Source organism: Anopheles coustani, chromosome 2 (assembly GCF_943734705.1).
Source record: "Anopheles coustani chromosome 2, idAnoCousDA_361_x.2, whole genome shotgun sequence".
Classification (NCBI taxonomy): domain Eukaryota; kingdom Metazoa; phylum Arthropoda; class Insecta; order Diptera; family Culicidae; genus Anopheles; species Anopheles coustani.
Genome location: NC_071289.1, coordinates 2647156 through 2935513, shown reverse-complemented (window position 1 = coordinate 2935513; position 288358 = coordinate 2647156). Strand labels below are relative to the sequence as shown.

Below are 288358 nucleotides of genomic sequence, written 5' to 3'. Positions count from 1 at the left end.
GAAACCGGCCGCGGAATGCTCCGTGAAGTCCATGGGAAATGGATATTGATCGTGTGCGGAACGAATCGAGCGTAAGCTACACTACGAGATCCCTTAAAATCGGGCCCATCGGGCCATAATTGAAGGGAAAAGCGAACGAAAGTGAATGCTGCACACACGAGGGAGTCAATCCCCGGAGTCGTCGCCTGATCGTCACCTGAAGCAACGGGTTGAGAGGGAGAGAGATATTCGTTTATTAGAAAGGATTACCGTGGAATGCCGAGCCGCAAAAGGTGTAGGCGAATCGGATAGATCGTGATCCGGGCCCGCCAGATTGTATGTCATTAGGAAGGATTTTTCAAAGCGCCCGTCAACCGGACACACACACACACGTAGATAACCTTAATCCCGGGGCCTCGTGTGTTGTTAAATTCAATTTTCAAATATTTCAAGCAAACAACTGAAGCAAAAAGCGACCCAGGAAAATGGCGTACTTGGTCGAAGAGGGTCAGTGAAAGGCCTTCGAGAGCGCTTGTGTGTGTGTGTGTGTCAACGGGCTGTCCAGAAGATTTCTGCTTCAATTTAAACGCCACTCAACCACTCGGTGGCGGGAACCACAAACCCGGCCGGGGACGCCGGCTTTCAACGGACCGATTAACACAATTAAGCGGCGCAACACTTTCGTCCGGTGCATTTTATGTTTCATCAATTTAATTATGCGGTTTGTTTTCCCGTCAATCTTCAAACGCGCACGGGTTGGTTTTTGTTTTGCGGGAAAAAGCGCGCCCGGTTGGATGCACAACGCACAAACCCGAACTAAAACTTTGGTGATAACCACGACGAGTGTTGTGTTGTGTTGCAGACCGAAACATCTTAATCAGGGAAAACGGCACCCCTAGCCGAATGTTATGCGCTTGTGTCATGTTCCAATTTGTCCACGCTGGGCAACGAGGGGGAAAGATTAAAACGCAGCTCAGGGGTGGGGGAAAGTTGAAAATTAAAAGCGAGAACTGCATTTCTCCGGACTCGGACTCTATATTCCACGGAGGAGGACCGCGGTCTCGTTTTATTTAAAACGTTAACGACCGGCGGTTTCGATCCCGGGTTGCCCCGGAAATGTTGCTGTTTGTTGTTAAGTTGTGGAAATTTCTCCCAACCCCGCGAACCGGGAAACGGAAACAAAGCGGACGCCGCGAGAGAGAGGGTCCTAATTTCAGGGCCGGCTTATCTGAAATCTACCGGTTTTTTCGATGGAACCTCGATGGCGTACCGACGGCGTTTGGTCTCGGGTTTGCTGTCGGGACCCATTAATTGCCGATACCTTTATCTCTGACATATGGCGATGGCGGAACGGCGAATCCGGGGCGTGTTGTGCGCGCAGGCAGCTGATTTTTTCCACGGACCCCTTCTCGGGCACGGGACCACCTTGACTCAAGTGGCCCTCATAAACAACCACGTTGCGGTAATAAATATGCACCCGAAAAGTTCGATCGATGTAGGGGAGAGAGAAAAAGGTTCGACGCGAGGGCTTGTCGAGAGTAGGTTGTCTTACAACGTCGATCCGATGATACGCCGATCGGATGCGCATCGATTCGAAAAGGGCTGACGGGTGTTTTCTTTTTTTGTCCGAACAAATGTTCCGACCTGTTAATGGATGAACATTTTTCAAGCACTCAAAAAAAAAAAGACAGATCCAATTTTTCAACAAATAAAAATGTAACAAATCAAGCATGAAAAAAAAACCGTTCGGGAAACCCGCTTTAATTGAATTTCCGCACAAGGAATCATTTATTAAAATATGCGTTGTCAAAATTAAATATCTCCCCATTGTTTTCCCATAAGGCAGTCGACGTAAATAAGACAGCTTTAGAGACAAAAACCCCGCCCCGCTTTCCCAGCTGACTCCCCCGCGGAACACAAATACTAGACCACAGAAGTCCGTCCCCGTCCGCATCCATTATCTTCATAAGCTGGCAGGTCCAATGGAATGGCGTTCATAAATTCGTTTCCGACACCTTTCGGCTTATGGCGTGTAAGCCGTCCCCCCCAGTCCCCGCTTCCCACCTTGACCACACGAAGACAAAAGGCAGGCAAAAAAAAAATTAGCTGCCAAAAGACACCTTCAAATATCCGCCTCGGTGTTGGCTGTGGCCTGCCACTCATAAATATTGCATACATCTTCATTAGATGGCCGTCACTTCACGTCACGATTTTTGCCACCGAAAAATCGTGCCCGGGTCCGGTTCCGCCCTACTTACACGTGTCCCGTCGGCCATTGTATGTTAAGCGTGCGCGAGCTCGCGAGGAGAAATGGGTCCAACCTACCCGCTCCCCTTACCCCCCTCGCGGGTGGTGGCGGGGGGGGGGGGGGGGAGTCCAAAACATACGCACATAAACTAGATAAAAACCCATCCCGGGGACGGCTTCGGCCCAACATCTGCCGCCCCGAGGGCAGTTGTGGAAACGACGGAGCATAAAGGTCGGCGATAAAAACGGAGAGAGAGAGAGAGACAGAGAAAGGAGAGCATAAAAACATTAACTTCTTCGCTGGGCAAGCCCTGGCCCGAGGTTGGGCGGAAACTCGGCGGGTTCCGAAATTTCGGTTCAAATTGAATTAATTGACTAATATTCATAAATAAGAATTAATCATCACGTTTTATCACGTTTCGCCTCGCGGGCCCTAATTCGCTGCTTCCGCCGGTTTGCCTGCCTGTTTGGGTCGGCGTTGATCTAGTTCTGACCGCGTTCGGGTGTTCTAGTCTAGGAAAACGTCGTAGTCAACTCTTGGCGTCACGAGTTCTTCTTCTTCGCGCGCGTCTTCGAGTGGCCGGGACGTACTAATGATGGATGTATGAACTTGAAAATGGACCATCATCGTTAGGGTGGCGAAAAATCCACTTACATGAAGGAGGAAAATTCGTCCCTTTTTTACGTTGGCCCAAGGACGGAAAACCCACTTGAGCTGGACCCTCGTCGTCTCGAGCGTCGAGTGATGGAGAGGCTGGGGTTTCGATTTGTCGAGTGGCTTTTCCACTGGCCATCCTCGAGTAGCGAACACACACACACATACACACCACATCTGACCACATCACCAGCTGAGTGTGGCGTGTTCCGACCACTTGTGTGCATCTGTCGGGTGTTCGTGTGTGTTTTTTTTATGATTGAGTGAAAGCCCTTTTCCTAAAAACCAAACGACAGATGAACGCTAGATGCGTGTGGTTTGCTCTGCACCCTCGCCGGGGGGCAATGCGGGGGAGGTTAGGAAAAAGGAAAAACAGTTCTCAAACACCCGCTGTAAAATGCCCCGCCTGCTGAGGCGAACGAACGGACGGACGGACGAGTTGTCGTAACGCCAAGTAATGCACGGTTTCTTTAGGATGAAAAATCGATCTTCACGCAGATCCGGATGATGGTGGTGCGCCACGGGGGGTAAAAGGCAGCCCATCCCCGGGAAAGGGGTGCCTTTTTTACAAACCGGCAAACAGGGTGATTATTATTAGTGGGATCATTTTTCATCACAATTTGTTCGATGAGTACATGAGGACGAGTTGGTCGGAAAAACCCGGTCCTTGAAAGGATTCCACGAAATTGAACTCAAACGTAGCAACCGTTGAGGGGTGAAAAGTCGGCCTGTGAGATAAAAAAGGATTTCCGTTTTCGATGAACAAAAAATGTAATTAAATGAAACCATTTCCATTAGTTTAATGGGGCTTCACGTAATATCGAAGAAACGCCTTTTCTTGAAATAACAAGTTTGCTTCATAAATTAAAAAGCACTGAACATTCCTCCGTTCCACTTTAACTGGCAACCTACATAATCCGCCAAGGTTCTGGCACATCATCATGCTTGTCTACGATGGTGGAAATTCCTTCCCGAATGTCCCCAAAGCCGTTCCAGTAAGCACTACTTACTGGATCTCTTATCAACCATTTTCAATCCGTTCTGCGTCTGTCAAACACCAGGCGAGGAAAGAAAAAAACATCGGGAAAAGCGGACCTTCGCTCAAGACCGAGACTTTTCTTCGGACAAGGACTCCTTCCCATGGGCGATGGGGAGGGGGGGGAAGGGACAAGTTTGAGCCATAGCCCTCGAACACATCCATCAAATCGTCAGCACCATCATTTCTCTTCACTCTTGACAAAAGCAAAACCACCCCCGCGTCCGTTTTTCCCACACACACACACACACACACACACACACTGTGTGTGTCCACAGCTGGTCGTCGTCCTGTGGAAAAGTTTACATTCCGCAACACCTCCGGGAAGCGAGTTATCCATCGAGTTTTTCCTTCCATTTTGTCTTTTTTTTTTTAAACTGTCCTGCTCGTGTTCATCATCATCATCATCATCGTCATTCGGTGCTTCCTTGCTTGCGTTCGAGCGGGCCGTGTGTATTTTATTTTTCCACTGCAGTTTTGCCGAGGTACTGAGTAATGAGAATTAAGTGTAAATGGTCCGGAGACAGACCGGAGGCGGAAGTACCGAGAGACTCTCAAGAAACATCCCCCCTAAAGTGCTTTCGCCGGGCGAGCCCGTCTTCCGTCCGGTACTAAAACCGAAGAAAAAACTGTGCTAAAGTGTACTAAAGAGACTCGGTGTGGGAAGAAGCGGGGAGTTTGAAAGTTTTGCTTAAGTTCCTTAGCGAACGTCTTGTGCCAGTGCTTGGCCAGTTTTTCCACCACTCGGCCATATCCTTTTTGGGGTGGGAAAAGCGGCCGTACTTTCTCTCTCTCTTTCTCTTTTCCTTTTACAACTTCACTTACATACACACACACATGTATAGCTACATAATCGATTATTGATGTCGTTTCAGTGGCTATCATCGGTGGACGGACGGACGCCACGATGGCTATTACTGCCCTTTATCCACCCACCCACGTCCTCCCACCGCCCTCCATCGATCGCATACCTCTTGAGCTTCGAATACGACTACACAAGGCACGACACACATGGAGACGGCCATCCACTATCACGAACCGATCGATAGCGTGAAGCGTGGCCAGTTAGGCCTTGGCTTTTCCCGGTCCCGGTTGGAGGGGACGGCCCGGAGCGGAAGTTCCGTGAGGCGAGAGGTGTCACTCACTTACATCAACTTTGCTACTACACTTCTCTGGCCACTTCTTGACTTGAGTGAATGTTGTTCCGGCCTTCCGGAGAGCGTTTTCCGCTTCCCCCACCCTTCGGACACCCTTGTTTGTCTTCCCCCCTCATCTCACCCTCCCTTCCGCCATCCTGCGGGAAGCCGATGGTTTTGCGGTGAACACCCGGCCAGCAATCCAATCCCGAAACCCGGACCGGGGATTGCATCGGTCGTCGGGAAAAACCAGAATGGACGGATGAATGAATGATTAATGGACTGCACGCACACGCATCGTATCCCCAAACGGCCTGCCCCCCCGCCCCCGAAAGCCTGTTCCATTTCCATTCACGCAGCGCTAAGAACTAATAGACCTGGCCACCTCCTCCCCGGGGTGGTTCTTGCATGGAGCTGCTGGAACCTTTTCGCCATTCGGATCGTTACGAATCGTTTGGCGTATTTTGCGGGACCCCGTCCCCGTATGTGAGCGTGTATGTGCGCTAGAGGTTGAAGTGGGTCGTACAGACGGTTACGCATCAACATCATCCAAGGGTGTGTTTCTCGTTTACTTTTCTTTCTCGCCGTGTAAGCTCCACTTCTCGTTTCCAAAGTCAAAGTTCTTGGGAAGCAAAAAACACGGATTGCAAAATGGACGCCTTCCGAGATGGCACCGTCGAGAAATTTCTCCTTCGGCCGAGATAGAAAAAGGAGGAGGAAACAAATTAAATCGCACTGTATGCCATTGCTATTGCATATTCAAATTAGCCTCTCGGTGTGCCTCCCGAGCCGCCCGAGGAGGCGTTTGGGCGAGATTGGAGTCACCGTCAAGTCCTAATCCTCCCTGGGGCTGGGAAAAACTGGAAAGCGTTTTTTTTGCCAGAGGGAGCAGATTGAACGAGACTGTTATGAAGAGCTTACAAAGTTGGCCAATAAGGCATGCTACCGACTTACAAAACTCCCGAGCAAAACTAGTATTTTATAAAATCCAACTCCCGGTCGGGATTAGTCCTTCACCCATCCCGTGATTATGTTGTCAGTCTTTTGAGCAAATTTTCTGCCTCGCCGATCGCAACAGTTTTCCTCCCAACCCTGCTCGACTATCGTACCTCGGTTTTGTCACCGGTGTGTGACACACATCATGTTTGACAATGTTGGCGTTACCGGGCGATAAAAATGACGAGACGGGCTGGCAAAGAAGCAGGAGCGAAATGGGGTGAAAAGAAAAAGAAACGGAAAACCCTCAACCCTTTCCTGTGGCCACCGGTACAAAAAAAAGAAAAGGGAACGGCGGCTCACGCGAACAGCGCAAACGAGCGACCGAAGACGCCGTACGGACACCCTCGGTAGACGGGCGATATAAAACAAATAAAGAACACCTTAAAGAAGCAGTAAAAACTCTCCGGTCGGAGGCGAACAAAAAAAAAACCCCGGAGGAGCCCCAAAGTAAACCGAAACGGCCACGACATAAAACAAACGAAATCTGGCGACGTTAGTTAAGAGGGGGCTCCCAAATAAAACGGGGACACCCGCAGGGGAGACGAAAACGACGACAAGAAAATAAAAAAAAAAAAATCAAACGGGAGAACAAGTAAGGTAGCTTTAAGATTAAGCAAAGGAGCATACTGCCAGCTGTGGCTGTTTTGAAGACGAGGCAAGAGGCACGCGAAAGCGCGGGACCGAAAACGCGAGAAGGTCGAACGAAGAAAAACACAAAAAATGAGATGTAAAACACATCTTGATTTCTTCGCCTTATACACTTGGCGGGCCGCGAAGTGCTCGGTTTCGTGACGTTTGAGACCACCGTTTTTTTTTTAGTTTTCCTCTTTCCACTGTTTGTTGCATTCGACGCGACGCGTACACCCAGCATCCAAGCAACGAGCAAACGAACCTGGCGCGTACCTGGCTTTATGCCCGACTTCAGGCCCCAACCGTCCTCCGACACCTGATTGTCCGCGGTTTCCCGACATCACTTTCCTGAGGAGGGAGATCACGCGACGCTCGCCGACGCCGGGACCACATTGATATAGTACCATTCCTGGTGCTCCTTCTCTCCGGTCTCGCGGGGGCTTTTCTCGCCGCATGCGATGAAATGGCCTAACAATCAGCATCGGTATTTGGTGGTTTGGCTCCTTCGCTTTCCTCCAACGTTGGGCTTCTCCATCCCGAAACCACGCTCACGCTATAGCGCGTCGTTCTGTATCTTTTATCTTTCCGAACTCTGCTGCTTGATGCTTCGGGAACACAAGTTGTGCGGGAAGAAACTTGACCGTGGCTCACCAACCGGTTCCCGCCCCCCCATCCTTCCCCATGCCCAGGGCTTTTGGGCCCGGCACGACCCTCTCTTCTGCAGGTTCTACCGGCGAAAACAGCGAACCGGGAACCGTAACTAACCCAAATCTCCGCCGTGAAAGTTTTCTACCAGGAAGCGATCACGATGATGATTTTTCGGTTAGCTCCGACTGGCTGCTCCGGAGTCCGGAGACTGGGACTCCCTTTCCCCCGCGTGGAGGCTTATCGTGCTTTCGTTCGCTTCGTCGCTTCGGTTTCGGGTTTTGCGGCGTTTCATCGCGATACGGCCGTGCATCCATCCTTGCCTTTGGCCGGGAGTTCGTTTGGTTTGTTGTGGGAGTTGTAGGAGATCCGGTCTCGGATTCGGTACGCCCAGTTCCACACGCGTGGCCAACGAACGGAAGGAACGGTGGGACCTTCTTTCGTTTCTCGCAGTAATGGCTTGTTCTACACTGGTACTCAACTAATTCCGGACGGAGACATGGAGCCCCCGAGGTGCTAGGACTGTTGCCCCAAAAAGGTAGTGTTCTAAGTCGAACACGAATACTGATGTTTCAAAATGTTATTCTTGTGAAAAAGGTTTTATTTTATGAGCAGATACTCGTTCTGATTGTTTGAAAACAAATTGTTACATCATAATCGAAGCACTCTGAAGACTCTCCACAAAAATGGCAAGGATTCTTCGACCTTTACATCGAAGTAAACTACATAACAACCAAATATTCTTGCAATCGCAGTAAGCTGTGGCTGCGGCTTGGAACACTAACTCCTCCGAATCTCCCCAAACTGAGCTGAAACGAACTGACCAAACAAATCATCCGGAAAAAAGGGAGCTGCTGCTCTCCAAAGGGCCCGGTAGGTGTGTGGAGCGGACCGAGAGAAAACTGTCTATACCACCGAGGTGGATAAAAAAACAGAACAAACCCCAAGCGGCAAAAGAGCCACGGATGGATGGAGTTTTCCATTTCTTTTTCCCCGAATAGCGTGAGTGCCGATGAATCTATCTTCTTTCCGCGTCGGAACCAAGACATCCCTCGCAAACGGTATGCTAACGCCAAAAGAGTTCCTCCACAGCGGCTAAACCATCCGGCGAGAAGCAAACGAGAAGAATTAAGCGATAGCCCCGCGGAGTGGACCGGGAATGGGCCGCGGCAGGAGGAACCGGGAGAGGTCCGGAATTTGTATACAACTTAGATGCGATCGAACGCTTTCCGGTTTGTGCGGTCGCGGGCCCAGGGGGGAGGGAGGGGGGAGTTGGACGCCGGGGAGTACCATTCAATTTGGATGTACTGACCGTTTGGCCCGTTTGGCGTTTGGGAAGCGGAGCGCGGGTAGGGAAAAAGGTTCTTTTCCGTTCCTCTCTCTGTGAACCCCCTCCCCGGTTTCCCTGTGGCTCGTCCAGCCACTGGCGGAAGCTGTGTGGGTCACTCGCCGTAGTCGTCGTTGTCGTCCCGAGCCCTTTTCGGTAGAGAGTGAAAGCGAGAAGGAGACGGCAAGTCCCCACGAGTGAGCCCGAGCGCCAAGCCGCGCGTGAGGCGTGAGAATGAGGCGCTATCCGAAACCGCATCCAAATCGGGAAGCAAATCGGAGTGACGTCGGGAGGGAAGTGAGCAATAAATCTTCGCCTCAATGAGGACATCCTCCGTGCCGGGGGGGACCGCGGAGGGATGACCCTTCGAACGGGGGAATGGGGGGGGCATAATACATCCATCAGCCGTTCGGCTCACTTGGACCAAACGGGAATGGTGAGAACGAAGTTCTAACTCTCAGGAAGGAACAGGGTCGGGACAGAATGAGGTGCGTGTGTCCAGTAAGGCTCATAGTTTCGGGTGATGATGTGTGGGACCACTGGAATTTCTTGCTCTTTTTCCTTCACTCCCCAGCGCTGGGGATCACGTAAGCTTTTTCCCTTAAAAGGGTCAGTTCATGCCATCTCGTCTCGTCCCACTCGATCTCACTCAGTTATGGAAGATGAAGAAATATTTCCGTTTGCCTCACCAGGGTTCTCTTCGCAGCAGCTTTTATCTACTTTTACAAAGTTTCCGAGCGTCCGCGGAAGATGAAGATGATGGAAGATGACGCGTTCTTGGCCGGGTTCCCGGAGTTCCAGGGTAGGAACTGGGAAGATTCTATCACATTACATCCATCTCGGTTCGCCCGCAACCACCCAAAGCGCACCTACGGGAAGCCCCGTACCGTACGGCTGAAGATGGCCAAAAACTTTAAGAAGTTTAATGGGATATGAAAATGGATCTTGCAAACGAGATCCCCCCCCCCCGCCTTCCTCCGGGTTTCGGGGGGGGGAGCTTAAAGATGAAAATGGGGTGTCTAAGAAGATGCTCTTTACCAGTCGTTATGCAAACAACCGGTGACTTCGGGCTTCGATTGAAGGTGTTCCTGCCCGATGGTTTGGTACGATTTCTTTTCCATTGAAAATCGATCGGTACGGGAAGGATTATTTTCTCCTTTTGATTTTATTTCAATTCTTCATCAATTACGAAGCGAAGCTCATTTGCGGGGAGCAAACTATGTAATTACCACGAGAGGATAGACCAATTTTCGAAGCCATTTCAATGGAGGATCCGTACTCGAAAACCCACTTAATCCCGCATTTTCCCGTGGCGCCAACGCCGCGTGTGGAAAAGAATCCCGGTGCCGAATTCCGAATGCTTTTCGCCTCTCCAAAAGGAAATCTCCTTGAACTTTTGTCAACCGGGACGTGGCTTTTCCCCGAAATCTATCGGTAAATTTTGTCTCACCTCAGTTTGCAAGCGGTGTACTGTGAAGGGATGAAACGAAACAGGGGGGGGGGGGGGGGGGGGAGGGGGGGATGAAAAACGATTTCTTTCCATTTTCCCACCAGGTGCGCAAACACCGAGCCGAGGAGAAACCAAAACCAAAACTGATCCTAATTTATTGAAAATTAGATTTTGGACTTGCTGCTCGACCGGTTTTCCCCGTTTTCCGATGTTCTTTTCGTGGGTTCCAAGGGGAAGAGGGCGAGTTCCGTAACGTCCGCACCGGAAATGGATTTTCGTACGTTTCGGAATGTTTGCAACGTTGCATCGTGATGATCCTTTCTCCCACCCTCCTCTTTGATAGTAATAGTAATTTGCATCTCGCCAAAAAACGCTTGCTGCTGTGAAGGGAAAACGGCCAAACTCTTGCGATCCTAAACCTTCGCCGTCTGCCCTTCCTCCCCCCCTCTCCCACGCTCATTGCATCCCATGTACCCAACGAGAATGTTTTATGGAATTTCATCCGATTTTATCACGACACCCGGGGTAAAAAGGGAGTTTCTGTTCGTTTCGTGAATGCACTTTTCCTCCGCACGGCAGGTTGGAGGTGAAATTTACCACCCCGATGTAAAATTACGGCGATGTAGTACACCCTGCTTTTCAAACGTTCCCAGCGGATCTCCGTGGTGAAATGGCGAAAACGGGAAGGAAACACTCAAAGGCGGTCCTGAAATGAGGTGGGAATAGATAATCGCGGAAAGGGTGGGGGGGGCTTGATTAAACACAAACAGTTGCAAGAAAAAAAAGGATTCACCAAATTCCACATAAAAGTTAATCTTAAATTTAGCAGTAAAAAGGTTTCGGGTTGGGTTTTTGCATAAAATCGGTTCCCGGTAGAAATAAAAATGTCGAACTCGGTGTCCCTCTCTCGCTCTATCTAAATCCAATTCGTGTAACGGCAAAAATAAATCCTTTCGCTACATAATTTGACGCTAATACACCGGTGGGGAGGGCACATTTGCAAATGAGTATCCCCGGAAAGATACGATCCTTTTTTTTTTGAAAATAAAACGCTTTGGTTCGACCCCCCACATTCCGGGAATTGGACCAAAAATTAACTACATTTCATCAATCCTTCCAAGGCAGGTACGCAAAAAAGGCTTCACCAATCGATCGGCGGTCATTTCGGTTCCCGGAAGAGAGTCTTTGAGGGAGGAATAGGAAAATAGCTAGATTTAAACAGAAAAATAAAATGATAGATTAAGTGGTTGGTGGGTTCGACTTTCCGAAGATCGATTCCCCTGACGTTGAACCATCGAGAGAGATACATAAAATGAAATGTGTTTTTCTTCCATTTTTTTTTCGTGGTCACCGATGCCGACCCCCGGAGGATCCCGGTGCAGTGTGGTCCCGGCCACCCCCAAAGAAAACAGTATCGCTCGTTTAAAATCGCAGGTACTCGCGGCCGCAGCGAAATGAAAATAGTCAAAAGAATTATGGCCCTCCATTTTGGATCCGCTCCGCGCGCTCCGGCGAACGAAATTATTTGCTGCCTTTGAAACCTTCCGAAACATTCCCCGCGCGACCGGTCGAAAATTAGGAAACGGTCCACGGCAATAAGATTTTTGATTTGTGACCACTCGGACATTAGAACGACGCGGCGAGGCTTCGAAAGGGGTTCCGGCCGGGGTTTTTCGAAGGCATAAGTTCCTTTTTTGTTCGATACGTTCGAAGCTCGGGAGACTTCCGTTAAATTGCGCCTCATGCGGGCGAGGGGGCAGGCAGGAAGAACGGATGCGTCGGGAGAACTGGGCTGGCGTTGGGAAATTTCGGTGTCCCTCCGAAAGGCCGCACCGAATGCCGAATGACAGTAATAAACTCGTCCGACGTCCGGACACTTCTTCGCGGGGTTCGGCCAGCAAATTCCGGCTGCTATTTACGATCTCCTGCCGCCACTCCTCGCATTCCCCGCTCGACCACTCGGTTTCATTTTATTTTCCCTCTCTTCACCCCTTCTTCCCCCGTTCGATTCGATAACTTTTTTTCCCATTGGTTTTGGCGCGGCACTCGATTCCCATGTTTTTCTTTCTTAATTTTATTTTCGTTCTGTTATTCGTTGTTTTATCTCCACTTTTGCGCCTTTTGAACATGTCCTCCCGCTCCCCCCTTCTCGACACCCAACATCTCCCTCGGTCGGAAGTTTCCCCCCGGTTGCGTCTTATCTTTATCGTTCACGTCTTTTCCGCGACAGCGCCAATGTTGTGCCATCCTTGCGGTGTGTCGTCGGTATTCATGTTCCACCGAATTTGAACACTATCTCCAGCGAGCAGCGAGAAGAAGAGAGAGAGAGAGTGAGAGATGGAACGGAGTAGAGTTGGAAGAAAAAAAAGGCCAACTTTTGAAGCATCCCTTTCGTTTCTCCTCCTCGACGGAGACTTTTGGAAATCTTTCGGGGACTATTGATAATATTTTTACAGCTCTTCGTTGTCGTCGTCGTCGTCGTCGACGTCGAAGTCCGCGTCGTGGTACGGGTTGGCTGCAGGCAGCAGTAAAATTAAATTACGAGCAAACGAGCGATAGTTTGTGGCCCTCGGCCGTGGATCAAAACGGTGGATTTCGATGAGAAGCTGGCTGGCCCGGGGGAGGGTGGGAGGGAGGGAGAAAAGAAATCTCGAGCTCTCGGGGAGGATGATAATGATAATTTGGTTAGTGTTAGGAGGGATACAGTCGGACGCTTTTTCGTCGTTTCCACATCGTCTTTCCTTGCCCGCTCCTCAAGGAAGGCTCCGCGGAAAGGGAGGTCGGGTGGATAGATTTAGGGACCCAACGGTCGGTCGCCACTGGGGTGGGAACGTGGTGGCGATGAAAACGCGAAATGTGCTCGTCTCCTCTTCCCCCCGTTTTCGGGCCAGATTTGTGTGAGGCGGGTTGTGCAGTTAACGAGCGGAATGTTCGGATGAGCTTTTGTTCTATTTTGACATATGCAAAAAAGAGCGCTTCCCCAAATAAAATAACCCAAGCAACCTCTGGTGGGAAGGGGATTCCAAATTAAAGCGAGAAAAAAGAAATGCCCAAAAATATGAAAACAAACCCAACGAAAACGAACAACAACAATCGCGGCCACAACGGCAACAACGATGGAGATGGATCCCCGTAATGGTCCGACCGGAATGAATGGAACCGTAGCAAAGGAATGGACCCGAAGGGGCCACCGGGGGTGAAGGGTGGAGGATAGAAAAATGAGCCAGCAGAGCGTTAGCTCACGACAGACAGTTTTATTGTTTTGGTTTGGTTCGCGCTCGCGCTTTATGCTTGCTGGCCCGGCTAAGTTTATGCTGCCCGAGTCGAAGCTCGACCATCGTTCGGTGTTGCCACCATGACGGTGACCGTGTGAAGTCACTTCCTTTTCAGCTCGGCATTTCTGTTTGCTCTCCTTCTCGCTCGCGATTCCGCCTCCTTCATGCGCTATGATCTATTGTTTATCTTTCCTCGGGTGAAAGTCGTACTGCGGATGCACAATTCTTTTCATATTTTCACCGCGCGTTTTATGGCGGCACTCAATTGCCAAAAAAGAAAACGCAGCTCGGCTGCTGGAAAACCCACTTCTCGGTTGAGGGGGGTTGAAACAAAACGATGAACTATATCACCTTCCGCCGTGACCGAAATTTTCCAACCATAATGTCTTTATCTGCGCCACCAACACACAAGGGGTGGTGTTTAACGGCGTTCCTAAGGACATAAAGCGCCGTTGACGCCCGGGTAAGCAGATTCTTCCACCCGGTATAATGTGCAAAACGCTCCGAAACTTTCACACCACACAATTTGCGAAGGAAAATGGTGGTGGAAAGTGGATGGAATCGGTGTGTGGGTCTTTAAAATACCGCAAGTTGTTTAAGTGAGTTGCGCAAACCATCTCGAGTTGTTTAGAGACCCGCGCGGGAACAAGGGGAAGAAAGGAGGGGGGCATGTTTTCATACTTCCGTTATTGCCAGAAGAATTTCTCCCAAATTCAAAACTGAGCACGCTCGGTCAAGTGCGGAAACGCTCGGAAAAATACATCTACATATGCAAACATTTCAATCGTAACCAGGAATGTACTCCTCTCGACTCCTCGGCGGGCTGGAAAAGATGAACGAAATACGATAACTCCGCACCGGTAAAATGTTTATCCTGTGTAAAATTTCATGTTGCCGTCATGTTATCCGGTCCCGGGGAAGATTTCAACCGACCGGTACATAAAAAAAAATGACGAAAAAAAAACATCGAGGAAAAATAGCGGAAAGACACTCTTCTCATTCGGAAAAATAGCGCATTCGGAATGTGTGTGCGAGTATAATTTTGTGTTTTCCTTTTTTTCCTCTTCACACACGCGGTTCGTGGCAAGAATGATGGCCGGCCGGAGTCGGCGGATCGGCCCGGGGGCGACTGCATCTTATCGGTGGCCATCATCGGGGGGGCGCATTTTTGTTCTCTTTTTTCTCTCTCCCCCCCCCCCCCCCCCCCCCCACCGCTACCCACTCGACCGAAGTTAGGAGGAGGAGGTTAGGTGTGCATTTTATTAGACAAATAAAGATATGCAAAAAAGGTACAAAGCCCGCACAACATATCGCCCTATCGCGCGTTCCACCTTGCTTGTTGTTGGGTGTGTGTGTGTGTGTTTTTGTCTGTGAGTGCCTACATTAGATAAAACGAATCATCCCGAAGGGAGCCACCACTGGGTGACCATTTCCCTGCATCATCCATCGGGGAGGGAGGGTGATTTTTTTTCCTCCAGTTTGGAATGCTGTTTGTTGCTGTTGTTTTGCGGTTTGCTTTCTGCGACTTCACACCAACTTTCGGAAACGCAACAGAGAGGAGCGCGCGGCGTGAAGATAGATGAAAACCGTGAAGTAAACACAAAAAATAGCATCATCACGGCAAAAAAAAAAAGAAAAGAAAATAAAAACAAACGACACAACATAATAAAACAAAGCGAAGAGTGTGGCAGAAGGGATAAAGTGAGGAAAGATAAAACATTAAACACACCCAGGCCAAGCGTTCGAGCCAACCAGCCAGCCAACAATAGGAAACTTGAAACAACGAAGGGGCGAAAAGAAGGACAAAAGAGCACCCGAAGCGAGAAATTAAATTACTACACTATTTAATTAAAATTATAAATAGACGCGAGAAAGTGCGCTGCCTTGTTGTTGATGTTGTTGTTGCGGGGTTGGTGATGTTTGGGGGCCCAGATTAGATTTGGCTCGACTGGCAAGGCGCGACCTCTCGCGTAGTGCGGCGCGAAAAGATAAATAGACTCGAAGAAGACGAAACCAAAAAAAGAAAAGGAAAACACGGTGAAACAAAACAAGATCGAAAGCGACGTGGTTGAGGCGTGAAAAAACGCGTTTACTTGGCGTCTGGTCGATTACGATCGTCGGGGAAATTGCATCTGCTTGCTTGCATAAAGCGCATCACGAGACACGCGGTTCCCTTTTCCCCCTTTCCCTTCACTCTATACTCAAGGGTGCCCGCATAACCTACCGAATTATTTTTGGTTTTTATTTTTCTGGCCCACATAACTTACGCCCTTTTCTCCTGCGTTCGTTAAGCCCTCCCGTTAATCCGTAATAATAAGTTCGAAATAAAGCGCGGGCTGGAGCATTGCGCAGGAGACATGGCTTTTGTCTATTCGCTTGCGTGTGTGTGTGTGTGTGTGTTCCCGCCCAAGTTAAGGGACACGAGGCGACGTTGAGCCCCCACGGATCGAAAGTTTTGGGTCGCGACTTTTCGTGGGATTCTCGTCTCTTCCTTCGACCGTTGCGCGAAAGGGTATGTAAAGCTTTTTCGGGAGGCTCCGTTTTTATTTCATTTTATTTCGTAAGCTGACACTGAAGCTCCAACCGTCAGCTCCATCGGGAGTCGAAAAAGAAAGATTGCACCAAAATAATAATAACCACGGTAGAGAAAGGTAGAGCAAGAGGGAAAAGCAGAAGAACGATCTGAAAATTCACGCCGGAACGAAAACGAGTTGGTAACGAGATTTGCAGCGACTACGACGCGGCCCGGCCCTGGCGGGGTGCGCTAGTGGTGGCCCTTTTTCCCCTCAAAAAAGTTTTGCACGTGTGGCCAAGTTTAAAAGACTGGGAGAAAAGAAAAGAAAACAACCCCGAACGCGACCCCGAAAAAATATGCCAACGGGACGGATTCATAGAAATGGAAGCTGTCGGATGTCTTTCTCCCCGGGCGACGCACGGAGGATGGCCAAAGGATGTTAGAGAGTTTGATGTGGGAGACGCCACGCAACATTGAATGGAAAAAAGAAATTCCCCCCCCTACCCTCCCCGCCCGATTGGTGAATAGAACTAAGCTCCAGCGTATATAAAAAAAAGCCCCCGAAAAAAGATCCCTCACCGAAAAAGCCTCTTCGGGTGCGCGCGGAGAGTAACGTGCGTTTGAATTGCGATTTTTTTTTCTTTGGCTATTTTTCGCTTTTCAGCGTTGTTTGCCATCCTCTTGCGTGTTTTGCGGCGAAGCGAACTAATGGGAAGCTGCCGGAGAAGGAGCCTTGTTCGTGAAAAGTCAACCACGGGATCGCACGGGGGAGCGTTCCGTTCTTGGAGATGAAGGAAAACCCTCGTGGGGAGGGGGGGGGGGGACGTCGGGCATTAGCGGGAGGAGGAGGTGGCAAGCGGGCATGTGGGTAATGGAATATTCGCCCCAAAGTGGCGAGATTGTATGGCACAACAATAGAGAATCGTTAATCATTTTATAACCCTCCGCGAAAGCTCCCAAAAGGCCGTCTCCCTTTTTCCTGAAGGTAGGGTGGTGTCGGGGGGGGGGGTGGCTTTGAGTCACCGGGGGGGTAGATAAAAAGTAAAGCAAGCAGTTGCGTCGCGTGTGTGTGTGTGTATGCCTCCGGGGTCCGCGGTCGAATGGCATGACCTCCCCCGTCGGACTCGCCCAAAACTCCCAACGCAAATCCCTCCGTGCGAAAAAAGAAAACCCACACAATCGGGTGTGGGAGCAATCGCAATGGCATACGGGAAACATAACAAAAAAAAAACCCACCCTGTCCGGCTGCAAATGGTCAGTAACGCAATGTACCGGCGTGGCGTAAGGGAAGGCTTCCATCGGGGCCAGAAGGGAGGACCAGCAAACAAATTCGCCGTATGTGAGAAAGATTAGAAACAAATGAACTAGACACACACACAAATTTTCGCCAAATGCTAACGATGGGGTCGGGCGAGTGCCGGGCGAGTGTTTGTGATTTGAATGGATGATAGGGGGCCGCGTGGCTACTAAAAAAGCAGTCGTAAGTGGGCCCTGGAACACATAAACCTCCACACGAGCGCCAAAACCTTCGCGAGCCGAACTCCGAGCCCCCCAAGAGCGGAGAAGGTATGCTTTTCTTTGCGTATAAATTGCAAGAAAGTGCGATGGGAAATGTTGTGCAAAAGAAGCGGCATTATTGGTTGTAAAAAATCAAAATATGTCAAACCCAGATTGATCATAACTCATCCAGGAAGGCTCGGGAAAATGATCGAAAGCAAACACATAATCATGGTTGGATAAATTTACACAGAAAAATTTCATTAGCGAACTTTGACACGCCTTGTAAATACATCCCCGTCCCACGCACGATTGCGTCACCGGGAGGCGTCATCGTCGTCGTTGGGAGGTTTTTGGGAGCAGCTATAATAATAAGGCCCAATATATCACCCGGACCCGAAGTGGAAATGCAATGCCAAACCGATGGAAGAGACAACCATCAATCATCAGCGTTCGCTAAAGATAAAAAGAGCAAACTCATCTGCATTGGCTCGAGGCCGATTACGCACCGGATCGGTTTACGGTTTACGTAAATCCGGCTCCAATGTTGACTTTTCGAGAAAGGCAACTTTTACGCAATTCTGGTACTACACAACACGGTGTGACTCTTTGGAGCAACCACATTTTTTGTGAGTGTGTTTTCTTCGCTTTTGATAAAGGTTGTTTGCTGCCGGCGGTTATTAAAAACCAGCATTTGACAAATGCATCAACATTGTCATCAATATCAATCAATCAATCAATAATACACAAAAAAAAAGAATGAAAGTAAACGAAATCATCTTTCACGAGGGCCAAGTTTTGTTGACAACATTAGATTGATGCTAACTACGGTCTGGTAAAAGGTATTAATGGTGGTAGCAACAAACAAAAAATAACATCGCAACACAAAGGAAAACATTTTATCATTAAAAAAGGTCTTGCGAGTGACTTGCTTGTACTTTCTTCTCCGATCATTTCCACTGATCCCACAAAAAGTATTTTTGTTTTCACGCCAACGTACGCCATTAATACTTTTCTTCTTCAACTCCTAAGTACAACAGTAAGTAAGGCCTTTCGGTACGGCCGATCGGATCTCCGGCGCTCTAAAGAAGTGTGGAAACTCACACCATCTCCTTGCGCCGGCCCGAAACCCTTTCCCTTAGAAGGGGTTGATTATTGGCTCACCCCATTCTCGGGCGATCGGGGTCGAGTAGTCATTTGTTTGATTTAATTTGGGGATAAAATTCCGCAAAGATTTGTGTACTTCGGTGTTTCGGTTTTTTTTTACTCCCCACGTACGTAGGGGGCACGACCGGGTTCGCGGCCTTACGTGGTGTTCTTGCGTATGGTTGGCGTTGGTTTGGATTCCTAGGGGTTTTGTTTTGGAGTATGTATATTTTTTTCCCTGCCCGGTCGTCCGGTTTTGTTGTTGTGCGCAGAACAAGAGGAAATTGCCTTTGCCTAGTGCCGCCGGAAAGCCCGGGCCGGCACCCACCCGCGGGGGGTGGGGGTTCAACACGGGTGACTTGTTCGTGGATGATAAATTAACCTCCAAAATGGAAATCACCGTCCCCGCGTGTGTGCGTGCGTGTACGATCCGGCACCGTTTGCCACCGCAACGCAGTTCCACCTCTGGTTCTTCGGAGCGCATAGAGTAGTAGTTGGTTTTCGGGGTGTTTTTTTTTACCTTCCCTCTGTTCGGTAAGACAAGAGGCCCCTCTAACCCCGCCCCGCACTTGAGGGGGTCCGCAATCGTACTGCCAGCGGTTTTGCGCCTATTGTTTACGAGGAAGTTCGGAAAATTGATGGTGCTGTTGATGATGACTGCCTGTAATGCTTCACTGGCTACCAAGGCTGGGAGGATTTTCGGGGGGGTTGCTGGGAGGGGGAGAATTTTGCGCACCCAAACGGGGCCCCGGGTCGTTCCACTCAAGCGGGACTCAACGGCAACGCAACAATCAGATGTCAAAACAACGACCGGGAACGACCTACTAGGCTATTGTGTGTGTGTGTGCTCGGCAGCGCAACGGAAGCGCGACCTACCGGGAGGAGGAGGATCCTAGAAGTCCGCCCCAGGCTCGCCCCCCCCCCTTCCCTCGTAAAACCATTCTCTCCCCAGAAGGAGCGAAGAGAAAGATTTGGTGTCTGACAACTCTATGAAAAATGGATTAGCTAGCGCGCCGGAGGAGTCTTACGGACCTTTTGAAATCGCGTCTCTGAAAAAGATCTCCGATCCGTAGATCCGCGCCCGATCGGTCCGTCGAGGCGACAGTGAGTGGTTAGGGGTGGATGGGGTAATACGCACCCCTTAAGGAAAACTATAAAATTTTCTAACAACTTGGCTCTTGATTGTTGATTTCATCACTGAATTGGATTCATTAAGGTTCAAACTAGTTACCAGTTCAGGAATTTTTGCTTTTTTTGCTAAGAAAAACGTAATTTTTTCAGTTTTGAAAAAGTTCAATTTTTGATCGATCTGTATCTGGTTGAGGCAAAACGCACCTTTGCTAGGGGCAATACGCACCACAACAAAGGGGCAATACGCACCACAACAAAGGGGCAATACGCACCACAACAAAGAGGCAACATCCACCGTCAATTAAAGATACAATTCACTCCTCAAAAAACAGTTTTGGATCATTTAAAAAGCTCAAAAATATCCTGTGATTTGACCGGAAGCTAATGAAATTCAACAAGTCAATGCTTTTATAAATCAACATTTTTATTTGGAACGATTAAAAATGTTAACATTTACTTCTAAGTTCGAGATCATAATTCATTCCATATTATAATTATAATGATGATAATGATTAAAGTAATAAAGATAAAAGGAACAATAATAGTAATGAATTTAATATTTTACAGTATAATTCATTGCATGTAATAATAATAATAATAATAATAATGGTAATAATAACTGTAATAATGGTAAAAATATTCATGACCATAACTAATCCAACATATATTACAGTTTACATCACTTCTTAGTTCAGTTATCACTTCTATCTTCGAGATCATAATTCTTTGCTTATAATAATAAAAACAAAAAAGGTAATAATAATAATAAAGAATTCAATATTTCACAGTCCAGATGTAGATCAGCACTCATCACACTTCTCCACGGTCTCAGCACAAATCGCATGATACCACCCTTGACAATAAATGCAATTGGACCACCCATTTCCTTTCGCTGACTGTGAAAACATTTCCCCGCATTTGAAGCAAAGCACATCGTCTATCTTGTCGGATGATTTTGATTTCTGGCTTGTGCGCTTCCGACCTATTTTTTTAATGTTGGAAATGTCCTTTAGTGCAGTGGTTTCTGTTAGTTTTTTTCGGTAGGGTGATGATGTGAGTTCAACAGCACCTTCGCTTTTCTTCCCATCTTTCTTGCAACGACTGATACGAGGCTTTTCCTTCATTTTGCTGATTGTACTCGGAGATATGCTGAAATTCTTTGGCACAGTCTTATTTGCATGCTTTTCCCGGTTGTGGTCCCAGCGAACTTTTTTTACAGGATCATCAGATGCTCTGTTCAGAGCAGTGGCATCGACAAGAGGACTTAATGTTGTCGATGCTTCTGGGCAAACCGAAGAGTCACACAATGCATCTGATAAATCGGTTGGTTCCGTCTGCGTGTGTTGCTCAGTAAAAGAGCATGCGAGACTCACAGGTTCTCCCTCTGTACATGTATTTGTGCTGCTCATCGACATTGGTCCCAGCTCATTTTGCTCAGCGAATGAATGGCCACTGAAGCTGGTTGTAGGATGGTCAACCAATTGGTCCACAATCTCTGAAGATTTGTTCTTGGTTGCCAACAAATAATTTGCACCAGCGAAATCAGCCTCAGGAAAAATTGATCGATTGAAAGGATGAATACCGGTGGCACGAAATCCGTTTTGAGCTGTCTGCATGGTAGCTGCTTTCACAAAAGCTTGTTTGACCAGCGCACAGATGTTGTATGGTGTCACTGCTTTTCCTGCAAATAAATTTTAAATAAATCTTGTACTTCTAAAATTGCCGTCATTTTCATTAATACCTGGATTATGCTTATGAAAGTTTCCAACTGCCGTTGCATAGTATGTTTTTAGTGGACCCATCATTGAGACGTCTAGCGGTTGTACTTTGTGCGATGTGTGCGGTGGAATACAAAGGAGGCGCACATGATTCCGTTTGGCCTTTTCCAGCATTCGCAAATTTTTTGTATGGGTTGAATGTCCATCCATCACTAATAGTACTGGTGATTCAGCAGTTGGTCGTGTACGTTCCACAAAATGATCAAACCATTGATCCATCGTAGTGCACGTGCTCCAGCCAGTAGGATTGCACGCGAAAATGGATCCTTCAGGGGCACCAACTTTCAGACTGTCGTTCATTCGCATTCTGGCGAAGATAAACATAAGGTCTAAGAATTCCCCGGCAGCTGACATGGCCACGACCACCGTTGTGTTTATACCTCGCTCGCCTGACGAAATACCCGACACTTGATGCTGCCCTTTTTTGGCTAAAATTTTTGATGACCTTGTTGGAACCTAAAATGGAATATTTATTATGAAATCCGGAATAGTACAACAACTAGATCACTTACCGTAGAAAAACCAGTTTCATCCATGTTCCATATGCGATGAGCTGGATATTGATGCTCTTCCAAAATGTGCTCCAAAAGATTGAAAAATGTTCCAACACTCGTCTGATTAAATCCGTTTGCTCTTGCCAGGGACGTTCTTTCAGCAGTCCGCAACGAAAGCGCCGGATGCCTTTTCAGAAAGCCCCTAAGCCACTCGTGACCCGCTAACTTTTCAGACTGGTCGAAGGGATGCGGGATTCCGTTCATGTCAGCAAGTTCGAAAGCCAAACTTCTAACATCCCGTGGCGTAAGCCCGTAGAAACATTCGCTCATTTCCAAAATGTGAGCCATCAGTTCATTCTCTTGTTCTACAGTGAAGATCGATTGGAAACTTCCAAACCTGGACACAGAAGGTGGAAGCTCCATCTTGGATAAATATCGCAGTAGCGTTTTTTTTGGAATACCGTATTCCCGAGCAGCACTATTCTTTGGAAATCCATTGCGAACCGCAATTATCGCCCGCCGCAATTGCTCCAGGCTCCACGATTGCCGATTTGACTTCCGGATGTAATTGCGAACCATTTCTGCCAAAGAAAGCTAACGTCATTCTAGTTTGTTTACAAACTGGTGCATTTTACCCCGACATACTGGGTGCATATTGCCCCCATTCATAGTTGAACACATTTTCAACTAAAATATGAGTAAATATGCATACTTACCGAAATTTTCATGACCAGTCTCGAGCACCGATTCACAATCAACTAAACTTCACATTCCTCGTGGGTAAATAACTGTTTTGGCACTTACTATTCCTTAGCGGAATGGTACGTCAAATTATAACAAAAACTGTCAGAGCTGAGAATGATTTTGTTTTGCGTTTATTTCGCGTTTTTGTTGATGTAGAGCTGCCAAACTCACAGGGGGACCATATTTTAGATTGATCTTACAGGGTGACTACTTTTTACGCGTTAAAAACTCGTCTTTCAAGGAAAATTGGAAGGGGTGCGTATTGCCCCAGGGGTGCGTATTACCCCAGCCACCCCTACGTCAGTTGGACAGTTGGACAAAAACATCGCTCATGAGATATTCAAAATAACCGAAAGGAAAGTTTGATTCTGATTTTGAATAAGTTCACGGCAGCTGCACATAAATATTTATAAACTACCGATTGCTTGAAATTCGACAAAAATTGTCCATATCGTACACAGCGAATGCACACCGTGCACAAACGGAACCATCATCCATCGACGGACGAAAACGAAGATTCATCGCCAGATGGACCGGGAGGAAACTTTGTGATGACGAACCGGAGAGCCGGTACCTGGAGGAAGGATACGGGCTGGGAGAGTGGGGGGGAGTCCAGGGCAATAGCAATGAATTAATCATTCTCCGGATGAGGGCGCGTGAACGGTTTTGCTCCGGTACGTACGGTTCATCATCTCCGGGGAATTTTTCTCACCTGAATGTTGGCACCTCGCGCGCCTTGAAGGAACCCGGGGATTGAGAGATCGTAGTGATTAAACTGGCAGCCCGGGGGCGGGGGAGAAGGTGCGTGGCCAGTTCGACAGCCGGTCCGACGAGCCGGAGGTCATTCCCGGGCGATCGATCCTCTGGAGAGGCGCACATTTTTCTTGCCGACTTGCCGGACCATGGCTCCCCGCGGGGAGTGCTGTGCCGGGGTGCGAGAAAACGAACATTAAGCATTGGCTGCTGCGGCCGGCCATAACAAAATCAAAACAAAACACTATCGTAACGGATCGTCGCCCGAGGGGGTGGCGGGAAGGAAGTAAATGGCCCACGTGGCGAGAAAGCAATACGCAACCAAAACATCGGCATCTAAACTAAGGCTAGAGAAACAAGAAACGACAGGGAGCGGGGAGTAGGAGTGGGGATGGAAAATGGTCGATTTCTACGGGAGCATCATTTTTCATGCCGTTTCGCTCCCCGGGATGGACACGGCCGTGGCATCTCCTCCACCGTTTTTTTTCTTTTCCGAATCTACTAACGATCGATCTAATGACAACGCCCTCTGGTGGTGTATCCTGACAACGTGGAAAATAAAAAAAAAGATACGCGAACAAAATTAATGCTTCTCGGAGACGCTTCAAAAAAGCGAACCAACACGAACCGGTCAAACAAATCCCAGAGCTCCGGGTCAATATGAGGCAATAAGTCCCAGTCTTCGTTGTGTCATGGCGTGTCTTTTGGCACTTTTATTTTGCGGGTGGGGAGGAAAATCGGTGCGAAGGTTTTATCTCCCCCGGGGGGGAATGTCCTTCTACCTCCGGCGGCCATTTACTTCGACACGCCGGTGGCCTACCCCGATACAATCATTTAATTGTGTCTTACCGTCTCGGCCGGCAAATTGCGAGCGCCTTGCGAGGTCCCATTTTGAGTTGCATTCGTTCGCCTTTTTTTTTATTCGTTTCGCAACGCGTTGCAGCTCGACACTTTTTTTTCTGAAGCCGCCGCCAACTTGATCACCCTTGGCTTTGACGAGCGCGTTTGTCAGAAATCGCAACCCCGCCAGCTCTGATCTTTTCTGTGGAGTTTTTCGACGGAGAGAGCTTTGGGAACCGGAGTCTAGAGTCCGCGGCGTTCGCGCTCGTCCACGTCGGGATTTGTGATTGATGGACCGGCGTTGGGCGTATCGAAGCATTAGTCTCCACCGTCCCATTCCCCCCGCGTCGCGGAATCCCCAAACAAACCTGCACCGAATGAATGGGAGTCGTTTGGGCTCTGGGGTGACTCCGTGAGAGCACCGATCCGCAGGGCGATCGCTCTTGACTCTCGGTTGACACTATTTTGACGTTGACGGTTCACGTTTCGCTTTCGATTTTATCTTTATCGCCTCGTCTCGGCCTTTCCACTGGGGAGGTTGATTCTTGTTTCAAAAGCCTGCTCTTTGAACCTCCTGAAATCTGAACCTTCTCCTGAACGGAAAAAAGTGAAATAAAAATGGCCGCACCGGTAGTGGAAGCTGGCGGTGGAGTGTTGGCGAAAGGTTCGGAATGCGCATTACATAAATCCGAAACAACACACACACACCGAACCGACTCGCTAAACGATTTCGTAAACGGTTTTGAAGTCGAAACTGCGGTGCGCACAAAAAACGCCGAACCGGTGCGGATGCCATTCCGCGTCCCAAAATAGAAGATAAATGACAATTGAAGTCAGATAATTAAATACCGGCGCGCTCGTGTCCGGCGAGGGGACGGGTCAAACGGTTACAAATAACTGAAGTCGACGTAACAGCGCCGCCATAATCACGGTGTGTTGGAGAAAGAACGTTGCCCAAGACGGGGGGATTTTAACTCCGAGTGAACAAGCGAACCGTTTGATAGGAATTTGTCCAACTTTTAACGTTGCCTTGCGTCACTCTTTAATCCCTCTGAAAAGTCACTCCGACTCCGGATGGTGGTGGGTAGTGTTTATTTTCATGAATGAAACACCATCGAACGATGACGGAAGCAAAGGAAGACGACCGAATTGTGCATCGGAGCGAAACACCGACACCGAGTGTTCGATAAGAGGCGATGAATGCAAATGTGACGTGATTAGAAGTCTGGCCAAAAGGACCATCATTCGATTCCATTAGGGAAGATTAATTATTCACACCCAAAAGCACACACACACATGCACATGAATCGGGCACGTGTCTCGGGATATGGAAGGAAGATCATTTATAATCTATTTCATATCAAATGTGCAACGGCAAAGGGCGAGGCAAATGTTGTCCAACTTTACACATTTTATGAAGCAACTTGGATATGATGGAAGGGAAAAGGGGTCCGCACGCTTCCGACGGAAGGATTTCGAATAGATTGGTTTTCGGTGACTGCAACCCGAAAGGGAGGAGAATTTTACAAACATTTTGCGACAGTTGCAGATAGGTCAAAGGGTGCTGGAAGCGGCGCTGTTTACCGACTTTGCGCCAACCGGGTCACCGGGCCATGTTGGAATGTTCAATTTTACTCCATTCCGGACATCCCAATTTTTTGCTTTATGTGTGCTCTTCTTTATACAAACACACACACACACACACACGGACACCGTCGGACCTTCCGTTCGTTGAAAGGACGAATATCTTTTTCTGGTTCCTCTTCTACCTCGTTTTACCTAAGGAAGGGATAAAAATGAAGGTACGACCTCATTCCTTCGGTGGCGAAAGGAAGCTTCCGGGAATGCAGTTTCGATTTTTAATATACGAAGTCAAACAGCCCCCAGGGGGGGAGAAAAGGACTCCTTCGCGCCGAGAACACGACGTTGGCGCAAGCTGGCCAAATCGATGACGATAATGTCGAAGCGACGCGCTTCCGACGCTCCTCGCCGAGGTCGAGGTTTGCCGGCGGAAGCTAATAATATTTCAAATATCAACACCTTTCCACCGTTCGGAACGGAGGAAAAACCAGCGTCGAATGTAACGTGTGCCATGGCGCCGTGATTCGCTCCTTCGGCGAAGATCTAACGATTGGAACCGGTGCCGGGTCAGATACGTTTTTTTTTCTTCTTCCAATTTCGCTTCCTTTCTTTATTTTGAGACTGTCGTCCTTTGCCGAGAGTGCGGGCGGCATCATCAAAGTGAAACCGGAACCATTTCATTCGAACGTTCCGAACGTTCGCTCTCTCCGTTCGTCCCGGTTCGCTCCGATCGATCGTTCACTCAATCAATCGTACGTATTTGTGTTTTATTAGATTATTTATTCTATAAATATTCATTTCCTTTTGGCTACGAGATTACCTTTACCGTTTGCCAATTCCGCAAACTGTCCGCAGGATTACCTTCCGGTAGGAAAAACCCCCCGGGGAAAGGGACCCGGAGGAGGATGGGGCGGTTTCTTTCCGATTTGCCTGCAACCTTCCGATGCCAAAAGGATACAGCAGGCGACCTTTCGCATGAGCTGACCTGTGGGTCCTCCCCCCCCCCCCCCCCCTCTACTCCTTCCTACCCCAACCCGGCCGCCATTTTGTGTAGCACATTTTATGTCGCACGGGCATACACGATTGACCGCTTACGTTCGTTGATCCTCGCCGCCGAAGCCGTATCTTCCGGATAACGGATTGTGTGATTTTTACGAGTTACCGTGCTGGACCAATTTGTCCCAAAAAAACCCCACTTGCTCCTCCCTGTCCTTCCCCCGAAAAACCAACCAAAGCTTGAACGCTTTATTCGATTCCGTTCCGTTCCGTTTCGATTCGATTGGTTCCGATTCCCGTGGTCGAGGAATGGCACACGGATGTCGTCGACAAATATAAATAGAAAATTCCCAACGTCCCCGGCCCCAAGTTCCCCCCCCCCCCCTCCGGTTTTCCCTCGGTCAAAGGAAGCGCCGGTGGTAAAGTTAAAAGAAGAGAAGGACGAAAATGGCTCGATTTTGGCGAATTGCAAACGGTGCTCCCAGATAGCTCCCGTTCAATTATTCATCCTTGCAGCCTCGGTTCCGATGGCCGCTGGCTCGAACGCTGAGGGGCCTCTTGAGCGCCTGGAAAAAGGGCCTCGCAAGTGCAAACACGAGTCGGGTCAGTCCGGAAACCCCGAACATTCTGACACTTTATCGCTGCCAGTGGTGCCAACTAACAAATAGCGGCCGAGTAATATGAAAAATAAATATTAGTTCAATATTCTAACTCAACGCCGTGCCGTTGGGGCCTAGTTGGGGCCTTTTTCTCTGCGTGTGTGTGTGTGTAACAATCCTGCTATTTATGAAGGTCCTTGAAAACCTGGTGAATGTTCTTGAATATGCTTGAATTCACGCCAAGAAAAAATCAAGAAGGACGACTCAACGCTGCCACGGTTGGAAGGAAAAAAGCTCGTTTCGCCAAAAGGACTGTCCCATTGATCTTAAAGCCCTTCGCCCTCCCCTTGTCCCCCCTGCTTTACGATCCCTCGCCCCATGGCGTCGACTCCCGACAAAAGCACCCGATTGACAAAAGCCATCACTTATCACCCGCTTGAACGTGCGCCTCCTCTTTGCTCTGCCTTGGTGCCTCTTTTTTCATGATTTCCCTCCCTGGTACACACACACACACGCCCTCCACGGCATTCCTTTCCAGGCGATGTCGTACCGTTTTTATTGCGACGATTATCGAGGGCTTTGATGTATGGTTATGTCGTTCTGTGGATTGCGCATTCTTGGCTCAATTTTGACGTTCGAATGACATCGTTTAACGAGGTGAGGAGGTTGGTTCTCCCCCCCACCCCCATACACCCTGGGGAATGTCAGATAAATAAAAGCCATTTCTTGGACATTACCCAACGATGGAGCCGTGTAAATCATTTTACTGCAGTTTCCTTTTTTTTCATTATTATTCGGGCTCCGCCATTGCAAAATGATGGATCTCTTCAAAAGGAGAGTCAATGAAATTTGCAATACAAAAGGAACATCTGTGGTGGGGGGTTTGAATGTTGTAAAAAATATGGGTTTTAAAGATTGTTTACGCCCCGAACCTTTAAAGTAATGTTTTAAACCTAAGAAGTATACCTCCTTTTACAGCGAAACCTATGCATGTGTCAGACAAACACAAAGTCCTGGTGTTCCATCCTCGGGATCCAAGAAGCAGCTTCACTCCAGAGCTAACCAGAGCAAAACCCTCCCCTCAAGACCATAAAACTTTACTAATCTGTAAACCGATCCTAAGCCCCAAAGGAAGGCAAACGACGTACGTCGGATTCGTTCGGCGTAAGAAAGCGGAGAAAAATTATCGAATTACCAGATTTGATGCAATTCTACGAACCAAATCTAATACCAAGTCCCCCCGGTTTCGGGCTCGGGCCGCACCAAACCGCACACACGGGAGCGGTGGTGGCGGCGGCGGACGATATGAGGCGAGTTTTTCCGGTCAAATCCACTCCCTCTCACGGGGAGGGAGAAGTCAGGCGGGCGGGGGATAAAGTGTTTTTGGTAGGAGCGAGTTTTCCCAGAGGATTCGCTCGCCCCGGCCAAGGAAGTTAGGAGTCAAAAGTGGAGCAAGAAGCGTGTGCTATTCCTCATTCCAGGGCAGGGCGTTGGATGGAGATTTTATCCACAAGTCGGACGAACGCTTACGGTTGGAATATCTGGCGCTTTTACTTTTTTGCCTAGGTCGGTCCAAATCGGTCGGTTTGGGGGAAGAAAACCGGGAGGTCTCGGGAGAAAACCATACCGAACGGTGTCGTCCGTGGGCGACCAATACGGAATGCCACTGTTGGCCAGGAGCACATCTCTTCTTAAGGCATTGTCGTAATCTGCGGTCGGCCGAAGGTGAAGGCCTCGAAGGTCTGTTTGCCGGTTGGCGACACAAAGAAGCTTCGGGGATTTGTGCATAAAATCGTAATCCGATCGTCGGTGGAGGTACCGAGTACTCGCGTGCCCGTGTGTGTGTCCGTCGAGTGAACTCACGTGGGGGTGGTTTAAGCTTTCAACACATAGTAGACCTTTCCGACCCCGACCTGGACCTCAGCCAAGGAAGCGACCGAGCCCGCCGGTTTCCGCTGACTTTCGGTTCGCCCACGAGGAAAAGGAAATGACCCAGAACGGAACCGGATCTGCTGCAACATAGACTCCCCCCTACCCCACCCACCCCATGCGCTGCTCGTAAAGTTTAAACAAAGTTTCCCGATAGCGACTCCAGGCTTCCCACGGCCCGGGGAATGTAATTGGATGGAAAAAGTTTGCTCATCCGCAACCGGTCGGGACGGCCAAGGTTTAACCTTCCATGCTGCCGTCCCTAAGGGGGAAGTGAAGGTGCGTTTTTTTTTTTCGCTCTCCACACAGCTTTCAACACCCAAGCAACCATCGGTCATTGACTGCCCTACTGGAGGAAGCTTAAAATCCACCTCCCGCCCGACCGTGCAAAACCCTTTCCAATGCAAACAAGCTGTTCCGACGAAAGCCAGCGCGAAAGAGCGAGAGAGGCTAGTAAAAGAAAAAAAGAGGTGGATGTGTTTAAAAGGAAGAAGGACGTAATCTTAAAGACACTGTGACATACTCTGCTGCGCCATGTAAGAAATGGTACCGTGGTGCATTAAATGCAGCGCGACTTGCGCCCAGGAACCGGCAAGTCGCGGCAACTGACTGACGGATTTAATATTTAATTTTATACTCGCCTCCCGCTGCCTTCCGGTTCCGTGCCGTTTCTGGCCCGCGTCCCGCAACCCAGCGGGTATTGGAGAAGCTTACATCATATTATACAAAATACTTTTTTATGACTCCGAGTCGCGGACGAACGCGAAAGCTTACCCTTGGATGGATTCAGGACTCTACCCCCCAGTTTTGCGAAGATGATTTCACCGAAACTAACCTTTCAGTGTGAAGGGGTTTTAAGGAAATATATTTTGAAGTAAGGACTTTTTAGGCAAATGAGAAAACCACCTACAAGAGAAAAATAGTTCAGCAACAAGACATGCAAGAGTTCATCTTTCAAAAGTTTTCATTTGAACAATTTGATGCCACTTTGCACCACAAGGATAAGAATGGAACCATAGTTCTGGATTCTTGGGGCAGAAACGCATCACACCGGTAAGTCGCAGATAGTTCACATGCACTTGGCGCACAAAGAAAGGACACTTTTCGCTGGGCGAGGCAACCAGCGGGACGGCTGGAGCTAAATAGCGCGCTTCGTTCACGTACAATTAGCATTAAAAATAAACCACAATCTTCGCCTCCCGAGGCAGAACGGAACCCGACCATCGGTTTGCTGGCTCGGGAGCCTGGTTGCAATTTAAATATAGCCCCGTAAGTCGGTGAAATCCGCGAGGGTATTTTAAAAGGATGGACCGTACCCGATGATACCTTCTTCTGCCTGCTTTTCGTCCTCTTTCCTGCTGACCGCAACCGGTTCGAAAATGATGCCGATTTGGAGAAAGCATAAGACATTACGGTCGATGACAGGCTCTGGGGCTCGCGTTCTCGTGCCAGAGTCCTGTAAGCGGCAACACCACCGGAGTCCTCCGCCTTCCGCGGATCAATATTAAATTGGCAGGTGACCGAAACGTAAGCAGTTTAAGTTTTAAATATTTGACGAGCGGGCAGGCTCGCTTTCCGGGAACCGGGTAAATCCGTATTTAAAGAGGATAACAATGCTACAGCGGGTCAACGTTTAAGTATCGCAAGGAAGAAGAAAAAGGGAAAACCTACCGATTCCGTGAGTGTGACGGAAAATGAAGTATCAAAAAAAAGCAAGGGTACATCAAATGTGATTGAAATTTGCATCATCCTTCTGTGGTCGGTTCCTTTTTGGCCAAAAACCCTTTCTTCACACCCTTCTTAAGCTCTCTCTTCCTCTCTCTCTTTCTCTTTCATTCTCTCTCGTATGGTAGAGGTCATAGCCGCAACCTCGACCACGAAATTCGGTATCATTATAATCGGATTAATAATGCATGAATTTTCGCTCGCCCGAAAAATGCTCCTGCACTACCGGGAACAAATCCTACCGGGACTCGCGGTTCTTGCTCCACCCCACCACGAGCCACCCCAGCGACTCCTCAAAGGGACAATGTGCAGGCAATGCACCGGGGAAGCATCATCAGTTTGAAAACTGCTTCTGCCTGTTTTCAAATGTTGGGAAACAAATAGGATCACATGGGAGGGGAGAAAGAGCGGGCGGGCTTGAAGGGTCAACCACCGACCGCAAGTGGGGCGGAAGTGACAGTTTTCGAACCGCCGGGAACGAGCCATCCTTCCCTCCTCCCCCCCAACGGGATTGAGGTCAAAGTTGGATGACTTTTGCCGGACTTTAAACCGAACGCGTACCGATTCCAAACAGGAACAACTTTCATCGTCAACGTCCTTTCTGGTGGTGGTAGGGGGACCGGGGAAGGTGCCCGCAAGAGAGCGGGCGGATGAGAAAAGTTGCATCATCATATTGAATCCGTCCGGGGGTCCGGGGTCGGGTTGGGTTTTTGATCGAACGGTCATTTCAACTGCAAACGCGACGGTTATCGAGTGGAATGAAAAATTATTCCAGTATCGATAGTGGATGCGTGAGAATGATGGGTTGTGATGAGGCGGCAGACATGCATTCACCCCCCACCCACCCCAACTCCAAGCTGTTCTTCTTCCCTCCAGCGAGCTCGGGAGTTCGAAAGGTTCGAAAAGTTTCGAGAGCGACCGCTTTCACAGCAATGGAACCATTTAATGATACAAAGTTGAGGGGTAATCGATGATGATCCTTTCCGAGCTCAACGCGGATTTAATCTAGCGTGGCATTAAAACTTTGCCGCTCGACGGAACGCTCTGCTCAATGGTTCGAAGGAAGGATAACGCCGAGAACGTCGGGAAAAGTGTTTTAAAGCATTTGTTCTGTCTCTGGGGCGTTTTTGTTCGAACCACGAGAATTGACCTGAATTTTCCCCCGACTGATTATCGGAACGAAAAGAGTGTGTCGAACAAAAGGCAGCGGGCATTTTCGGAGAAATTTTCCAAACCGAAAACCCCGCGCTTTGCACAATAAACAAACGTGTAATGAAATTATTTTGATTACTTGCCCCAAATCCGGTTGAGTCAATATTTACCGACCGATAAAATGAGAGGGAACTTTTAAACACCGAAACACGATGGGCGCATGTTTTGGAAAAACTTAAATACGACACCTTCCCGGCGCTCGAAAAGCAACACTTTCTGATCTTCCCCGAATCGGGAAAGTTTTTCTTTTCCCTTTCTGGAAGTGATAAATGAAACACGGCCAAAGGGAGGGAAAAACGCAGTCAGCGCCACTAGCGCGGGGCACAAGTTGTGTAATCCGAAGGCGGCACCGGACCCGGGTGTTTAGATTACACTAATGCACATACACAAAACACGGGCTTAGGTTAATAATGCCGCCGAACCTGGGCACAGATGATTTAAGACGATCGACGATTATTTTATGAAGCGAGCCCACTCTCCCTTTGATGGGAAGGGAGGGGGAAATTAGGGGACGAATAAACATGGCGTCGTCCAGGCGTCCTCTCCGGGATGGACTCCCGGTCAACCCGGTTGTAGTCTTTTATCGGAACGATTTTTCCCGGACGCCGAAAGTCCGGGTTTCGGATGTGGAGTTCTTTTTCCTTTCCGCTTTTTCCCCCAATCAAGAGACGGTGGCCCGGGTTTATAAACAAAAAAAAAACATGTATATATGCTTCCCTAAAAGGCCCAACGAGTGAAACACACGGACAGTCGGTTCGAAAGATGAGCTAGCTGAAAGCGATTTCCAAATAAATAATTACACGGAAAAATAATTGGACCGGGGAACGTAAGGCACCGAGGACGAGCGAGGGGTGGGGAACCGGTTTGGGGGGGGGTGTTTTATGAAATCCATCTTCCTCGAAACGATCACCGGAATGTACTCGCCCTTAGGGACTTGGGGTGGAGTGTACCGTGGGGAAGGAAAGGAGTTAAAATGTTTACCGAAATGTAAAAACACATTCAAGCAACAAGGTATAATTAATCAAGAATTTACAAAACACACACATCTGCATCTGGCCCCCGCAGGCATGGACTCCCGAAAAAAAAGCCTCCATCAGCAGCAGCATACTCCGGGTCCGTTTCCTGCCTCGTGGCGGAAGGGCCTGAGGAACGGCTGGATGCCGCTCATTACCGGGCGGAACATAACAAATCGGCTCCGGGAGAGTAGCATAAACTTAACGCCATAAAAACGCGCTTCCCCATTCCGAAACAACAACGCGGCCCAAAACTACGGTAAGCGCTAAATTGGGATCACTTTCCTAATGTTCTCTCGGCCCCCTACCCTTTCAGTCCTCCCCTTCCTTCCCCTCCATTCGCCTCCATGCTCGGAGAACACGGCGCACCGAGCATCGTATGTGAGCTCATAAAATCATAAACATCATCATGACCATCAGATCTTGTAGTTGGAAGGCTTAGGGTTCTGCCTTCGCTCTACGCCGTACGAGTGAGGCGACCATCACCTATGGGGCTTTTTTAGGTGGCGCAAAGGGAGCTTCACTTGCTGCGCGTGCCGTCGAAAAAAGGAGATCTGGAAAAGAGTTCGTACAACTTATGCTACCCCCCAACATAATACACTCCCCGATGATGATCGACTTCTTTGCATGAGTTGGGAAGATAATAGAAACCTCCTTTGTTCTTTTTGGCCCCGGGGAAGGGTATTTATTGCATAGGAAAATCGGGGAAAAAGGCGAAACCCGAAGAATGATACCAAGAACTGTTTGAAACAAGGACAGAAGGAATAGGATTTGATCCACACACACATTCGCGGCGCCGTTAAGAACGTGTCAAAATCGTAAACTGGTTGAAGTTATGATTTGGCTAATGGTTTGATAGGATACTTTTCCAATCTCCCTCCCTCCCCCCGGGAGGGAACTAGAGCCGCTAACTAAATGAATTTCCCGACTCGGGCGTAGACAATTTGCGGTTTATGGCACGCAAGTCCATGGCAAGTGGACAGAAGGCCCGGGGCCGACAAGTCTGTCGTGGTGTATAACCTGATTTTAATCGTCTCCACTCCCGGGGCCAGGGTTCCTCCACGACACCTGATCCGGTGTTCCGGTGGAGGGTTGGGATTTAGGGGCTTTTTTTTCACCTCCAACTCCTAGAACGTCACCTCTCTAGCCGGTTCTAGAGCGGAGTCGACTTAGGGCTCGTAAAATCATAAATTCTAATACCTTCTGCCCGCTTTACGATCAATAAAAGGTGAAGCCTCCCTTCACCCCCCGCCCCACGAAGTCTTCACGCGATCCCGTGAGTTGGCGTGCCATTACTATGCACATGCTACGAGCTGCACTCCTCAGCTCACGCCAGTCCGGCCAAAAATCTCGGCGGAGTCGTAAAGGTGTGAGTGTATATTTTAATTGTGAAATAATTCTACCCCAATAAGGTGGTAAAAACCGGGTGGTGGTGTGCGGTGCGTACCACTAAGCTTAATTTATAAACACCTTTTCCTTCGAGCTCGCGAACGTCAATCTTCGGCGGAGCCGTTTGATGCCAATTGGACCGGGTCCGGAGCCGTTTTGGGGAGGACATAAACCTCAACTCGCTCAACACGAACGTCGGTCCTTAATTTGACAGGTGCTATTCGGAGTTGGCGGGGAAGCCCGCATTTAGCCCCAACCGTTATGGGAGGAAATTATTACCACTTTGGAAACTTTTCGGAAGTGTCAAAAATATTGCCGGATTCCTCAAAAAACTGCCACATTTAATTCCAATCAAAATGGGAGGTGGAAGGAACTGAAGCATTGAAAATAGGGTGAAAGATCTAGCTCAAAGGCAGAGTTAATAGAGGCCCTGGGAGGGTACTGACATATTTTTACGGAATGTTTCGACGCAAAACCGACCGGTTGGAAATTGAATCCAAACGATGAAAATAATATTCGCTAAAAATTGCGTCCCATCATTGCCGCTCGGGCGGGCAGATTACATCCTTCGATGCGTTAGCATTTATTATCGGTTGGTTTCGTCCTGACGACGTGCTGGTCTTCCGGTTTTTTTTCTTTTATATTTCAGCCCACTCTTCTCAGCTTTCCGGAGTGGATGTAAAAATGCCATTTTACAATTCGTAAAGAATGAAGGGGGGAAAAAAAACTCTACTCCCACCACCCAAAAGCCCGTCACGGAGCTGAATGTTTTTCCGCTTACGCCCTTTGGTCGTGGCTTTCTTTTCGGACCCTTTCCGAGTAGCGATTTCTTCTGGTCAGTGAAAATTGTAGGTCTGATGTTTTTATTTTGCCCCGTCGCGATCTCTCTAACCGGGCAGCCCCCGGGGCCAGGATCCGGCACATCACCGTGAATGCGGGCACTCGAAAAAATTGGCCTCCATCCGGGCCGGTTGGGTGCGCCATCGGGCGTGCGAATTCTGGTCCCCCCACCCAAGCCCAAGTTCTTTGTCTCGGAACGCGAACCACGTGCAGGAGGAGCAATTTCTATGCACGTTCCGAAATCTGGCGAAAGGCGAACACTCGGAGGGCCTTGGTAGGGGGCCGCGGGTAAAATAAACTATAAGGGAAAACGCCAGAGCATTCGGTGGCGGCAATTTCGGCTCGCCGGGTATCGCACGTCGTAAATCGCGAAAGCGCTTCAGCGAAGCGCGAACGTGAGGTTATGGCTTATGGCGAGAGGACGCCCGAAAATCCATTCGGACCCTCCGCATCCACCCACGGTTGTCCTCCTCCTCCGCCGCATGGTGCTAATAATGCATCATGTCCAGCGCTTGAAAAACCCTTTTGCCGACGAACAATGGTGGCTGCGTAATGTATGCATCCGAGCGGCGTCATTTATGCTTAATGCTTTGATGGTTTATGAAATTTTTAGTTTTACTGCAACCACCCTCTTTTCATCCGCACCGGAAAGGGCCCAGGCCAGGCGACGACCTTATCGGCGATGGAAGACTTGAGAGGCATACAAAGTTTTCCCAATTTAGAAAAGGAAAGAAAGAAAGAAAGGCAAACTACCAGAAGCACAATGACAGTGAACTGACAACGAATGAGACGTTGGACGACCTCGTACCTCGTGGTGTTACTTATTGTGCGATGGAAATGGAAGAAAACATTCAAACATGGGAAGGGCGCAGCACACTTCGATGGAAAGAATTATAATCCGCTAGGATAACACGAGAAAGCTGGCGGGAAGTTTTGACGGCAAGTGCTTTCTTTTTCGTCCCTTCCGAATGGAGTGGAGGAGGAGGGGAGGGAGAGGAAGAGCAAGAAAACAATACGCGGCGGTTGGTCATATTTCCCAGTCCAGTCCGTTGGAGAGTTCTGTTCTATTTTCATTTCCTGCACACTTTCCCAACAAGTAACAAGAACAAAGTGGATCGCCCTGGGACGGGGCTTGGGGCGTTGGGAAAGGAAAGAAAAACATCCTGCTTCCAACCGGCTTGGGACGCGCTGGGAAGAAGGGAAGGGAGTGAGTAGACAGACAGACAGACATACACACACACACACACACACACACACACATCCCGTCAAGAAGCAAACTGCACTTCACAAACTCCGAAACGCAAACAATCGAACGCACTTCGGACGAGAATATCAAAATACACTTCGCTCGAGCTTAAGCGAACGAAAATTGCTGAGTAAATAGTTTAAAAACCTTTTTTCCTCCCTTTCCCTCTTCCATCTTCACCCTGCTCCTGGTCCCTCTCGGGAAGGTTTGAAGCGCCGCACACACCTGGGCCACTTAATGCTGCTTCTACTGCGAGCAGGAATGGCCTCGTCTTCCCAAGACCGCCTTCCGCCGAGGTGTATGTCAAGCGATTGTCTTCCCGGACCCCGTTCGCCTCGCTGTTATTGTTGCTTCCCATCTTCCAAACCCGGATCGTTCGCTCGTCCATTAGCTAAACGTGGAAATTTTAGCCAACGGATGAGAAAAAAAAATGAATAACTGACCTCACCACCATCCATATTCGGGGATAAGCCACGGCCGCGTCGTCGTCGTCGTCGTTGTAAAGGTTGTACAAATAAGTAGGTATATAAATGGCAATTACCGGGGAAAAACCGACAGGGATGCCGCACAGGATGCTTGGATGGAGAAAAAAAAAAGCGCGCGTCCGAGAAAAGTGGATTTTGATTCGAAACCATTAAATGTCTATTAGAAGTGTATCAAACCCTGCTAAAAAGTATGGACAAAACAAAAAAAAAGCTGGCCAGCATAAACTAGGAGCCGAGCGTCTGAGGTCGAACGGGGGGGGGAACGGGTAATTGGCAAACGGAACGAATGCCAGATGGAGGGAACAGAAAAACAAAACAAAAACAATCAACAAACCACCGGCCACTTTTTTCCGCTTCGAGCCGGGAAAGGAGGGGGAATGTGGCAAGTGTTTACTTTTCCGCAACGGGTTGGTCCCGGGGATCTCTGGTATTCGTCGTCGACGACGTCTCGGCTGCCATTGCGACGTCGGGCCAGATCTCTCATGGAAAATCCATTTGCGCCAATTCACAGGTTTAATGTACGTCCGTCCGTCCGATTCCAATCCGTCCCACCGTCGGGCAGATGCTGCCGGGCGCGCGGTCTGGATCACGAACCGCTGCTCTGGATGTGGAAAAAGAAGCGGACCAAGCGGTCTGCCAAGTCAAGGCACAAAGCCCGAGCGTTACTTGCAAAACCCGCAAGAAGTCCGGCATGAAAAGTGCGGAGAACAAAGCGAGAAGAATGGACTGTGCGGGCTGTTGGTGGGTGGGAGGGAATGTTAATGGGCGCATAGTTTTTGGACTTCATCTACATCGAATGCCTATTGGAATGTCACCGAGAGACTTGGCTTGAGAGAAGACAGCTGCCCTTCCGCCAGCGCAACCAAAACGGCAGACAAACAACATCTGCCAAACGGCGTGGAAAGAAGGCCGTCTTACGCCACCGAAAAACAATCACAACCACCCCCCTGAAGACCCCGTGATGTGACACCCTGCGGGTGGCGCCTTACACTTGAGCCTTGATGCGTATCAAATCATGCGAAAGATGGACCTTTTCCCATTCCTTCCCCGTTCCTTTTGGGTTTCTGCCGGGAAGCAGTAAAAGATCTTGTGTTTGCAACCGCAGAAGTCACCGAAGGTCGTCCTCCCGCTGGGAGAATGCACAATGCACCGCCTATGCACGTTGTTGTTGCTGCAGCTGCAGATCTTCGGTGCGTCATGGGTTTCAGTTAATGGGCTTGTAAATATGAGTCACTTTGGGTGTTTGTTTTGCGTCTCCGAAGGTCTCCTTTGACGTTGACTCTCTCTCTCTCTCTCCCTCTCGCTCTCACTCTCGGTGGGTTGGATGACAAACAGAGTCAGGTAAACACGGCCACTCGGGGGTCCGATTTCGACGAATTTCGACATCGGTATAATGAGCTGCAGGATGAGGATTAGCCTCATGGTAATGTGTGCGTTGAAGGCCGTCATTCCAAGGATTACCGGACGGTGTTAATGAGGAAACGGTGAGGCTAACGGTAGGGATTAGGTTTGGATGGAAAAATAATCAACAATCGCAATCTTGTTGGACTGAGCTCCGTTCTCGAATCGGTCCATTCGGAGTCGATCCATGGTCCACAAACCCAATTACAAGTATTACACTAACATTTGTGCTATAAATAATCCACTCAAAAACCCACCTCCACCACCACCAGATATGGTTTCCATACGGCATGAGGTCGGTTTTGGAAAAAGCATTTCCCAACCAACCCGATCTGCATAATAAAAGCGCTGATCCACCAGCTTTTATTAATTTGTTTGACCAACGGTATCAATTAAGCAAACACAGTGGGAGGGAAGGAAAAACAGTCCGGTTCGGGCCGAAATTGCACGCCCATTCATCTTCCCTCGGCGCAATCAGCACGGGATTGGGAAAACAGTATGTTGACAGAAATAATAAAAGGCTGGAAACATGGAAACGGTGCTTTTTTTTTTGTGGCGTTCATCCCGCGTTTCATTCGGTTGCATTCATTCGGTGCAAAATTTGAATTTCGGGCGGGAGGGAGATTGGAAAATGTAACTAATAATCCACCAGACGCTAATGTATTTGTCGCTCGGGCTGGTGTGTAAGCAAAACGCACGGAGCTGCGTATGGAAAAATACGGAATACCATATTTTTGGCTTGGTCGGGGAAAAGCTACGTACTGAAACGCGACATGGAACATTTTCACCATCAACCTTCCATCCGGGAATCCATCAACCTCCCACTTTGGGGGTGGTGAAATCCGGGGGCCCCAATACCGTTGCACCCGAGCATCCGGTGACAATATCCGGCGCATGCAACAACGAGGAAAAATTGGAAAAAAAAGTCCTGTCCCATCGGAATGGCATTTTAGCGCATCGGATTCATCGGCAAAAGGACACCTCGGGGAGGGGGACCGGAATGCTTCGCGTTTGAGGTATTTCTACGATCGAGTTGATTTTCATCTGGTTCGGTTTTTCACATTTTATTTCAATTTCAGGAAGGGGTAGTTTTTCCCATCCGAAAAACTAGTAGAGAACCCTCCCCCCCCAAGCGTTCGATGGCGGAAGTGGTGGAGGATGGGTTCGAAAATTATTCGAAATATTTTTTCGCCTCCCATTATTCATTATGCCATATTTTATGACTCACCTCCCCAACCCCCACCCCAGACAGCCACCTCCCGGGCCAATCCTTTAATACTTTATTGCGAGCCGCAGTTCTGCAGGAAGGATCCTCCCTGTTGTAGTGGAAACACAAACCATCCCGACGCCCGGAACAACGTACGGACGGAATGGGAAACCGGGCCGTCCGCCGAAACTGATTTGCTAGCTTCCTGTGTCCCTCTCTCTCTCACCGGTTTTTTTCTCCAACGCGCTGTAAAAAGTGCGGTTTTTTGTGGAGCTGTTACAATTTTCGGCGAAAGTTTCCGAGCAAGTAGAATGTTTCCGAGCAACGTGTGCCGAACGAATTCCATGGAGGGTACTGTGTTCCTCCAAATATGATTACCGAAACGTACGTCGTTCATATGCACAGCCCGCCCGGTAGGACACACCCGATATATGGCTGAGGCATCGAGGCTGAGGCCGCAAAGCGGCAGACTCCTGTAGCGATGTTGCGAAATGGCGACATGGCGTTGGGGGAAAAAAAATCCCGGATCGAGTCGGGGGCGGACCGGTGAAGATCGTTAGGACGACTCCGGAGGGAGGAGAATATGTCGTTTTTACCGGCGGGCGGAACCCTTCTACCGACGACTCCCCCGAACTCCTGAGTGACGCCTACTCCGTTCGAGTCTGGTCGCTTTTTTCCCCATGGTTACCATGGAAACCTGGCTGGGCCTTCGTGGATGCAGAAAAGTTTAGCATTTCAACCCGCATCGAACCGACCGACACCGCTCCCCCACCCACTTCGGTCCGGACCGGAACCTCGTACCGGAAGTAAGTGTTCTACTTCACCCGGCCGGGTTTTCCGAGGGAAGAAAAGTACGGCCAAGCGAAAAAACCACCATCATCAGGGCTCCCGGGGCAAAATACTCCAACCTCGGGACGGTCGGAAAAGTTGGAAAATGGCCGAAAGGAGAGAAGTTTCCGAGACCGACTGCACTTTGGCAACAACGACTACTACCGCGCACTACTACTACTTCTTCCTCCTCCGACCGGATTGAGGTACGCGCGCTTCAGGCAATCATGGTGGGATTCCCTGCCTCATCCCAAGTGGAGGGAGGGGGGATCCCGGTGGGGGGAGGGCCTGAGTCTGACGGGGGTGTGTATCGTTTCGCAGGGGCGTTATTTGAATTTATCTTGCGAAACAATGGGAGGGAAACTCCGCACCGGCGAGGAACCCGAACGGAACCCAAAAATGTGCTCCTCAACACTACTCCTCCATCGCCTACTTTGTCCTGCTTCGGTGCATCGGATGTAAACGCAGCAGCAGCGAAAAAAAAGTGCGAGGAAAGCGTGTAGAGCGATATGAAATTAATTTCCCGCTCCACGGTGGGTCGGCGCGTCGTCACCGAAACCGGGTTTTCTTCGCAATTTCAACCCTTGGAGTCTGGTCCTTTGGTCGGTGTTTGAGGACGTAAAGGCAGGAATCTGGTAAAAAATATTACACCCAGGAAAAACTGCCCAAGTGGAGGGAAAGTAAGTGAACGAGTGTCATTTTAAGCGTTACTATCTTCATGAACAATCTGATCTTGCAGTATTAATTTAATAGTCATCAACGTTTATTACAGTAGAATGTTGCTAAGAGCGACTGTTTATCACTTTTAAATTGATCGTGATGTTGTGTAAAGTATTAAGTTTTCCTATTACTCAAACTCTCACTTTTACACTTTTGTTACCTAGAATTTCCGATACATTTTATTGTAAATTAATTTGTAACAATAAACAATTCGTATGTCATCATTGTTGACAACACGCTTCAATAATTTTCCCTTATTATTCATTTTCATAATGGAAGAAAAATCGTTCAGTCTCGTTACAGGACGCTTTTTTCGCACGTTGAGCAAATCGTCTTTTTATACTCGAACTCCACCAATCAACGGCAACAAATTGCAGCAAGCGTACATTTCCCTTTTCCGATCGAACAATTTCCGAGAACCGGGCAACACAAAGATCTTTCATCCTCGCCACACAGTTTCCTTCGCCAGCCCCCCTAACCGTATTGGTTCGTTTAATTGGTGCGCAGTGCTTTTTCCGGGGGTGAGAAGGACGATCTATCTATCTCTCCATCCGGCGCAAACGATCCCGGTCTCTCCCCACACTTTGTAACGGAAGGTGGAAAGCATCGATCGAAGCATCTGGCACTTCACTTCGTTTGCGGAAAGGCGGAAGGAGATAACAAAAAAAAAGGAAGATCACAGAACAACACAAACTCCGGCAACCGGGAATAAAAAGACAGATACACAAAAAACTTTCACCACAACGAACGACGACGACGACGATGATGATGGAACCGAATCGAATCATCATCGGATGGAAAATGGGAAGCCTCCTTCCACCTTCCCGCTGCAAAGAAATACAGCAGGGAAACTTTACACAACATAATTAAAAGTTGCAATTCTCAAAGCGACGACCACGAGCACGATGCAAAACACCAGATTGCAGCATGGTTTTTCCGGCAAAGGCAAACCGGAAAAGTCCCCCCCCCCCCTCAGACAAACAGCAACGATACCGTTTTACCGCCATTCAGTCGATCTATTTTGAAATATGATGTTAACGATTTATAAATAGGAAAAGTTTTATGCATTCTTGCCAAAAACCCGCCCCGCATCTCGAAAATAGGGGATGAGGATGCTTCCCGGGGTTCGGTGTCACGATTCACGGAAAATGCATCCTCCAGCAAACACCTTCATCTCAAGCCACAACACAATGGAGGGGGAAACGAATATTTATTGGTTCGTAGGAAAAACAATTGCGTTGCGTTTTCGATTCACGTTTTTCTTCTCTATTTTTTTTTTTAGATTGGCATTTTATTTCCTTGCCTTGGAAAATACAAGCGCGCGTCGAGATATTTTATTGAACGGGGAATTTTGCAACAAACTTTTCCTCCTTCATTATCCCTGCCTGTATTTTGGGTGTTCATTTTCCCGTCCCGTGGAAACCCGGTGAGCTGGAAATGTTGCTCCAATTTCTCGCCGATCAGGCTTTCAGTTCCCTTCCCTCCCTCCCTTTCTCCCGTGTTACTGCGCGGGGGAAAGGTTCTAAATGACTCGAAATTAACCTGTTCGTGTGGAATGAGGACGAATTTTATTATAACCACCAAGAAGAGCACACCAGAAAACAAAAAGAGAAAATCACTTCCAAAGTGTCTAAGGAAGCACCGGAATGAAAGGTTTCCGTTTCCGGTTTGTTTCGTCTTTTGCCTGTGTGCCGGGAAAGACGTCTCCGAGATAGGACCTTTTTTTATTCTTTTCGTTTCCGCTAGCCAATTTCTCGTTCTCTCGCGATATTTTTTGGCTTCCGCTTCGGGAATAGTTTGACTCATTGCCATTGCGAACCGCACCGGGACAGGTAAGTTATGCAATTTATGGCCCACTGAGCCAAGACCGAGATGAACATCGGCCACCGATCGGGATGGAGTCATTATTTCGAAAACTATTTTATAACTTCCGCAGCGAACCAACCAATACCGAAACCGATATCTTTTTCGGAACTTTGGACATTTGAGTTCGGTCCGGTTCGGGTTGGGAAAAACTTTCTTGGCCGACGGATTGACATAAATAAGTAATTAATCATCATGCGGGAAAAACAAAACTGATCCACCATATCTCAGGGAAAAGCCCTTTCGCTTAGCATAAATTAAGATCGGAGAGTATTTTTTGATGACCTTACAAAAGGCCTTCCACACAAGTTGGGATCAATGTAAATCCTCCTTCCCTTCCTTCAATCGGCAATCAAATCGGGCGGCCACTGATTGAAAGGAAAATAATTCTATCAGTAAAAGAGCAAAGCCCTCATTAGAATGCTCTTACTGCCGCCTGCCGCAGGAAACAATATTGTTCGAGTAAGAGGCCTTCTTTCGATGATGATTACGGCCGGTACATGACCGGTCTCTCCCATTTCCCCCGAAAACAACAGCCCCTTATTCCCACCATTATCGCTAAAGGACAATCACGAAATGGCCCCCCTTCCCTCGACTTCTCCACTCCACTTTGCTAGCGATCCTTGAAGAGAGAGTCGGCTGGAAAAGGCAAAAATAAAAGGGAAACGGACCGGTTTCGGGACAACATATCTAATCATCACTCCTACGGCTCGGAGATTGCATACTAATGGTCACAATTATGTGACCCCTCGCACACTCTTGCTTTGGCCCCCCCCTCCCCTCCCCCTTTTACCAAGCCTTCTGGTTCTTGTGGTGGTGCCGGTATTATCATCATCCAACGAATGGCGGTACGTGCGTGCGTGCGTGAGCTGCTTGATTGAATTTCATTTTCGGTTTCCCGACTTTCGATTCGACATCCATGAATACGATTTTCCCATCGGCCCCTTTTCGCCGGGAACCGAGTGAGTGGACGTGGGCACGGATTGTATGGAAATTGCCACCCACAACAAAAAAAAGAGCGGTAGAAAAAGCACCCCCGAATCGGTTGGACCTCAGGAGGGCGGCTTTTCTTTATGATCCTACCGGGCAAAATCCGAGCTACCGGGCGGAAGGCGAACGGTGACGAGAACGTGTTGTTTTCGTACGCTGTTAACGAAGCACGGATTCTTCGACTCGCCTTTTTCGTTTTGTCGTCAGACTCTCTTTTCGGTGGCGCGACAACATCAACACCAACGCCGCCGACAAACTCTCAAGGATGGATGAAATGGAAAACGAAACTCGGCCTCGGAATGATCGTGGCGCAATGAAACAAATCCCGGAAGTTCCATTACACTCTCTCGTCCCGCGACCCGTGGAACCCGTGAGCCGTTGCCTCATTTGAATGCAGGCCGGTTCTGTTCTACTCGGTCTGGCCTCGCTTCGGAGTCGAGTCCGTCCGCCACTTGGTGACTTCTCCCGCTTGAACTGTCCTCCATCGACTTCTGCGTTCGGTTTAGTTTTGCAACGGGGAGCAAGAGGCCTTCCATTTCTTGCAGCACTTGGGACTTGGGTTGTTTTTTAGAAGAACGCCCAACTTGGACCAAGGCGCCAATGCACTCTCCCCCGCGAGGTCGGAAGGTTCGTGCCGGGTGACGGACACTGGAGGAACACTCCGCGTTACGATGACTTACATTCCAATCACGATCACGATGCCACGATGATTTTTTTCAGTCCTTCCTCCTTTCCTCTCTATCACCCACACATACCAACACTTTTTTTTTCGGGAATGACGATCAACCAGATGAGGTTTCGGTGGCGGTTTCGGTGGCGGAGAGAGAAAGGAGCGGGTGCTCGTTACCACAAATCATAAACACACGCTCATAATGCTGCGCTTGGCTAGGCCGAAGGGCGGGCGGGGTGTCTTGAGGTGCCTCCCTGCACAATGGTTGCTGCCCCTCGGAGCGCGGTTTGGCCGTGTGTTCGATAGAAACATATTTCTACCTTATTATTGCTTCAATTGCTACCAAACATGCGAAGAACGTTCCGAGCCGGGCGGCTCGGTTCGTTTGTTCGTTCTCGTACTCTCAAGCTTATGCTCCCGAGCGGCTCCAATCATCGGTCCCCGCCCCTCACACCCTCCCCGGGCTCCACAGCACCTTTAAACCGACGTTCTCCCGAGAAGGCAGGCAGGCAGGCATAGGGACGGTTGGGAATTCGCTGTACAGTGGCCTTTGCTTTTCACCACGACCATGCCCTAAAGGGGATAACATTTCATGCAAGGTGCATGTTAAGTGACCTACCAATTCCAATGGTATAGGTACTTCATTCGCTACCAAATTATTTGTGCTTAGGCTCAAAGAAAATGTTCAACTTTATAAAATGTATAAGGGTCAGAATTATTAGTGATGAAAATAACAACTCTTTTTAAAAATATGAATCAGAGTGAACAATCATCACGATGATTCGAATCTTGAAGTCACTCTTTTGTGATTTAAAACGTGTAAAATGATTTATCAATCTTCGAGAAGATTTGAATCCGTAACGGGGATTCGTCACTCAATCCCAAAAGAGTGAATGAGTGAGTAAAAGAGTTGCTAGTCGACATAGAGATTCGAATCTCAAATAAGGATTCGAATCCTAAGAGTGATTAAAAGAGTTATTGGTCGGCATAGAGAGTCGAGTCCCAATTTGGGATTCGAATCTCAAACAGGGATTTGAATTCAAAATTGTATATGTATTCATATATAGTACGTATATTAAGTACCCAATTTCATGGGATTCAAATCACTACTTGGGATTTGAATCTCTATGACGACTAGCAACTCTTTTACCCACTCGTTCACTCTTTTGGGATTCGAATCCCAGTTAAGGATTGAAATCAAAAAGGAGTAACAAAAACTATCCGTTATGATTTAAATCAATCATTCAAAAGTAAGATTCAACTCAATCATTTAGAGTTGTGTAAATCTGGTTCAGATTCATAAATCTGAATGAAACTGTGCCTTCGAAGGGATTCATGAATCTTTCGTCGAGAGATTCATGAATCCCAAAGACAGACCAACTGATGAAAAGTCACCAGTCAAAAATAGGTTGAGAGACCCTTTTTTTTGCATAATCCACGCCTATGAAAGAATCGGGGAGATTCGTGACAGATCCATGAAAAAGTCATGAAGATTCATTAAGGTTTCGAAAGATTCATGAATCCGCAAAGATTCATGAATCCATCTAAATGAATCTTAGTTGAAAGATTCATATGAATGAATCTCGCCAAAAGATTCATTAAGCACAACACTACAATCATTCATTCTTACTCATTTCGTAAATCACTAAGAATTATATCATGTTTCTAGGATCTTCGCTAGATCATGTCCCAATCAGAACAGAAGCTGATGATCATAGTTGAAAACACTTAAACAAACCAATGAGCATTACTAGAACATTTCATGTCTAATCGATTCACATATAAATTCAACTCAGAGCGTTGTTATTGAAAGTAAAACGGTTCCTAAGATTTAAAGTTGAAGCATGAAAGTAACAGACAGATTATGGTATTTTCGAGAGGATAAGGCACACGGTTTGAACATAAAGAACACAATCTTACCTTGATTTCTAGATTAACGTGAACTCGTTAAAATTAATGTAACAGAACAGTAAATTACAATTACAAGGTGAAACTGTATTGCTTGCAAAATCTGGACCACACTGTAACAGCAATTGCTGACTTAAACGAGGCATGGCGAACGAAAATAAAACCGAGTGCTGCTAACCTTTTGTAATGCCCCCACACATCCTTTGGGGCATGTTTTCGGTATTTGTGAGTGATACTATTATTGTGCCTCTATTCGTACTCGTGTTGCCCCCAAACAATAGGCAAACCGATGATTGTTTTGTTATTGCTTGTTGGCCAGTCAAGAAGGCATTTGTGCCCGGGAGTAAACGGGCTTCCGAAAACTACCGATAGCCGAACCCTTCAGCTTGGCGTCAACCCATCGGAAGAAAGCGAAGTATTCGGAAGGGAATGGGGTTTTTTTTCTGGAGGCCACGGTTATGGCGCGAGTGTGGGTGAAATGTGGGAAAATGCGGGAAAAATTGAAATCACGCCGGGCGTCGGAAATTCCTTACCGGCCAATTCCTTCCACCAGCGGCTTTCCTTCGGCTGGAACGGGGTTACCTTCCAGGCGGCGGGAGTCACCAACTACACCACCCTTCCGAACGCCGTGGAATGTTTTGTTCGAACTAATATTAATAAATTTCTTCGAACGTACGCCGGGTTCCGGGGACGGGAGGAAGGAAGGCGGCCGGGAAAATATGGAAAACGGTCCGATAATCTAGCACCGGAGAGGGAGAAGAAGAGGAAAAAATGGCAAGCTACCTTAGGCTCCTTGCGTTCCTGTGTAGGGTATTTGGATTTTTCCCTTCTCCCGGTCGGCTTCGGCATGCCATTCCACCATTGGCCATTGTGTGTTTGTGTGTGAGTGTGTGTGTCGCTTACGTCGTAGATCCTTTGCCCAGTTAAGGTGTCCGCTCGCAGCCAAACACCGACGGCAAATCGACGAGATGGTGCTGATATCGATTGGCCATTTACTGTGGCCTGCGAAAGGCAGGAAATAGTTACTAGAACACTGGGACAAATTGGAACAGTATCGAGGACATAATTCTTCAACAAGTATTTTTTATGTGATTAGTTAATCTTTTGACTCTAGCAAAGATTTATTTAGAAGCACAACAAAGGAAGGAATTCTACTCAAGGTTAAACGTAAATTAAATGTTTTTTTTTCTTACTGAACCATCGACTACAATCAACAATCAGCCTCAGTTGGTTACAGACAGAATGTCGCCACCGCGATACGGTGAACAAATAGCGTCTTTTTTACCGACCGCTTGCTCAAATTCTGATTACGCTAGGCGAGATCTCTCCGGAGCCTTATCATTTCCAACCGGAGCATCCGAGGAAAACATCATAAACACCCGTAAGAAGCAGCACCGGCGAATGCAAATGACGCTAAACGGCAGCGCGTGGCCTCGAAAAAAACATCCAACCATAAGAAAACGGTAGTCCACATTATGATTACGTGCAACAACGACAAGCAGCCACCGAAGAACTCGGTTAGGTCGTGGACATGACAAAAATAATAAAGATGCAGTTCAAAAATAAGATTCCTCTGGCAACAAATTATGTTATCTCGTCCGGGCTCGGGACGGGCTTGTTAACGTCAGACTTTGCCTTGGGAAATGGTGCATCAACTCATCATAAAACGAAGTGCAAGAAGTGAGGTATGTTGACAGTGTTTTACCGATACCCGTTTATGGAAGATTATCGGCCATTTCCGGAGTGAATTTGAAAGATAACAAAAGAACTTCCTTGTAGAACCAGTTCGACTTCAAGACTACGGAATGACAATGCTGTACAACTAATTTTCCACATCATAACGATCCACATCGAGCATGCGACACGAGCTGATCCCATTTAGGAGAGCATCAAATTAAGCACACCAGCTATTATCCTCCACCTTGCACCCGTTTCTCCTTACCTCCCCATAAATAAACCCCTTATTAGTACCTGGGAAAAACCGGAGGGCACAAGAACCCATAAACCATATCCATCACCGAAAAAGTGGAGCTCACGGAGCTGCGAAATGAAATAAAAACTAAATAAATCACTCTCAATCCTTTAACGATCTCGCTCTCGGGGGTTTTTTTTTCGTTTCGGCAGCAGCCTGACAAATGGAGCCAGTTTCTTCTGGCGAACACTGGGGGGCAAAAACGACGCAACAGAACAATCAAAACCGTTCTACTTCGGGATTCGGGAAATTCTTCTGCCAGGACTAAAAAACCAACAACCCCGCGTGCGGAAGGTGAAGTGTCGTAAATTAACCCGACCCAAGGGTAGGAGGGAAAGGAAGGGGGAGTGGGCAAGACAAGCGGGATGTGTCAATGATGAGGCAGTGAAGTCTTCGTCGGTATCATCATCCTTCAGACGTTCCGACGAAACGCTCGCAAAAAAGCTCCCCCTTGGGAAAGTTCTTCTTCGTGTGGTAAGAGCGTAATAATCTTTAAACGTCCTTTTTTTTCGCCCGGTGCGTCAAGCCACGGATTTGGTCTGCCGCTTACCCCCGCAGGACGAAGGGAAGATAATTTCCAGGTGATGTACACTCCCACCGGTTTGCGGGGACTTGGAGCGGTGTCGTGTCGTGTGACTGAGGGCAGGAAGATAAATCGTTAAGCCACCGAAATGAGCTTCGGCTTTGGACTTTTGGACGAGTTGGGCCCAGGGCCACGCCACGTTTACCAACACCCGCTGGCAAACACCCTTCCCTCTCCCCACTTCCACCGGAAATGCCGGAATGCGAAAAGGAATTTGCGGATTTTCGTGTTTTCCCTCGGCGACTGATTTCGAGGGCTCGCTTTTTTCGGGCTCGCACTCGTTGTACATTTATTTGTGACGCAATCCGAGACGGCCGAGCGCCCTTAGTGTGTGCGCACGCGACAATTCGGGGGACATTTTTCGCAAAAGGAAGAGAAGAGGAGCCTTCGCCGAGTAGTTGTCGCTCGTTCGCTCGCTCGTATAAGGTGCTTACTGAGGAATAAAATAATATTAACATACCGTAAAAAGTGCAATAAAAAGCAGACCACTCAGGCAACGCCGTGAGGGGGGCGACATGGGGTGGCCGAAATCAGGACAACAAACGACTCCGTCCTGACCGGAGTCTGTTTTTCGGATGGATCGTCAAACGAAGGGGGAATGGAGATATTGGCCAACGAAACGAAAAGGCGCAAAGGGAAAAACAAAACGTTCGAAGAAAAGTTCAAGATCCGAAACAGGATGGATCCAAGTGATCCGGGTGAGGAATTCGGATTGGTTGTTTTATTTTCCGGAGGTTTTTTTTGTTGTGTGTCTCCTAAAACCCAAGCAAGAAGGTCGTAGCTTTTCGAATTCTTCTGTCAACCGAACGATCAGTCTTCGCCCCGGAGAAAATCTTCCCCATTTCGGGGGGAGGGGGATGTCCCCAGACTGGACTCACGCAGTGATCGAATGAGGCAAAAAAAAACCCCCGACCACCGGACGGAGGGACGAAAAGAAGTCCTGGAGAGGTTGGACTCCGGAACGGGTCCCGAAGAACAAGAGAACGCCATTTCTCGGACGCTGGAAGAGGTGTGGGAAGGAATCCCCGGGAGTCGATGTTTTATGTATTCCTCCGGAAGCTGTTTTCTTTCGGTTGCATTCACAAACACAAACGCCCCTCGTCCTCCACCACCTCCACGCACCTTGATCCAAACCGAAAAATTACCGTTTTGGATGTCTTCAGTCGATATCCGACTTTCTTTGCTTGGTTCCTTTTCACTTTTTTGCTTCGGACTTGAATCTCCAACTTGCCGCTCTACTATCGGCTGGACACTTTATCGCACGATAAGGAGCCAACGGGGGGAAGGGAGTTGGATAAAGAACCGGGACAACAGGAAGCGCCATTCCGACCAATTCTTACCCCCAGAGCTTACTTTAAATGTAAAGAAAGCTATCAATATTGGCCCGCACCAAGGAAGGAAAAGTGGGCCACCCTGTTTTGGGAAACTGTTCCAAATACCTCCGGAACGACCCTTAAAGCACACACACACACACACAAGCATGCAAGACACATAGGACCACTCCAATACATTGTCATGTGCAAGTTCTCTTGCCGGAAAAATCGAAACACGGCATCAAAGACGAAAGAGCGACGGATCCCAAAACGTTGGCTTGGGAGGGAAATTGAATTTCGATTTCGTAAGGACAGCTTCCCGGGCACTTCCTCTTCCTTCGGACCGTGCTCCACTTCACGTCCACTCACACACACACACACACACACACGCTCTTCTAGTCGTGGTCCTTTGTTGTGTCCGCCGATGTCGATTCGATCCGAGTCCGAGGAAATGCTGAACAAACCGGCTTTCCGGCGTATGATTGACGGGTTTCTCCCCTGGAGCGCGTTTTCCGGACGCCACCACCGGATGAGCGGAGCAGGGAAAAAAACACAAGGGAAGAAAGGGAAAACCGGAACGGAAACTGACAACTGAAACGCCCTCCAACCCTCCCTCCGCCCACGCCATCGATTTGTCCTGGGTTCGATGTTGGCTTTCCTTTCCGTTGGGGTTGGGTTGACAGTTACTAGAATTGGTCAAACACACACATACATACCACAAAACACCATGCCAAGGGAAATTGACAGGTGTGTCTGCTCGGTGGGTTGGCCGTCAGCTGCCCCATTTTTTTTTATTATTTTATATATGGACGCCTTTAAACCTCGAGCTGGAGGCTAGAGGTTTCGCTCGCGCCATCATCCATTTCCGACTCCACCTGGGAAGGCTGTCAGTTGGGACGCCCCGAAAAGGCAATATTATGCAAAGGTGTGTCTACTTTACGCTAGCATTAGTGCCTCTTTTTTCTAGCCCCGGTCGGACCATTTAGCCACCGGTCCACAATTATAGGGTTGTGTCTCGGTGGATCCCTTACTTACGGGGATTCTTCCTTCTTTCTCGCTGATATCCTTTCGGGGACGTCGATCAACGGATGAAATGGACCCGGGACTCCCAAGACTCCGGCTCGACCGATGCAACCGGCCGAGATAGCTAATAAGGAAGGTCCAGCTATCCTTTACGGTTGGGTTTTCTTGAGTCAGGTCAGCGCTACACCCCCACACACACAAACATCAGGGATTACAGGATCGGTCGGGAATACGAGAAAACGGCGGCCCCGGAGGAAGGGGGAGAGCCGTAACGTTGTAACGGTAAGATTATTAGAAAATTATATATAATTATCGTCCATAAAAAAAAGAGCAGCTGCGAGGCAAGGAACCCGACCTCGGTGGATAAGGATGGAAAATTCCGCCCCGAGTTTCCTGTCCCGGGCGTGTTGTTTGGTTTGGTTTTACTCGCTTCCGGTTCACGTACACGCCGGGACCTGGATGCCGCTCCGGGACCAGCCTGATGAGCAACTATTAAACGAGACACACGTACAAGCACACAATCATACACACACACACACGGCCACCGGAACGTATGGCCAGTACGCACACCGTGTTCCTCTTTGGCGGGCGTTCCGTTTAATGTGATTTTGCTCACGCGTTCCGGAAAAGCCCGGGCCCGGGCATGGTTGGGCTTTCCTGCCCTCCACCTCTCCCTTCCAGTTTTCGGTAAAGCCTACCGTGGAGCGGGAAGGTTCTAGCGTGGCGGCGAAGGGGTAGTTGAAATTCTAACCTCACTTTTAACCACTAAGCTCACGCTTTCGCTTCGGCGAATGGGTTTTGCTGCGCTGGCCTGGAAACGGAAAATTAATTTAATTAAATCAAGCTTCGCCTTGCGCATGGTGTGTGGTGCCTTAGAAAGCCCTCTCACCGTGTGTCTGTGTGCGTGTGTGTTTGTAGTAGCACCCTAGTGTGTATTATTTTTGCTAGGGCTCCCTGGAGTTTTGCCTGACGAAAAGGCGTCAAAACCGCGCACGCTGGCCCTTTTCCCTCCTCGGTCGAGGTGAAGTCAAAGACGGTGGAAGGTGTCCATGTCCATACCTAACACCACGTGAGTGTTTATTTCACTCCCCACACACACAAACAGGTACAGGAATAAGTAGCGTGTATGCAAAACAGATCTGCGACCACAGAAAGTCGAACTCTGCTCGGAACCGTTCGATGTTCGGGCAGTGTGTGTGTGTGTGTGTTGTTGTGTTGTTGTGCTCCAGAGCAACGCGTACCTTCTAATTCCCTATTTTAACCTAATTAATACCACTTTTCCGAGCACTGAACTGCGAACCGGCGCCATGTGGCGATCGTTCCGCAGGCCGCTTTTCCCGAGGCTTTTCCTCAATTTCGGCGTCGCGTGGAGTGGAATGTTTTTGGCCGATTAGCGAAAGCGCGAAATCCTTCCTCCTCCCACACCCGCCCTTCCCGGTGGGGGGGTGGATTTTCCGAAATTTTCCGTATCCCCGTATCGGGCGTCGCTCGATTTAGCCACACAAACACCTGGGAAGTGGGCGAGTTTCCCGCGGTTTCTTCCACGTGTGTCTCGCGTGTGCTCTCATCGGGGAAAACATGCACGAAATGTGTCTAATTTTAATCACCACCTTAAGCTCCATATCCGGATTGAGGGAAAACACCCACCCACCCACACACAAATTCCTCCACCTGGTGTGGTAACAAAACAGCGAAGACAAAATAAAATCCGGATCGGAACGGATTCACCTTGGGAAGAGGTTTTCCTTCCCGGATGGCGGTTGAGCGCTTCCCGGAAAATCGGTAATCGCATACGCGATGAAGCAATGATAATTCCCTTAAGTTGCCCTCAAACGACCGGAGCGAGAGTGTCTGTGTGTGTGCATGTCGTTTGACACACTAAGTCATGCAAGACCGTGGCCTCGAACGGAATGAAATGGTGGACTTCTAATGAGCGATCAGTGTGGTTCCTTTCCCGAGAGGGCTCTTAAAAAGTACGAGCTTTCGTGCATTCCCGTCTCAGGCTGAACCGATCGAATCCCACACAAACCCAAGGAAAGCCCGGGGACCTTGTGGGGGACACATTTTGGGGAAAGTTTGTCCAAACACCACCGCTTTTCCACAGCAGCTTCTGTTTGCGTTCCGTTTGCGAAACTTTCCCATTTTGGCCAACACGGGTGGAACTGTTGTTTTTCTTGCGCATGTGTTCGACAGGAAGAACTTCAAACGGTACGACCGGAAGGAAGGGGGGAGGTAGGGAACCACCCAAAGCCGCCGTTACGTGTCACTAATTCGTGTAACTTTTCCGCTCCAAGCGCCGCACATACACACACTCCCGCACGAACGGTCGCGGTTGAGGTTAAGCAAATAAATTCCTGCTTACTTACCTGGGCGACTTTTCATCCGCAACGTTGGGGGGATCAGCCTTTTCCCGGAAGAAGAAGTTTGTATTTGTACACCGGATCCAATTACACACTGTTCGTCGTCCAAAAATGCAACGTGATTTTCAGATGAGTTTTCCATCCGGCGAGAGACTGCACCTAGGCGACGGGATGGAAGAAGAAATAAACAAATTCAAATTAGGCTCAAGTTCGGGGAAAAACGATTTCTTAGTCCTGCCCGCATTTTCTTCCGATTGGCCCCTTTTAACCCCCTTGATCTCATGCATCCGTGTTTATTTGTATGTGGGTTACAAGACATATTCTTCGAACTGGACCATTTTTTTTCCTCTCTAGGATACATTAATAGGAAAACTATTCCCCCGCCATTTAATTCACTCCGGAATCGACGACGATGCGGTCATCCAAATGACTATCAATCACGTGCCGTGCCACGCAATCGATCGGGTGAAACGTGCGCGCCCGCTTTCGATGACTCACGTCAACGCGGCGTCAACATCATCAAACGGGGCATTTAACAGAAATCGAAAATCGGTTCCAACCCAAAAACTGTCGACTCATGCCACTTGAAAATAAATGAATCACATCGCGTCGATGATGCATCGAAAGTTGCTCGAGGTATTTCGTCAAGATTTTGTGTCGATTTCCAAAAACGCACGTCCCTCCCTGGCCCCTTTGAAATCCACGTGGTGTTCGTGGTGCTGGTGAGCGATGAGTGATTGTGATTGATGCAAACATGCATTTCCTGTTGGCCTACGGGTCCGAAGTGTGGGAAACCATGTGGGAACCGGGTTCCCGGACTTTGAAACAATTGAATCATTTCACATTCCGAACATGCGTTTGCGTGCCCGAAGATCATCATCGCGAAGGAATGTTAAACGATTCGTTGGAACTCAAACAAAAGGATACGTTATCACCCCTTTCGCTCAAGTGCATATCGCTGCTACAGATATTCAATATCCCTCTCGTGTGGAAATGCCTTTTACACCACCACGAAAAAAGTCCCATTGACAAAGTTTCTAAATGATCTCATCATCATTATATTCCGGAACGGTTGCGCAAAAAAAAAAAAAATGGCGAAAAGTTTGTTATCCTAAATTCGACCATTATCGATTTGCGTCGGCCTGTGTTTTGGTGGAAAACAGAATTACCATCAGGTGAAATTCTATCCCAAACCTCCCCGGTTTTCCTTCCTTGCTTAGTGGCATCGAGACTCGGTGTTCGGTTAAATAAATAATGAGCGTAACCGAGCCCATAACCGCCCAATCAACAAAAACCACAAAATCAGCCCTAGTCTGAGAAGTCTGATAGACTTCTCGGATTGTGGAGTTAGGAAGTTATTATCAGAACTTTTCCGAATGCTTTTCGCGTGCTCGCGAGCCTCTCGTGAGAACACCTCGGTTCGCTGCAGCGAGGACAAGAACTAAAAAAGCGTGGACACATTGAAAAAGCAAAGACACTCTTGTACCGATTCGCAAAACATTAAAAAAAACTCTGTTCTAAACTCCTCTGCCTAATTTGTCCTTGCTATTTGTAGTTCCCTCTATCGTCATGTTTATTCCCTCTATTGGGTCTTGCTGTTTTTATTTCACTCTGTCGATATTTCTTTCAACTATTATTTTTCTGGATGTTGGTCATGTGGTGTCAATCTGTCTTAGTCGTGTGTGTGTGGGTGGTGTGCGTGTGTATTAATGTGCACTGTTGGAGAATCAGTGTTGGATGCGCAGTTGAAGGAAACACACATCAATTGGAGCGCCTGTGAAAAGTTGGGAAATGGTAAGTTTTGTATATATGTGATAGTGTACATACCTTCTTTGGAGTTGATCAGTGGTTTTCTGCGTTCTTCGTCAGGATGCATCGCGTTGAACCACGGCTGGTTATAAAAAGCACCGTGCAACATTGCAATATATACTAACGGGTTTCTCTTTTTAGGATTCTGAAAAAAATGTTCCGTCGGATTCTACTGCACAGCCCGTGATTAAAAAAAGTGTATTGAAGCGTCATTCGAGTCAGAAAACCGTTAAAGTGTCCAAATCAACACCACCACCGTTGATTTGGTTGGTTCCAAATCCTCCACCACCAGCTTTTAAAGAAAATGTCCCGCCAGCATCAAAACCTACAACCTCACAGAAAAAACCAGTTCGTCCGAAACCCCAACCGACTATACAGCAGCTTGATTTTGAAGAGGAATCTTTGCCTCCCGCGATGTGGTTGGAGGAATACGAAATAGTACCGTACCCAACAGCACCCTCACCTCTCACCGAACAAACATCACCACCTCCGTTGAATCCATTTGAAGCAATAGCCACCACCGAGCCTCCGAATCCACCATCACCACCTCTGACAGTGAGATCTGCAACTCCACTATGCTCCCAATGCCTGCATCCAACGTCATCATCTCCTGCAGACTGCTCAACAACCCCTGCTGCTTCCAAACCGCCATCAGTGTCTAACGCGTTTGAGGCCGAAATGCGTACACGGATGGACAGGCTGGAGCGACGTGTCGGCACTGCATTGGCCAAATTAGACCGCTTGCTGGATGCAAGTATTCCGCGAGCATCACTTCGCGTTCGGTCGTCGTTCGAATTTAAGCCCTTGGAAAATGTGAAGGAGCTGGAGCAGTTTAATGCTGCTCTAGGGGACCGCGAGGAGTATGCGCGGCAGATGGAAACCTGGCTGCTCAGTATAAATATTGAAGGTGACTGTCGCGTTCGGCTCAATAATGCCGTAGAATCTTTGTTCGAGAAAAGCTGCCTAGCCCAGCTTAGCTGGACAGGAGCCGGGAAAAATAAGCAAGCGGCCATGGAAAGTTTTAACAATGTCTTAATATTATTAGAAAAAGTAGCTAGTAACAATAGTTTAAGTGTAAATAGGTCATTTATCGCTACTTATTTTAAATCTAAATTTAAAAACGCGCCGGCCAGACTGCACTATAACGACAGTAGAAATCCTGTTGCTCGCCGTTTGAGGGAGTAAGTTAGGTGTAGATATGTATATTTATATAGTTAATAAGTTTTTTTTTCAATGAAATTATTCTGTACATAGTTGTGAAATATTTGAAAGGATTCATGTATATATTTTACTTTATTTCTCTATCATGAAATAAAACAATTCGTTTCAATTAATTATTCAATGTTTTCTTTCAACAACAATAATAACAAAATTTGTTTTTTAACCTCATTTGATTTCTACTCGATTAAAGTGTGTAAGAGAGGTAAAAAATCTAACAGACCCTCGTTACGTTCAATTGCTACCAATTTACATTTAACGTGTGACAGTGGAATTGTATACGTACTACTTGACAAATCTGATAGCCTACCTACATACATATGCATTATCTCCGAGTTGATAACGGGTCCCTGAAACATTATCGCCTTTCTAATAAGCCTCTTGCCAACTATTTTTATTGTAGGTTCCTGATCACTTACTCCCTTGTATTGTAAGATGCTCTTATCCTTAGCCATAAACCATTCGTTACCAATGCCTTCTCTAAGAATAAATCCTTGTCTTACATACAATACTATTTGGTTACCTATCTGCTTTGTCCTTGGAAATTTAGCCTTTAAACGTATCTTGTTAAAATCAAATGCTGCTATCTCTGCTGTCCTATTAACAACTTGTTCTAAGCTCTTGTATCCTGATCGGAGCTTGCGTTTCAACGTTTGCATATAGCTTTCAAACCGATAGGATGAAATAGTTTCAAGGTTGCCAAACTTTAAAACGTCATTGACTACATGCAACAGTTGATGAACATTGCTTGATATATGGCCAGGTCCGTACACGGTATCAAACTCAACCACAAATCGCTCAAGTAATGTTCCCGCAAGCCGCCAATGTTGACTATAAGCGTTTGACGAGAACAAGGTAATAGCACAAAAGTACAACATAAAGTGGTCGTACGCTTTATGATCTAAATTGTCCCTCAATATTCCTACACTTGAATAGTGCATGAAGTTTCGGAATTCTGTACCTTTCCAATACCCTAAACATTCCAAGGACCGTGGCGAATCTCGATTCACTTCGGATGGTAACTTTATCTGATCTAATTTTTTGTTGATCGCTTCTTTCTGCGGTGGAGTCCAGCGATGCTCAGAGCCAAGTCGTCCATTATACCATCCCATCAGAAGTTTTTTCATGATGCCGTGATCCAGCAGATGTAGTCTGTCTGCTATGATTATGTCCTCTATCATATCCAGGTTTTTGATGTCTAGTAGCGGTGTTCTAACCTGATGATGGTTACCATATCCTGCAGCCCTGAATACCTGGTCTGTTCTTGGTGGTGCCGCAATCGGAGGAAAAACAACTTTTCTCGATTCGGTGTGGAATGTACCTACACATGAGCACTTTAGGCAACCATTTTTGGCATTAAAAGAAGCCACTCCTAAAATATACAACGAGTCATGTAGGGTTGAAATAATGTCGTGACATGGCTTGATTTTATGATGTAGAATGTTACCTTTTACGAAGGCACGGGCCGGTGAATCCGCAATTATCGCGCGCAATCGAAGCTGAAACTGTTTCCCTCCTATAAATATTCCACTCTCCTGGATTATATTAATTTCCTCAACCAACGGGCGCAAAAATTCTTCTAAGCTACCAGGTTTCGAATTGCCACAAAATAGTCCAACTGTCATCACGGGGGCTTCAGGCAGCTCAAAAACATCGATCAATATTGGCCAGAACTGGGCGGGACCGCTGTCGTGTAGTGGAAGCCCATCAATGGATACATTTATATGCACCGTGTCCACAGCAGGGGGCTTAACAGTACTGTCAAGGAAAAAGGAATGAAATAAATACAGCGTAAACATTACAAAAAGAATCATTATCATCATCATAGAATACTAACCTCAACTCGTTGAGAAAGCAGGCTTGGATACCTTGGTACCAAAACTTTCCACCAGCTACAACCGAAACTGTTCGGTTTGTTGTTCTTTTGTACGTCTCCAAAAACGTACGAGCATCTTTTGGAAACTTCTCATTAGTGTATTTACGAAGAATTCCTAGCAGACGATTCCCATGAATGAGGGCCAAACCTGATATTAACATAAAATACCGTATTTCTTCAATGAATCCCATCACAAATTCTTCTTCACTATCAAACTCGTCCACCTCGTCAGCTGAAAGGGTGGACGGCAAAATATTCCCCGTCTCCGGAAGCTCTGGTGGCGCTAAAACAACATTAAGCAAAATAAAGTTATTCACTGTTTACTAACATTGATATCTCACAACGTTTAATGTTTACTTGTAGGCCGCACACTTGTACTAGCTTCTGGTTGATCAGCACGGTCTTCACTTTCCATTTGTGCACTATTACATTCTGGCATCTTTGCACGATCTTTGTACAAAGAGCCGGTTTGTTTGATGCGTTGCGAAAACTGCGGTTTTTTTCCTCGGGGCATTTTTAAACTGTTGGGAATGAAAAGCAGATTCGTTGATTGATTATTGCCGATAGTTTTCCAACGTTTAACTATATTCACACGTATTATTTCACTCGCGTTAAACTCTGCTTCTGTTTTGATGAATCGAAACACCGGGTAAACAAAACAAGGCTCCAAGAGCTGACAGCTATAGAAATCGAAGGAGGGAAAATATGGCGCCACCTTGGATTTAAAAATAATTCACCAGTTGCGTACTGTTAATGCATAATAAAATAGTTATAAATTAAATTTATCGCTAAATTGTCTTAATAAATTTAGTTATGTAATAGAAATGCTATATTTTCTCCACCAAAGCATGATATTTTCTCATTTGTGATTGGAAATGTTAAATCGTTTATTCAATCCTGACGAAATTGGCATAGTTCATACTGAAGACCGCCAGATGACGCTACTGTTGGGACAAAATCCAGCAACTCCAACAACAACACCATACAAAACTTCGGGATAGTTCTAAAACCGGTTCAGTTTGCTGTCTGGGCGGGACGGATGAAACGCCAATTTCGGCTGCGACCGAAACGCCGGAAACGCCGGAATGGCGACCACCGGGAGCGAATATTTCGGAGGGAGAAGGAGGAGGAGGTAAGCCGGCACTCCGAGGTTACGAGGTTATGAGGTTAAGAGACACCAACCCAGGCACTTCTGGGAGACCGGTTTCCCGGGCGGACGGGCGGACTTTTTGAAGTGCCATACCGCTGCGAATGTCCATCTCTTGAGAGTGTCGAATGTCAAACGCTATTGACGGTGGAGTTGCCGGTTCTCTCTCGCCGCAAGATGACACCGTTTTGGAACGAGGAAGCGTAAGTGGATAAACGGTGGAATCGCGCCTCGAAATAAACCAAACGTGTATCATCGTGTATGAACTGTGTGTGTGTGTGTTGGATAAAATATCGAACATGAACAAACGGGGGAAACACAACATCAACGGATGGTTCATCAAACAAACCAACTTTACCTATTAACGTTAACTGATTGCCTCGACGATCGCATCATCGACGGGTCGTCGAGGTAGAGAGATACTATTATTTGTGAACACAACACAAAGTTTAGCAACATAAAAGCTAATGAATATGATACCTACCCGAGTGAGCGAAAACCCCCAGAAGCCAGATAGCGAATTTTGTGAAGGCACACTTTCTTCGGATATCATTCCTTTGGGACCGGACCGAACTTCGACTTCAGATTACTTGCTGGTATCGAAAACCGATACCGACGCAAGGAGAGGTCGCCAACAAGAGCGACCCTTCGGGAGAAAGTAGCGAAGAGAAGCAACGGTCGAGGGACGATCGAGCCGGGAAGATAACAACCCCACGGACAAAAACAAAACACAAGACAAGATACGGATTCGAACGGAACGGAAAGCATAAACTCAGAACACACGTTCGGGTCACGAAAACCCAAGAAATAACCGTTGCCTTTTTCCGCGAAATCAATCGTCTCCCATCGTGGCCGTCATATCGCCGTCTTGATCGGCTCGCCGCAAACCGGAAGTGGACAAATTATGTGCGTGGCGTCGTCGGCGGCTTCGGGGAAGGTGTTTTATGTTATGCGGCGCACACCAACCGACCGAGAGGGGGACAACATAAACACTCCCTTCATAAGCATTATCGGATCCCTGATCCGTGGTGGTCGGTGGAAAAACAAAACAAAACAAAACGAAACGAAAAAAGGCCCGGTGATAGCCGGGGAAATGACAACACGAGGGATTTAATTTTTATTTGACTTTTTTTTACGATAAAACTGTTTATTTCTGCAGGTTTGTTCATCTCACAAGGGTTTTTCGTTTGTTCATGCTTTGCTGCTGGGAAATATAATGATGGGGGAACGAGGGTCTGTGTTGTCCACTTTTATTCTTCACTCACTCGCTTTTCTATCGTCAACTGTTTCTTACTTTCTCTTTTTTTCCGCAGTTCTCGAGATCTGTGTCTGTGTGGTTGGCTTATGTTTAGCGGCATTTATCCATTATTCTCCAGTGTTTTCAGATTCTGTTTCTATTGCATTGGGTGTTGGTTTGTTGGTTGGTTGGTTGGTTGGATGCTTGGTATTTGCGGATGTGTGTTTGATAATTATCTGTTTATGCTGCACCGGCTCCCCCACTTTAACCGTGGCGGACCCGGTTCTCTATGGGGTGTTTTAGCATGTGTATGGAATTCGATTGTTTGCTTGTGTTGCACAACTTTTCCTCTTCGATGTTTCCGTTTTGCACTCTCTCTCTCTCGGTTTGTTGTACTTGCAAAAAGAGATTTGATGCTGCTGTTGACATTGGATGGGGTTGGTATTGGTTGCAATCATTGTGTATACTTCCTGTACTATTGTTTTTTTTTACTTGTTTGCTTTGTTTGTTATGTTGTGATTCTATTCGGTTTGCTTGCTATTTGTTCGGTTCGGTTTGTATAGAGCGTTCGCTCCTTTCGCTGTAACTATTGCATTTTTATGGTTTATGTGTGTTTGCTTTGCTTACTGGGCAATGGTAGCTAAATGTTTGTTCACTGCTGCTTGCTACTAGATCTCGTTCCACTCCTCAAACCACCCTTCCCTCCTTTCACTGTTTTATGGTTTTGGTTTGTTTCGTTTTGCACGGGGGGATGTTGCTGTTGCTTGTTGGGGCTCAACTGTCTTTTATGTGGTTTTTTGTTTTCTGTTCCGTTTTATATCGTTCACAGTATTAGTCATTTACTCGATCCTTCGCCTCTTTTTCATACAGTTTTTTCTTTTCTTTTTATTTTAGTGTTTTATTTCATTTTCACCTACTAGTTATCCTGTTTTTTTTTCTTCGATTTTCTTTTTTAATTACTTCGTTCGGTTTCTGTGTTTTATACTTTATACAACATATTTTTAACCTTTCTCGTTGGTTTTTCACACATTCACCCTCTCTCCCCCGTTCACACACACACACACACAACAGTACAATCCATCCACTTTCCACCATCACGATCGGACACTTTTATCACACATGCACGCAGATTTGCATTCCCTTTAATATCGGCTTACGCTCACATGTATTATATGCTTCCGTGTCTAGACGGAAAATCACGACGGACTGGAGATATCTGGTTTGTTCTGTTTCTACTTGCTCCGCAACATCCACTACTTGGCCCTCGCCCTCTCCAAAACCCCCACCACTCTGGTTCTATTCGTTTACGTTTAGTTTGTTTTTCGCTAGTTTTATGTGTAGTGTAAACATGGTTTATCTCCATTTCTACGCGCTGTTTGCATTCCAATGCGCGCAGTAAAGTGCAATTTCTTACCGCCAGCGTCTTGCTTGCATTCTCGCGCGTCGCTTTCGTATTCCTAAGGTGCGTTTTTGCACTCGTGTTTTCGTGTCTTTTATACTACTATAAGTTACTTATCCTTGCCACACGGTTGTTTTTTTTTCTCGTTTATCTTTACAACTTTTCTCGTTCAATTCGTATCAAGAATACGACGGGTGTGGACAGCAAAACTTATTTCCCTACAACACATTGCATCTTACACACCTATGGGTTTGTTTTTACTCTTTATACACGTATGTAAGTATTACTTTAACCGTTTTCGGTACATGAAACTCTCCTACAATCTCCTTTTCCCTCCCCCCCCTCTTTGCCCACACACAAAACGAATTGCACACAACGCACGCTTAACGGAGCTTCGAAGAAACTAATGCTTCAAAGACCATCCCGTGTGAAGGTCCTTCACGTTCTCGGAAGAAGGGAAAACACCCAGCTGAGAGAGAGAGTGTCCTCCGTGCTTTCTTTGCTTGCTTTTCCATGGCCGCTCCCCTCCCCTTCTCCCAAGGGCTAGCCCCAGTTATTATGCTCGTGCATTCGTGCATCGTGTATAAAAAAGACAAAACGAACATTCCACACATCCATCATTAGTTTATGTTTGTTTGTTTGCTCCCAAACCCCGCATTTCACCGGGCGCACACACTCGGGCGCTTTTTTTAATGCTGTTTGTTTTAGTTTTTAGCCTGCTTTATTGCACATTCAACGTGCGTGGCCAATGCTTTGTTTTTACTTTCTTTCGAATTGTGTTAGTTTTACTTTCTGCTACTCACTTTTTCTTTTACAACACTCAACCCGGTTTTACACCCCGTTTCATCTTTCGCCCGTTGTGTGTGGCCACCGTTGTTTGGGTTTTCTTCATTATTTATGTGTCTGTGCATCTGCAACCCATGGTTTTATGCAAGTGCTTACATACCGTCATCGTATGGTGTGTATTTTCCTTTGCCAGTTTTAATAACGCGCCGCTTTAAATATCTATTTGTATATTTATGTGTGGTTGTGTGTACATTCTCGAATGCAATCGCGCGCGCGCGCGCAGGGTAAGCCCCACAACGTCGGGCCGTAGTAAAATTTTCAAGGCAGTTTAGTAAAATTTCTCACCCTCCCCCCATTCGCTTCCTCTCACTAGTTATTTCCCTTTCATTTACAACGCTTGCAACTCGTTTAAAGCCCCTTTCAATATTGTTTTACCAACCACTCATTTGTTATAGACACTTAACTTTCTTGCAATATTTAGATCCATAATCATTGTTGTTCCAATTAGCCGTTAATGCTGTTTTTTTTATTTATTTAATTTTACCAGTCGCCCTTTGACGCACGCGACCGCCCTGCCTTCCTTTCACGACATTCCGTAACATGGGATCACAATAAATACAGTCATTCTCGAGCAACCGAAAACACACACACCCTCTTCTACTCGTCGGTTTTCAGTTGGTTTGTTGGTCGAGAGTTGTGGAACTTTTTTTTTTTTGAACGGAACTTTCCTCAAATCTCGGATGGCTTTCGCGAGTAGCTGGACTCCGAACGTTAGGTAGTTGACAAATGCACAAAACAAATCATCCTTTCCAAAACCTTTCCTTCTTTTCCTCTTTTAGTAACAGTTTGCGACTTCGCGACTCGTGTGTGCTTTTCCCTTTTAAGCGTCAAACGAACAATGTTTTGAGTCTCTTTCTCTCTTGTTAGCCCCCTCCGGTGGCTCCGCGCTTTATGGTAGTTTATTTGACAAATTTTATAAATAGCTCTTTTTTTAACAAACCTTAAGCCACCGTAATCGCTCAAAATGCGCACATCTCATCTCGGGCGAGCGCGAGCTAACCAAACTTGGTATCGGTTTAATTTTTCTGCTGTTCACAGCTCGTTTTAAATCTTTCCCCAACATCCAAAACGGATGCGCCACTGTGCGAGTGCATTCCGCACTACGTTACGTTTTACTTTTTCACCTCATTTTCTCCTGTCGAACGCAATCTCTTTGCTTCATTCATGGCTCAAACCTCAGAAAGTGTCCCGAACGAGGGGTTGGCTTTCATGTTTTCCAGTCGTACAAATCTACATGACCGACTTTCTTTTTTACTTCTTCTTTAATAGTAATATACTTTGCACCACGGATTAATCTACAAGTTCTCTCTACCGACGACGTTCGAGCGCCCTCCCTTTCGAGTGACGCCATCATGAAGAAGGACGAATTCCTTTGCAGGTAAATGAGTTCGAATGAAGCCGTGGGGGTTTGTGATGATGGCGGGGGGAGGGGGGGGGGGGGGCTGGCATTCGTTCACATTTCCACCAAGTTTTCTCGCAAAAGCTCGGTCGGGGCACGTCGCGCCCGTACCCCACGCCCGATGTCGATTTTGGTTAAATTAATTTATTAATAGCTACGGTCTACTATTTACACGTCTCCACGTGGAGAGAACACGTTGAACCGAAGAGGGTAAGGAGGTTGGGAGGAAGGGGGAGTGGATGGATGTTGAAAAGATGAAGAGTCTCATTTCCGTCGACGCTCGAGGATGACCTTAGTGAAGAATAGCGAAACGCAGCGATGCACAAAGAAGGGTCGACGACGACGAAGGGGGGGTATTCAAATTTTCCGCTAATCCCAAGAAACTAGCTGAGAACTCTTCTGCACCAATGGAGCCGGGGTGAATGTCGAAATTGTGACCCATTTCTACCTTTTCCTTCCAAGAAGGATTTCTGGCCCGATCGTTCAACGAGGTGAAGTTTCCAATTTACTGCGAGAATCTTTTTACGCGAGAAAATGTTATACCGGGTCACCGGGCATTCGGGTGTTGTCTATATCGCTATTTTTACTGCTAATTGAAATGATTTTCATCTCACTTGCCACAAGAAAAAAGGTGAATTAAATATGACTGCATTTGTCTGCCCTACCACATCTTATTATCGGAAGGTTTTTGGTGGTCTATGTGCGTCTGTAAAGATTCTAATCCCCGCAATCGGCAACATGATCTTCATGCACAATCGCTCGAACAAAGAGTAAGGTAACGACGTTTGGCAAACGATCGTTTTCTCTACTCGACGATACAATGCTCATTATATCCTCTTCAAGATCTTGATCGACACACACACAACACAAAACACCGAGCGAAGAGAAAAAGGAAATGCAGCTGACAAGACGTGTCAAAGGACAACGCCGCCGCCTCCTCCTAACTCCTCCGGAGCGGAGCGGAGCGATTCATTCAGAATTAGCGATCGCTGCACCAAGGGGCCAAAGGGAGGCCCTTTCATCATCATCAGGACAGGAAAATCATCATATGCCCTCCCGAGGCCGACGAAGTGATATCCCGTGGCGTTCCGTCACCGTTTCGTAGCGACGCAGCGGCGGCCACTTCAAGACGCAGCAGCAGCTGGCTTGTGGCGGTCGGAATTTCTGCGCCACGAAGGACCTTTTCGCACACACACACCGGGAACAATCGAAAGAAAGGCCAGGTAAAAAAGGGAGCATCGAGAGCACCGTATCGCAATATCTAATGCCTTCACCTTCCCGGAAAAGGGAACGCCGAAGAAACAAGACGAGACACGAGAGAGGCGGACAACAAAAGCGGTAAACGAGACGGAACGGGCCAGACAGGACGACGAACGACGACGATTCTCCTCAATCGCCCGCCGATGCGATCCTCAATTCCATTCCAATTCCTCCCTCATTCAAACGCAAATAATAATCACACACAACACACACAAAAAAAAGTCGAAAGCCCGTACTTTCTCACTACCTGAGGCCGTTTTGTGAGTCCCTTTTTTCCATCCACTTTAAACGCCAAAACGAATTCTAACAAATTTTTAGAGGCCCCCATTGTTGTGTGTCCCTGGTTTGCTGGTGGTTTTTGGGTGGTTTGTCCTTGTGTGTGTGTGTGTTGCGAAGGGTGATGGGAATGTTCGAAAAACCTTAAACGACTTCCAATCCAGCACAAGCGCACACAAAAGTGTAAAACAACCCGAAACAACGCTGATGGCCTTCCTCCCTTCTCCTTCCCCGGAGGTTTCTCTCCTCCATCGAGGACATGTTTCAGGTCGACCAAGTAACTGAATTATTGCTCTCCGACGTTTCAGACATCTTTCTCGGGGTTTCCTCCGTTTTTTTTTGTGTTTTGTGTTTCGTTTCTCCTAAGCCACGAGAACACGATCATCTCGATCTACAAACGAATCCCGGGGTCTAGTGCTTGATTAGGCGATGCGGCCCTCAGGAAGTCGACCTTACTGTTGGGTTCTTCAATGTTATACCAAACCCGTATGTGTGTGTGTGTGTGTATGTGCGTACACTCACCTATTGAAACCAGCACTCGAAAAGGTGATCAACTTTCAAGAGGAACCTATTTCCCTTCCTGCACCCTGAAGAGGAGGAAAACGTGTATACCGACCTCCTGAACGAATGGCATCTTTATCTTCTCTGCTAGGGAACTAATTCCCCTTCAGGAACAAACCCGGATTCCGTTGGGAGAGGGATGGAGAGAAAAAAAAAGCTGCGTACGTACTATTATTACCTTCCCTCCCTAAGTTTTAATTTCCCAATACGGAAACACGAACACGTTTTCTATTTCCAAATTCAACAGGCGTCGCGCGCGCGAGAGCCTGGAAAACGTATTCCGGGGGAAAATATGTTGCAAGTTAATTATTATCAGATTCAAGGCTCGAGAGAGCGGGGACACGGAAAGGCTATCTCGATTAGTAGCCCCTTCCGTGAGCTACCGGTGTTCGGAAAACCTAATTTCAAGCCACATCTCGAGGGTCGAGGAGGGTGACCACGAATTTTAAAGTTTTTCCTTTGCCTTTTTTTTTGCAACCCGATTTTACGGTCATCAGGTATATGGTGTTCTCTCTCGGGGAGAAAATCACAGAACCTCCCCTCCTCCCCAGAAGCCTACGAGGGAAAAGGATCATGAATTTTCTCTGCCCTTCTTCGATCCTTTATCGCGATACGCTTCATTTAGGTTAAATGTTTTTAGAACGCTGGCGAGAAACAAAAAAGTCAACCGGGACGGATCTTTCTTCAAACAACTCTGAAGGAAAAGGGAAGGACGAGGAATGGCGCGAAAGGAAGCAGGGAATGCTATTTTATTGGCCATTCGGTTCACATTAAATGCTTTCCCGAGGAGGTTAGTTCCTTCTCGTGTAGTTTTAATTAAATTTTTAATCAAACAAATTGATTCCCACCACTAAAAGCAGTCGAAGCGAAGAAAATGGAATTTTCTTTTGTTGCCAATTTGGCCCCACCAACACATGACGCTCCAGTGCGCGGCCAGAATATATTGATTTTGTCCGCAAGTTCCCGTCTCGTGTACCGCTTCCCTTGCTGTTGTTAATCCATCTTCATTACGAGTCGCTCCCGAGTGATGATGCGGTGCACGCTGCGCAAGCATAAATTAAAATCACTTAACGCATACTAAAACATGTCACCGTAATGAAACGAGAACTCTCCTTTGGGGGAGAGCCGGGGGGAGATGAGAAGGCAAGAGAAACATACACACACACGGATTGATTGATAAATGAAGCAACGTTTCGCATGCATGGCATTCGATTTTCTTTTTGCGCGCCGCTTTTACGCAATCGCCACCGAGACGCCACCGAAGTTACGTAAAGCCACCCAGCCCCAAGGGATTGGCGGGGCGGTGCGGCGGTGGCTGGCTGGAGCCCGATCAATCAACTCACCGATTGCCACTCCGTTCCGTTCCGTTCCGTTTGTCACCCTCTGGGTTCGAACCGCCCGCCAGTATGGTCAAGGGCATATTAATGGCCGTGTTTCTTGGGAGTGACGGGAAATTGGTTTGCGTTTTACAAGCTGCTGCAAATGACCATTTGCTTTGCTACACGATGACGATTGCACTCGGCGCCCGACCGTGCGGAATCACACTCACAATAAAAGTGTAATAAAAACTCGTGCCGAAGTGGAAGACAACGGGCCATTCCAACAATCTCGGCACAATGAAGACAAATTGATGCGACAATGTTTCCCTCGGTCTGTTCCCTCCTACACACGATTTGTCACGAGCCCGTCTCCGGAGAGCGACCCCTAAAGTTTTGGGAGTCTCCGGAGGCACCCAGCGTCGGATAGTAATAGCCATCATTAATTGATACACATTTAAGAAAACAATTGTACATCACCCCCATGGAAGGGAAAAAGGGATGCGGGGGGGAGGGCGGGAGGAGGTTGACCTAGTTCCAGCCTGCAAAAGCCTCACTCACAGGGAGACCACCGCCACCCCGAAGGACACATCATAAAAGGTCAGCAGGGCGGTTTCACTTAGAAGTTGGGAACTCCCTCTGGAGCGCTCTGGAACTCCAAACTGCAATAAACTGCCGACAATTAATTGCACTTTTGCAGAAGTCCTCCGCACGGTGTGTGTGTGTGTGTCCTCTCCTGCAGCCAGCATTTATTCTCACTGCAGGCAGCGACTTCATCAACGGCAGCAAACGCGCCATCGTCCCAGGTCGGCATCTTCATCAACGTGGGTTGCACACAAGACACTCGCTTGTGGAGCCCGGTTGATCCGGATGGCTCACTCTACCGCACCTGGGCCATAAGCCCACCCCTTTCGGGGTGTAAGACGACGTCACCCTGGGTCCGGAAGAAGCTGTAGTGCGGCAGCAACAATTAAATTTATCCCGACATAAACTATCCCGAAGCTGAAAGACGAGGCCAAAGCCATACGAGCGCGAGGGAACGGTAGCGGCCTTCACATTGCATTGTGGCCCGATGTCTTTAGTCACACTCCCGGTCTCCGAAGCGAACGCCGCAGCAGCAGTATAATAGGCCCATCAGCCCACTTAAGCTGTCAGAAGGATGTCCTCCGGAGTACTGGACACGTCCTTTCCCAAGCACTACGGGGGAAATACTTCCTCCTCCTCTTCGTAGTCTAGGTAGCACAACAGGCTGCGGACGCGGATTCCAAAAACCTCGCCCTCGCCACATTGGCCGGAAAGCATGTTTTGAATTGTTTTGTTATATTTTCCAGCTTACAGGCGCACGTTGTAGGAGGGTGAATAAAGGTTCTCCGAAAGGAAGGTCGACGGAGGGAGGGAGGGAGGATGGGATACGCGCAAGAGCGATTCCGAGTACAAATTCCACCGACCGAAGACCTAACCTCATATACCTTCACTCGCTCAGCCTCCCATCCCTAGCCGGCAATTCACATCCCAGTGGTTTCAACAACCACAAGACTACCACCCTCCTCCTGATCATGAATGCAAAAACTACCGACCCCAGCCACACCACCACCACCACCAACCTTTGCGAGGAGGGGTACCAACGCACACGCACGAAATCTCCATTTTGCGATAAACATTTAATTAAAATTAATAATAAATAATCTATTCATCTTTTCATTTTACCCCCTTTATGGCTTATGGCACTATAAGCCGGCAAACTGGAGGTGCGAGGAGGTGTACGAGGGGCTGTTTACGTTTAATATGAATAGCTTCTGGCCATCCCCGGACGGCTGCTGCCGGCCAAAACCGGAAAAGGTGTCTCTCACTCTCCTCCCTGGACGGAAACATGGAAAGAGGCATGGAGTAATGAACGAAGGCGTTAAACCTTGGCGCGCGTAGGCGCACCACCACCTCAGCCACCAAGCAGTGGAGTGGCGAGTGGAAGCGGGAGCGAAATGGCCAACCCCATCGCAGCAGCAATCAGCTCGCCTTTGCCGGTGTTTTGCGAAACGCTCGCGCGGGACATACGAGAAGATAAGACGAAGTAATTGAGCCCATCCAGGAGAGGGCGCTCTAGACCCAGACACTCAGGCACAGGGGGTGGGGAGGGGTAGGATAGATTGCGAATGTAAATTGAATAGATGTGTATGTGTCTGTCAACATTAGCTAAAAGCATTGTGTGTACACGGAAGGGGGGCCCCCTAATGGAAACCGGGCCTGTTCCGAGAGCCGCGACCTGTTCCAGCGATTCCGGTATGGCGAATGCACAGACCCGACACTTACCAACCAGAGGAGTTGGCACTCACCGACGTGTGTCCGACATGGCTACTGCCGCGACAACTCCACTGCGCAAAGGCGCGAGGAGATCAAGATTAACTTCCCGAATGCTTCCTTGCACGGAAAACATGCCCCAAGTGTCACGGAAGCTGGTTTGGATGTCCCTCCCTCACTGTTGTGTACGGCACACGCACGCCTTTCCCCACTCCCTCGCCCCGGGGACTAACCAATCTATCATCTTTCATTTAAATTTTTAACGACTCCTCTCTCCCGATGCGAACTTCGGTGCGCCCAAGCAAAGCCGGTGGAAGGAGGAGGCGTAGTAGGTAGAAAATGTCATTCCAATCAAGGCGCAGAGTACGACACCGAAGAGTCTTTCCGTGTTTCGGTTCGATTCCCGCGGGTATTGCCTTGGCTGTTTTGCGGAACCAAGGATCCACACACACCTGGTATCCCAGCTACATCTCACGCGGGGTACTCCTGAATCCCGCGAGAACTTCAGGTTCTTCCAAAGGCAGCAATTGATGCCCGCGATCGAGGGGAACTGATAACTAATCCGAAGGCTTGGACTCCCCTGCTCCTCGTTAACAACTCGTTGAAATGGCATTCCCCAGCCCCGGAGTTTGATCTCGTTTAGTCGGTCCAGGTCCAAGAAACCCCCCGGTTGGTCATCGAACCAAGGGCCCCGTTACAACAATTGTGCCTCCCGCCTCATTAGAAGCCCGTTGCTTGGCTGTGTCCACGTCTCCATCGACAATTCGGTAGCCATTGTTATGCAAAGCGAGCGAACCGAAGAAACGCACCGAAAATCTGTGCCCAAACGAACCGGGGTCCTCTCGCCCATCATCTCGCCCCACAACGGGAGTTGGAGGGAACGGGGCCTTATCTGGCTGGTCCAATCGGTTCAAACATACACATTTACATTCATTCGACTGCGACTTCTTATGCTTTCCGGTGAAGTAGAAAAAAACACGCGCTGAAGATGCGCCCTGGCAGCTGCGAAGGGAAATATAACGGGAAATTGAAGCAACAAACCAAACACAAAGCGGTACCGAAGCGGGGAAAACCGGGGCGAAAAGATACGTCTGGTAGCTGGTGGAACTCATCTCAAACGTCCACCATCGACGACTATGACGACGGAGGAGGAGGAAATATCGATTGCCATTGTTACGCGTTGCCAATGATTTTCCATCAAAGCAGTCAGCGCTTTTGTGACAGTTGAGCGCGCCATTGGAAGGAGTTTTCCCCACGATACAAAGGTACTGGTATCAAACGGTGATTCCTTCCTCCGTTCTAATTCGTGATTTCCAAATAATGATGTGCTTGCCTCCTTTGGGGGCGCCCGGGAAATTAGCACCTTCACGGAAAGCAGATGCCCGTACCCTTCCCCTCCTTCGCTTTTCCCCCGGTGGATGGGCTCATTACTACAAATCACGATGGCACGAATATTGTCGAAATATCCTGATAAATGAGTGCCCCTCTCTCCATCTCTCCCCGTGCGCCGGTTCTCAGTTCTATTGTCAATATAACCCGTGGAACGGAAGGGCTTTTCCAGCAGCGACGTGAGCTGCCGCTGATGATTGAAAGAACTTCCGGAAAAATGGCACTTCCCATGGCGACGAGCATCATCTCCTCGCTCGCTGATGAACGTTCGCGAATTTTCGACAAAAGGGGGAGAAAAAAAAGAAACAGCGCCAGAAGATAAAAAAACGGTTACAAATTTTCAACCGGAGAGCAGAGGCTTTTCCGGGCTTCCCTTTTGTCGATTCTCTTACAAGGTCTCCTTTTGTTGTCACAAGGGAACAAGTGGAAGACGGTTGTTGTTGTTGCTTGGTGGAACAGAAGAAGAATGGAGAAAAAGGAAAACCTCCCCTCGGTCGATTTCAATTGATTCTTTGAATGTATTTTTTCGTCCCATTATTTCGTCCTTTTCCACACCACCGTGTTCCCTTCCCCCCGTTTTGACAGGTCTGTCAATCTGCGTATCGTTTGCATAGGAGCGTTGTGTAGTGTTCGGCTTCCGTTCCCCAAAGGGGATTGTGATCCACCCTCGGGCACCCTCCAGAGGGCCACCACCAGATAAATCTCGACCAATTACTCGCCCAGTCGAGCCCGTCAAACCCGAACGTTAGGGAAGTCAATACTAAGAGGGCGCGCCGGCTTTTCTATTTCCTAATTTCTGTTTTTCTCTCCCTCCGAAAATCTTACTTTCTCTGTATATTTCTTTCCCCTTGCGGCGGCTTTCCCGAGCTCTTCTTCTAAGTCTGTGTCACTGCTGGAGAAAATTGATACTTTTTCTCAGGATTCGTCCCCGCGATCTCTTTCCCTCTCCCAACCCAATCGATGTTTTTCTTTACCAAAAACTTCACCCCACCCCCCCGGTTCGGATTCGGAAAAGGACAGATCGATGGAAAATTAATTATCAGACGAAACGTTCTTGCTTATTCGTTTTCCCGAATCCTTTCCACCACGTACTTTCTCCACCCCCCAACCTTCGAGGCCTATTGGGTAACGGCCACGCACCGAGTGGGGGGGGGGGGAGGCGATTTGTTTTTTCTTCCTCCTTTTCCGGCTTCCTTTTTCGGAGGGAAAAATCGAAATGAGACGGGCTGGTTCGCACAATAAGTCGACCGATTTGGAGACTATCTGTCTCCCCCGGTTGGATCAGGTTGGTTTTTTCCGGTTCTCCCACCCCCCCCTAAGATAGAAAAGAACTCCTACAGCTAAAAGGACATTTCTAGGTTATGCAAGAAGTGCTTCCTCCTCAGGGGGGAGGTACCTTTTGCCATTTTCCTTCCATTGCAGCAACCGTTGGTAAGGTGAGTTTCCAAATTATTTCGTGTTCGGTCGCTTTTTTCCCCCATCTTCCCCACTCCATCGCATCGTCCTAACTACTTCCTCCTCTTTTTGGCAACAGGCCCGGTCACGTACGAAAGCAATAATAATGACGACATTTAAGCCCGGGTCCATTTCTCATCACCTTTCCCACCCCCTCCGTTGAGCCAACCCTCTTCTTCTTCTGCCGTTGCGAGTTCCAATTTAGTTTCCCAATTTTCTTACACATTTCTTCCCGAAGCGCTCCCTTCGCTCCCGGCTGTGCTTTTCTTCTTGCCAAAACGGAAAAGCGGATTTAGGTCTCTGGTCTCCTGTTGCTCACGGGACCAACATCGAGAGGTCCGGTCCTCCTCCTTTTGCTTTTTGCTGCCACGGGGTTCACGGGGTGAAATTAAAGCACAATACCCCATGGCCCGGCCCGGAAGGACATGAAGTTTCGGGGTGATTATTGATTCTTTGTCGGTGCACGGTTTCCGGGGGTTCGTGTTTCCGGCACGGGATGCCCGCCACTGCAGTGTTCCCTGACGACGAAGACGATGGGGGGTCCCATCTTCTTTCGTTTTTTATTTCCATTTCGGTTTTATTGCAATGCAATCCCAAGCAAGGGCAGCCGGCGGAAATAAACAGGAACACCCAGCAGACTGCATAAACAGTCGAACGCGTTGGTTCAGCGCTTGGATCGCTTCCAACCCGAGGCTTACTACGGGAAAGTACGCGTAGGGAAAATTGCCAAAGTCACCCCGACGGCCACCGAGACCAGTGGGTAGTCGTTTTCCTTTGTTTGTTTGTGTGTGTGTGTGCGAGAGAAGATTGCGACAACGTAGCAGTCGGCAGGAGCCGCTATTTAATTATTTGTTTAATGTTTATTTTATACGATCAGCCACGAGACCCCGGCACCAGATGTGCGCCATCATAATTTAGCCCTTTATCCCCTCGGATCCCCTTTGGGGGGAAAGGAGTGTATGTGGTGTGGATGTTGTAGTGGTTAGCGTAAAACTGGGGAAATTTCTTCTCAATGAATCTTCGCTTCCCGCGTCGCTTGTGCTAATTAAAACTGCCTTTCGTTAACAACAACCATTTTCCGGGGCCGAGCTAGAAAACACGCCGGGCGATCAAAAATACATCCCGAGAGTGGTACATTGATTGCCTTACTACCCGCCTCGGATGCATCACGAGTGTGTGGATTGAACCGAACACGTGTTACATTTATGGCGGGGTCCAAATTGAAAACCAATTCCAAATCGTCCCGAAGTGCCGAAATTGGTGGTTTTTCCACTTCCCAGAACCGCCGACTCCCGGCTGACAGGTGCTTTTTCTCCGGTCGTCGCAAGCTGTCCTAGAGAGTCGTAAAAATGGAACCGAATAGCCCTACAATCGGTTCCACACACACACACACAAGTTCTAGGGTGCGCAAACGGGAAAAGATCGAAGAAAATAAGTTACACTTCGCGACGCGACGCTAGAGATAGAGAGAGAGAGGGCGGGGGGAGGGAAAGGTGGTAGAAGCATAAAATTATCGATCGACTTTTGTGTGTTGCTTAAGTCCCAACAGCACTCCCTCCCCAGCACCATTCCGTTCCATCATCACCATAAAAGCGTGAAGTGAAAACGTCATAAAGTCAGTTACAAATGTGTTTCGGTGTTCGCGGGGCTGGCGCTGGCGGTAAAAGCCTCATGCCCCGTGAGAAGGCGACGACATACCTGCCTTGCCTCGCACACAGGTATGTCGACGACGACACGACACCTCACCGTCCCAAGAAAAAAAAAAGCCAACCATCAAGGAAACATTCAATGTTCCTTCTACCTTCAGCACACACACACACCTACACACTCACACGTCCACTCGATTTCACACATTTTTCGGAAGAAGGCTCCACGGCAACTCCGGTCCAGGGTCGGTCGTAAAATTGAAAAATAATGCCAAATATTCACCCCTAAAAGGTGCTGAAATACCCCTTTTTTCCTCCCAAAACAAAAACAACGGCGAGAGCGGGGGGATGTGTGGGTGTGTGGGTAGGGGATTAGCCTAAATTTGTACTTTGTCCCGAAAAAGGTGTAAACTTTCATGTTACTGCAACTTCGCTCCTCCATCGTCTTCCCGACCTGTCGTGTTCTCTAGCAGACGACTATTTCAGGTTGGAACTTTCAGGTGCAAAATCGCTGCTCGGCGGGCGGAAGGAAAAGAAAAACAACGAGCTTGAGTCATATTTTTCCTCTGTGAGTGCTGGCAACACTGCCACACACACGGTGCGAACGCTAGTTAGCAGCCATCCATCCAACCGTCCTACATGACATCGTCGTTCGGAAAAGGGAACAGAAACTCCGTGCAAGGACCGGAATACAAGGCTAACTAACTCATGTAAACACACGAACGCGAACGCCACCCTCTAAAGACACATACGACGTACACACACACCCAATACCCCCGTCTCAGGACTCACGGGGTTGACCGGACCAACTTTTCCTCGAGACAACGCGAGACCATCGTCAGTGTGAAAAAGATGAAAATGTGACTAAAAACGGCAGCCGAGACGGCTGAAAAGAAGAACCCCCCACACACACACGCGCGCCAGGCCGGGGGAGCTTTATGGCCTCACGACGGCCAGGAAAATGCAATGACGTGTGAAGAACGCATACAAGTGCATAACATCCTCACCTTGGCTTCCGGCACATGTCCTTCCTTCCCTGAGCCGTTTTGTTTCATGTGCTCGTGCTTTTCTGCGTTGGCGTTGGAAGGACAAAAAAGAAAAACAAGACAAGTGGAACGCGAGGAAGGGCTCCTCCGTCGTCCTCCGGCCGTTGGAGCCATTATAAGAATGGAACGTGGAGGAGGACGCATTGAAAGAAGGGTTGCATTCTGGTTGCATGCATGTGTTTGGGCGAACGGAAAACGCAGTCTGCTTGCAGTGAAGTGCATACATCACAGTAATGGACGCACCGAATGTTGCACGACGATGTGTTGGGAAGTGAAGGTTTTTCCAATTCACTCCAAAGTTTTCACGCTTATGCGAAAAAATGATTTAAGTTGTTTGTAAAAAGAGAAAAATCACTAAAACTACTGCATTAGAGGGTTTCGATCAATATAATGGAATGTTTCAATAGATAGAGAGAACATTTTAAAAGCATAGGGGATGTTTTCAACTGGTTGAGAGAATTTTGCAATCATATAGTGGAATGTGTCAGACAGCTAGGGGAATAGTGCAAACCTACCGGGGAGCTTTACAATAGAGTGTGACAACGCGAAACCAGTTCCTTAAAGCTTATTTTCCTACCCCATACAAATAAAATTTCAATGTTTTTTTAAATAATAGCATCATCTTGATAAATAAAAAAAAATCTCCACGGTTTATAAATGTTCAAAAATATGTTCAAAACGAATAGATTTATTGCTCCTTGTTCTCCTACACACGTGACCGCTCCCAATCGTGGCGGTCCCAAGACAACCCTCATTTATCTACACCCACACACACCTAGGACACACGCAATGCCACTTTTGTGGCCGTGGCCAGAAGCCTTTTTCCACCCGCTCATTTGCAGAACACAAAACACGAGATCCGGGGATGTTTTTTTTCGATAGCGTGAAACGAATGAGAGAAACGCACAGATAAACCACCGGGGTACACACACACACGTTCGAGGCGGAAAAGCGCACGATAGGCAAGCAAGGGGGGGCATAAATCAAACGAAATATTCCTAGAAGAAGCGGAAGATCGAGATCGAATGAAGGCGAGCGAAAAGAAAAGAAGGTGTAAATCGCGATTGGTGTGTCGCGGGGTTTGGTGGTGGCCACTCCGAAAATGGAGCGTACCCAACCACCGACGACGACGACGACGACGACGACGACGACGACGACGACGACGGTAGCCGTGGTGTGGGTGGGGGTGGTGTGTGTGTTTCATTTGTCTCTCTATCTTCATCTCGTGCTCGCGAGCTCCAAGAGTCGGTCGAAAGAAGACGGCGATAGAAGGTGACAAGAATACGGTAATTGAAACAAGCAAGTCCCCGTGTGATAGGCCTCGTTTCGCGCACCTTCCCTGGAGCGTATTCCCCCCCCCCCCCCCTTCTCCCCTTCACCCGATGCCCTCATTTCCAAAGGACCGGGACTCTAAGGCGATCTCTTCCGATGGCATCATCTCCATCATCAGCATCGTCTTCGTGTTTCGCCGTCGTCCTCCTTGCTTTCCTAGTTGCTATTCACACTCTCTCCACGCTGGGGCGCGAAGGAAACAGCCAGAAGAAGTAGAAGAAGAAGCGCCCTGATGGGGACAAGCTGGCGTGCGAAGCGCAAGAAACTGCTAATAAGCGCGCGCCGAGGTGTTGTTGGGTGTTTGCTGCACTGCAACACACTTCGCTGGGTGTTTCTTTTTTTTTCTCCCCCCTTCCCAAACGTTGACAACCATACACACGAGAGCGAAACGGGTGGGAGGGTGGGTAAGGGGGATTTTTGCTCGCCTTTCCTTGGGGACTTCCCTGCGCCCGACGCCTTTCGAGGGTCGCCCGCTTTTTGCCGTCCGGAGCGCTCCATACAGACATCAATCAATCTATTGCACGTCTAGGAACACAATCAGATGCGCACACACACACACACACACACAGAGATTAGTTGACACTGTGTGTTTCGGACGGTACGGTGTGCTCTATGTATCCCCCAAACACCAACGGGAGGAAGGAAAAACCGGAAAACACTAACCATCAACATTCACGCGTACATGAAACGCGTCAAATCAACGCAACACACAGGTTGTTACGATGAGGAGGTGGTGGGAGGGGGGTGGCAAACGAGGAAAAGAAAAGCACCAAGCATCAACTTTCCTAAGTAGCGACGTCGCACGCGGCGAAATTTTATGCGATGGCAGATTTGATGGCTTCCTTTTTTTTCGCGCTCTTCTCGTTCGCTTCACACACACACACACACATTGGGGCTGGGGCGCTCGGTCAGGTGTGGAATCGAACACCATTTTCTCAGCTGTCAGCATGGCGTGAACCGGGAAGGTGGCCGAGCAAATGATGGCCGTCTCCCGCCCGCCCGCTCGCCCGCTTTTTGTCGCCATGCGGTTTGACGGACGTGTTTGGCGCTCCTCTGGAAATGGTGTCACAAACCCTTGCCATCAACCGTGTCGGTGACGCTGGGTGTGTGTGTGTGTGTGTGTGTGTGTGGGACATGGTTGATGTTTGAATTGAAAAAGGCCATGCGCCTCCATCGTCGCCGTCCCAAGAAGAAGTCCCATGTGGGTTTTTGGCGTTCGAGGACTCGCAAACATATTCACTGGGAAAACACGCGTCGACGCCGCGCACACTAACGACGACTATTAGCCGCCGAGCTTGGCAACACTTAGACCCCCCACTCCCACCCTCCTCTCCCATAGAGCTCGAGAGAAGAGTGACATTTTATCGGCTCGTTTCGGAACGAAACGCGTGGCAGCGAAAAAGCAATGCCTTTCGGTTTGGCACCAATCAACCGCGCTCAAAGCCGTGTGACAGGCGGTGTGACAGTTTTCCACGATCGTAGATCAGGCCAACAATAGCCCAAACACCTCCGATGTCAGCTCCGCTTTTCCCACCCCCTCCCACGTCGCGTTCTGTCACGTCGAACGCGTTGCGCGTAAAAGGTCATAGAGCCATAATCTCTTGCCTTTTTTTTCCACTACCACCACTACCGACTTCATCATCGACTTTTCCCGAACTTAAAGCTCAGTTTACGTGTTCCCTTTTTTGGGGAGAAACGGTCCCCAACCAAGTAGCAACAGCACGTTTGTCGCTTGGAAGGAAAGAATTCATTATTCGAGCGCATAAATCAAACGCTAACGACGATGATGGCAAAGATTGGCACAAGCGAAAGCTAATTGAAGCTTGAACGGGGTTGGGGGGGGGGGGGGAGGAGGAAAAATTCGTGGAAAACGGGTGACAGTGTTGGGTGAAAAGTTACAGCAAGAATTAACGGGCCAAACACGGCACGAAACACATCATTTCGTAAGCGTTTCTTCATCGATCAAAGCGCGCCGCTCCCCGGCAAAGGACACTTCAGGGAGGGCTCGGATTTTTCCTCGGCCCCGTTCACATTAATGGTTGCGTACCAGAGTTATGTGCCATTCTTTTTCTTTTCACTTCTCTCTCAAAATCCAAAGGATCCCACGCGGAAGACTAATGTCGCCAATCATTTTCCCATTCCTGAGCCATTAAGGAATGGCGGTGGGTGGGGGAGGAATAAGAAAAAAACACCCCTTCATCCCGGGAACTCCCAGGAAAAGAAATGCCTTCAGCAGGAAGGCACCGACCAGGATGGGTGCCGCGTAATAAAATACAATTTCACCACCACAACAACGCCAAACCTGGCGCGTAAGAATCCCATTACCAACAGCCGAGCATCGAGGCGAATTATTGGCCAAAGATAACGGAGTGAGAAGGAGGAAAAAGGGGGGAAAACGGGACCGGAACCCATCCCGACATCTAAATTCTAAACACACACACTCGACCGGGCGAAAGCCGAGGCCAACACAACAAAGCGCAGCGTCGCGCACTCAGCGTCGGGAAAACTTTTCCCCCAACCGGTGTGTGTGTGTGTGTGTATGTGGGTATTTGCGCGAAAAGTTACAAATCGCTTACACGATTGCAGGACGCGTGCCAGGAAACCAAATCCGCACACGGGACGACAAACGACGGCCGACATGGAAAATTCTCCCTCAAAATCGATTCTTTAACGCGGATTTTTCTTCCGGTTTGTTTGCTTTTTTTCTTCACCCAAACCCCCCTCCCCTCTCCCCCCGTCACTGACTAAACTTCCGATATGCTTGTCGGTCGGAAGCGGGAAAGAAAAACTTGGATCGAAACTTGTAAAGCTCGAAGGAAAAAAACGGAAATCATCGTGTAGCTTGTTTTTTCCCCGAGATCTTGACGCACACACACACACACACAAAAGACGCCGACGATGAAAGGCAGAGAGAAGTTTCGGGCGAAATCAAATAAATTCGCGTCCCGGACAAACTTTGCTTCAAAGTGAAACTCCTCGATTTCGGTGATGAATTTGTTTTTCCCATTTCTTTAAAATCGGAAAAAAGAGCATCTGGTGTTTCTTGTGAGCACAATGCTTTTCGTTCGTTGACTGTCAACGACCGTAACCCACGCGGATCGCGCAGATTGAGGGTTCTTGAGCCCACGCCGCCAACGAAATGGGTACACAATATTATACGGATCATCTTTTCTTTGTTGCATTATCCCGGAAAAAATATTGGTACTCCCCCCTCCCAGGGGTTTCCCATTGTGCCGAATACCAGGAACCCGATGTATTGCGTATTGTTTGCATTTCTCAGTCACTTTTAGGCCCACACACACTGAAAAGAAAAAATCCGCTGCTGGTTTTCTTAAAATAGATCTTCGTTAGAAACGCAAAGTGCAGAGGAAAAGCCAACCACTTTCCGGCCCGATCGAAAGCTCCTGGGTCGAAACCAAATCACGCCAAGGAAAACCGGACCCGACCACGTGGCGAGAAGAGAATGGGAAAATCTATTCCCCGAAACCTACCAAGTGTGTGTGTGTCGAAGACGGCGACATCGGTAACATCGTTCTCGGTATGTCAACCAAACTCGACTCGTGCCGTTCCGCAATTTTTCCACATGGAACCGGCTTTTCCGAACGTCTCTCCACCGAAGGAAACATTCCTAATCGGTCTCTTGTTTCCCCGCCCTCACTCCAACAAAGTACGGGCCCTTTTTCCTTCCACCCGTTTGCTGTCGCTTCCGTCCGCATTTGGCACTAAATAATAAACGGAAGACTTTGGGCCGGAAATGGCCCCACTGATAAGGCTGACGCATACGGAGGAGCAGCAAAAGAAAAACAAAAAATAACTAGTTACAAAGAATCTGGCTCCAACTTGTAGTTCCTGGATCGACGAAAAGCGAAAGAGAGGGTCGTTGTAAAGATTTATGGGGAAAATGTATCCTCCCTCCCCGAAAATCCCCCCGGCGAAGAATGAGTGAACTTTTTTATCATTACTCCTCACGCACACACACACTCACACAACGCCACACGCAGGACCGGAACCGGAAGGAGTAAGAACACGCAACACGCATGTGAAAAAGAACATGGAAAATGATTAATCATGCACTGTCTTCGGTCTTCGTTCCGGCCCCCCTCCCCCCGACACCGAGGCTCGACAATATAAATGTGCGTCATCGACTGTGCGGCTCGACACTGAAAAAGGGAAAAACTCGGAACTGGATCTCTGGGGAAAAAAGCACAACTATGCATATTGCCTCCACCAATCAACGTATGACAACATTAAAAATGTTTTCCCCACTTGCTGCTCCCCGTTTATTTTCCTTTTTTCCCCCAATCCAACCCATATCCACCCACTCCCTTTGGTGGGAATATGGGCACTCCGCCACTTTCCCATCCGCGGGCGCTCCATGTTCTTTAACAAATCGCGTCCTTCATCAATGCTTTTCAGTTTGAAACATCGATTAAATGTCAACCCAGGGAGAGTGGCATCAGCAGGAAAATAGAAAAAAGATGGGGGAGATAAAAAGGGAAGGATTTCGAATAACGGCCAAAGTACAAACAGGAGGAAAATTCGTCGTCGAGGACGGCGAGGAAAATCCCCAAAAAATGCCGTGACAACGAAGAAAAGAAAAAACGAAAGAGGGCAAAGGGCCCCGAAAACGGAATCCATTTTCCGGGGTGGGCGGAAAGTGTTTGTGATGAAAGTTTTCAATCGTCCTCGTTTCGGATGACTGATTCGGTATCTCTTTCCCTTGCAGGACATCAAGGTTGAAGGGGACACGCAGGGGACACAATTAGTGTCCGACGAATGCCGAAAAATGGTCTTCTCCATTCTCCACCGCCTTTTCCGGGTTGGCAGTTGGGAGGAAAACTGATACGGGCCTCCCCCGGTTGTGGAGGTTGGGCTAAAAGTGGTGTGACTCCTTTTTTTTCTATCGATCGCCACGCGTCGGGAGGCCAAAAGTGGAACCGAAAATGAGGCCACGGAACCGGAAAGGACCGGAGACCGGTGAAAAGGTGAGATTGTTTATGGAAGTGCCATCAATAATTCATGGCCAATGCCACTGCGACAGAGGGGGAGGGGGCGGAGAGGAAGGAAGGGAGGGGTGGGTGGGAGGAAAATGTACGCAACGTCCTGACGTGCCCTGACAGGTGTCATAGAAGAGCGATTCTTTATCGCACAACCCCGCGCGCGCGACCGGCGGCGCTGACCCTTTTCTACCCTTTTTATTTCCATTTCACGCTTTTCTTTTCGGGTGTACGGGCCTTCCGGATATTTCCGCCCGTTTGCAAGCCTCTCTATTAGGAAAATTGGGTCGCCAAAAGGGCCGACAATATGCTCGCTTTAAGCTGGCGGCTTAAATTTCGTCCCCGTCAAAAGTTGAGTTTTGCGAAATGCAATTTGCGACTCGAATCCCCAAATGCCAAAGATTATTAAATTATATTAAAAGCATATCGACTGTCGGTGGCATTTTCCTCCATTTCACGCACCAATAAACCAACGGGGCGGTGGAGGGAAAACATCTCGCCAGCAAGTGATCCCTCAAGCAAACAAAGTTGTACATCATAAATCACGACATTAGCTTAGGAAATGTCGCTCGCACAAGAAAACGCTAACAAAGTTTTTGTGTTTCAACCCCCCGCGTTAACATATACATTGTATGTCGGGGGAGGGTAAAAAAAACCCTTACAAAGAACAAAACGATGTATGCGTACATTAAAATTGCCATACATCACATGCACACTTCCAGCGCGCGGCGAGTGGCCAGTTCCAGCACATGCCACATGCAGTGGAAAATCCGGGGAAAAACTCACCCGACTGCACACAAATTATGGAAGGAAAAATAACAACTACCCTAACCACTCTTTCCCGCATATGTGTGTGTTGAAGCACACACACGACTAGAACATAGCCTACGCCGAGAGGGTGGATTGCTACCCTACCCGGTATGGTTTGTGCCATTTTTCCCTAACGCGCGGAATTAGTCCTATTCCCGGGGCCGAGTTTGTTTTCTCGCTTTTCTTTACGTTTTTTTTTGTTTTATCCATCTCCATGTCTAAGTACTCGTAGGCCTAACGTTGGCTCAGACCAGACGAGACTCTTCCCCCCCTCGGAAAGGCTGGCGACACTGTAAAGCCACCAGTGGTGGCTGCTCTCTCCCTTCCCAAAGAAGCTTTCAGTTCGTTTTTCGTCCCTGTTTTTTTTTTTGTTTTTGCATTGCCAGTATTGTTTTACACTAAGTCCCGCAAACCCGCGGGTGCACCAACGCCGGCACGACACGTAGACGACGACTTAGAACCAAGGAAGGCCGTTATGCATACGCTTTGTGATACGATGCGATACGGGGGTTTTCCCAACCCCCGGAGTTGGAGGCTTATGCACACACAAATACCACACACGAGAGCCGGGGCACGAGACTTGAGGTACGGCGTGACACAAAGTCAACCCTCCTAACAAGGTGCTTCGTGGGGGAGCAGAAACCACCCTCGAAAGAGCGCGAGCTAGTGTGAAGAAATAAATTCGTCAGACGACGAACGTGAAGACGGTCTCAGCTGTCGCTTGTCTTAAACTTGCAGACGGCAAACGGTGGAACGGAGGAGGAGAAACAGACACGCGGTGTGGGAGATGGATACACCACATTCCGACCTTCCGTTCAAGCAGAGTGATCTTTTGTCAGTTGTTGTTAATTGCAGTGATCAAGTTTTACGGGGGTTCGCTCTTTTAAAACTCCTCTCACTCCTTCACGCGTGCTTCTGACGGAAGCTGAGTTGAGGCGAACACGGGCGAAGGAAAAAGCCGAAAAAAGCCCCCAGGAGCGAAGAAAACGAGCTTCTTCTCGGCAACCGAAACACAACAAGCCCAAAAAAAAAGCACATCGTAACCGTCAGGGCCATATTTTCTCCGCCTACTGGGAGTGAAATTAAAGTGGAAATAAATCATTTAACGTAGCGTGCCGGATTCATTTTGGTGCGTGGTTGTTTTTTTTCCTTTTCTTTTGTTGGGCTTCTCATTTCACCCCCTCGGGAGCACATTCTCATGGAGGAGCTTCCACCATCGACTTTAGGTTAGGTTGTTTTTTTCTTCTTTTTTTATGGAAAGAATATGCGTTAGGCAAACATGTTCACCTTCCTTCCTGCGAGGAAATACCAATTTTTCCAACGATCAAGCCAACACCCATTTCGCAGAGGGAGTTTTTGTTTTTCGGTTTCATCCCCATCGGTGAGGGGTTCATCACGAAGGGCTCGTTTGCAGATAACGCGTGCGTTTACACTCCCAGAGCTGAGAGGCTTACATAAATTTCACCTCGTTCGCCGGATGAAGAGAGCGTCCGAAAAAGGACTGCAGTGGTGAAAGAAAGGACTTCTAAAAGTTCGCATGTTGGGGTGCAGGCATGCACGCATCCCTTGTGTGTGTGTGTGCCCCCCATTCAAAAGGTGCTACCAGACGCACGCAAACACATCCGTCCAAAACCCAATCCGTCCGTCCGTCCATCCATCCATCCATCTATCCGTTCGTTCAACATTAAACATCCCCCCAGCGACCCATCATTCGTGCTCTCTTTCTCTCACACACCCCTAAGGATGCCCCCTCCTGTTCCTTTCGTGCCTCGGATCCATCCATTACCGCAGTCGCGCGCGCTTCACAACATAGCACCACACACACTTAATTTATGTCTGTGTTCTCCCAGGGCGCGCGCGCTCCCGGACCTCTTTGGAGTCGGAATGAGGCCCCTCATTGAAAAGGTGAAGCAGAAAAAAAAACTGACTACACACGAAGACAAACGTCCATCCACCTTTCCCGATGCGATGACCAACATACGGATTGGGAGCTTTTTTTTGTCGGTTCATGCTTTTTCCAACATCCATCCTTCGAGGGGGGCTTGAACACCAGCATGAACCGGTTTTTTTCGTTCAAGAACACACGCATACCAGCGCATAAACCGTGGCGCACGCATCCATCCCGCCGTGTGGAATCGGTCAACCTTTCTTCGCCGACGGACAACGGAGGCGGATTGGTTCCGCAGCGAGATCTTGATCTAGAAAGAAGAAACAACAGCAGAAAAACACAGATCCGAAAGAACCTCGGGAGGAATTTTCCAAAACCCGACACACTCACAAAGACACACGGGAACTGGCGTGAAGATGATGAAGTCTCAACTCTCCAGAAGGCGAACCTTTGCCGCTTCTTCATTTCTTCGACCGGAGCAATGGAGGCCTTTAACGTTCTTTCCCTTTCCTGAAATCGGCGAAGCAAACAGTTGTGCTGCGTGTGTGTGTGTGTATGCGGCGAGAGAAAGAGTTTAAGTGGTTGACCGGACAGAAGACCATACTGTCCACCCTCCCCTAAAGGCCAGGCAAATATAGTCCAAAGCCTCGCGGATACTCGCTTGCTGTTTGCCGAGAAACGAAACGGCGAGGGCCGATATTTACATGGACCAAGGCGACGAATGAATGAACCTACCGATTCTCGGATACGGCCGCGACGTTCTTCAGCACAACACCACTGACCCCCAGACCAAGACAAACCCCCCGACACCGCGGTCAATCCACCAACAACCGCTAAACAGAGCAGGTCACTAGGGGTTTGTCTTCATCTTCAACACAAACACACACACTCCGTTCGTCATCCCCGCGGAGTACTAGATGTCCGTACCGTTTGTCCGGTGACAGTGCACTGTTGAAGAGCTGTGCCTACTTTGTTTCTTCGCCGCTTATTTTACTGTTCATCCAGTTATTTACCCTTCCTCAAATGGATTGCAATGGAAATTAAAGACACACAGCGCTGGAGTGGCAAATAAAAAAGAGAAAAGCAAACCCGAACACAAAAATCCCTAGTAGACGGGCCGAAGACGGGGCAGGAAAACAATGACAGCGATTAAAAACAGTGACATGACATTAATTGGCCCGACTCCGCGGAGAGATGATGATTGGGCGCGATGATGTTGACGGAGGAAAAACAAAAGGGCTAATGAAAATGGAAAACAAACAAATCATGATTAGCATAAAGTGCGCTCCTTCGGACACCTTGTGTCTTGGAACGTTTTTCTTCGGGTTCCGAAGGGTGTTGGTTTGGTGGCCGCGTAATCATACCGTTCTTACGAACCCTTGCGCCTTCCAAAGATTCAACGACTCATTATGCAAATGCCGAAAATATGTTCCCGAAAATAAGACCCGGGATGACGAAAATAATAAGGAAAAGGCAAATTATAATCTGTACCGGAATCTGGTAACCACCGGTCTCAAGTGCTACCTACCTGGAAAAACTGACGTGGCGTGCCCGTATCCCTTGGGAACCTGAAGGTGCTCCTGGTCCCAAAACGAAACCATTTCCGGACAACTCTTTCGGACGGCGCGGATGAATTAACATGTTAAGTATTTTTTCGCCACAAGAAGCCGGAGTAAAAACTCCACCAGTCACGGGAGGGGACGACTCTAAGTTTTCCCTTCGGTAACGCCATCGGGTCTTTCTATGCGCCCTTGGAACATTCTGCATTATCATTCACCAACCGTGCCCTGTCTTCAGCCGGGCTCGGTGGTGGTTTTTTTTTTGTTTTTCATTTAAGAAAATATATCACGTCCAGCAAATCAACCGATAAACAACAGCAACCAGATCGGTTTCCTTCTTCTGAATCATTAATTATTCCACAGCCGACCGCCCCGGGTTCGGAGCTGAAAACGTGATTCGTCATCGTTCCCAGTCCGGGGTTTTCTTGTTTCTATTTTTTTCTTCCGCCTGTTACAGTTCGGGTGAAATACTAACGATGACGGGGTTAGGATAGTTCGAATATGCAAATACTTCCAACCATCCCATCCATCCATCGGGAATGTCTTACTTGGGAGGCGCTTCCATCAAACCGGAAAACCGGCGCCCTGCACCATCATTTTGGGAGGCAAAATTACAATCTTCTCCCCGTCGCCGGCAGGAGGACGACGAGGAAGTCCATCTGCATTCCAACGAGAACAAAGAATCGAAGGGCCGAGCTGCAGGGTTGCATTTTCCACACAAAAGCGGAGCGACAAACAACAATGAACAACCATACCGAAATGACAAAACAATATGTAAATTGCACCGACGCGGGAGGAAGGGGTGAAGGGGTCAAGCATGAGCATGATGATGTCAAGACACCCACAGACAGAAGAGAAGTCATATTGGGTTCAGCCGGATTGTTGCTGCCTGCATGCTTGTTTGCTATTCTTCCGGCCCCAATGCGGAAAGCGACCCGATCTGAAGCTCCGTCCGGAATCCTTAATCCGTAAAGAACATCCTTCACAAAAAAAGCCAAACCCTTTCCTTCATCAAAAAAAGAAAAGGAAAATATCTCCCCTTAAATGGCTAGGAAAAAGAAAATGACATAGAGTGACCCATCGAGCAGGCTGTGGAAAAACATTGGAGCTACTTTGGTGTGTTATCCGATGACAGTTAGTAACCGAGAACCAGACCGGCGATACTGGCCGCTTCTGGTAGTCTTGTGCTCATTCGGAATTCATCACACGTACGTGTTAAATTTCACCGGACCGCTCGCTCTCGGCGGGATTCGGCTTTGGCGGGCAAAAGGATTGGCCCCGTCGTCTCGGCACGATAAATGGTTGTTTAAATAGTGGCCCCGAACAAGGGATGATTTTAACACGTCAATTTCAACTCCACCACTAAGCAAGCAAGACGATCCGGGTGGAGCTGGATTTTCGGTGAGTTATGGTTTCGAAAATAAAAAGCGCAAACAAAAAACCAAACGTTCAAATTGCGGTTGAGAAAATTGATGTGCTCTCTTCACTTTGTGTGTGTTTTTTTTCTTTCTCTTGGAGATGTGCTTTCGTTCGCTTGTCATGTTTTCTTCTAACCTTGGTGGGTTCTGTTTGTGGCTGTGGCTAGAAAATGAAAGCCCCATCTTGCATGAAATCAATTCATCAGCACCAGGGCTGTAATAAAAACATAAAAGAGAACGCTCGTCTCAATTCCATTTCGGGTGGGGCTCGTGGGGCGACGATTTGTGGGAAAACCGTTTTTCCATCCCTCCGTCGTGCACACATCCTCTTTCGACAGTATGGACTCTATATCACTTGCTGGCGTTTTGTTTTTTTATTTGTGGTTCACTGTTCTGCCCTTAAATTGAATTGGAAAGAACCGAAAGGACCCTTGAGAAAACTAACCGGGGGAAAAGCGTGACGATGACGATGATGCACACAAAAAGAGAAATATTTCACTGCAGACATTTGTGTCGCCCTTTTAGGACTATAATGAGCAAAACCCCACCCGGGGTTGGATAATAAACACACCGAGAACACAATCTCTGGTGCCCTCTCGAAAGAGGTCGAACAAAAAAACGCATCACAGAATAATTTCATCCCTTCGAATTATTCCCCCCCACCAAAACGGCTTTTGTTTTTCTTTTGCAACCCAGAGCGTGTTCTCTTCCGGGAAAGTTTTGTCTCACGCAAATGAACCGGTCGCTCCTCACAGGCCCGCAGCAGACGGATCGACGCTGAACTGACGCAAGAAACCCGCATTTTTCGTTTCGTTCGGATGCAATATCGAAAATAACTAATTTGAATATTCATTCCGCTGGAAATAAAAATCCATCTGGTGTGGCGGCACACAACGGAACCCAAACAAAACGAAGAAGTGGAAGAAGAAGTAGAGGAACAGGGAGGAAAAAAATACCAACCACCGAACATTCTCCCATCCCACACGAAGGAAAGCGAGAGAATATCGGAAATGGAATCAGCATCTGCATTGGCAAATTGTTTGTTTCCGTTCCTTTCCGTACCCCCGTGGGGAGGTGTGTTTGTGTGGGTGTGTGTGGGGGTGTGGGTTTGCGATAAGATTTCATTTCATTTTCCTACTGCAGCAGCCACAAACAAATGAAGGAATATTCTTCATTTCAACCCGTTCAAACCGGTGGAAATTTTCCCGATCGAGTTCGGAGGAGAAAGAAAAACCGAAATTCAATCAAGTCCTACCACCATCCGGGGTTGTTCCGGTGGAATTTCTCCACACTCGTGTTCTGGCAAAATCCAAATAGAAGACGCATTTCGATCCCGATGGCAACGAAAGCCATAAATTGTAACGTTAAAATATTCCAAATAAGTATCAAGTCGAAATGTCAACAGAGGTAGGTAACGTTTTCCAAAGCAAAACGGCAAACATTTGCATTCTGCGAAACCGCAGAAGATCGGCCGACGACCGACGACTGAACCGATCATCGGAAATCGAAGCAAACTCCATCCGGGAAAACCCGGTTCCGGAAGTCAGGATGCAGGATAACTTAAAAGACAAACACCCGGCAAGTTTTATCCGCCCCCGGAATGCACTATCGACCAGAAGGAACCACCACCATGAAGGGGATCCAAGGGTGTGGTATTCCATCTCCAATGACCTGAATAGTCGACGATCGTCTTTCCTCCCCCTTCGGGTGGGGGACAACTACCAAGACGCTCGAAAGTCGATTTACTTAACCCAGTAATCCACGAACATGGGACACGGGAGGTCCTCGGCGAGACAACCCGGGAAAAATTCTACCAACACACTTCTCCCCCGGACGCACGGAAGCGTACACGAGAGCGATAAAAAGGAAAAGCGAGTCACGAGAACGCTTTCCAACCGACCGGTGATAAACCACGTTTCTGTCGGGCGAGAAGGAGGACGAGGACCTCCGCAAGGATCTGAGCTAAACCACGGCACACCAGGGCGTCCTCCCGTGTGTGTGTGTGGGAAAATCTCGGTGACGAAAGGCAATAATAAAAGCGGGAAGAAAAATGGAGGATAATTGATTCGATTTCTTAGGCTTATAAAAACCGGGCAGGTTCGCATAAACTCGCAGCATCAAACACTCGGTACAGGGAGAGTGAGTGTATGTCCGCTTGAAGGTGGGAGTGTCCCAGGGAACAATCCTTTTATGGCTCCCGAACATCTTCCCCACCCCACCTTTGCGTTTCCACTTCGCCATTGAGCACGTGTCTGGCTGACGTTTTTAAAGAAGAGGAGGATGGTTTGGGGGGGAGGGTAAGTTCTGCGTGAGTCAAGTCATTTGAATGCTTCAGCTCACAGCGACGGACCGAGCGACAAAAAAGCCAAAACGAAACAGAGACACACAGACGGGGAAAACTCTCGGAGACACACGTTGCTATCTTGCGACTCAAGCATGACTGCTTTTCTGCGACATCCGTTTTCTCATCCGTCGTCTTTCATTTCCCGACAGTGATATGTCCCCCACCCCGCTTCTCCGCCACCCCGTTTGTATCGCGTATCTGTTGCCTGCGCGACCGATTTTCCCTGCCCTGCCACTTTCCCGACTGGGAGAGTATTGTGTGTGTGGTTTACTCCTACTCCCCTTTTCTCCCAAAACTTTGGGTGGCTGATGACATTTCCTTCCAACCGTAACCTCGCCCTGGTGGGGGGGAAGTTGAGGGCTGGCTTGGCCACCATTTTCGCAAGCCATTTTCGCGACCAAACTGCCAACTAGCTGCGTCGGCATCTTCTTGATTTGCATTCAATTTTAGGTTGGGTTCCCGGTTCGGGTTTGTCTTTTTTACCCTCCCCCCCCTCCGCCGCGCTTCGTTGGCGAAACGGGAAAATCGACTCCAGAAAACCAGCGACCGCACCACGACGAACCACGTCGGCAATCATCACAGGGAAGAGACGACACAAACGAAGGAGGAGGAGGAAAAAAAAGCCGTCGCATAACTTTGCCATGTAAATTACCGGGCGGTTGGTGTTCTTGTGCCACGATGAAGATTGCTTCCCTCGACCGTTTGTGTGTGTGTGTGCTTTTTTCTCTTTGCATTGCATTCTGCGGATGCACCAGCCTCGACTGCACAACTGCATCGACTTCAGGAAAACTGTGGGTGAGTGAAAGAGAGAGTCGCACAATGTCCTGGATGTGGCCGGCTCTTTTTCGTGGCTCGTTGCTTCCGAGGCTCGTGCTGTTTGATTTTCCAGTCCAGGAAAATAGTGCCCTTTCTCGTTCACTCCCAAACCCTAACAATCCCTTTGATGCCTCCCGCTCACTCACTCGGAGTAGTTAGCGTTTGCATCGGTTCCTACACATCGAGTTGCCTTTGCAATTTCTCACCTTTTCTCTCGCTCACTCACTCACACACGCCGCGTTCTCTCGCTTTGTTGTCGCCATGGCAAAAACCACACACACGGCGAAGTCGAAGGCGGCTCGGCTGGTGGAAAACTCGCTCATCGTTTTTCCACTTTACTCTCCCACTGCACCCGTATGTGTGCCTCCACACACGGCGTGGAAAAACACCTTTCCCGTTTCATCCATCTCCACCGAGGGGTTCGGTGGAAAATTGCGCGCACTCGCCCATATGCCACCACACCCTCTCCCCCCTTCCCCCTCTTTCCTGTGCGAGCTGGTGAAGGACCGCCGGCGGGCGCGGCACACATACGGCGGCATCGTGAATGCAACGGACACGCGCACGCACGGATGCACCATTTATATTTGTAGGCGCGCGCCTTCCCAGCGTACCCGGGGTTGGGGGTGGGGTGTGAGGACGCTTGCAGTTGCAGCGAAAAGCTATAACTTTACTCGAGCCATGAGGAGGCTTTCCCCCCCTTGCTGGTGGCGAAGGGCACACAAATACAAGCCACCGAGTGCGATTGTGGAAAACGGAACGAAGCGGGGATGACGTTTGGGACGTTGGGAAAACCGTTTGGCTTCCCAGGGAAAAGGTCGGGCTCGGGTTGGTTTGCCAGGGCTCACACACATGCACACCCCCTTGCCTCGTGCGAACACCATTTCCTCCACCGTATGAGCGTTTTCCCGAGTTCGACAGCTTTTGGGAACGGGGATGGGAACGGGTTGAGTTTTCGTTATCACGTAATTTCCGCCGTCGCCGGTCGGCTGAAAAACATGTCCGTACGTGGGCGCGTGTCTGTGTGCGGGTGGAAGTGTATGTGCACGGCCGCTTTTCCTCGATGGACTCTCGAAAGCCTACACGTCGTCGTCGTGACTTTCCCGGTGAAGAGAAAATGGTACTCGCTTTCATCCTGTACCGTGTCTGTCTTCTTGACGATGAGTTTTCTTCCTCGAGACACACACACACACACACATGCGTCCACCTTACCTGCCGGTTCCTCCTCACTTGCGTTCTTTCCCTCCCCCCACCCCATTTACACACATATGAACAAATCCGTGCGCATTTTTCGATCACAAACGCCGCCCTTTTCAGTCGAGTTACTTCTTCAGCAGGGAAAAGAAAAAACCAGGAAAAGCGCCTCAAGAGCAAGCTGCACAGGATGTGGCAGAGGATATTACATGCCGACGGGAGATGACTCCGTTTTTCCTCGCCCCCCCTTTGCAAAACCTTCAAACGACGTGGAAAAAAAAGTCCTAGAGGAAAATTCCACAATTCCTCTAGCTTTTCCGTTTTGCAACCAAACAACCTACTAATACTTTACACGTGCGCACACACACACGCCACCGATGTCACTTTTTTGACATTTTCCCATTTCCTGTGTCTCCGGACGGTCCGCTTTTCCCCTTAGTAGGCGTCATCTAGTACGTTTTTTTTCTCCTTCGAAGCCTAGAAAACCTTCCCGAAATTCCCAACAGGGTTTTCCTAGCCCTGCTACACCTTTTGCTCGGTGCTTTTCCATCCCACCCCCGGTGGCATTTTCATCTTCATCTTTTCGTCGAGGCAGAAAAAAAAAAAAAAAACAAGATGAATTCACTTATGCTGGTTGTTTACCACACCTCGACCCACACACACACACACACAACGGCTTTCCGATTCCAGGTGACGCCGGAGCCGAATAGGTGCCATGTGAACAATTTACTCTGCCCTTACCCTCACCCTTACTCACACCCACCCACCCGAGCGATAAAACGATACAAACCGTCTCGGGGTGTTTTTCCGGGAGGGGAGGCAAAAAAAAAATCGAAACAACCCCGAAAGATCAGGTCGGTCTGCTAAAATATTCATACACCACGCGCCCGTTTCCGGCCTGACACTAATTCTTTTGGCATTTCCTGCCGCATGCTCCACGGCCTGGAGACGCCCGCCCGGGAAAACGACGGACGCGCGGGTAGCAGATAATGTTTGTGGATCTGTTCTTTTTTTTCCCTCGCCCATTTCCCGTTCACCAGCGCCAAGGCCAATAAGGACGAAAGGTACACTACCGAAAGCTTTCATATTGTCATTAGGTACTTTGCCGCACCGCAGCTTCTCTACCCCCCTACCCGGCCGTTTCGTGACCGGGAAAGCGAAATGGCTTTTCCATACCCTTCGGTATCGAAAGGGATTGCTTATCGAAATTCGCGCAATTGTTCCACCAGCACGGTTGGTCGTTGTTTGGTATCCCTTTTTCCTTTTGCCACCCACTCAGAACGAACCGACTCTTTCTCTCTCTCTCTCTCTCTGTTATCAATTCCGAACGCTAATGGAGGAAAACAATTCGGGTGGGCGAAGTTTACGGCCGAAAAAAGCGAACGCTAGGAAATTAATGCAGTACCGAAAGGGAAAATGGAAGGGAAGAAGAAAACACGGGAAACAAGCAACCTGAGAGATGGAAGTGTTTGGAAATTTAAGACAACACATTACGAGAAAAACCCCTCCCTGGAACAGCGACCGACTTACGGACGGTGGAAAACCCTGGGTGAATCAAGACGGAGCGAAAGTGACATTCCATCAATTGCACGTCAATTTTCCATGTCACCTTTCCACGTTTTCGGTGACATTTCCCCCACCGTCGTTTTCAAGAATTTCCTTGCGACATTTGAAACACCCGAACACTTACTTAATTTTCCTCCTTTTAAAGATAAAAGTGGACTGTTTTTCCCCCCAAACCCCCAAAGAATAATGGAGCATCATTTCCGATCCATTTACCTCAGAGTGGAAACATACATTTTTAATGCCCCAGAGAGTAAGTTGCCCTTTTCCCTCCTCGCTTTTCCTGTAATTTTCGCTATCACCCAAAAGTAAAAAAAAGAAGCAAAAAAGAGAAATTTTGAACGGAAAAACAAAATCGAAAGCCCGCGTTCTCAATGTGTTTTCGAAGGTAAATTACCCCCGTGGAAGAAAGGAAAACCGAACTCGGCGTATAGATTTGATGATTTTTACGAAAATAATTCACTGTATTTACACAAAAAATAAAGGGGGTGTGTGTTGCCGTGGATTGCGATCCACTCGTAAACGCTAGGTTGGGACATATTAAATTAGGGTTTTTCTGTTTTCTTAATCGCGACATTAGGTTCCACCCGATAACGTTACCTCGGCTCTGTTTCGTTCTTTTCCTTTTCTTCTTTTATATTTTCTTAACCCTCCCACACTATGCTGGACAATATATGATACAATTTCTTATTCAATTTGTTCTCTTTTTCTATGTTTCTTTCTAACGACCTTGCACATGAAGAAAGTTTTGTGTAAAATGGTGGTAAAGGCTTGCCATCCACGGCCTAGGACCGGTTTTTCTCACCAGACCAAATAGCATGTATGTCGCGATTTTAAAAAATGTGTGTGCATTGGTGAACGAAAGGGGGGACAAAACCGGAGACACACTGCTGAAGGGCCGAGACCTTCCCTGGAATACTGATTGCAACAGAAAGCAGACACAAGAAGCTAACGGAAACGCTATGAGGAGTGTAAAACACAAACGAGTAATGCTGTGAGTGAGCTCTACCTTTAAACTACTATTGTTACTTTCTAGTACACTATTGTTTGATGCGGTCGAATTGGAATCGATTCTCCCCGTTTGTCTGACTGAGTTTGTGAATGGTATGTTAAGGGGGTTTACTAAAAGTTAAAATAACTTATAAACTTCTATCCCCCATGTTTTTTTTCATCTTTCCTGCACAATCTACGCCATTCTAATTAATCGGTTGGGAGAAGAAGTTCGTCTTTAAAAAAACGCAAACATAAGATTGCGGCAAACTTAGAGAGAGAGAGGGACTTAAACGAAGGAGTATTCCCAATTGAAACGATCATCAGTCTTGTCTTCTGCGCGGAAACTCTTGTGGCCTGCTTGGATCAATGAATGTGTATAACAACAACAACATAAAAAAGAATCTATGTCACAATGGGTTAGCCAATTGGTCGTGTGTTTTTTCTTTTCCCTTCTCGTGTCGAGTCATGGTTTGTATCTCTCTTTCTTGTTTTGTTTTTTGATTTTCTTGGGACCGAATGGAAAAGTCTACTTTTGGTAATTTTTTTTTTTTAACATGGTCGATTTTCGAAGCTTTTTCTTTATTCTTTTCCCCTATTTTTTATCCTCTTCTTAAAACACAATGCCTACCAATTTATTACTTGTTTCGTTTAGTTTGTTTTAAATTAATATCACTCGCATCTACTACAGGACTACGTTTGGGGGGAGGGGCGCGTGTGTGGGGGGCAGTGAAGGTTGGGAGGGAAAAAGGCAATCGATCGATCGAGCGATCGTTTCTCCCAGCGTTTTTCACTTTCAGTTTAACCTACTATCAGAATACACCGGGGTCGTCTTCCGGTCACGCTTTTTTTCTATGTATAACGTACATACATACAACATCGAGAGTACGCGTGACGGTTTCGTCTATACTTCTAAAAAATGCATCCCCTTCCTGCTTCCACGATCAATGTGTTGTGTTTGTCTACCGTTAGCAGCAGAAAAAAAATCTCTCCCTAATTTTTGTGTTCTGTTTGTGTGACTAATTCCCACCCTCTCCCCGAAAACCGAACGGGAAGGGGGCGAGCGACGGAGAGTTTTTCAAGGATTTTCCAGCTCCGATGTTGGAAAATTGCAATCATCCCCTCGTGTACGCGAGAAATCGACCACCAATCGCAGCGAATTGACCCCTCGGCTGCCCCGCGATTGGCCTTTGTGTGTGTGTTCGCTCCGCCGAAATCCGTTTCACCCCTTTTTTTTTTTGACTATAAGGACATCCTGGCTCAAGCGCCACACGGAGTGAGACGACGAGGTGGGAGAGGAAAACGTGGGGGGTGGTGGTTTTGGGTATAATTAAATTAAATTAATCGACTCCTTAATTACAAACACCAACGATTCTGGCGGGGACTCGTCGAACTCCTTCTCGGGACATCAGCATCCTTCCGTGGAGTTCATCAAACGGGCGGGAATTCGGGAAGGGGACTCTGGAGACAACACTACAACGACGGCCACAGGGCTCGGGGATGATGATGCTGGCGACTTCCGGCCCCTTCAAAGGACGACGACGACGACCTCCAGGAAGGTGCCGACGGTGACGGCAGCAATGGTGACGAAGGTGTTGGTGGTGGTGTTGGTGCATCGCCTGCGTGCATCGACCGCCTCGTCATCCCTCAGCTCCACCACCGCCGCCAGGGGGAGGAGCTCCCCGCTAGTGCCACCAACACTGCCGCCACCGCCAGCGTCACCGGCAACGCTCCGGGCCTCAGGGTTCCGCCCTGATTGTTGTACGTCAGCTCCTCGTTCTTCACCACCTCGTTCGGGTGCTGCTTGTCGTACTCCTTGGTCTTCTTGGTCGGCTTCTGGTTGCTGCCGCCGCCGCCGCTCTGGCCCGGATGCACGCTGGACGGTGGACTGTTTATGTTGTAGTTATGATTATTAATGTTACCGTTCCCGGTGCCACTGTTGATGGACGTCCTCGGCGGCGAGGCGGTGTAGTGGTGGTTGTGCCGCCCGTTCGCCCCGATCGCCGGCGTGGCCGGGGGTGGACGGACGTGCGGGGGCAGGTGGGGCGGCTGCTGGTGGCCCTGACCATCGTTCCACACCGGCCAGTTGACCGTGTTCTGCACGATGTTGCCCTGGCTGGTGTTGATGGCGGGCGGCAGCAGCCGCGAGTTCGGATCGAACGCGTCGATCGAGATGGTGTTGTTGCTGGTGTTGATGGACACACCCCCCGCGCCGTTGCCACCGTCGCCGCCTCCGATGACGGTGCCGTTGGAGGGCAGGTGGCCGCCGCCGTGGTGCTGGTGCTGGTTCGGGTTCTGGTCGTCGGCGCAGCACACCTTGAAGACGACCTTCATGTTGTCGGTGGTGCAGCGGCCACCTATCCGCCGGTGCAGGTCGTCCTTGGACGAGGTCGAGATGAAGTAGTAGTCGTTGCCCGGTAGGAACTCGAGGCCGCCCGGCTGCGGCGTGAACGGGCGGAACGTGATGGTGAAGAACATCAGCTTGTTCGGCTTGTCGCAGATGGCGATGATGCGCGGGTCGTGGTTGGTGATGCGGCACGTCTCGTACTCCACCTTCGACACGTTGTAGATGATGTACTTCTCCGTCTCGTTGTCGAACGTGCCCGGCTCGTACACCGGGCAGATGATATGCACCTGATCGTACTCGAACTGCGAGTTGCCCTTGTTCACGTCGATGATGTGGTCGGTGTTGTCGATCCGGAAGATGCTGTTCGTCGTGTTCCAGTGCATGTAGAACGTTTTGGCACAGTGCAGCACGGTAGGTTGCAGGGCGAGCAGCTGCAGTGCGATCACGAGCGCGATCGTGAGCGCCGAGCTGCTGCCGACTCCCGGCAGGCAACACTTTAGCCGCGCGTTCAGATTTCTGTACCGGCGCCGCTTCGTCGTCAGTGTGTTGCTGCTGCCGGTGTCATTTTCCAGCTCCCACTCCCGCACGCTGGCTTTTCTCGAGGACGGCTTCTGCCGGCTCGTCGTCGCTGACGTCGTTCGTCGCCACCGACGATTTGCCTCTGTGTTTCTACATCGCACGCTTCGCGCACTGTCGTCACTACACCCGGATGGCGTCGTCGTCGTCACCATCTCGCTACTATGGCAACCACTTTTGCCGCTCCAGCTACTGCTACTGTGATGATGGATGCGGCTCTTCATCTTGCTAGCATTTCCCACCAGCTGGGAAAACACTTGGTTCTTCTGTATATCTCCCTCACAAAACGTTTCTTATATCACCCAGCCTGCTCTTACTATGGCCGACTTACTAATACACCACAGTGGTTTGTTTGTTCACTTAATCCAAGGTTATTCCTCGATCAAAGAAGACGCGATATTTGCATCGACGACTCAGCGGTGTTCTTCTTCACGACGCGCTTTCGGATCGATCAATCGGACACCAGCTGACATGCCCGAGATAAACAACGATCGATCACACTGGGAACACACTTCGGTTCGCGCAACGAAATGTCAAAACATCTGATGACACAACAACACGGCGGTGTATCAGACGCGGAGGATTTCCCCACTCTCGGGATTAACATCGATTTTTCTTCCCTCTTTCCGTCTTACTATTGCGAATCACAGCTGGCGCGGGTTGGTTGTGTTGTGCCACGGTTTTCCTCGAGATTTATGTTTCATTCTTTCCGGTGTTCATTTCTCATTCCACACAAATCCGGTCGAAGTGCGGGCTCCGAATGCAAATCAAAAAAACACACAAGCGCCGGCAAAACGATAAATTAGATCCGCGGGCCGATTTTGCTTCTTCTTCCCTGTTTTCCGCGTGATTTGTTTTCCCTCGGCTCGCAGAAAGGCGGGACGGGGGGGAAGGAAAAAACCAATAGAACCCGCCACACGCACGATGTAAATGCAAAATCACTTGTTTCTTGGGGGATGTATTATCGCCGACGGAAAATACACTCAAATACTTTCGACCATTTTCTTTTTCGGTTTTAAAACCTCCTTCCAGCTTCTTCGGTTTCCGTTTAGCCCTTTTTCTTCGTCGTCACACTTCTCCCGCACGCACTCTCTTTATCCACAAACTCGTTGTGCCGGTTGCGATCAGCAGGAACGGGAGACCCGCGGTGAGACGTTTGAGGATGGATGGTGGAGAAGGAAGCTGGCACACAACTCGCGGCACACACACACCGCCGCTTATTCACGCACACACTCGCAGCGTAGTTAAAAAAAAAAAAAGAACAAACAACACACGGCAACCTCCACGGGCCGCGGGCTTTCCCCCTTGCCGGTACACACTTCCTGGATTATTATTCTTCGGATCGAAGGTAGGCTCTCTTTTTCGCCCGAGCGCCCTTCTCTTTCACTCACACGCTCACGCCGCTCTATCTCGCTCTCGCGCGCTTACGCGGTTTTTCGTTGTTGCGGCTTCCACGACGGTAATTTCGTTTCGTGTTTTCTACCTTTTCCCACCGCTCGCTCTTTCTCCCTCTCTCTCTCTCGCTCTCGTTTCCCCGGCAGAGGTTGGAAAAAGCACCAAAAAGACACAACTCGACTCCTATTGCACACCACCACCGCTTGACCAAGGCCCGAACAACACACAACAGCCGGACGACGGCGTCGAGAACTGGCCCCCGCTCTTCACCTCTTTTCCAACAACACCCGCTTCGACGTTTCTATGCTCTTTCTCACTCTTGCATTCGGGCGACGGGGGATCGGGGAGATCGAATTAAAAAAGAACTTGTACCACCGCTCCGAAAAAGGTAGAACTTTTCCTTCCAAAAAGGAAACGAAAATGCCCTTCTACTGCATCGGCCAAGAAGCAGCAGCAGCATAAATCATTTGCACCTCATATGCACACATGCTCTCACATACACGCACAATTGCACTGCACGCATTCGCCCGCTTTGCCTTCTACACACTTTTTCGCTCCAGAGGCGCTGATGATGTTGCGTCTGATGCTCCGCTGCAGACTTCTTCTATTTTCCTTCCACACCCGCACCCGCACTCCGCACACGGTACACCACTTCTCGACTGGGGGTGTGTGTTGATCGTCTTGCGATCTCGACCCAAACCACACCGACACCAGCGACGAAGATGCCACCAAAAGGCAAACCCCGTTGAAAACCGCCGAAAAATCCGATTTATCACGCGATACGCTTCTCACGCCGCTTGTAAAAACTTTTGCCCGGCGACAGACGACGACCCGCGGTGGAATGGGAAAATTGAACCCGAAAACGAAACCGATGTTTCGAAATCTTCACGCCTTCTAATCTCACCGACTTGCACGGACGCACGCACGGAATCACTACCGCCAGAAAAGGGGGCAACATAAATATGTGGACGAATTCTCCGACGCTCTTTCTCGAGAAGCAGCAGTGACACTTTTGTGTGGTAGGCCAACTACGATGCACCGATGACTACAGCGTATTATCAAGATCAAGTCACCACAGGAGATGCACCACAGGCCGCTGGGACAGATGTGCGTGCGTGTTCCGACTGTTTTATGTCGCGGCTCGATCGCGCACCAATGTTTAATTCCTCTTCACGGCACGGGTCCAAGAGAAGCCAGAAGACGGCGGCGACGGCTGCTGCTTCTGCTGCCTACCGGTTCAAGTTCACAACTTGAAAAACCAGTACTCCCAAAACAAAAACCGTATCGCGAGACAACGATTTGTCTGGGAATGTGACTCGGGAGGTCGTTCGCTTCGCTTTTCTTTCACGCACGTTTCGCCGCGTTGATCCGTTTTTAATTCACAAAAGCGTGTGTGGCTGCGGCGTTGTGAACTGATTTGGTACTCTACTTTTCTTCAACACACGCGACTCCTCTGCCCAACAGCGCAAGAGGAAGGGTACTTTGCGTTGGCTATTATTTTACTTCAAACGAACGCGCGCACGGAGTCTCACATCGAGAGCTCATCTCTTCCGCACAGCAGACAGCACAACACTGCCGTCGAAGGGTCGATCGGGCGACCGACGAACCGTTCGGTTTCGGTAAACATCGTGGTGTTCGTGATGCGCACGCGTCAGCACGGTGGATGTGTGCGTGAACGTCCCTTGAAAACCGCTTTCCGCCTAGCGGTGGGCAATGGAAGGGCTTCAAGCGAACCAACCCGAACTGGGTTTTTTTCTTGGCGAGTCGGAACGGTAGCTCCGGAGTCGATGACTCACGAATCACTGCCTTCAAGCAACACATGAACCCAGCACAGCTGTGCCTCGGAACTGCGTTTATTTGCAAAACAAAAAAACAACCTATCACAAAAAAGACTCTATTCCATCGCTACGCTCGGATTCCATTCGACCCTCTCGCTCTCGCTCGCTCCTTCGCGCACAACAGCCGACGAGCGGATGAATCATTTGTGGTTCGCTTTCGGGCTTGGAACGCGTTTTCTTCGTTCCCGACACCCGTCGGGAGACGTGCGAGAAGATGTAAAAAGGATCATAAAATCAGGTTCTGTCTCGTTGGAAGGTGGTTCGATCAGTCTCCGACAAGATGCTGCACGATCGAGAACGCGCTTGGACGGAATCCGAACGTGGGTTTTGCTGCCTCTAAATCGCCCGATATGAGCAGCCCAGGGCCAGTTGTAAAAGCATATTCTTGTAACAGCTTCTGTCATCGGACCCAATTTTTACAACCCGTTTTTATTGTACTCGCGTCGAAAATATTTTTGGCACATTGTTTCAAACTCCCAGGAAGCGAACAATCATAATTACTCATCGCTGTCGGTAGGTTTATTGTTTTTTGGCGTGAGCGACGCCTCGTAAGCGGCGCAGAAAATTCCTTACCCAACACAACCGAACCCAATCACAGATCCATCAAGATTGCTTCATAAAACAGTACTCGACGCAATCGTCACATTTCGGCCATGATTTGGCACCTTCTTATGGTTGGCTGGTTGGTTGGTTCCGGGCAAAGGCTTATCGAATCCTTCTCGCTTCCGCCCATCCTTTCCTCCGGTTGGTGGATCCCCCCGGTTCGGTCGTCAGTTGTCGTAAAAAAGCCCCAAAGTGTCGTTGATCGTTTTAACGATTTTATCCTTGACAGATTCCATCTGTCCCCACCCCCCGATCCCCTCCTTTGTGTCCCTGCGGGGAGGGGACGTTGATTACTGCTGCCTCGTGATTTCCTTGGCCCGCTCCATAAAAGAAACGTTCCACTTCCGGTCCGGAAGCGCCCACGAAACCCCAAAATTAAGCTCGAACGCTCGGAAGACTAGCGCTCGAAACGACACGGTGAAGGACATGGGGAAGGGCGACGGGACGAGTTGTAAGTAAAGGGTGCGACTTGGAAAAATCCTTCACTATTTGCCGTTATAATTAAAGTCTTTATCGTTCGCAGCGAATCACCTCCGATTTCGAAACACACACACACACAGTTCCGTCCCGAGTACCGTCGGGAAAATTACCGAATGTCGGCAGCGAAATGTCCACGCCGGGAGCGGGGGAGGGAAAGCATATGCCCGGCGGAGCGACGGAATCGATTTTCTGATTAATTTATGCTCCTGCGTCGTCGAAAGGAGGAACTGAAACGGGCAACGGCGCTAGGCTACGTTTTCCACCTGGCAATGTTGCAATTTGGCCGCTCCGAGCCGGGTAAAAGGGTAGAAACACCGGGCGGGCAGCAAGGGGGCACCGGCACCGTCATGTTTGCCGAAGAAATAAAATTAGTCGAACCGATATCGGATCGGCGTAAAAGCCAGTGCATTTACTTTCTTGGCCGTGCGAGCGGAGGTCCGCCAAGGAACGGCGACGGTGACGGCAAATGGCCCATTGGACCGTGGTTTGGATCGTTTCGTTGATTATAGACATTACACATTTCACTAAATCGGTATCCCGGGTGGGGGGTCGGGAGGTACGGGAAGCCGGTGGGGGGGACTCGTTCCGGTGTTCCGGTTTGCAAAGGAGGAAGTATCGGTTTCCCGGTCCCGGGGAATCGGGGACCTCGACGAAGGGGATCGTAGGGGGGTCGGTAGTCAGGCGTGGTCAAGAATCATCAGACTCATGATTACGGGCTTCCTTAAATTGTTTACGAGCCACTCACGGCATTCGAGGCGAGCTCCGGACGTGGAGGTCCTTTTTGGATCCCGAAACCAGAAACGAACCTATCGGCAACTGTGGCACCCGTCCTCCCCATCCCTCCCCCGGTGTCTAATGCTGTTCGCTCATTCACCGAAATCCACCCGCTTTCCACGATGAAACATCAGTTTTTCTTCCCCCCAAATACACACACATACACAAACATAGGGTCGCTCCTTTTTTCTGTTCATTTTCAAACTCATCGTGCATCGATCCGTTTCAGCCCGTGGGCACCGTGAGGGGTGGGTCCAAGGAAGAACGGGAAATAAAAACACACTCCTCCCGTATACGCGTCCACCAGGACAAACCACCCCCCTCGCCATTCCCCATCGTAGTGGGAAAATGGGAAAAAAGACTGGAAGATGCTTTCCAGTCAATTACGTCAATTTATAAATCGCCGACGGAGAGCAAATGCCTGGTCCGGCAAAACCGGGCAAGCCGACCATTAAGAATCGGAAAGCAAAGGCACACCTCCCCCCCCCCCCCCTCCTTTGGGGATATGTTTGCTGGGAGGGAAATTTTTATCCTTCATTTTCGAGGTGTTTTCTTTTTTTTGCTCCAAACAACCACCAAACTTCCGTAAATCATCGATGATTCAGAAGGAAACGCAATCGGCAGGGATAAGTATTCGGTTACCACAAGGTCCCGGGGGGGAAATATGATTTTCTAAGCGGAAAAAATATGTTTGCTGAAAACCGCGTGAAACGCTTGGAAAATCATTTAGATTTCTTACCCGTTTTACAGCGCTTAGGATTTCTTGTACTTTTGTAGTTTCAGACCGTTCCTACATTTATTTCACGGAATCGTGGAACCGGTTGAAGGTCATCAGCGATGACTATCGAAACCGCAGGCGTCATGGAAAGGTTATGTCACTAACGTTACGTAACGGAAAGTTCAACTTTGCTTTATACAAGTGTTTATGACTCAAAACACAAACTAAACGGGAATAATTCTAAAGGAATCTAAAACGATGATTTACAATCAAATAAATATATAAAGCATTTTACTTGTATTGATGGATATTCATGAGTTTTGCCAAACTATTTACATGAATTTTCACTAACTTATGGGAAAACTTTCTTCGACTAACGTTCGTTACCAAAAATCAATACTCGCCAACAGTTTTCCAGCGCCGCCGGGTAAACGCTGGTGGCCATGTCCTGGTTGTTCTATCACCGACTTGACCCCTTGCAAACCCTAGCAGTCCCATCCTCTTGTTTCGAACCTGTTTGTGTGTGTGTGTATATGTGTCCGTTGAACGCCGCGAACTTTGCGTTTTTGTTGAAGAAAGTGATTAAGGATGCAAACTATCATAAATCATGCGATGTTGATGATTAAATTAAATTACACCGCGACCATCGAGGCGTCCAGCGCCCTGCCAGCCGGGTTTTCCCCTGGTTCGGGTCATTGATGATAATTTGAGCCAATTTCCAACCCCTTCCCCTCTGCCCTTCTGCCACGCCGGAACTGTGGAAATCAGTAGTGATGGTCGGAAAATTCGCGCTTGATGGAAAAACTACCCTCGGTTCTTCGTGTTACCCTTACCCGGAATGCCCGTACCCTTTCACCAGCTTAACTCGCTTTTAACATGCTTCTTGAACATGCCTAACACGTCCTTTTTCTTGGTGGTGGCGGCGGGAGGAAGTGTGAAAAAAAATCCTTTCCTTTGAAATCAACACAGAGAGAGCGTAATTTGCATACCGAAAATTATATTTAAAACTCTGCCACCGGAACCAGTTAAATGTAGCCGGCCAGCAGCAATCGACTCGTCGTCCTAAGCACCACCAGGACCCCTTTTTATCCATGTTTCCTGCCCTAGGTGTGTGTATATGTTTTGGCCACACGCACACCGAAACTTATACCAGAACCAAAACTACATCGGAACCGTGTCGCCATGGTGGCATGGAAAAAAAGGGGTCCGCCTGGAAAAGTTTACCTACGGAGGAAAAACCAACCGAAAACCCGGTGTGTTCACGCACCGGAAGGAAGATAATATGGAAAATGGCTTCGTAATGAATGTAACGGAAGTATGAATGAGTGTGTGTAAAAGGAAGAAAAAACCTGTCTCGAATTTCTGGAACCAACTCTCGATGGTATATAATTTTGAATTTAAATTTCTACCAAAACCGTGATAAAAAAAACAAGTTTGTTTTAGTTTACTCCACGGAAAAATTATTCCCTTATAAATTATATCGTAGGAGTATAATATGAGCCTCACAGCCGAGAAAACTGGGCGTCCTGCTGGAGTTGTGCAATAATTTTCGTAATATTTCTTCACGCATGCCTCTTGACTGCGTAAGCTGCGCAAACGGAAACGGCTTCTAGCTTTTCCGACCATTCTCCGAGAACTTTGCCGCGAGGAAATCTCGAATGAAGTGCGTATGAATTTCCCGCGTCGCTTCGGACATGGCGTTCGAAGTCAAAGTTGGTCGAGTGAGGCAGTTATGGCATCGTGTGTTAGTGCTTTGCGAAAGGGGTTTCCTTTTTCCACCTTCGAATGTGTCGTTGCGTTCTGTACAACGAGGTACGTAGAGGGAAAACTGGGGAGAAAATGAGAATGTGGGTGTGTGTGTGCCCGAGAAAAGTCAACTGCTTCGTCCTTTCGGCGGCTCACTCGACATGAAAACACCCGCCACGATCCTCCACCAGTGCGTTGCACCGATGCGATGCGTAATGTAATAGAAGAAGCGAAAAAATGCATCCACAACCTCCCACAACAACAACGGCCCGGAGGGCGTTACTGATGATTTTTCCTTTGCCGCCCGGTAATTATTGCTGGAACGGCTTTCTGAGGAAGCATAGGGTTGGAAAAGCGTTCACATAAAAAAACACCATCCCCTTCCGCCCTGTAGTATTACAACTTCTGAGAAGTTTTGCGAGGGGCAAAAAAGTTTACAAATTGCTAGGAAAAACCACACAACAACCGAAGGCAACCGAGTAGCAGTAGTGTAGTAGAGGCTGAATCATATACGCACACTTTCGACAAACACTAGACGACGTTACGGAGAATGATTTCATTTTTGTTCCCCGTTTCTCCGTTCTCGCCCTTTGGCGATTGAGAGTCATAGGATAAGTTGGTGGAAAGCAAGCAAAAACAAAAGAAAAAAACACCACGCGAAACAACCCATACGAGGCGCTTCATAGGCTGCAACTGCAACTGCAGCCGATGCACTTGGTAGGATGCTCTCTGCTGCGAGCGAAGTTTGTTTGCGTGAAAATCGGCCGACGGGGTTGCGCTGGGGCAATGAACACACAGCACACACACACAGCACACACACGTGTGTGGTATTAATTTTGGGCCGGTACGTCCCGGGTGGGAAACGGGGTGGGAAATCCCACACTCTTTGCAGTGGAAAACAAAACCGAAAAGGTAAAAAATTACGGCAATAGCAGAAAAAAGGGTGTGAAAATGAAAAGTTTAATATACTTCTGCTGTGAGGCTAGTTTGAACCAAACCAAATACGAACAACAACAAAAAAACTTAATTAAAAAAGGTCACCGTTGGAAATGGATTGAATTACAACGAAAATGTCAACACAACATGCGCGTAGATTTGTGCAGTTTCGAAGAAATGCACGACCATAAAAGAAAAAGGATGGCCAAATAAAATTGGGTATTTAAGCACAAAAATCTACCACATTACAACAATTGAAATAATTGTCAATTTTCCTCATGTAAAAAAATAATTCGTTTGCAAGAAACTTGTTTACATTATCTAGTTTTTTTTATTGATTTTTTTTGACACAGTTATCGATTAACTTTTTCTTCGTTTATTCGAATTAATATTTGCTTGATTTTACAGGATTTCTGTGATATTTTTTCCTTCTTCCTTACTTACAATAACTCACATCTTTTTTAGAGCACAATCGTAAGGGATTTCACCTGTGTTTGTACCGTGTCTCTCTACGGTTCGTTGCGTGCCGTGTGCGTAAAGTAACTCCCCATTCTTCCCTTTTGCTGCACAAGCTTCTATTGCTTCGGACGCCATTCTGTACAGTGACACTTCAAGCCGCCCACATTTCCCCGCCACCACCAGACTCGATAGATTGTTCCATTTTCTACGGGCCCCAAAAGCAAACCCCCGTCGGGTTCGTCCGCGTGTCAATGTGAGTGGGGGATTGGAGTGAAAACAAAACAACAAACCATGGAACGATGAAAGGAAAGAGGAACACGCAAAGGATAACCGAGCTAAGGGGGGGGCGAGAAGACCTCGTGGTGGCGGTGACCTAGGGCGGGCGGGACGGAAGAGTTGATGACGAACGCGCGCGGCGGTAGGCGCAAAAATCGTGGCGAAAAAGGTGTGAAAAGGTACTTTTCGCTCGCCTTCGAAAACGAAAACAGACAAAAAAAAACACACACACACACCAGGGAAGTGCGAGGGGGGGGGGGGGGGGGGGGGCAAGGGGAGCGGTAGGTTGCAGCAGCATCTCATGCACCTTACCCTCCCCGTACTGCTTCCGTTACCCGTTGCCTTTGGAGCAGCCAATTCGTCGTTCCTGGCAGCTCGTCCGTAAACGTGACAGTTCCAAAGAGGTTCATGATGGAGGGGGAGGGGGGAGGAAAGGAGCTACGGAGGACACGCGAGGGAAATTAGAGTTGCAAAAACGCACCGGGAAGAAATCCGATACCGAAAAGGCCTCGGCCGAAAAATATAAAAATAAAACAGCCCAAACAACAGCCTACAATTTTCACCATTTCGACCCGTTGTTCTCGCTATCTCCTTCTAGCAGTTTCCCTGGGTAGAGAACCAGAAGGGGTCATCAGGAAGCGAGACCCTTAACCGATCAACCATGACTTGATGGATAGGAATGGAGCAAAACGTAAGGATCCCCGCGAGGAGGGGGGTTGGAGGTGTCGAAGAGCGCTTGATTTTATTTTTCCCTTCTTTCTTTTCCGTCTTTTTTCTTTATTTGCCAAATGCATTCCGACGACGACGACGACACCGGGACGGTACTGCACCGGTGGAAATGTGGAGGGCAAAAAAAAAAGATATGGGGGAAAAACAAGATAATAGGGAGGGCGGATGCAGTGCGTATGTGTGGCCTGTGTGTGGGCGGAGTCGTAGTTAAGGGGAGTGAGAAAGCACGAGTGAGGCCAAAGTGCGGAACAAAAAAGCCAAACACACGAAATGCAAAGTAAAACAAAAGATCCACAAGCAGCATTAGCACAACATCGACGCAGTGTGCAGGGAAAGGAAGAAGACGTGGAAATTGTACGCGGATTGGGAATGTAATTTGATCCTCCCGTATGTGTGTGGATGCACAGTGGGTTCGCTACTCTCTCCTTCTCACCCCCACAAACACACACGCACATTATCCTCCAAAGGCTTACGAGAGAACGAGAATGCATTTCATACGTGCTTTTTTTGCTCGCCTTTCTGCACTCGCTTTAATGCACATGCACATGCATATACCGGATCGGTGGGGTTTTTTAATCTTCGTTCGTCGCTTCCTCACTTTACATTTTGCACTTTGCACAAACCCGGCGTGCAAATAATCCCCCAACTCCCCTCCACCATCGATGAATATATGGTATATGCGTACGTCGGTAGTGCGATTTTCGTCTGATTGAGAAGGTGATGTTGATGATGGGCAGCAGGCATACTAGCATCCCCGATATCAACCGACCCGAAGAGGGGGGGGGGGGAGGGGGGGGGGTAGTAGGGTATTGGGCAACCCGCACCACCACCACTGTCGAGGGCGAGGTGGACGAAGTCGAGAAAATGGACCCACTTTAAAATATTATATTTCATTATAAGCCTGCCACCGACGAGTTCGGTCCGAAACCGACGAGAGCATGATCGAAATAAATGGCAGAGGAAGCAACCAAAAAAAGTGGTTTGTTCAGTTGGTTCTGAGGGTAAACTCTAAAGGAAAAATATCGTTTTAGGTTGTGTCTGCATTATTAATAGTAACTTTCTTGAGCCGGAATCAATTTTGCCTGATTTTGTTGTTGTGGCAAAAGGGCATACATATCGGCGAACCGGGGAAAACAAATGATCGATGCAAACGGAAATATGCACCCTCGCCCAATTTAAATATGAACTGTATTCAAAGCAGACGGCGAGGAATTTTTACGTACGTCCACAATCGAATCCCGCCGAGCTTTTCGGCGACGTTCGAATTTTGGGGAAATTGAAAACGGAGTTCCGCGAGGCGTTCCGAAAATCGAAACCCGAACGCTGCAGCTGGGTTGAGCTCGCCAGGGTCTGATTTGCACACAATATCCTCCCTTACGGCCGCGATTTGGGGAGGGGGTGTAAAACGCCTCACGCAACGGCGGTCGGACGACGTCCAAATGGTGACCACCGACTCGCGAATAACGCCGTCGTCCGTCCTCGCCGAGGACGGATTTTGATGGAGCCACAAACGAATCAAACATTTCCCATCCATCTCGAATTGATTGAACCGCAGGACAATTCGAAAACGATTCGCCCCAAAACCGGTCGCTGCCGCACGAACTCTGAGGTGGGAAAAGGGCCAGCAGGGGTGGGCGGGTTTGGCGCGCCCAGTTGGAAGGATGATAATAAAAATTGCCATCCACAGAGCTGCGGTCTGGGATGTCACCTTTGGCCGAGCGGGAAAGGGAAAATGGGGGAAAAGATGGGGGGAGAAAAACACACACACAACAAACGAGAACGGCCTTCGTGTATCTCGCGAGCGTTTCTCGTTCCATTTTCTTTTTTCATTTCACTTCCCACAACAATCACACGGAAAAGGAGCGGAACGGTTCACCAATTCCATGGGATTCCGTGGCGCGATTCGTTAGGACGAGCCGTAAAAGGACTTCCGTGGTATTGTTCTCGGTCGCGAGGACTTTAGCACGGTTTTCGGGTTTTTTTCGGTTTCGGTTGACAAAACGCGGAACGCTGGCGTGTGGAAATGGGTTTCTTTTTTCTTGCCCGCCACAAGAATGGCAGATCGTATTTGTCAAACATATTTTATGAGAGTTACACGAATAAAGTGTACATATTGCCAATCGTTTGGTAAAGAGTTTCTAAACGATGTATTTTGCACCGTTATTACTTTCTTAAGCACAAGCCGTATCGAAATTTAAGGACACGTGCATGCCACGCAGTTCCTTATTTGGAACTCCTGAAGTAATGTCACCAAGCTTCGTTCTGCTTGAAATTGCATTTCTTCTCCTTCCGGAGGCAAAGTAAAAAAAGGAAATGCATTTCTCAGCGTCACTCGAGGCAGAATTTTCTTCCGACATCTCCCAAAAACCTTTCCCTCACAGTCAAAGCTCTCCCTTTTCCCCCCTTTTCTCCGCCCGCGTACTCACCTCCGTCGTCTCGCGAAGGAGACTGTCAAAACGATTATCGCCTTCCCGGCTTGACACCTCGCGCGATTTGGGTTGACGCGAACGATTCCGAGATGAAGTCGAAAATTAAGTGCAACTCTTTCCATTATCGTCGTTTTTTTCTGTTTGGCGACCGCGAGGAACGATTTAAACCGCAACGGGTAGAGAAGGAGAGACATAAAAAACTGTTGCTGTAACAATTTCGACAACGGACGTGTTTTTTCCAACCAAAAAGGATTGTTGTCCGAAGCTCTCATACCAAGTGGTAAGCATTTTCTGCCGGTGTTCATTATGTTTAGATGGAAAGTATCCCAAGAATGTTGCAGCAGAGCAGTCTAATGGAGGGTGGTATTTCGCTTCAACCTTATTCTGGCCGGAATTTGCGCCAATTACGTCGTGAGCAAAAGGTAAACTTCTAACAAACCACAGTTTTAAAATTATTCACCCCGTAAGCGCAGCAGGACCTAGATCCAAATATTTACAATCGCTCACCGGTCGGCCAAAAATTTCCACCATTCGGACCACCCCACCAAACATGGGGTGGTGGAGAATGGGAAGCTCTGGGATCCTTTGCGCCTCCAAAAACGGGACGGAACACGGCGATGGTCGCGTAAAAATAAGTGCGAACCGTTCACCAGGTAGGCAAGGCGGGCGTTCCCAAATTGGCCTAATTGGCATCTGGCAGCCGGAAAATCCGATCCCCGAAAAGTTCGACCCCATCACGGTGTGTGGTGGCCAACATCCCGCACACGGGATGTTCCGTCCCCGAGAAGTCGGCGGGATAATTAGAGCACGACAACAACGTGCGCTGACTAACGCAATTTTCGGATGGTTCAAACCGCGGCCGCTCAACCCAGTCCAGGTTACCGGTGACAACCGAACTACCGAAAACTGTCCGTCCATCCGTCCGTCCGTCCGTCCGTCCTTGTGTCCCGTGCGCTCTTCTGACGGAGAGTGACAGGAATGTCACTTCTTCGTCGGCCGAAATATCGGAGGCCACACCACCGTCGACGAAAAATCACAGAACCAAATCGGAAGCACCACAAACGCTTCCCCCCCGTCCTCGACCACCTGCTCCTACCTTCCTTCCCACGGCCAGAAACAAAACTGTAACAATTCGAAAAATCCACCACCCGAAATGTCAATCAGCTTTTCAACACACACAACCTTTCGCTTGCGCGCGGAAGTACGCGTTCCAACGAATGTGTCAATCTTGTTCCCATGGAGGCGTGGAAGTGGATGGAGAAAGCCCCCGGGTAGGGAGACAGGGGGGTATTTTAAATACGGACCCCTAATTGCTTACCCAACAGTGTCACACCGGCGCCCCTAGTTACCAACTGACCCCGCCGGTTCCCGGATTCCCGGAGGGATCTATTAAAAACGTCAACAACGATGCCGGGAGAGTCGATAGATTCTTTGGTAAATTTGCAACCCGGAAACGGACGGACGGACTGTCGATTTCAACAAGCATGCAGCAACTGTCGAGATCGAGATGTGGTGTCTACTAATTTATTAAAAATGTTGTCCAGTTCTGGGATGGAAAATGTCGGAAGAACTACTGGAGATGACCTAAAATCCGGGTTTGAAGGAGTATTCGTACATAAAGACACAATCATACGCACGACCAGGAGATGAATGATGTTGGGTAGATGATTCTTTTCCGAAGAATTCCTATCCGGAACCCTGTGGGTAATTAATTTTTCTACATGGAAACCAATCCCTTCTGTTACAACTCTCAAGCACATTTCTAAAAAGGGAACTATGGGTTTCACTTGAAAGACAAATTAATTTTACCTCCTGGAGAAACCTTTCTACAACGACGCACGTCTGGATTATTGATTTATTCGTTATGAAACCGCTCATGAAGTTGCATGTTGGAAGGGTGAAGGCAATTAACAAACAATTCTTCCAAGCAACCGTCCATTCCTGAATACACGAATTAATAGCTGCTGTTGCTGCAAAAGAATCGACGCCTTTGAGTCACAATGTGTTCCTTCCGTTTGCAACCACCGAAACACGGCACGGTTTAAAGGTAGAACCCGGGGAGGGAAAAAGGAAACAGTTGCGGGTTCTTTTTCCATTGGCACCTTTCCGTTGCAGGCGCTGTATGTGATTGACGAACGATAATGTCATCAAAGTTTACGACCATCCCGACGCGTCCGCACAATTTACCGATTGTCGTAAAATTTTACGTCCCCCGTTCGGTTCATCAACGACGGCGAGAGAGAGCTGTGTGGTGGCAGGAAAAGCGAAACATTAAATGAACAAATAAAAAACAGGCGCCCAAGGAACGGAAGGAAGAAATCCTTACCCAAAAAAAAAACAAATGTAAGGAAAGCGAAAGAGAAAGAAAAAACAAACGCAAGCACCCAGCGAAACACAACTTTCCTAATCATCTGTGGTTGGAAGGGAAAACTATTTGCACAGCGCCGTTTGGGAACCGTTTTGGGGGATGGGAAAATTGCACACACAAACACACATACACTTTAAATTAAGAATACCAAACTTCAAATTGATTGCCTTCCACCATGTTGTTGTAATGCGAATGATCACCGTACGGAGCCGCCTTTGGCGTTCCATTTCTTGCGTTACGATTTTAAAATTCCCTCACACCAGAGAGACGCCCATAGAAAATCCCCCGGGGGGGTTGAAGTTGAGGTGGTGGAGTGGTGGAAACGCATACCGACGATGGCAAAAGTTTGCCCTTTTTTGCCCCAAATGCGCTCGGGCGTCGGGCGTAGAGCCCACACTCACAAAAAAATAAAACTACCTTAAAAACTTCATCAACAAAATGAACTCCATCGTCTGACGTTCTTTTGCGCGTTCTGCTGGAGAGCGCGTGGATTTTTCCCCATTTTAGAACAACCAACCAAACAAAAAAAAAACAAGGCTCCTTCCTTCGCTGCAGCCGACCGGCTCATCGGTGCCGCAAACTGCACACACATTAGCAGCGTGTCGATTCGTTTGTATATTTTCGGTGTTCGGGTGGTTTGAATTTGTCAGTTTTGCTAATTGTGAAATATTTCCCTTCGCACGCAATGGCGTAGCGTGGCTTGGCGCACAGGAAGCGAGGGAAGCTCGAGCCCGGGAGGCAAGACCACAGGACCCATTCGAATGAATGATGGGGCATTCGCATTCGCACGCATTAAAGGGCAGCCGAGAGAGGAGGGAGGCGGGAAGAAAATAAATAAATAAACACTCAACGGCAAGGAGCGGGAGCAGGATCTTGAGCGCATTGCGCACACGCAGGCCCAAAATCGAAGGCTCACCGGTGAGGAGGAGGAAGGTGTAGGGATACCAAGTGTTAATGTAGGCTCGGCTGCGGTGAGCAAAAACAAAAAACACACACAGCCAGGGACACAACACAAGGAGCCCGCGTAAATGAGCCTCTCGTCCGACGACGACTCTGGCCACCACCGGTCGGAACACACCAAAGGGAAAAAATGTGAGAAACATTTTTGGGCCATCAATTTTTGACTCCTGCAGCCCCCCGTTAAAAGAGCATTCCTCCCCGCTTCCCCTGCATCGGATGTAAGTAAATGTTTCCCCATGCTGCTGATGATGTTACTTGATTAACTTTCTCCTATTTTACTTAATTCTCAAACAAGGCTCGAAAGCAGCGGCTTCGTTCGTCGTTCTGTTTCGAACCCCGGTGTCGCCGTTTGCGGTTGCGTGTTCACGGGAAACCCACGGCGTCGGCTGGCCCGGCTACCCGGCTTTGAGATTGTGTTGACGATCGTACACTTAATTTTGCCATTATTCACAATAATTAGCACCGAATACACACTCGATCAGTTAAGATCGGTTCGTTTATTTTCGCCCCGATAACCGATCGTTTTCTGGACTGGAAGGAGGGCGCGAACGGAGGAGAGGGGCTGAGAGGTAAACTGGCGAATGTCGGGTGGAAACCTTTTTGCCCAAAAAATGGCGTCCGACAAACGCCGCCTTTGAGAACAAAGCGGGTCGTTACATCCTCGTCGAACTTCAGATGGTTTTGGAACGTAGCTCAGGAGGGGGAGGAGGAGAAGGAAAGGGCCTTCAGAGGGCAGTATTTTTCTTCACCCAATGCCGCCAATTTTCGGGCCCTTTTCGTGTCAACAATGGTTCTCTCCCTTTAATTAAATTACCAACACCGGCAAAAGGCCGGTAGAACGACTTGCGGGCGACGACGGGGAGAGAGAGAGAACGAAACGGCGAACGGCGTGTCTTCGCGCGATCGTTCTGATCGTTTGCAAGGGAGGGTCAAGACGGGGGAACCGAAGCTCGTCCTGGCCACGGCGTCCTGGCGTCGTTTTTGAAGAACAAGCGCGCTTAATTACAAATTGCACTTTTTCGGCATTTCCTTTCGGGGTGTCATTCGAGCCCAAGGTTCTCTGGCCACTCGAGGGGCGGGGGGGACGCGTTGGGGAGCGGCGTGGCTGGCCCCGGGGGCCCCGAGGGTCGGAAGGTGCGAAATGGAACTGTCTTTCGGTAGGCGCGATCGTTCTCGTTCTCGTTTGTCGGACCGAAGACCGGACCGTGCCGAGGCGTTCCGGGGATGCACGATTTTCGCCGACGGGGACGGTTCGCTTTTGGAACAGGACCGTGGGGAGGAGGGGGGAAGGGCGGCAGGTACCTTGTTAACCATCGGGTCCGGACTGCATGCGTATGGTGTGTTGCAAAATTTGCTTGCCGGCCACTACTGAGGAGGCTCGTCAAACCGCCAACAGTGCTGGTCACATTTTATTGCCTCCCGATAAAGAAAAATACACACACAAATTTAGGTAACTTCTTCGTTAAAAACGTTCCCATTCTTATTTCGAAAAGCTTACGAGCTCCATTTAGTTCTTACCTCTAGATGTTCATCCAGCAAGCTAACCCTATAGAAGGATGTAAGTAAAGACACTTTTCATCACGATCATTACTGTAACCAGAGCCGCCCGAATCGATGGCCAATTGGGCTCAGCCTCTCCCCTCCCGGTGCCACCGACCCGGCCCTATCCACCGACCCCGAGATGGGGCGATGATCGATGGCGGAAAGAACCGAAGGTAACATAATCAGCGTTAACCACCTTCGGGAGTTTTGTTTCGCGCAAGAAACGTTGGCTCCGTTTTTTTTTTTTTGCTGGTTCCAAAACTGGCACTCGACTATATGGCAAGATCAGCACGACGAAACGATCGGCCAAACGCCGGACCAACCGCCGGCCGGTTGAGCATCTTTTTTAAGGCCTGCACCGACTAAACGAAGGGCACGAACGCCAACGAGAAAAATACAAAAACGAGGTGGAGGTTTTTGAAGACCTGCAAGGAAAAACATATCCGAAGGCCCCCGGGAGGCTGATTGCAACCACCTTGACGCGACACGCCATTCGGGCACCTGGACGCGCCCGGTGGAAGGTGACGGTGGTGGTAAGAAATAATTTAGGAGAGAAAATCGACATTTGATACCTTCTCGTTTCGCGCTTGGGTCTCGTTATTCAATTACTTGCCGTCAACGCACCGAGCAACGGGGGAAAGCAGGGGAAGGGCAGAGGCGTCCAGTGTCTTCCCGATGTCCTTATGGGACCCTCCCGGGAGTGAAAAGGGAAGCGACCGCAAACGGAAAAACAGGACTCTCCGCGCAGTTACGGACGCAAATGAATGCCGCACGCCATCATCGGTCTCTTCAACTTCAAGTGCGACCCGCGTTGGTTGAATCGTTTTTCCCAATTTCCGTGTCACAAGCGCGGGTGAGGGCGAAGGTATGTGAGAGTGAGGAAAGAATGGCGACTAAACAGTAACGCAACTCTTCCTCGCAAACAACAACACGTCAGCAGGACTTCAATTTGTCCTTACTTTTCTGCCTGGCGCGCTACAAACAACCGCGCGGTCCGCTTTTCACACCGTCGACGCCGCCGCCGCCGGGGCTGGGAAAGGAATTCCCACTCTCCCGGAGAGGTGTGCAAAACGAAATTGACAACCGTACGCCGTGGCCAGGGCACGGTACTTGTTCCGCCGCGTTCAATCCCGGCAATCGTGGACGACGCAGGGAAAAAGTGCAGCATTGCAATTGCATCGCAGCGAGCTGCACTTCTGCGTGCCTTCGAGCGTGCCTGTCACCGCGGTGAAATATGAGTTCCGTCCCGGGACCCCCCGCCGGTTTCCCCCGGGCCGCACATTCTTTGATCCTTACTTCCTTCTCCGGGTTCGCTTTGGGTTTTCATTCAAAAATCCGTTCTTCTTCGTGGGATCTGGGAACTCGAGGGCTTTCCTTATGTCCACCGACGTTGCGCTCTAAAAAAAAAGGACGAGAAACACGAAACACACACGCCGTCACACGCCGGCGTGACCGACCGAACTCGATCGGCTCGGTAGGGTTTTGTGTATGTGTTAAATTCGGTTAAAACTTTTGACGCTTGATTGCATTTCATGCTTCTCTTGCGTTCACCATTATTTTGGCGGAAGGATTTGTCCGAAAAGGAACCGCTCCATGAGCGTGAGGGAATGTGCGTTAGCGTTCAGTATTGCTGCTGATGTTTTGGAACGTGTCGTTGATGGACCGCTTCACCTTTTCTTTTTTTTTCGTTGGCTGGTGGGAAGTCTACATTCGGTCAGGTGAAGGTGATGGCGGTGTTCACCAATCTTGGGTTTTTAATCCGCAGGTACTTGAACACCGACAATGAGTGACCCATGGGCGGCCTTCATTGGAACATCATCATCAATATTAACCATAGTTATCAATAGGAAACAACTTTTCCACGATCATAGATGGCATTGTAGAGACAGAGATCATAAAGCAATTGACAGTTGTCCACCGAAATTGGACAAAGAGTTGACCGCTTACGAACTAATTCTCACATATTTCACGAAAAGTATCGATTCGATAAAGAGGTCAGGTTAAATTGAAACATCTTTTTCCCAAACGAATCACAAAACAGGACGACACAGGACACATACTTCCACCACGTTGGTTAGATGGAAAATGTTTTGAAGTACCTTTTTCTGACCACGATTCTAAAAACCGACGACGATTTTCGGCTTGCTTCGATCCATTTGCCTGGAGGTTGAAGGAGGAGCAACATAAAAAAGAGGAAATTAAAGATACCCATTACGGCAGGGATGGTTCGGATACGGTCATTGTACAAGCTTGCGATACTTACACCACCGTTTTGGGTCCTTCTAGGCAAAACCCGGTTTACCGGTCGATAATGTTGATTGCTGCGGAGAAGCTGCACAGTAAAGAGCCGAGATTGTCGTGGTGTTTCACTTTATTCTCGATTGGTATTCTGATAACATTTTGCAACAAGCAACAAGTCGTCGGCAAAAGAAGCAGCGTTCTATCCTACACAGCTGTACCGTGTACCCCGTGTTGTGCGTATCTAACAACGGAAATACGATTTTCCCGACCCGAACTCGCCGTTCAAAAGGGGACACAATGGAACTGTCCTCGGTATCGGGTTTTGGGGAGGGTGGACTTTTTATGATCCTTTTATCCCCACATTAACACTTTTCTTGTGGGAATGGCAACGATGCTCCGCGATCACAAATCAATGCGCTCCCCCTCGCGGTGGGAGGCTGTGCTCGTGCCAGAGCAGGTAGAGCGTTGTTGTTGGCCTGCCTCCCGGGTGTTCTGCGGGATGCGCCGGCAGGCTGCTGTGGGATGAAGGGATGAAGTTTTCCATTTTCCCGGCACCGTTGGTGGTCGATATGGCACGGGACAGAAATAACAGACCCCGAAGCCACCGGGATGCCACCACCCATCACGAGCAGGCGGCGGGTTTTCCACGCGGGTGCTGTGTGCCCGCCACCCTTCCATCCCATTTCCACGATCAGAAGCGAGAAGCCATTGAAGTGGTTCCGCTCCGCGATGGATGTTCGATTTCAATCTCGTTCACAGCTGGAGCTCGCGCACAGCGAAACGGGAAACGGGCGAACGAAAGGATTCGCGGGATCCGGGGGGCGGGGGGCCTCGGAAAAACCTTCCGCGAAGGACCGGGCGGGTGCGGTGTTTGAGGGAAATTGACTCCAGCGGGGAAGCGGGTTTGGGTTCGGATGAAAAAGGGGTGAGCGATTGTGTCAATAACAGAGTGCACTAACTTCCGGAATACACGGCTTTGATGCTAGGTCTTATCTATCTATCTATCTATCTATCCATTTTACTTGCCATTCGATGCTATCGCTGGAAAGCGCGGGTTCTACGGACTAAAGGACTCTATTCTACACGAACGAGGGGCAACAACTCCGGGTTCCGACAGACATTCCATTCCAGCCAATAATATTTTGTCTCGAACAGCACTAACCACCAGTACACGCCGTCCGACGATGACATAAACGACTTTCCCGAGCAAGTTCGCTCGCGGAGGGCGAAAAGTTACACGAAACCAACTTTTACAAGGTACTGATGACACTGACATTGGGAGATGGAAACTACACTATACGTTTTAGGACGACGCCTACTACTCTTGGCATAGTTTACTCTCGTTTGAGGGAAGAATGATGTAATTAATATCAGTTCGGAAAGTTTGCACTATTCCCTAGGAGGTCGTTAAGCGCGATACGTTTTCTAGGTTAGACGGTTATGTTTCGGTTCGAGAAACCTTTGTGCAAATTTTTTGAGCAACGTTACGCAAGTTTTTGGCGAGCAGAGTTAAATGTGATAACATTGAAAGAGATGTTGTTGGATAGGATTGTATCTGTGCCGAGTTCTGAAATCGCTAGGCGACGCAAGTAATCTAACCTTACCGGACTAAAATAGTTTCTTCAACTCGATAAAATATTAAATAACAAGAATTTGGAGGGAATTGAGTGTCGAATTTTAAAAAAGTGCAAGGAAAGGAACCCCTCGACTGACGACGTTTAGCTCGTAATGGCTACCGACGACGAGGAGGTCGTCTTTGGAGGACATCCAACACCCGCCGCACCAGCCGGTCCTCCCTTCGCCGCCCCGGGACCCGGGTTTGTATTGATCGGAATCGATCGTTTGTAGGTGGTACCATTTCCACCCCCGCCCGTTTGTTGTTGCTGCTGTTGATCGCGTTCCTTCAGATACTGGTACACTGTGGCGTACTTCTGCTGGCGGGCCAACTGGAGCGCGGTGAAACCGTCGAGATTTTTGGCTGCACAATCACATCCGGCCGCCACTAGCTGCTTTACGATCGGCAAGTGTCCGAACATGACCGCGGCATGCAGCGCCGTTTCGCCGTTTTCCAGCAGTCCCAGATTCGGTCGGAACTTGAGCAGCTCGTGCACCACCGAACTGTGACCTTTGTGGGCCGCCTTGAACAGGGCCGTTGCACCATCCTGTATTCGTGCGTGCGTGTTGAGAGACGGAGGGAGAGAAAGAGAGACACAGAAACTGATAAGTGATTACAATCGGGACATAAAACCACCAGTTCGTACTTACACAGCGTACCGCGTCGACGAAGGCGCCATTGTGGAGCAGGATTTTGACGATGTGGTCGTGTCCCATCTGAGCCGCTATCCACAGCGGTGTCGCGCCATCGTTCCGGGGTGCGTCCGGGTGGGCACCGGCGGCTAGCAGCAGCTTCAGCACCAAGCTGTGTCCATTTTGGGCCGCGATGAACAGAGGTGTGGCCCGATCCTGACGAAACGAAAACGATGATAGTCAAAACGAGTTCAGACATTTGAAAGCATGTAAATAACGAAAGCTGCGCACGAATTAAGGACATTACGTGAAGCAACACTGAGTTAGAACGATAATTTAAAACCATTAAATGAATCTGATACGGCAGTATATAGTAGCTAGAACGATGCGTTGAGCATCATACTTTGCGTTTTATGACTCTGCGTGGTTGCGAAAGAAAGTCCCCAACACGCAACGAACTCAACTCCGACATGAAAATGATTTCTTGCAAACGTCGAGGGAACAGTTCACGCGGCTAGAATAAAGGCAGCGGGATGCAAAGCAGGGACTGAAGGGAAACAAAGTGTCTCTAGACCGACGTAAGCATAAGCATAACCATTAGCGCGAGCAAGATCATTAGGCGGCACTGACGGACGACGGATTTTTGTGGTTATTTATGCACCGGCGGAGAAAAAAAGGGCGTCGAAGACCTCAAGTGTGACCTGCAACATTCTTGTGGAAATTGCAGAAAACCTCCCGCTTGCCACGAAGACGCGGACGATCGGGCCCAGTGTTCGGGAAGCGGAAGTCGAGGGAGTTTCGGTTGTAAATCAACCAATTTACAGTTACGAACCTGACCTAAATCCCTTCCCGAGAACTTCTATAAATTACCGCACACAAACAAAACCCGGACAGATGATGATGACGGCGATGGGGAGGATGATGAGGAAAAGCGTTCGCACTCTCACACTCGCGCCCTCGCGTCAAAAGCCAATAGAGTGCTGCGAGAGATTGGAGAGCCGCAAGCAAAACCGCAACCCATCGTCGAGGAACCCGCCGCCGATGGCGTGAACTACTTCCTCGGCGGTTCGCCCTCGCTTCCCTGCCCAAGAATGAAACCGGGGGTCACTTCAGGTGGAGGGGGGTAGGGGTCCAAATTAATCCCGCCGGCAATGGGTTTCCTTCTCAGGGAGGAAAAAAGCACACGGTTTCCATTCTGACCACCGCCATTCAGCGCCATCTTTCGCACGGAGACTCCGTCCGGCGGTGAGTGGCAGTGAAAAATGCCGCACCTCAACCTTTCCATAATTCTTGCCAATGGTTTGCGGGAAGACTCGGAGGACTCTCTCCCTCCTTCCCTCCTCTCGCAGGACAAATCCAACTGAACCGCAACATTTTGCACAACCTAAGATGTTTAAAAGAAAAAAAAACAAGCTCCCAAAAGGTAGTTAAGACCCCCATTTCGAGGGCGATATCTTTTGGGATATCTGAAAGGTCGTCCTCTCGGTTTTTACTTTGTCTCCTCCTGCGACCACCACGGCGGCGGTGGATCCTTCGCGCCCGGGTTGACTTTCTAACCTTCCCCCCCTCGGGTTTTCTCGGAAGGAAACGGCAATCGTGCAAATTATGTTTTTGCCCTCCCGTTGCCGAGCTGAGCCGCGACCTACTTCCTTCAACTGGTGCATCTGCTCCTCCGTTTTTGGGAAAGCAAAAACAAAAATGTACCCTTTTCAGATAGGATCGATCTGTGTCAGTTCCGAAAGGACGGGTTTTTGTTTTTTTTTTGCTGAATCGTTGAGGTTGTTCCGCGCGATGTTATTGCATCTGTGCGTGGCGTAAACACGTGTTTGGGAATGATGCGACGACTGGTGTGGTGGTGGTAAACATCTGTCGGCAATATCATATGCAATAAAAGCAACGAGTGCATCTTGACATCCATTTTATTGAGTGACGTACTTCGAAAAAGAAAATGATGACATTTCCCAAAAAACTGAGTTTAATTTGAAAGAGTTTTAAATGTTTCCCTTCAAGATGAGAAAAGAAAACGTTACTCAAGACTGTATTATATATCGGCAAAAAACATTTCTTCCTTGATTTATATTTTCATTTGACAATCGACACTTCAGAGACGTTATATATTTCTATGAAATAATATCTCATTGGCACCTGCGCCCCCCGTGTTCACGTGCCGCTTTCCCCATCTTCAGGGAGCAATTCGGAGTCCGGCGGGAATTTGCCAGCGCGCCAGGAAGCTCCTGCCTTTCCGCCAGTGCATAGAACTTCTTGCATCGCCGGCCTTTTTTACGTTCTATTAAACAAAAATTCCATTAAAATCTAAATTGTCCACATGCATCATTTATCTTCATTTCATTAGAATTGTATAAGGTGCAGGCTTCTGCCCGGTTTATGGCCCGCCTTTTTGCATCATGGCTCCGAAGTTCTCGGTTGGAGAACGCAGAATCCGATCCGACGGAAGGGAATGGGAACACACTCCCAGGGCAAACTAATTTTCACTCCGAAGCCGGTGGCCACGTCCGGACAGTCGCATCGGCCGCATCGGAAATGAAATCCAATCCGAATTTTCCCTCTCTCCGCCGGCAATGACGACGACGACGGCGACGTTCGTTGCCTAGCACACCGAAAAACACAACCACTCCGACGATGATAGGGAAGGTGGAAGAAGAGACTACTCTACATTCCCCGCCATTCACTGGCCACGTGCTCCCAAACCCCCTTGTTTTTCCGCCAACTTCCCGGGAGGGTTCGTTGCTTACGCTGGCCGTCGTTCAAAAGTCAACGTTGATTACAATGTTCACGGTTTTAACAAGGGTACACGCAACCAAGCAAATGATGCCTCCGGCGGCAGGGACGATGGATAGCCGGACGCCATGTCCCTCAAAGTGGGAAACGGAAAAGCGGAGATTCTGAAGCATGTCAAAATAAAAATATCAAAAGACCCGTGTACAAAAACCCGGAGCGAAGGGTACACAGCACTTTGGAAAATGTCGGTCGGTGCGTCTTAATCATGTAATAAACTCATAAACAGGCGTTGCTAAGAAACCAGCCCAAACCCTGCTGGGACCGGGAAACTATCCGCAACAAACTCTAACGAAGGGAAGCTGCCGGTGTTGGGATGTTGGATTCTTTTCGTCCGTTCGTTCCTTTTCCGGGGAATTTGACGATCTGCCAGCGGAGTCACGGGTACGGTGCGGCCACATAAAGCGGGAAGTATGAAAATTAAACGAAAAAAAAACACACACACACACACAACCTCCGGGGGAAACTATTCCATGGCTAAATCTTTTTGGCCAGTTGGATTATGATGTTGGAAATTTTTATGATTTGTAAGCATACCGTCGCCGCGTTTGGCACACGATGGGGCATGTCGTTAACGGCTTTGGAATGGTTTCCGTTCCCGTGCGTGCCGTGATCGAATCGAGCCGAATCGAAAACTACCATTTTAATGCGTCCGTTGATGCAATAATCGTAATCGGGAACGCGCCGTGTTTCTCGGCTTGTTGCAAACTAATATCGGGGAATTTTATTACGCAAACGAATTGATTCAATCATTCGGGGAGTAAATTTACTGCAACGTCTCAATTGAGGACATCTGGAAGACGAACGACCCTCTGAATGAGTCATTGGATAAACACGAGAAATATAGTGGAATTTCGTATTCAGAGGAATTTATTATTAAACTCACTCAACATTTTTCAACTGCGTAAAGTACTGTTATGTCTTAAAAAGTAGTGCAACTAGTGTTGTGCTTAATGAATCTTTTGGCGAGATTCATTCATACCAATCGTTCACCTAAGATTCATTCCGATGGATTCATGAATCTTTGCGGATTCCAATCTTCAAAGCTTGGTGAATCTTTCGAAACCTTAATGAATCTTCATGAATCTTTCATGGATCTGTCACGAATCCCCCGATTCTTTCATAGGTGTGGACAATGCGACAAAAAAAAGGATCCCTCAACCCATTTTTGGCTGGTGACTTTTCATCTGTTGAGGTGTCTTTAAGATTCATGAACTTCTCTACGAAAGATTCATGAATCCCTAGAACGTAGAGAATCAAATCAGCTTCATGAATCTGAATCAGATTTACACAACTCTAAGTGCAACGTATCTTTAAATTAATACCTCTTTTTAGTACTTCTTACTCATCCTCATCCTTAACCCACCATAATAGTTCGGTTAAGTTTTCCGGGCGCCGGGCCATTTATCAAGCGGATTTTCCTTTCCATCGCAGTGGACCGTTTTTAATCCGACTTGTAACACACTCAGCCAGCACGAAACGGCCAGTCGCGAGGGGCATGACATGTTAATTACTCGTTACCCAAACACGCTGCCACGTTCCCAGAACTTTCTTTAGAACTTCTGCGTGCTGATGAATTTATGGATGAGCGACAGCTTCGCGCACTTTGCCGCCTCCGGAAGCGAGGAGAAAGTGTTTTTCCCGGCCGACCGGGGTCGGGTCGGGTCGGTTCGATTGCGCACCACATGGCCAGCTTCCCATCAGGCGGCTGCTGATGAGTCTCATTGGAACGCGCGCCCACTCCCACTGAAGGAACGAAATGAACCGGAAAACGGTACAAAATATGGTAGCATATTTTACTTTCCCTTCGCTCGGGTTGGATTAAATATCCTCCTTAGATAATCGGTTCATATGATGCCGTCGCCATCGGGGAACGCAAGGCCGAGGGTAATGAGACGCAGCACCCCGGAAGAGTGCGGTGCACGACGTGCAAAAGCAATTTCTGCCCATTAGGAGGACTTTAATGAAGTAGAACGTTAATTTTTAATACACTCCTTGCAGCCATCGTTTATTCGCCCCGCTAAGAAGCGCGTTCGCCAATCTTCCGCGCTATAAAACGGCTCTCTCTCGCTTCGACTTCGACATGAACATGCAGCACTTTGACAGGAACACGATCGATCGTTCCGATCAAAGGACATGGGGCGGCCCCGCGGACACGAAAAAAGGGGGGCGCGCGCAAGGATGGAAAACGAGCGCATCAAAAGCTGATACATAATCTTCGACATCGTTGTCAGAACTTTTCCGACCGGTGAGTGTGTGTGAGTGTGGATGTGTTTATTCCGCTTCTTTTCGTGCGATTCCGCTTGCATTTCTTCGGTGCCACCTCACCCCACGCTCTCCTGCGCCACTTGAAATCCTCTCCAAACCAATACTTAAACCAACGTTCGCCTCCGGCAGCCGAAAGAAGCTCATTCCCCGCCTACCTTCCTACATAAAGTACCGCCGTAGCCGTAAGACGTTGAACATCGGTTTTTTTTTTATGATCCACCCCGACCACTCTCCCCCTCTTCCTGCCTCTCACCCTTTTCCAAAGGATCGTTTATCCCTTCGGCTCGCGGGTGCGCGCCCCGAAAAAGGAGTAAATTAAACACCAATCATGGCCCCGTCGAACGAACGCTGGTGCTGTGTGGTGGTTTTTTGACGAGAAAATCCTTGATTGAATTTGCCGTACACCCCCTCCCAAAACCCTCCTCCCTCCAAGGACCTTCCCGGAACTCGGGCAAACGCGCGGCGGAAAGAAATTTCCAGCGCCATCAAAAACATGAATTTCTCCGGCTTCTTCGAGAAGCGAAGCAAAGTGACGTCGCCGTCGTTCACCATTAACCAACCTCCCTCCCTCCCTCACCCCTTCCTGGGGACGATTTCCCCCACGGTGGAAAGTTATTACCTTACCCTTGCGGCCCCCAAGCGTTACCAGCAGGTTTCTGGAAGTAATCCGAGGTGAAATAATGAAAACTAATTACGGAACCCCGAACTCACCTTCATGCAGGCGTGCACGTTGGCCCCGTGGCTCAGCAGCTCGCTCACCATCGCCTCGTGACCGCCCTGGCAGGCGACGAACAGTGGCGTTCCTCCGTCCTGCGGGAGCGGCCAACACCGGAAACAAGATCCAAAGCGGGGGCCGGGGGGGAAAGAAAAACATCCACAGGACACGGCCACGGTGAAGGATGAATGAAAGCGACGAAAAAAAAATGGGAGAAAGAAATGGGGATTGAGTGAGAAAAACAAAATGTATGGTGAAAAATGACACAAAGAAAACCGGTAGGAAAAAAACAAACCTTCATCAACCGGAAAGTGAGTTGAGGTGGCGAAAGGATTTAATTAAAATAAAAATGTGTCCTCTCACACCTGACCAATCCGGGGGACCAGGAGCTGGAAGGCCCGTTGAAGCGGAAAAGCGTACGCCGCAAGGTCTTTTGTGTGTGTGTGGACATCTTTTACTTTGAATATTAGTTCCTTTTTTTTGTGCTTTGGCGATTTATTCTCCTTTCGCAAAAGGGCAACTCAACAATGAGTGGCAATCTTTTGATATTCGCCATGAAAGGCGAGAGGGATTCAACTTTGCACAATATTGTCCTAAGCGGAAAGCCATTCGGACGTCACGCGATCGACTCATGCACACACACACACACACACACTCAGGCCGAGGGATTGTAATTAATTTTTCCGTTTAGATCCTTTCACATTCACTCATTTTTTCCAATTTAAAAAAATCCTTTCGCCTCCCATCGCCCCCCCGCCGGCTCGGGATTTACTTTTCCGGGATGGATTGTGGGGGGAAAGTGTATATAAAATAAAATTAATAAACTGGCCACACCGCGCACCTCCGGTGGAACGTTCTCCCAGCTCACTTACCACGGACGAGCAGTCGACGGGCGCTCCGGCCTTCAGCAGTATCCTGGCAACGTCAACGTAACCACCCTGTGCTGCGAAGAATAAAGCCGTGGTTCCAGTCTGCAAGTGAAGGGAAGCGAGAGAGAGAGAGAGAAGTGCAAGATAGGTTAGTTTTGTTTCCCATTTCGAAATTTCTTATATTCCTCGAATCATCTTTCCACTCGGTCGGTGGTGAACCTTGCGGGAAAACTCGATCCCGCTGATGCTGTTGTCGTTTGTTGCAACGGACGGGGGCGGGGGGAAAAGAATGCAGATGCAAACAGGACCAATTTGATGCGCGAAACCAAGGGAACCGGACGCGAACCCTAATGTTCCCAAAGGGGACCCGCCGTTGCGCACCAACACTTTTTCTGCGGCGCTTTATGCTTTATGCTAGGATTCCCATCCATCTACGTCGAGCGTGAGAGAGACAGAGGGATGAGTTAGATTAGTGCCGACGAGAAGGAGTCCTCTTTCCGGACGACGCGTGTTCATCATCCCGAAAACAACTCGCCAACTGCGATGACAAAAGGGTCAAAGTAAAAATTTATTTTCATTTCTCCCATGGCGACCGGGAACGAACAAACCGTTCTGCTGTTCTTTTTGCCAGCGCACTAGCACTAAAAACTACTTTCCCGGACGGAAAAGGATGAAAGAGTGGAACAGTGGAGCAATGCCATACACATTAAAGGCGCTTGTCATCGTTCGCCATCGTTCTCGAACGAGGAGTTTTGATGTGTTTACATGCTTTCTGAGTTAACGGGTAACACAATTTATGCTTTTGGGATCCACGATGGGCGAGGGGGAGGAGTTAAATGTGAAAACTTTACGACAAACGATACCTCGGAGTGGTTGTTCGATGGCGCATTGACAAAGCTATGGCTCTTTGGTTTAGGAACAGGGTTTAATATATTTCAGAGGAGTGGAATCACCTCTCATCATTGTTGGCCTTTGTGAAATTGTGTAATAACAAGGTTTTTGATCAATATATTTCACGTATTTCTCTTTGTATGCTACCGGTTCTATGTTAATTTCTCAGTCCGGGTGAACGGATTCCACTCCGGGAAGGGAAGCTCATTAAAATAATACCAAATTCTATGGAAAGATCTCCCCAGCTAGAAATCATCCAATCGACGGCCCGGAAGGAATACCGGGAGCTTTCGGGAGCAAGGAAAAAAAAAATGGAAAGAATAATAATAAAATCGCATAAACCACGGTGAAACTGTAATAATTTTCCGAAATTCCACTTAGTGCGCGCGCTGTGCAAACCACTGTGGAGAGTTTTCCATTACATTTTTCATGCGCAAAAAGGGAATTCTGGGCCAAAAGCAGAAGCGGGGGGGGGGGGGGGGGGGGGGATGGGGGGAGGAAAAATCCTACCGACTTCCACAACCGTTTTCGTTCTGATCGCGGTCGGTTTTCTCTCATTTTCCGTGGAGTGAACACTATCGGTTCTTCTTGGGTGGCACTTGCTTTCCGTTCCTCTTTCTCTCTCACTCGCTTTTTCGCAAAATCCTAACGAATATTATAATTTGTATCACGTTTCCAAACGCCGCCCCATGTCCGGTGTACTTACCACTCGCCGGGCGTTCGGATCGGCACCCTGCTCCAGCAGCTCGATGACGCAAGCGGTATGTCCTCCGGCGGCCGCCAGGATTAACGGTGTCGTGTAGTCCTGTGCAAAAGGGAAGAAAATCACGCCAACGAATCGAGCCGAGCCGCGCGCGTGAAAGCAAACGGAAAAGAGTAGAATTAACGAACCAATGGATACTATTCTGGGTGGTGGAAATGGGGGAAGGAAAAAAAGGAAATTATTACACCCGGCGGTTGGAACACCATTTCTTCCCAGTAGCAAATAATCTTTCGGCCAACGTAGCATAAATGTGGGAAGAGAGAGTGAGGGAAAAAGCTGAGGAATTGGCAGAGGAAAAACAGGACTAAAAAAGCTTCGAGCTTCGAAGGACGCGCAAATTCACTACCAGCAAGTAGCAAACTATTTATTATGGCGTTTTCAATTTCCGTTCACACTTATAAATAAGTCCACCTCCCAACCACCCCCCTTTTCTCTCCTCAGCAGAGGTCATTTATCGAAAGATGAGTGGAGGCTCACGAAAGGAACCGGTGGCGCTTTTGGCGCAAAACTTCACACCAAAAAGGACCTCCACCACCACCACCACCGACCGAATCCGGCCAGCCGAAAGCCATCGGTCGTGCTAAATGAAATTATGTCCACCGGTTGGATGGGTTTTTAGCCGGAAAAGTGTCTTCGGTGAAAGCCAATCTTATTACCACTCGCTTTACCGGTGCGATGATTTCCAATTTTCCACGGATCCCTCCGTCTCGGGAAGTCGGCCGGCACGGAACGCGGCTCTAATGATGACACTTTGGTGGAATGGGTTGGAGAGTAAGGAGTACACTCTTTTACGCTCAGTTTCCACCGACCACCGATTTTCCCTCCCGCACTAAACAGTTAAAACTAGTGTTGTGCTTAATGAATCTTTTGGCGATATTCATTCATATGAATCTTTCACCTAAGATACGTTCCGATGGACTCATGAATCCTTGCGGATTCGAATCTTCAAAGCTTAATGAATCTTTCGAAACTTTAATGAATCTTCATGACTCTTTCATGGATCTGTCACGAATCTTATCGATTCTTTCAAATTCAGTTTGATTCAATGCGACAAAAAAAACAAGAGGTCCCTCAACCCATTTTTGGCTGGTGACTTTTCATCTGTCGAGGTGTCTTTAGGATTCATGAATCTCTCGACGAAAGATTCATGAATCCCTTATAAGGCAGAGATTCATTCAGATTCATGAATCTGAATCAGATTTACACAACTCTAGTTAAAACCCATCACCCACCGGAGCCGCTCTCTAGTAGGGTGTATTTTTAGATAAGCGGAAAAGCGTGCGAAAAATTTCCGCCATGGAAAGCATATTCGCTTAAGCACACACCGGTTTTTTTCTTCTTAATTTTATTTCTCTCCCGTACTCCCCGTTCAGGGGTAACTCTTTAAAAACCAACGATTTTAGGCCCCAGGACTCGCCTAAGTGGACACGAGCGTCGTTCGAAGGCGGTGGCCCAAAAATCGCAATAATATCTCAAGTGTCCTTAGCGACATCAGCGGCATGTCGTCGTCGTCGTCGTCGTCGTCGTCATCGTCGTTCGGTGCGCAACCGGAGTTGTGTTCCAGAAGTGGTCCCCATTCCATCGCCCAAGAAGCATTCTTTTTTTTCATCCAACTTCCCATTTCCCGGGAGGAAAGCCATTTTAGGCTCACGCTTAACAAAATTATGTCACAATCGGGAGCTGCACTCACTCTTTCGCCCGTTGCTTTTCAGCCCTTTTTCGACGGTTTTGTTTGTTAAGATTATACTGTTTGGCCGCGCGGAAAAATAATGGGAAGAGTGGTTCCCCGACATGGAAAATTTTAAAACACTACACACTCTAATGTAATTATTTAGTCAAAGTCATTCCGGTGCAATAACACAATGTGTAACGCTTCACTTTTGAGTGCGCCACATTACTTTTTTGTCCGTCAAGAGCTCACACCAAAAAGCTGATGTTGATGATAATGATAATGGTGATGCGACAGTTGGATTCCCGATTTTCCACCGGTTATACCGAAGGCCATCCGTCAACTTGGGTTTCCACTGGGCAGGAAAACGCACTAAAAACTCGATAAGGGAGGGGGAGGCGGCGGCACATTTGACAGCACTCGAGAAGAGAGGCTCGAAGAAGATGGACAACAAAAGATGGGAAGGAAGAAATTTTGTCGAAGGAAGGAAGAGGCAGGAAAAGCGGTTATCCTAACTGGTTTTTACGATGTTTCCGCCTTCGCGCGTCCAGAAGATCTTCATCCATTCACGAATCCTTGAGCCTCGTCTCGTCTCCACCGCCACACCACCCCCAGGCACCTCTCGGCTCTATCGTTCTGTGTTTCGCTCCGGCTCTAATTTAATTATGTCCCTAAATCTTCCCGAAAGCACTTTTCATTATACATCCTTCCTGTGCCGACGACCGGTGGGGGTGGGCCACATCCTTCCACCGAATGATTCATCATCGTAAGACGGCGGAAGTTCTTCGACTTCGAATTGGAAGAAGCCGCATGCCAAAGATTTACCGCCCACTCGGACCAGGACGACCCGGCCAGGGTTGGTTTTCGCGGCTTCGGTTCGCTTGTTCCGGGGGTTTGTGTTGTGTGTCATTTTGGAATAAATTAAAACCCTGCCCGTGCCCCCACCCGCTCCACCAACATTCCCGGGGAACGGCGAAGAAAATCAAATCCTTCTTCTTCCACTGACCGTGGTTTTTCCGCCCACTGGTGTTTTTTTTCCTCCTGTCTTTATTTGTTTCTTCCAGGTCGATAGGCGATCGAGAAAAATGTATTCACCAGCAACACCCACACCTACCTCAACACTGGCGGCGGTTGTGAAGGTTTACCCCACACCCAGGCGGTCGTGGACGGCGAAGTGAATAAATTTGGCGATTTTTAGATGATTGAAATTTTTCCTCCAATTTTCCACCCGCCGGCACCTCCTCCCTTGAGGGTTATATATATATATTTTCTCGGCGTGTTTTATTATTACTTTCTTTTGCCAGCGTATCAGGGGCAAAATTGGATTGTCTAATCACTCTTGGGCAGAAGTTTTGGACGCCGCGAAGAACTTTAACCTCTCGAGGCCAACGCCAACAAAACACCACCACAAACGGCCCGGGGGGCAACGAAGGAGGCAGGAGGAGGTTTCTTTTCACCTCCTTTTCTCGGAACGGAAGAAAGCAAGGCACCGTTGGTTTTTTGTTCTTCTTGGCCAAAGAGAAAGCACGCCACCGGCGAGCGGCTAAATATGGATTTCATTTCAGGAACTTTCTCCTTGCGGAAAACCTCTTCACCAAACGCGCAAAAGGAAACAAGGATTGGGCAGGGGGGCCATGATCTGATATGCTTCTACGAGCGCGAGAAAAAGGGCCGCATTTTCCGCTATCAGTGATTCTAATTTTCTCACCCTTTTTTGCCACCATTTCCCCTCGCGCGCGCTCCAACTTTTGTGCGTTAATCGCATGCTAAGCAATTAATTTGGACTTTGGGCTGCCGTGAAATAAAGTTCGATTGTTTTTGTTCACACAAAGCGAACGAGGATCGCTCGTTGGATAAATTCCCCTTTGGACGGAGGAGCAAAGTTTTGCTTTCAACGAAGATGAGCTCCTCTCGAAGAGGAGCAGCTTCATATTGTCAAATTTATACCCAGTGTTGTGCGTTATTCAAGCCAGATCGAGATTGTGATCACAAATCGAGGTAAATAATGATACCAGGCGGGTGTTTATCTTCCGTGTAGAATGCTAGCCGCCTAAAAAGGCATCCATTTACGGAACGACCGAAAGAGCACACTCGGTTCATTAAACATCTCCGTTCGGTTCTATTTTAAGCCCCATCAATATTAAACCGTAATGAGTATGTTACAGTCAAAAGCTCTCCGAGCTCTACAACCAAAAGCGCCGGCCATTTTTTGGGGGCCCGGGTTTCGCCCCCGGACCAGCGTGGTGGTAACTGATCCGTGTCCGTGGAAAAACGCCCCAAAATTCTAGTCCAACTCCATACCACGGTTCCCGTTCCGCCTCCCCTCCGCAACGCCGACGCAAACGTATCAATTTAATTATATTTGATTTTCATTTGATTATGTTTGCCTTTGTTTTATCTCCGCACGATCCCGGCTTTGGGAGTCGAGCCATCACTCCATTTGCTCCATGATGTCCAACCACCATGTGTGTTTAAGTTCGCGCCAGTGCACCATATGCGCTGCCATTGTGTTCTTTTTTTCTCGGGAAACTCGCGTAGCACGAGAATGGAGCAATGGTTTAGAACCAGAACCGTCAAGAATAGGTCCTAACATCCGCTCCTGAGTCGAGCAGGGAAGGTTGACCTCTCGCGAAGCGTTGAACTTCACAAACGGTGGAGCTAACCGAGTTATCATAATCATGTACCCAAACCGATCCCTAGATGCAGTTCCATGATTCCACATCCAGTTTGAATCTGGTTCCTCCCAAGAGGGTCCAGAGTTTACACGGATGGATGAGCTTAAAATGATGGGATCGCGAAGGTCCTTGCATTTCGTCAACTTTTAAATCCCAAAGAATCTGTATAAACAAGTTATCAAAAACTACATACAAAAGTTCTCAAACATAGAAGTAAATGAGTTAAACTGATGTGTTATTTATGTGCCCAGTACTGTAGCGTTTAATGGTGAGGTCATTGAAACAGCACTGTTCCATCAATGTTCGCCACGTGCAGGCTCCCATACCTGGGCATCGTCCTCCAAAGCGCACCGGCTTGATCCGACCAGACCATACCACGGACCGTTTATGAGAGCATTGAGGCGGACAATATCTTATTATACAATCATCAAATCTTGATAAGCACACGCAAACATACCTTCGCACACACAGACACTGGTTGTACGTGTGTGTGGGAGAATGGGTGGTCTATGACCTGCCCCGGAGGGATTTCGGAAGTAAGCCACCACTTGGCTCCGCGTATGTCCGGAACGGGAAGCAACGCCACAGAGGACGCCAACACCGGGAGCAGTATTTAGAAGTGATCCATTTTCCCCGTTTCCCAGCTTCACCTGTGCGCTGGTTCCTCTAGCCGGTCTAGAGCCAATGTTTGAGGACGCGAGATTCGCCAAAGTTTCTGGCGAAGGATATAACCAGGAGCACGCGAGGATATGCTTTGCATGATGATATTGATAGCTCGGTGATGTGTCCATCTAACTCTCCTGCTCTCGTGGCCGTTCTGCGCTAGTGTTTGTTGGTGTGTGGGAACTGTTAGTGCCCCAAGATCGTGCTCCGTTTGATAATCGACCCCGTGCCCTCACACCTCACCCCCTCCTATGGCGGGAAGGGTGAGAGAAATGGACTATCACATTATCCATTATTTTCAATTACCATATCAAATAAAGGCAGTTCCTCTCGCATCGTTCGCGGGTTCCGTGGCGCCGCGTTTGTTTGCGTTACCCTTGTCTGTCGCTCTATCATACACACACACACGCGCGAGAGGGCACACATCATCCCGTCACTCATTTCAGTGATTGTTTAGTCTTCTAAATCTCGCTGCAACCTAGGGAACGCCGGTGGAAAATCTCGGAACTGAAAAGAGCGGATAAATTCTCTTCCCGCAACCGAATTCGGATCCCAATCTGATCTGCGTTGCCATTTCCCGGGCACGTTTGCCCGAGAAGGCACGGTGGAAAAATCCTCCACCATCCTCGAAACCAGTGGCTGAAGCAGGTGAAATTTGAATTTCGGTCGAATTTTCTGGTGCCCATTTTGCTATTAGCCACACATCCACGGGAAAAAAAATCCGCCCATCCCGAAACGCTGACGCCATTCGAAAAATGGTCGACCGATTTTAATCTAAATTTTCCATCACAGCACCCGCGGTCCATGTCCCCCCCGAGGGGTTGCGGACGGCTAAAAGATGGCTTGAGTAAGCTTTTTGCTTAATTTAAAAATTAGTCGCAGGCTGCCGTTTCGTGGGACGAGAAGGTAAAAAAACCTAGCTGAAAATGTTCCGCTCTTGCGCCCTACCATGGCTCTTTCTGGCACCCGGTTGTTGGTTTTCCTCCTCCCATCCCCTACTGCCCTTATCATTTGATCTAATCTGTAGTAAATTGCGACACTTTTTTTCCCCCCGCCCGAGTTGGAAAGTAAATTGAAAAAATAAGATACTTCAAGACATCTCGATACCGAACGAGAAGAAAAAAAAAAACACGGTAATATTTGGGAGATTTCCTTAACCTTCTGTCGTTTTCAGGATTGTCATCGTTTCATGAAGGGTGGAAAATTCGTCGGATTTTCGTTTGCCTGCCGCTTTCCACTTTTTCCCGTGCTCCACTAATCGCTAATGACGGTCTGTAGCTGACGCTTGACTAACCATTTTTTGGACACACACACACACGCGAGCGCGCGATAGAGAATTTTCCACGGTATATACGTGCTTGTAGAGGACAGGGTACTGATTAGCTTCACGCTTTACAACTTCATGCGATGGAAGCAAGGTATCCTTTTTTGTGTCACTCCGATCTCACCACGTCCCGCGTCAAATATTGCCCCGTTTTTCCCGCCGAGCATGGCAATTTTCCGACCGTACCCCAGTATCATTGATGGCTTCATTAAACAAAAAAAAAGGCAACCCATTTTCACAAAATCCTAACCCCACGAAAGGTGCACACATGTGTGTGAGGCGGTCGATGGGTGTGAGTGTTTGTGCGTGCTTGGAATGGTTGGAAAAAAACCCTGACAAACATCTGCTCCCGGAAGTGGGCTCCCCACTCCCCCCTCACCGGCGTCGAAAAAAGGGCTCCGTTTGTTTGAGTTTTCCGAAACCGATCCTGAGCAACTAAACTTATCTTTTAATTGATTCTGTCAACGCGAAACCGGATTAAACCGGGATTCGTCGAACGTCGGCGGTTCACGGGGGGGGGGACCGGGAAAAGGATGAAAGCGGTTTTTCCAAGCACCCCAAAACTCTCACCGAACAAGCAAAGGGAGAGTGATGAGATGTTTTCGAGAAGTTTCGAGTATCGACGAGCTCCATTAAAACAGGATTTAGGATTATTGTTCGGTAGAAAAATCAACCTTTTTGTCTGGGCCTTGGGAGGATGAAGCTTTCCCGTCCTGAGTTCGCCAAAAGGGTTATCCAACATTTCAACCACCCGAACCGAACCGGGCGCTGATCCGAAAAGTATACATTTGTCTTTGTGAAGTTGGCACTTGTGATTTGAATATTTTACACACGCCGCTCACATTTGATTTTATTTTTTCGCTAGATCGTACGAGGGAAAGGTTAGTTAAATGTTTGATGTTTGCGAGAAAAATGCATCCTCCTTTAATCTATGGAGAAGATAAGTTAGTGGGTAAAATATCCACATCCACATCAGCCACAATTTTCTATTGATTGAGTGGTCTCATTTCCTTGGGTTCATTTCACTTTCCACGTTGAACTGCCCATAATTACAATTGATGAGAGGCCAGGTTTATCCAATCCTCTCAGCGTACATTTTAATTCAACAACATGCTGAAGTTAATAAATCCTGTTCTAAACCAGCCCGTTCGATAATAGGATGCCAATTTAATACCGAATTGGCGACACAAAAAAAAACACACACACACACACTCTCTCGTCGTTGATGGTTTGGCAATCCCTTGTAAATACAAGATTTTTGGCTGATTTATTCACCCTTTAAGCCGATGCCATTGGGGCGGCCATTCAAATGCCATGGGAATGTGTCACGAAAGATGGTTTGGCGCTTCTGACAGTTTTGTCTACTTAGCAGCTCAGCTTGAGTTGCGGCCTTTCTTTCCACCACGCGACCAACACTCAACAAAACGGCGTGTTGCATTTGATTATGCAAAGTCGGTGGACGTTCCAAACCCCAACCAAGGACGGAAGAAGGTCGGGAAAGAGCGGCAAATAATCGGTCTGACAAATTGTTGCTCATTGACTGCACGAAACGAACGAACGTCGAAGAACGAACGGTGGGTCCGGATAGTTACAATGAGGTAGGAATTTTCGGTTTTCTGATTGAAAAATGAATTTTCATAGCTCTTTCCGATAGGAGCTCCTATTTCTTGGCCCATTGACAAATTGCCAACAATTATGAGCTGCTGATTTCTTGCGCATCGTATCGGCGTGTGTGTGTGTGCGAGTTGTGGCGCAAGCCGTGTCGATGGTGCTAAAGGCCATCGACTGGTCAACCTCCCCGGGGGCTCGGATAGAACGTGGCGTGAATGATGGAACCTAGGAAACGCAAACCATCTCCCAGCAAACAACGAATCGAAAGGAGAAGAATTAAAATTCCGAAACCCTTCCCCGTGGCGGACGAGGGTGGGTGAGAGGGAGGAAAAATCCCACACCACACAAATGTTCAACGTTTTGTATCGGCAATTTGAAACATCAATCAACGAAACTAGAGGCGGACCTTTTTGGAGGAGGAGGAGGATTCAGTTACCCGGAGGCAACCCGAGGCAGCAGCATCGATGTTGTTTGTAAAGCCTTCGGAAAAGGGGGACGACCAGCAGCAGCAGCAGCGGTGGGAGGCTCACAACTGATCCATCCATCCATCTAACCCCCGGCTCCACAATGGAGATGGTTTTTTTCTTGCCTCCTTCCCCCCCCCCCCCGCCTTCCTTCCTTCTCCTTCGCGAGGACGCGACCTCGTGGCGTTGGAGGAGGCGTAGCAGAACGCGCATTTTTCTTTAATTAAAACATCAAACCTCGAACGGCGTGTGACACCCACATGAAACCCCCCCAACCCCCCCTTTCCCCACACTACCCCACACCACATTAAGTTAATGACGTGCGCTGGAGGGATACCGGGTACGTATGATGTGGTTTGGTATGGTTCTGGTTTTGACGGCCACTTCGCCATCTTTCGCCCTCAAACGAGAAAAAATAAAGTAACGAAATTGGAACCACAATTAAGCCATAAGCGTGGCGTGGAAACGATCATAATTTTTTACCCCCCAATGACCCCCCCATGCACCCTCGGAGGCGGGACCTTCTCCTCCCCATCCATGAAACGTCGATGGTGTTTGACGAGCTTTTGGCGGCTTTGAATCGAATCAGAACCGAAAACCGATAAGAGGCAAACACACACACACGCACACACAAGAGGAAAGACAAAACCAGCGGAAGAAAAATCAACTCCCATCACAACAGAAAGGAGAGAGAAAAAAAACATCCCCAAAAGAAACAGCTCTTAATCTATGTCGCGACTTAAGTAAAACAGTAAGGAGAAAAAAAAAATGTAGACTAACATCTAGGAAAGAAAATGACGAGAGAAAGAGAAAAAAAAAACGAAACAACCCGGGAAGGAAATTAAAATGGAAGAAAGAGTTACGGCAGCGCGCGGCCCCCGGAACGGTTGGAGCGCGCATAAAATGAAACAAAACTAAAGCACTGCGGGGTGATAAAATGGATAGAAAACACATGTCAAATCGTCCACTAAATCGGTGTTGAAAGCCTTGCGACATGGGGAAAGAGCAATAGAGAGTGGGGCCATAAAAATGGGTGATGGAAGTGGGTGAAGAAAAGATACCGAAGAAGAAGAAAAAGCTACAGAACGCCTCCCCATGGGCGCAAACTGGCCACTTCGCAGTGGAGAGTGGGCTGTTTTGTTTTTTTTTCCTTCCCGTGGGTTGAGATCTCGTAAAGGTCTTCGGAGGAGAACCGCGACATTCCCGGGGGGGTGCCAAGCCGCTGTGGAATGTGTGTGTGTGCCTCAGGTGACACCACGGTATGCCACGTACGGGGACATGCACTCACTCCGGGGCCACGGTCCGAGAAAATCCCAAACCCCCCGCTGCCGGGGAGAAGCTGTGGACGTCTTATGGCCGAAGCCGCCGCCGGAACCCGCCGTAAATAGATACCGAAATTAATATGTTAAACAAGCTGTTAAATTAGACGCAAATTAATAGAAACACTCGCTGCGGAACTGCCTCTTCGTGAGCATAAAATTATCATTAATAAGCGGGCCAACTCTCTCGCGCGCGTACCGAACGTCGTCGTCGGCTCGCGGATGGGCGAATGAATGGGAAGGAGAAAAATGTTCCGGCTGGAAGGAAGGAGGGCAGGAAGGCGAGTGGCTTTGGTGGCGGCACGAGGCTAAGCGTGAGTTAGCCCGAGGCTTAATTAGGCCACGAAACTTTGGAGGTTGTCTCGCAACGACACGCGGCGGCATTTGGGGCGTGTATTTCTTTCCTTCGTCCGGAGCGGTTAGGAACGATCTCCGGACCGTCCGGGATCGGTTCCGTCGGCGTGGCGTGATTTTGAAGCCGGGACCGGATTTTAAAACACAAAGAAAACTAGTTCAAAGAAGCTCAAGTTAGAGATGTTCTGCTTGGTGCGTGATGTTTGGGACGAAAATTAGCGAGGAATGCACCCAAGAACTGCAAGGAACTGTTCGAGAAAAGGATCGACCTCAAAAACACAGGCAGTTCCAGGAGCTACCAATCCCTCTCGACGCACAAAAAAACGGAACAGGTTGACACGGGAAGGCGCCCTCCAATATCCCTGCGGGAAGAAGAAGAACAGGCGGAAAACGTAACTGTAAAGGAAGAAGCCATGATTTGCCTTTTCCCGTGGGTACCGCCACGTTCGTGGCGAACGTTTGTGGTGCTCTTCGTTTTCTTTAAAGACGTGTCGGAAATTCGATCTCGCTCCGGTCCCCTCCAAGCTTTGGAGCGCTCGTTAATCCGTTTAGTGAAATCTTGTGTTGTCCGTTCAGCACTTCGCCAGAGAGGACGGCACCGGAGAGGGGTATGGAGTGCGGTGGGTCAGAAGCCTCCAACACCGACACCGCCGAGAGATCGAAGGCGATCCAATACGCCGAAACGAAGGGAAAATAACAAAAAACCCGAACCAACCGTGTTTGCCGCAAAGTGCTGGAAAGAGAAAGCTCCGCCGAGTCCGCTCTGTCCATTCCGGAGAATCAGGGCCGGAGGTCGAACTCGTCGCCGATCGATGTGGTTGACGTCGAAATAGCCAGCACCAAATATGGAGTACTATGGCGTGCCGTGGCGTGAAGCCATAGCGAGCCGGCGAGCACATAACCTCACAACGTTTGCGGGCCACAGCAAAGGGAGAGCGAGGGAGAGCGAGGGAGAGAGCGGGTGACCCCAACCCTGGGCCGGATGATCTCCGGCAATCGCGGCAAGATCCAATCGGCTCGGAGCGATCACCATTGGAACGGAATCGGATCGTGATCGGCCAGTTTGGTCCACCCGTAATATTGTTTTCTTTTCCGCCCATCGTCTTTCTTCCCGATCGTGCAGGAATGTGGCCGAAAGAGGACCACGACCGACCACTACTCCCCCGCACACGCACCCTCATTCCATTCAAACCAAACTCCCTCCCCACCCACCTCCATATGCGCGTGCAAAGAAATGTCGATAATTTTGACACATACCTTGACGAGATAATTATCAATTTGCTCCAAGCTCCGGAGTCCCGGTGGTGGGTGCGAGTGCGTGGGCGGGATGGAGTTGGGTCTGGTGAAATGTACACCTCTATCGCCCGCTCACCTTTCCTCTCCTCGGAACGATCCTCGGGCCCGATCCGGGTTTGGCAGTTTCGGGATTATTTCGTTAACCGGCCCTCTCGTCGCGGCACGCCAAAGTCGTGAGGATCGGACAAACAAACGGAAACGGGAATGGAAACCTGAACCGCTTTCCCCGGGGCCGCCACCGCCGCCGCTGGGGTCAGATTAAAAGTGTGTGGGGGTTTAGTTTTTGTTTTGATAATTGCGAATGTCCTCACGGGCAAACAAAACATCCACGGAAATGAGTTGTGCGCGGGGCAAAGTAGGAGAAATAAAGGTAAACACAAACAGTACATCGTATTTGACAAGTGGACTCTCATTTTTAATCCTTTCCGCCGCCGGCCGGGAACTTGGTGTTCATTTGAAGTCCAGTTTCATACCACGCTCTGCCTCTCCTTCGAACCGTACCAAAAAAAAAACCACACATACACGTTTATTCCGTTACCTTATTTCCATTCCGCTCGCTTGGTTCCATTTGATATGATTTTTCCTTTTTTTTATTCTTTCGTCGTCTTTTCCTTTCTTCGATCGCTCGATTCCCGCTCTCTCTTCACAACGCCTTTCGGGCCCCCGGATCGGCCGGAGCGACGAGCGGATCATCATAATAAATTTCATTATTTATGATGGCTCGTTTGGATTAACAACCACCCCTCCACTCCCCAGCCGATTTCCTCCCTCCCCGCCCGATCGTCAACCCATTTACCTTTTTCCGTTGATCACGACAAATTTTCGGTGTATTAGTTGAACCCGAAACCAGTCGCACACGGCGTCTCAAACAACACCTTTTTTTATGCTGATCGGTTTTCTCGACCCCCCCTTGCTTCCCTCGACCATTTCTCTTCATCATCCACGCTTTGTTGATCGCGCGGAGCTCGAAATTCCCCAGCATCCCAAAACGGAATCGCGAACGGTGGATTCGATCCGGGCGGATCATCGGTCAGCGGTGGCGGCGGCAGGGCGGCCCGGTTCGGTTCCATCCATCGATCAATCGACCGATTGACCCGCGATCCGTTCCGTTCCGTTCCCTTTCGGTTTTCGGAGCGCTCGCTCCCTTGTCATCGTCCGGCCGGAATTCTACTGTACGCACCTCAACAACTCTTTGAGCCGAAACACCCTTGTTTTTTTTTTTTGGTTGCTCTTTCGAATGCCGAATGCACTCGCAAGTGCAGCGCGCTCGCTTTTATGATGCCCGACATTGCTCGATGATATTTTCAACGCAAATTCGTTCCGCAGATCGAATTTTCGAAAGCCACTCGATGGGATGTCGTTGGAACTTTGGAAGCTTTTTAAAGGGTCTCTTTAATTCTAAGGATAGCAAAAGAATCTAGCGATCCTTCAAATTCACACAAAAGGTATCCGAGAACAAATACCTCCTCTTATAAATCCATGTTAGACATCCTTTACCTATGCTCTTACAGTGAAACATAAAACTGCTAGTACCATCGCGCGGGACCTTTCCTGGAGCCGGGATTAATGTGTGTTTGATTAGACCAAACGAGTTCCAATCGAGTACCGAGCAAGAGACTCCATTGCGATAACGAAAATAAATAACCATGAATCAGACGCAAATCAAAAGAGGGCAACATGACAAAGTGGCGTTCGATCGTGTCCCTTTTCCTTCCCGATACCGTAACCTCCCAGCATATTTTCCCCCCCCCTACGTCTTTGAAACACTGAATAATGGGATAATGCTATGCTGTGACGACAATCACGAATCACGACGACGGCGATCGCCGATCTCTCTTCAATCACACAATTATTTCCAAAAATGCATAAAAACGATCGCCGCCGCCGCGATGATGATCGTTCGATGGAGGAAACAAACAAAAAACGGGTCGCGATTCGAACGAATGGAAACGAATAAATATTATCTTTAGTGAGGTCCGGGGCTGAGCTGAGATGAGTTGACGCTTTTGGCACCTCGTTCCTTTACCTTTTTTCCATTTCGGCTTCAAACCAGCCAACCCCGAAACGGATCATTTCCAGATCAAGACGCACGAAAGATGGAGATAAAATAATAATAGCCGATCGAAAGAAAAACAAGATATTCCACCATCGGCCGACATTTCACAAAAGGGCACAATCAATATAGAACGGGATGGGTCTGGAGCATTTGTACCACCACCACTTCTTCTATTGAGTGGGGGGGGTGAAAAGATTTCCTCGAAGCATAATCATCCCTCCTCCCCAAAGCTGGAGAAATGGAGAGCTCGTTGATGATCGAGAGTAAATAAATGTAAATGCCACTAGCCTCTAATCATTCGGGGCGATACAGTTTCCCGCAGGTCCTCCCCCCCCCCCACCATTTCCACACCATGTTTACAAATAAAGATAATCAACCAACCAACCCTACTGCCGAGGCTCGGACCACGTCCTAACACCTTTGACTACATCGATTTTGGACATTCACGACCGAACCGATATGCGGCACGCTCTTTTCTTTCCCGTGCGTTCTATTCTTTCGAAATTTTCCTACCCCCTCTCTCACACCGAAAAATCTCTCTGGTCCCAGGTCTGCGTGGAAAATCTATTCCCACCAGATGGGGCCGCCGCACGTTGGGTTCGCATATATGGGTTCGAAAATAAACAGAGACGAGAGGCGCACCAAACGCATCGTGATGTTGTTACGCTTTGATCTATGGAGCATAACGAAAGTGGGTGAAAAAGAATAGGGGAAAAAAGTCCTCCTATAAAACAAAACATACACACACTCACTCACAGAGAGACCCTAGCAGTCCTTTGGAGGTGATCGGAAACCATAACAAAAGGCCGCCCCATGAATCATAGCTCTATTTATGAAGTCTGGCATCTTGGGGCTCGCGTCGTCTTCGAGAGACGCGTCCCGAAAAGTTGAACCACGCGCGTTGTGCGGATTGAGATTGCGTTTGAAAGGTTCGATCGCGGGCCTCTCTGGCTTTGCAAGAAGTTTGGTTTAAGCGACCTTAGAGATTCCTCGCAACGCACCAGAAGAAAGAGGGAGGGAGAAAGAGCGAGAGAGAAACGTTTACTTGTCATGCAGATGAGGAGGGCAGCTTTTTTATTGAAATTTATCGCAATCCTAATATGGCACCGTAGACGAGACGTATGCAGATTAATTTCCCCCCCTCTCTCCAACGGTTCATGTCGAGACGCTCCAAGAAAAAGAAGCATTTGAAGCTTTACATGGTATTAATTTACCAAGCCCCCCATCCCCCCGTTCGGGCTAATTGAAAGGTCAAATTGCAATTTTGAATGCCCATTTCAATCATTATTGAACCATTAAACCAACATTCTCAACTCTTCCGGGGCAAAGCGCGCCTTCGAACGATAAAAAGCCGCAATAAAATGGATTTTCCTCCAACGAGTGCAACTTCTTTCTTTGCGACGCGATAACCGCTTTCCAATCAAAAAGGCCTCCACTCACTCCGCGAAGGTCCGCCACAAGAGAGTTAATCCCATTATCCAAACAGAACTTGCCCCACATTCCGGGTTATCCTATCCCGGCCGGCCGGCAATTTCCCCCGGTGGCCAGTCAATTTCTTTGACCCGCACACCAGGCACCTTTGGGTGTCGGAAGTATTCGAATGGAACGGTCACGATAACAGCCAAGCCCAGCCCTATCACCAACCGCGGACAGGATAATATCGATCAAATATATTTGACCAGACCAATTGAATCCGATTCAGACCGTTTGAGGGGCAAGATATGGGGGGAGGGGAGGTGTCTTGGGGGGCCCTAAATACTGACCAACGTGAAAGTACTTGGCCTTTCTCTGCCTGCTCGCTTTATGATTATCATTCATGCCTTTTCCCTCTTCGCTCCAAGGGTGGCTTTTTCCCCTCACTCCACTCGAGGCCAAATGATAACTAGTGTGGATGTGGATTGGGGAGTTGGGTTGGGAGGCCGTCGTCCGGCCAGTCCGACCAAGTCGACCCTTCGGCCTCCCCTCCGAGCCGAGATCACTATCAGAAATTGAGTTGGTGCGGTGAGGGTGGGGTGCTCATCGATGGGGGGGGACAACACTCACCCTCGCAAGTCGCGCACCGCTGCGGAATGAATGACCACTCCCGAGAAGGGAGATGGATTGCGGCGGCCCGCCGCGGTAGAAGGCCATACATCAAAACATAAAAATAGAAAGAAAATAAAAACCGTCTCGAAGACGACGACGAAACTGGCGACGGACGGCGACCGACCGCGAAGTGAAACCAAATCAGAAAACATGCAGAAACCAATCAATAATTTATTGTGTGCCGGGCTTTATCTTGCCACCCCTCCACGACCCCACTCGTTAGGCCTCTTTCTCTCTCCCTCTCTATCTTGGTTGCAAAAGAAGCCTCCCTCGTTGATCCTTCCGTTGGTCAGCGTCCCAGGAAGGGGGGAGGGGAGGAACGCGGGCCCTTATTCCCCACAACAGCCCGGCACACAATGCAATCGGGGCTCTTGATCGCGAAGTTTTGGGCATCTGATTAAGGGAGAGATGGAGCGCATACGGAATGACGCTTGCGAAAAATAAATGCACGTCCGAACGGGGAGGGGTTGGGTCGCGGTTAGAGGTGGGAAAAAGGTATGCCCGTTTTTTTTTTGCAAATCGCTTTGGCGACCGGTCCATATTTGGACGGTCACTCACACACACACACAGCCATTCGATAAAAGAAGGGAAACAACGCCGGAACGCCCGGATGCAGATCCGCGGGATAAATTCACACCAGCCCTCATCGAAGGGTGATCGGCGGGCTTGGGGGGAAAGGGAGTGGGTGTGCGCCGTGAGCTTTAAGCTGGGAATATCTAACCACCCTCCATCCCCTCTACAATGGCACGCATAACGCAGCAAAAGGTACGGGCAAACGGAACAAAAGCGTCCGAAAAAAGCCACCCTCTCGAAAGGGGGTGGGTGAAGGGGGGGGAGGATCGCGATCGGGACACGGACCGCGGAACGTTGCTCTGGTGGGATTTCAGCACGGACCAAAATAATAATCATCCCTTCGGTGCCGATGATCCTGACACGCGGGCCCGTTCGGGTCGCTTTTCTTCCGACAAACCACGTTCGATAGCCTAAGAAGGGTATAAGGTGAGGCGGCTAAGGAAGGGGAGGGAGTAGGATGCTACGACAGTACAATGTGTGTCGTGATCGAGGGAATTTGAATAGCGAAAAAGAGAGAGAAGGGGAGGGTGACTTTCGGAGAGTGACCACCACAATGCCAAATTTGTTTCATTTTCGTTTTTGCCTTCCGCGAACGGAGCTATCTCAGCTTCAGCTATGTTTCGGAGGGAGGCCTATGCCAATGTTGTAAAACCGATGTCGTGGCTAGTGAAACAAAACAAACTGGCGAATGAAAAAAAAAAATGGAAAATAACTTTCCCACAAACGTCCTATCCGAGAGCCCCCTTGCACACCTTCTTTCCACATCCTAGAGAGAGAGGGTTTTTCTTTTTGAAATTTTGGATGAAGCATTGTTATGCTGCCGCGAAATATCTTCACCCCCCGACGTAAACCGTGACGTGACCCGTGGAAACACGAATTTCGATTGTCTTTGAAGTGATTGTAGAGAGCAATGCAATGGAGGAGGCATAGACATATGAAGGATGAAAAACACGATCCGTAAGTAGAGAGAGTTATTCCATAGAAAGTGTAGTTTAAAATTTACACTAAACAAATCCTCCAAACTTTGGACAACATTTATCAGCAGAGTAGTCACCCTACTAATTGAAATCGTGCCAGTGAACTGTGTTGGCTCCCCTGCTGTGACTTCTCAGCCCTGATCTCAAACGGTTTCTCCTTCGATTCGATTGTCATCAACAACGGCAAGTTGCATCCAGCTTCTGCCTGGTCGTGGCGAGTGTGAGCTGCTTCGGGAACCGATCCGCACGGCGATACGAACATCATCCCAAACATCCCACACCGCGCCAACGGGCCAAAGTGGTTCGGTAGTTTGTTCGACCGAACCGTGAAAAGTTGTTTTTCGAACTTGTTTTCCCTCACAAACGCCCGCCGCCACCCTCGATCGCGGGCCACACAATTCGAACTCGACTCTTTCAACTGCTCCTCTCGGGGTTCTATTCATAAACGGTGGCGATACAATGTTGAAGCACCATTCGTTTAATCGCGCGATACGATACGGGTCTAGGATTATCCCACGGTTTTCGTTTTTTTTGTGTCCGCCCTGTTGTTGTGTTTGTTGGATGTATGCTTTTTTACAACTCCTTATTTTGTTGGCAAACAGAAGCACATACGGAAGATAAATTAACCTCCCTCTTCAAGCACAGCCTTGAAGTATCACTGGCTTGGCATTCAAAACGATACGGATCTTTTTTTTGGAGCATCCATTATATCTTTTTGTACCAAAACCGTTTTCAAGTGCCATCTACAATTTAAACATTTATTCTTTTTTATGTTTCTTACATTAGTGAAAATAGGCAAAAAAGTGGAAATTAAAATTGAATTTAGAACGCACAAAATTATGTACAAAAGAAAACAAGAATGTTCTTAACTCAAGTACATGTTTTTGAGAGTATTGACAAGAACTGTTTCTTCGTCTCTTAACCCTTTCGACGACCAAGGGAAATATTTTTCCCATCCACATAACTCGTTGCTGTTTGTTCAACTATTATCAAAACGATACTTTTGAAACGAAACATCAAAGAAAACATTATGGCAGAGGCGGCAAATGTCTTTCTGAACGAAAAAACAAAAGAGAACTATCAAAATTAATTGCTCCAAAACCAAACAATTCAACCAACAACAACAACTTAGTAATTGGGAAGACTTGATGAATTTATAATTTTTTTACAGAAATGGCTAAGATCTTTTTTTTTGAGAATTTTTAATATGTAATTTGTATTGGAAAGCAACTAAAAGAAATTCCGATATCATAACTATACTCGTCGTTTATTTACAGTTATGGTCCATAGGGACAATATTTCCCAAGAAATTATAAAAAAAACCTACACAGACTGGTGGTATTCTCTTATTTTACAATTTTTTTTTTCGACGATATTCTCTTATATCTGGTGATATTCTCATATTTTACACCCCAAAAAGCCAAAATATTGTGTTGTTTTGCCAATTTTAGATCCTGAAAGGGAAAAAAAACAACTTCCTTGATTAATATCTTAAAATGGATTATTAATCAATTCGGACGAGGTAAAACAACATTCGTGTGGAACGAATCAAACACATTTTCTATTGCTCTTGCGTCCCTATTCTTCCCACACTTTATATGGTTTACTTTAGTGGCTGTCAATAAATACCGAACCAACATAACACAAAACCCCGGCTACCGAAGGAACATATTCAAAAACGTAATAATAGCTTCCGTACCACCGATCGTCGTCGTCGACAAATCGAAGCTGGATCGTTTTGTCCTACGTTCATCCCCGTTCGTCCCCCCACCGAAACATCCGAAACAATTGTCTGCCAAGACAAGATGTCGGTAAATATTCAACACAACACAAGCAATGCAAGCACACAACCACGACCAGGAAAGAAAGATTCCGGTAGCCATACAAAAGCCGCTGACAAGGACACGACACCGCGACACACGTTTCGGTTCGAGGCGATGTTGGCGTGTGTGCTTTTCATCTTCACCGTTTCCCCTTTGCCTCCCCACCAACGGGTTGGGTGGTGGTGGGTTGAGAAAATTTGATTCATTCTGTCGATTTTGATAAATTATCACATATTTCGAACGAACGACGCTCGGTGACGCTCGAACGATCGCTCGAACCGATCCGTAAACGCGTCCTTGTCCTTCCTGTCCTTCGCCCTTCGAACGATGACGCTGAATGAGTGCATGAATGTAGGGAAGATGAATTCCGATCGCCGAATCGGAGGAATAAAAAACTTAAACCAACCACACCTTGGCCAAGGCGAGTTAGTCGCGGGGGGTTTGGTTTGGTTTCTTTCTTCCCGCGGGTAAGTGTGTTGTGTGTTTCCTTCCCCGAGTTGCTGGTTGTCGTTTCTCACGCCCATCCTCCCCCTTTCCCCCCCAAACGTCGTCATGCTACGAAGCGCGTGGCGCATTATCGCGGCGAGTTTCTCGCACTCCGGGGCTACCGGATTCAACAACGGCGCGTTGATGCTGAACCCCCGGACCAGCAGCAAAACTCGCGGAACTCGCGCCGGGGAATTCTATCGATGACTTTTCGTCCCTTCTCTCACTCTCTCTCCTCGCGCAACAACATCGTTTCATTTTGATGGATGACAAAGCAACAGTAGCGACAGGCAACGACAGCACATGGCGCACACGCGGTCGCGGTCACCGGGAAAAGCCCCTGGCGAGGACCACCATCATTCCTCCTCCCCCCCGTGGCGGGGAGGGACACACCACGATGATGGCAGGCGCGGCGGGCAAAACAATAAAAAGAGCGGGAGAAACGAAACGAAACGATCAGCGAAAAAAAAAGGAAAAAATTGAAAAATAAAATAAAACACGAGTAGCACTCTGACTCCCTTTCCGAGCCTCCAGAATTTACCTCAGAGGGTGGTACCCGCTTCCTCCCACCAAGGGGCGGAGGAGGGAGTGGAGGATACCGAGGGTGTATTATTTAAATTTATTTAACGTTGGCTGCATGCTGCGCGATCGCCGGATGCCCACCATCATCATCATCATCCTCGATGGCAATCGAACGTCATCGAGGCATCGTGGAACTTCGCGGGTGCCAAAGAAGAGCACCACACCCCACCCCACACTCCAAAATGAAAAGCTTTTCTTCGATTCGGGGTGAAAAAAATAAAATAAAAGTGCACGCCACTTCCGAAGGGCACGCCTGATTCAATCTCACTTTAACCTTGTCCTATGCGAGGCTTCGGCTTGATATTGCCTTTTTTACTTTCATACTCTCACTTCCCACATTGTGCTCGCCGCGGAAAGCGCTCAATGTGCACAAACGCAAAAGGACGACGACGACGACGACGGCGAGCAAAAGGATTTATTTGTTTCACCAAACTCAACATTGTCACGACGGCGGCAAGCGGCGCAATATTGGAACATTATTATAAAAGCATCAACGCAACGAAACGAAACGAAACCGAAACGGAACGGAACGGAACGTAAATAAACAAATAAAACCGTACAAAAAGCAACACGCCGTGGGGTGAGTGCTTTTACCGTCGATGTCATCATAACGATAAGTGATCGAAAAAAGTGTGATAGAAACCGGGAACTAGGACAAAGGGCAAAAAAAAAAACAAGTCAAATCCCAGCTGGGAATGGGAAACTCTGCTATATTTAGTCCGTGGGCCCCGCGTCGTGGTGTGCTGATCAATTGATGAGTAATTGAAAACATTTTAGATATCACCATGTTCCATCGGGGCGGTTTTTTAACTACTTTTCTGTTCTGATGCTGATACCCTTCTCCCCTCCTTCCTCCAATCCCCCGGCTTCCATCGGTGTTGGACGGGGATGATTTTAACCTTTATTCTATTACTATTCACGAAAACTCAATCGGTGTTGCGCCGATGATGCCGTCGTGCGGCGCGTTCCGAAGCCAAAACTACAACAAAGCAAATAGAATTTTCACAGCCCACGATCGGGGGGGGGTCTGCGAAGGGAAAATAGATGAAAATTTGAATAGAATAGAGAAAGGATGTTTGTTGCCGCGTGACGTGTCGATTTATGCGCCCGATTTTATTTTTTTTTTCTGTTCGTTCGTTTGTTGCCTTTATGCTTTCGTGCCATTTTTCCCACCGTACCGTGAATCCTATTTTTTGTTGAGGTGTGTGTTTGTTTGTGTGACGGAGTGTTGAATCGGGGGATACACGGATGATTAGAGAGAAAAACGCGCGCTGTTTTTTCGGCTGCCCGGAGTTAGAATCCTCTCCCCGCCCGAACACCTTTTTTCGGGTGGTGATCCAACAACAACATCAACAACATCACCGGGGTGGACACAATGTTTATTTAATGTCAAAAGGGGTGGTGGCGGTATATCGCGAGAATCTAATCACGAGTGTCACGAGTTTGATTTCTGGCGAACACGATCCGAATCGGGATATTCATTGTGGTGTTCACTCTTTCTCTGGTTTTTCCCGCGCGAGTTCTTTGCGCTTTACAAAAGATTTGACGCGTCATCACATCGATGCCAGCAAAGGAGGAGGTTGAGAATACATCAAACAATTTCGAAGTCTGAAATTGATCCTCACGATCCGATTCTTCTCGGCAAGCATCTTTTCTTTTACAAGCGCTCTTCCCTTAAATTCCTCAAGAAGGACATGAAAAAGCACCGAAAGCATTTCCAAAACATGAGAATATTTATGAACCTCCGTCGCCGGGAAATGTAGAGCACCGGAACGGTCCCAGGTAATGTCATAATGTCGGGCTTGGCCTGGCAACGCCACTCCGCTGGCAAAGCAGCGGAGCACACACATCGATCAAAATTATTGGCCGAACTTTGAAAATGTCCTCTCCGGCACACATTATGAAGTGGGTCATAATATTGCTGGCAAAATAAAATAATATAAAACCGGCAGGAACCGGGCAACCGGGTGCTGGTTAGTCGCCATTTGAGAACTTTTCGCCGGTGCGGCCGGTGCAAAGTTTATAAGCCAGTTTCGGACAATTTCATTAAAAATTCACTATATATTGTGTAAAAATAGTGACCCAACCGAGGTCGGGGCGGAAACCGAAGAAGGGGGATTTGCGGGAACGAGGTCCGAAGGAAGGGAAATTATGTGTTTATTATGCGACGTGGCACAGTGATGGCCATAAGAATCGGGCTCAAAATGGAATGGCTTTTCGATGAAAATACTTGTTGAAGGACAGCGATATAAAGCGCCATTAAAAGTCGGCCCAATTCAATCAACGAGAAACCAAAGCAGCTACTCCAGGGCGAACAATTTGTCTCAAAGCCAATAGGGCATGGCGATGGTGAAGAGTCCTTTGGATGGTCATCCCCTTCGGGGAAAACAAGGACTCCATTATTCCACCCGACAAAGTCAAAGAAAAGGGGAAGATGTGGAAAAACGAAACCCGGCGTGAAATGAAAATGATGCATCCCCCTGTGGACACACGGACGGGGAGGAATTGTGGGATTGGCCTTGGCATGGAAGGTGAGGGCGGAGGGGAAAATGTAAAAAAAAAGTTTAAGGAAAATGAGCTCCGTCCTTGTGCAACAAAAACGCCACACGTTGTTACAATGGCGAACGGAAGTGGCGACAAACCAGCGATGGTCACGTGGCCAATAAGGATATGACTTTTCTCCTGCCATACACGGCGTCGTTTACAGTATCATGGTTCGCTTCGTGCCGAGATTTGTTACCGTGCGGCACGTTCTCGTTGTGTGTGTGTGTGTGTGTGTGAATAAACCATACCGTATTACGATGTTACTGGGTTCCATTCTCTTTCACTCTTTAGGCGGGTTGCCATTGGAAGACGGACGCCACACCGACCTGGCAACATCAAAGGGAAAACTTCTGTAACCACATCGCACGGAAAACCATACATACACACACACACACACAGACACACATAGCAACGGGAGGAAAACGATGCTTTGTGTTGTGTGCACTTCCGTAAAGTCAAACGTCAACCTCTAGCCAATGACGATGGTCATTCGAATGGTTTTGCTGGACGTCCGAAGGTTCGAAGGTAACCGGGGCTCTCTCCCTTCGATCCGGGAAAAGTAAGAACTTCCACAACACGGATCGAGCGAAAGCTTTGTTCCCGGTGAAGCCGGGCGGTTCTGGACGATTGGACGTAATGAAACAACGCCCGGGACCAACGAAAATGCAATTAGTTATTAGGTTAGTCGTATCAACTTCCGGAGTTTTCCAGCTCGACGATACGACGCACTGCACTGGGTGTCGCGGACTCGGTAGTAAAACCTTGGAGTTCGCTTGTGCTATTATCGCACGGTTTTCCAACTCTCCAACTTCCACAACAATACACGCGGGCCAAACACATTACCAGCAGCGAAGGTCGTGATACTGGAAGGGAACATGACCTCCGTTCTGCCGACTCCGAGGGAACACACAATAGAGAGCCGAGTCTCGTCAACCATTCCTAGTAGTCGCCACGGTCCGTGGTTGACGTGGACTTAACTTCACGGTTCATTAGCGTAGCTCCCCCACGACGTTCCTTTCCCGCAGTATGGTCTGTGATGAGTTGAGTTTCACATGGATGCCGTGAGTTTGTGGGCACGGACTTCCGAGTTCCAGTCTACACTATATGTTTGACCACCTCGTGTATGTGTCCCTCGTACCTGGATTGCACACTCTCCATTAAACGCGGTGTGCGAGCCTTTAGCTGGGCACACTTTCAACACATCTGGACGATGAAGGTTTCCTCCAGATATACTCGACTCCGTCGGAAGGTGCGCGAATGACGATCCGAGGTGTAGCGACCTGAGCGCCGCTAGGGCACTCCCGACAGCGAAAAAGAGCGAGGAGATGTTTATACTAATCAATTAAGTTAATTGCGATCGCTTTGCTCAAAAGCCAATCACCATCCCGAACGAAGAACGCTTTCTCCATCGTCTCGTAGCTTACGTTCACGTTCAAGAGGCCACGTACTGGAACTTCTTAGAACTCAATAAATGATATACGTACATTCACGAGAGACGAGAGAAGTCAGCACCCAAAGCATGACGATATGAATTTTCCCCTTTTCCTTTTAATCATTTCCTTCATTTCAAGTACCTTCAAACTAGTTTCCTATACACCAGTCGTACACTTTGAACTTTACGGCGATGGAGTAAATACATCTCATATGGATACAAGATCCTAAAGTGTACTCAACGGTGACATAATGAATTTTACAGTAATAATCATCGTAATGGACGCACCGGGTCAGTGTGAGTGATGTGAAACCCTCCGTAATTGATTTTCTTTCCCCTAAACCGGTCGTTTACGAATTCCCCATGCGCTATTTCTGGACCACTGTCTAAGAGCTTAACTACTTCCAGAAGAAATATTATTTCCAATCAATATTTCGATACGACATCTATTTTAATAAATGCAGAAATAGTTTAGTACAATCCTGGGAAGGCCTAACGGTAGGACTTTTAATCCGCTTCAGCTGGAGTAATTATTCAAGCCTTACAAATGTCACGACAGTCGAATTCCAGGGACGGAAGGCATTCGTGGAAATGGACACCACACAGAAGCTCGTGCGAGGATAGACGGAGTCCTTCCCGCTCTCGACAATCTCGAGCTCATCCAACCGGATGCAAAACCGATCAGCTCCAGTTCGACTTTCCTCGACCGAACTCCGAATTACCCCTCTCACTCTCGGGAGCCTGAGCTTAAAGAATGGAGTAACCCGACCACGTGTATTCACCTTCCGGGCCGACCATGTGTCGATGATGTTTGGTCAGCCGAGCTCGAGCTCTAACTCGAACAGCATCCTCACGTTGACCCTTTGACCTGCGATTGTGAGAGCATGTGTGAGTGTGTGTGTGTTACGTGAGGACTGACTGCCCGAGCGTGTACCATTATTGTTCGTGTTCATTTATGACCTTCCGGGGGCCTAGAGATGTAAGCGTTGGTAATACTTTCGATTCCCCCGTTTTCCACCTTCCAACGGGTGACCGGAGTGCCTACCTGTGGCCGAGGTAGACCAAAGGATGGTGTAATGCATCCGTAGTTGCCTCAGCCGTACCGTCGTCGTCGTCGTCGTTGCTATTAGCAATTCCCCAAACGACTCCTCAACTGGGGGGTTCCCCAACTTTACGGAATGAATATGGCGACGCGACGCGCGCGCATTTGCTTCCGTGTGCGATGAAAGGGCCGGGAGACGCAAGAATGGCCCCAGAGAAAGGGGAAGAAGAAAGTAAGAGGAAAAAAAGGCGATCCAACATCCACAACATGCTCTCCAACTTTAATTACATTTATCACAATCCGATATCGCATTACCGTTCCCATGGCGATGGGATTCTACGATTCCGAAGAGCTACCCCGCTCCCGTACCCTTTTCCTTCCCCCATCCTTCGTGGTATCCAAACTAGAGCCCCCTCTCCAACCCCTTTTTTCGGTCCACTTGCATTTGGCTCGTTATGACGTTACGTAAAAGCTCAAGCCATGCCATATCCTTTAGCTACTCAGGGCCCGAGCACTACTTGTACTTGTCGCCTGCCACTCATCTAACCCGCCCGCTCGGCCCCTCGAGTGTCCAGATGAACGAGATCTCTTCTCGAGGATCAGAAGAACACCAGAGAGAGCAGGGCGTTACAACAAGGCGACCATTGCGCAGTCACACAGTCTACTTAATGAAAGTTCTCGCTTGAAAGAATTCTATCCCTGGAGGCGGTGGGGAAGACCATCCTCCTCAACCCCAAAGTCGTCCGCAAAGCCCTCCACCGGCCATCGGAAAGCTGGTGCGTGTTAAGTTTGCCGTGAAAACATGCTCCATCCGATGTGATCCGATTTCTGACGCCGTGTTCTTCTTTTCGTTGTCATGGTTTGCCTTCCACTCCCCCCCCCCCCCCCCCCCCCCCCCCAAGGTGGACCCCTCCGAGAATCACGAACCCATTGGCGTGTCGAGGAACTATTTCGAAGAAGTATTTTACCTCCCAGCGGGACCCCACCAAACCCCGAAAGGAAAGCTGGTTTGCTCTTGGTTTTCCTTCGCACACTTTCATTCTCGAAAAACTGTCTTACACCTTCGGTTCGGCCTTCCTTTAACTTTACCTTTCCCGCTACCCTGGCTGTCATTAAGGTAAAACGGCGCCCAAGGAGCAAAACCACCGGCAGTTTCTTCCCGGGGAAAACGCATTTTCACACTTGGCTGAACCATGCGGCTACATCATTCAAACGGCACCAGGCATTGGGCACGCTCGGTTGGAGCGATCCTTCTCACTCGCTTCTCTTTCCCTCGTGTGGAACACATCGAAAAATGGTGCACGACGGCAGCAGACGGAAGTTTAGCACGGCACGGAAATGTTCCGGCTTTTCCGGGACCCGATAGGGAAAGTCCTGGTGGCCGTCAGGAGGAGCGGGAGAAGGTAGTATGCATTCCGTTTAATTCACCGCGAACCAGGAAAACCTTGACAGTTTCTCACAGGCCGCTGTGTATGTGTATACCCAGGTTCATAATAATGCTCACCAAACCGGGAACCTTTCGTTGCATCGGGCCACACCTCGCACTCCAATCCTCCTTTACCCCCTTCCCTCCTTCACCACCGCATTCCATTTGAAGTTGATCGAATTTCCCATCAACAGTTCGACACCGTTTTAGAGGCAAGAACGACGGCGCCCTTAATGTTCATGTACCTCGTGAGTGTGTGTGTGCGTATATAATACAATTTTCATCGATCCAACTAATTTATGTAGACGCTAATGAAGCATTAAACATATTTCCAGCGCAAGGTGCCCTTTTGAAGCAGACTCGCCCACGGTCCATAGAAAACAACGAAGACGGGGGAGAATGAAAATGGGTTGGTTTTCTTGTGTTATAGAAACTTCCATCCCTCCCTCCCTCCGTGGGGGTGGTGAGGTTGCGAGCCCTCCTTGTTCTGCATCCCGATCGTGCATATTTCATGCGTACATAAACTGATAGGAAACCTCCGAAACTCATCCTTTTAGCACCTTCAGCAAGCGCTTCCGATTCCGTGGGCTCAGGACCCGGGAGCGTGGAAAGCGCGGAAAGGAAGCCTACCCAACCGGGCGTTTAATCGGCGTGCTCTAAACTAACCCACATCACTTTCTGGTTCTGTTGTCTCGAGGCAACAAACAACCGACACTTTGGCTTCGACTTGAAACTTTCTTAACAACGCTCAAAACGGCTTCCGGTTCCGCGGCTCTAACACACACACTGACACGCACACCACGCATTTTTATCGCTTTCCGAAGGTCAGAAGTTTAACGCGAGACTAGGGCGAGGAGGCGATGGAGGCGGCACCAGACAACCTTCCATAATTTATCCATTAGGAAAATTTATTATTGAAACTCTTCTGCCCAAAGCCGGCGTTCGGTTCTGGCGCAATAATGGTAGGTTAATGATTCATCTTGAATCACTCCCAGGAGTTTTCCCCGGCTTCGCCCGGCGGAATTCCCCGCGCGGAATCGAAACGAGCCGAAGTGGATGCAAATTAAGCTAATCGAAGCGAATCGAGGACTGTTTCCTATCGGAAAACACTCAACTCCAACGTTCACTCCCTCCCCGCACCAACCCCTCGCTGTTTTGAAAGTTATTCCAATTCATTTACCTTGAAAATTCAACCAAATCATAGAGCTAGCGAATGTTTTCTTCAGCTCCTATTAAAGTCAACCATTCAAGTGCCATTCGGAAAACATGGCGTACATCCTCGCGAAGAGCAGGCGTTCATTTGTGAAAATTCATTAAAAATTTCCATCAATCTTCCGCGAATACGTTATAGGTTTTCGCATGTTTGCCATATTTCATCATTCAAAGTGGTGGAAAGTAGAAAACAACGGAAACCCGGACAAGAATGACCTGCACTCCCGAAACATAAAAGTGCCCATATTTCAACTCCTCCTTTCCCGGGGGGCCTCTGTGAGGGCACACCAAACACACACACACACACAACAACCCTCCGTGGAGCAATCGTGTTCCCAGCGCGCGTCCACCGAAGAGAAAGAGATTTTCCACTCGAGCAAATGGGACGCTTTTTGCATACGGCGTTTCTTTTGCGCTTTGTTATGTTTTGGTTTATCGTTCGCGTTTTCCTCCCCCCTTTTCCTGATGGCATTTTTCGTTAACATGTTGTTTGGCTCGTTGTAATATTCCCGCTGATAGGATTTAATGCCGGCGTGTGTTGCACCGGGCGAACCCAACTTAATACGCGTTTCTGCCCCGAAGGTGTAAAAGACGCACCACAGCGTGAACCACCTCTCGGTGAAGGGGATGGTGGGAATGTTAGTGGGAAGGGTGGAGGGGAGATGGAACAGCAAAACAGCAAAACAAGAAATCAAATTACAAATCTCCGAATGGTCCGCGCGTCCGCAGCATGAAAAGAACATGATTCTTCCGACAGTATCTTGATCCACCAATAGTTGCACTTGGGGAGAGTGGGTGAAGGAGAGGGGTGCACGAGGTGGTGGTGCATTTGCGTCCGGACGATACGATGCAGCTGGCCCGGGACAATCTCACTCCGATCCAAGATTTACGGGGCGAAATGGTGGCAGCATTCGTTTGGGAATGGAATTGGGTTCGGACCGGAAATGGCCCACACGATCGGACTCCGGGCTATTTCTGCAGAGACCTGGGACTTGGGAGGGCAGGAAGGCTGAGTTGTACTCACCCCTCGCTGTAACAACATTCTGTTCGCTTGCTTCCCTTCCCCCGGGGGCCCCGAAGTCGCCACACTCCTTCGAGACCGAGGCCGATGCGTACACGTTGCATTGCATTGCGTGGCGTTGTTCTCTGCCAATCTGCCGGCCCCGAAGGCCCTGTGGGCCCCTGTAGATCCCTATCCGGACAAGCAATTCTTCTGCGTCCAGGGTCGGGGCCGGCGGTGCGCCAAAAACCACCCCGGCTGGGAACGCCAGGGAGCGAAGAAGCCGGCGTTTCGGTTTCGCTTCGGTTCGGCAGTCGCTTTCCCGCGTGAAAGTCGCCCTCGTCGGCCAGATCGCGATGGACGCCACGGTGCAATGTGCAACCGGTGCACCACAACTGCTGTTTGGGGGAGGGAGGGAAACGCACTCACTGAACAGGCCCTGTGGGAAGTGGGGAAGTCAAAGGGCTAGCGACGCGCAAAGAACTCTTCTCATGCCGGATACGATCGCGCACAATCGCATAAGTTATATTTCTGCAGGAGAGAAAATTCCAATCCCTCCCCCTCGTAGCCCTCCCTCCCCATTCCAATCCACCAAAGCCTTCACAGGAAGTATGCGAACTGCGCGTGGTTTTTGGTTTGGAAAGAAACGACGCGCGTCTCGAAAACGGCACACGCAGCTCTACGTTCCCCGAAACCGTGGCGCACCGTCCGCCGACAACCAACCGAACAAGCTTTGCTACACGGCAAAGGCACGAACAAAGGAAAACGAAGACGGGGGAGGGAGGGAGAACTCGCGCTACACACTGCGAAACATATTACAACGAGATGAAAATCTAATTAAAGAATTCACCAGAAATCGATCTGATTAGCGCTCGCGCGCGCGAACGAATATCGGCGAGAGGGGGCGGCTTCCACCGGGGGTCGTCGTCGTGGTTCTTCTTCTAGAGGTCTCTTCTGGTGCCCGTTTCTCCTATGTTCCCAGCATCGTGCATGTAAAGACGATGGAGAAATGTTAACGGGGAACCCAGGCCGAACTGCGAAACTGCATATTCGCCTGTGGCATTTGCAGCCCCTTCAAGCCGAGTGATGAGAGCCACGAAGGGAAGGACATGGGCTGAAGTATCGTTGGCGAAAAGTATTGGAATGGAAGGCCATTCGCAAAGGTAGACATTTTCTTGAATCAAAGAAGCTTATGTTCGCTTCAAACTGATCGAAGTAGTCAAGAAATATTTCACAAATTCGATTGAAGAAGATTGGAGCCCAAGATCAGTAAAAAGAGAGGTCGGGTCAACGCTATTTTCTACTCCACCATTTTTATGACAGTTGGTTGAAAAAGTGTTTACAAACATACTTGCAGTATGTGGGAGATTTTCTTTAAAATCCAAGATCAATCAAAACACAGGTCGGGTCAAAGCTTTTTTTTTGCTCCGCCGTTGTAGTGACAGTTGGTTGAAAAAGTGTTTACAAAAATGTCTAGCATACTTATGGGAGATCTCCGCCAAAATCTTCGCGAAATAGGTAATTGGTAATTCTAGATCACATTATCCATAGTTTCGCGGATAGAAACTGTTCTTCTATGTGAAATCATGGGATATGGATCCTTTTGGTCGCCGTAATTGCCGAAATTAAGTGTGTTTGTCTGCCTCATACGCAGCCTTCCTCCAGAACATATTTTGAACGCCTCAATTCCTTGTTCTGTTGATGAAACATACCAAATTTGCAGTTTTACCTCACTTTTTTGGCTGCTCGTGAGAGGTAAACAAAATTTCAACAAACTGTCAAAAATTTTCCCATGGTTTCCATTGACTTTGCTAAAATCTCTTAAACGAAATAGGTAATTAGAAAGTTTTGGATCCCATGGAGTACCCATGGTTTCGCGGATAGGTACTGTTCTTCTGTGTGACATTACTGGATATGGATCCTGTTGGTCGCCATCATTGGTTAAATTATGTTTGATGGTTTTCGTCACGTGTAGGCCACTCGAGAACATATTCCGAACGCCTCAATTGCCGCTCTGTTGATGAAACATACCAAATTTGCAGTTGTGCCCTGGCTGCTCATAAGAGGTAAACAAAATGTCAACCAACTGTCAAAAATATTCCCACGAGTTTTGGCTCGTTACTCGACCTCTTTTCCATTGATCTTGATTGGAACAAAGTGTACGTTTGATAAAAAAAATTGGCAAGTCCAATTTACCCAATGGCAGCGAGTATTTAGTTCTTTATCCAAAGACATAATTTACTAAATACACAATTAAAAACAACCGGAACCAAGAACATGGTTATAAACTCTTAGGTGGATAGCGTGCTACGAAGTAGATCCAACCATTGTGTCCCCGTTTGGGAAAAGGCCGTTCGGGTTTCCACACTCACATGCACACACACATGTTGCATCTACCGTGGACCTATCATGGCACCACCAACCACCACCAACCGTGTGGCGTTTCCTCCTTTCCATCTCATCTGCATTACATTTCTCCTTCGGTACTATCAGCCGAGTGGCAGCAGAAGTAACGTGCGCGAAGCCACCATCCGTGGCGTTCTCGTGTGGCGGTCGGTCGGTCCATAGATGGAAAATCTCACCATCGCGAAATGAGCAGCAGGAAAAACGAAGCGAACGGCGACGGGCCGTACCTTTGCGGAATCTCGCATATGTGTGGCCTGGTCGGTTTTTGCTGCCGCAACCCGCGAGCACATGCCCGGAGAGCTCGGTATGCCTCCATCGTCGCACGGTGCACGGTACATATGTGCTGACCACCTTTTACGCATATGGTCGACGACGGCGACGAAAACGAGGACGCATCGGTTCTTTTCTACACCTTTGGCAGCAGCAGCGTCGAGGCCTAGGATGGTGGAGATCCTCAGGAAAATTTGTTCCCAGTCGTTCCCTGTTGAAGCAGGCACACATTAGCAGAAGGCACCGGTACCGCGCCTCTATTACCTTCGTTAGGAAATGCTCCACCGCTCGGAGGAGTTGGAGGTGTGCAAGCTCTCTGCGTGTGTGTGTGTGTTCAACCCCACCGGGGAGAACAAAAGGGCGGACGACGTCTGCAAGACAGCGGCGCACCAGCCGCCAACTGTCGAGACGCACAAATATCGGCACGGCATCTCGCCACATAACTCGATGCGAAGGCGAGTGTCCCGGCGAGTTCGCGTACCCTCTCGACGCTTTGTAATTGATGATTACGGTTTGCGCAATGCATATCGGCCATCTCTCATCTTCTGCTGCTGCTGCCGTTCCGTTGCGGCAACCGAGCTGCGCCTGCTATGGTGTGGCCTGGGTTCTCCGGCCCGAGAGATAGCACGGAGCCTCCAACGCTGCTAGACGGCGAACAGGTAACACATGGTCGGAAAAGTGGTGGTTTGCTTCCAGCTTCGAGCCCCTCCAGCGAGAGAGAGGGTGCGAAAAGGTCAACGAAGTCGGTGAAAGAAAGCGGCTTAGAAGATAGTTTAGGAACTAACGAACATTCCTAAGCCCAAGCACTCCAATTCCTGGTCTATTCCGGATCTACGGTGGGATATAGGAAAGGTTACGAAGCGATGCCTCAAGATAGTTTTAGGAGAAAACAAACGTAGGGTAAAGTAACTAACCACCAGTACGCGAATGTCGCAACTTCTCTTTAGCGATTATTTCTAAGCACACTCGACCAATTTCCATAACAAACATGGAAGTAGCATTCACGGTTGCTTTGATTACTTTCCCGTTGCGTGGCTACTTTTCTTTTAGGAAAAAGCTGGCCAATTTCCCAACGCCCAAACTCCTTTCTCCCAAAGCAAACACAGACCTTAAGGCTTAACAAATTGCATATCAACACATGTAGTACCTGAAGCTGTTCGGGTTCGCGACGCCCGAAATGCATTCCGGGTGCAAAGTCGCCGCACAATGCCGCCAATGCAGTGGAGTGTTTGCGGGTTTTCGTTGACCGGTTTCATTTCACCGGGAATCTCCATCTCGCGGTTCCATTCCTTTCTCTCACACAGCAATTTAGCCATCGAGATAACGACGGCCCTGCCGACGGGCAAAGGGTTCGAGAAGTCGAGGAAGCCCTGTGTGTAAAGGAACGAGATTGGTTTGCGAGAAGGAAAAAATACAGCTTGCCGGAGAGGGCCTTCAGGAGTTCGAGGACCACAAGAATGGACATCGGAGCTATCGTCGTCGTCGGCGTCGGCGGTTCAAGCCTGCTGCTTGGGAAGAGTTTATGTGTGTATGATTTATATGCACACTAACGACAACGGACCGGCGCGTTTTCTGCCTTTCCCTTCGTAGGTCGACCCCAACCTTCTCTTCAAAAAAAAAAGGAGTTCTTCATTCCTTTTGCCTTCAATTCTTCATTTCTTCAAAAAACAAACTACACACGCACGAAGGAATTAAACTGCGAGCGAGCGCGCGCTCGAACCGACGGGGTTTGAGGCGACACAGAAGAAAAAATACCCAACTGAAGGAAAACGGAGGGAAATTCCTTCAACACTCACATACGGAACCGAGAACGAGATATGGAAACACTGGAAGGACCGAAGGTTCGATTCGGAGATCGGTTGGCTCAAGATTCCCCCGTCCTCGGTCCACCCCAGGCCGTTGTTCGTGTATGCACGTGCATACACTTTAACGGTGCAAGTTGCAGTTGCAATTGAAGTGCGCGAAGTAAGAGTGCGAAGGCAGATTTGGCTCGTTAAGCTGCGATCGGTCGCAATCGGTCCGCGGGAAGAGCAAAAACATTCGCGACGTCCGCCCTGATTAAGGGAGATGGGGAGGTGGTGGTGGTGGATGGGGAGAAGAACCAGAAGCATTATGCAGCGGCAAGTATAGTTAACGCAAATGCTGATCTCGCGCGCAAAAGTGGCGAAAGGATGAATGTGAACCTTAACGAAAGCGTTCACAGGAGGGCACACACCACGACGCAAGGCTGCTGCTCCTCGCACGCAAAATGGGCATTATAGGAGCAAAAAAGGCGGAAAGAGAGGGAGAGAGGGGGAGCACAAACGGGAGGGAAAAAAGGCACGAAGAAAAATCTCCCAACATCCCGTGCGTATGATGCCGCGCGTTAATCAAATTACACATCGAAGCAGTCGACGAAGGAGAGACCGCCGTGCAAAACGCAGGCCACGAAACGGTCGGGTTTATTTCGTTTTTATTGTGCCAATTCTTCCGTCCATTGGAGGTTTCCGCCACCCAGCCTCGGACCCGGCCCGGTCCAGCCACAGACCCCCGGCACGCAGTTACACTGCACTAATTGGACAGCGTTAAGAAAGTGTTCTTCTTCTTCTTTCGCCGGTCGTTGCCTTCGCCGCCGCATCGAACATATCTTGCCGTTTAATTTATCTGATAATACCCGCACTCCGTGCGAGAAGTTCTCAAAACCGGCGGCAAAAAAAAAACGAAGCGAGAAGCGAGCCGCCGGTTTTGGCGACAGGAAAATAGATTTGCTTTCGGGATTATCAAATAAAAGAAAGTCAATAAAAGGATCGCGGCACAACCGCAACAGAAGTTCCCCGCAAAAGTAGTATTCATTAATTTCCTAAGATATTCCGTAAAACAGAAGACATTAAAAGAATTAATTTTTTAGTTCAAACAAATTTAAAAAAGAACTTAAAGTAAAGGAACGAAACAATTGGAAACATGTATGAAACCACAAAAACTTAAACAAACAAAATTTAAAAAAAGAACTTAAAGTAAGGAACGAAACAATTGGAAAAATGTATTAAACTGCAAATACTGAAACAAACAAAATTTAAAAAAAGAACTTAAAGTAAAGGAACGAAACAGTTGGAAAAATGTATTACCACAAAAACTGAACGAAAAACAAACTGTAAAAAATCAATGAATGTACAATAGTTACCAAAAAAGTAAATTATTCTTGCATAAAGAAAACTTGAAGTTGTTCCGAAATATAATCATTAATAATCAATCATTCAAAATATTTTTTTATTGAAACAGAAGAAACACACACTGAAGAGGAAATTTTACGGATGGTCAATAATGCAATTGAAGTTCCATAAAAGTGTAAAAACTACATGAAATTTTTCGAAAATGGTTCTGACTTTCTTTTTTGCAATATAATTCAATTCGACTAGATACATTTTGTTCAAAAGTCCTGGAATCAAAAATGGTTGACAAAGGTTGTGACAAGTAAGCCTTTGTGGAAAACTATACGGACGAGCAAGAAAGAATTGGACCGGTAGATAACGGATCGTTCCTTGTTATTCCCGCAAGCTTTCCTTACGCCAAGTGGTGCCATGAGACTTCCTTCTTGAAAGCGATCTTCACTTCGCACTCTTGTTACGATCGAGGCGAAGCTACTTCTCTGCCGCGCGCTGAAGTGTGAATCAAAACGGCTCATGATTTTGGACAAGAGATCCTCAACTGCATCATCGACGGGAGTTCAGTTTCGTGAGGCTCGTGAGAACAAACCAAGAAAATCCACTCGAAGCCAGCCGAAACCAAGTAGCCTAAACAAGCTTGATCGTACGCGAACGGTTCTCTACTCCCGCCTCGAAAGGTTGCTTGGATTAATGCATGCGCCTCGAACGAAACGCGACGACGTCCGTGCGCGCACAAGGCAAACGATATGCAAAGTGGGAAATTATTTATTATGCTGATCGGGAAGAACCTGGACAAACAATACCAGAGAGACGAGAGGCCATTTTCTCAACCCGCCTGCCGAAGGTGGAAAAGAATGGTGGAAAGCAAACAAAAACGCACATACACACACACAGAGGTAAGAAGCACGTCTTGCAATGAGATTTGATCGACAATTGATCGAACGTTGATCGGGCGAGAGATCCTCCAGCACCCTCCCTGCTTTCAACTCGATGCAGCGATCTTTGGCTGGCTTTTGGCTTCTGTTCAACCCACCCCCCCGTTCGCCACTCTTTCCCCCCGGCACCGACCGGTCGGGCGAAATGACAGCCGGATCGATGAAGAAAGAAACAATGTGTACAACAACAGGCACTGTGTTGTTCCGTCCGTCCGAGTCGACGGTGTGTTACTTTTCGAGGCCGCACCGCCAACGTCGGTCAGTGCCGGTTCGGTTCTGTGACCCCGCGCCCGGCGTGTCCGGTCCGAAACGGCCCCCACAAATCGCCGGATGATTTGCCTTTCGGAACGCGAACGCCGTGCTTCCACCCTTCGAGGGTCGGAGCTTCGCGTGCTCGGTTCTTCTCAACCCCCCATTCCGGGGGGGCTTTACATACAGATGAGGTTGATTATATTTATTTGTAAATCAGGTTTTGTGCCTTCTTTTTCGGTATGTGCACCATCATCATCCTCATCATCTTGTCTTGCGCGCCGTGGGCTTCATAAGCGCGGGATTCCAATCTCCAACACCACCCGGGACTTGGCGCAAAGTCGGGGGTGGGAGAGGCCGGGGGTAGTAGTCAACCAATCGTTTGCAAATCTTCACGCGAATACCCGCGACGAATCGTTTTTCCACCGAATCGCGGGTGAGTTTTCCGCAAAACCCTATTGCTTGGTTTTAAATATCACCTCAACGGAAGAGACTCGCATGCCTAAACGCACCCACCCCCTGAGTGGTGTAATATTATGCTTCACAGCTTCCAAAGCGTGTTTCGTGGTTGCGTGTTTGTCCAAAATCAAAACACACCCCCATCCCCCATCTCTCTTCCGCGAGGGACGATCCTTTGCCCAAATCTAGAATGGATTAGCATTTGCAGCTGATTTGAATCCCAAACCCCCAACAAGTTGGCTCGTTTGGCTGGCAAAAGCCTCCTCCAAGCGTCCTTCCACCCAGCCTCCCTCCCTCCCCGTAACGGGAACGCACCGCCCCACCGCTCGTGGATGTTTGAGAGTGAGTACCGAAATAATGCCGAAGAGTGCGGAAGGCGGCCTCGGTAGGAAGAGGAGGATTAATGCAGATCCCCGTTCCTCTGTCCCATATAAGGATTTATGCAAAAATGAGGCAACGTTAAAAAACGAGCCATCACACACACGCCCGCAAAAGGGAGAAAAAGGGAAGGAGAACGAGAGGAAGACGATAAACGAGAATGAGAATTAACATCGAGATTCGTGTGGTACAAACATCCGTCTGGAAGGCGTCTGAAAGCACCGACCCGCGGGACAGGGGGGGGGGGGGATGTAGTGTTGCTGCACGATAAGAACCACATGCTTCCACCACCACTTACCACCCTTCTCGGCAGGAAACATCGCTTGGCCACAACTTTGTCCCGGGTTCGTTAGTCGGCTGACTTCTTCCGCTCCGAAGCAAAACAAAAAGGAAAAGAGACACACACACACACACACGGGCGGAGTGCCAGAAACCGGACAATCCCCTCATTGCTCTAACGATCGCCTGCCTCAAACCGTGGTGGCGGCAACCGGTGGCCATGGAAGTCGGTTCTCTCGAGCGCGAGGTTCCCTTTTTCCCGACGCGAACGACGCGAGATGATGCTGATTCAATATTTAAAATTTATGAAAAGAATAAAATGTCGGATTAAGGAAGAAAGATTACACCACGCCACGAGCTGGCTTGCCCCACGATCATCGCACCACCGGCCCACACCACCACCGACCACCCCTTTTCCCAAACCTTATGTCCGGTTTTCTCGTGTCCGGCCGCAGACGCGACCCCTCGTCTTTATCGCTCGCCACACATCCAAACCCCGAGCAAGTCCCTCGTGGACCCGCGGTACCTCCGTACCTTCTCCCGGAGTCCCCCCTTTAGCTCCTGCCCGGGAGGTGTTCCGAGCCGATTTCCTGCTCGCGCGGCGCAAGGTTATCAGTTTCTGCACGATCGCAACGAAGCAAGAGTACAAGGCGAGGCAAAGGCATAAAACTAAAAACGCTAAAACCCGACCCTGACCGGTCGAACACAACCGCTCTTACTTTGTATCGTGGAGGAAGAGTACGCGGATTCTCCCTCGGAGGACGATGGGGCGGCGGTTGGGGGAAACAACAAGAAAACCAGAACCTGCCATCGGCGAGGTGTGAATCGGTGCATGGGCTTTTGTTGGCCATCGACGTTCTGCGTCATTCGCTCCGAAGGTGCCTCTAGCATGCATACGAGGAGTTCCAGAGTTCGAGATGATCTTTGTCAATTGCATAGGCAAACATCAGGCGCGAAAGCACGAACTAAAGTGTCATCAGCACCCGGGGGGAAGTTGAACCCCGTTCGAACCGAGGACATAACTGTGATTTGGGGGATGGGAAACGGATTGAGAATGTGTTCCCAGCATCGTCCAAGAATATCACATGTTCTGGAATTGTGTTGCCGTTTATATTTCAGGATTAGAGAACAAAAACAAATATTGGCGATCGAAAATCACTTCATTGTTTTTCACAATATTCTCCATGAAGATCTATACACTTTTGCAAATTCATCTTGGAGTGAACTCCGACCACGATTTAATTCACCATACCAAAGATAAATACTGGTCCTTGATGGAGCTTCATTGCCAAACGTGGAATTGAGTTCATTCAAGCGAGTCAATTTCATAATTTGGTGAAGATGAACCTTTTAACATTTTTTTAACAACACAAAGAGTGCTCGTATGTCAAAACAATCTCAGTACGTATAACCTCAAAAACGTTAAACTGTACGATAAAATTGTTAGTTAACAGATTGCATCATTCCCAAATCCCGAAACATAAAAGGCAACCCATATAGAATATCTCGGTGAGGAAGAAAAATGAGGCGGGAAGTTAAATAGCACCTTTTTTTAAATACTCCCGCTCGAAGTTTAAAAACGAAAAATTACTATTTTCCAAAGAAATGCAAACCACTTCATACCGTCTTTAAAACATCCTCCAAAGCCCCCCGGAGGAATGTGCTTATTGGCCAGAGTATCAAGAATGGAACCGACCCATATGTGGTTCGCCCGAATGTCCCTAGAAGTCCCTCACCCGCTAGGAGAATGTTACAAAGAAGCACCCGCGATTCGAAGCGTGTGTGTGTGTATCGGAGCGGAAGAAGAAGCGAAAACTAAAGGCAGCTCCGGATGGTCGGAAGGTTTTCATTGACCGTTCCCTTTTAGCTATTTGTTGCAACGATGATGATGCTCCGGCGAAGCGAAGAAATCAGGGCCAGCCATTCGGTAGCACAATCGTGGTCTTGAGTTCTGCCTCCGCCTTCCGATCAGAAACAGAGGATGCACTCCCATCCTATCAGTTGCCTCGATCGTGCGGGTGTGTGTGTGCGTGTTTGTGCAGCTTATAGTGCAACAAATGCTGGAGTGTCCTTGCCTCGGCACGCTTCAGCCATTTATGGGCGAAATTGGATGGCGATGGTCAGCATTCCGGGTAAGTAAAATGTGCTCTAAAATCTACCGCAAATTGGAGCATCCCGTCCTGTCTTGGTCTTGGCCGAAGCTGGCGTGGGGTATGGAAGATAAAATAACATTGCACGGTACAAAGAAAGCAGCATAAAGGGCAGCGTAAAAAGTGGGAAACTGCAACGCACCGCACCGCAACGCTAGAAAAGAAGGGATATTACAAAGAGATTCTATTTAATCCCGACGAAACGCACGACGACGACGCTGCGAAGATGACAACAATGTAGGGAATGTTTCCTACCAGCTCGACGAACCTGTGCGGTGCAGATGAAATTAATGGTATTTGCGGAACTAAGTACCACCGCAAAAGAAGATCGTACACGAATGCCACGAAATCTAGGCAAGTTAATCTAAATTCCTTGACCAAGCGGAAAAGTCGATTGTATCGATGATTGTTCAATCGAACTGGCGAGTAAGAGAAGGTAAAACATGTGGCCGAGAAGAGTGCCGAACAAAGTTGCACGCATTTGTTTGTTTAATCTTTTTGCATCTTCTGAACCTGTCGGCCTTATTTATCGATCTGTCCATTCCCAATTTATTAACATCTCGTGCCACAAAAGTGCTACCCGAAAAAAACATTTCGCTCGCTAAATCGAACCTGGTGAGGCAGAACGGAAAACCACAAGCACAAATTGCGGATCCCCCTCCCTCAACGCCCGTACTACCCCCCAAAGGCTCGTGGGAGGTCGTGAAGAATTTGGTCGACTTTTCGGTCCCCATTTCTTCTCCTCCCAGTTGCGGATTCTCGCGTTTTCGGTGTACATTATAAATTTTAATTAGCCGGACATTGCGTGATGCGTGACTGTTCCGCCACCAATCTGCTCCCGAATGCAGTCTGTTTTTTTTGTTTTTTTTTGTTTTTGTTTGCTGGCAGTTTCCTTTTTCGACCGGGAGAGGGATGAGTTGGGCTCGATATCTGTTTGGTTTTTTCTGCAGGAAAACCCCCACTAGTGAAGGTCGATTTGTCTCGCCGAAGGTAGGTTCGGTGTTTTGTGGTACGCCTCTAGCAATTATTTGTCACTTTTTATGGCGTTTGTTGCATGTTGGAGGAGACAAACAAAGCCCTCACCCTCAACACCTTCGGAAAAAGGGGGGGACAGAGGCTAAATGGAGCATGGGGATGACGATTTTTTAAACTTTCCCCCCGAGGGTTGTGCTCTGGTCGGAAGGTTTTCTCGGTCAATGCAGTGACACAGCGTGGAACCCCGAGGGTCCCGGTGTTGATTGCGAAAGGTAAATATGTCACTTTTTGGTACATTTGTTACTTTTCTGCTTCTCTCTTGAGTTGGCATGCGTTTGCCTGAATATTCCAAAAAACAGGGGATGGATTAAGTGCATGGTACTCTTTAGCCTACAATGTTCAATTTTACTGCTTTCCTAACCAAATTTAAAACAAAGTCAACTTCATTAAATTACAAACTCTCCAATGACCAACATTTTGTCTATTTCAAACAAATATAAATCACGACCATAACACGCATTCAAGTAACTTTAAAATAATAAAATCTTCCATAAGTGTACTTGATATCGTGCAAGAATCGTTGAAGCGTGAATAAAAATAAAAATTCGTTAACATCCAAAATCCAGCACGTCAGAAAGATAAATCAACTTATCCTCCTGTGTAAATCAGTGGCTCACAAATGAATACTAATTCCGACAACAAGCTCGATCCTCTTCGCGAGTTCCTTGGTTTGAACTTTCGTCGTAACAAGCGAAAATTTACCCTTTTACAAGTGGCGACAGTAGCGAAAAGTTGCCATATTTTATCATCATCCACATAATAAACATATAAAGCACCGACCGGTAAGGAAAAATAAACACGAAAAACGAAACCGGGGAAAAATGGGTGGAAACTACTTAAGCGAGTAACATTTTGCTCCAAATGGCGACGGGTTTGGAAGGTGCAAAAAGGGTGTGCATTATAACAAACATACAAAATGAAATACATCACCAGGACACCGGGCCGCCCCCCCGAAAAGGTTGCCAAAGGGCACGTGAAAGAAACCCTAGCAAAATGAAGGATGCTTGGGTGCAGCGCGCGCGAAAAGGGGGAGGAAACAAATGCCCCCCCCCCGAACAACAAACCAACGAAACAGAAACCCACCAATAGAAATGCTAAACTTTCCTTTTCGGCTGTACACAATTTGCTATTGACAGCGTCGGTTTGTGGAAAAGTCGTTGGTAAAACATCCTTCCATCGTAAGGATTCTCTTCTTCCAGGGGGGTTGGAAGTTTTTTGCGCCACGTCCTTCCACCACGTCCTTCCACCACGTCCTTCCGCTATCGACACACAAAAGGTGTGCAATGCCGGGGACGGCTTGCATTCAAAACTTGCGCAAAACTCAACTTAAAAATGGCACCGGATAAGAACCGCTCCCGGAAAGGCAGGGGGAGAGAGAGAGAGGCAGGAAAGGTGGAGGGGAAAAAATAGCTACAACGAATAAAATAATGCCATAGCTAACCTCTTCCACTTGCAAAAGAAAAAGTTCTCCGTTCTGGATAAGAAGGATGGAGTTTTCACCTCGCGTACGATCCCGTCGTGGAGAGAAGTCGAGATCGTTTCCGGATTTCCAACCTGTGGGGAGGGGGGGGGGGGGGTTGTTTTTCCCGCCGTGGATTGACTCGTGGAATGAACTCGTGACTGACTCCTGCATGACATTGAGGTGGGAGAGAGAAAAAGTTCTACGGCGAGGTAGAGTTTCTCTAATTAAAATTTCATTAGCAGATCCAACAAACTGGTATCGGAACGGCAAAGTGGTGGGGGGGGGGGGGGGGGAGGGAACTGTTTTCGCGTGGTAAATTTCGTCGATCCCTTTTCCCTTTTACAAACATCTCGAAAAGACACTTTCGAACCGACGACGACAAGCCTTTCAAAGCCGTGGACGCTGGGTTTTTCACCCTACGGATGCCACAGATGGTCACAGATCGCAAGAGTTACGCGGAACGTTTGACACGATCTGGCGCGCGTGTGTGTGTGTGCCCCACGTTTGGTCAGATAAGTTGAAAACCGCGTTCCAATCACGCGATTGATAGAAAGGAGAGTGCAATTAATTGCATGTGCATCATTGCCTCCCTGCTAAGTGACAAGGGGATGGAGAGGGGAAAAAGGCAAGGGGAGGATGGCGTAACATGAGACCAAATCCTACACTTCTGGTGGATGGGCTACCGAGTGAAAACCGTATCCATTTCACACATCACGCTCGGTGGTTTTTGTGTTTCCCGTTTTTTTTTTCCACCACACAAAGTGCTACCGGAACGGGAAAAGAAAATAAAAACGCCACACTTCCAGAAGATGCTCCATCATCGGCTCCCTTACCCCTCCCCCCACACCTATCTGCGTGTGTGTGTGCCCTTTCCCGAGGCCGGGAAGTGAGCTGCTGGTCATCTGCGGAGAACCATCAGCCATCGCCAATCGAGCAAATGGGTTCGTTCTTCTGCTGGTGATGTCGCTTTTCCGTTTCTTTAGGGTTTCGTTTTCGCCTCGCCAAAAATGGATGGCGTGAGATTTCCACATCGTGAGCAAGTCGTTACCCGCAACGACGACGACGACGACGACGAGACCACATAAATGTGTCTTCCTCCTCTCGGAATCCCGGAATGGAAAAGTGCGCCCACCACCGACCGGGGAGGAAAAACACCCCACCTCCACCCGATGTGCGCGAAACAAAGAAAAACGGAAAAGAGGGAGACTTTCCTTGGGCTGACGGCGCGCGCGTTCTTTCCATTCGACGAGGCGGAAAGTCGATCGATCGATCTTGATTGGTTTCCACCACCGCGCCGGGTGGAGTGGGTCGCGGTCATCTGCCGGGAAAGTCCGGCGCACAAGACCAGGGGCGCGAGCGGTTGCTGGGGGAAAATTGAGACAGACAAGCCACTTCGGTTCGGTGTGCTAAGTGTTTATCTTGATAAATTAGATGTACATGCACGTTTTCCAAACCCAGACACAGGGAAAGGGAAGGGGAAACGGAACGAGCTGAACCGAAACCAGCATGCCATCGATACCGTTTTACCAACTAGTCCCCCACCCCCTACTTCTCCGTTAGACCGGAAAAAAAGCATCACGCAACCTGCATTCGAGCTCCATAAAGCACCCGCAGACCACCATCATCGCCAAAGAAGGATCCCTCGGATAGAGTCCTCGAAATCGGAGATTAAATGCACCCGAACTCCCGACCCGGAGTAGTTGAAACAAAGACCAAGGCGACGGGGACGATCCCACGACCTATTACGACCGTTTCGGCGCGGAAAAGTGCTTGTGAAGGCGTGAAAGTGAGCCAAGGCACAGAACGGTCGACACCGTCTGCGGGAAGCCGTGGGGGGAGAAAAACAAAGATACTTCGGGGAAAATTGACATCCGGAAAATCGTTCGCAAAACCCGGTTGGGTTTTTTTTTTCTTCTTCGCTATCGATGGCGCGATGGAATGACATAAAAATAAAATCTAAATTAATGCGTTCGTCGCTTCTTGCGCCCTTCCAGCTCATCCAACTCGTTCGAGTTGAAGTCTTCCGTGTCCCGTTGATTTCTACGACGTTCCATCCAGGAAGACTTCCTCCGTTGGAGTTGGAGGAAATCGACTGAAGTTGGATCGGGAATGGATTTTACCGAGTCGCTCACAGATCGTTCTCGGATTTCCTACTGTCTTTCTCCATTTGGTACGGGGTCACCATCTCCTCACTCGCGGATCTCCCTTCCTCCACCGTGGGTGGGGGGGAAATATATATTCGAGAAGATGAGACGAAGATGCAGTATTTTTCTTCGGTGAAACACTCCTAGGAGTGGCTGGGCAAATGGGGGGGAAAACACCCGCAAATGTACATTATTTGTTTTAACTTATCTTTGCCCACTGATGAGCGGGGAGAACGTTTTAGGAAGTGTCGATTTCTTTTGCCGATAGATACAAACGATACCCTATCCTTTCCCCCTTTGGATATGGATGTTATGTTTAGTTTCCAGGAGGAAAAAGTATTGCAAAAAGCACTTAAAACGAGCCACTTGTAGTACTCATGTGTGTAAACACCAAGTAATGAATACAACATGAAAGTGAATTCATTCTTGAGTCATTAGAAAAAATGCTAGATTTATTAGAAATGTCTTTAAAGATCGCGTTTATGAATTTTTAAAGCAAGAAGTTAACGTTTGAAAAGATATCTCAATAACTCTTTCACATTTTTCGCCTTTTTGTAAAATGACTTATATATTATTCCCCTTCGGATAAAGTATTCGCTTCGCACAGTCAGCATCCAAGTCCAAATCGAGTGTGCGCCAAGGGTTGCTGCTGCTGCCGGTGTTGCCAGCTGCTGTTTACTCCAATCTATCTTAAAATGTCTGTGTGTGCCGGAACAAACTCCGGCAGGATAGTGCTCAGGGTCGAGGCAATAAAAGTGCTCGAAGAAGTATCTCGAATCTCCGGTTTCCATCCGAAGCTGAGGGGGAGGGGGGAGAAGACGGGAGCGAACGAGAACATGCTCCGACACATCGCGCCGATGCCGTCGGTGTTGGCGCAAAAATAAAGATAAACCCTTCGCTATCCCGAGGACCTTGAATGGAGGGAGAGCCCAAGACGTGAACCAAGCCGAGGATCCGAACCGATCGAAACGGTTGGCTCTTGTGTTTCTCCTCCTCCTCCGCGGTGGAAAAAGGATATCTTCGGCCGTGTATCGACATCGGGAAGCAGCGGGAGTCAGTGTGGGGGAAAGGGTTCTGGGGTGCGCGGCGGAAGATACATGGCTAGGTGGTAAGAAGATAGATGGCGTTTATAAAGATATAGAATTTCTAATTGATGCATGTACGGATTGATGCTGAAGTAGAAGCGAATCGTCGTCCGGGCGAGTGTGTGGAGAGTTTCTCTTTGCCCCCGTGCGGCTTGGGACACTCCAAGGCAAATGAACACACACACACACACACACACGCAGAGCTCGATTGTGAACAACTGCGAGAACGTCTGCGATTGAGATATTGGAGCGATATGGCCTCAAAAGGCAAACCGAACGGCTTCCACCACCTTAGGTATGGATAGTGGGTGAGAAGCTGAGTCGAGCTTCACCACACTTTCTGAAGGCATTAAAACCACCGGGAAAATCTTGTATGGTGCAACCGTGGGGCTGGTGGGAAGAGTTCTTTTCCGACAGATTGCTTTTCGCTGTCGGGAAGATTAGATTCCAACGCAGACGCGCAGACCAGCCAGCCCGTGCTTCCCATTCCGAGGTTGGTTCCGGGGAGATACCCATTACTTCCAATCAACTTACTCGGCTTACACACACCCCTGGAGCGGGTCTGTAATCCTTCTGCTTCCTCGGCGGAAAAGCTGCCAACCCAGCGCGGAAAGAATAACATATAAATATATTGACAAACGTACAACGCCGTCACCTTCAACCAGCATCCTCTCCCGTGAGAAGCCCGTGGAAGTCAAGGGATGATATTTGTAATGTTATCGACTGCAGCATATGCAGCCAGGCCAGGAAGTGACACAAAACGGGACATATGAGCACACACACCAGGCCACCAGGTCCAACCTCCCGCCCGCCGCCCGCGTGTCATCCTCAATTTGCGACAAGACAGACAACATGCGAACGCATCTAAACACACAACGCAACGGATACGCAGCGGATGGGGCCACCCACCGTTGCACACAGCTTGTTCGGCATCATGTTATCCGTCCGTCCGACCTTCCCCCCCCGGACCCGGATGGATCCTGGAGTGGCGATTGGATGGCACGGCCAGTTAAGGCAGCCAGTTCAAAGCGCAATCAGAGTTACAATGGCAAAAAGGCCCGAGAGTCGAGATAGCGAACGTCGAGGCTCGTTTGCGATTGCCAGAACATCTTGATAACATACTCATAACTCTTCCACACGAGCACTACGAGCATTCGTCCGTGGTGGGATGCAGTCGACATCCTCATCAAGTGCCACGTGATGGGTTTTCTATGTCCCCGTCGGTTACTACGGCATTCCGGGCGCACTCTTCCGGCTTTTGGGTAGGATTTAATGCGTTTATTCGTGGATTAACTTTTCCTATGAGATGACGCCGTTAGACAGCAAGTTGCGAGAAATCTCCAGCGTTACTTGGTTCGAAAGAAGGACCTAAAATTAGAGAACAAAATTTTAAAAACATTCGTCATCCAAACCCAACACTTGGTGTTGGTGAACTCTTCTCCGAAACATTCACCCCACGGTCCTGGCGAGTGCACCTTTTTCGCATTTTTCGACTCGACCGACGACGACAAGCCTTTCGCGTGTAATTTCATCCCTTTGCACTTGTCGTCCGAAACGGGGTCTTGTCTTTCGATAAAACCGATAACTTCATGTTCAACAACGAATCACTCGCTTCTCCGGTTCGCCGTTCGCATTTTTCTTCCTGCGAGCGTCCAAGGTCCACACCACAAAAATATATATCGCACACACCGCACTTGGCGTCTCGGGTTTCATCTGGAATAAAACGGAAAGCTTTACTTCAAATCTCAAATGCTGATAAATAAAAACGGCAACATCCCCCTTTCCGGAGTTCGTGGTTCTCCCAAGAGGAGAACATTCCTTGAGGAAAACGAAATGGACGAGCCTTTGGTCGCTAGTCGACAGTCATTCTTCATTCCCGTTGACCAATGAACTTCAACATGTAACAGCTCCGAAATTGACTCTCACAAACCCGAGGGGGGGCAGGAGGAGTAAGGGGGGCAGGTGGAGTAAGGGGAGGCATAACGAGAACCCACCGAAAAGATCTCCCACTGATAAATCGTGTACATTAAATTCGCACCACGCGATGCAGGTTCGTCGAAACAAACATTCGTGCACAACTCCTCCTTGGGATGCGTCTCTCCATATATCCTGGCACATACACCTCTCGCACGGGCGTAAACGGGACGGTTTAAACTTTAATACAAATAAAATATTTCAACACCAAAAAGGTTTCCTCAAAAACAAACTCTAATAAATCTCCAATGTATTCCATAAGCCCCGGGAACTCGTTGCCATATGGAACGACAACTGGGGTGAAGGTTGGTTTCCTCTGCTGGATGCACTGTTCCTTCCCCCCACCCCTCCTGGGACTACTAGGACGACCTCACAAATCACCATCCGGTCATGCATAACTCATGCTGCTCCCCCGTTTTCATCGCCCGGGATTTTGGTGTTATTATTACTACCTATCGCCAGCATCAGCATCAACATTCCTTCCCCCGAGCCCCGAAGGATAGCTCCTCAAAGCTTTCAACGCGGATCGGTTTCGGAAGGCGGATTTTAAGGCCAAACTCGAAACCGAAAACAAAAAAACCTGGGAAAAGCGAAACAAGAGCACACAGATGACGGGGCGAGAAAGAAAAAAAGGGAAAAGCACGCAACGATTCCAATCCCCGAAAACAGTACGCCCGTCGTCGGTCCATTCACCCGTCGGTCCGAAAATCACATCATTTAAAATAAGTTGTCCCGGCCCGGCCCGGGGAGTTGCTTGGGGAAGGTCAAGCCAAGGAAAGGAGCAACCAAATCGGCACTGAAATGAGCGATCTTTCATTTCAACTTTGAAGCCTACCGACCGCCGCCGCTCGGGTTTTTGGCAATGGCCGTGACCATGTGGGACCTGACAGGGAACTGCAACAAAAAAAAAAACTGCAACCTCCAAGTCCACCTCGAGGTATACGAGGGGAAGACCTGGAGGGGGGGACTCAGGGAGCAGAAAGAAAAATAACGTAACCGTTTACGGTTGAAGATATATAAAGCAGCGAAATAAATATTTCATAACATACCGCTAATTAATTTGACGAAATCTTTCGAAACCGATCTCTTTCCCCGTCGTTTCCCCTTCCTTCCTCCCTCCCCTGCCCACAGTCCCGTCTCCCTGGTTTTGCCGTTGATGACTCGCGCACACCACGAATATGACGGAGGGGGGAATCCGTAATCTCTGCATCTCCTCAGGAACGGTATCTTACAAGGCTCATTTGCCACAAAAACATGATGAACGGACGAAGGGAAAGGGAAAGTGGGGGAGGAGCGGACGCTCTCATCCTGATTACGCCGGGATTCCCGAACGGGATGGGGGAACTTTCGAATTCATCAACCGTGGCCGCACCTTGGCCAGGCCAAAGGCGGAGAGCAATTGCTCACCACGGATGGATCGAATGCGCGTATATCTGATCCTGTCAACTCACCTCGAAGGCTGCTCTCGAAGGCAACGAAAGTTGTAACGAGATAAATTTACATGTTACGCTTCTTCTTCGTCGTTGGATGGACCAAAAGAGTGGCTTTCCTTTTTGCGAGAGCCTCCATCCGTCCGTCCGTCCCGATCGATCGAGTTCGGTTGACACACACACACACTCGCTCGCGATCCTGCGATTCAGGCGAAAGGAACGTCCAAGATCAAGGCGCTCGTTACTCTCGTTATTTCTTCCCCTTTGGCGCATTTCGGAGGCATTCGGCTTCTTCTTCTTCGGCGCGCTCGGTTGTTGATCGCTCGGTTGAGAGATGTTGTGTTGTTTCGGGGCGACCGTAAAATTAATTTTTTGAAACATCCCGCGATAAACATCACAGCGCACAATTCGGTTGTTTCATCGCTTGCTGCCTCAACCTCTGTCACCCGCCCTTCGAAGCCATCGTTCGTCGAATCGCTTCTAGAAAATCTGACGCTCCGTTTCGTTCGACGCCACCCAGCCGTGAAGGATCGGGGGGGCTCGATCATCATGCTTCTCGATTCCTCGATTTCGTCAAACATCAGCACAAAGTCGCAGTACAGTAGTTCCTAACCCCCCCCAAGAAAAAGATCCACGGGCATCGACAAAGGTTTGGAGGAACACATTCTCCGGCGAAAAATAAAGGATCAAATTTCATTCGGTGCGAAAACGGACCGAACTAGTCTCTCCCCGAAAGCCCTAATTAAATAATGTTGGTTCTCTTGTGCGTCCCCCTAAAAAAAAAAAAACAAACTCCAAGAAGCACACATTAAGTCAATCGCTTCGAATCGCTCAATCGAAAAAGGCTGGGGTGCTAGAGAAGATGCTGGAATGTCTTATGGTAGAAAATTTCAATTATTTGCCACCTCGTGGACGCCGCATATTCAGTGTCCAGTGATGACATATCTCGTATGGCTATTCCCCAAACCCATCAAGCATCAACCGGTAGAGATTGGAGGGGTTTTTGCCGGTGGCTGCTTTGAATTTATTTCTTTCCGCCGTTTGCCTTTGCCACATTCTCCAAGCCTCCTACTATTAGAGGCGAGGCATATAAGATATCAGATTACAAATATTAAAATAAATCGACGGCGACAAATTAACTGCGCGAGACGACGTTTCGTTCGGGTCGCCCCGGGGTCTCGCCTTCCATGTGCTAATAAACCCATTTAAAGTCGACTTCTCTTCGCTTCTCCAGCACAACGAGAAATCTCCAAGAAACGAAACTGATGCCTGGGTTTTCCTAGAAGCACCCATCTTCCAGCGCTTTACTGTTGGCTCCTTTCGTCACTTCGCTTCGCATGAGATACTGATGGTTCTCCGGTGTGATCCGTTTGAGATTTTCCATTTTCCCCAAAACGGATGACACCTGACCCGAAGAAGTGCGCTCCGAATCCCGATCGCCTGTCGATCAATCCGATCTTTTCCCTTGCCATCCACAATTTTGCCACCGTCTTCGAAGGAGAACCCAAAGAGAGGAACGAGAGCCGACGACCCGGGCGAGGGGGGATCATGTCGATCATGCCGATCAGCACCCGGTGCCACCCGGATTGACACTATCAGAAGCGTTTCATCGGAAGCCCGGCCCCGAACAGTCCCCGAACAACGAAAACAACCACAACCACCAACAACAGCAACACCCTTTCGGACCCCGGTCCGGGGGCAACACACACTACTCAAAAACACACACGGGTCGGGACGGGAGGTCAATAAACTTGCACCCCCGGAATCCCTGCCACCCCCCCTCCCCGGACACGAACGGGGAGGAAAATAATCCTGCGCACAGGAAACATCACACGAGCGAAAGGAAAAACCGGCGGGGGTTTTGGTTTACGCTTCCCGTTCGTGTCGATCATGCGTTTAATGCTGATCAAATTTGCTTAATTCCTTTGTCTCGTATTTCGCCACTCAAGGTGAGGAACGCTAAACGGAGAGAGAGAGAGAGATGAGGACTACAACTAAAAATAAAAATAAAAAACCACACGGCAAGGATGCGAAACAAACGGACGGGGACGACGTAAGGTGAAAGCCCTTTCGGACAGCTGGGTTTTCCGGCAGCAGGATCAACACGAACGCCTCTCTCGGTGCCGCCGCAGATGTATCATGTCATTTGTTTTTTTTTTGATAGCGAGCCCAAGCTAATGGAATGTTTTCGGATTCCGATAAAGCTGGGAAAGGACGGAATAATTTAAGCACAATTTCGCTTTACACACATGATGTGTGTTTCTTTAAATATTTGTTAATTAAAAGCCCTTCATCACTCGGGGCGCGCAAGGCGTTGGGGAGGAGAAGGAAACGGCTAATTTGCCACAACACACACACACACACACACACACACATGGGAAGGTACCCAAGAACCAACCATTCGATCTCACACCTCACTCGGCAAAGTCGGAGCTTAAAATTGAATTATTCATGCATTTATTCAAACAACCAAACGTTTGCCGCAGTAAAAAAAAAAACCGAAGCGGAATAAAAAGCCAACAATCCCCTTGGTGGAAAAAGACTACTTTCGAAAGCATGAAGACATCACCACCAGACACTTAAGGGACAGTAAAAAAAAAAAACGCGACACCGGCGGCGCGCAAGAAAACCGATCCCAGGCCGAAGCGCTAACGATTCGCTTTCGAACGATTTATTACTCATTATCGGACACCATCCAAGGCTCCAGTCCCTCTGCCCTTGCGAGGGTGAGGGTGAGAGGGGGGGACACCGGCGACGGCGGTATTTTAGTTTGAATGTTTCCATTACTACCAGACAGTTGCGTTTTGCGCGTTTGGCACGTTTGGCACGTTTTGTGTCAGAGAGCCGCACGTCGTCGTGTCGTCGTCTCGCGGGTTTCCCGGACTCCGGTCACGCAATACTGTCATACGCAAACCTGTGGTCCTGTGCCGATTGTGTGCGGGACGGGGGACGGGGGGGTTGCATTGCAAAACTGCGACGTGGCCGCGCTTATCTGGGCAGTTTTATCAATCCCCGGCGTGTCGTCGCATGATGTGCATTGCGTGCCAACGCCGTGTGGGTATTCTTGGGGCCGCCTTTCTCGGCCACCTTCTTCTGGGCAACTAGAGATTTTCCCTCCCTTCTCTTTTTCGCTGCGGACAAATTGTTTCAACATCGTGTGTCCATTTGTGATGGCCGAGTCGGCGGAAACTGGGATAGAGAAGGGAGATAAGACGGGAACTCCGGGACTTCTAGCCTCCCCCCCAGACAGGAAACAGGTGCGAAGGGGCCCTTTCATCGTTTCAAAGAAATCAAATGGGAAGGGAGCAGGGAGTTGGAAAAATAATTGCATCCTTTCCCCGTTCCCCCCAAGCGAGAGAAGAAAAATCATTCAGCATGAAAAGCAAATGCTGTTTGAGTTTGCTTTCCGTTACGCAACGCTTTTCCACCGGTTTCCTGGGTTCTCAACATGGTTGGCTTTCATTCTCGCCATGCGTAATCGTTTCCCCCCCCCCCCCCCCTTCTTTTTCCGCACGTGTTTGTGCTAACAAAGAAAAGTCCATCGAGTTCCGGTGCGCGACGAAGGTGCAGGTGACCTCTCTTCAACAATCACGCACTTCCTTTTTCCTTCTAGCGCCAATCGCGTATCGTAGAAGAAAATGCTGAACTCAACAAGAGATGAAAAATTGCACCTACACCAACGGCAAGGTGGATGCCGCCCCGGGGGGGGGGGGAAAACTCACCATCTTCAGGATGGATGAAAGGGTCCCGGGATAAAAATTACACCGTCAGGAAATGGAGAGGGAAAAAAACGGAATCAAACGAAACGGGGGAAACTGCACGGAAAAATCAATAACAATCTTACGAAAGTGCACCTTCCACAAAGAAAACGGGGGAGGGGAAACGGGTATAGAACACGATCGAGTGAATAAGAATTATCTTTTCCCCCCCCACGGGAAGCGGGAAAATGCGCACCGGGCCAAGGAAGTGGCCGGGAAAAACCGGGAAGTCGCAGCGATAAAAGAAATCGAGCTGAACCGGACGCAAGGCAAGCTCGTAGATTCACGTGGAGCGCGTCGCACGTTCGCTCGGTTCTTTCTCTTTCCGGGGAGGGAAAATCCCAAGACTCAGGAAGGTAAGAGGCCGAGAAGGTTCGCGATAAAAGGGTCAACCCCGTTGCTAGCGTACTCGGTTTGCGGGCGGGGCCCAGAGGGAACGGGGAGGACCTGCCCTGGCCTCAAGTGTCCTCCCGAGCTGACCAGGGGGAAAAACGCAAGATAAACGCAGTCGGGATTTATGATTATTGTGATTCGTACCCGAAGCGTCGGTTGTGTGTGTTGTTCGCCTTCTGCCGTGGCATGCTGTGTTTTTCGCTTACCTTCGTGGTGAGCCGGGATTTGTTTTATTTACCACTCATTGGCGGGGTTTCGAGGATTAGGAAGGCGCCGAGCAAAAGGGGTCGATTCTACCGGAGGTCGAATGGCACGCCGGACACACAGAGAGAGAGAAAGAGAAAGGGAGGAAAAAGAGGACACACCGCCAATCCAACCGGAGGAGGGAAGAAAACTTACACAGAACCGGTAAAACTCGCTATCGGCATCTTGTTGGTCATAACAAATAAATCCATTCCGCAAGGGAATGCTGTCTTCGTCGTGGTGCGAATCCACACTGTCGAGGTTCGGTTCTTCCTCCTCGAAAGCGGCTGGCTGCTGCTCCCCTTTTTTTTCCAAAGACGCTGCTGCTGGTGCAAAAAGACGGAAAAAAAAGAAAGAAACAAACCCACCCAAAGCAGCTGGTGGAAAAACACGTCCCAAACCGTAATTCCTCCGTTGGGGGTGTGGGACCCCGAAGAAAAACGGGACACCCAAGGAGGGCGGCGTTTTGGGGTCCGGGGTTCAAAAGGTCGCCAGAAGAAAAACAAGCCAACCAAACCCGGAAAGGAATGCCAGCGCGGGACGACGACACCGGTCGAGCAGGTTTAATTTGTTTTATGATGAATTTTACTTGTGTTTTTATGTCAGTTCGCTGATTTTTTTTTTTTTAATCGTTCCTGCATCACTTTGCGTTTTGATCTTCGCAAAGAACCCGCGGGGAGGCGTTAAGCAAGAGGTAAAAAATTAAAGATTTGTTTACAACCAGGAAAAAAGCAAAAGTCAATTACATTAAGGAAACTTGCTGTCGGTGGAGAGACAACTCAACATCCGGACCGTTTAAAAATTAAATCATTAAGATTGAAAATAAAGTAAGTTTTTGTTTTTTGAATATTTAATATTCAATTGATCTAAACACCTCACACTTATAAGTAAAACAAAACGGTTCGAAAGGGACTTTTTCAACCTCGCTCATGGACACCCTCCATTTTGGCAAATAGACTTGGTAGGTAATCTGTTTTTTTTTTTTTGCAGCACCTTCTCATCAAAACAACCAATCGTGATCGAGCCGGAAATTCAACACCTGTACGGCGGTGGAAAAAAACCATTCGTAAACACCTGTCGGACTTCCTTTCCCGCAAAAACCCGTACGAGGCCCAAAGCGCAAACATGGCTCCCGCCATTACTATGGGGCTTCGAAGCAGTAGGGCAAGGCAAGCCTCGGGGGGAGTGGCGGGGGCAAGAACCATCCCATGAATGTTTGCCCGCTCTCTAGCACTCGCTTCGCCCCATGTGTGTGTGTGTCTTCATTACCCAATTAAAACCGATTGCGATGGCTTTCCGTTCGCAACGAGGGCAGAACCGTTTTGCGAGAACACGAACCGAAATAAAAACAAAATGGCCCGCATTTCGGGCCATTTCCTTCTGATCCTCCGCCATCGAAAATTCGCTTCATCCGGTGGAGGTAAGGCATGCGCGGAGCTACCGACCCCTCGATCGAGGTCGGTATTTTCTTTGAGCAGCGGCCGGGGTTTCCTTACACAGCAATGGCCTCTTCTGCCCGAAACCGGCCAAATGCCGCAGCCTTGATGTGTCAGTCTTGACAAGCCATTTTCGTATCACCCCGAAAAGTGGCCCGCAAAAAAAATGGTGCCCGGGCAAGTGCAAGTGTGGGCATGCGGATTCGCTCGACCCAGTCGCCATCATTAGAAGGGGTAGAATTACCGGCCCGTGAAGACGGACCGGAGTTAATTGCGCCACGTTTAGGCTGCATTGTGATTGAAACATTTTTCACCTCATTGAAGGACTAGAACGCGGTTGTGTTGTGAGAGTACTTTAAGGGAATTGTTTAAATGAGATGAGGGTTACATTAAAGTTCAACTTCCGAACAACTTAAACCCTTATTTCGTTCATCAACCAAATTTCGTCCACCGAGTTTGCACAATTTTCTTAATAACTGGAGCAGCTACTGACACATTCCTTTCAAGAATTATTATTCCCACAAAAAGAAAGGGCAACGAGGGTGAAAGAAACCCGCTGAGGAAGATGATGCGGTGGCGCTCATTTCGGTGCATCTTTAAACGGTTTCTTCGGCATGCTCATCATCATCATCACCACCACATTATCATGGTCATCAGCAGTATCAGTGCGCATCCAGTGCTCATCAACTTTATCATCTCCACATGGAACTTCGGCCAGCCCTAAGAGTAAGTCCGACCGGCGCGAAAGCAAACGACATGATTCTACGATGGGACACGACGCCCGGCGACGTCCCACGGTGCGTTTCCTTCTGCCTGCGTTTAAATTATGATGTGAGAAAATTTAACATGTTTTCTTATAATAAGTTCAGTTCGTGTTATGCAATTTATAACGAGGCCGAGGAGAAGAAGATCGTACCGGGAAGGGCTTAAGGGTGGTTGATTCCACCACCACCAACCGAAGGTCGCACCCAACACGATATCTGGTTGAACCGGTAGGGTGGGCCGGTGAAAATGGTGGAAAGTGGGCAAGCGATCGATCACGAACGAGCAAGCGATTTGGAGCGCGGGGGATTCATGCAGTTAATATTTCACATTGTGATTATCACCTTTGGCTAAGGGCAGCGGGAAGAGGGGGTAAGGAAGGGGATCAAAAAATGAAAAACACAACACAACACGCTTTGGAAAAGTGGGGTGCAAAACAGTGCATTCTCAGTGCGGGGCAGCATCAGCGGGGTGGAAATTATGCAGCGTGCAGTGCCGAAAGCTAGGGAAAACAGAACGCAAGAGGTCGCGCCGCAAACAAGCGAAACCACGAACACCGTGTATAAACGGAACGTGCGGACGCCGCCGCCGCCGCTCGAAACCATATGGTTCTCGACCTCTGATTATCCTGCCTCAAAATCACCGACCCTTCGGATGCCCAAGCCGAGCTCTTATAGCGTCCCACGATAAGTGAAGGCGTGGGGGGGTAACCGGGCAGCTCGGGAGATCGCTGCCCGATGTTGTTCTATGCCGTGTTTACGAGCATGTTCTCAAATTGGTCCGTTCCGAATGGCAAGACCCAAGCTTCCCGCCGCCCGGTTTGAAAAGGTGCTAAAGGTTACGATTTATCTTATTTTCCGCCGCCGCTTCACCCCCGTTTTTTTCCCGAGCACGATTATAATGCTCGGGCAACACGGGAGATTTACGAGAACAAAGGTAAAACTCATCCGCAGGCCACGGCACGGTTTCCCAAAACGGTTTTCTTTCGCTCGTCGAATCATTTGCATACCTTTCTGAGGCTCGCCTCAAAACATGATGCCCGGACGAGCAGCAGCAGGTCAAGTACAAGTGTCTATTTTATCTGACACCCTTCGATGCTTCACCTTCCCCCCACCCCACACAAAAGCCCCAAAAAGCAAGGAAATAAATCTCCTGTTTAATGAGGAGTAAACGTCGTACTCCAATCCGTTCTACCCGAGCGTGTGTATGTGTTTGCCTAGAATTCGCCATCGATGGGGCGTTATTTTTAAGCATTAATATTTCGCCACAAATCATCCTCGCAACAAGCGAGGATCGCAGAAGGAACGGATGATGGGCCAATGCCAATTCGATTTCGATTCGCGCAAAAACCGTGGAAAACCCCTCCCCGCTCTCGCACGATCTGGTCGACCCCGGTTGCGGTCAGTTTCGGTGCCATAAAACGAGAGTAACATGCCCATTACCATAAGCCATAAAACGGACCCGGGACCGAAAAAGAATCGATCAGCAGCGACAGCAGCACCGTGACATGACCAATCGGCGGCATGACAATAAAAAGAGAACAGAGCGCGCCACAAACGAAACGGAGAAAACACAATTTTCCAACACATGCTACACACACGCGCCCTCCTGGTTGGAATGTTGGGGTTAGATTTATAGGTAAAAAAAGGCCTGGCGAGCAGCGCCGCGGGACGAATTGCACCCAAGGAACGAACAGGTCAACGCGGGAGGACGCCAATTGCGCCAGGATCACAAACAAATGCATGCCCCGAACAAGCTTGGCAGTAAATTTAATTTACACCTTTTCCGGAGCGCAAGGGACCACAGGGTGGGTTGGAGGGAGATCCGTCACATCGTAGCATAATAATTCCAACCGTCTCGGGTGAGGGTGGAGCAGAAAAGCGGGCGTTTGGAATTCCGTCCGTGCAACTCCCATAAAGCGTTTACCCGACCGTAGTTAGTCTCCCACAGCGCGCACGCCCTCCGTGGAAAAGCGCTTGAAAACTAGACGAGAAAATAACACACACCCCACCCCATAGGACCTCTGGGGTGAGGAGGGTGGCGTGGCGGTCAAAGTGTCAGTGTGAAATGCGCCGGTGACCAAACGATGACACCCGAATCCAAAGCGGGAAGCGAGGTGCGCGCCCGGAAAGCTGTTGCATAAATTGGCCTGTACATCATCAGAGTCCATCATAATCAATGCGAAACAACGCTGAGCTCTCGGACCGAACCGGCGAACGAACGAACGAACGAACGGTATGGAATGGCCTGCAGCGTTTCTTGCGCTTATACTCGCTAGCATCGGCATTAGCATCGCCAAGGTAAAGATCACACGTTCTGGATCTTCGCTCGGACCTTCTCTCCCGTCGCGGCATTATGAGCGCAATCTAACGAGACACTCTTCGGCCGGGGCATAACAGCCAATACACCCAGGGTCATCAGAAGTGCATGCACACATCACGGCATCCTCCCCGCCTGGTTCGCTTTTCCAGCGTCGCCTTTCGCAGCCCGAGGCGGCTGCTGATCACGGCGGATATGAATATTATGGCTCCGGCAATCGCTGCGGCTAAGCTCGGACACACCGCGGCTCCACGGCGTGGTATAAATCTTGCCATCTTTGCCCGAAAAGGGCTCGACATTCGCGGACCGTTCCCCCCTCGTCGTCCGTTCGTTCTTTGTACAGCATCCTTCCGGTTTCCAGTCCAGGTTGCGCGCGCGGAGCAGCATTATCTTTTAACAACACTTTCCTGGTGTTGCCCGTCTGATGGCTTTTCCTTTTGAACCCTCGGGCACTTTTTTTTTTTTTAAAGCAAAAAGGAATGTTCTCCCCCGTGTGCCAAGGGTATTCGCATACGCCACCACCAACAAACGGACTGGCCTTCGTGCGGGACGATGATGCAACGGTATGTGTTTGGTAGCAGCGGCTTAAGCTCGGTGTTTCTTTTCTCTGTGCCTCTTTGCACGCCGTGCAAGCTTCCCGGTTAAGCGATCCGCAAAGCAGATCGAGCGGTGTACCATCATGCTGGTTTGAATTTAACGCTTCCACGACGATGTACGGCGGCCTGAACCGAAGCATCCATTCTGCGCGAGTGATCGCGAGTCCGTATCACCTTTTGACTCATCAGCATTTTTCCTTCCCGTGGGTTCTTCGGTTTACGAACACGCCCAATACAAGACAGCGCTCTGCTCAGATACGCCAGGGAGATGGAGATGGTCTTCTGCGCACGAGTGATCGCTGCATGACACGGCTTCTCGGCCGACTGCGGCTGCTACGAGAGAGAACAGATCGGGGAAAAAGGGTATTATTACACATCAACATCAACACCATTTATCGCGCCGGCAACACAGAGGCCGCGCTGGATGATGCTGGCGTAGTTGGACCTCACTCTCTGCACCGCAACGCTGCGGAGCAAAACACGCCTTTCCCGGACGGTATTGCGCGGTGATGCGATTTCGCCAACACGAGGCGGCGATCGCTGGGAGCTTCCAGGCAGGGGTAGGTTCAGGCCAACAATCATTCCCATGCTGATCGAGGAGAACCGGCACGGAAAGCAGGCCGCCTATCTCATTTGGCTCGTCCCAGGCCCATCACCATCGGCCAGGCCTGGTCCGCTGGTATGTACATCTTGAGCTTTAGCTTGAACCTTAACGCCCGAAGTTGCTGCTCCTGATGCCGCCGCCGCTGCAGTTTGCTGGAAAAGAAACACCGAAAGACAACGGGAGGAGAAAAAAAAACCCGCGCGGTTCGAACCCGAGAACGACCTTTCGGATGGATGGATCGAAGCAATGAAACCGCCACGACACCCCGCGCCACCATCCATCGACTCTGAGCGTGTTGTTATCTTTGAAAAATGACCATCTCTCTTCGCCTCGAACTCCGGACCGCCGCAGCAGGAGAACTACGAACGGGGAGGGGAGCGGGGACAGTGTTAGCGTGCGCGCGCGTGAGAGGTGTTGGAAGTAACACTTTTATTGCCGGATTAAAATAACAGCCTTGGCGGAACTCTGCAGCGACCCATCAGCGCCAACGAGCCTCAAACAGCCTCGCAGCCTCCGCGAGGATCCCGGGGCCTGTGATCGCCGGTTTTGGTGTGATCATGCGCTCGTGATATCATGGTAGTATATTTTTATGGCGACGAAGACCATCACACACCAACGAGATGGAGATGAAGGTGGAGGGAAAAAATGCACACGCCAGAATTACTAACGACGAACGGGATCTCGCTCGACGTCGACATCGTGTGATCTCGTCCTGCGTAGGTGACGCTGTCCTCTCGCTGTCACGACATCATGGCGCAGCATCAGTGCGACCGCGGCGTGAGGTGAGATGAATATTTTAGGGAAGGCGACAGTGCGGAACAGAATTCTATCTGCACCTATCGACCTCTTTGGATTTGTGGAATAATGAATCCCAGAAGAAATTCTTGGTTATAGGCTCTTATGGATGAAACACAGAATTCTATCTGTACCTATCTGGACTCTCTTGGATTTGTGGAATAATAAATCCCAGAAGAAATTCTTGGTTAAAGGCTCTTATGGATGAATGTAAGTATTCACCTATGATTGATTTAGTACGAATATCTTATTATATAGTACTATTTTGGAGGTACTAGTGTTGTGTGTACCACGTAATCCACTGTATTTGCGCGGGTGGGCAGCGGGTCCATTGACCACAAACGACGCAGAAATAAAAAGTGGACTCATCTCGGGGCTCGGGCCAGAAACAGAACCGGCAGCCCGAAGCAGAAGCAACAACATACGACCGGTAAGGTAATATCTCGCCCCGAACAGGAACCGGGTGGAAGTGCTACGATGATTTACGCAAGGCAGGCGACGAACACCAAGAGAGCGGGGAGGTTCGCCTCCGGTTTGGTGTCCGGTAATCCCACGGTTCCACCACGCCGGGGTCCATTTACACGCGCGGCGGCACCATGATTGCGCGCGTGTGGAAATTGCGATCGACAGAACGGATGATCGCGATCCATCACTTGACTTGGACCCCAAGTCCAGAAGACGGAAGCCGTGGGTCCGTGTTGCCGCCGCGTTGGGATTGAGTGCATTCGCCCGGGGGAGAAGCGGACACAAATCGCCCCAATGGAAAAATGCTAATGACAAACACTCACGCAAATGTGTGCCGCCACGACTCTAGCTTCCACTGCGCCATCCACGACGTGTCGATTCCGTGTGCGAGTCTCCATTCTAAACCCGACGATGGCGCGGTGACTTTTTGCGACGATTGCGTCAGCTAAGCGTCATTCCCCGCGTAAGGGAATCCATTGGCGGACGTCGACGGCGGCCACGATAATTTAATGGCACTTTCTTAATGCACTTTTTATCAGCCGGTGCATGTTTTCGCACTTCGACGCGCGATGACGCGATCGCGATCGGGCCCCTTCCTCCTCCGCCACCGCCACCATCTGGTAATGGGGAGAGATAAAATTGTCGCCCGAGCCTAAGTGGTCCCGGCCTGGTCATCAACATTCCCGGATCGATGGATCGAAGATCGATGACCGACCGGCGGGCGCGATCCGCGCACCTGAGCCACATTTCGGCTTGATTTGGTTCCTTTCCGTTTTCCTCGACTTTGTGAATGAAAGTGTGCCCCGAAAGGAGTTCCCCAACAGGCTGCGTGGGTAGACCCAAAGTGGCCAAAGGCGCGCTAATGTGGACGCAGATAAAAGTGCTATAAAAACAGAGCGTACCCTCCTTTGTCGGATTTAGGAAGACTTCTAGCGAGAGAGAGGAACCAATCGTTCCGGTGTTCCTCCGAAATGGTCGTAAAATAAATCTGGCATATAGACAATATTCAATTCCGCATATCCGTTGTCGTTGTCTGGAGGTGTGAAATATTTCACGAAAGCAAAAATCCCTCCCCGCCCGAACGAGAATAAGTGGGCTCTCGGGTCTGATAACAGACCTTTCCTTTCCACTCCGCCGATACACAATTGGTGTCCTTTATTACCAGAGAGATAGCAAACCTTTCAATCAATAATTTATGGAAAATACTTAACCCGATAAGCCGGGAGGGAGTTATTAACCGAAAAAGAATTGTTCCTGCGTCCGCCGAAAAGAACACACACGCCCCGTTTGTGTGTGTATTATTTATGTCCCATCTTTGAGTTCGCTTGAAAATGGAATTGCAGCAAAGCGGTATCTTATCAATGTAAAGTTTCTCTTCCCCACGAGAACCACAGATGCTCGTTTGCGCATTCCGCACTGACGTGTATGTGCGACGGTTTCATGTTTGGTCTCATTTGTGAAATCTCGCGTCCTCGCGCTAACGAACTCCGGAGGAGTTCGCCGGCGTGCGGTGCACATTTCCATACAATACGAGCACGTCGTCGTGTGGTACCACGCACCTGCAACGAGAAAAAAGGGAAGGGAGAAGAAGAAAATTAAATAGATGAAAAAGAAACCAACTACAATAAGTCCATAAATTTAAAATAGGCAAATTGGAACTGTTGCGCAATTTTTGCTACCTCGTCCCGTTGCTACCGAATGATGATAATGATGATGTTGGAGTAGAAGATGAAGACGAAGATGATGATGACGATGTCGGTTGCTTGGTTGGAAGTGAACCCGGGAATCCTTCATCAAACAATACCGATCCTGGCACAGCTGAGATTCTCAATTTGGCGTCCACCCCCCACCCACCCACACCCTTCCCTAGAGCACCCTCGGCGTCTTCTGGCATTCAATTTAACGCCAAAGCCAAAGAAACGAAGTTATGGTGTGAACCTCACGTACGCCGATTCACCTCGAAAACCACTTGGCAGGGGCGGCGACATAGTCGGAAAAAGAACGTCGCAACGGGGGACGAGCGAAGGACCTTCGCCGTGGAACCGCCGTGTCTCTCCATGTACGGAAGCCGCGTGTACACAAAAGTGCCTGGACTGAAAATTAATCACGTTGTTGCGCATCCGTTGGGTGCGCGCTAGGGTCGGGGACGGAAGATGGGCGGGAGGAGGAGTTTGGCACAGCTGGAAGATCTCCTCGGAGTCGTTCATTAAAAACCGGAATTCTTCTAGGCTGCTGCCTCCCCACTCGCGGTTCTATTTTTGGGCTGCTCACTTCTTCGAAGACGAAGACGATGGTGACGCCGACAACTTGCACGAGAAAGATGGCGTTCGATACGGCATCACACCGCAAGTACGGTGCTATGAATCTCTGGCAGGACATAAAAGTTGCCATCGAAACAAACTTCCCCCTCCCTTCGTATTTCCACCCTTCGCGAAGTATGACGATGTGAGATTGCACGCCGATAAATCTCGAGAAGGGGTGAAGGTATGCGTACACTGACACTGGGCCACGCGCTCGCAGTGCCATTGGGACGAGTAGAGATACACCGAGCCGGAGCCTACCACACGCACGCATCATCTAAATCCCATTATCGTACAATTTTCCGGAAGATATGAAAAAAAATAACCCCTCAGGAGGAAAGCTGCAAACTAAGTGAAGGTTGGAAAAGTCGGCTTTCAAAAACCGGGGGGGGAAGCAAAGTGGTACAAGAGCGTTACAGAGCGCGTTGCGTTCTGCCGTCAAAACTCTTCTGGACCCGAAATCTGGGCCGGAAAAACTGACAAAAACTTTCCCGAGCATCGAATTTCGCCTGTCGCTGATATCGCATACATGGGGTGAGGGTGTGCGTCGTCGTGCGTGTACGGCCGACTGAAGGAAGGGTAGCACGCAGGTGGGAAAGGGGCTCGAGGTGGAGGAGAATAAAAATCGATTCCAAGAAAATGGTTAAATTTCGCGCGAGTCAGGCCCTTCCCTAGCCCGGGATAATGTTTCAACCCAATTTTCCAGAGCCAAGGGGGGTTGGTTTTCCGGCACGACAGAGACACAAGCCAGGTCGGTCACGTCTCAAGGATTGCGCACACCAATACACACCCACGTTTCGCTTCAGGTAACCTAGTTCCTCTTCAAGACACGGAAAAGTCTCTTGTCGGAAGGGAAAGCCATTGGAACACGGACGAGATTTAACTGTTTCCTAACTGTTTTCCACCGATCCACCGAGAAGCCACAAACGAGCACGACCCTTTTCACGAAAAAGGACGCCCCGTGACGGGTTTCGACGAGGCGAAGGAATCTAATCCTTGTCCCTCTTCATCCCCCTCCCTCAAGGATTCCGTTACTATCTTCGTCCTGTGGTATCTTCGTTCGCCCTTTCGTTCATTGAAAAATTGGGACTAAGAGATTGTGTGTAGGAAGAATCTCATCCGATGGAATTCGGTTACATGCCAGGGGGGAGGGAGGGGTTCTGGCAGGTGAGGCGTGGAGAAATATGTTATTCATAATTTTGCTCCTAATTCGAGTGTAATCTAATAAATTATCGATTGATTTCTGGCAGCGGAAAGTAACGGAAATGATATTCATTTTTGCGCACCAGAAAGGTCTCGCACAGTGAGAAAAATGGTTAAGAAAATGTGTCAAAAAATACCAAAAGTTCTGTTGTTCAATTTTTGGGAACCTTTGTCACGAGATTCCCATATTGTACTATAAAGTATTCTGGGTTCAACCTAAACTAAATTCAAAATACATTCATTTTCCCATTTAAGAACCTTACAATCCACGTACTGTATGAATAATTTATGCCAACAGGAATAACGTCCAACACCCACCATTCGAGGCCCTCGAACACGAGATTCCTACTACATTTCCCGAAGTATGAAGCACAACTTCCGGCCGAGAAATAATTGACAACGGCTAGCAATTTCCGCATGAACGGACCCGGAGCAAGTCGGACGAGGGGGGGATGGGGAAAGCGGGACGATCCCAGGCCGTGGGATCTCACCGAGTTGGAGCAAAATTGAAGCCGAGAATTCAAAATTGATTGTAAAACCATGACTGGGTAAGAAAGTTCCAGTTTTTGACGCAAAGCCATTTATGACTGGCAACTAATTCCTGGTTCAAGCAATAGCTTCTTCTAGCATTTCTAGCACGCCCGCAGCTTTCCGTGCGCCCGAGGTGGGGAGATGAAGGGGAGACAGTGGGGGTGAGCAGAGATGAAGATTGGAAAATGCGATTTACCGATGATTTTCCAGAACTTTGGGCGTTCCTACGTTTGGTGGCGTTCGGAAAATGAAGTCTTGAAGGGCCCCCTCTCAGTTGGGGAAGAGAGGAGACGCGATCCAGCTGGATGGTCATCTGGTGGTGGTGAATATTTTCCAATTTTCCACGAGCTAAAGCTTGTCAAACAAAAACGGCACTATGAGGCTAATGCGCTTCGACAACTGATCAAAACGTATCCCTCTAGCCGCAGAAGAGGAGGCGCCAAGGACGGGAGGCCTGGTGACGGTGGAGTGTGGCCTGGCTTACAAGCCACTTAACTTTTTGAACAGCTTCAGCAAACCCTTAGTCGAATTAGGATTCTCCAGCCACCTTCCAGTCCCCGGGAGTGCAGGATCCGGTGCAGCGCCTCGAAAGATCATTGGGTTTTCGTCAGCCGGACAGGTTCCACCGGTTCGTTTGACCTGACGTCGAACGTCCGCTATGTATCCCTCTCTATTCCGATTGGCTCAATCCAGCCAATGTGGCCAGAGGGAAGTGTTAGGTCGAAACTATTTCTAGTGCCGTGATGGTGGAATGTGGTATTAGATCCGCAGGCATAATCAATGACTTCCTGCTTCCTTCCCCCACACAACGGAGCGAGGGTAAGTGTCAATGAATAATGGAACGAAGCTATTGATCCCTGCCCTCCATTTTCGGGAGCAGGAACACTTTTACCCATCGATGGAGGATAGGTGCGGTTCGAGACGAGGGAGCGACGAAAAACGAAACTTTCGTTCAAAATTCACCCATCGGAAGTCTCGACCCGAAACATGCCACCTCGGCTGAAAACGGGAAGCCTCAATGCCTTCGCCGCATTCCGGCAGCTGCCAAAGTAAGCCATTACCGAATCTATGGACCATTTGTCCGGAGCCCTATCGTCAACAATCCCGCCCTCCATCCCCGCAGCAGAAGTAGTGAGGGATCTCCGGATATTCGCCACGAATTGAAGAGCAGAGTCAAATTTACAACGGATTAAAGCGGTCCTTGGATCGTACTATCAGATCGTCAGTTTTGAGCCCCTTCCAAAAAGTTCGGGGGGCCCCCACAGATGGAAGGTCAGCCCATCATGAAGGTTAAAAGGGTTTTGTTCGCTGTCCGCTGAATTAAGCTTGGAAGGTTCCATCAGGAACTCCGCTCCGTGCGTTTTTTGGGGAAGGAGAAAGCGAGGTCCTCGCTTACCAAATTGCCTCGGCGAACTTCTAAATATGGTGCATGTTTCACGACGTTATTATGTGACTCTACCTCTACCGACTCTGGATATCCCAACTCCCAAGGGCCGGCAGTACACAGTAGATGTCCATTCGGCATTTCCGTACTGTTTTTTTTTTGTTTCCCTTCATAAAGAAGATCAGTTTCCTGCCGAAACTCTCTCCTTTTTTTGGCACGCTTGCTTAATTTTACCTTTTACTCCAAAAAGGCGGACCCGAGACCGGTCACCATCCGGACGGAAAGGGATAACATTTTCCCATTTTTTCCAACTCGGTTAATGTTTCTTGCGGAAGTTGGGTTGGATTTTCGAGCGTAAACTGGAATGGAGCGAGAGAAAAAAAAATACTCCGAACAAATGAAATGCCTAGGTACCTTAACTATGGATAAACTTTTACCTTACGGCTTAAGTTGTTGCGAGTCCGGAAAGTTTGTAAACAGGAAATTGTTTACCTTCAGCGTTTAAATAGGTGATAATCAGAGCAAATCTTCTCCTCGGTGTGAGTTCCGTAAATTTGTTTACAAAATTCGGTTGGAATTCAAGAACTTCCATTTGTCTGTTGGCAGAGTTGGGAAATGTGTTCTGACGAAAGTCTCAATTGTACAAGATTTATGACACGAGCTTATGAATAAACATTAATTCAGAGTCTTTACCAGAATTTTCCCTAGACAATGCTGGCCAGTAGTGGCGTAACCACCAGTGTAATATGTTTTATGACCTTCGCATGTGATGCTACATCAAAAGCTTGCGTTGTACAATGTTTCCTGGAGCTCCATCTCGGGGAACCCTAGAAGGAATCGCATGCCGAAGATCCCTCCACTGCGTTTCACTGCGTCGCCCTGTAACCATTCGCTGGTTAAACGTAGACCGGCCCAGGCAATGGATTGCTTTCATTCTGCGAACTTTCTAGCGACAGGACCTACCAGCCGGCTTTCGGATTGTGGTGGTCCTGTTACGTCACGGTCTGGTGGAGAGAAGCGAATGCACGCCCTGCGATAGCCGAGGGACTTACCTCAACAGTGCTGTGCTTGCCATGTGGTCCTGGTCCCAAACCCCTGACTATCGTACTATGACCAGATTCTCCAAGGCAAATCCCCCCCTGCGTCGTATACTCCCTCCCATTCCCAAGGAGCAAGTGGACACATTTTTGACTCGTACGTCCATTTGTGCGCCCTGGCTCGGTGTTCACTCAGCCGGGACTCAAACTAAAAACACGAGTCCCTATGCAGAAGGTGTCGAGCAGTAGTACACACCAGGTATGATGGTCAACGAGGACCTTGGACACACCGTACACACAGTCTAACGGTTCGTGTGTATGTCAACATGATGTTCCGGACAGGCCAAAAGAGAGAGCTTTCCCGTGTTACGGACTAGACAAGTTTATCCGTCGGTTTTTGGGCGAGCGTGTGTATTTACTCGTGTTGCTGTAAAATCGCTGCCTCGAGAGTTCTCCGGTTAAGGTGGTTCCAAAAGGTGGGGACCACCTGGAGCTGGAGGACGCGCATGCGATTGTAGTACGGAAGTCCTAGACGGAGTGCGCGCCAGTGTTTGGCCGGCAGTCAGCAAAAGTAACTGACACATCAACTGATAGCCTTACACCCGTTACACCTCGTACTACTCGGACCTCTCCATAGTTCCCGACGGCGGTGGTGGCCACCACATTCCCGTCGTCATTTGTACATTGGGATTCACTTTCGACGTTGAAGAACAATCCATTACCATCGTAAACACCGAGGCTCGAAGATTTATCGATTTTTAAACCGACCGGAGGTGTATTGTTTAGACACACCGATGTTCCATCCGAAGCGCCAGTTTGTACACACTTTCCCTCACGTCTGGCCACGCGTCCCTTTTACCTCTCCCCTGAAAGGATGCCACGGTGATGTTCGTAGCATTGCGACAGGTAGAATGAAATCATCATTCACGATTATTATTAATGACTTTACATGTACCGGCGCAAAACTGCTGGCATTGTTATTCCCACCACCACCACCTCACGCCGGGCCAAACGAGCCACCGTCATACTATTAGCCACGGTTGATCGCGGTAAAGTGGATTTTCCCGTGCATTTTCCCACCCCCTGTTGGTGGTGTTGGTGGTGGCGGTTTTCTCCCGTCTACCGTATGGATTTAAAAACCAATAAACGAAAGCAAAATTGGAAATTGAATAAATTGTATGCTAATGATGTTAAGTTGAAAATTAGTATAAATCGCACCGCAAAGCCCCGTGTCTCGTTGCACCAATTTTCCAGGGAGGTCTCTATCGAAAATTGCGTCCGAAAACTACCGCCACAATGGATGCCGCCTCCGCTCGGAGGTGGTGTGTTGATGATGGTGGTCATTTTGGTTGGAGAACGCGCTTATGTGCACAATGAAATACTCCCTCGGATTGTGGAAATGGTTACGTGTGCGTACCAACCACTGTGTGTCTCTCTATCTCTCTCTTTCTCATCGTAAAATAGGCACAAACTCAATTACACGCGGGGTCGAATAAATTAAAAACCATTTCCAAACGTCGAAAAAGCGTTTCCAGTTGTTCGGTGCGCTACTCATCCACCGCTTTTCCACCGCCCTATCGATATCCTTTTACCAGTGGAATGCTCCTCCTGTCCTCCTCCTTTCTACCACCACCACCATCATCCCCAAACTCGGTACGAACGGAAACCCTTTTGGGTTTTGATGAGGTCGTTAATGGGAATTTATTTTTGCCCACTTGCCACTGACAAAGTGTTTGCTAATTAAATCATCACTAGTGTGTGCAAGTAGTATGCGCTTCTGTTACTACTACTACAGGGCTTTTTTCCCTCCCCCCTGCAGTGTATGCAACCGCTGTCGCTAGTGCCATTACCACTACAAACAAACGGGGGTTTTATCGAGGGCCCGCGTGATGCACTATTGATGCACGGTCGGTGCATCGGACAACATTGTTAGACCGCCATTACACATCCGGTCCACCACCGCCACACACACACACCACCCGGGGTCCCTCCCGGTTCCGTGGTGGTGTGTTGGAAAATAGATGGAAAAATGAAAATGTCAGTTCCCCCTTGGCAGTTCCTCCCCAGCAAAACCTGCCAGCCGCTGCATCCAAGCGCGGAAAAACCCGATGTTGTTCGTCCGATGGCAAAGTGAATTGTTCGCAGTGGTTTTTGGGGTTTTGGGGAAAAGAGTCAACCCGAACCCTCGATGATCGATAGCACAACAACCAAAAAACCGGCAGAAGCCACTGTAATTGCGGTGAGCTCAGTGACGCTAGGAACTAGAAAACCTATCAACATCAAGCCACCTTTTTACCGTGCACGCCATCACTTGCCAACACACAAAACAATGGTTGAAATTGATAGATTTTTCGTGTGGTTACAATACGGGAGCTATTGCAATTTTGGGTGGTCTTTTAGAACCGCCTCTTACCACTACCCGAAAACATTATGTGTTCTATTGAACCGCTCTCGGGGTTACGTCAAACTTTGACAGGTAGATTGAATATAATTTAAATCGAGCAGATGATTGAATTCTCTCATCAACAAGCTATCCAAGCACGACACAGAACGATGCACCGGATGATTTTGTCTAGCATTTATCTAGGAGTAGCAAAAACCCGAGCTTGCACGAGAAACACGAGAAGATTGATTCTCGCACGGAAACCACATGTTTACCCTTTGAATGTGCCGTTACAAGCACCCTTAAAATTTGCATCCCTCAATACCTCCATCTTGATCCTACCAAACGCATAGTGTTTCCAAATATTTGCAGCTCCAAAAACACCTCCACGGACAACACACAATGGCCTAGGTTTAACTCTCCGCAATAACCGAAGATGAAGCCTTCCAAATGTCCGATACACTAGACTTGATCTAGAAGTTGTTCTATGTCCCGACATCCTGAAACTCTGCAGCTGGATTACGGCAGCTGTCAATTATCGACGAAACTAGAGACCCTTATGAATAAACTTTGGCATAAACTTTTCGGGAAGGGTATATCGGAAGAAGGTAGTAGGATCAGTTTTGAGGCGCCAATGGGTAACCACAAAGTTGGGGAGCTAAAAAATTCAGTGCAGAAAAAGTATTCCGAGCTCAAAACTCACTGAACATCGAGCATCACACAGCATCCACTTAGCGAGACAACAAAAAATGGCCACAACGAAACTAGAACTAGACCAGGCCGGGTCGGACGTGCTCGAGAAAACTTTTGACCACCCGTGATCGACGACGATGCAAATAGTCTGGACAGTTTGTCGGGTGAGGTGGGTTTTTTTATTTTCCTTTTCCTTCCTGGTCATGGGATGAAGAAGGAGCAAATACTTGATACAAACTTAAGTTCTGGCAGCAGAAAAAAAAGGTTAACAAAGGATATATGGACGCGTCCGAAGGATTCGGGATTGAATAAGACCCTGCTCCAGCTGACACGTCGGTGACATATTTATCTCGGTCCTCAGCCCACTGCATGCGCATTCATATCCTCGCTCGCCCGAAAAAGGGACGCCATAGTTTTTCTTCCGACTATGAATATTGATGATATTCTTCTTCCAACCATTGCCACACGTGTCATTAACAACGTCGGCGTCGGCGTCGTCATCGTCGGCGTCGTCATCGTCGTCGTCGGTTCGGTTGAATAATTTATTCAAGCAAAGAAACGGGATAAATGCAAAACGTGTGACAGTTTAAGACTGTGCGCGGATGATTAATTGATACTGACACATGTTTAAAGTTCCATTTATGAGCAGTTGCCCCGTCCCTCCACTCTGTCTCTAGTCCACCAAGAAGCAGGCGAAAGGCGGCGAACTGGCGTGGCGCAAATGTGTTAGCATATTCACGCGCCACTAAATTATTTTCGGCACACAAAAACCCCCACAGAAGAGAACACATTGGAACACATGGAAGACATATTCCTTCTGGTTGCACAGATTCGGAACTACTTTAGGAGCGCGTTCTCTCGTTCCTCTTTTTTTTTCTTGTGCTGTGTGCTATCCGTTCCGTCCGGGGTGCTTTGCTTATTCACCCATCGCTGCCACCTCGAAGGCCACTTCCGACACACGCTGAATCCCTTTCACTTGCGTCATTTACCATCTTTCCTCCGGTGAATAAACTTCCCGGCCAGTCCTTCGGCTGGGGCTAACTCCTTATGCCCCTCCCCCGACTCACTTCCTACGATTTTTGCGACAGTTAGACAGATTTCATTCGCCTTAATTTGATCCTGTCGCCGTGATGATGAATCACTCTCCCCTATTTTGGGGAGACGGCGTTGGGAGGCGGCGGAGGGGTTTTGCCGGGAGGACGTCCGGTTGATTCCCGTCCCGAAAGGACACGGACAAACGAGACCCCAAATGATGCGATTCGCCCAATCGCCCATCGAGAAGGGTGAGAAGACGGGGAAAAAACCGTAAAATAAAACATAACATAACAAGGACTGCTCACTGTGCGGAGCGACTCCGTAAAGGCGTTCAGGCTCCCCTTCGGATGGGTAGGGAGGACAGGTTGACGGAAGGATGGATTTATTCGCCAAAATACCAAACCATCTGGACCGAGGCGAGGCGAGAGGCACAACGAAAGGCGGCCCGAAATGCACATCGCAATGCATTTTTCTCCGACGCTCGCTCTTTCATCGCCTTTGGTCGTTTTCTTCTTCGCCGCTTCCCCGGTGGGTTGGCCTTCGTCCGTCCGTCCGTCCATCCACCAAACGGATGCGCTTTCTGGTGAATTGGGCCGAACGCCACTTCCCAAACCTTCCCTTTGGTCGGCTTTATCAGACCACGGAACCTATAATTTGCTGATGAATGTTGTTTTTCGTCTTCCTCCTGCCGACTTCTCCGGGTTTTTGGATAATATATTTTATACTTCTCGGCTCTTGGCTCGGGCTCCTTTTCGGTCAGAACGCGGCAAACCATGTGTGTGTGTGTGCGCGCACGCTGCCGAATCCATGTTTTTCGGCATCTTGCACCATGCGTTTGAACATTTTCGTCCCAGAAGAAGTCGAATGAAGTAGGGGAGAAGAAAACATAACATAAGCCAGTCACAGTTCCCTCCTTCATCCACCCCCGGAAGTCAAGGGGAACCCTCCACACAAACCGTCCTATTCGGGACCGAACTTCGTCGCCTCAAATGCACATCAAAAATGCACACACAAATCGCACACAAACCCGAAAAGCCATTACGATTACAATGGATTCCCCCCGAAAAAGGTGATCCCGGGTGACGATTGGGACTCTGCCGACTGCCGGGTGGTTCCGGCATTCGGGATCCTGTGCATTCCCTTATCTTTCTTAAGCCCGTCAATGACTGTCGTTAGGTGCACGTCCCCATTGGCAAGAACTTCCAAACACCCCGGAGTTGGAGTGGCGTTTATTCGATAAGCGGTTTTCGCCAAAGTACCTTTATGGGGGTTTTTTATATATATTCTTTGCGATAAGCCGAAGTGTTGGTTACGCCAGCGCGCTGTATTAAGCAAATCATGCAAGCGCACATCTGGGAACTGTGACGATCTGTGCCAAAAGCCTGTTAAAATTATCTTTTTACCGTGCGTTGATCCCCTCCATCGAAGTCCCTGTGAGGTGAATCCTGTTATCGAATTATTTATGTCATGGAGGAAGGAATTTGTTAGAAACAGAAGAGAACTTCGATACGGGTACGATTATAGAATGTGAGTCTCTAGGAGGAAAGGTTTCGTAAGTTTAAATCCAACGTCGTACTTTAATGTAATGGGTTTCGGTAAACAAATACCTTCAATATTTGGTGTTTCTCCAAGCACTGAAAACCAGATGATTCCTCGATAAGTTACGTATCCGTAAGAGGTTCTCCAGAAAAATTCAATCTCCAAACAAAACCTAGAACACGTACACATCGTCAGGAGCGGCAAACATCTCCGGAAAACAAAGCCATTCCAAATCCAAGCCAGCGGCGAAAAGGACGGTCGTGAAATTCTCGGAAGATGTTGTGCATCAGCACTTCCCGACTTCGCGCCTCAAAACCCGGAGCCCGGGTGTGTGTGTGTGTGATGTCCAAAAAAAAGATTAAAGTATGCTAATATTCTTGTCGGTGAGTTTGTCGCGGCTCCGTGATGGTTGCGGATTCCTCTCGTTTGCGAGCTCCTTCGATGTTTCTTTTCGTCTTTTGCGGTGCCGGTTACCTTATTTTTTAATTCCCCGTGATCCTGGGCTCCGTTTTGTTTCATCTTTCAAAAGTTGACAGGACGATCGTCGCAGCAGCAACAACAACAGACGCCGCGCGAGTGCGACTGGAGGTGAATAAGAAATTGCTTAATTTTTTGCTTCCTTCCAAGTCGCTCCAAGCTGGCGGGCATCGAAAAATGTTGCCGCCTGTCGTTTGTCTTATAACGGGAGCAACCCGGGCCCCCGGCGCGGCGCCGTCGAAGCCTAATTCGTGCTGCCTCGACGGACACGGGAAAGAGCATAGATCTGCCAGCAAAACCCCCGAGAGCCTTCCGAAAAACCTGCTTCGAAAAAGCCCAAAAAAGGTGGACCTACCTTAGCTTAGCAAGGGGCGGTAGGTCTTTGCGCCACCGAGAGAAGTGAGAAATTATCGCCATGTCGTGCCGCGTCACCGAAAGGAAATCCAATACTAGCAGCTGCCGGTTTAAAAACCGTGGACAGAGAGCTGGTTAGCTTCGGATGAATGATTTTTAACTGAGGGCCATCGTTTAATATTTTATCCTCTCGCCAACCAACCAAGACTCCGCACCCGGATTTTTCTGCCATAACGATATTCAAGGTGAAAAACCGGTAGCCAGATCCGTGTGCGGACGACCACCTCCGGTGTTGCCTTCCCCCATCAATTAGTCAATTCCACAACAAGTCTTCTAAGAAGTTGGCCCGGGGTTCGCTGTCGTTTCTCGCCTCGCGTCATCGTCGATGTCGTTGTCGGAAAACAGATACATTCGGACCGACGGACAGGCACGTCAACCGATCGATCAGATCCTTCTTTTTAAGCTTCCTCCAATCATTCCACCGCCTCCACTTCGAATCTCCTACCCTCGCCACCCATCACACTCCGGGGGCCAAGAATATGTAATTCTCCTCCCCCCCATTCTTCCGAATCCGGACAAAAGGCACGATGCAACAACGTTTCGGGAGGAATGCAGCAGCGCCACGGAGAAGGTGATTCACACAATGATCATCCATCATAATTTACATCCGCGCGCCCCGAAACGCTCATTCGCACGCAAACCCGAATGAGTCCCGGGGCGGGCAGGAAATTGCAGTACCGACGACTCCAATGCCCTTCAGGAGACGAACCCTGACGACCCGTGGGGGGAAGAGAATTCTCTCGGCGCACAATATGGCCGCGTTCGTTTGATGGCGCGTACATTAATAAAATCGGCACCAGCGCAGCAAACAACATTCCCAAAGAGGGGCGGAGGAGGGTGGCAGCACGATGATGACGAGGAGGGAAATGAACTGACGGCACTCGTCATGAAGGTGCGCGTTTTTTACATTTTAATTCTCATCCCTTCGTGCGCAGGGCGGACACGAAGAGAAAAGCATATTGAAACCTGTGCCGCATACGGTTCCCATCGCGTACCCATAAAGAACACATCCTCGTTATCCGCCGGTTTTCCTGCAATCGATGCAGGACCAACGATGGCCAACGACGATGACCAGCGACAAAAAGGAAAACCGACCGCCCGGACCATCAAACATCAGCGAAAGAACGTCCGCGCGGAAGACGGGCGGAGAGGTTGATGATGATATTTATGTTGAACGGCATGTTCACGGACCTTCGGGACCTTATCAGATCAGGACGGCCTAACGGGGGAGGGAAATTGGTCTGAAGAGCGGGGGGGACTGACTGTTATTCACCCGCTCAAGACCGACGACGCGGCGCGGTATTGAACCCCAAATCAGACGACGGCGATGACAATGCCAGCATGATTTGAATATTTTTGCGTCACACACCTATATATTCGTGAAACGAATCCTGCGCGCAGCACCAGATGGGAGCCCTTTCTACCCTTTAGGCAGGCGCCTTTGGCTGAGCAGAAGAAACCCCGACGCCGACAGCTCTGACAAAAATGACACATCGAACAAAAAGAAAACAACCGCCCCGAGATCGACTAGACGAGGACACCCCGACGAGGCATGGAACGAATCAGGAATCCTTAATCGATGGACCCGATGGTGGATGGTGGTTGATGGTCGTTACCTCGAAATAATAACCTAACAAAGTAGACAGCCGCGCTAAAGGGAAACCCTCCACCCATGGGGTGATCTTTCAATTACATTACCGGCATGGTTCCGGAGTGACAATCACGCTGATTGACGCGTGTTTACAGCATTACGGAGTGAAATTTTGATCACCCAACGGTTTTTACATACTGATTTCCAAACTGTATGCTTCCACCAAAAGCATTGAATGTAAATTTATTCATCTTGATTTACACTTTAGAAGAAATAATTTTATTTGGGTTTGTAAACATGCGACGACCAGCGACACTTATAAACAAACCTCTGCTGACATTCGAAATAAATAGGATTAGTGCTCCTATTGTGGTACTAGTACCAATAGTGGTTGTAGAGGAACAAAAATCCAGCTTTACAACGAAATAAATACAATGGAGATATATTGTGCGGAGTGTTCAAAAGATAAACCTTCCCATTCCGTAATGAATTAAGGCTCCAAAATTAATGTTTTCCAAACAGGTTGTACTAAATTGCTGGATTTCTTAAGAATTTATCAGGTATGCCATGATTTCCTTAAGGCTATAAATGACTGAAAAATGCATTGGTTTTTGAGAGCCCTATGAGTATTTTGGTCGTTGTGTTTTAAATATGCTTCAAAAATAAGTCACAGTCAAAATATATTTAGTCATTTCCAAGTACAACCACCACTATAGGAACACGATACCACAACTATAGGAGCCATATCTCCGTTATAAGAGCAACCAACTCTGAAGAAATATACGCGTTTTTCGGTGAGAATAGATGTTTTTCAAAAGAAAGGCCGTGTTTTGATCATAATTGGAACAAATTTGTAAAATATTGTGTTCTTAACACTTACAAATTACATCATATTGTTAGTTACATTACTTAGTGCACCACGACTGATCGAACGACCCAATTAAATCGTGAAATTAGTGTCGTAGGCTTAAAGTGCAAAGTCTTGTGTTCATGTAACAGCTCAAACTGGAGCTCCGGATTTCCAGACCGGAAAAGGTGGTCAACAATTGCAAGGTTGCAGCATTGGAATGCCACGATCGTGCAAGTAAATTGAAAAAAATGTCATCAGCTGGAGCGGTAGGAAACCAAACAGTATGGTATGGAGTCGCGAAGCGGTGGGCCTGCTGTCAGCAGTTTTGGTTTTGCGGTCACCCGTTGACCGTTTGCGCCGATGTCAGCTACCTTGCTACCTGGTGGCTCATTAAAAGCAGGTCAAACCACAGAGTCGTCGTCGCCATTCATCATAGCTGACGGCGACGTCGAAAGAACCATACCCATATTTGCATTCCGACGAACTCCCAATAAGCGCAAACAGTAAATTGATAAAATAGATCAATCATCATAGTGGTCCAAAACCGACCCGGGGGCCCTTTGTTCGCTGTTGGCCCCTAACGAAGACATCCCATGCAACCCACCTCCGCCGTCACACAGGGCAAGCAGGAAATGTTCCATTTCGGAGTGCATTCCGCATTCCCCGGAGGCAATCAAGATGCGTTTGCGAACCTAGGAACGAAGAGGGGCACGCGAGATTTGATGTAAATTTATGACACCGGTAAAGGAAAACATGATTTTTCTTGCCCGTGACAGTAGTCCCCCCCCCTCTGTCAACCTCCGACCAGCTTCGGAGCTAGTTCGCAGCGAAAGACCCTTCTTTAAAGGTAGCCAGAAGTAGTGTGCCCTCTTGCGGCGCTACTCGTTTCTTCGCCACGCTCGCGTGTGTGTTTGGAAGAAAATTGAAAATTATGGAAATTCTTCCCGCGGCCCGACTGACTGCTGCTGACGTCTCAAGAAGTTGTTCTCACACGCGAACAAGCCGGAGCTTCTAGCTACCAGGAGTCTCGCCAGGAGTTGAAACCTGTTATCGTCATCGAAAAACCGGGATGACATGACGCATAAACATGGAACGCGGCGCGGCGGTTCGCCATCGGTGTCGTTATCGTAACATCGAATGTCCTACGCCCAACACAACTGTGGCCCGGCCTCGGTGTGTGACACTCGCCGTGAGTTGGCGCTTCTAGTTCTCCCGCGAGGCGAGTTTGCCGATTCCCGGATCTCCTCGTCGTGTTTCGGTGAGATGATGTATTACCACGCGCTGGTCGGCGAGCCAGAGTCCCCAGGTTGCAGACCAGAAACCGGCGAAATCATCCCAAAGTGCAACCCCCTCGCGCCATGTGACAGGTCCAAACGATGAACGATGGACGGGCCCTGGGTCTGCGCTCCTTTTTCGCTCGCGAGGGCCCAAAGGAGGTGAACCTACGGCGGGGGTATAAATTCATTAGACGTACACCGGATTGCGAGGAACGCGGACCCGCGTTCTGACGACAGCATGGATAGGCAGAAGGAATTAATAGAGACATCATACCGGGACCATCCCTCTCTCCGGACGAAGCCCCGGATTGCCAAACGCGTTCATTTATCATCTCTACGCGCGAGCGCTGGCCATGAGAAGGCTTGGGCTACCGGTTTTCCCAACACCGGACGAACGTGGCGGCCACGTGTGTGTGTGTGTGTGTGTGTGTGTGTGACACGATGAGTCGGAGGGATTTCCACCGGCCAGCTCGGGCGCGTTTTGTACGCGACTGATGTCTGCCTACGAAAGCGAAGTAATTTGGTCCGGAGACCGGAGAACCGAACGGAAGATTGGTGCAGCGCGCACTTTGTGTACTTCAAGATTGCAGAATGCAATTTGCGTCCCGTATCACCGACGCTGGTAGTGACGAGAGACAGAGGGATAGGTAAAAAACCGAACTGTGGGATGACGACTTAAAAGTACTTCGGTTAAAACCATAACCAATCCATGAATAACCTGGATTCGGATCATCAAAAAGATACTCTACGCAAAAATGTACATATCACGATTTTGTCCACAACGGCACGCGCAAATGGATCACTGTGCGCCGAGGGTTCGCCGGCTGTCAGGAAGCTTCATCGAGAAACCAGGGGATGTTATTACAGCGAAACTAGACTCCGAACCCGAAACTAGACATCAAGGAAGGAAGGAGAGGCGAAAAGTAGCGGGTGTGGGGAGGGGAAAAAGGCCATCACATCAAGCGACATGGCAGTTGAAAAGGGAAGATAACAAGTGGGAAAAGCTTTCAAGGACGGAAGATGGCAGACGAGCAGAGCAGAGTGGACGATAAAGAAACAGAGCAACGAAAGATTGTCGTTTTGGACGATTTAATGCATTTTCCCATTTCGGATTGCACTTTCCCCCTCGGTCCTCTTCCTCCCCCTCCTGCAACACGCTGTGCATTTGCACGATGACATTTGCAACTCGAGCAGGATCATTGCCGTCCGTCCTACCCCCTCCCACTCCAGAGAGGCCGGACTAAACAGATGGAGGCGTTTTTGTGTTTTTGTCTGCGAAAGGATTCTTGTCAGGTTGATCCCTCGTGTTTTTCATCAGTAGATAATGTGTGTGTTTGAAATTTTTATTGCCGTCAGCCTTCAGGGTGAATCTAGTAGAGACGTCTAGCTGAAATGGAGACACATTTCATTTTGAGTTTGTTCGAGAAACCGACCTAATGATCATTTTCCACTCGTTTCAAACGTCCTCTGACGTTTACAAAATTGCTCATATTTAATATGGTTGAAGGCAAATAAAAACCACCAAAAATATTGTTCCACCTGTCAAAGAAAAAACGCATTTCCAACAGCTGCAAAAATCGAATTTAAAAGACAAACAACGTCCGAAAACGCGGAAAATCGAAAAACACGACTGACCAATCGGCTGGAAAAGTCAACAAGCCGTGCAGGGAAAGTCGACGATCACCAGTCGATCGATCCCCGGGGGCTCCTTCTGCTGTGTTCGCTTTTCCTCCAAACCGGAAAACACTCACCCAACCCCCTTCCTTCATCCAACTTCCGTCGGAGTCAAACCGTTTGTTTCTTCATTCCCTTAATGGGATTGAAACGCTTTTACGCCGCGCGCATAATTATGCTAATTTTTTGTCCTTTATTTCCCTTCCCACCTCCAACGCCGAATAAAAGTCGCAGTGTTGGTTTGCGTTGCGTTTTCGATAATCGGTTTCCGACGAAAAATTTGTGCGCTCATTTTCGCGCGCACATTGAAAAAGGCGTTGTGTTTTTCTTTGCCGCCGTTCGGCTTTCGGATTACGCTTTCGCTTGCAGTCCGATGAGTGCAAAATAAAAAAGCGCGAAGGCAGGCCACATGTCACCTTTTGGTATATCAAAATAAAAAAAAACGGTAACCGTTCCCAGCAGGCGGTAAGTATTATAAATGCATTCCATTTGAGACCCGTTTAATCAATGGCCGAGGTCAAGGTTTTATACGACCGAACCAAAATTCAATTTGTCGATTTTTATCGCCAACAATGTGAACAACATAAACGCACTTTCAACATAGAATTATTCTACAATTTGGCAGGAAAGAAGACCTTTCACAAAACCGAAACTATCAGATGTTAAAGATTTTTCTCATGGCCAACTAGCGTTTGAAAAAATGTTCCCCAAACCCCATCCAGCTGTGAAAAATAATTAAACAACATTCTCAAACGCTCCGGAAAACATGTGCACATCCGCCGACTGGCATAAAATGTTTTACCAAACCACCGTTGGAAAACGCGCTCGCACCACACACGAGTGAAAATTTGTTAAAAACCGGCCACCCGTTATGGAGGAGGAGGGAAAAAAAACATTTCGCTACAAGGAAAACCATTAACCCGTAGCTTTTCGGAACCGATGTTTGACCAAAACCAGCTGCCAGGTGGAAAATGGCATTATGAATCCGAAGGAGTTGGTACCGGGGCGGGAAAAAGGGGGAGGGGAGGTTGGGTGGAAAATAAGGGATTCGCTGTGTAAACCGAAAGGGCTAATTAAATCAACATCGGTGCTGATTACTGATTTTCAGCATAAACCACGCTCAATCCACCGCACCACTTGAGCCGACACACACACACACACATGATGTGGACCGTGAACGTGCTGAGTTTTGTCCACTCCAATCCTGAGTTTGGGAGGTCCACTCAATGTCTGGTTATTATTTTTGGGTCAATATCGAATCCGTGGGGGGAAAATGGGAAACCGTCTGGGGAGGGAAACGGCATCGCGAATCGAAATGCATCCGCGGAAAGTGCATCAACATATGACCTACAAAAACACACACACATGCGTCGTGGCTCTCGTGCGCGCATTTGCTGTTGACACGTTCCTAGCGCGCGCGCAAAAATCGACTTTCTATTAATTAGACTCCGCGCAGCGAAACCGGCGAAACACGTAACGGCCTCCCCCCCCCCCCCCCCCCCCTACCACCACTCGGAGTGCACCCCCTTGTTCCGTCTGCAGCAACCGAATGGGCTGACAATAGTGGTTTTAATTGCACTTCAACCCCCAACTGGCTGGCTGCATTCTTCTAGCGCTTCGGTGTGTTTTTCTCTTTTCCGAACCTATCGCTGTTTTTTTTTTTTTATTTTTCACCCCCAGAAGCGACCGTTGGCCGCAGACGAGAAGAATGCTGCTAATGGGATTCTTGGCATGGGAAGTGAATTGATAATGCAATTACAGCCCCCTGCCACATCCCTTCAAACCGCGAACTCCCATTAACCCGCACACATATCTCCCTAATCATTCCCATCCCCATATAATCCTACGCGCAACGGCGTTAAATTTAAAATGCGTATTGCAGTTTTTTTTGCTCCTTTCCCTCTCTTTCTCTTTGCCAGTTGCGCCAGCAATTTCCTGCGCTGTAATTGACGGCGCAAGGCAAGCACAAGTGGTAAAAGAGAGCTTGGAAAAACATCACAAATTGATAGCAACATAATTCTCGCATTCACAAAATTGACACGATCGACAACCTTTTTACTCATTCCCGGCCAGTCGCGCCAACGATGAGCTCCCAATTATGGGAGCTGCAGGACGGACCGTTCCTGTTGATATCAATTTGAGCTATTTATATTAAGGGATGTTTTATACGCATGGCGTTTTCTACTTGTTTGCTTCGGGGGGTTTCCTCGCCAACGGCGCGATGAGTAAGTGGTAAGCATTGTAATCATAATGTTGTATAATTTATGCTCATCTTCAAGGGTTTGTCATGCACATGTAAAGAGCATGTGTTATTAAACTATTAATAAATAAACATTAAATTGAAAAGAAGAGACGCCGATCGCATTTAATCACTGTCTGAGGAGAATAGAAAAATAACGATCGGTAAAAAAATTAATATATGATCCATATTATTCCATTTGAAAATGTTTTATTATAAAACATACATCGATAAGATGTGGAAACATTCAACTACAATGGACGAACTGCAAAAAGTCCCATCACATACGCACAGACTGATTATGCTGATGCCATCGAGAGATCTGCAGGACAATCTGACTTTAATTTGTATTCGTTTATGCTGTTATTTTTTATTTTTTTTTTTTTTTTTTCATTCGCCATCAGATCAAATCTCCCTCCGGACAAGTGTGATGATGGTGTTGAAACATATGCTACAACAGCAACACGCACGCCCCGATGCTGCCGGAGGTCTTAAAAGCTCAACCGAATGCCGCCACCATTGTGATAAACACGTTCGCAACATTAAGGATTCAAAGTTTAGAAGCAAAACATCACCCAAAACGATGGGGTGGGGGGGATGATGGCGGGATGACCGTTTGGCTGCGGTTGGGTAACCTTCAAACTTTTGTCAACATTCCACTTCCCGGAGCGCATCTCACACACGATCGGCATCGCAGGAAAAGGGTTCGAGCGTGGTCTTTTGCCGTGGAAGCGAGTGAGAAAAGTTGGGCCCCAAACGAAAGCCCCTGTGTGTGTATAAATACGTGTTGGGGGCCACCGGAATCGGCGGGGGGGAAAAACGAGGAACGCGCGAGAAACGAGACAGATAAAGAGATAACGAGGCGGCAAAACAAATGTGCGAAGTATAGAGTGAGGAGGAGCCAACACAGAGCAACACTGAAAAAAAACACTGAAACAAATGTCAAACAGACGGCGAGAAGAGTGGAAATAAAGAGCAATTTTAGAAAAGGCCCCAATTCCACCATTTTACGTGACAACATTCCCAGATTTTATCCTGTCCGAAAAATTCTTCCAAAGCATCGTCCACCCCGCCCTTTTTCCACGTTCCTCTCGTAGGGTCCACCACCGTGTGCAGCATCCCAGCAGGCGTTCAGGCTCTCCCTTTCCGACCAGTATCGTCTAACTTTTGCAAACAATTTTATCAGCCAGAGCAACACACGATAGAAGCATCGTTTGTCGGTCATTTGCAGCCTCGAAGCAGATCCGAAAGACACCGAAACGAGGAGGAGAACGAAGGAGAAAAAAATATATATACAGAACGCCCAGCGGAATCAAGATTGAAGCCTCCAAAACGGCAAAACCGGTAGAGATGTTCGAGAGGGGACGGTGGAGGGGTGAAATCGAAGTCTAACACACATTTTTGCACATTTTAGCGTTTTAGTTCCCTTGTTTGCAGACTGAAGCTACAAATCGCCGTCCGTGTCTCTGCGAAACACTCCGCTCGTCGTGCCGTGTCACCTCCTCCGCGGCCCGCTTCCCTTTGTTTGTCTCTTGCTCTTTCACACGCACACGCGAATAGACGAGTCGTGACGTTGTTGTTTAGTTCTCGGCTAATAACCACCATTCTCGCCTGTCAGAAAGCTCCCGCTATGCAGACCATTCGATCGGATCGTCGACGTCGTCGGCAGAGCCGGGGAGAGGCGCCGCTAAGCTTCCTGCTGCATGCCGGACATGAGGGGGGAGGGGGTGAGGGGGAGCCCCGGTCAAAACTCTGTCGCACCAACACAATCGTGTCAGATCGGCCCCGGCCCAACGGTCCTTTAGGCGCGCTTGCGAAGAATTCTAATTGGGAGGCTGGGGCAAACATTTTGTTGGACAAACATTTCAGAGGGGAGGGAAAACCCGGACCCCAAAGGGGGAGGAGAGCAAGGAAACGGAACGGACTTTGGCGAAACCGAAAAAGCTGCCGCCTATCGGTGGATTGCAATCTCCGTCCGATGCCGTCTGTTCGTCCGTTCGGCGCTTGTTGGCCGTGTTTGCATCTCTATCAAGCTCGTGTGTACGGTGCAAAGGGCGAACGGAGGCTCCAATGGCACTTCGCACTTCAGCACACACACACACACACGGCACACAGGTACATCAAAGTCACACACTTTTGGCGGTGGGACTTCCTGAGCCCTGTGGCCCAGCGGGGTCTTCTTTGGGCACATTGTTTAGATGCTGCCGACGCCGACTCCGATTGCGAAAGGAAAGGACATGCGAAAGGCTCGTATCCTTGCATCCGATCGAGCCACTTCGAATCGATGCATCCGATGCATTTTTCGAGTGGAAATTGCGAACAATAAAAAACTATAAAAACGCACTGCTAAAGCCTACGGGTAGTGGCAGGGCGGTTTCTGACGATGACTTTTGAATAGAGATTTTGAATCTAATGCAATATTATTGACTAAAATTATTCATAAATATTGTGTAGTTTATAATAATGAACCACTCCTTTTGTGTTATAGAACTTCAAATGAATTGAAAAAGTATTAAAATAATTCAGAATAGAAAACAAATGAACAACAAGATAAATATAATCATCGAACATTTTTAGAAATAAAACTTAAAGCAAGAGCTAGTAGATTGAAAATAATTGAAGCAAAAACGAATAGGCTTATTAATAATCAAAAACAAATAGTATAATTTATTAACAGAAGAATTGAAAGCAAAAAAAACAAAAGAAAAAAGATAAGATAAATTAGAATTCACGAATTCTGTACAAAAGGTGTTGAGAAAGTGATGAACATTAGAATTCACCAATTCTCTCATTTGCATTCCGTTGTTTCCTATTTGGCTTCAGTGAAAAGAACTGCTCAAGCTTTCCTGACACTAAAAGTGTGTAGTATCGTCTTCGAAGAAACATAATATGATAACATCGTGACAAAATCGACACCCCACTGTAGAATCGTCCTCCCCCGTTCGGGATGCAAATACGCTGGCAAAACCCTCGTCGTCGTCGGCGAGAAACGACCCCAAAAACCCCCTGCAGCCTTTTCCCTTTCACGATCGGTTTCCGCGTGCTCGATCGAGCGGCTGCTCAAATCTCTCATCGTTTCGTTCCTCGTTAACATCATCGTCATCATAATCGTGTGGCTGGATTGGTAAAATCGGGCAATCGGGCAGCCTCCGTCGCCGCGAAAGAGTTTCCCGGAGCCTGCCTGTTGCTCGTTGGGCGGCGGCGCGCAATACACCCAACGAGCAGCCCCCGACCGACTGACTGACTATAAACAACTGACCCCGGAGCACCCTTTTCTCACCTCACCCTTTTGCACACGACACGGGGGGACACCGGGGGGGGTGAAACGGCGTGTATTTGTGTATGTTACGCCATGCTTTTAACTGTTTTGCTGCGCTCTAATAAAATTATAATCATTAAGCCCGCCAATGTTAAGCCGCTCGTAATACCACGGCCATAATAACAAAGTGCCCTCGGGCCCATCCACCAACCAGCCAACCCGCCACACCTCATCTCTCTTCACTCTCTCATGCATGCGTCATTCATACGCCGTATCGTTTGCTTCGCGAGTGTTTACAGGCGCAAATAGTTGATTCTAATCCCGCCGCGTATCTTCGCGGCTTGTCTGGTCGTTGTTAGGGGGTTTGGGAAGATATTTAGCAGGTAACAAGCAGTACAACAATAAAGAGCACACACACACACACAACCTCCTCGCGCTCGGTGGCGTACATCGGAAGACTCCACCGGGACGGGCGTGTGTTTTACGGTGATGGAGAAACTTCGCGCCAAGAAGAACTTCTTGCTCGTGAAGATAAGATTCGCGGAAACTGTGCTTGTACGTAATTTTGCTAGATTTAGGTGTGAGACAGTTGAAGAAGGTATTCTTTGTCATACAAGATTCTTAAAGTCATCCAAGAAAACATGTTTATAGACACCGACAAAGGACAAACTTTGTTGTGTTTTTAAATATCGTTAAATTAAAAACTCAAAATTTCAAAAACTCCTTTGTGCACCGAAACTTTTGACTACAAGTGTCCCAAAGTGCCAAAGAACAACGATCACAGTCGGTTCTGGTTCAGCATAACACCCAACACACCCAACGTTCCACATCGTCCCATCCTCCCTCGGGCCAATCTCTACCTTCTCCAGAAAACCAGCCCTGAAATGGCAGCAAAACCCGACGTCCACGGCCAAAGAATCCTGGGCCAGGCACAGGGAGAAGCACACATAAAAACAAAAAGCGTGATGATTATCGCACCTTCTCTCTCGCGTTCCTCGCTCGCGTTTTACTTTCGCGCCCAAGAGCTGAAGAGGAAAGCACTGGGGCAGTGGTTTTGCTGGCGGTTTGTGCCCCCCCGTTGCCGCGTTCTTTTCTCCCCATCGTATCCCATTTACGCACCAAGCAGGGCTTGGAGGATGCTGTGTGTGAGTTCCAACCACTGCGGGTTTCCACCTTTCCACCCCGATCGTCCGACCGGCGCTGAACTAACTAACTAACTAACTAACCGGCGAGAAGCAGCAGCAGCAGCAGCAACTAACAGGCGCAAACGTTCCCAAAAACCCACCACGACCGACCGACCGAGCAATCCGACCTCGACGACGATATCGATCTCGCAAGCAGCTAGCGAGCGAGCGAGCGAACGAAGGAAGCGGCAACCAATTATCTGTCTAACAAGCCGGGGCCCCGGCGAGATCCCGGCGGTAACATCTTCCAGCGAAAGGTGTCTTTCGAACTACCTGCACACTGGTGTGTGTGTGCGTGTTTGTGTGATAGGACCGTGGTGCCGGGGGCCCTACAGGCCTATATTCGCGCCATTCGCGAGTGAGAGTCCATGGGAACAAATATTCCGGGCGCGGGATAACTTTGAACCTTGCGGTGAAAATAACGCGAGCGAGCACGAAAAAGGAAAAGAAAGCCAAAGGGAAACCGCAGAACCCCACCGCCACGATGTGATGCAACAGGCATCGGGGAAGGTGGTGGACGGGGAAGGTGATTTGCTCCACTTTTTTCCACCCGACGGAGTGCGCCAAAAGCTGTCCGCCCCAGCATCGAATCATCCCTCCTTGAGGGTGAGAGTCTTGGATAACTACTTCTTGAAGTTCTTCGCCACAACTCCACGCTTTCTTCTTCCACAGTGGGGTGGAGGGGGAGTGAGGGGAGATATATTTTGACCACAGAGCGCGAGGGGGATGAGTTGATCGAGTGGCTGAATTTATGCTGATTATCTGCTACCCGTAAAAACAAGCCTCCATTACGCTCCCCAACCCCGTAGTCCTCCAAGCTCCAAGGGACACATTTCGCGCGTGGGAGACACTCCGTCCCGGTGTTTAAAGGTGCGTTAAGATTTTGGCCATCATCATCCGGAAGCCCCCCCCGGAACCGCCAACGAGTTCTACTACTACGACTTCCAATTTCTCGCTTTCAGCTTCTCGCTTTCGACTCCTTTCTTTGCTCTTTCCGCCAACGCTTAAGCTGCCCCGTTTAAGGAATCCACCACCAACTCCGACACCCACTGCAGCATCCATTCCTACCCGCCCCCCGGAATAATCCTCCGGGGACAAAGTGGAAGAGACCCACACTGGGGAAGGCGCACCCGGCGAGGTCCGGATGATTGTTTGTCGCCCGTCGTGTTGGAATGTGTCGTACAACAGCTTAAACAAGTTGGCTTAAATATGTCAACCTACACCACTCCCTTTCCTTCCTTCTCTCACTCTCTCCCCCTCTTTCTCTTTTCCACACCCTCTTTTTCGCGCTTCGCTTCCACGTCCTTCCAGTTTACTTCGCCCAATCGCGACGATCACGAGTGCGCCAGCCTTCCCTTGGGTCGGGGTTTCTTCGTTCGCGATTCCTTCCCGCGCGACTTTTAACCATCGCTTTCTCGATTTTTTGCCAATTTCTTCGTCTTAAAGCCACGAACGCATGATACCTAAAGTGATAATGCAAATAATAAGACATGTAAAAAGGAAAAGTGCAAAAGTATTTCAAACATACTTGTATGTTGTTTAAATATAACAAATTTTTTAATCACCAACTAAGTACTATTGCTTCAACAATTAGGTCTAATAGATGACGTCATTCGAAGTTAACGCCACGGTACGACTTATTAATCGAATATTCAAAAGGTTTAAAACATGCTCAAAAACAAGGTAAATTGTGTTGGTTATAGAGTTCGCTTATTCTGCCACTCCTCTTTTATTCCACGTACAGAACAGACCACAGACTAGCCTAACTAGACTGAATAGACTATAGACGAGACCAACAGACAGACTAAGAATTATCCTTGCTGCATCTTCATCACAGTCTACTAGATAACTATAGACTACTAGATTGTTGAAGTTGTAATCGATAACTCAACAAATCGCATGTCATTCCTATTTGGTCTACAGATCTTCACGAACTTTTGGAACTAAGTGCTAATAACAGTAAAACATTACTTATTAGTGTATTCCATCCACTAGAACAAATCAACATTCAAAGAGCCAACCCAAAAGATGCCCACCGTCCGGTGGAAAACTCTCATGAATCTGTTTGTCAAACAAATAAAGTTTATGAACAGCCATCACCATTCCGGCTTCTTGCCCACACAACGCAAAAGACGAATGAACCACGGCGACCGATTACCGCATTTCAAAAGGGACTCCCTCCGGAGGCCACAAATCGCCACAATTTACATGCTCTTAAGTACCGGCAACCGGGTCTCTCTCGGGCGCCCCAGCACAGGAGGGGCGCAAGAAAAACCCACAACACACCGACGAAATGCACCACCACTTGCATCTGCAGATGGCAAGCGACGGAAAATTGCTAATTCTTGTCTTTGGCGAGCAGTCGCTTAATAAACCATCGGATTCCGGCGCGAGAGAGGCCGGCAACAAATACACACAATGCCATTCCACTGCAACAAGCGCGTTGAGCTGACGGTTCGGCTGTCCCTCGATCATCATCATCATCATCGGACCATCATCCTTGGTCCCCGGGTCTTGGCGGAAATGTAAATGTGACCATCATCGACATCGTCCGAGTGTCGTTTCACCGAAAAAAAAAGAGCGGATGGATCATTTCTTGGTCTCCACGAAATGGTCCCTTAGGAGGAGGCTGAAGGAAAATCATCGTAGTACTTGGACGTTCATCGTTGCACTGGCCAACGTCATGCCATCTTGACATTGTTCAGTTGAGCCGCTCACATTGTTCAACTCCGTTTCGCCTTCCGAACCGCCGTGTCCCGTCCGCAAAAGGAGCTGGATAAACGGAAATCAACCCCCGGGTCTTCGGGTTTCGGCGATGCCGGCAGCGTTTGCATAAGAATAATGCTGAGACAACAGGCTGCTGACCGACGCCTCGCTCCGTCGTCGCCGTGCTATGCAAAACCGGGAAGAATGAGTGAGGTTCAGGAATTTGTTTGTTCCCTCGAGACCCTTCTTTTTTTTTGTTCCTCCGGTGGCCGGGTTTTGTTTTTCCCCCACCGGGGGTTTGCAACCATTGTCCTGCGCCTAATCGTCGCCGGTTCGGAAAACAATGGTCGGCGGGGTGTGTTGGGTCACACTTGTCTCGCCGTCCTTGCCGCCTTCCTACCCCTCCAAGTCGAATCCATGTGAGTGCCCTTCTGCTAAGCTGCCTCGCCCGAGAAGTGTTTGTGGATCATATACGGCGACCAAAATTATCCCTCCCTTTGTGTCCTTCCGGTGGCCAGTGGTCGGGAAGTGAAGGAACGGGGGTGTCGGTAGCGAACGAAGAGCTCGACCTTTTTCCTGAGACTTTTCCACCAAATCGCAAAAACCACAAACCCCGCACGGCTCTATCACGGGAAATATCATCATCATCGTCGTCGTCATCATCACCGGCATCGTCATCATCGTGTGGAATTCTCGAACTGGCCGGCCAATGAAACGAAACCAAGAAGTGCATGGTGCATAATGCGCGCGCGAGATGCAGTGCACTTTTGGTGCGATTCGTATCGAGAGTTGAAGCCGTTTTGTGGCATCACCTTCCCAGTGGGGAGGGGGAGGAAGATGGTTGGAGTGGGCGGTGGGGCAGGGTGACAAGGGTCAATAATGGAATGTACACCATTCGAAGTAGCAGCAGCACAGAGATAGAGAGCGAGAGAGATGGAGACAAAGTGAACGAGCGAAAATGAAAAAGTGAAATGAAGGAAGAAGGGGGCAAAAAAAAGTACGGTGGAAAATCAAATGGCCACTTCGGGCTGCGCTTCTCCGGTTCCGCGGGTCCGGGAGTTGCGAAGAAGAATCACTTCCTTTGCCAACACCAACTGCAACTTCCCAATCCTTCCTCCAACTCTCTCTCCCCCATCCCCCCCGGAATGGGATGATAAATATTTCACAAACCGAAGGTGTATAAATTTAACCGGAATATTAAGTAGGTTATTCATGTATGCGCATAAATATCGTCCGCTCTTCGCTAGGCTCCCGCGACGCCTGGTGTGGCATTCGCGTTTTGCAAACCCGCGACCCGGGACGCGAGGTAACGAGCCGGGTTGGCCGGCGAATAAAGCGTGTTTGTGTGTACACTGGAAAAGGGGATCAGGTTGAAAATCGGTCCAGTAGCTCTCTCTCTCTGTTGGACGCTGCGACCCGAACCCCGCCGAACCGGATTCTGACTAGACTTGCAGCAACACTCGCCACTGCCCCCCCTTACCGGATGCAGCCCCTCACCGTTCCTTGGACACGCGTCTCGTTCGTCGCTTCCGATGCAACTAATGCATACAATTTGCAACACCACAGCAGCAGCAGCAGCAGCAGCAACAGAAGCACCATAGACAGTAGCACCACCAGAAGCAAAACAGCATCAAACCGGAGGACTCACACCGGCCCCGATACTCTAAGTAGCCTCTGAAGGATTGCCATCTCGCCCTGAAACCTAGGTCCTTTGCCTTCGCCATCGTTTTACGAGCGAGACGCAGCAAACTTCTTCCTGCATCGGGCCCGGGATCCGTGGGAGTTGTTGCCATTGAATATATTCGCCGATGACGATGACGATGACGGTGATGATGATGCTGATGTGGTGCTCGATGGTCGCTAGCCATTTGCTATCCCTCGGCCTCGGATCGGTCCGATGATTTATAGGCCATAGTGACTTTTGCTCCCCTTTTTTCACGCCTCGCCCTCGAAGTGGTTGTGCTGTGCCCGGTGGTAAGTGAGTTCGCATTGCACCGTTTTCTGCATTTATTTATGCGCCTTCACTCCTGACCTATTGCTGATCTTCTATTCAGTGCAATTATTTTATGCACCCTTTTTTGGGCGACTCTGAGTGTGCCATGAATCTGCTATCGATGCATCGATGGAAAAGGGCTTTTGTTTATCACACCGAGTGCTCTCTCTCTTTCTCTATCGGCGACTATTAGGAGGTGGCTCGTTATGGTTGGAGGTGGGTGTTGAAGCCATCACAATGCCCGTGCCCTGCAGCAGCAGCCGTCGAGAGGATCGAATTTCAATTTGCTTTCTGATTTATTTATTCGCTGTTACTACACACCAGCACATGAAACGTCTAACAAGGTGCGAAAGAAAAACGGCAGCGAATCGTGCTTGAAGTGGCTCTATTACGATCTTGCAAAAGCGGCGCCCGATTACGGGAACGATCAGCGAGAGGTTTAATTTGATTGAGTAAGATTGAAAGGTGATATATGACGCTCAGGTAAACTAGCAATTCGATATATCTTTTGCTGGGGAGAAATGAAAACGTTTACGGTTATCATAAAACGGTTTAGATAGGACAGTCTTTTATCGAGTTACAGCTAAAGTACTTCGTTGCATCCTATGTCTACGAACTCGAAGGCCATAATTTAAGCCTCCGCCACTATTTACGCCAACGTCGATAATCCACCCGCCGTTCAACGAGCCTCCAAAGGAAGACATTTATCCACTTGATAAGTCGCTTCAAAGGGTGTCTATAGTCTATCGTGCCCTTTCTGCTGTAATGACAGCTCCCATACGCGCTCATAATTTAATGAAATCAAGCTTCTTACCAAGCAGGGAAGATGGGGAATCATAAATTACCCGTCGAAAATCCTTCCTGAAGCGATTGAAGCGGGCCTTCCTACCCTTCACGCGAAGAGTGGGTTTATCGTGTAATAAGTGTGAACACCATCCTCCCTCCAAAACTCTAACACCATCAAGTCCATCTGCCATCTCCCCGGGAAACCGCTGGCAAAAAGGGAGCGCATATGACATTTACGCCAGCGCGTCCGCGCCATGCGTAAAGTTAATATTCATCGATACGATTCGATCCGGGTCATCCGGAAACCGCCCCGTACCGCGTTCCATCCCTGGGTGCGTTTCTCCCCGGGCACGGACCGATGACTGCCGATGACATATCCCTTCGCCCAGAAAAGGGTCTCGTCTAGTGTGGTACTCCCCGCCGGGAAGCGAATTCCCATTTTTCCGGGGGCGGAAAAACAGACGCACGCGTTCAGCGGGAGACAGCAGCGGCCTTTGGTGCGACTCCGGTCCCCTCCGGATCGCGTCGGTGTCGAGGGAAAACAGCGACAGCAGCAGCAGCAGCACAACAATGGGTCGATGGACGCAAGTGTAAAAGTGTCGTCAGCGGCCGAAACGGGGGCCCACGGAGAGACACGGGCACCTAATCCTGTCGACGTGCAAAGGTGTGTAAATAACCCCAAACCGGAAGGGGATATCTCGCCCGCTCGCTGCTGCTGCTGCTGCTGCTGGCGGTTCCGAGGCGTCGACGCACGGGCTGAGCTCATGCTGTCAGCGGAAAAACGCATCGTCGTGTCGACTTCGCCGTCCCCGGCATTATTGTCATCCAAGGCGCACGTGTGGGCTTGGCGTGCAACGACGCGTGAATAACGCATTCATATCGAAGAGCCGTCGGGTCGTGGGTGTGTGTGTTTGTGTGTAAAAACACCAGTAGCTGCTGGTGGTAGGAACGATGGATGGACGGCCACAAATTGAACCCCTGGTCACAGTCGATGACAAACGGAAACCAACAAGGCGCGTTTCATGGGTAAGTCATCTTTGTACATCGCAGGGTTCATCAACGGAACTCACTCGACCAAAGAATGTCCCGCAAGCTCATCTATTTTTCTTCTCCTAAAACGAAAAAAACAGGCAGATGTATTCAGTATGTTCAGGTTTTCCTGTATTTTTTGAAACCCACTGTAACGGTGGTGTCAACAGAAAGGAGCTCTTTCGTCTCATTAGACGACCCCTTGGGTACTTCGACTTTGAGTGTCGACGATAAGTGAGAAAATCCAAGTCAAACTCGACAACTGCATGTGGCATGAAAGGATTGGGATTTTTTCTTCGAGCCCCCACTTTTCAACACCCCACAAGAGATTTGTTGAGCTACAACGAGAGCTGTTTTGTTTCGTAGCTTGCTGGTGCTCTTTAACACATCATTTGAACCACCTACTCATCGTCTCATTTTAGCTACAGCGCACTCCAATGAATGATGGACCATTTGAGCAATGAGATCTTTCAACGGAAGATTTTCTGTAGCTAAACCGAACCGGGAAAAAGTAGTTTCAGGCGGAATATAATGTGTGATACGTTTCTTCAATCGTAATACTTACATTTTCAATGTTCTTAAAATGTTTGATGACCCATAATTTTCTTACCAAAGGATTAGAAACTGTTTGCATCGTTAATTTTCAAGAATCATACCTGGAATGAAAAATAAAATTAAAGTAGTATTTAGTATGAGGATTATAGAGACTTTGAGTCGTTCGGCTTCTTTTACTTCTAATGCAGCAAAATTTAAGAAATATTAAATGAATGTATAAATTGACGTAAAAATGTTGAAAGGAATCAAATCAATATCTTTGCAAAAATAAATGTGTGTTTCCCGGCAACAATCCAATATGCCCAGATGTAGAACATTTTCCGCCCAATAATCAATAACGACTACGATTCGAAACTCTTTTCATTCACCCTTTTTCTTCTCTTCAATTCAACTCCACATGAGTTAGTCGAATGGATGCAGGATGAAGGAACACAAGTCGATTTTTCCGACTCCTTTTGCAGCCACTTCACCAAACAAACACAAGTAAAGAAACGATTGCCAATCGACGACCATTACCTACGCCAATTAGCTCAAGGGCCCTTTTGTGTACATTTCCGTCCCTAGGTATGGGCGACCAAACAAACTCCGGGGCCAGAATATTGGCCAACGGTCGATGAGTGGGTGGAAAGGATCTTTATTTCATTTTTGCAAAAAACTTTACACCGGGAACGGAGGGGAATTGGAAACGCGGGATGGAAACGACGAGTCTCGCATTTCCTGCAGGTGCGATGAAAAACAGAGGCCTGGAGAAAATGAAACCCTCGGTGTAAGGAACGGCACGGACTCCCCAAAGGAAGCTCGCTGACGTAGGCATTCTACTACGTTCGGTAGGATGCAGTTTTTCCTACAGCAAAGACATCTACCAAGAGTTACAAAAAAAAGCCTCCCGGCGAGGTCCGTCGTCCTTGTCCCTCTCTCCACGGCGATTGACCTTCTCTTCAGCTGGCAAATCTGCACACTCACCATCACGCAGCATGGGCAAAATCACACACACACACACACACCTTGACGCAACGACAAAATGAAGCCATCCTGTGCGAAGGGAGGCGGTATTGTCGTTTTTCACCGGCGGAAAAATTTCAAAACCGCACCATTTTTCCGACCGGCATTGCTGACATACTTCGTGTGCGCCGCCACGGATGAATATGAGTTGCTGAATTGCGGTGCGAATGTGTCGGTGTGTCGGCTATGGGCGACACACGTAATTACGCACATTCCACTTCAACACCACTTCGGGGGCTCCCTTGCCCCCGACCAACCAACCAACCTCCCCATTGGATTTAGCCTATGAATTAACCGTCCCTCTCCAGCTCCATTTCTCCTCCATTCTTAAGTTTCGTGTCCTGAATATCCCTAGTGCTAGTGGAATGGAAGGAAAAACCCCGGGCGAGCGTCAACACATATCAAATATCATTACACTTTACGGCAGCAATGTGCAATGCTGCTGCACACACCGTTTCCCGCACGGAGTAAAAAGGGGAAGCCCTAGCCAGGCGTAGCCCTGCGCTGGCGTACACACATAATCCTTTACTTCAACACCAACGGCCTCGGCCCCAGACACAATCTCGAGGCACATATACTTCCTAGCTTATGTAAGTCCCCAGCGCCTTCCTCCGGGGCCTTGGATCGCCGCATGATATCCTACCACCAGCTCAGGAAAGTTTAGGGCCAAGGATGGTGGGGGGTGTGGTGAAGGCTATGGCAGGGGTGGTTCCACTGCCCTTTATAACTTACACCAGGGGACGCGGGACGAGTTGGTAAGATTTCGCAGGCCTACTTCTGCTAAATTATAACTGCTGCCGGACTGGTGGACTTCATATTGCTGCCGGTTACAAAAGTTTTCCCTCGTGTCAGCTCCTTTCTCCTGGTCTCTTCTCGTCCTTTGGCTTCTGTCAACACCAACTCCTCCAAACCCTTTCGCCATGCAGCAAAACTGCATCCTTAGATGCAGGCGAAAGCTTCCCACACCCGCCCATACAAACACATCCTTTCGCCAAACTCTGAAAGGATGCACTCCAGCTCCCGAGGAGGACGAGTGTGAGAAAGAGAAAGGGATAGAGTGCGAACCAATATTCTTGCGTTATTTCATCCTCCCTAGTTCGGCTCATTTTCACATCCCCGCCGCAGACCATCTTCCAAACACCTTCCTTTCGTCTACCGAAAAGCGCTTCGTCCATGTTGAAACTTTTCATCGCTTTTTCTTTTACTGCCCTTCGGGAAACAATCCTCAACACACTGGCATCTTCTTGGACACAGTGCTGCACATACGCAACGCACCGCCAGGATTCACTCACCTTGGCCCGATCCCCACACCCACGCCTTTCCGGGAAGGGAAAACAACACCCCACTCCACCATGGGAGAGGGGGACTTTTTTTCTTTCTGATTGTTCACTGGATCATCAAATGCATCCACCATACACACACATGATGGTGATGGCGAAATCATCGCCGCTGCGTTTGTCTTTCACTCCTTTCCAGCACGGTGTGGTCGTGTAAACACGGCGTTCAAGTGCTCACTTACACTCTCACTTACACTCTCTCTTAGTCTTCAGCTTCAGCTGTCCGCACCGAATCAGCCTCCCTTTTTCTTACGCAGGGAGGCCCGAAGAAGAGGAGGAAGAAAAAAGTGCATCTTTCCCCACCGTTCCGCGTTTTAATCCTTTCGCAGGAAAAATGCATCGATGCACCAGGCCCCTTTTTGCCCCTGGTCTGCAGATGATGCTGCAGGAAGTTGCTTCCTTTCAACGTTTTGCGTTAAACAAAGAAAGCTAGAAATTTTTAAAAAAAACACACGAACGCGCTTGTATGCGTGGTAGAGTAGATATTTTATTCTACTCTTCTTATTTATTTTTGTTCTACAAGTGAAGCTGGTTCTCCCGCCTTAGGCCTGAGATATGGTAGAGTGCAATGAAGGATGCAGGTCGGGCGAAGAAAATGGAGCTGAATGAAAACGTTATGCGTAAATTCCCGGTCCATTTCCATTCCATCATCGAGCCGGCAGCACTCGTCATGGTTCGATTAACACGCATGCATTTATTCCCATTCCCCCCGACAACTTGGGCTCGGCCCTTCCTCGAGATCAAAACATTTCTTAATACCCTTTCACACTTCTCCTCACACTTCTATTCCCTTCTTCCAGCTCCGTAACAAAGAATGCAACCCAATGCCGATTGCATCTCCATCCCGGTGGAAAAAGTGCAGCACGCAGCAGCGTTAAGAATATGCGTAATGCAAGATGCAACTGAACCGCATACGGGTGTACCCCTGTTTTCCGCGTGGGAACCCCTTTTATAAAGTGCGATATTTTCCGGCATCAACCTCCGCCTACTAAAGAAAACGCGAACGAATAAAACTATTGTGAAAACGCACCGAGGGAAGCGGAAAGCCGAATGGTAATTTCGCAAAGTAGGCAGGGGTGCGTAAAAGAGACACACACACATAAAAACACGAACCCATGGAGCACGAAGAACCTTCAGAAAAGGTTCAAAGAAAATCCAAAGGGAAATGTGAAGAAAATACATCGAACAGGGGACACTTCTTCGCAAGTAAGCCAACCTTTCTTTCCCGATTATTGCAAGTCAGCAAGAAAAAGCGAGAAAACTGCACACGGTTTGAATGGGGGAGGGGAAATCGTTACGAAAGAAGAAAAAAGTAAAAAAACGCAACGTGAACGAAAAACGTAGGAAAAGTCGAGCACGGAGAAATGGAGAGGTTAAAAAACAACCCATCTGCAAAAAAAACGAGAAAGGGTTGCTCCCTACGGAATATCCGGTGCAAAGGACGTAGTGCAGCACACGTTACTGTATGTGTGCGTAGATGCACTTGCATGGAAAGTGCATAGGAAAAGTGCAACCCCAGAAGAAGAAGATGGCCGAAAACAGGGGGAAATCAAGAAAATCCAAGTACGGCAAAAATGGGGTAAAAAATGATGGCACTTCTCGGCGAGCTTAGAAAAAAAGGGAAGAAACGGCAAACCAGGATCCACTACTCGCCCATCCCCCCTCTTCGTGGAAACAATCGGGCGGCCATCATTAGGGCGTGTATGCATCCAGCACACATGTGCCATGCTGGCGTACGATTTTAATGAGGGTGAAACCGAAAACTCCCCCTGTGTCGATGCGTTCACGAGGGAAGGCTGCACACATTTTTGCCAGCAATTGCGGTTGCATCTGGAACGCGAAGGGAGGTCGAAGGATGAAAACTACCATACGCACTTTTTAAAAAGGCGAAAAAGGGGAAAATCCGGAGAGCTGCCATTTGTAAGGCTTTTCGTCGGCCATTTTATTGAAGTCCAAATGAGGTATTTTTACTTTAAGACTCTAAAACATGTTGGATTCATGTATAAGAAGAGAAATAAACACAACAACTATCGGTAAAGTCCTTTAAAATAACGCGATGACCTCATCCAAAAACAATAAAAATAATTAAATTGTTCTCCTGTACAATGCAGAGTGTCAAAGATGTCAAGAGGAACGTCGAGTTAGAAAGACAAATCCAAAAGCGACCGCCAGATAACAAAGTTGCGACAAAGCCGAAAGCCGAATAATAACACAAACTTTACCACTTCGCACTCTCTGTCTCTCGGACGGTGTGATTTAATTATAAAATTTTAATGACGCTCTCTGACGAGCGTCAATTTGCGCTTCGCGCCCCGGTTGCGATTTTGATCTGCGTAATCCTTCGGCAGAGCCCCAGTTGCCCACCGAGGAGTGAGTGAGTGAGTGCTCGAACGGCAGCCCGTATTGAGCCCGTTTTATATCCTACCAACGGTCTCTTCCGTATCACGCACAAACCCCCTACCCGGTTCCCCTCCCGAATGTCGAGGATTTTACTTTGGTGAGAATTTCACTAATTAATTTGATGCAAATGCTTATTTCCATTCCGAGCTCCACCAGCAGCAGCGCAAAACGACCCAGTTTCGACCGGCATCGGAATCGCTGGGGTTTCCACAGGGCTTACCACAGTAAATCCACAAATTGATGGTTGGGTAACCAACCCGGGAGGCCGGAGAGATTAACCCGGTGACCATCGTAATGCCACCGCTAACGACTTGTTTAAACGATCAGACATGATTCAAGAAAATGATTTCCAATATTAAAGAACCGAGGCGGCAGAAAGAAACCCACAAGGAATTGGTTCCGTCTTGACGAATATTCTTGGCAAATGGTACTATAAAAGTACTTGGAAATCAAATGCTTTTTGTTCCATTCAGTATGAAGCTAAAGGAAATATAAAAATATAATTTCCCTAATACGAGAAGCTCTAAGAATTTAAAGGCATTTTTCACTAGACCGTCTCGTGTCGAACGTAGATACTTCAGAAGCTATGCTAGAGCCACTACTCCACCACGGCATCATAGACAACAGGCTAAATTAATTTCGCCGAGGCTTTATCCATTTGACAAGAAATATGACATGATGCTATCGTCCGGCGCAGTATAATATTACACATATTTACACTTAACGATCCTACCTGCAAAACCTGTCTCTAGCAGAAGCAGCATAAACTGCAACCCGGTTTGCAAAGCCTCCAACTCTCTCTCTCTTCTAGGCTACTTGTCGGAGGTCCAAGAAAAAACTTTCCATGCCAAGGACCACACAATGGCGATGCTCGAAAGTTCTTTAATTTGTCAAAATAGAAGGGATGTCGTTGTGTGTATGAGGCAAGATATTTCTCTACGCTACCATCACCTCCGTCTTTCCAAACATAATCGCATGGTGGTTCCACCGATTCGCCGGAAGAACGTCGCGCTAGGCTCTACTGATAAATCTCTGTTATGGTTGCTTTTAGTTATCTTGATAAAGTTCTCCTTACCTTGCCGCACGCCGAGCCGCATGTTTTTGTAATAAATTAATATTTAAATTATGCAATTTCGAGCATATTTCATACTTCGCCCATGATAAGCCCTGCAAAACATGCGGCTTCGACCATTACCAGCAAAATCTTCCCGTGTTCATTCTCTCCCTAGTCCCTTTGAAGCCACACAAGGGGAAGATGGAATTACAGTAAGCTACACCACACACCCTCCTCCTACGTCCAATCTCGCTTCGTTCCATCTTCGAGCCGGGTCCATCGATTTGCTAAATGATGGTCGATTTCTTATCTACTGCCTGCTGCTCTTTCCCCCCAGTTTTGCTCAAAGCGAACGGTCAGAGAAAATCAATCACTCGAAATTATCTCCCACTACCTTTTTCCACCACCAACGTTCGATCGATATCGCATTAAGCAATTACAAGCATCCTTACGTCACGTTCCATGCTCGTCCGTTCTTCGTTCCCCCCTTTGGAGTGATATATTCTACCGGAAACGAAGCATTTCCGAAAATCTTCCCGATTCAATATGGTCCAGCTTCCCCCCGTGAACCACATCGCATATATTCGTTCCGCCCAGTTTCGCGTCGTGCCAACGGACGAAAATGTATCTTAACAAAATCATTAAATGGCGCAGATCAAGCCATCATCAGCATTAGGCGAAGGAAGCTCATCTCATTTTTTTCCTCCGCTCATCGCAGGTTTTAATTAATTAATCATCGAGATATTCGTACGGTTTCGTTTCGGTTGTGAGATGAAAACCGAAACCGCTCTTGACGGTGGTTGAAAGTGTGTCCTAGAACGGCCAGCGAGAGGAGCAAGCCCGTTGCCTATTTCCACCACCACTCGGTCAGAATTTTCAACCACAAACCAACAAACCTGGAATTACCAAAAGCGTCTAAATGAGAGATTTTTCACCGAAACCATTTCGAGGGTGGCCGGAAAGGATCACACAAAGGCGACCAAGGCTGAAGGAAATTTTTGTCCCACCCCCCCGGAAAGGCAATAGCACTTTCAGTAATTTCAACCTTTTTCCCGAGAATTGATGTCCACCGTCGCCGTCGACGATGGTTTACATTTCGGAAATGACAGAAACACTGAAAAGGACATCCCTCTCCCCCTGGTGAGTGAACCCGGAAGTTTTGCTCGCGGATGAGGTGGAAAAAGGAGCAGAGGTGGTGCTGTCGCTGAAGATGATGATGATAATAATTGAAGGATATTAATCAAAGGACATAAACGGTGGCCGCGTCCCTCTCTGCGGCCGGTGGTTCGATCAAAAAGAAAAAGCAGCGTGTCATGCTCGGCTGCATTGCAGAGGGGGAAGGGAGCGGTCGGCGGTCGGTGGTCATCATTCGATGGGCTTCGGTGGGCGGGTGGGATGCTTAAATAAAAGACCGATGCTTTTGATCCATCGCTGGGCCTCCGAAAATCCCTCCGAAGCGCCCGAGGGTGAGAGGGTGAAAACCCTTAAGAGACCCATTCACTTGACGATTTGCGAAAATGATTACTTAAATGCTACACAGTGAGGGAAACTGATTTTCGGGATCGGATTTTTCGGGATAGGGTCAGTGGGGGGATCGTCCTTACATTTTCACCGCTCGGTAATCGACGTAATCAGCGACAAACAAACGCGGGGAAAACCCATAAAAAATAGCATCTCCCCACACAAAGCTTCCCCTGGATGTTCTGGATTCCGGTTCGGACGCTCGTGGTAACAAATCTGTCGTCTTCATTTTAGGCTCCCTTTTTCGAGCAACCAGAAGTAAGCGTAAAGAGCCTTCTTCAAGTAGAATTTTTCTTCTTCCGATCGATAAAATAAACGTTCTGCAGCGAACCAAGAACGGAAAGGATACGTTGTTGTTTTCGACCAAATGTACGACGATACAATGTATCGAGCCGATTCCTCCCCCTGCGGAGGAGACCCCCGGGGGAGAAATCCCAGGGTCGGCACACAAACTCAATGGGCAAGAACATAACCAAACTTGCACCAAGACACAGCACCCCTCAGGAGATCCGACACCAGGAGAGTGTTGCGAGAGGACGCGCCACAAAAACGCGGATCAACTGCGAAACCGAACGCAACATGTACAAATGGTTCCCGATTAATCTTGCCACACACTCGGGATCATAATTATCGGGCGGCGGTGGTGGTGGTGGTCGCGCGGGAAAAGGCCAAAAAGCAAAGGCTGGCACAGGGCTTCAGCCTGGCACCGAAATGATTGCCACGCGGAAAGAAGAGGCGAACGACGGCCGTCACATTTTTAGCGCTCCGAGTCCGACTTTCGACAGGGAAAAATAATGTTGCAGAAAGATGTGCAAATTATGAACCGACCCAGAAGCGTATGTCTAGATGTCCTCGGGAAGGGGGGATGGTGTGAGGGTGGCCGGGGGGGGGGGGGAGACAACAGCCATAGGTCATCGGAAATGTGTGAAGGCAGAAAAAATCATACACTCACTCGACAACTTTCGAGCACCACAGTGCAGCGCATAATAACAGGAACAGGACGAAACAAATGTCAGACCATGAAAAATAAAAGATCGATATGTTATCTAGTGTTGTGCTTAATGAATCTTTTGGCGAAATTCATTCATATGAATCTTTCACCTAAGATTCATTCCGATGGATTCATTAATCATTGCGGATTCGAAACTTCAAAGCTTAATGAATCTTTCGAAACCGTAATGAATCTTCATGATTCTTTCAAGGACCTGTCACGAATCCCCCGAATCTTTCATATGCGTGGACAATGCGACCAAAAACAAAAAAAGGGGTCCCTCAACCCATTTTTGCTGGTGACTTTTCATCAATTGGTGTGTCTTCAGGATTCATGAATCCCTTATAAGGTAGAGATTCATTCAGATTCATGAATCTAAATCAGATTTGCACAGCTCTAATATTATCTAAATAAAGACCTCTGCGCATTGTTGAGTAAAAAGTAATTCTTTCGAGAATGTAACATATCTGCAAGCTGGTTTTCGAAAACCAAAATTGAACTGTCACAGAATTGTAGCCAACACCGTCGAAGATCAACGATGTGGCCGCGAAGTGAGAAGTTGGTAATCATAAGTTATCGAACCGGTCGGTATAGTTGTAATTGTATACCCTTGCGCCCTCCATCCGATGCTGGCCAGGTGATAACGCGCAGTTTCTGCACATGGGAAATCGATGCGGATGGAGCAAAAAAAAAGCGTGAACGAAGAAGATCTTCTGCTCCGCGCAGGAGCGTATAGAATGTTAGTCCACAGGTCGATCCAACCGCGTTACATTGCATTAGAGAAAGAGAGAGTGTATGTCCGTTTTCGAACACAATGACGATCGGAGGACGAGCGAGAGTCCTGGAATGTGACCGGCGGCGACGGCGGCAGTGGCCAAAGCCAAGAAATAATCACCTCATTTTATGTCCATTTAAAGCGAGGATGAGAAGCCACACGCGCGAGCGCGCAAGAAAGGTGTGGGGAGGGGGGGGGGGGGAGTCCAGGCGCAAAAACTGGAACGGACCCGGAGGAGACGGCGAACGACACCGATCGCGCGATAAAGAGCTGTAATAAATTCTTCGTTTTTAATTAAGTTGAAAATCAAACGATCAAGCACTTGAGGTTTTGATCTGGCGCTGTCGCGAAATTGGAGAGTCGCAGAAAAATGTCTTCTCCCAAGTCTGGCTGGCTACGGGAAGCGAGATGGGAAGTGGAAGCAGGAAACGGAAGGGATATAATTCAGCACCCTTAACTGAGACCTCTGGGCGCTGCTGCTGCTTCTGAGTAGATTAATTGATACTTCTTGACTCCGGAGGAAATAAAAATTCTCCCCATTAAATCCCCTTCTCACTGTCGCTCGGGTTTCTTCTTTTTTTCTGTCCCTTGGGCAAAGCGCTCCAGACTTACATTCCAACCAGTTCTTCAAGCGGCAACCTGCTCGAGAAATCAGCAATTAAAAATCCCAACCAAAGAAAGCGGACCAACAGCCATCCACCAAAATGCGATAAAAATTATCCATAACCACAAACGAACTTCCAGCGGGTCGTTTCCTTATCCCAGTAGGCCAACAAGTTGGGTTGATTTAGTTTTTCTTCCTTTCATTTTCGCCATCGCCTACTTGTTCTGCATCCCTTTTGCCTCACTTCTTTCATCAGGTTCGCTTCAGATGATCGATTGATGAGCTTCAAGCTGGCACGCAAGCAAGCAAACTGGCCACCGGCGGTGCAAGGAGATGGAGGAGGCGCAGCACAAGACTCTTGGCTGGAACCGAATGGTGGTTGTTGCATCAAGCGCAGCAGCAAATTATCTTGGCACCTCATCTCGCGGACACTCCACACCAATGGTGCGGAGCAATCGAAGGAAAACATTTAGAAAGACCATCAACAAACTCGATCCATTTCTCTCCCAGCGAGCAAAACCTGCTTCCACTAATGAAGAAAGCCCCCTACCATCGCCATCAACAGTTAGGAGGAGGACGCGACGCTAGGCGCGATAGCATTTCATTTTACTATTTGCTTTTATTATTTTTACATCCCAACGCTATTAAAAATGGTCATCCCGGATGGCGAAAAGCCTGACGTGACCAACCGTGAGTCTGTCGATGTACCTTTTCCCTTCCGTCCAGAGACCTCTCGGGTTATCTTGTCGTATTCTGGGAAATTAGTTCGACCGCACCTCATGTGCGAGTATCCGCGGATCATTAAATGAACCGCAACCGGATGCTTTACGATCGCGCGCGGACGTTGATGATGCTGGGGTTAAATGTTTTGCAAACAAACCTCACGCTTGGCAGGGGCAAATTTTGCGCTTATCGTTGGATGTATGAACTAGTGATGAGAATATCGACTCAGTAACGTGATTCAATTCAGAGTGAATGAGTTGGAATAGAGAGTCAATTCCTTAATTCACTCAGTATGAGTTAACACAGTGCGAATGTATTGGCTCAGTGAGAATGTGTTGACTCGATGAGAGTGCATTGGCTCTGGGAGTGAATTGACTCAGGAAGAGTGAATTGACTGAGGGAGAGTGAGTTGACTATTTCGCGAGCTGAAATTACGCAGTTTTCTGATGGAGAATTACTAATGAACTGAACTGACCTGGCAACCACTGGTTATCAGAGTTTCAGTATCACAGTTTTGAGCTCGCGAAACAGTCAAATCATTCTGAGGGAGCCAATTCACTCTTCCTGAGTCAATTCACTCCCACTGAGTCAATACATTCACACTGAGCTAATACATTCTCACTGAGCCGAATCACGAATGAGCCAATATAAATCATCTTGGTGAATTGAATCAATTCATTCATTGCAACTCACTAACTAACTCTGACTCAGTTTGTACATCACTAGTATGAACTCCCCGACGATTCCTCTTGAAATGTATGCACTCTGGTTTAACCTTTAGAAGAATGTTTTGCCTGTTGAACCATCCATGCACCCATGAGGAACTTCCAATGAATCCCAAACCAGGATACCAGATGTGAATTTCCGCAAATACAAAATACTTCACTGCACAACATCAGAAACGCATGGGGGCGCAGAAAGGTAGAACATTCATATTTTAACGACTGCAATGATACTTTCCGACCGGTTGAATTTTGGGTTTTGCTGCGAAAACATACGCTCATTACCCCGCGGCGGCCATTGCATCGTATTGCCAGAGTAATTTATTGCCGAAAAGTTTGCCCTCATTATCGGTGCATCGATGCATTCCGCGCCCGGAGTATCTTGGCAAGCGCAACCGTGCATAATACAGTTTCGAGTTTCTGTTCACTCACAATAATGCATGGCGCCCCCCCAAAAATCAACCACCTAAAAGTCAGCCGAAATGTGCACGCAGCAAAAAAAAAGCACCCGCCGTTTGCCTGGGTTTCGAGCGCATCACGACCACACATTTTGTGTCATCAACGTACTTATACCAGCGTCAGGTGCGTGTGTTGCCAGGCAGTCCCGCGATGAGTTTGGGAGCTCCACTGAAAATTCAGCATTTCACTTCAGTCCCACACTCTCCACATACCCGGACAAGTGTGAGCGATGCGATGCACGTCCTTCCACTTAGACTCAGAATGATTTAGTTTTGAGAAGCTCCAGAAAATCGTCCTTTGTTTTACCAGCGTGCAGTTTCGGGATAAAGTTTCCGCGATTTCCCTAGCACCTAGCAACCGGGACGACCCAAAAATAAATCCACGATCTGGCGATACTGATGCAGCGCTTAATCGAGAGATACAATTCATAAATTACGGACAGAAAAGCTAGTGCGGAAAATTCCCGTCTCTGTGACGGTTCCTCCAATTAAGCGAAGTTATCCCCAAACGACACAACTCCCTCTCTAAATACTTTTTTTTCTGCGTTATCATACATTCGTAACATGACAGACAACATCAAGCCCGTCTCTCATTAAACTGCATTCCGAAAGCGCACGAATACCTCATCCCTGCACAACTCTGGATGGGAAAAAAAGAGCTGATAAGTTCCACCTAGCCTCCCAATGTTCGTTATCATCCAAAAAAATCCACAACTAAATCGCGCCTATAGGCTCCCAAAAGAACTCCCGTGGAACTTTTTAGTCGGAGTCGTCTCCCTCCCTGCACTCGACGTAGTTTTATTGCGCGCGCGCCTGTGTACACTCTCGAAACCGGGCAAATAATGCAGCCTGCACTCCTGAACCAGCCAGACGAAAAACGCTAAAATCGCAAGTCGGGAGCAAAACACTTCCACTTCATTAGCGCGGCAACGATTTCGGTAAACTCATAAAACGACGGTTCATCGCTTTCGGGGGGTGCAAGTGGCAAACGAATTTACGGTCCATAACCTCCTCCTTTGCGGCACTCGAACACATCCACAGAAGCTCGATATTCTCTTCTGCAGATTACAATGTTGTGCCCCGTTGTCTTTCTTCCCACTTTGGTTGATGGAATCAACATCAAGCTCTCTACATCTACATACTCTGGTAACTGGTGGAAGAAAGCGTCGGTGGGAAAAGACAAAGGACCAAGATGCATTAGTAACTCCAATCAACCCTCTCTCTGCAATCACGGTGATCAGCCTCTAAATACCCATTACGAGTAATTTAGGCATCCTCGGTGAACGACAACAAATTGAGGACAAAAATGGTAGCAAAGGCCGACTGGTTGAATCGAAATCTAGTCGATGCATCCAATTCCGGACGGCGAAACCTGTGTGCTAGCAACAAGTCAAACATTCCATTACACTAATTAAACTTCAAACCGTCGTGAAATGGGTAATGTTACGTAAAGGTACGGTCCCGTACTCCTTTCTAACCATTCAATGGAATCGGAAGATCACTATCGCTTTTGCAACTTTGCGTTTGAAGCCATGTGTAGAACTGTACTTTGAATCCCAGTGTTTGGGGACATCTATCAAAAAGTCAGATAAGAAAGCCTTTCCCATACACTAAAGCGTCTAATTCCAAACGATAAGCTCTTTCCTGACAAGTACTTGATGTAAATGAAATTGCTAACCAGCGAGCAGTTGGAGCCATACCCATAGTATTACATCAAGCACAAGGGCTCAAACGCTTGATGGGTTGAATTGATTCGCAATTTACCCAACTAGAAACGAGCATTACCGTATGCTCGGGTCTATTATTTACTCATGAATTAAATTTGTCCACCCAGTCAGGGCAAACAGCGGGGAAGGGACAAATTTTCACCAAACCGATCAAAGATTAAACAAAGCCTCAACCATCATAATGCCCTGCGCTTAACCGGAGGAAAACCCGGAAAAGCGTCGAGCTCGGAACAGCGCATGCTGCATATGTTGCAAATGTCTGTCAATCTCAATCGTCTTTTGATGTGCGTTCACTCAAAGGCCAGTGTTTGATGTGTGTGTGTGTGTGTGCGCGTGCCGTGAACTGTTATCATAAAATCTCGCCGTTAATAGAAACCAATTGCCGGCACGATGCACAACGGGCGTCGGTGCAACAATATGGCACCGCGTGCACAAATTTGCATCGATTTTAGCCACGACCACAGGGAACGCGGGTTCCGAGGGTGAAGGGTAGTCCACTTCATCGGCCAGGTAATTCGTATGCATAGGCGGCTGATGGATTATGAAAATTATGGAGCGTTTCGAGAGACGGAAACGAATTGGACGTATTAAGTTGAAAATTGAGTTTACAATCCATTATGGGCGCAGTCGTTAGAGGCGGGTACGCATTGCTGTTAATAGGATTTTCCCAACCATCGAATGAACGCCGAGTGTGTGTAATAATAAAAATGAGTTCAAAACGAAAAACTGAAATCAATAAATAAATTCCACCGTTATTCAAATAATAATAATAATCTCCTTGATGAATGGTGTAGTTTCATAGTTGTGGTCATACAATCCTGCACAAATTGTATTTCTCTATTTCGAGGAACGAAGCTGGTTATAAATGATTTATGTAACCAACACTAAGGCAACTAGTACATTTCCCTAACCTAAAATCTATCAAAGACTTTCCGCAAGCCCACACCGGACGTCCTTGGTCATAATTGAAATCATAACACCACAGCAAATACCATCGTCCATTTCTTTATTTAACCGATAACCACCTTCCCCCCTTCGACCAGTATTTTCAATCATCGTACTTTCTTTCCGATAAACCAGCCCCTGCTGCTAAACCCGAAACGGATTTTTCCTAGTCATGCAAGGCGTTGTGCCTATATCCAGGGGTTCTTTCTTCGAAGCGTATCCAATTCCCACCTCAAACCAAACACATCAACACATGGGTGCGTAGCACGGTTGCAATCCGGTAGCATAAACATCACCCGAAAACACTGGCCAAAATGAAAACGAGTTCTCCGGTTCCACCCCGGCCACGCCACTCTTTGTCCCCCCTTCGTCTCTGGTTGTTGGGCCGATTGCGGGCAAGAATGCACCTTTTGTGCGAGAGCCCTAATACAACCTTCTGGTCGGTGTAACCCGGAGGACCCGGGGAAAAAAGAACTACACACCAGGAACAAATTACAATGTCACCGTGAAAAAAGCAGGGAGAAACACACTCCGATGGAGGGAACAACCATTGGATTACGAAAGGGCGCGAAGAAGGGTGGCACACAAGATTGCATAAGGTCCAAGAATAAACCACAAAAATGTGCCCCCAGCTCCGGCGGAGTTCGCTCCCCGGCTCGTTCTCAAAACACCCGATCGGTGTGTCCCACTTTCCCGTCCTCCCTCCTCGGGGTGAAATATAAGCCTTTACCCATTCCGGGTTGCGTTCCGTTGATGGCTTCTCCGTATCGCCACCGTATCTCTCCCGAGATTCCATCGGAAATCGTGTGTCGTGTCGTGACCGACCGTGGGTCGGCCGGGTTTGCTTGCCACATCGCATCGCAGGCCGGGGGTGCCATTTGGCTCTCACACAGTTACGGACCGAACTAACACTCAACGATGCCAGATCCGACGGCTAGATCTGCACCGAGAGCAAACTATTTTGCACGTTCCCATGCAGCAGGGTGAGCAGTTGTAGTTGCATTTTGCGAAATTATGACACTTCAAACTCGTGAACACAACTGTCTCAAATGGCACAGAGCTTCCGCCGGTCCAAAAACCCATCGTGTACCGATCCGTGCTTGGCTTGGTGTCTTGGAATAAGGTTGGAAGATCCGCAAACAACGACGGTTTGACGTTGAAGATGGTACGCTTCTTCTGCTGATAGCTCAAATATCAGGACTGAATAGGAGGACACGTTGTAACAATTTACAATGCTTATTATTATCCATTCGTTTTGGACATGCGATATCCTTGTTCTACATTTTAAAATCGAATCTCTTCTGAAGATAAAACGTTGCTATAAAACGACGCTCCAAATTCGCACCACTTCACAATATGCTTAAGGAAGCCAGAGCACACCACAGAGCATACTACAAATTAAAACAATATTCATCCACTTGCAGTTAATCATCATAATCTTCATTCAATACCTCACACATCCGCTAACGACCTTCACCAAGCGCACCAAGAATCCAGTCCGGAGCTCCAGAAGGCATCAACCAATCTCCGCCAAATTGTGGTCAAAAACTTTGCCCATCTCTGCCCATCCAGGCAGAGGCAGAGGAGGAGGAGCTCTGAGGCCTTGCTTCTGCGGTTGCACTCTTTGGCTTCTGGTGTTGTTTTCCGAGACGGTCGGGACGTGCTGCGAAAATATGAAGAAAACTCCTACCGAAAAACTGCAACCAACCGAGGAATGCTCTTCTCCGGTTGAAGGGGGGGGGGGACGACGACCGAGAAAAAGTTTAAAAACGGACACCCCGATGTGCCAAGCTTCTTGTCACGTTTTTGTGCACTTTGACCACCATTAACCGGCGTCCAGCCCATCCTTCTCCTCGTCCTCCGTTCGCTTACGACGACCCAATCAGCCATTCTTTTTTATCGAAATGAAACATAATAACAAGCTATTCCAGCCACCTTTCGCTTCCTTCGTCCTTCGATCCCCTGCTGCACACATGACCGATCGGGTTTTATCTTCCCACTGTGGCCGTGTGTATGTTTCCTCGCACACACACTCCCTCTCACCTCCCGAGAAGATCCCAATCCCTGCCGAATGTGGCACACATTTCGCGCACGCCGCCCTGTTATCCTTTCGAGACGGCGGAAAACTTTGGCCGAAAGTCGTGTCTCCACGTGTTTTTGCCATCGCAGAAACGTCCCCCCCTCCTCCCCGGAACCTTCGTTCGATCTTCTTTGTCTCGGGGACTCGATCATCCCGCAAACACCACACGGTGACCAATAAATTTTGCGCAACTTTTGCCAGATTCAGAATTTATGTATATTTAATAAAATATGCTCGGAAACACGTCCGCGCGCGCGGACCAACCCAAATGGAACCCGGCACAAGGGCCGAAGTCGGCGAGAACACCTCCCCGAAAACTGCCAACGGCAAACGAACTGGTGGTTGGTTCTGGAAAAGGAAATGTAGCTGAACAGATTGGTATCAAGAGCAGTTAAGCAAAAGACGAACCCTTCCTCGTTCTCTCTTCGCCGACACGTCGACGCTAGGGGTTGCTTCCAAATGGCTCGATAACCACCGCCACCCCGGTTCCGAAGTTCCTGCGGTTCCCCTTGGCTTTGCCAGGAAACTTTTTGCGAGAACCGCAAATAATGAGATTAAGTGGTTATTACCTGATGATTACATTCTCTCAAATAAGAAGAAGAACGTGCTCGCATCACATGCTATCAGTGTTCACCATCGACGAGCTCCATTTCCCGTCCTTTCTCGCCCTCTCCCCTCCTCCCCCGATGAGTGTAACTGACATGGTTTGTGATGGCATAAGTGACAGACAGCGCCGCCGCCGCGGTGATGCAGAAAGAAAGGGTCTGCGCCATTTAAACGATCGATCGGTCGGTGAGCCGAAGGGGAGGTAAACAGGGTGGCGGCTTATTTGAGATGTGTGAAAAGTTTGATTGATTTTTAAATTGGAAAATCTGCTCCAAAACCCCAAACGAGGGAGGATGAGAGGGAGATGCGAAAAACCCAGGGCTGCGGGTGAATGTGCGTCAGGCACAAAAAAGGTAAGCGATCACTCCACGCCTGGCGATTGGAAGCCATGGCTGTGTTGTGGTGTGGATGGTGGCGTAAGATTTAAATTGGAAAACAAAACCATTATGCATTTAGCACCCCCCAGCTGAACAGACGGTGCACAGACAGGAGCTGGCCGACACAGGAGTTTCAATGGATGATTCCCGATGATCTTAAGCCGGAACTACCGGAAGCCATCGTTTTTAGGAGCACGGCAACTAAAAATATACAAAGAATAAATATCAAATGAACTAAAAATTTCATTCAAAATCATTTTCTCACCTGAATGTATGTGCATCAGAGCGGATGATCGGGTTCGAATTATTGGCTCGACAGCTCACATAAGATTAAGACCAAAAGGTACAATCTCATCCATCTCACGTGATCCATCAAATAGTGTTCATCTCGATGAAATATCGTTATCCGGAAGGCAGCACAGGTTTTATCAAATGAGCGTCATCTGCCACTGGGTTGGAATTATAATTGCATCGCATGACGACCCACCACGCGACAAGGTACCAGCAGGGTCGGGAGGGAGGGACAACGGCTGGTGGAATTAAAACTCAAGCATAAAGTTGACATCAAATTATGTCCCCACAGTCGGCGCGCCGTCGGCAAGCAATAGCGCAGAAAAAGGGACGCCCATCACAAGAGCATCATAATGATGAAGTGAAAATCGAGAGCATACCCAGCGCCACCCCCAACCCCGCGCCCCTCTGACCTCGGGCTGATGAAAGTGGCATTGTTTTACGGGGTTTTCACAAATGCCCCCGCCGTCAAACGAAATGAGCACAATAGCTCCTCGTTGTTGCGTACATTCGCAACGTCCATTCATTCACTCCATTCGTACGCACTTCAATCAATCATAATAATCACACACGCAGTCGCGCACACGAAGGACACCTCGGTGAATCGGAGATGCGTCATCGTTAGCACCTTATTTTTCCGCGTGTCCGTGTCTTCCCCACGCCGTCATCGTCATCAGGCGCGCGTATCGGCAGGAAATGTGACGTGCGGCAATCGTGGAAAAGCCATCGAGCATAAACATATAAGCGCACCTTACCTTTTCCCCGGACCCAAGGGGAACTCATGTGTGTGTGGTGTCTTATTTCCGACACTTTCATGCGTGGCCTCGGGGGCAGCTTTTCCGCAACCCGATCGATTGTGGCGTGGGTCTACCGCATCGTCGCCTGAAGTAATAACAAATATTAATTTTTCCACATCACCGTTTGCCCGCGTTTGCGGCGCGTTGCGATTGTATTGCCGTTCCAGCCGTTCGTCTTTGCTCCAGGACCTTCTCACTATGCTGCTTCCTTCTTCCGGCCGATGGTCGCTATCTGACGGGCCGTTGTCGACGACGTGTTTTACTGCAGCTGTTAATTTTAACACTTCCCCAAAGTGAAGCCTTTCGCGCTCGGTTCCCTTTCTGGGGGGTGATGATAATTATTTTTCCTTTTCTCATCTTTCTTCCTCACTTTTTATTTCATTTTCTACCCATTGCCATAAGGAGAATCCTTACAGCAATCACATTTTCCATCGCCTTGCATTATTATATTCATCGCCACGTTTGCATCCCTCGCAATATGCAGTTACGCACAAAAGGACCCCCCGTTGAGGTTCGCTTGTGTGCATACTTTTTTTCTCTCTCTTCCCCGCGCGCACAATACACACAACAACACACCGATAGTTTTTGAAGTAGATTTTCTTCCCAACCGAACGAAAATCCCAACGGGGTGGAATATGTGGTAACGGAAGGAAGCCCTTTCTTTCAGCGTAATTCTTTTCAGCACCGAGGATCGAGTGTCAGACCAGAAGAAAACACGCACATCGTGTGCATATGGCTGCAAGTTAATTTAAAGTGGTCCAACCAGTCTGCGAATGTGCGTACGGTGCGTAAGGATTTCTTTTGTTTCGCATTAAAACCCCGCGCGTTTCTTCTGTTCCTCTTTTTTCGTTGTTCCTTCCAATTTTACCCTCTTTTTGTGGTGAAGTGTGGTCTCACATATGTGATTACATGTTAAGGAACATTTACAATTCCATTTGCTTCTTGCAGAAGTCCTCCTCCTTAGGTTGCTTAACAAGCGAACGGATTTGTGCAATTATTGTGTAAAAAGGATTGTGAACAAAATACGGACATAGTTCAAAGACTTGTCAATATTGCAGGATAAAATTCAAAATTGAACACAAGCATACTAATGCATCCATCAAACCCATTAGCATCGATAACGCCACGTCCACTTCGAACTCTGCCCGTTCTGGACGCCATGTTCAATTTAAATACATTAAAAATTATAGGTTTTCCCATAAACTTCGGCACGGCGTAATCCGGCAAATTAATATGTTTGGATTACAACCGTCCTGCAGCATTCCCGCAGCAGCATACCGTGGCTAAATGTGATTCATAATCTGGCCAGAACACCACAACGGATTAAGGGCGAATGCATTATTCTCACCACCTCACGGAAAGCCACCGGTGATGTGAAGCGCAACAGAAAAACTGGCCTCGACTAACATTTAATCACAATGCGAAGCGAACAAATAAAAAACAAAACCTAATAATCATAAATTGTAATCCAGCTAGTGGCAAATGCGGAAGGCCACATAATTACAGTCCAAAAACCGCTGACACTGGTTACCGGAGTTGTTTGGTGTTAAAACAAAACGTTAAAGATCATAATTCCATCGTCATGATGACTTATTTCAATGGTTTTTTATTTATCCTAGCACTTCGAAAACAAACAACGTGACGATTATTATTAAAAACGTAAAACATACTAAAGCTCGTCTCGGTTTAAAGAGTTGGTGTTCAATGTCAAATGACGAATACGAAACCTAACTAACAAATTCAAATCATTCTTTTCACCACAAAAACCATACGAAGCAGATCTTTGGAGCTCTTTAGGAGCTTTAAGGAAACTAAAACAAAATCAATGATCATCAAACAACCACAAAAAATGAAAACAACCCTGTGGAAGTGGCATTCGGTTCGGACGGAAGGACACAAAGTGCTCGAAACTGCATCCTTCGGGCAATCGGTGGACCCTTTACCATCAACTCTCATTGAAATATTTCGATAGGAAAATTCAAAATTGAAACGAACCAGACCCGGCAGCAGCTTGAAGAGGGGGGGTCTGGTGAAAAGTAAGTTTCCTCTGTTGAACTTGGAAACAATGAAAGACCGATGGCCCAAACTTGCACCGTACCGATTGCTGCATCTGGTGGGCGAGAAAGTGCAATACTCCTCCCTCCTGCCACATCGAGAGGAAAATTTCGACAAAAGTTTTCGCTTTGGCGAAAATCAATAGAATCAAACTGCACAGACCTTGGAAACGGATGGCCCAAACGGGATGGCACAGTAAATCGTTCAGCAGAGCCATCAATTGACCACCCGTTTCTTCCCCTCAGGACCCTCACTTTCCTCGACCAACCCTACGAAGGGGAGATTCGTACAAAATTGGAGTAGAACGAAAAATTACACAAAACTAAAAGTAAACAAAGAAAAGAGTTTTCCCGGCGTAAGGTAAATCTATAGCCAAGGTAAAACCGAAACACCCTTCGAAAACGGGCGAGCCGTGTGGAGAAATGTGCAGTGAAACACTGCAACATAAGTGCATTTGCCTACATCTTCCCAGTTTTTCGCGCCGGTCGCACAATTTTACCGATGCAGTTGCAGTTGCAGTTGCACTTGGACCACGGGTACACGTGCGCACGATTTTACCGCATCCAACGTTGAACCCGCACCAGGTTTTCGGAGGCAGCAGCATCAGCAGCCCAACGACGAAAGTTCATGCGATTGGTCCGTACAATCAATGTGCCCGGGTGAAAACAATCGGCATCCTCGATGCAGTTGCAGCGCTGCAGATGCACCGGGGGCCGTGTTCACTGCAACCGATTGGAACCAAACGTTCTCACCACCACCAAATTGGGTTGGTTGGTTGGTGGCTAGAGTTTTGATTTCTTTCGAGGGCAGGCCAAAGCCCTTCGTTTGGCTTTCCACTCCATTTTTACATTGCAGCGAACAACAACACTTTGCTACTCAACTTCGCCGGCCGTTCGTTCGATACTTACAGCACTTGCAACACACATTTCAGCAAGGAACGAAACGTATATGACCCAACTCGGACCGAAGTTGAAGTACATCCACTAAACAGAAAAATAATTTTTGAAAAAAACCAACCCTTCAAAAAAGTTCGGCCCAAACTCTCGAAAGTCCTTCCTCAATTCGTCGATCGACGGTCGCCGCTGGAGAGACCTTTTGTTCACACCAGTTGTGTCCAAGAAAACCCCCGAGGGCACAAGGGTGGATTTTCGCACCAAACAATTTGCAAACCCCCGGACCGGGATTTCACATCCAGCTGAATTGCATTACGAACACCTTTCGCCCAAATCCTTGCCACGACATCTCTCTCTCGCCACCAACGAAGCGAAGAGGGGAAAACGGCGTACGCACGCACGCCGGTTCTGGTTTTAATAGGCGAGAAAGGCGTCTTATCAGGTCATTGAACCTCACACCTTTTTTGCATAAAATACAGTCACCCCCCGGTTCGGTGGGTTCTCCTTTGAGTGGAATAAAACAACAGCAAAAGAACTGGTGGTGCGTCCCGTTGGGAAGACGCATGCGAAACAAACGCGGAGGGTGTGGATGGTGTGCATGCTCTTAAATAAGGTGCAGCCCAGTGACAGGGAGGAAACAAAACAGGGAGGAAAAACAATATTTTAAACAACAAAAAAGGAGCCACTTGCATTCATTCACAACGCGAGTGGGGTGCGGCAGAAAGAATGGGGAGGTGTTATTGAAGGATGAAACTTCATCCACTTCCGGCGGATGAAGCCAACGCATTCCATTTCCGAACATCCTTTCTCTTTTTCATGTGCTGCGTTTTTCGATAAAGCGTGTAAGGTTTCCACTGGAAAAAGAATCCACGCAAGGATCAATTTGAGATCTTTTCGTCTATTAATTTTTATATCATGGTTACGTTATGTTTAACAAGTGAAACACATGTAGAGTAGTGATGGGCACTCAGGAGCGCACTAACAGCTCCGGCATTAGCCCAGAACCGGCTCCGAACTAACGGCTCCGAACTAACGGATCCGAACTACAGGCTCCGAACTACCGGCTCCAAACTACCGACTCCGAACTACCGGCTCCGATCTAACGGATCTAAACTACCGGCTCCGAAATACCCGCTCCGAACTAACGGCACCGAACTACTGGCTCCGACGAACTTCAGTAAATTTTGGAGCCGGCTCCGGAGCCGACTCCGAAGTACCGACTCCGAATTACCGGCTCGGAACTACCAGTTCCGAACTACCGGCTCCGAACTAACGACTCCGAACTACCGGTTCCGAACTAACGGTTCCGGACTACCGGCTCCGACGAACTCCAGTAAATTTTGGAGCCAGCTGCGAAGCCGACTACGAACTACCGGCTACGAATTACTGGCTCCGAACTACCGGTTCCGAACTACCGACTCCGAACTACCGGCTCCGAACTAACGGATCCGAACTAACGGCTTCGGAGTCGGCTCCGAAATTACGGCTCCAAGCTTCCGGGACCCCCCTTTTTGTTTTGGTCGCATAATCTCGCAATAAAAGAATCGTGGAGATTAGTTTCTTTGTTCACACCCGACTCCGGAGCCGTTAGTTCGGAGCCGGTAGTTCGGATCCGTTAGTTTGGAGCCGGTAGTTCGGAGTCGGTAGTTCGGAGTCGGTAGTTCGGAGTCGGTAATTCGGAGTCGGTAGTTCGGAGTCAGTAGCTCGGAGTCGGTAGTTCGGAGTCGGTAGTTCGGAGTCGGTAGTTCGGAGCCAGTACTTAGAAGTCGGCTCCGGAGCTTGCTCCAACATTTACTGGAGTTCGTCGGAGCCGGCTCTGGTTGCGGAATCGAATTTCCCATCACTAATGTAGAGGTTTCATAAACCTTTCTTCCAGCTACTGCTGAGCATAAAACGCACCTTTTCCATTTTTGTCCCCATTTATACTCGACGATACATTATTAACACACAGAGAGCATCATGGAGAAACATGCTTACAGGAACGGAAAATACGGGACAAACCGGAAATACACGCACTTCCACGCATAGAGCACCACCAGAGCATATGATTCGCATAAAAAGGTACACGTACCATGTTCGCGCACTGTTCATGTATTCCCGTAAATAGGCGGAAAAGCACCACACACCGACGACGTGTGTCGCGCGAACGCGCAAATTGGAAGAAGTATAATATATGCACACCTCAAGCATACCAACCACAACAAAGACGCAGCATCGTCTCCTCCCCCCAAACATGGATATCCGCACGATGCACGCTATAAGAAATAAAACGCGAAGTGCCTTCCAAACACCCACGTGTGTGCATTGGCCTCAGCAGAAGCACTTCTCGCCGGATGCTGATATAATTCGTGCAGCAACCGAACACGCGGAACACACGAAAGACACACATTTTGACTATTTCGTTACCCGTTTCCTCAACTTGATAAGCTCGTTATCGGGAAGGGGGAAAACTTTTTCCCCACCAGCAGCACTTCAAAAGCTTCCCGGGATTTCTTTGATCGTTGGATCATACGGAACACGCTGCTAAGGGGAGACGACAATCAACCGACGCACTCTAGAGAAAGTGCAGAAGGAAAACATCTCCGACGGAAAGGAAGGTTTCTTGCCTTAAAGTCGATTGCAAGAAGGTGCGTAACGTAGCTGTCATGGTGATCGTTGTTTGGTTTTAAGGGTTTTATTTTGTGTAACATACGTCTCACTTAAATTTCGACAACCCAAAAGCGCTGTTCTTCAACAGGTAGGTTGGGCTTTTATGGGTTTTTGGAGCAAATTAGATAACCTCCTTCGCATGTAACAAATTGTTGCACATCGCAACAACAATGGCAGGGCATTAAACAGCAACGATTCCATTAGCATCCCATCAGCACCATCCAAGCTGCATTCGGTTCTTCTGCTAAATTAATCCCCCAAAAAGCTAAACTCTAGCTTTCCACTTTCGACCCAAAAGCAAGCCCGAGAGAGCGAGAGCAGGCAAAAGGTCTTTTAATCTTATTCCTTCGTTTCAATTTGGGCCAACAAAATGAACGACAAACAACAGTTGATATGCCTACCTAGGACCTTGTGCTTGTGCATTTCCCTGGAGTCTGCTGCTCGGGAGTTCGGGACAACTTTAGAAATGAATTTTCTACCCTTTTTTTTGCAGATGGTCGCACTTTCCACGTTGCGCATCGGAAGGCTCACCGAGGAGGCTTTAGGTTCCTCCGCAACCTTCGTAAATCTCCTTCCCCGGTTCCGTTTGATTCCACCAGAGACGACGCAACACGCATCCTACCACGCGTAGGCCTTGACTTGTATCCTTTTGGGGTTGGTTAAGGACAAAAAGGATTATACGCATACGACCCACTTGATGGAGAGGGGGAGAGCTGGGGAAGTGACTGAGTGTATAACAACACTTGCCGACACATCGATCTGGCCACCACAAATGCTGACTCTCTCGGAAAGCCCCGGACCGTGTGTTGCTGCAGAGAGCATTTCCCCTGGTCGCCGGAAAACCTGAAGGCGGCCCTCGGAGCCTCCGAGCGATGAAAGGGAACAAAGCAAGGTTTTGCGTGTAATATCCATCCCCGGAGGAGTACATTACCGAGGGGTTATAGTACATATCTTGCAAAATCTGAACAAATTTCCCTTCGACCCCTTGTTCCCTCCTCTTTCTCTCCTTCTGTGCGAGAATTTTTGAATGCAGTCTCAGCAAAAAGAAAAAAAAACCAAACACACGAGGATGCCACAAAGAAGTGTGTGCGCGGCTACAACATACACGCACACACACATTGCCCAGCCCAGCTCGGTTACGCACTTACCTACGCCAACATCCGGATGTTGCGCTGCAAGCCACGCTTCCTCGCTTCCTGCCTCCGAAACGAAGGAAGGCGAGGGTTGGGGAGGGGGGGACGATAACGGCGCGTACGACAATCTTCAACCCAATCTACCCTTCAAGGCGCTCAAGCAGCATTCGGGAGCAGCAGGACGGACGACTTTCAAAGGATCCGCTGTTCGAAACACACGACGAAGTGGAGCGAACGAATAACGCCGGAAAGAGATGGAAAATTAGACGGAGGTGGAAAGGCGGGGGGGGGGGGGAGGGGAAAAAACGGGGGCCTTGTTTCCTTAATTATTTTTTAAGATGCTCCCATTGAGCTCGACTCATGGCACATTCAAGTGTGAGCAATGTTGAAGATTAAAATGAACGACGACTGTTCGACCCCGTTTGTGGAAAACATGAGGGAAAAAGGTGAGGTGTAGAGATGATGGATGAACGTATGTGAGAACACACACACGGAGCCAAAGGGACGAAAGACGGTGTCCGTTTCTCTCCACCCCGCCGACGACGACATCCACATGTGTTGGTCTTTTATTATTGATGCAGAAAAACTGTACAGGTGCATCGGGAATTCTTTTCAACGAGCAGAAAAACAGAAAGACCCGGGTTCCATACACTGTCCATCCCTCTCTCTTCACCCTGGGGTGTGATGCACCTGATTCTAATCCCCCCTTTTTCTTGCAAGACACCGGACTTAACAAGCACGCAAACCAAGGAACGGGAGGAACCTCCAGCGCCGGACAAAGAAACACTCGGAAGTGCAAACGCAACGGGGAAAGAAGAAAAAGAAACTTGGCAAAGAAATCACTTCCCAGCGTTACGTGCCCGTCTTACGATAGTGTGGTTCTCTTCTGGGGAAAAACTGTGCCATCTGTAAGCGAACGAGGAAAGGATCTATATAGGTTGCGCAACTGGGCGAAGAAAATCAAGAGGTTCCGCATCATCGGTCAGTGGACAACGCACACTCGTTCATCTCCTCCCCCTTGGGTCTTTCTTGAATGCGATGATTGTCGAGCGTTTAACACAAAAAGAAAGGGCGAGAGTAGGTAGAAAAATAATTTCCTCCTCGCCATGAATAATGTAGCACGGATTTCCACACTTTCCATTCAATTCCCAGCCACGCTACGGCAACATCCCGGTCGGAAAATTGGATAGAGAAATTAAAACACACCAGATAAGAGCTAGTTTACCGAGGCAAAGGTGGGCGATTGGGTTTTCCAAGCACCAAACAAACAAGTCAGCTTGAAAGAAATCAAATAATCTCTTCATTAAACATCCAATAACATCCGAAACTTTCCCGGCCGAGCTAGCGATGATGAATTTAATTACCAATTCTAGTTAGAAAAATCCCATCACTCTTTGATGGATTGATGAAAAATGCAACCACTGATCCTTTACTAATACTCCCAGCATGGTTTAAAGCGGACAAACACCCTTCGGGGGTTCGCGTTCGCGTAATTCATGTTCGCCGGGTGGAGGGAAAAACTGGGAACTGGCCCGATGTCACCGATGGACATGGAGTCGTATGAAAATCCTCTTTGAACCGTGCGATTGATTGTGTGATTCCGTCGACTTTCAGCTGTACCGCGTGTCCCGTGTCCCCGGGATGACGATTCCCACTATCCGGTCCGGTATTTTCTCTCATTGTTATTTACGTACAACGCAAACCTCACCTTTTTCGGTTCGGGAGTTCGATGGAACTCTCGCATCACACATTGTGGAAAAGCCTGTCGCTCCTCCGTACCGAAGCGCACTACATCCGAAAGGTGAGTATGGGTGGGGGGGGGGGGAGGGACCCTCACCCATCAGGTCCCAGGAACGCTGCAAATATCTGCACACGGAGCCATGTAGTAGTAGTAGAGCGCTGCGAGAAAACCACACACCCGGTGTTGCTGCAGCTCGGAACCGCAGCTTTCGAAAAATCAATCCAACTTCCTGCAGGGTTTTTCCCCGGCGCTGGCCGGCCACTGACCATTCCCCGAAATTAAACTGACCAACTGACAGCAAGAGGGAGAGGGAGTGGGGAGCACTGGATAGTGTGGGAAAGAGTGAGAAAGGAAGCAAGCAACAGGACACGGCGGGCAAGAGCATAAAATCAAGCGTTTGTTCAATTCACACGCCACATGAGGGTGGGACACAAGGGGGTTGGCGAGGGGAAAGGGGAGAGAAGTGAGAGAGAGGTGTGGGTGGTGGGGAGAAACGATATTTCAATAACTAAAATTAAAATGTCGTTTCCAGAGAGTTTGTCGGTTTGCTCCGGTGGTCGGCCATGCTGTGCGCCTCGTCGTTGTTGCTGGGGAAAACTCGACCCAATGGTTGGGTCCGAGAACCCTCTTTCGCCTCCCCCCCCCCCCCCATGCCTCCTCAGTTGTTGGTGTTGGTGGAAGCTGTTGCGCCCGGCTTATGTCCACCTTTTATGCCACCGCCCTTTGGGAGGACCTTCGAGAAAAAGCCATTGGCACCGAAGGGAGAGGGGGGGGGGGGGGGGGGGGGAGGGGGGTGCAGGGTTGACCAAACTAGTCCCAGGGATGCAATACACACCTCTTCACGCTGTGTGGCACCCACACGGACACACATAACACCTAAATACAGGCCCGGTGGTTCCGTTGAAGGTGGAGTTGGTCCTTTCTTCGCACACACACATGCATACACACCTGCTGGCCGGCCGTCCCGGGACTCCTCGGGGCGATGTGTCACTTCCGGTGGCCGACCGTATCCCTGCCCCATCCCGCCAGCAACAGGCAGACAAACAATTGAACAATACCAAGTGCATATAGGAAATGAGTTCCAGCAGTAGAATTGCGAAGCAATAGATAGATTTTGTTACGATCAATCCGTGTTACTCTCGGCCGTGCGGCTCGGTCAGGGTCAGGTCCCGCTCCCCCCAACCCCTCGCCTCTCAGGACGAAATGCATCAACGGACGAAACGCATCAACCGACGACGAAAACATGCATCGTGCAAGCGTGTGTGCATGTGTGAACTCTCATTGTGTTGCGTCCACCGGGAAGGAAAAGCTGGCTCCCATTTGTATGCGTGTGTGTGTGTGCGTGGATTCTAACGTTCGGTACGTTCGGTCAATTGTTCCTTGCGACCAACGAAATGCAATTTCCCAATGAGCAGCCAACGGTGCTGCATTTTCCACACACCCCCTGCCCCCCTTATTGTCTTTCCACCAAAACCCAGTGCAGGAGCAGGCTCCGGTCAACTCCGGACCTAAACAATGAGACCGATTTTCAACTAAATTAATAAATAATGTTCGACAAATACACTCTTCTGCATCCTTCCAACATTCCCATTCCCTCCACTATCGCAATAACACACCGATGGACCAACCAAGGGGGGTGTGGGGTGGTGAGGACTGCTGGTGAGCCGGGTGAGCTAGATGGATGCTGCAGATTATTATGCCGACACCGGCAATGATACGATTCTGATTGTGATTGCCCTCAGCATCGATGCACTCCGGGGGCATTGCAACGTGGATGCACTCTCAAGGTTCGCGGTTGATTCGTGCGGTTGAGGTGCAGAAGCACCCGCACACACACGCACACACACACACTTAACCGCACACTTTATAGCAGGCAGAAACCACCTGTGTTAAATTGACGGAAACAAGTGCAAATGTGTGTGCGGTGCTGGAAAAGCCAACGATTCTTTAAGGTTGACTGCCTCTAGACACGTCCGCAACGAGAACGCACGCTGTATTAATTCTTCAAACGCTTCGGTCGAAGCTATTCCTGGACGAAATGGATAGAAATACCTGTAGTTCAAACGAAGCGGATCTTGGAAGCTATTGCTATTTTGCACATAAACAATTATATCAATTTAAAATCAGTATTCTTGCGACAGGAATCGGGAAACTTTAATAAAGTACAGTAAGATAAGTCCAGTTAAAAAAGTCCATTCATCGGTTAAATGGATCAAATATATTCAGAAGAAACAGAATTGAAATACGCTAACCACAGAACATTGTTTCGTTCAACAAAACAACAAACCGAAACCCCCAAAATAGGTTGAGAGCAACTATTTATGTCTGTTCTGTTATTTTTAAATACATTCACAGATAAAAATAAAGACGAATTCATTAAAATATCCTCATGAGGGATCTAAATAAGGAAAACATTTTCAAAACGTGTCTTTTATTCAAACGGAAACGCAACCTATTTTCCATCAAACTTTTTGTGAGGTTGGGTGCTGAACACTCGCAATTGGTTAGAAGCAAAGCCGGCAAAAAAAACCGGTACCCTAAAGGCATTTGCGAAGCCAACACCGGGGGGAAAACCGGGGATTTTCCCACCGGACAAATGAGATGAGGCATTGCGAGCCGAGCCGAGCGAACCCCGGGGCGACAAACTGCGGTCAACCGAAAGTTTTGCATCATATTTCAACAATTTGTTTAATTATCAAAATAATTTCCTAACCGTGCGTCCCTTACCCGTTGTTTCATCCATCCCTCTCCTCCTCGAATTTCCCGTTTTTCCAAACCGGTGCATAATAAATTCTCCGATACGTACCGATGCCTCCTATCTCTCACTCGCTCTCTCTCTCTTTCTCTTTCTTTCGTATGGTGCATAATAAATTCGCTTAAAAAATACGACACCGGTAAAAGTTCCGAATAGACGAGCGCTCGTAAAAAAGGCGAAACTAAACTAAATTTCCCATACTGAAAAATTAATGGATTGTGTGACTCGTGAAGAGGATGGGGATAGAAAGGGAGTGGAGAGTACACGAAAATCTGACGCTCAATTATAAAAGCCAGTTCAAACCGATCAGCAATCCATGGACTGCACAGGCTTTCCCGGCTTGAATTTCCCAGGTGGTGGAATTATTTGAGCTATCTTTCTCCCTGAACGTGGACGAGGAGGGAGGCGTTGCCGGAGGAGTGGAGGAGGGAAAACATTGGAGGAAAATGAGTGCCGGAATCGAAATTGTTCATCACCATAATCCACTAGTCAACCGGTGTGGGGGGGGGAGTTTAGAAAAACAAATCCGTTTAATTTGTACCAACCAACTCTTCCTCTCTCTCTCCCCCTCCTCCTCCTGCCCCTCCTCCCTAACACTGTTCAAGCCCACTTTGCTACTAATTATGCACATGCACATTGCGGCAAGCGAAGGCCAGTGCTACATTGTTGGCGAAACCGACGCCAACCCATAAACCCCGCACACAGAAACCACCCACCCCTCCGGGCCCCCGAGTTTTCCGGGTTCCCACGTACGTCAGGCCGGTCACTAATAAATCTACCGAAAATCAATAGACAAACATAACGCAACAACAGATGCAGCTGTCACCATCGATCTGTCAATGTGCCGCCTGCACGCACGCACCAACACACACACGAGTTTGGTGTTAGGATAACAAAAAACAGTTGGAAAAAGAAAGGAAAACTAAACCCAAATCTAAACTGCAGCAGCAAGCGCGAGGAGTGAGTGTTAAAATAGCAAACAAACCGGTCACCCCGAAGCCAACGTCAGCAAAGGTGCGTCGTGTTCCCCCTCCCCGGGCCGGAAGTGTGGGGTTCACGGAAAAACGCGTGAAAAACTAAACACTTTATCATTGCGCTGGTGATTTTCCCCGTCGCGCGTTTCCCCCGGTTTTTTTTCTCTTGTTTGTTTGATAGCTTGGAAATTTATTACTCCATTCGCGTTGGAGCTACCCACACACACATATACATTTCCCGGTGCCCAATCGGACGCCAGACGAGGAGGGAAGGCGGACGGTCTGGCGTTCAGGAAAAACATTGTGATTGTGAGTGATAGCGCTAATGATTATAAATTGCACAAACCGTAACCACCTTCCTTTTCGTCGTTCCGTCGCCTCGATACGGAGGGTTGGGAGGGGGGATTGGGGGGTGGCTTTTGTTTTTCCCTGTTCCGGTTGTTTTGCGTCCGGTTGGGTCGGTTTTTTTCCCCCTATTTCCTCGAACGCTTTTCCCTTGACTACGGGGGGAAACTTTCTGCCTTGGCTGTTGCTAATTTCCCAACCCAACCCAACGTCCAGCCTTCACTCATTTTTAATCCTCAAAATGCTCCGTTGGTCCTGTTGGCGGGCGCCACCGGCTCGAGCCCAAATATCCACCCCTCCTCCCCCGCTTCCGGTGCAAACAAACCTCCTCTCCGCTCGACCGCGGTTTAGATGGCCAACCCCCCCGGACCGGGGGTCTCTAAATGCAGGATAATCGCTCCCGACGGGGAAATGTTTTTCACCGGCTCGCGACCACACCAATCCCCCCCCCCCCACCCCCCTCCTTCACCCCATGTCCGGCCACGAGGTGTTGGTGGTTTGCGTCGGTTGCGGGATGGTTTGTTTTGGTTGGTGGGATGATTGTTGTTTTTCCAGCATTTGGAGTTTATTTTTCCCCCCTTTCCAAGAGCTCACTCACCTCATCACGGCAGTCGACGTGCACCTTGCCGCTGTCCAGCACTCGCTTCAGCAGCATTTCGTCACCGCGCAGGGCAGCCAGGTGTAGCTGAACGTCCGAAAGGGTTTCTTTCTGTGGATCGAGAACAAGAACGGTGGTAAAAAAAAAGGCATCAGCAATCAGGTACAAGTGCCATTATTAATTTATTCCCCTCTCTCTCTCTCTCTCTCTCTCTCTCTCTCTCTCTCTCTCTCTCTCTCTCTCTCTCTCTCGTTCGACCTCGAAAACATCGGCGCGCATGTAACCGACCGACGGATGGCCAACAGGAAGGAGAGCAGGGGGGTGGTTTCAGCGCAATCAAGTTAAATGCATTACATTATCCAAATGGAGCCGCCTGGTGGATTGTGCATAAATTTGTGAGGCTTCCATTTTTTCTACCTGCAATAATTTTTTTTTATGCTCGCTTCTAAGGATGACTTAAATAGAAATTATTCCACTTACGGTGTGTAATAGCACAGCAATTTATGCGAGGAAAATGTCAAAAATGTTGTCCATGTTTTATACGAATGCTTCTTGCTTTGCAGCCTAATTTATTAGAGGGAAAAAACGTTGGCTAGACATGACATTATCATGAAGGCAGCACATTTTCACAGGTACTTTGTTGTAGTTAGCAGCAGTTGTGCCGTACAGAACAAACAAAACAACTCTATGGAAGAAAAATAACACACACACGAAGAGAGAAACGGTAACGGGAAGCCTACGGATAAGACTCACCTCGCGTGACCTTTAATTGTAATAGCAAATTAACCTTTGTAATAACATGGAATTAAAGTCACACAGCAACACGCACGCTTCCTCATAAAGAAGAAGGTTCCTCGTACCTATCCTAACAGGTTTGGGTGCTTTTTACCCCCCGTTTGTAAGCGTGAAACGATGCGCGGAAAGTCCCTAACAGGAAGAATCCCTAAGCAAACGAGGTGCAACAATACAACTGAGGGGGCTTCAACAACGGTAAGTAAGGCACGCGAGAGAAAAACTTGACGAACAAACGGTGGAACAAAAGACGGACGGGGAGGGGGTGGAAAAGATGAGTAGGAAAAACCAACACGACACGACTACTCCAGTCTGACCTCGCCTCGCCGACGACCGACTAAAGGTAAACACAACCTCCACGGGCCAAGTGGCAAAAGTTAAGGCAAACCCGTGTGGTCCACGGACACTACTATCGTGTGAAAGCACACCTAGTAATGGCCACACACACCGACACAGGCACGGGACTGTCGAGTCCATTATGCGAGCGAGCGAGAGTTACGTGGGGAATGTTTGTTTGAGTAGACTAATGTGAAAATTTTGCACTTCGCGGGACGAAAATAAAATAAAACCCAGCCATCTGACGCCAGCGAGTATCTCACGCCAGTGTACCCGAGAACATGAGGCGGTAGATACGAAAACCACAAAAGGGATTCCCTTCGGTGTGCAAAACGAAGCGATCCGTTGGGGAAAAAATGGAAAAAAGTAGCAAACAATAATTTACCACCGTTCTGAAACAAAAGCGTGCAGAAAAGCTAAGGGAAATGGAAAAGTAAACACAGGTGAAGAGCGGGCGCGCTGGCCGAAGGGCAAGGTTCTGGTGGAGATAGTTTGCGCTCGACGGGACGCGGGGAAAAGTTACCGAAATCTTCACCCAAACCGTGAGTTAAGCGTTTTCGCAGTGAGTTTAAGGGCGAACAAATAGCTAATCTGCAGAATGAGAAATTAAAAAAACGAAATTGAATAAAAGTTCATGGGAGGAATGAACAAATTAAAGGAGTAAATAAATTACTTAAACTTCAAATATACGGTTACAATTCTTAACATGTACCAAACCAATCCAAAGCCAATGTATTTTTTATATGACCCTTAACACGATGACTGCCAAGGGTAACATTTTTGATAGCCAGCTGTCATTAGTTCTAAAAAATGTTTGCCCCATAAATAAATGAAAATTCAACATAAAAATTATACTAATATTTAATATCTATTCTTTGGGAAGCTAAGTTTTTGCTTAGCCTTCAAAAACCATTGTTTTAATAAATATTACAAAATAATTTTATTGAAAAAGATTGTACTAAAAAAGTGTACTAAAAACGCTTGGCAGTCAACGTAATAATTATCCCTTATTCTAGCATTAGCATCAGTATTTTATCTAATTCCGAGACTAGAAAGTCTCTGCCATTGAGTGTGTGTTTTAATATCCGAGCTCAACTCAATTTGGCTACCAGACTTATACGCTCAAAATGAGCGCAAAAATATGGCACGATTATTTGAGGTTAAGGTTCGCTTGCGGGTAAATTGCTCCGCACTTCTGGCCCCGGCTTACGTACCGATACAGAGTGAGCCATTGGCCAATGCAATTACACTTAATTAGAAAATGCAAGCGTTCTCGCACATAACCATCCTCTCGAGGGACTCACAAAACGGTCTCGTCTTGCATTCACAAAGAATTTTGGGTAGCTGTACCCTTCGTTCCGTTTCGTGATTTAGCTCATTCGCACCCTCTGCTTTCGTTAGTTAGTTAAGTCATGGATCAAACCTCATGCTATCGATGCTTTCAAAATTCCATCAAAAAAAGGAACGTAACTTGGCACAATACCTTGGCCACCGACACGCCATCGACACTTTTCTACGGATGGCGATGGAGAGAGAGAAAAAGGAAAAGATAGAACAAACACTACAACAAACGCATGACCAGCCCTTTTGCCCTTTCGGTTCGGAGCGAAAAATGTGTGTTTCGTGTTTTCTTACTGTGGCCAAAGTGTGACTTCATCGCGCCGGATCCCTCGTTCGTAAATCCCATTAGCAGATGAAGAAACACGCCGCCGTCGGACGCCAGCCGGCGAGAACCTGTTCCTTCCGTTGATTTCTTGGCCGAAAGCGGCTAAGGTTCGGCTGACATGCAACGGAACCCACTGACCTGGAATTCGCACCGACGAGCGGGCGAGCTTTCGCTTGGTTGGTTGGTGGAAAACGGAAAGGTGGAAAAAAACCCCATACACCACTCGTCACGAAACGTCACGAAGGTGCGACTCGCTAGCCATCTTATTACCGGTTGCCAGAGTCTGCCACTTGTACCCTGCCAGCCGTGACACGACGTCGGGGGCAAGCTCACTAAACTTGCCATGAACCAAGCCAGCGATCCTCTAACAAAGGCGCGCACAGAACAAACTTGAAACAAACTCGCCCACCAAACGCCCGGCGGGCTTTAGCTGTCAAACCTCAAGGTAGCAAACCATTAACGTTTTCCGGCGAGACCAACCCGCCGGGCACTAAAATCAGCGCCACGACGACGACGTCCAGCTACGTCCCGCCGCTCTAGTTCCGTCCACTTCCGCCAGGCACTACTTCCGGGCGCGGTCACGCAGCGTAAAGTTCGGTGTAAGATGTTTCGATATTGCACTGCACACACCTTTACCCCCTTTGTGTGCCCTTTCGGAGGAAAAGTCCTCCAGCCCGAACTCGGGCTCGGTCAAGGTGAGAACATGGTCCAAGGTGGAAAAAGGGTTCGTGGTAGTGATGTGCAAACTGAATCAGAATGAGCCAATTCTCCGCAATGAATCAATTGATTCAATTCACCAGGATGATTTATTTTCACTCATTAGTGATTCGGCTCAGTGAGAATGTATTGGCTCAGTGAGAGTGAATTAGCTCAGGAAGAGTGAATCGACTCACGAAGATTGAATTGGCTCAAGGAGAGTGAATTTGCTCATGAAGAGTGCATTGGCTCCCTCAGAATGATTTGACTATTTTGCGAGCTCAAAACTGCACTTTTTTTATGGATCAGTTCATTTGATCAGTCATCGATCGAAAATTTTCAGCTCACGAAATAGTTAATTCACTCTCCATGAGCCAATTCACTCTCCCTGAGCCAATACATGCTCACTGAGCCGAATCATTCTCACTGTGTCAATTCATACTGAGTGAATTCAAGAATTGACTCTCTATTCCAACTCACTCACTCTGAATTGAATCACGTTACTGAATCGTTATTCTCATCGCTAGTTCGTGGGGTGGGATAGAAAATCACGCCTGCCATTCACTTCTCGCTTTTCGGGGCTGGAATGTTTGATTTATGCTCCCGGGGGTGGAGGAAAAGCACTCCCCCCAACGAAGGGCGGCGGGGGAAGTGAAGCAGAACAAAGAAAAAAACACACACACAGAGAAGGGCAAACAAAAGCGCTCATAAAACCAACGACTTGGAAGCTAATTAAACACCGCACAGCACTAAGTTTCGGTCTCTTTAGTAACGAAACTACTTCCTCGGGGCAGCAGGGGACCACTCTCTACCCCTTTCTCCAAACCCCCTCGCCCTAAACGCTAAACGGTATCTGCAAGACTCTATCACCACCAAATAACCCAAATTATGCACCGCTGGGTGCAAATTAAAGGTAGTTTGCGCGCACGTCGGCGTGCAGAGACTTTAAAGAGACTGTTTACCTTTTCTTCTCATTTGCCTCACAGATAGCCGAAAGGAAATTAAGGTATACATTTCAGTGGGCTAATGTAATTTCCCGTACTTCCGAACCCGCACACACACACACAGACACCTTCGTGTGAACAAATCAGGTTGTTTCCTTGTTTCGCTAAAAACATTGTGTCCACTTTGTGACTACGCGGACGCAACATGATGGCACCGAAGCACGCCTCCGCTTTGGCGAACGAAGAAAAAAAACGTATCAAAATAAAATAATGCCTCGAAAAAGCGTCATCCATCTTCCGGGCCCTCTTGTAATGGAGTCGTTAATTTCCCGGCACATCAAATTAGAACCAAACGAAGGAAAGGACTCATTAGAGCGCGCTTCGCTTCCAACAACAAAGAGGAGGGGGCGCGGAAAAAAAAATGAGCGGAATGTTTGATGCATCACAAAAACTGCACCAGTTGACACGAGCTGATGCACCAGCACTCCCTATTAAAGTGTGTGTGTGTGTGTGTGTGCGGGTTTGCTTCTCTTCATGCACCGACGAGTTCCGAGTCGATCAGTTCCGCCAGGCCAGTGAAGCCTGCAAAAATCAACAAAACACAAACGACGCTCATCGACGCTATATAGGTTGTTGGTAGACGATGCACTTCCCCCCCTTTGCTACCCCGCGGAGCTGCATGTGTTTTTTTTTTGCTCGGCCATAATTTTATACCACAATCTCCTTCGCGCCACCCGCGTGTGCACAACGAACCCCCATTAGGAAACGGTTTGCAGAAAATGTAGAACACGCCGGAGAGGGTGGTAGTGGTGGGGGGAACGAAATAAAATGGGCGATTATTTTCACCCACTTCCCCGCCGGCCACTCGCGGATCAGCTTCCACAGCCAGCGTTTTCTTCCGTGAGGGTTTGCTCGGGGAGGTGAAGCACGCTACTCGGACCCGGTAGTTTTATGGCCAATTAATGTCCGATTAATAATCTGGCACACACACACACATCCGTTGCTGGTGTAGCGTAGTATTTGTTGCCAACAACCCCGTGGAGAGACCCCATGAATGATTGTGGCCATGAATCATTCGATTTGATTGCCTCGCGCTAAGCAGCTTGTTTTCGTTCGCGACGGAGAATTTCGCGACTGTCACCTCACCAGAGGGTTCTTTCCGAGATGTAAAATGTCGTTATGGGATTCGTTATTCTCACCCAGGCCTCGCATGGCCCCCCCATCACCGGCAAAGTAGTATTGATTTCCTACCGATTCCCCCCCGGGTAAAAAAGGTAGCTAATAATAATGTTGTCTTGAGCACCGGTTTCCAATTTCCAGAAGTCCATGGAAGATCTGATGGCCGCTGAAGACCCTCGATTTCGCACCGGGAATGATGATGATGACTGCGGGATTGTGCGCTGCCTCGTTGTCCCGGGAGCCGTCTTCCGAATCGGGAATTAGCCATCGTGTTTAACGACAACGGTTGGTTACCGAGTGAGCAGCACGCAGACGATTACTATAAAGTATCGAGAAAAATGTCTATTTTATCTGCGCCACGAAATCACGATTGGCAGCGAGGATAAGGCGACGATTATGACGGGGAGTTCGCTGTTCTGCCGAACAGTGGTGTTGTCTTAAACGACAATTTGAAGACAGGCGTTTGGCAACAGCTGACGGGGAATCAACAGGCAGAAATCATATGAAGCGATTAAAATGCATACACAGCAAAGGAAACCGTAGGCTCTAGAATGGGGAATGGTCGCGATAAAGGTCCGAAAAACCGATCAACAATCGACATATCTTGCTTGTTGCTAACCTTGTGCCGTTTCGAATCAAACTCAATTTATTCAAATCATGAATGCGAAGCTTTATGTTTCCCCATACGTCAAACAGCTGTAAAACTGAAAAAAGGGGAAAAGAAATATAAGGGGTGACCTTCCCAATCCGCGGAGTTCGTGCGGATTTCAGTGCATAGATAAAACGAAGGGAGGTTCGGCCGTTTCTGCAATATATCATACGCCATCCATCAGGAATGCATCGAAACGGGAGGGGGGGGGGGGGGGGGGGCGCGGGGTTGCACGGTGTGTCACGGGAGTGAAATACGGTTGACCACACGATCGACCGGAAAGGGGACAGACGAAGGCAAACGTCTTTACGCCAGCGCCCGTAAAAACCGAAAGCAGCGCCCAACATCATCTAAAGCAGGGATGTCAAACATGCGGCCCGCAAGAACATTGGATGCGTCCCGCGACCCCTTTGACGCAATACATCGAAAGTTTGGTTCATTGAGTATTGACTTTTGTTTGAATAGCAACATGTTTTTTAATGCATGTTTTCACGAACTGTAAATTGCAAGAGACAATTTAAACAATTTATATAAGAAAGTGATATACAACTTTGATCCACATCACGCCGATATATTGCGGTTGACAAGAGCATAGATTTCACACAGGTTTTTCGATACAAGTGAATAAATAGTGTTCATAATGATGAACAAAACATGATGAACTACAAAAGCATTCTAAATAAAATTAAAAAGGTGGAACAATAAGTTAGCTGTAGTAATAATGCACATTTACTGTTTTTAAATCCTTACAAAAATGCGCAATAAAGTTGAAGAAACCTTCTCTTTTACTGAAAATTGTAAATGTTATAAGAATTAATATAATGTTTTGAAAAATTTGAAAGTGTTAGACACGATTGACTGTTAATATCAAACCACACCGATGAGAACATATTTTCATCAATCCAATCAATTTGACGTTTTGACCCGCAAACCTTTTTTTGGGGGCAATGTGGCCCGCGAGGTGAACCGAGTTTGACATCCCTGATCTAGAGCTTTCGGGAGGGGAACTTCCAAGAACCCGCGGAATCGGTCAGTTCGGGACCAAGTTTTACGGCCATGCTTTTCAATAACTGTAGAAAATTTGCTTTTACGATGATAATTCCGTTCGCTTTCGTTTATGAGGGCCATAAATAAACCATGATGCTGCTACTGCTGTTTCATTGCCACTCCCTTTCCCAAGTCGCCGTTCCTCCCCGAGTGGCTTTCCTCATTCCAAGATGGGTGGGTTACAGCATCGTTTTCTACGTTTTCAGTGCGCCACAAAACGCCAACAAACAAACTCGGTAGCAGTAACGGAGGAGAGAGAAAAAAAGGAAAAAGTTCTCATTTTTTCTCTTTCCCCCCCCCCCCAACCCCCCTCCCCACCATCTTCTCGTTGTGCCATTTGGTGATGGATCATAATTTTAATGCTGATTGAAAAATTGCAAATAAAATATAATCCCATCGTTGCAACGACGTAGCGGGGTAAGGAAAAAATGCAGCCACACCGAGACCGAGTCTTATACGTCGAAAGCCTACAGCGTCGGGTCGACGAGGACAACAAGTTTTTTTTTCAGGCCGACAACTGGAAGGGACATACACTCATCAAGACTCTTTCGGAAATGAAGTTTAAGGTTAAGCCGGCTGTTTTTTGCCGTCTGCGTTGTGGAAAGTGCAGCGAGAAAAAAAACACCGACACAAGTGGATGCGCTGGTGCAACACACAACGCTTGCTTGGTTGCAACTCCTCAAGTGCTGCTTGCGTGGAGGAACATTTTCTCATTTTCTCGCAAACGTCTACGGAGGAAAAACTAATGTTCGTCTTTTCGATTAGAGTAATGCACTGCTGCCAAGAGAGTATCATCATGTGCAGCATCAGCACAGACACAGAGGCATAGCGACGAAAGAAAAGAAAGGGTAGAAAACCGTCGGCCCAATCCTGGTGAGTCACTGGAATGGAGAAAATCTACATTTAAATCCATTCCTCGACCGATTAGCTAGATCAACAGAATAATTTCGCTTCGTCTGCGCACCCGGAGACACCGGTCACATCATCCGACCACCACCGACCCCCTCTCCTCTCCGCAGGCCAGGGGGAATGCAACGGAATTTTTCGCAAAATGTATTTCTCCTACTTTATGAAAGTGCTTCTGTGAATATTAAAAGTTTGTTCATTTCCTCCAGTAGGATCATCATCGTCAACGGCAATGGTAGAAAAAGAAAATATCACAAACATAACTACATCCCATCTCTCCCGGAAACCAAACTCTGGAGGAAGAGGAAGTTTGCTGCACGATACAAGGCATTCTCTATTACAGCATACTCAAGAAAATACTCTAGCGTACCGCTTTCGTCATGTTTGATAAAACAAAATAACCAGAGTGGTACAGAAAGCAAATTTTAAAATATATTTAAGATTAGTTAATAACCCTCTAATTTATTTATTATAGAAAACAGGTAAAGAGGTAAAGAGGTACTTTAAACAGCTTGAAGTATTCTAATCCCCATAAGTGACGTCATTCACTCCCTTATGGTTGTTATTTCGTGACAGATTTAAACCTCCCAATAAGTTTATGCAAAAACACCAATAAGTGCATGTATGAAACATATTTATTACAATGTACACTGTTGATATTTGAAAAAGACCTCCCATCAGAAGATTGCTGTAATAACTGGCCGGCATCGATTGAACTTCAAAGGCTCAGCGGCCGCCAAAAGGCATTAACCATTTCCGAGTAACTAGCTAATCGCAATCCAATTTCCATCTCTTTGATCCTTATCAAACTCTGTTAATTATATTTTGAAAAGTGTAAATTAAAGTGGTTAACCCAATTATCGGGGTTGCACTCGGGTTCACAACTATTTTCATATAAAAGCAAGATCGGTTTTACCTAAAGTCAGAACCGAAAGTGTTGTTGACTTGCATTTATAACTCTTCATCCGAGAGAAGGAAAAACCCCCGACTGTAATCAACATGCAGCTCATTATTACCATTCTAGCGATGTTCGCTCTTTTCGCCGTCGGTAAGTACCTTGAAACAAGTTTAAATAATTTCCATTCAGTTGCGATTGATCGTATGCTTATTTTGGTACTTGACAGTGTTCTGCGAGGATCCCACAACGACGCCAGCCCCTGCAGCGTCTGCAGCGAGTGGTGGTTTTATGGAAAAACTAGGTGGCCTTCCGATGGTGAACGAGGCACTCAACGTTCTCAGTCCGTTGTTGCGGCAGGGCTAAAACTTGCCTATTGGAGGTTCCAAAGCTTACACTTTCTAAGATGATGTCTTCAAAAGCATGCAATAAAGGACCGTTAAGTTAGAAAACAATCCCAAGTATTAACCTTTCTAGCAACACCACAAAAAGCGTTTGCCCGAGGCTTATTTGCATCACGATGGGCAAGGAAATGATTAATCTCCCACTCCACCCCCCGTCCCGGAGCGAAGGTTCAATTAAGACGATCCTCCTCCGTCGTCCTGGAAGTGAAATTCACGGCCGTTTAAGCAATAAAAAACAGATCTCCCACATCAAACCGGCACCGCCACCATTCCGAAAGCATTGATACATTTGCCCCGACCCGATAAGCCGCCAAGATATGCGACACGATCCCGCATCCGGAGGCAGAAATGTCTATTCCGCAAAATGTTGTCCCGCTGATTACGCCCCGACGCAACGAAATGAAGATTAATTACCCTGCTTAGTCCTCGGTGACTGATGTAATATGCTATCGCAAAGCTCGCACTCCCGGCGAGTTCCATCGGGTTTTCACAACGCGTTTCGGTACGCTTTTCCACCGCAACCTCCTCTCGTTTCACGTTCGGTCGAAGGCCATCACCGCCAACATCGCCGAAAGAGCGAATGTTAAATGATCCGTTAAAAATGCTTCCATCAGATCCCGACCTCCCGAGGGATTCACCGAACGATGGAAAATTCTGTATCCTTGTAGGAAAATGTGAGCAAACGTTACAGACGAGAAGGAGAAATTAAATTGAAAGAATTCTTTGAAAAAGAAGACGATTTCGAACGACATAACCTCCTGACAGTTTCTTTACACAGTTGCACTTGCTTGCGAAAACTGCTTTCAACCATTTAATCCCTCTCGTAAGTGACGTAGAATGATGTCCTTAATAATCCTTGGAAGGATATTCATCGGGCTTCAACGAAAGATTGAGCTCTAGATGAAATGTGAAAGGAAGATTGGTTAGAATTCTAAGGCAAATTACCTATTAAAATCTACCGTGTATCATCACCAACAACGAAGTTTGAAAAAATACTACTTCCGAATGAAAATGCTGTGAATAAAAGTGAAAAAAGTTTCTGCCTCCAAATTGGAAAATAATGAACTTTTCACACCTCATCACGGCGAACGGAAAACAAAAAGCTCACCAGTGCAGAAGAAAAAGGCATCCGACCTAATGCACCCTCTCTCATCCACCGTCAAGGGGTGGGGGGGGTGGGTGGTACGTGCCAATAAAACAGAAAAACCATATTTGAATTTGTTAGCGTAAGCAGGCGTCAATGATTATCACATCATCATTCGCCGATCATCGCTCACGTGAGCACATCATCTGCTTTCCGCCTGGTTTTATTTTTCTTTCCTCCCTCTCTCTCTCTCTCTCTCTCTCTTTGTCGGTCAATAAGCCACCGGCATTCGCGGCGGTACCATCTCGCCGACCATTATCTTTCCGCCGTCTTTCGCACGTTCGGGGAAAGAATCAATTTTCCCAATCGCCAAACTCCGGGCTGACGGTTAGCCGGTGAAAAATTTGCACTTTCACCTTCCACCCACCACGATCAACGGGAAAATGGCCGGAAGGGATGGTGTGGGGAGCGAATTGATGGTGGGTGAAATATTTGTTTTCCTCCGCTCTTCTCTTTCCCATAAATATTACCTCTGACGTTTGGTTCTGTTTTTTCCACGTCGTCGGATTCGCGAGGAGCTCGAGGGAAAAACTAACGATCGAACGAACGGAATGAGCTTGTGTGTGAAAGAAGCACATTTTTCTTCACATCACTCCCTCGGGACAATGCGCCAAAGCCAATGCACCGCAGTGCAAGCGCATCCACCGATGGATTCCAGTTTTCTTGCCAGGGGTTTTCCATTTGTTTTCCCGTCTTGCCGACCGCCAAACGGGACGTAACGAGGTGGAAATTTCAGCAGAAAATGTTTCCAACTCTTTTTACGCCAAACTCTTCTCGTCTTTCGCCAAATTCTAGCAACTTTCTGTGTGCGTGTGTGTGTTTTTAATTCTGTGCTTGTTTTTCTTTCCCTTCCTTCAGCAGATCGAAATCCGCGAAGTAGTTTTATTTTTTTACTTTTAAACGTTTTCAATTCAGCCAAATTATCACAATCAACAGTATCATCATTCCAGTGCCCTTTTCTCCCCGCCCCGATCTGGACCTCCCTTCAACCCTAAATGAGCGATAATTGTCGTGGGGAGCAGGCTTTTCTTCCCGCTGTTCGTTCACAAATTGGAGGTTTGTTTTTTACTCCAGCAACAAACAAAAGTGGGAGATGCAGCGTAGAAACGAATGAAGCGCACCCTATTTTGTGGAAGTCAATTTTTCCCTTGAACCAACCATCTGAATCATTTCTTTCCTCACGAACCTTAGGCACAATAATGGTCAGTCGGATTTGATGATGGTCATATACACACGGTTAATCATTTTTACAACAAAGAATAAATTCAAAATTGATCCTTAAAGGATTTAACGTTTTTCTTTCCCTTTCGAAATGTCCGCAGAGAGGTTCTTAAAAATAGATCAAACTCAAAAACCGACTTGACGGCGGTGAAAAATCACATTCTCTCACTATCCAACCGGTAACGATCTATTGCTACTGCGGCATCATCAACCCCTACCACCTCCAGCGGCCCCACCGCAAAAAAAAAGCTTGAGCACACTGCACTTTTTTGTGGCCGCTCGTATTTCTCCACCTTCCTTTTTTGCCCTTCCTTTTGGGGGTTCGGTCGGACTTTGTCTGACTTCACGCTTTTTCGCGCCATTTGCGCAATTTGCTTTTTTGTGATTGCCTCGAGGGGGCCAATCATGCATGGAACCGATGATTTCCTTCGGTCATATGTAGGGGGGGAGGGTGGAAGCCGCTGCTATCGGTGGAAAAACTGCAGCTGCGGTAGGCGGCAACCTCTTCCACTCCTGCACGAAGTAAAAACCGACCAAGGCGTCAAGTGAAAGAACCCGGCGCCCAATTTTCCACCACCGCCGGTTGGGAAAAGTGCAGTGCAACGGCACTGGGGTAGAAATGGAAATTTTCCACGCTCACTTTTTTCCCATAGTCTAGGCGCAGTTCACTGCAACCCTCGTCCGTTCCCACCCCCCTTCCCACGCGGCCTTCTTTCGGGCGTTTCGTCAAGGAGTCAAGATCGATAAAAAGAAATTACCTCTCGTAGAAAGTGAATTTGAGCATAACGTTTCAATGTTTTGTTGCTGCGGCACCCAACCCCGAAGACCCCCGTCCCGACCACCTACCCACAATTCCGCCCGAATTGGACGTTCGTGTTATTATTTCACCCAAGGTGAGCCACCCCACACTGGAGCGCACATGGACATATGGCATGCGAGAAGTTGCAAACTGTACAAGCATACAACTTCCTTCCGATATGTTTATTTTTATGTTGTTGTTTCTTTTTTTTTTTGCTCTACCCACCATACTTTCGCATGCTTTCGTGCAGTTTGTCGCCCCCTTTGGGGGCCCGACGAGTCGACGACTTTCAACGTGCGTGAGTGCTAGGAATGGTGAGCTAGGAAAATTGCCAACCTTCCCTCTCTTGCGTCCCCAACTGAATATGGTTTTTTTTGGTGGCGATTTTTGTGGCAAACAAATTGAAATTTAATTAAAATTTAATAATTGTATACTTATTTCTATTACCCTTTTTTCTGTTGCCTTTTCTGGGTTTTTTATTACATTCCTTTCTTTTTTTGTAAAAAAAAATATCCCATTAACCTAATCATACTCTTGTTTTTTCTAGCTTAAATTTCATACATCAATTTGATCATGTTTATAACTAAATTTATTATCTCTAAGTCCTTAACATGTTGTAAATACGAGTGATGTTTTAATAACATACAACAACAGTATAGTTCAAAAGCAACTTACATTTCGTCCCTGACATTCACAATTCGAACAGAAAGTTTGAAATGTAACTCTCACACCTCAACACAACGTAACCTGCTCGAGACAACATTCGAACGGGCCTAACCTTCAACCAGCCAGCGTACCTTGACCCGTTGTCTAATGGAAATATTGAAATATGCGCACGCCCGCGATCATCGGTGGCTGATTATTTTCCAATTAAATCACACGTACTTTATTACACCCCGAACCGGCTGACCGGGCTGACCGGACTGAAGTCCGATAAATCTCGGCCTCTCCCCCAGTCCACATTTGCATATTGAACGAAAGCTGTTTTGGCTTCGAATGGCAGTGCGATCGCGCCGGCACGATTAAGACATTCGCCGGAAAGGATGCGAGAGTGTTTCTGCTGATCTGCCATCGGCGAATCGAAATCCCGCCGTCCAGCGGAAAGAAATAAAATCAACGGTGTATATGCGAGGAGATTTCCGATCTCGCGCCCCCCCTCCCTTTCTTTGGGCCGGAGTTCTGGGTTTAGGCATTCCTTAAAATTTACTATAGATTTATTGCTCATTTCCCATCGTTCATTCTGCATCACCGCCGAGTCGGAGGCTCGCTCCCTCGTCGTCGTCGGCCACAACTTTCTAGTTTTCCTCAGATTTATAGCCAGCCACTGGGAGGAAAAAACAACACCACCATAAACTGCTCAACACTCCATTCGTTTCTGCGCCGGTTGCGCGACACACTGGTCAAGAAGTAGAACCGTACGACTTAATTGGTCCTTTTCTTCGAGCCGTGCTCATTGTGTTACTATCGGTTAACTTTCACTTTATGACCATTTCTCGCCCGCCCGTCCGAAAGGACATGTGGACGGGGAGAAATCGGGAAAACTGATCGCCACTTTCCCCCATTCATTGTCTATACAAAGGACGACGTGTTTATCGGTTTGTCGTCATCGGTCGATTGGCCGGAAGTTGCCCGGGGTGTGGGAGGTAGAAGAGCGAATTTGACGCTCGTATCTCGAAAGTGAAGGCTCAGTCAGTTCTCGTTCTACTTTTTTGCTCGATGAAGCCCCGATTCGATGGGCTTTTCCGTCCGTCCGTGCCACCCGCATCCGACAAAGACTCGAAGTCCATTCAAATGGGCTTTTACTAGAGCTTCCTTCGGTTCGCCCATAGATCAAGAGCTTGATGTCCGCTCTAGAGATCTAGGTCAGCGGAAAGCAAGCGACATTCGCCAAGGTCCGGTTGGAATTGAACGGAAAACTATCTCTCTCCCTCTCTCTCTCGGGCCCTTCTGTTACTTCGTGGAAAACCATATTTCCCTTGTCGGATAGGCCACGTGCCACGTGGTGTGGCTCGCGTGTCTGGTAATGGTCTACTTTTTATTGTTTTTTTTCTTCCTCTTCCCCTCCCCCCCCCTCCCCCCCCCCTCCCCCTTCCCTTCCTGCTCTCACCCTGTCACGTTGTGTTAACCGTGGCATTCGTTTTGAAATTATGCACTCACCAAACCAAAAACCCGAACCCAACCCAATTTACGCATACAATTTATGGCATTTCCAGTGTCTAACTTTTACGCTTTTCCTCCCGATGAAAAGGGGGGGGCGCCACCACCATCGTCAGATTGCTCGGCTCTCATGCGTTTCTTTTTCCTTCCCAGGCGCAGTGTATTATGTTTCGTAAAAAAAAAATAGGCAGAAGTGCAAGCTCGTAACCAAAACCTTAAAATCCGGTCCCGAAAGGCAAAGTTCTCAGCACGAACTATGTAGCGTGCCACATTTTATAACCGTAACGCGCACTACGACGACAACGACGACGACGACGACGACGACCACCACCAGAGAGAGTCAAGTCAGTGTGTCCACCGCCCCAAACTCCCCTCCCCGGACCTGCCATAACAAACCCTCCGGATGGTTACTTCCGCGTTTGCGAAAAAGCGACCCCCAACAGCCTCCTAGGCGAGGAAAACTGCTGGGCCCCAAAATCCGAGCCCGGATGGGCGGAAAGCGCACCAACTTATGCCGCCATTTCCGTCAACCGACCGTGATTTACTGGCGGATGTCTTATGATTCAAACGATCGAATCATGTCTCCACTTTTATCATCCTTTCCTCTCCACTCGGTGCCCGTTCCACCTCCCTTTTGTTTTCACCACGGGCTCCTCCTCGGTTTGCTCGGGAGAGATATTTCATCCCGCACTCCGCCATCCCCGGCCGCCACCCACCCAGCACCTCGTGTCTCGTTGTCTTGAGATGGACGGATTTTTTGGCAAAGACGCCGCTGCCGCTTCTAAGAACCCGTCCATAGATTGGCGTACGAACTGCACATAAAAACTATAACGACCGAGATGTAGTGAAAGTGAAGGCATTCAGCCGGTGTCCTTATCTCCCTCCCCGTGTCTCTTTCTCCCCCTTCCCGCCTCCGATTGCTTAGTTATGGCACGCCGGGTTGGCTTTCTGGCAACGGCGACGGATTAAAATTAAACGGGAATTATCTGCTCATAACTTACGAGAATCTCGAGACACACACCGAAAGTTGAGCGAGAACCGCTCCGGAAAACCAGCCCATCCCAGTGGAGGAAACCCATTTTTCCGTGGCATGTTTTCCTGTTTCGCACACACAGCGCAGTCCTAGAAACCTTGAGCTAGAGCTCCGTAAGGGCGAATGATGCTGTCCGCAGCCGGCGCAAAAGGCCGGACCAGGCCGATCGAGAAACCGACTAGGAAAAGCGATGAGCATAAATCTTGCGCCCCAAACCACGAGCACCCCACCAACTCGCCGCACGTAGCTTCCTCAACCGTGGCGTCTCTCGTTTATCGATCGACGGGAAAAACGAAAGGAAATCGGAGCAGAACCACTCTATTTCCGCTCCATCTTGGTGTTTTGCGTGCCTTGGTGGTGGCGCGTGTGTCCTGTGTGTCGGCATGTTGGCCCACCAACATTGTAGCATGCCACCAAAGAAAACCGCGTTCATTTGCTCCCAGTTTTGGGGCGCGAATTTTACGCAACCACTGTCAACCTTCCAACAAACACCAGCAGAAAACAAAAGAAACGGAAATGGCTCGCTTCTCAAACCGCTTATCCACAATTTTGAACAGGCGATTCGAGGATGTCCTGTCCGCGTCTGGAAAGCTGGAAAAGTGCAACACTCAAGCTGGAAAAGGGGACAAAAAAAGGTCAACAAACAATCGGTACGCGCTAGGAAAAACAAAACGGTCAACCGGACCGGCCAGACAAGAGTCTGGCATGCTTCTCGCCCACCCCGTTTCCGGCGATAACTCGGACAAGGGCTCTCTTCCTTTCGGTGCACTTGAAAAACACAGTTCATTATGCTTGATCATTTTTCTCCCGACGCACCAAAGAGAGGACTTCGGACAACTCGACCCGGCACGATGCTAAAACCAACGATGGATGTAACAACGGCCATTTTTTTTCCACCGAGAAGAGATTTCAATTTTTCGCATTTCTTCAAATAAATCATTCCCTTTCTTCCGACGACGACGACGAGCGCCATGGCGATGGAGTTGGGTTAGGAGGGCTAGCGGGAAATGGCGCGGGGACAGGGTCAACTCACAATCGTGTTACGGACCAATCTATCTCCGGAAGGCAAAAACGGGGAACTATTTTTGGTTTTTTATTATTATTACATCTTCCACTCCCGCGCGTCCCCGAAGAACTTGAGCTCGAGCGCCACTCGACGCGAACGAGCGGACGAAAAACGTCCCCGCTCCGGCTTTCAGTTCCCGGAGACTCAGAGTTCTTCCCGGTCGCTAGTCGGACCATCCTTCAGAGTAGCCATTATGTGCCTGGCGGTCTATTTGCATCGAGCACTAAGCATCACGCAGCGCCATCCCCAATTCGCACGACGACGACGACGAAAATTTCGATTCTAGGTTTTGGAGTGTTTTGACTGGACGGCGGACTGGTAAAACTCAAACAAGGGCTGGCCGACGGGTTGGACGTCCATCCCAAGGATGGGCAAGTCTGTGCGCTCATCATCATTCCACTTGATGCTTGATGTAATAATGGTTTCCCACCGACTTTCCTCCAATCGCAAACGTCAAATCGACGGTTATACTGCAACGATGTACCCTCGGGCCGGAAAGTGCTGCAAAATGGGGGCGCGTGATGTTTTTCGGGGCGAACCATTTTTTTATTTTAAACCCCCGAAACCTTTTTCACCCTTAATGTAAAATGTCCGCCGGAAAGGAGGAACGAACAAATCGCGCTGAAATATGCAGTAACACTGTTGGCAACGCAAAACCGGAGTTATATCCTCCGTTCAATCCGGTAGTGTTGAGTGTGGGGGGTGGAAAACCCGAAGACATTTTCTGCCGTCTTTCCGGTGGTTTGCGCTGGGAAATCTACTACGTTTTACCTCTTCAATCCAACAAACTACAACTGCTGTATCATTCGAGCAGTACACGGTGCGATTGTCACTTTTCGTTTTGTCACTAAAACCCCGCGGCTTGATATTAACATCATTGCGGACTTGAGGACTAGCTGGAAACAGCAGGCAGTCATCATTATTGCATACCGTGTACCATCAGCGAGGTGAGAATACGGCACAGATCCAGCCGCCGACGAGGTAGAAACATCGTAGATGGGAATGCTGCATATTGGATGCTTCCCACAAGACACTTTTCTAAATGTCAATTTGCCAGATTTTCGCCAGAAACCGACGTTGAGTGCTACATGATACCGAAAAATGGGTCATTATTGGGAGCGTGAACACATTTCGAAGAATATACAAAAATTACTCAAAATACCCATACAAATGTTCTTGTCATGTAGCTAAACTTGCTATGAGACATTTTAAAGTTACCGAAGAGCTGTGTATTTGGAGAATGTTGTTAGTTGCCATGGTGCTGTTCTTCATAAGCAGGCGCTGATTTTGGTAGCAATGGAGTTTATTAACGTGCCGTTTGTCGATGAACCCCAAAATGGCTAAAAACTTTCCTGAAAGAGGAGCAAACGGATCCAGGTTTTTAGTTCTAAATTTGATCAGGTGGACAAGTACCCAGTAGGCAAGGGCTATAATATGCCCGCTTGGAATCAAACGGGAAAAAACCGGGCACATTTTTGCAACCATAAATCCGACGACGAGCAACCGTGGAGAACCGGAACTCTTGCCCGTCAGGTGTAGGACCCCGTCGGCGGTATCATCCACGATCCGGTAGTCGGCTAATCGTACCCTAATTGACTGGTCCCGGTCGGTTTTTATTCAGTGAGTCGAGATTTTCCTATTCAAAGCCCTCCTAAGCTGGCCCGGCATGCCCGAGGTGACAATAAACTCAATATCCCAACGGTTGTAACGTACGGAGTAACATTGGAGCAGCTTTTTCCATTCGCCTTCAGCTCGATGTATCATTTGCTTGGGCATCAGCTGGATTCAGAGCTTCAAAAAAAAAAGAATAAGCCACCCCGCCAAAAAACAAGCAAACAAAAAAGTAAATTAACACGGCTGCTAATTCCCGGCAGTATAAACCCCCGTATGCACACCAAACTCTACTAATATTTGTACAGGATGGTGTCGTCAACGTCATCGTCGTTTCGGTGTCCGGCAATCTATTCGCAGGAAGGCATATCAGACGGGAGCCGACGACGAACAAGAATGTCACCCCGATGAACCGATTCCGCCAGAGCAGCAGCGACCGGAATCGATTTGCCCCTGAATCGCATCGACGTTGAATGCAAAATGTGTTGGCGGAATGATGCGAAGACACACAAAAAAGCGGTGTGTCTCCCGTCCCACACAAATTGCTCCGACGTCCATCATCATCGTCGTCGTCGTCGGCGAGGAAGTGTTAATAAATTCTTGTCCAAATATGAACCAGACGCCGACGGGACCAACCAAAAGGATGATGGCGGTGGCGAGATTTGAGCCAACGCGGGAAAGCGTCGGTGACAACGTGCGACGAACGTTCCGGGAGTGAAAGGTTTTGTGTGCTGCAGCGATCGAAACGATTGGAACCGATTCCGCTAAACTAACGTCCGCCAACCACGCCGCCCCCAACCACGGGGAAAGGGACGCAGATCGGAGCGCAAAAAATAGGTCGTGCACCACGGTGTCGTGCCGCCTGGAGCATCCAATCTAAACCAGCAGCTGACCAGCTGATCATAACGGATTATCGTGCCATGCCATGGGTATTAGCATCAGCAGTAAAACGCTCTCGATTCGACGAGAAGATTCCTACGGAAAGTGGAATGCTGCTGGGCGGGGAAGGGGAAAACTAACAGATCGAGCTATTTTTTCACTAGGCCAAGGGAACCGAGGGAAGCCGGTCACACATTGAGACTCGCTGGCTATGACAGCGAAAAACAGGATCCCGGTACCAGGAAGAAGGGTAAGCTAATCGCGTACGAAACGCACCGTAAAGTGGTAATAACCTCGCAGACATCGCTCCCCCGTCCCGTTTCGCACCGATTCCCATTCGATTATCCCTTTTGCCGACGACTGGAGTAGGGAAATTTCATCAGCTGGCTGCCCTTTCAAACTTTGCGAGAATGGAAACAGGGAAAAGGAAAAACCCCCCATTAACCATACAGTTCAGTGGATGGCAAATTCTGTTTTTCTAGCATTTTCACGACGGGACTCTCTCCCTTTGGTTGCAGTTTTACGCACACGTTCGCAATTCGCACTCACGCATAGACCATCGTCGGCCATTCGGGAACCTATTACTGCATTCAGGTGCGCTGCCGGGTGCACAACAGTTTGAGCTCTGCAATTCTTCACGCTGACGACGATCGGGCGCGATGATGATGATGTGAAACTGGCCAACCGGCACTAGCTGGACCGGGCCCGCAACGCCACGGTACGGTTCCGACTGGTCGCGTGCGTGTGCGCCTGCATCGACGGTGCAATATTCAACAGAACGCATCGCCGGGTCTCCCTCCGATAGGTGTTCTTTGCTTCCGTTCCTCCTCCGCTTCCAACGGTTGCCCACTGACACAGTGCCCGGGGTCGGGGTTGTTCTGAGCGAGACGAAAGGCTCGTACTATCAGCAGATCAATATTTGTTCGACTTGACTGCACGCTGCTGCACATGCCCTGCCCCGAGACCAAAGGTAGACGGTCGGCACGAACTATTCCACGCCCGTCGCTGCGTTATTTGCATTTTCAAACGAACAATTAGTGAAGGCATATCAGTATGCTTTGTATACTAACAACTAGGACGATGCTTGGCCGATACATATACCAGCGATTATGTGCCGGGGTTTCCAACAATTGGACCGGCATGTAGATCTACTTCCACCCAGCAATCTCATTTGTATCGCCACATCTTTGCCCATGAATGAGTGTTCTCGTCATATCTCAACCTACAGCCTGCACTAAAAGGAAACACGCGATATTAAATATTTACATCACGTTCATCCGATCGATCCTATCGGTTTGTCTAATAAATCTTTCAGATAAGTTAATTTCCTGCCTGCTAGCTAGCCAACAAGACAAAAAAAACTACCGGCAAATCATTCACCACTACCTGGTTGGCACGTGTTCCGACCCTACTCCTTCCCCATTCGCACCGGCTTCCAATTAATAAGCTGCTCAAGATGCTTGGTGACCCGTAAGATGGAAGCGGAGAATGAATGCAAGGTAATCGGGAAAAGAAATATACCCAGGAAATACAGAAATAATCCCCACCGAGGAAGGGGGATTTATATTACACTATCGATTGTAATTAATAACGCAAAAAAGGGGCGCACCGAAGCGCTCGAGGGTCGTGATCCGTTTCCGATGAAGAAGTACCTGACGACGGAACTGTCCATCACATGGTCCAATGGAAGCTGAAAGGTGAGGCGCGGTTCGCGTGGAAATGGGCGCTGTGTAGAAAGGGAATGCCGGTGCTTTTTACCCAGTCCACCTGGGTTAATGCTCACCTTCAATGACATTCCAATTTCACTGATCCGATTTGTAGAGCTCGGCCACTTGCTGCTGCTGCTGCCGAGAGACAGTGCTGTCTTTTTTATCGCTTGCTTGCTTTTCCACCAGAGCTCGAGTCAATCGATTTGATTCTTCTTACCAACCGGGGAGACGAGGAAATGGAGGACAAAATCCTACGTCCTCTGGGACACCGGACCGTTTTCCGTTCGATACGGTTCGGTTGGGAATGTTGATTGTACAGTACACGGTGGTGGTCAGGCTACTTACAACCGATGCGGCTAGTTTTTCTCGTTCCTCGTTCTCGGTTAAATCGTCCTAATTTAACATTCTTTAAGCATTTCTTGCACAAAAACGACACTTGGTAACTGGTTCACTGATAACCACACAATTAAAATCGAAGCAAGAACTGTTTCTTACTCAGATGTATTCACTTGAAACGAACAACACAAACAACCTTGCACTCGGAAAAACGCGACGAAAAAAACGAATCGAACCGGAAACGCAGACGAAAGAAGCGTAAAAACTGCACAGCATTCGGAACCGTTTGTCCGAAGTATGATAGAGATCAACAGCGATCAAGTACGGGCAACCTGGTTATGACCGATGAGTCGAATCTTCTTGCAAGTGCGACCCGATTTAGTTTGTTTTTTTTTTCTGGTTTCTTCATCAACCTCTATTTATAGCTATTCCGTCAGTGGAGCAACATGTGTGTTGCTAGTTTTGCGGCTGATCGAGTTCGATCGAAGATCGAATGACACCGACTAGGCCGGTTATCGTCTAGCTGTTGCAGTAAGATCGTACGGACCAGGCACGACGAGGTTTGAATCTGTGAAGGAAAAAAGAGCATCAACACAAGGTACGCATTAATGGAAAACTCGAGCGTGGGGGTGTAAGAGATCGCATCTTATATTTCTACACCGACCAAGCCACCATCATTCTTTACAAACCGGGAGAATATTGCCAAACTTCTGACACACTTCAATTATATAAACTTTTGCTGGTTTCGGTTGGGTAGGTACCGTCTCGTTTGTAGGTAACGTTACAATATCGTCCCGCTTAGAATATTTTTTCTATCGGGATTTTAAATCGGGATATTCTGAAATATGTGCCGAAATAAGATAATCCCGTTTGTTCCATTTACGTACATACATATTCTCTAGGAAGTATCGTTACATTCGCCTTCTCAAAGGCCTGTTACTGTTAGCATGCCATGCTTCATCCTTTCCAGCGTGGAGCGTGTAAGCTTCGTTCACGTGCGCGAAAGACCAACTTTTCGACTAAACAATATACAACACACTCCAAAAAGTAAGGATGAAAGCAGCCACGAAATAGGTCAGATTTTCGTATTGCAATGATTCGCAAAGTTACCGCAAAAACCCGTGCACGCGTGCACCTGACTACCACGGCGAAACCACGCGCATAATGTTGTACACTCCGTCGCAATAGGGACGCCGCGTCCTTGCCCTGCTTTCTTGACACTAAAGCTTACGGGAAAATGGTGAAAGTTGGTGCGGTTCTCGCTCCTATAAAAGCTGACAGACAAACCGACGCCAGAGGAACTACTCGCGCCCGTTCGCGTGTGGTTAGGGTGTATTGTTTTCGAATTTCCTAATTTGCATTCACACAAGTTCAAGAAGTGTTGCCAAGTTTCACACCACCGTCACGGCAGTGCACCGAGGGCAGCCAATTTATGGCGGGTCCGGAACAGGAAGAAGTTCACCACCTTCATCAGCCCCGAATGCCCATTGAACTGGTGTTGCACTGTTGGTGCGCTGGGCTAACTGGCTTTTCCGGACGTGACGCGAATGATTGAACATCCTAGTATGCATGGCAGGCAAAGCGGTGTACCATGGCAACGCACCGGAATCGTTTGCTAATATCACTTAACAAACCACTCCCGACAGCGACAACACATACACCGCTCCCTGGTGCAAATAACAACACGAGGTGAAGGGGAGCGCTGCTGCTCCAAAAACATCGACCCCGCGTGCCCCCCCGGGGGTCAGGGGAGAGGTATCCGAAGTCGGACGAACTTTGAACTGCAGCTTGCGGTTCGCACTTTGCAATGATGGTGGTATAATAGATTTGCATTTTCCACCGCTAACTTTTGCGACAAAGTTCTACGACTGCGTGGCGCTGCAAGCGATAACCCTCAGTGCGGGGGCTCCGTACCGTATTCAGCTGGCGAAGGGTTCCGTTGTCGGAACGTGTGGAAATAACATGGTGCAAATTTTAGCACCATTCAACACCCGATTCATCCATCCATCCAGCAGACCGGATAAGTTCGACACTCGGTGGCATTAGCAGTGAGTTAATAGGTTGTGCATGGCCCGTGTTAGTTAGGGTCGACTGCTACCGTTCGCCCGTTCCCCCGGAATGCTAATTATTGATTCCATTCCATGCAATTGTATTGACTTGTCCCCCATCCTACTTCCAACAAGGATGGGGTAAAAAACATCCGAATACAAATGGGACTCCCCATAGAAAGCAGCATAACCTCAACCCTGAAGAAATGGCGTCCAAGCTAACCTAACCTGAAACTAGCCTGCAGATTGCAGAACACCAAGCGATTGCAAGTGTTCAACTTACCCGGAACAATCCTCGTTGTAATATCCACGAAACAACACGATTATCAATTGCGTAAGATTTAAACGAACACAGAACGCGGCGTCCACTCCGAAACTAGCACACCGCGTGCAAACTTTGATCGTCACACCGACGCACCGGTAGTCCACTACCATTGATCGAAACAGGTGCACGTTATCACCGCAACCGGTTGTGGTGCCAAAAAAGAACAAAGCAAATGCTCCATTGACTGCTTGCCTAGCGCCACAGGCAACCAGATGACGATCGCTCTGGAGTAGGGGTAGATTCTAAACGGCACTTGTGGTAAGAGCAGTACCATCGATCTGCTTTATTCATACAGATCGGTTCGGTTGTGTTCTAGGAGAAACCGGTCCTGATTGCGGGGGCCAAAGAGAGAACCAGCTGATGTAGCGTTCACGAGCGCACGCGTGAAAAGCTTCAACGATTTTCCACGATCTCGCGCGTGCCCGGGGCTGGTGCGCTTGTGACTACTTTCCTACCACTTCAGTGGATCGCGATTCGCACGAGACTGAGCGACTGAAATCGGAAATATAAACATCATTAAGCCAATTCAAGCACCACCAGCAGCTCCAAACGGTAACTGTCGGGGAAGACACACCACCCTGCCGCTTCAAGACCCAACGGCGGCGGCGGCGGCGGGGGGCAGACACACACGTTGGCTAGTGGTTGGAACGCATCGTGGTGGCGCGTACTATTACTCCCCTCGAAACGCCACGGAGTGGTTGCTTCCCGCCAGCAAAACCCACACACATGGTGTGTTGAACATGCCGTGGAAAAGCGTGTGGTAAGCACGGGGAACAAACCATTGCCCGCCGCGCACGATCGCTTTCCATTCGTTTCGCCTTTCTTCTCTCGTCTTTCGTTTCAGATCGACTCGACTCGTCATCGGTGCCCCCGCCGGCCCCCGGAAGGAGGTGCTAACCGGGTTGGTGGCAGGTTGAATATACCCTAGCACGCCGCATGCCAAAGAAACATGTCCATGTGCACTGGAAAAACGCTTTTAACGTTTCAATGGACCAGCTAATCGGTGCCAAGGTACGCGCGCGGTTAGCTCATAGCCGGCTTTGGAACCCGGCACACCCGGGGATGGAAGAACTGTCACAGTTGGCTGGAATTTAGTAGCAAGTTTGTGTAGGGAAGAACCTGATCTTCGGCCGCTTAGATAACCGTCACTGGATGCGACTAATGCAGCCGAATAAGGAATGGGTTGGAACCAAGATGTTGCAGCCAACACTTACCAACAGGAATGTGGAAAAACTTGTCGATTCAATGTCGACTGTTATTGAAAATGTAGCTCTACATATTGAGCGAAAATTATCTTTGATATGATGATCCGAAGTTTTTCTCTTTTTACTCCTTCGGTCCACGAGTCCACCAACCTTTCGGAGGTCGGAGTTGTACGAACGTTTCGCATGTACGTATGCGCACGCCATGTGCGTGATTCCATTTGAATTTGAGTAACCCGGCAAACAACGAGCGCGATAGCATCGTGCACATCGAAAACTTTCGCTGGCCCACCTTCGAGCGAACGTGGATCTATGCCCCATTCGAACGGCCGTCCGTTTGCATTCATAATTTCGACGGCTGGTAATGGGGCTGTGCGTAAAAATAGTACACACAATTATGACCATCGCCCCAAGTTTCCAAAACATGGTAAAACTATCGATGGACTTTCGTTATGCATGCTATAAGTTCACTTCCGACAGTACGTGTAAGAAGAAAACAAAATAAATGCAAATCAATCCGCATATGGTCCGAATTGTCATGCAGGTACGAGACAGCTGATCCGAGCATACTATCGATTTACCATCGCCATTCATTTCGTGCATACTTCCGGTCCCTTGCACTTTTGTGCAATTTATCATTCGACAGAACCCGAACCAATAGAGCAGGGAAAAGTGTATTTGCAGTATTTATTTCATGGAAATGCAATAATTTGATTTCAAACAGATTTTACGCAACTTGCACCATCAAGATTTTCCAAAACTCTTTCGGTTTTGTTTTGACGGCTGCTGCGAGTATCCACAAAGAAAAGCTCCTAGATTTTCCGGAAGCTTCGAGCGCAAAACATTTGCTTATATCAAAGAGCTATTTTTGTAACCATTTTCAACGAGTAAACAGACAACTTACTGCAAACTAACCCAATTGTAGCAATTGTATTCTTCGCACTTCACAGCCTCACTACCGACACTGGTTTATTTACATTCTGTCACAATCTCTGACCCTCGGAGATGATGTTCCGTATCTGTTTTCCCACCTGTTCGTTTTCTATTTTTCCAGAAAAGATGAAAATGTCAACAAACACATCCTGAGCTTTTTCAAAGCTTCCAGTGTCAAACCGGTGGATCAGTGGTAATGTGGTGAATTATGATAGTTGAATAAACAGTTGCATGTTGCAGTCGTGTAAGAATACCGAGGATCCTTTTTGCTGGAAACAGTTCTGTCACATCTGTAGCATTTTCGTAAGCACAATATTATTCAAGTTGTTGAGTTGAGCTTTTCTCTTTCCATAACGACAAATTTAAAAATATACGAAAATCGTCTAGATCCATCATATTTTGACGTCCTTGAAAGCACCGACTACCCGATGTGACAAGTCGGTGTAAACCAGCTGTCAAATCTGTTTCTCCTTCTTTTCTGATCCGCCATTTGTCAATCGTTGTTGTCGGTCCGAAATTCTCTGACTAAAAAGTAAGATATTTGCATGTAAAACTATCCAATTTGAGATAAAGTGAAGTAGAAACGAGTGCTAACGTGTTTTTCTTTCTGTAGCAATCCAAAATGGAGAACGATGCTGGAGAATTCGTCGATCTGTACTGCCCTCGCAAGTGGTAAGTATCGCTGATTTGTCAGCATCGAACAATCGTCAACACGTGTCGAAAGTGTTAAATAGTTTTAGCAAGGACTATTCATAGTACCCTGAACAGAATGGATAAAAGTGAACACCCTGTGTTTCGTGTTGGAATTCCTGCACCATGCTCCGTACTTTCGTGTTGCCCTATGCGTCACCCTTCGCCATACGATGATTTGTTTGCCGCTAACCTCACTTCCTGTGTTTCCTTGTTTCCACAGCTCATCCAGCAACCGCATCATTCACGCCAAGGATCATGCTTCCATCCAGATCAACATTGTTGATGTAGATCCGGAAACCGGCCGCATGCTGGACACCGCGAAGGTGTACGCCATCTGCGGTGAAATCCGTCGCATGGGCGAATCGGACGATTGCATCGTTCGGCTGGCGAAGAAAGACGGAATCGTTGCGAAGTAAGTAGTTCAAGATCGTACTGATCATTGAAGGATGTTGTTCTCATGCGAAAATATGCTTATGGCTTTCGTTTCTTTTCTTTTTAGGAACTATTGAATACAATGATTTGTATTTCGTGGAGTATGTGAATAAAGTTCTGTGAAAATCTTATTACTATTCCACAAATGGAGACGTTTTTCCTGTTGATGACATTATGAATGCCCAACATATTACTCTATTGCATGTAATATTGAATAATTGCTAATGACTATCGTCGAGACGAAAGAAATGTACTATCATTTGTGTATCGATTAGGTCGGGAACTGAAATGCTAATTGTCTCACTCTTTCTTAGGTGTTCTAATTCTCGTCAAAGTTACAAGAGTGGGGACAACTTACTTGAACTATACAAACGATTTTAAAATGGATGATGTCTTAGTTAAATGCTTCGAAATATATTATTCAAAGAGTATGTTTTAATTGATAAATCTTTATAATTCCATTCTTTTAACGAAACAAAGCAACCGACGAATCAAACAACGCTGAAAACGTCAATTTTCGATATGTCAAAATCAAGGTGCAGATAAACAAAATGTTCTGAATACCCAACCTTTCGAAGCACGCATTGTTTCGTTTCAGTCACCTTGGAAGTGTTGCGAGAAAAAAAAGGTGCACGTAAACGGCGAATGAATAAGTGAAAAATACGCGCTCTAACTTAAGAATTATCGCCAAACGATGGAAACAACTTCATCGGTAATCGTTCTCGATTCCGATTCCGACGATGGGGTAAGAAAAATGGTGGCATTCTTCAACATTCTTTGTACCCGCTCAAAAGCTACAGACACCTCAAGCCAAGCGCGGTGCAGAGAACCCGAGCAGTCGAGCAAGCGAGCCAAACGGAATGTCAGAAAATGAAAACATCCATTTGTGAACTTGCTCGGATGAGATTTTTGTTGTTGTCATGAAACTCGACTAGTTTTGTTGCACTTGCCTGTAGATTTATGAAAATGATAAACATTACCATTTTATAATTTGCCAACGTTTTCAATTTTAGGGAACTGCCGAGAAAAATAGTTCTCAGTTGAAACGGAAAGCGAAAACCGCCACAATTGCTGCACCAAAAAGCCCCGCCACAGTGCTGAACGAAAATGGGAAACGCACGATTACGACTATTTCTGGAACGCAGGACGCCTCGTCTGATATTGTCCGGAAGCGTATTAAACCCATAACAATCGCAACAAACGTTAACAACAATATGCCGGTGGGTGCTCCGGAAAATTTTGCATCCATTACCTACTCCGAGGACTGGGAGCAGGACATGAAGCAATACCAGAAGGAGCTGGCTGTGAAAAGTTCTTCCTCGACGCTACCCCCGGCAACCCCATCAAGCTCGCGTAGCAGTACAACGAATGATGAACTGGATTCCAATAGCCAGTGCGTTCCCGCTGAGAATCGGCCCATGTCGGACAAATCAAATGAGGATGCACCACCATCAAGGAACGGGGAACATGTGCGGGAAAAAAATCCAATCGGAAAAGAATTCCTCCAACTTCTCGACGCGTGCCGGAAGGCCGATCCTTCGAAGGAAATGGAAACGTTGATCGAAAAGAAGCTTCTGAGGTACTACAAGGTTGTTCATCCGGATTACATCAATTCAAAAAGTTTCATCAAAGCAGTCAAGCAGGTAACGGCCGACGTCCTCGCGCACCCGACATTGGTGTTCCTCAAACTTTCCAGCATAGTGGAGGAATTGAACGTACGACGAAAATCCGGCATCCTGGCGTCTTCGCAGCCACCAGCAGCTTGCAAAGATACTGCTCCGGTGGCTACCGATAGTCCGAGTTCCGGTAGCACGAAAAAAGACCGACAAATTGCAAAGCTGAACCGAACACTCTACTGTCTAACGAAGCGCATCAAGCAGCTGGAGGAAGCGGATGTTGACTTTAACCACGAAATCAACTCTTCCTATCTCATGGCGGAACGGTACAAGAAGCGTGCTTTCGAAGTGTACGAAAAGATTTGCGACATAACAGGGGAAAGTAAAAACGCACATCGGCTGGTTCGGAAACCGATCCGTTTCGAGGGTACACCTTATCCGGAGTTTAACCGGATGCTTCAGTTGTTTGTCAATCGGACAAACACATTTCCCAACTTTCGAGATGTGCTCAAGTGTTTGCAGCATTGCAATGGGAAGAATGGATACGGTTTACGTACGGACCAGATGAATCGAATCGCGCAGGATGCGTTCTACAAGGTTGGCAAACAGCTACAGAAACGCCGTAAAACCGATCTCTACGAGACAGTAGTCTACCACGCGGGAGAGGAAAAAGATCCAGCGCTCATTGACCATAGTTTGAAGAAAAAACTAGAGGAAAATGGGAAATACTACAGTAAAGTGAATCAAATCATCGAAAAGTAAGCAACACACATAACTATGATACATGCATGCCAGGTTGTCTTCACCCCCTTTTTTCATTCTCAGATACGCTCAGCATGAACGCATGGCCCAGGAAGACACGAATGTGGACGCGGAGGCGATGAAATCATCGGAATCCCAAATTCCCACAGAAGGGGGCAGTGATGCACCATGCCAAAACGCACAATCCAAGCCATCCAGTAGCAGTAGCGGTATGAATACTCCAAGCGCCCCAGAAACAAGTGCCAGTTTAGCTACAACAAGTGGTAACAGTCAAGTAACTGGAGAAAGCCCCAATTCAAGCGGAATGGCAGAACAGATCACCGACACCGACGACGAGGATGACGATGACGACGACGAAGAGGATGATGATGAAGAGGAGGACGAATTTGAATCGACCACGAAAGAAAATGTTCGACCCGACAACTTCGAGGACATTATCATTTCGGACGATGAGGAACTGATCGTGCCAGAGTCTTAGCGTCTGCCTGCTATCATTGGCAGCGTTGTGTAAATATCATCCTTTCTTGTTTTTCTTGTGAATTTTCTTCGCATTAACCATTTTTGTTAATTGTCATTTCGAACAAGCAATTCGAACCAAAGGTAGGTTCGCCTACTTGATTCTCTTGGTTTCATATCCGTTCACCATGTGATTGCGGGAGCTGCTCGCTCCGGATACGATTTAGGTTAAATATGATTTACCATTTTTAATTAGTCGGGTATTGCAGTCAATCACCGTTTTAACTGTGTTAAAAACCCCTTTCTCTTTTTGACAGATATTTGTCAGTGACTGAAAACATAAAAGCTTTCCAAAGGTATTTGGGTGCGTTGAACGAGCAAGGAATCCATTCGGATTTCTACTTGCGCGTTCTTTGACGTAGGAGTAAAGAATAAAATTCAAGTGACATAATATTTTTCACAAACATAAACGGACATCGAATTGCTCTTTCTGAAATGCTGAACACAAAATATCACATCAATAAGGTACATACGTGAAGATTGAACAATATCATCACTAATAATGGATTATTTATTACAGCTTCCCGAATCCACCTAGAATTGCTTTCGTTAGAGGATGGTCCTCATTGGAAAGGTTTTCGACAATATCGAAGTGATCTAGGTTCGGCAGGATGTTCAAATCACTTTGTAGCCCAAACGAAGCCAAATGGTCGTTCATTTGCGTTGACATCGCGCGGAAGACGTCACTATCATGCTCTCCTGCATACACATGAAAGCGTAATCTATCAGCCGACGATCGAAGATGATCGTAGTTGGCATAGAGTGGCGACAGTTGCCTTGCATTGCTGTTGGTGATGCCGAGGAGATTGCCCCGGTTGACACTATTGGTGTAGCGCAGCTCCTGGACATTATACACACCGGAAATCAGAAACACATCCCTGAGCAGATTAAATTCCTCTCCAACGACATTTATAAACTCTTGATCGACCATGCTGGCAATGAGATGGGCGCCGGCCGAATGACCCGCTATGGCCACTTGTCTGAAAAATGGAAATAAAGTGAGTACGGGACCGGAAGCGGAACGACATTGCACATACTTTACACCATTTTCGGTAGCATAGTTTAAAACAAACTCTCCGGCCACTTTGATCTGTCGCACCAGCTCCTCCAATGTAAGACTCGGACACAACTCGTAACCTACGATCATTACTCGCACGCCGTGATCCACCAGTGGTTTCGCAGGGTAAGCGGACGTTTCCTTCTCCAGCATCTGCCAGTAGCCGCCGTGAATATACACGAAAAGTGGCGCATCTGCCGGCAGATTGTCTCCGTAAATGTCGACCTTTTCACGGTCTCCACTGCTGTAGTCGATGTCCAGACGCGGTTCAAGGGTTTCCCTGTTCTGGTTACTGACTTTGGTGGTAGAAAGGAGACAAATTTCAGAAACCGTTATAACGAGACCGTACTACAATCGACCCTTTTGCCCCTTACCGTTCGTTACAAATTTCACGTGATAGTCAACCACTTCCGAGGCGGTCGGAAAACGGACACTCCACTGCGAGGGCGAATACTGGTTCTCCCAAACGGCGATCGTTTCCTGCGATGGCTGATCGATGGAACCGTCCATCCTAGCTGGGCAACCGACTTTGCCGAAACTGCTCCGGGTGAACCTGTGCCTACCAATGCGTCTAAAACTACGCTGTTCCGATGCTTCCACTTCTATCGATGGGCGATGTTGATAAGTCAGCACGGGTAGGCAAAAGACGACTATCAAGCAGATGACCGCCGACCTGCGCGTTATCAGCCCCCGGACCGCCGGGCCAACGTTTTTACTACACATTTTTAAGGCCCAACGATTTTACGTTACCCCTCCTCCTCGTGTGTGCTTCTCAAGCACGGTCTTCTTTCCAATGATTCGAGCGGGGTAGGAAGTGTGCAAGACGATCGTATTACTTCTGCCCAATCGATGACTCATGAAATCGAATCGTCTCGGAAGGAAACCTTACGTGCGACTGGTCAGTACACCTTTTCATGCACGACAATCTAACCGACGTGCACATGTGGAATCGCTGGAACCTCAGTAACGATTAAGCGCCAGAAACCTGTTACTCTACATGGAATAGAAAAACGGGTATCTTCTATGGTGTTAGCTGGAGAAGTGGACAACTAACCGATAGCGATTATCAATTCTATTGTAGTCGGTGATTAGGCAGCATTGTATTATTCATATCAGATCAATTAACTAGCCAATCGTTCCGCATACTTCGCCATTGCAGTCAAGAAACAACTCATTCAAATGAATGAAATTAAAATGAAATTTCTTAAATCTTTATATTCCACGTGTTGCAACTGGTACCTTCCCGATGAAGGTTTAAAATGTCGTTAAAAAGAACAATTCGTTATCTTAAAATCAGTTGACCTTAGTTGAACTCCCATTTTATCAGTCGCGAAATTCATCCAGCGATAATGGACCAACAAATACAACAAACGCTACGGCAAATCTGACAGTGTTTAGGAAAGCATACGGTTTATGCAACGACATCAGCCACGATGGATGGTGAAGAAATCGATTTAGCGGCTCGTCGAAAACATTCCTCGATTGCCTTCGTCGAGGAATGCGATAAAAGGAATAATGTAAGTGCTTTTGACATCAAACCAAACACATTTTCCTTAATTGTCTATGATTTCAGATTGTCGAGATGCAAATACCAGTACCCTATGGAACAATCGCTGGCAAGTGGTACGGTCCCAGCGATGTCCGTCCGGTTTTGTGCCTTCACGGTTGGTTGGACAACTGTGGTTCATTCGATCGGTTGATTCCTCTGCTACCAACTGATCGTAGCTATCTGGCGATCGATTTACCCGGGCACGGACGTACGACGCGTATTCCGGCTGGGACAACCTATAGTATGATCGATTACATGTCGCTCGTGATGTACATTCTTCGTTACTACAAGTGGAATAAGGTTTCCCTGCTGGCCCACTCCATGGCAGCGAATGTTGCATTTGCCTTTACGGCCTTGTTTCCACAATTGGTGGATCTACTAATCTGTCTGGACGAGTTGGACCCGCTATCGTACGGCATAGACCGTGTCACGGCAGTGGTATCAATCAGCATTGATAAAATAGTTGATATACATCTTCGCGCAACCGGCAAAGAAATTGCGGCTGAACCACCGGCGTACGATTACGAAGACATGATTGAGAAGCAATACCACGCCACTGCAGGTTCGCTTACCAGAGAAGTCAGTCCTCATATTCTACAACGCATGATTAGCCCATCGAAACGCCACGAAGGAAAGTATTTCTTCAACGGAGACAGCCGCATTCGCTACCTGACCATTCCGGGTTGGTCCAATACGATTTACTTTAAGCTCGCGGAACGCATCAATGTTCCGTTTCTTGCCATTAAAGCCACCGAATCGCCCTATCGGAAGTCAAAGGAACGTTTTGACGAGATGGTTGCCTTGCAGCGAAAGATTAATCCGAAATTTGAGGTTGCCTACGTTGCTGGAAACCATCATGCCCACCTAACCCAGCCGGAACTAGTGGAACCGATTATATGTGATTTTCTCAAGCGGTACAACATCAACCCAGATCGAAGCATTGCGAGTAAACTGTAAAATTATGTTACAAAAATGTTATTATTTTCAATAAAAAGGGTATTTGGAGCATCGGATTCGGTGTGAATGTTTTACGGATCAAAGTAGCAGAAGCTTGCTTGACGCCACCGAGTAAAAAATCCTCCTCCAAGCGTGTGCTATCAGCTGTCATTTTAGCACAACCACAATCATTGAAGAACACGCACAGAATTGCGTGAAAGATGTTGCTCATTCATTAATGTCCCAGACTAGCCAGGCGCGGAGGTGATGAGATAACACAGTGACCATTTTAAGTATAGTCTGCAAAACTAATCGAAAAGACAGTCAAAAGACACCTTTTGAGTGCGTGTCAGTGCGGTAGAGAAAACGTCTCGATGGGTAAATTCGGTGGCATCTCTACGTTGAATCGGTTGCTCAGTCCATGGCTAAGCCGGACGCAGAAGACCATACCGCAGGCTGCCGTAGCCACCGGTGATCCATCCCGTAGACAATCGCATCACCAAGCGCATGATCTCGTGGAGCAGCACGATCAGCAACATGGCGTAAGTTATCTGCAAGGCAAGCACGGAATGTCCCACGGGACATACGCGACCGAGAAATGGCATGTTATGTGCTGTGTCCAAAGTTCATCTACGATCATAAATTAACCGCAACCTCATTCTTCATGTCTCTTCTGTTCGTAGGTGGAAGAGGTGCGCATTCCCATTCCCTATGGTGAAGTGGCGGGTAAATGGTGGGGCCCAAAAAACGTACGACCCGTTGTGGCACTTCACGGTTTGCAGGATAATGTGGGCACATTCGACCGGCTGATACCGTTGCTACCGCAGCATATGAGCGTTCGAAAACATTCCTCGATCTCCTTCGTCGAGGAATGCGATAAAAGGAATAATGTAAGTGCTTTTGACATCAAACCAAACACATTTTCCTTAATTGTCTATGATTGCAGGTTGTCGAGATGCAAATACCAGTACCCTATGGAACAATTGCTGGCAAGTGGTACGGTCCCAGCGATGTCCGTCCGGTTTTGTGCCTTCACGGTTGGTTGGACAACTGTGGTTCATTCGATCGGTTGATTCCTCTGCTGCCAACTGATCGTAGCTATCTGGCAATCGATTTACCCGGGCACGGACGTACGACGCGTATTCCGGCTGGAACAACCTACAGCATGATCGACTACATGACGCTCGTGATGTACATTCTTCGTTACTACAAGTGGAACAAGGTTTCCCTGCTGGCCCACTCCATGGCAGCGAATGTTGCATTTGCCTTTACGGCCTTGTTTCCCCAATCGGTGGATCTACTAATCTGTCTGGACGAGTTGGACCCACTGTCGTATGACACGGATCGTGTCACGGCAGTGGTAGCAGCCAGCATAGATAAAATAGTTGATATGCATCTTCGCGCGACCGGCAAAAAAGTTGCAGCTGAACCACCGGCGTACGATTATGAGGACATGATCGAGAAGCAATACCACGCCACCGCAGGTTCGCTTACCAGAGAAGTCAGTCCTCATATTCTTCAACGCATGATTAGCCCATCGACACGCCACGAAGGAAAGTATTTCTTCAACGGAGACAGCCGCATACGTTACCTGACCATTCCGGGTTGGTCTAATGCGATTTACCTTGGGCTCGCGGAACGCATCAATGCTCCGTTTCTTGCCATCAAGGCTACGGAATCTCCCTATCGGGAGTCAAAAGAGCGCTTTGACGAGATGGTTGCCTTGCAGCGAAAGGTTAATCCGAAATTTGAGGTTGCCTACGTTGCTGGAAACCATCATGCCCACCTAACCCATCCGGAACTAGTGGAACCGATTATATGTGATTTTCTCAAGCGGCATAACATCAATCCAGATCGAAGCATTGCGAGTAAACTGTAAAATTATGTTACAAAAATGTTATTATTTTTAATAAAAAGGTATTTGGAGCATGAGACTCGGTGTGATTTTTTTACGGATCAAAGTAGCAGAAGCTTGCTTGACGCCACCGAGTTGCAATACCCACACTCTCATTCATTGTTTACAACCTTTTACCCGTCGAATACGCACACTCCCTCCGGGCCCTAAAAAATCCTAGGCCACGCGTGTGCTATCAGCTGTCATTTCACCACAAGCGCAACCATTGAAACGCACAGAATTGCGTGAAAGATGTTGCTCATTCATTAATAACCCCGGACTAGCCAGGCAAGGTGTTCACATGCGGATGTGATGAGATAACACAGTGACCATTTTAAGTATAGTCTGCAAAACTAATCGAAAAGACAGTCAAAAGACACCTTTTGAGTGCGTGTCAGTGCGGTAGAGAAAACGTCTCGATGGGTAAACTCGGTGGCATCGGTACGTTGAATCGGTTGCTCAGTCCTTGGCTTAGCCGGACGCAGACGACCATACCGCAAGCTTCCGTGGCCACCGGTGATCCATCCCGTAGACAATCGCATCACCAAGCGCATGATCTCGTGGAGCGGCACGATCAGCAACATGACGTAAGTTATCTGCGAAGCACGGAATGTCCCGCGGGACATACGCAACCACAAAACGGCATGTCATGTGCTGCGTCCAAAGTTCATCTACGATCATAAATTAACCGCAACCTCATTCTACATGTCTCTTCTGCTCGCAGGTGGAAGAGGTGCGCATTCCCATTCCCTACGGTGAAATAGCGGGTAAATGGTGGGGCCCGAAAAACGTACGACCCGTTGTGGCACTTCACGGTTGGCAGGATAATGCGGGCACGTTCGATCGGCTAATACCGTTGCTACCGAAGCATATGAGCTTTCTGGCGCTGGATCTGGCCGGGCATGGATTGTCCTCGCGGTTGCCCGACGGCATGATGTACCACTCGCTCGATAACACGCTGGTGCTGTGTCATTTGATGAAGGAGTACCGATGGAAGAAGCTTTCCTTGTTGGGACATTCGATGGGATCCATCCTTAGCTTCATATTCGCTGCCACCTTTCCGGATAAGGTAGATTTCTATATCGGAATCGATGCCCTCAAGCCGCACATTCACGATGCGACCAAGTTTCCCGCTCGGCTGGAAAAGCGTCTGCCGAAAATGTTGCAGGCGGACACACGTAACCGTGAAAAATCCGAACCACCTTCCTACCCGTACGAGGAGTTAATAGAGCGTCTGCATCTCGGGACTAACAAATCGGTCAGCAGAGAAGCGGCCCCGTTTTTGCTCTACAGAAACACCCGCAAATCGACACTCCATCCGGATCGGTACTTCTTCACTCGGGACAGTCGCTTGAAGCACAGTTTGGGCGTCGGTTGGGACCAGGAAACTAATCTGGAGTTCGCCAAACGCGTCACCATGCCGTACCTCTTCATCAAGGCAATACATTCGCCGTACTATGAGGACAGGAAATATTTCGATGAGTTTGTCGAGGTGGTAAAGAAGAATAATCCACTGTTCGAGTTGGAGTTCATCGACAGTACGCATCATTTACATCTCACCGAACCGGAAAAGGTGGCACCGGTCGTTAACCGGTTCTTGGAAAAATACTGGAAAAAAGATGAAAACTAAATACAATGTTAGCGAAGCATTAAATGCATATTTATTGTTCTA

General features: G+C 48.3%; 8 protein-coding genes across 8 annotated transcripts in view; 5 read left to right on the top strand and 3 right to left on the bottom strand.

The window, feature by feature from the left end:
- Positions 1–95678: 95678 nt before the first annotated feature.
- On the bottom strand, positions 95679–99270 carry LOC131262000 (uncharacterized). Its single transcript, XM_058263889.1, has one exon. The coding sequence runs from the start codon at positions 98358–98360 to the stop codon at positions 96861–96863; it is 1500 nt and encodes a 499-aa protein (XP_058119872.1). The 5' UTR covers positions 98361–99270; the 3' UTR covers positions 95679–96860.
- A 20078-nt stretch (positions 99271–119348) lies between these two features.
- Positions 119349–251429, bottom strand: LOC131267468 (ankyrin repeat domain-containing protein 29). The gene is made up of 7 exons (XM_058270354.1): positions 251421–251429; positions 251255–251365; positions 128123–128221; positions 126529–126627; positions 125653–125751; positions 119896–120093; positions 119349–119792 (listed from the first exon to the last, which is right to left on the bottom strand). Exons 1-7 carry the CDS (start codon positions 251427–251429, stop codon positions 119349–119351), a joined length of 1059 nt encoding a protein of 352 aa, XP_058126337.1.
- Positions 251430–277684: 26255 nt separating this feature from the next.
- Positions 277685–278506, top strand: LOC131263063 (small ribosomal subunit protein eS21). Its single transcript, XM_058265205.1, has 4 exons — positions 277685–277763; positions 277845–277903; positions 278145–278336; positions 278424–278506. Exons 2-4 carry the CDS (start codon positions 277854–277856, stop codon positions 278431–278433), a joined length of 252 nt encoding a protein of 83 aa, XP_058121188.1. The 5' UTR covers positions 277685–277763; positions 277845–277853; the 3' UTR covers positions 278434–278506.
- Positions 278507–278959: 453 nt separating this feature from the next.
- Positions 278960–281664, top strand: LOC131262407 (daxx-like protein). Its single transcript, XM_058264400.1, has 3 exons — positions 278960–279101; positions 279370–280730; positions 280798–281664. Exons 1-3 carry the CDS (start codon positions 279051–279053, stop codon positions 281210–281212), a joined length of 1827 nt encoding a protein of 608 aa, XP_058120383.1. The 5' UTR covers positions 278960–279050; the 3' UTR covers positions 281213–281664.
- A 100-nt stretch (positions 281665–281764) lies between these two features.
- LOC131267463 (kynurenine formamidase) lies at positions 281765–282817 on the bottom strand. Its single transcript, XM_058270350.1, has 3 exons — positions 282682–282817; positions 282288–282603; positions 281765–282230 (listed from the first exon to the last, which is right to left on the bottom strand). The coding sequence occupies exons 1-3, from the start codon at positions 282815–282817 to the stop codon at positions 281765–281767; spliced, it is 918 nt and encodes a 305-aa protein (XP_058126333.1).
- Positions 282818–284099: 1282 nt separating this feature from the next.
- LOC131267461 (probable serine hydrolase) lies at positions 284100–284813 on the top strand. Its single transcript, XM_058270346.1, has one exon. It carries the CDS (start codon positions 284100–284102, stop codon positions 284811–284813), a length of 714 nt encoding a protein of 237 aa, XP_058126329.1.
- A 353-nt stretch (positions 284814–285166) lies between these two features.
- Positions 285167–286676, top strand: LOC131267452 (probable serine hydrolase). The gene is made up of 3 exons (XM_058270335.1): positions 285167–285334; positions 285476–285682; positions 285739–286676. Exons 1-3 carry the CDS (start codon positions 285167–285169, stop codon positions 286669–286671), a joined length of 1308 nt encoding a protein of 435 aa, XP_058126318.1. The 3' UTR covers positions 286672–286676.
- A 361-nt stretch (positions 286677–287037) lies between these two features.
- Positions 287038–288358, top strand: part of LOC131263764 (probable serine hydrolase) — a 1360-nt gene continuing 39 nt past the window's right edge. Inside the window, exons 1-2 of the mRNA XM_058266019.1 lie at positions 287038–287273; positions 287411–288358. The exon at positions 287411–288358 is cut by the window's right edge and continues 39 nt beyond it. Coding sequence (XP_058122002.1) covers positions 287106–287273; positions 287411–288316 — 1074 coding nt within the window. The 5' untranslated portion in view covers positions 287038–287105 and the 3' untranslated portion in view covers positions 288317–288358. The remainder of the gene's footprint in view (positions 287274–287410) is intronic.

Bases quoted from the DNA above. Each gene is read 5' to 3' on its own strand.
- LOC131262000 (XM_058263889.1), bottom strand. From the start codon at position 98,360: ATGAAGAGCCGCATCCATCATCACAGTAGCAGTAGCTGGAGCGGCAAA.
- LOC131267468 (XM_058270354.1), bottom strand. The intron at 126,628-128,122 runs GTAAGTACACCG...CTTCACTTGCAG, and splicing joins ATCCGAACGCCCGGCGAGTG to ACTGGAACCACGGCTTTATT. The intron at 125,752-126,528 runs GTAAGTGAGCTG...CCGCTCCCGCAG, and splicing joins CCGTCGACTGCTCGTCCGTG to GACGGAGGAACGCCACTGTT.
- LOC131263063 (XM_058265205.1), top strand. From the start codon at position 277,854: ATGGAGAACGATGCTGGAGAATTCGTCGATCTGTACTGCCCTCGCAAG. The intron at 277,904-278,144 runs GTAAGTATCGCT...TTGTTTCCACAG, and splicing joins CTGTACTGCCCTCGCAAGTG to CTCATCCAGCAACCGCATCA.
- LOC131262407 (XM_058264400.1), top strand. From the start codon at position 279,051: ATGGAAACAACTTCATCGGTAATCGTTCTCGATTCCGATTCCGACGAT. The intron at 279,102-279,369 runs GTAAGAAAAATG...TTTCAATTTTAG, and splicing joins ATTCCGATTCCGACGATGGG to GGAACTGCCGAGAAAAATAG. The intron at 280,731-280,797 runs GTAAGCAACACA...TTTCATTCTCAG, and splicing joins GTGAATCAAATCATCGAAAA to ATACGCTCAGCATGAACGCA.
- LOC131267463 (XM_058270350.1), bottom strand. From the start codon at position 282,817: ATGGACGGTTCCATCGATCAGCCATCGCAGGAAACGATCGCCGTTTGG. The intron at 282,604-282,681 runs GTAAGGGGCAAA...CTACCACCAAAG, and splicing joins CGTGAAATTTGTAACGAACG to TCAGTAACCAGAACAGGGAA. The intron at 282,231-282,287 runs GTATGTGCAATG...TCCATTTTTCAG, and splicing joins GCTACCGAAAATGGTGTAAA to ACAAGTGGCCATAGCGGGTC.
- LOC131267461 (XM_058270346.1), top strand. From the start codon at position 284,100: ATGATCGATTACATGTCGCTCGTGATGTACATTCTTCGTTACTACAAG.
- LOC131267452 (XM_058270335.1), top strand. From the start codon at position 285,167: ATGGGTAAATTCGGTGGCATCTCTACGTTGAATCGGTTGCTCAGTCCA. The intron at 285,335-285,475 runs GTAAGTTATCTG...TTCTGTTCGTAG, and splicing joins AGCACGATCAGCAACATGGC to GTGGAAGAGGTGCGCATTCC. The intron at 285,683-285,738 runs GTAAGTGCTTTT...CTATGATTGCAG, and splicing joins AATGCGATAAAAGGAATAAT to GTTGTCGAGATGCAAATACC.